Source organism: Suncus etruscus, chromosome 7, assembly GCF_024139225.1.
Source record: "Suncus etruscus isolate mSunEtr1 chromosome 7, mSunEtr1.pri.cur, whole genome shotgun sequence".
NCBI classification, from domain to species: domain Eukaryota; kingdom Metazoa; phylum Chordata; class Mammalia; order Eulipotyphla; family Soricidae; genus Suncus; species Suncus etruscus.
Genome location: NC_064854.1, coordinates 123,327,903 through 123,589,136, shown reverse-complemented (window position 1 = coordinate 123,589,136; position 261,234 = coordinate 123,327,903). Strand labels below are relative to the sequence as shown.

Genomic DNA, 261,234 nt, shown 5'->3' with positions numbered 1-261,234 from the left:
CTTCAGTCTCCACTGAGGAATGGAGCCACAGTGCCTACTTACTGCCCCTTGGATGGAGAGGCCTCATGGACAGGACCTTGTAGGACCAGAAGAGGAGGAAACTTGGGCCCCTAGGGCCCGTGGGAGTGGGAGTTGTGGTGTCTCAGAACTCATCCTGTCTAGGTCTCAAACCAAAAGAACAGAATTGGTGCAGGCAGAGGATGAGTGGGTGGAAGCATGAGAGAGAGAGAGAGGTGTGTGTAGGGTGCATATGAGTGTATATCTGTGTATGTAAGTGCATGAGCATGTATGTCTGTGTGTAATCCACCTGCAGTGTTCAGAAAGGAGTGGAGGGAATGAATGGACCTCTAAGGTCCAGTCAGGGGTATCTAGGAAAGGTCGGTGTTAACAAGCTGGGAGCCCACGTGACATTCAGCAAGCTGGGCCTTTAAGCTTGAGTTAAGTGGGAACTGGAGAGAGCAAGTCCCCATTTCTTGGGAAGAGACAGCTAGAGTGGATGTTAGGTCAAGGTAAGGGTCCCCAAGTTGGGGTAAAAAAAAAAAGTAGGGTCTATTAGGGACAACTTTGAGTTCCTAAAGGGTACACTATGAGGAGGAGATATAAACATGTTGTAGGCACCAATCACATTTAGCCCAAGAATGTGAGAACTGCAGAAGATTCTGTGTCTGGGATACCCTAAAATGGGATTGAAATATTTAAATTAATAAGAGTCCTTGATGGTGGTGGATGGTGAGGTAGAGGGTGAGGTCTCTCTTGGCCAGCCCGGGCACCTGTATCCCCTTCCAGCCAATGGGTCTGCAGGTTCAGGATAGTGGCAAGGAAATGATCCACAAGCAGTCAGAAGTCAGGAGACATGAAGTTTTATTAATAGTACACCCTATGGGGCCAGAGAGATAGCATGGAGGTGGCACATGCTTTGTGCATGCCTTGTATGCACAAGAATGGTGGTTCAAATTCCGGCATCCCATATGGTCCCCCGAGCCTGCCAGGGGTGTGACCCAAAAAAAAACAAAAACAAAAAAATACACCCTAGCCACCATGTGTGGCTTTTAGGCTAACCTTTTTTTATTTATTTTTTTGTTTGTTTGTTTGTTTGTTTGTTTTGGCCACACCCGTTTAATGCTCAGGGGTTACTCCTGGCTAAGCACTCAGAAATCGCCCCTGGCTTGGGGGGACCATATGGGATGCCAGGGGATCTAACCACAGTCCTTCCTTGGCTAGCGCTTACAAGGCAGACACCTTACCTCTAGTGCCACCTCACCGCACCCCCCCCCTTTTTTTTGTGACCAAAGTGCATTACAAATCTTTCACTGCATCATTTATGGTACATAGTGACAATGAATGAGGGGCATTCCCACCACCAGTGCTGTCCTCCCTCCGCCCCTATTCCCAGCATGCATCCCACATCTCCCTCCTCTACTCCCCAGTATGCCAGTGCAACTGGTCTCCTCTTTACAGTTTGTTGTAGATTGAGCATCCATTCCACCTTCATTGGAGATAAAAAGGATAAGAAAAAGGGGAGAAAAAAATTTGGTGACAACTACCAAAAAAAAAAAAAAAAAGAAAGGAGAAAAGAAAAAAAATGGAAGAAAAAAGAAAAAAATCTCTAAATAACCACAAGTGTGAAAAAAAAGAGAAAAGTGGAAGAGCAAAGAGAAGGAAAATAAAGTAAAAAACTAACAAATCAAAACAAAACAAGAAAAAGTATGGGTGCTGGAGTGGTAGGGTTTGACGTTCCCCCCACTTTTTTTTTTTTTTTTTTTTGCATAGGCACAGTAAGCATTGGGAAAGAAAGGGAATTCCCATGGCCTAAGAGATTCAGGGTTTCTCCATCCTTGAAGCATATCATCTGGGATCAACTCCTGGCTCAATATATACTCATTACCCCATCCCAAAGGCTTTTTTGTGATGCCAGGAAAGTTTCCTCTTGGTTGTGTGTGAGAAAATCAAGCCACTGTAGCTAGCTATCTTGGTATTTGTGCAGGTTATAGGTCAGGGTCTAAGATAAGAGTCTCTAGGTTCTAGAGGTTCCTATCCATCATTGTTGTGGTGTTCAGTCTTCTGTAACACTTACTCCCTGTTTTCGTTCAGTCCCTAAGCCGAAGCCTAGGATATTATGGATCCAAAGGTTCTGCTCAGTCTCTGTTGTCCAAGTTGGACCTCTGCAATAAGATATCTTGTTGTTGTTGTTGTTGTTTATGTGTCCTGGACTACAGCCTAGGGTGGGATTTTCCTTATTAGTCCCAAGGTAGGCTCTGTTCAGTCACAGTTGTCAAAGTCAGTTTTCTGTTGTTGGTGCTCTTATTTTTCACAGTTCAAAGGACGATAGCTCTTCTGATTTCCATTTAGTGTTAGGTGATGTGATAGGACAGCCTGGTCTTAGGTCGAGTTTTCCTTTCCTCGTCTTATCAAAACTGGCACAAGTTGGTGCCAGAGTAGTGTTATAAATCTCCCAATGGAGCTAAGTTCCTGGTGGTGTTGCCCAGAGCTGTATCATTTCTACGTAGGGGATCTGGGGTTTCAGATTGGACTAACACTATCCAATCTCCTGGGTACTGATTGTATCCACATGACACATGTTCAGGATGGGAGGTACCCTTCTGCTTTAAAAGTGAGTTCTTATCCCTAGAAGATAAGATCTTGTTTCTGTGTCTATGGTTTCCCCTTTTTTTTACTGTGCCCATACAAAAACATATGGTGTCATACTGTGTTGCTGGTGCTATTCTGGGTAAGGATGGCAGGCTGCACACACAGTCTCTGTCGTCTGGTTTTGTTCTGAGCTTTTATCCCAGTCAAGGCATTTTGTACCAAGCAGCACTGAAAATGGTAAGGATAGAGAAAAAAATGTATATATTAAAATAGAAAAAATAAATAAAACTGGGTTTAAAAGAAAAGGTATTCGAATAAAACAAGTGGTGGAGGAGGCTACTTGTATATTTAGGAATACACATTTTTTTTTTTTTGGTTTTTGGGCCACACCCGGTGACGCTCAGGGGTTACTCCTGGCTATGCGCTCAGAAGTCGCTCCTGGCTTGGGGGACCATATGGGACGCCGAGGGATTGAACTGCGGTCCGTGCTAGGCTAGTGCAGGCAAAGCAGGCACCTTACCTCTAGCGCCACCGCGCCAGCCCCAGGAATACACATCTTAACATGTATTGTTATACAGGTATTGAGCTTCCAATACGCAATATAAGACTCCCAATTAAGTCTTTTGATATATTCTTGTGGAGAGTAAAAGCCAAGGTACTTTTCGATTCACAGGCCTTGGAATTTGGTTTGAGAAATGCTTTGCTGCATTATGAGACCATATAGTGTCTTTGAGCTGGGAGTTTTGCTGAGGCTAAATCCTGTGTCGTGCAACAGTCCACAATTTGGTGGGGGTGAGAGGGGCCATCAAGCATGAGTCAGCAGGCATGCTGGTTGTAGTTCTTTGCTGAAGCATGAGAATGGGGACCCAGAGGGTGTCTTTCACTGAGGAGCTGGAAGGTGGTCTGTTGGGGCAGGAGGTCAATCTTGGTGCCTACTGAGTTAGGAACTGAGGGTAAAGAGGGTTAAATTAGGAGAAGATAACGGATCAGGATTGAAAAATGAGGGGATAGAGGAGACACAGGGGAAGGGGAGAGGCAATACATGACTGGGGCTATATACAATACATATATATGAATTGTGATTTCGGCTTGGAGTCAGTATGGAAAGTCATGTCTATAAAGACTGACTTTAAAGATCTATTTGAGTGTTATCATCCAAATCTTTGGTATTCCATTTCCTTTCCTAGGAACCGTCTAGAATGAAGAACATTTTTAGATAATGCTCAAAAAGTATATTTGTCGCACGGGCGACATTTAGTAATATTAGTAAGAAAAGACACCGCTGCAGGGGGTCCAGTATGAATAGGGGAGGAGTTTCTCTCTTCTCCCCTCCCCCCAGCGCCCAGTTGCCAAACCTGGCCCTGAAGACCAGTTTGGCATGGGGGGATCTCAGTGTCCTGGACTAGTTGGTCAGCCCAGGAGGCCATTGGCCAGCTGTCTGCCCAGTTTCCCAGCCATACCTGTAGGAGAGGAACAGTAATCCTGGCATGTGGGATTTTCTGGGTCCAGCTGCAGCCTCCCTCTCCAGTATGAAAAAACATAGGGGAGGAGTTTGCCTCTTCCCCATCCCCCCAGAGCTCAGATGCCAGACCTGGCCTTGAAAGTCAGCTTGGCGTGGTGGGCTCTCGGTCTCCAGGACTAACTGGTCAGTCCTGGGGGCCTTTGGCCAGCTGTCTGTCCAGATTCCCAGCCATGCCAGTAGAAGAGGAGCAGTAATCCTGGCATGTGGGATTTTCTGGGTCCAGCTGCATAGGCTAACCTTTTAAGCAGCCCCTTAAGCTGCTCTGAATTTAATCCTGAATCTGCCATCTCTCTATGCTGCCTACTTCTGCTCAGGCTTTTTGCTGAATCTCCTCTCCATTCCTCAAGCAACCCCTTTGTTACCTTCCATAGACCCCTCCCAGATGTGGGAAGGTCTGACCAACAGGTAATATTAGCATTTTGCCCTGCCCTGGGAGGGGGTGACAGGGATCTGTAGCATAAAGCTAGCATCCTGGGAAGAAGCCTCTGTCTGGGAGGACCCTCCACATTCTCCTCTACTACTGGCTCCAGGCCCTTGCCCAGCATGGTGGTCTTAAGGGCCTTGTGTAGGGGGTGCAAGGATATGGTTCCTGCATTCTGCTCTCTTGTGACCTCTTTCACTTCCTCTCTGCTGTCTCTTTCCCAGTTATGGAGGAAAAACCAAATCCCTGCAAGTGTCTAGGTCTCCCACAGAGTACTGAATCAATAAATATTGGGGTAAAAGGTTCTGCTTGAGTCCTTGTGACCTTGAATCCTGGTGGATAGCCCAGAAGTCTCTGTACCCTCAGACAGAGAGAGAGAGAGAGAGAGAGAGAGAGAGAGAGAGAGAGAGAGAGAGAGAGAGAGAGAGAGTTTTGCCACAACTCCTGTTTCAGAATGGACAGTCAAAGAGCTTCCTGTGAAAGCCCCCACCGTGCACCCAATAGTGAAACTCTTGGGAGCAGCCCAACTTTGGCTTGGGTTAGCCAGCAGCACTTGCTATCAGGGTACACAGAAGGGGACCCTCAAAGCAAGCCATACTTGGGTCTATAAAGTGAAATATCACCTTCAGGGAGTAACCTGAGTAGCCTTGTGACCTGGCTGCAGGCAGAAGTGGGATGGCTGCAGGACCAAAGGACAGTTCTGGAGTTGTTAGTGCTGGGGCCTAACCTGGAACTCCAGCAGAATAGTCTGACTACCAAACATTCCTAACAAAACATCTCTGAAACCCACTGCTGCAGGTGTGTCAGTGATTCCTCTGGTCTCTACAATTGCACTCAAGATTGGGGGGGAATAGAGAGGTAGCATAGCCATTAGAATGCTTGTCTTGTACACAGCCAACCTGGGTTCATCACTTGGCACACCAGATGGTTCCCCCAAGCTACACTAGGAGTGATTTCTGAGCACAAAGCCAGGAATAAGACCTGAGCACTGCTGGATGATTATATATATATAATGAGGAGACAGGTGATAAAGAATAAAAATGCTGGGGTGAGAGTGATAGCACAGTGGTAGGGCATTTTTGCCTTGCATGCTGCCAACTCGGGACAGACCCGGGTTTAATTCCTGGCATCCCATATGGTCCCCCAAGCCTGCCAGGAGCAATTTCTGAGCACAAAGCCAGGAATAACCATCCCTGAGTGCCACAGGGTGTGGCCCAAAAAAAAAAAAAAAAAAGAGGAAAAGAAAAAGAAAAAAGAATGAATGCTGTTCATGTCTTTCACATTTGTGTCTGCTCTTATCTTCCAAAAAAGAAGGTGGGAATCTCTACTCTGTCCATTTGTATGTACCCTTCAACAGGCCTTGGTGTGGAGAACCTTGGCTTAGGGTGTTTGTGAGGGAGACCCCCCCCAAAACTGCTGACCTGACATTTTCACCCCCTGGCTCTGAGGACTCGGGGGTAGGAGACACCTATATGCTGGGATCTCTTGCAAGACCAAAACTACTGAGAAACGAACAAGAGTTGTCAAAGGGATGAGGAGAGCAATGGAGAGCCCTTACAGGCAGGCACTCAGCATGAGATGAGGGTGTCAACCCAGCTGGGCCTAGACTGTGGCCTCACTTTCACCTCAGAGCCCTATCCCGCCCCTCACTCAGTTGCTTAAATTCTCTGCAAGAGGTAGGTTGGGGCAGGTGCCTGGGACAGCCCCAGATTCAAGAGCTTGAGGAAGGGCAGCAAATGGGGAAGCTTCCCTCCCTCACAGAAAGAAAACAGGGTGTAGTGATGCTCCAAGGAAGGAAGCTGAAGTGGAGCCCAGGGTCACCTCTCAGCTGAGGAGCATGATGTGTGTCATGCTGGGTCCCCTCAGATTGAATGGGGAGGCTCACTTTCCCGCTAGCTGAAACTGGGAAGAGGGGCCAGTTAGACAGTGAAGATGCTTACCTTTCAAGTGGCCAACCTAGGTCTGACCCCTGAGTCCCACCAGGAGTGATCCCTGCACACAGAAGTAAGAACCACCACCAGGTGTGATCACCTCTAAAACCAAAATATTAAAAAGTCAAAACAGGGGCCAGAGAGATAGCATGGAGGTAGTGCTTTGCCTTGCATGCAGAAGGACAGTAGTTCGAATCCCTGCATCCCATATGGTTCCCCGAGCCTGCCAGGAGCTATTTCTGAGCATAGAGCCAGGAGTAACCCCTGAACGCTGCCGGGTGTGACCCAAAAACAAACAAACAAACAAACAAACAAAAAAGTCAAAACAAAACAAATGAAAAACCCAAACCTAAAAACCAGTGTCTTTCAACTTCCGAGGCCAAGCTGTGCTGCCATCTGCCGGCAACTATAGGCACTGCCATGATTGTACCACCATTAGTCAGGTTACCTTTTGGTGGTCTTGGGGTTCTTCTCCCCCGTGTGGTGAGGAGAGCATTCTTCAAATCAGAGACTTGGGACCCACCTGACAAGACCAAGGGTAGGGTGAAGTATGGGATCTAAGATCGCCACAGCTCAGCCCTGAGGTGATGTTCTCACACCAACTACATGGGATCACCTCCCTACCGTGTTTCCCCGAAAATAAGATATCCTCCAAAAATAAGACCAACTTATAGGTTTCCTTTTGGGTAAAATAGAAGGCCCTCCTAGGCTCTGTCTTGGAATGAAAATTAGCTTACCATAAACTGGTTGCTAGGGCCACCCCGACTGGCCTCTGTAGAATTCAGTTTGTCTGGTTTGTGTTGACAACTACCACACTACTGTACCATATACAGGTGATAAATTTCCTTTATTTTCATTGAACAATAAATGTATACCATATTCTCCTACAGAGAAAAATAAGCCATCCCCTGAAAATAAGACCTAACGCATCTTTGGGAGCAAAAATTAATATAAGACATTGTTTTATTTGGGGGAAAACAGGGTAGATGTATGTACTGAGGCCTCACCCCTCAGTGCAGTCCTGGCCCTGCTCCTCAGATCCCTCTTGACAGGTAGGAACTGAGCCCTTGCACCAGGCTAGAATGCCCCCAAAGTTAAGTGATGAGGGAGTGGGCCAAAACCTGGCCTGAGGGCCGGGCAGTGGCGCAAGAGGTAAGGTGCCTGCCTTGCCTGCGCTAGCCTTGGACGGACCACAGTTCGATCCCCCGGCGTCCCATATGGTCCCCTAAGCCAGGAGCAACTTCTGAGCGCATAACCAGGAGTAACCCCTGAGCGTTACCGGGTGTGGCCCAAAAACCAAAACCAAAACCAAAAACAAAACCTGGCCTGAGTTCATAGAGACACACCTTGCCTAGAGGAGGCTAAGAACAGCATGTGATCAAAGGGTTAAGGGACTTAACTTAAATGGGTCAATATAGCAATGATACCGAAGCCCAGATCAGGGAAGAGGGTGGGATTTGGGCTTTAAATCTCTTCCAGTGGCTCAACCCAGACTCCAAGTATGCCAATTTTCTGGGGTACTGGCAGCCAGAATAAGCCCTTCTAATTCCCCTGCAAGTCCAAAGAGCAGGCATTTGTATGCTAATAGTAAGTGGAGAAGTCGAGGCAAGGGGCTGTACAGCATGCAGCAAGGCCTGAGTATGGTACCCTGTGAGTACAGCGTGCACACCTGAGGTTTCCACAGGAGGAAAATCTGGCTGCAGATGCCTTTCACCACCATGTGTCTTCTCATACTTTATCTCTCCAAAGCTCTCCCCTCTCCCCAGTTCTCCCCTACCCATTTGGATGGGATCTGGAGCTGAGGGATACCCAGAGGGAGCTGGTCCTGGAAGGCGTACATCCTCTGGGAATGCCTGGACACCATTTACGAGGAAATAGATAAAAGGTCTAGAATTCAGAGGAACCATAGTTGCTAACTGGGGGCAAGACCGGGTCTCCACAGCACTGGTGTTGGGTTTGGACATGAGGTAAGAGGACATTTCATCTGGGCAGGGGACAGAAGGGTAAGGCATGGTGGGCTTCCTCACAGCCAAACACTGACACGGAGCTCTCACTGGGAAACCCTAAAAACATACAGAGCTTCCCCTAGCCAAAGTCAATGCCCTTACCTCATTGCCCTGACTGAGTACCCTCTTGTCATCTATACTGGGACTGGGCAGGTGAAGCAGTCAGACAGACTTCCCTACATGGACTGACTTTCCTGAGAGACCTACTGCACCCATGTGTAGTGCTTCCAGAGGGGCCCCAAGGCTGTTTCCACCAGAGAGTAGAAGCTGAGGTCTCCCTAAATCCACATAGAGGAGGGAGGCCCGGGTACTCCGTTCAGAGTCTTTCCCAGTATGGCCGCCTGGGGGCGATGCAGGCCCGATTATGGGGTGGGGCCAAGGCTGAGGGAAAATTGACCTTGACGCCTTTTCTTTCCCATTGCCTAGTGAAGACAGGCCTGAGTGACAGGTATCCTCAAGAAGCTGCTCCCTCCCTGTTGATCAGAGACCCCCCCCCCCCAGAGCAGAAGTGGGTGTGAATTGAATTCTCAAGGCTGACATGGATGGAGGTTCCACTGAGGGGTCCTTGCAGCTTGGGAGGGAAGCGAGTTAGTCAACGTGTGTCCTGCTTGTGTTTTGACTGTGGAGAACTCTGAGGGCTCTGCCTTTCTTAGGGGGCTAAACTGTGGGCTGCACACTGGGATCTAGACCGTCTCTCCCAGAAGAGAGTAAAGATTGAACCCAGAGGTCCCGCTCAGCCACAGCAGCCCTGGGGGGTGTCTAAAGACAGAAGACCCCTGAATATACAGACACAAGCTCCTCTCTCCATCCATACAGGCTGGAGGCTGGGAGGGGAGACTCAGGAACCTACCATCTGAGGCTATGGTGTCTGCAGCTCCCCATCTGGGCCTCCTCATGGCTGTCCAGGAGAACCACCATGGAAAGAAATGCCCATCCCTCTCTTTCTGGACCCCTGGCGAGTCCAAGAAGTCAGTCAGCACATGTCTCTCCCACCACTTATCAAGGTCTCTCCTTTCTATAAACTCTCTTGAAATCCATCAGCTGCTTCATCTGCAGTGAGGTTCCACTAGACGTATGAACACACAGGCTGTGACCCGCCCCCCCCCCAACTCCGTCAAACTCCTCAGGGGCCTTGGCATGGGCTTCCCTCTTTCCTGTACCCCACAGATCAGGGCACTCAGGTCTTCAGTGCTCACTTAACTTAAAGGTCCCCTCCTTTTTTTTTTTTAGGTCACATCCGGCAACTCTCAGGGGTTACTCCTGGCTCTATGCTCAGAAATCGCTCCTGGCAGGTTCAGGGGACCATATGGGATGCCGGGAGCATACAAGGCAAATGCCTTACCTCTATGCTATCTCTCTGGCCCCAAAGGTCCCTCCTTTAACCCCTGCACTCCTACACAGTAAGCTTAAGAGACAGGACATCTGCTGCCACCAGCAGCCAAGGGGTTTCGGGAGAGCAGGAGTGGCACCACCTCCTCATCCTTCATGGCCAACCAGGCAGAGAGCAGGACAAGAGGCAGTTGGCTGCAGGAGAGAGGGAAAGGGAGAGAAGCAGGGGTGAGGAGCTACAGACTCAGACCCATTTCCCTACACATGTGCTGGTTCTAGAGGTCCCAGAAAACCCTCTCTAAGGACTCTGGAACAACATCTCTACTGCCCAGGCAAGATTTCTGAAGCTCCCACCTTGGATCCCTCATCTGCCAGGAGTCCACCCTCTTGAGTCCCTAGAAGGACAACTGAAATGTGAGGAAGGACAGACAGTGCCTAAATGCCACACTAGGTGTCTCAGGAGTGACCAGGGAACATGGGGCTTCACAGGGGAGCCTCTGTTGCCATGGGACTCTGACCTCAGCAGTGCTGGGCTCCTCAGGGCCTGGAGCTCCTCTGGTTCCAGGCACATTTCCCTGGCTCAGTCTTGGGCCTCACCCTACAAGCTCTCCTGACTGGGCTTTGCACAGCTGTGCCTGAAGCCCCCCAATCCCCACAGACAGGCAGACAACTAAGGGGCAATCTCTCTTCCCACCAGGTGGGATGTGGGAATCAGAAATGGAAGCCATGGGGCTGGAGGAGTGGCATGGAGTGGTAAGGCGTCTGCCCTGCACACAGTAGTCTAGGACGGACCTAGATTCGATGCCCCACAGTCCAATATGGTCCCCCAAGCCAGGAGTGATTTCTGAGCTCATAGCCAGGAGTAATCCCTGAGCATTACCGGGTGTGGCCCAAAAGCAAAACAAAACAAAACAAAACAAAACAAAACAAAAAAGTGGAAGCCACAGGGCAGGTGAGGGATGGGGTTTGAGGAGACTTGAGCTTGGGCCTGAGTGTCCTTGGCCTGCCTGGAGGGTTTGTGTACTGGAAGCACATGTTCCAGATGGTTCCTGTAAACCTGTGACCTGTGAAGGGCCTGATCTATGAGCTCCAGTTTGTACGGAGGGGCCAGGCCCATTTCATTCTCTGTTCAGCTGATGAACTAGGCATACCCACTACCTTTCCGGTTCCCTGGTCTGGAACAGGGCCAGCTCCCAGCTGCCAACATCTCGCCATGTGAGCCCCTTCCCCATGTCACCTAAGCATGCCTACACAGACCACCCACCACTCTTTACCTGGGCCTACCTGGTTCTCAGTCAGACCAGGATTCCCCCTGCACCTTCAGTCGCTCTGTCAATCCTCACTGGCCTGTGAACTTCTTTGGAATTATGGATGCCTCTGGTGGGACCCCCGGGGGTCCTGAGGCCAACCTTCCTGACCATGCCATCTGCTCATCTGGACCTCACCTCCAGGTTTGAGCCAGGTTCACACCCCTGCTCAATCCTGGCCTGGCATTCCTTGCCCTAGTGGGCAGCAGCCTCCTTCCTGCCCTCCTCCCAGCTCTCTGGCAATTACTCAAGTGATTAATTTGTTAGTTAATCATGCTCAGGAGAGGCTCTGTCACTGGCCTGGCCTGGAATATAGATTTGTCTGCTCTTGGGTTTCCTGGGAGGGAGTTGTTGCCCACTGAGGCAGGAGGGACACAGTTCGGTTAGAGAGAGACAGAAAGACGGGGGAGTCCAGAGCTCTAGATTGTCCGTAGCAGGCTTTTAAATGGGCTGACCTCAAACCCCAGTGGGTTTCACTCTCCCCACAGGAGCAACCTCACCTGCTCCCTTCTCTCACCTCCTGCAGCTCCTCCTTGAGCTCCTGGCATCTGTCCCTGAGTTCTGGGAGTCATAGTGTCTCAGCCTCAGGGTGCTCTATGACAGAGCCTTCTCCTTCTGTGGAGTCACAGGTGCTCCTTCAGGTCAATGCTGACCACAGGCAGCTCTGGGGGCCCAGGTGAGTTCCGGTGTGGGAGAGGTCAACCCAACTGGCCCTGACCCCGCCAAGATCTGCCCAGAATCAGGCCACCAGGTATGCAGCCCCGCAAGCAAGAGATGCCAGATGCACCTCCAGGATGAGGTCCCTGTGGAACCAGCCCCATGGCAATGATTGAAATGCCCCCCTGACAATTAGGATTTTTTTTTAAAGAAATGTATAATGATCCCTAATTGGCATCCTCATTAGGTGCCAATTAAACACTTAAGCATTTCTTACAAGTTTAACACATTAATAAGGCAGCTCATTACATGGTAACGAGATTTATTTCTCATATTTATTATATTGTTTCACCACTGCTGACAGCAGTTATTTTCAAAAACGGTATATTCTCCATGACACATAGCCCCCTTTCTGCAGGGTTTTTCCAATGGCTGCTTTCACCAGGGGTCTCCCTTCATTCTAGGTCTCAGCCCCCTTGCTCTCACCAACCTCTTTTTTTATTTTTTGGATTCAGGGCCACACCTAGTGGTGCTCAGGGGTTCCTCCTAGCTCTGCACTCAGAAATTGCCCCTGGCAGACTTGGGGGACCCTACGGGATGCTGGAATTTAAACCACCGTTCGTCCTGGGTCTGCTTCGTGCAAGGCAAACACCCTTCTGCTGTGCTGTCGCTCTGGCCCCATCAACCTCTTTTGGTCCAGCTCTTCAGAAGCAGATCAGGCAGGCACCCTTCCTTCCAGAACTTGGATGGACCAGCATGGAATTTGGCAATAGAGCATATGTTCCAGGGGCTGGAGTGAGAGTACAGCAGGTAGAGTGTTGCCTTGCATGCACCCAACCCAGGTTTAATCCCTGGCATTCCATATGGTCAGAAAAAGAGGGAAAGAGGTCATTTGAGGCTGCTGATCACCCAGGGCAGGGAAGACCAGCAGATGGAGGGAACAGTGCAGAGATTGGGATCCCGGGAGAGGTTAAATGTACAGAAAGTAGGCCAGAATGATATAGTACAATGGGTAAGGTGCTTGCTTGCAAGCAGGCCCTGCATTTGATCTCAGGCATCCAGTATGATACCCCGAGCCTGCCAGGAGTGATTCCTGAGTGCAAAACCAGGAGTAACCCCTGAGCGCCACCAGTGTGGCCCACCCCCCCCCCAAATAAAGTACAGAGGGTAATATCCTGGAAGAAGATTCTCAAAATCCCTGGAGGGGGTACCTTGTGGTCTGTGATGGGGATTCCACTTTTTATTTGTTTGGGACCATACGCAGCATTGCTAATGCTCAGGCTCATTGCTCAGGGATCTCTCGGCAGACTCAGGGGGACTGGGGTTGCTGGGGATCAAACCTGATTCACATGCAAGGCAAGTACCTTATTTACTGTACTTAATGTACACCCTACTTGGTCTGACCTGGGATCCAGCTTCTATCGAGAAGGTAATGGGGAGCCACAGTGTGTTTTGGATTGGGGTGGGGGGACAGATGTCTGCTTGTGAAACCGAAGAGGCAGAGGCAGATGTCCTAGGCCGGCCCAAGGGACTAAGCTCTGCCTTCTGCCTGCTGAGTGCCAGCTACCAAATACTAGAAACAGAGCCCGTCGGGACAACTCAGCTCTGTGCAAAGGCCAGGGAGGGGCTCTGCGAGGTCTGGAGGGCACTGGCAATGTTCCAGAACATTTACTTTACTTTTGAAAAACCACAGCGTGAACATCCTCTCTCTATCCTACACCTTGTCATTGAGTCCTGCAGGCAGGGCCACGCACCCTCATCCGTCTTAATAGCCGCGTGGCACATACAGGAGGAAGCACCACGTTCTGTTCTTTCCTCCGGGCTCCTCAGGGGAGCCAGTTTCCAATCGATTAGTTGAGAAACATCACACAGTGGCTGCCCTGGGGCCTCGTCTCACACGCGTGCGGGATTGTCCATTGGGTAAGTTCGGAGAAGTGGGAAGTGCTAAGTCGAAGGATGCATGTCAGACCTAGAATGGCCAGTTGCTGTCTGCTGTCACCTGCAGGTTCCTTCTCACCAATTCTCAAAGAAGAGCCCCCTCTATGCCTTCATTTCTCTGAGGGAGGAAGGAGACATGACTGGCTTCATGTTTGGTTTGTTTGGTTGTTTGGTTGGGTGATTGGCTGGTTGGTTGGTTGGTTTTGGGCCACATCTAGCCCAGCAGTGCTCACTTCGAAGCCAGAGAAATAGAATAGAGGTTAAGGCCTTTGCCTTGCGTGCAGCTGAAGCTAGGTCGGTCAGTCACCATAGCTACAATATTCCGAGCACAAAGTCAGGGAGTAGCACCTGAGTATCGCAGAGTGTGACTCTAAAGCAAAAACAAAATCCCCTTGTTTATTTCTAAGAATGTTTTCCTTCATTCTTTAGTCCCTCTGGATTTGATTCAAAAGGAAAATGGTATTTTGGTTTGGTTTTGTTTTTAAGTATAAAGTAGGGATCCTGCTTACACCTCCTGCTCAATTATCTAGTAATTTCCACATCTTTCCTGGAGATTCTTCTTTCAATTTGTTCTGTTTTGTTTTGTTTGTGTGTTTAGGCCACATCTGGTTGAACTCAGGGCTTACTGCTATCTCTGAGCTTAGGGATCACTTTTGACAGGGCTCAAAGGACCAGATAGGCCAGCTGAGTGCAGGGAAAGTGCCTTACTCTCTATACTATCTCTCCAGCTCCCAGGTTTATTTTGAATTACAATTTGGTCATTGCATCTTCAGAATCATTTTTTTGTTGCTAAAGTCTTTGCAAGTTCCACATTCAGTTAAGTATCCATGTCTGGTTGGTAATCCACGGTTTAAAAAACTAAGGGACTGCAACCCACATTCAAAAGGTGGATTACTGAGCTTCAACCTGTGAGGAGGTGGTATGTAAAATGTGTGCATTTTAAAACCATCAAAGACATAATTGATTAGTTTGATATTTCTTTGGTAAACATTCACTCAAAAATTTTTATTCAAGATTTAAAAATAGGGCCCGGAGAGATAGCACAGCAGTGTTTGCCTTGCAAGCAGCCGATCCAGGACCAAAGGTGGTTGGTTCGAATCCCGGTGTCCCATATGGTCCCCCGTGCCTGCCAGGAGCTATTTCTGAGCAGACAGCCAGGAGTAACCCCTGAGCATTGCCAGGTGTGGCCCAAAAACCAAAAAAAAAAAAAAAAAAAAAAGATTAAAAAAAATACATTTGTAAATAAAAAAAAAAAAACAACTAAGGGACTGGAGAGATAGTATAGTGGATGAGGTACTTGCTTTGCATGCAGCTTACTAGGATAACAGAGAAAGAGCCTGCCTAATGGTCTGGTATGGGAGAGAGAGATCAGTCCCAGTCGTATAGAGTAACAGGGTGGGTTAGATGTGGCTGCTAGCATTTAAGGAAAGAGAGAGGAAAGACCACATTGGGGCTGGGGGCAATACTGGATTTTGCTTTGGACTCTGCAAACAGTCCTTTTATAGATCTGCTTTCATTGTATCTGCTACACCAAATTCCTTCCATATATTCAGTGACCTTGACATAACCTTGAGGCAGGTAGGGTGATGGGGAACTGAGGGGAGTTTAGGGAAGCTCTGTGCTTTCCTGCCCCATTACTGGACCCACTGACCAAAGGCAAGAAGGTCCTGAGCAAACCCCCGGCCCTCATTTGTGGGGGATCTATTAGACACAAGGGGAGATTTTAGGGTATTGAGGTGCACCTTGTGGGACTCATTCCACAAGGTGCTGCAAAGAGATAACCAGTTGCATCGTAGCAAGGCAAGGGTGGAGAGGCAGGGTCAGCTGGCCACACCACCTCCCTGGCCCCCATCTCCTTGCTTTGCTTTCAGCTCCCAATCCTCTACCTCCTCTCTGACTTAAACTCTTTTAGACAGCCCTGGATTCACAGTCACCCTGGTTCTCCCTCAGTACAGAGAGAGCTGAAGAGCCACTTTTGTCTCCAGATCTGATTTGAGAAAGCTTCTGGTGGACACATGTCTGATGGCACCTATCATGACTCCAAGCCAATACAAATGAAAACCAGATTTTATGGGCCAGAGAGATAACATGGAGGTAAGGTGTTTGCCTTGCATGCAGAAGGTCAGTGGTTCTAATCCCAGCATCCCATATGGTCCCCTGAGCCTGCTAGGAGCGATTTCTGAGCGGAGAGCCAGGAGTAACCCCTGAGCGCTGCCGGGTGTGACCCAAAATCAAATCAAATCAAAACAAAACAAAATAAAAAAACAGATTTTAGGTCAGGATGCTCGCCTAGGGGTGGAGGAAATGAGGAAATGACTTGTTTTATGACTGTGCCTCTGACCCTGCCTTTCCCAACTCCTGGAATTGTAAGGATCAGTGCTTTGCCCTGATTAGCCACCAGGTGGCAGCAATGAAAGCCATGTTTTGACGAGGTCATCTGGTGGCCTTGACCTCCAAAGAGACCTTTTTTCTCCTCTCTCCCTCCTGTTCTCCCTTCCTCCCTCCTTCCCTTCCCTTCCTTCCTTCCTCCCTCCCTCCCTCCCTTCCTTCCTTCCTTCTTCCTTCCTTCCTTCCTTCCTTCCTTTCTTCCTTCTTTTCTTCCTTCTTTTCTTCCTTTCTTCCTTCCTTCCTTCCTTCCTTCCTTCCTTCCTTCCTTCCTTCCTTCCTTCCTTCCTTCCTTCCTTCCTTCTTCCTTCCTTCTTCCTTCCTTCCTTCCTTCCTTCCTTCCTTCCTTCCTTCCTTCCTTCCTTCCTTCCTTCCTTCCTTCCTTCCTTCCTTCCTTCCTTCCTTCCTTCCTTCCTTCCTTCCTTCCCTCCCCTTACACCTGATGGTGCTCAGTAACTACTCATGGCTCTGTGCTGAGGGAGGTTGCTCTTGGTGATGCCTGGTGGAATTATAGTACTGGAGTTCAAACTGGACTTCTCTCAGGCAAAACCTGCACTCAGTCCGCTGAGACATCTCTCTGACCCAAAGACTTCCTTTCCTCTCAGAGGCATGGGGCATCTGTGATCCTTACTCTTTGCAGCACCTGTGGAGGCTGCCAGAGCAGTGGACCTGGCTGGGAGAAACGACAACAACTGGGACAGGAAGGTAGATGATGAGACAGCCACAGGGCCTACCCCAGATGGTCACCAGAGAAGCCCCTTTCTGGGGCCCAAGGATGCTATGAGGTAGTGGGAGAGAGAGAAGAGCAGGTCAGGACATGATCATCCCAGATACTTCGTACTCAGCTACACCAGGATTCGGGCAGCAGTGCTCAGACAGGTGCCAACTTCTATAAGTAGTACATTGTCTAGGCTTGACCCATGGGACCTAGCCTAGGCAAGTCTTGGAGGAGACTAGAATAGCTGGGTGTCTGAAGATGTGGGATCCCTAGGGCCCTGGTTTAGGAGGTCCTCTGCCAATCTGGCACTAAAATTTGAAGTGGTTGTTTCAGAGGGGCAGCCAGGATCATTCTCTTGTTGTTGGTCATGAAAAGGGCTTCCTTACTGTGACCTGAGTGGCACTGGAGACCTGAGGACAGGACTTGTGGACTGGAAAGAAAAGCCCCCGGAAGAGTTTAGTGAGGCAACTTTATTTTCAGATCCCAATGCCAGGGATAGCATTGATAAATCAATATTAAAGTTCTGAGGAAAAAAGTACTGCTTTCTGGAAAAAACATGGGACAATACAGTTTTATTTGGAGGGGGCCACATCCGGTGACACTCAGGGATTACTCCTGGCTCTGCACTCAGAAGTTACTATTGGTAGGCTTGGTGGACCATATGGGATGCATGCTGGGGATTGAACTTGAATTGGCCACATTCAAGGCAAATATCCTACCCACTGTGCTATTGCTCTGGCACCCAAGAAAGCTTTTTGTCCTATCAAGGAGGGCAGTAAGGACTGAAAGATGTGGGACTAGAGAACTAATCTAGCAGGTAAGGCACTTGCCTTGCATATAGCTAATCCCAGGTTCAATTTCTGGCACCCCATACAGTCCCCCAAATACCAATAGGAGTGACCCCCGAGTGCATATTTTTGAGTAACACCTGAACACTGCCAGGGCTGCAAAAAAAAAAAAAAATGAAAAGTAACAAAAAGTAGATAGACAGTCAAGGAGGAGAAGGCACTCAAGGTCTTGGCTGGGACCAGAATGTTAAGAGTTGATGGCCAAGGGGCTAGAGCAATGGCGGTAGGGCATTGCTTTGCACACAGCTGACTTAGGACTGACAGCAGTTTGATCCCCCAGCATTCCATATGGTCCCCCAAGCCAGGAGCAATTTCTGAGGACATAGCCAGGAGTAACCCCTAAGAGTCACTGGGTGTGGCCCACAAAACAAAATAAAAGTTGTTGGCCATGCTGGTACCTGGGGCAAGACAGCTCCAGAAGAAAACAATCAAACAAACAAACAAATAAACAAACATCAAAAGCAAAAATCCTGGGGCCGGGTAGGTGGCACTGGAGGTAAGGTGCCTGCCTTGACTGCGCTAGCCTTGGACAGACCGCGGTTCGATCCCCCGGCGTCCCATATGGTCCCCCAAGCCAGGAGCAACTTCTGAGCGCATAGCCAGGAGTAACCCCTGAGCGTCAAACGGGTGTGGCCCAAAAACCAAAAAAAAAAAAAAAAAAAAAAGCAAAAATCCTGAGGCTTCTTGGAGACTACCCCAGGGAAGGAGGAGAGGAATATGAGAAAGGAGATGCCCAGGAGGAGTGAATGGTTCAGGCACCCTGGGTAAAAAAAAAAAAAAAAAAAAAAGCTTTATAGCAGACCAAAGGGACACCAGGGATCGGAAGGGATGGAAGAATGAATGAATGAATGAATATATAAACCTAATCACCTAAGCCTGAAACCTTTGTCTGAAAGGTTTGGTCTTTTTTATTTATTTGTTTATTTGTTTGTTTATTTTTGTTGTTTTTTTGGGCACACTCGGCAGCGCTCAGGGGTTACTCCTGGCTCTACATTCAGAAATTTCTCCTGGCAGGCTCGGGGAACCATATGAAATACCGGGATTCGAACTACCATCCTTCTGCATGCAAGGCAAATGCCTTACTTCCATGCTATCTCTCCAGCCCCATGGTCTTTTTTTTTTTTTTTTTTTTTTTGGTTTTTGGTTTTTGGGCCACACTCGGTGACTCTCAAGGGCTATTCCTGGCTATGCACTCAGAAATCACTCCTGGCTTGGGGAACCATATGGGATGCTGGGGGATCAAACCATGGTCCGTCCTAGGTTAGCATGTGCAAGGCAAATGCCCTACCTCTTGAGCCATCGATCCGGCCCCAGGTTTAGTCTTCTTAAGAGATAAACTCAGGAAAACCCACCACCTCCTATTCTGGTAGGGGCTTGTCCCACTGGGTTCTTAAAGGCTCAGCAGATTTCTCTATAGTGTGCCAGCCCTAGTCACATCCTCTCAACTCCTCTGGTATTATGGCCTGGGATCAGCACAGTGACTGCACTGCAATGCCGAGATCACAACCAGAGGTTTCTCCACTTTTTGCCCAGCCCAGTCATTTGTCAGCCTCATGCCGACGCCTTACCCCGCCCTGACCCCGCCCCGACAGGGGACATTTATCTCCATCAGTGTTCCCAGCAGCCAGGCTCCCAGCCAGCCACTGCTATCTCAGTCCTTCCCTACCGACTCCTCCATGGGACTCCGGGGGAAGAGGCCACATTAGGCGCATGTTAGGTTCCACCTTATTTTACCTAAAACAAAGATCATTCCTGGGTTCCTTTGTATGTTTGTTTACAGCTTGGACTTAGCCCCCAGAGATTGTCTTGCTTGTAAACCTGGGTGGGACTGGCTCCGGATAGCCAGATCTGTCCCTACCACTCCTTACTGCCCCACCCAGGGGTGGTCTCTGTGATTATTAAAAGCTGCAATTCTGGTAGGCAGCTTGCTCTCCATACAAGGACATGAGATATGAGATAAAAGACTGCCAAATGGCATGTATTTCACCCTCAGCCTGGTTGGATTATTGCATGCACAAATCTGGCTTGGAGATACTGTGCGTGGGATGATTTTACAGACAGACCCCTCATTATCTGCTAGGGTTTAGAGGAAGGACCCCTTCCCTTCCCATATACACCACTTCCCATAGACATTTCCCCCATACACAGCCCCCCTCGCATGCAGGAGACCCAGATTCTTTTTTTGTTTGTTTTGTTTATGGGTCACACCCAGTGGGGCTCAAGGGTTACTCCTGGCTCTGCTCAGAAAAAGCTCCTGGCAGGCTCGGGAGACCATATGAAATATCAGGATTTGAACCACTGTCTGTCCTTACACCGACCGTGTGTAAGGCAAACGTCCTAACACTATGCTATCTCTTCGGCCCCAAGAAGACCCAGATTCTTTTTTTGGGGGGGGGGGTTTGGGCCACACCCGGCGGTGCTCAGGGGTTACTCCTGGCTGTCTGCTCAGAAATAGCTCCTGGCAGGCACGGGGGACCATATGGGACACCGGGATTCGAACTAATCACCTTTGATCCTGGATCGGCTGCTTGCAAGGCAAACGCCCGCTGTGCTCTCTTTCCGGGCCCGGGGCACCTGTTTTTGCCTGTTCAGATGAGGAGTCAGAAGCACCAGTGACGTTCCCACTTATCCCTGAGGTGTGAGGACCCAGGATACAGACGTGTTCTCTGCAAGTTGGCGTGCATACATGTATCCATGCATGCTCTCCTGCCTGTGGTGAGTGTGCAGTCAGGCGAGGAGGAATGGACTGCCACCACAGCTAGTCTGATTGGGGAAAACAGGGAGAAGGAGTGAATAAACGAATGAATGAGTGTATAAATCCTCTGGCCTGGAGTTTCCTGGGTAGCTGAGCTGAAGTGGGGTGTTTTGTTTATTTTCCCCCATAGACACAGGGTCTCCCCACAGTGGCATCTTTCTTCTGTGAGTTTCCACCCACAGGTCCTGGACAGACCAAGCCTCTAATCCCTGCACTCCCAGCAGATGCCTCAGCCTTTCTCCTCAACCTTATCTGTCTCCTGCAGCCACAGAGGACTTCCCTGCACCAGCCTCTCTCTCCTGCCTCCCGCGGGTCAGCTGCTGTGTCCTCCCCAGTCCTTTGCCTCTCCTCCCCTCCTCCTCCCTCCTCCTGGTACCTTGCCCACTCCTTCTCCATCCTTTTCATTTCTTTCCCCTTTCCTCCTCCTGCAAGGCCTGATTTTGGGGGTGGGGTGGGGCAGAGTCACATTACTCAGTCACTTATCAGCCTTCCAGGGGCTCCACCCCCAGACAAAGACCCTGTGAGCTGCTGCCTTCAGCTACAGAGGTTGCACAAAGAGAGGTTCCTTTTTGATGGAGCTAGTTCTGTTTTTGGACACCAAGAAGTGTTCAATCCTGACTTCTAGCTCTGTGATCAGGGATCACTTCTGGTGGTGCTCAGGGAACCATGTAAAGTGCCAAGGATCAAATCTGAGCTGGCACACCCTACTCACTGTCCTATATCTTGGCCCTGAGATAGAAGTTTTTTGTTTTGTTTTGGTTTGGTTTTGGTTTTTGGGCCACACCCGGCGGTGCTCAGGGGTTACTCCTGGCTGTCTGCTCAGAAATAGCTCCTGGCAGGCATGGGGACCATATGGGACACCGGGATTCGAACCAACCACCTTTGGTCCTGGATCGACTGCTTGCAAGGCAAATGCCGATGCGCTATCTCTCCAGGCCTGATAGAAGTTTTTTGTTATGTTTTGGAAGGGCTTGCTTCCTGCCCTCAGCTGAAACAATTCTGTGAGAGAGAATCCAGGCCTGGGAAATTCTCAGGAGGCAGATGCAAGAGGCTGCCCCCTTCTGCCTCTTTCCTTCCCCGGAGAGATAGCATGGAGGTAAAGCATTTGCCTTCCATGCAGAAGGTTGGTGGTTCAAATCCCTGCATCCCATATGGTCCCCTGAGCCTGCCAGGAGTGATTTCTGAGTGTAGAGCCAGGAGTAACCCCTGAGCGCCGCTGGGTGTGACACCCCCCCCCAAAAAAAAAGACTTCAACCTTCTTTCACTCCTAGGGAGAGGTGATCACAGTCCCTGAAAGAGGAATGATCATTGTTCTCTAGGGAGAGGTTATTCAATTATAGTTTCTGAGGGAAGACTGACCACAGTCCCTGATCTAGCGGTAACCTTAACCTCTGAGAAAGGGGTGACCACAGGCCCTGAGAGGCCCAGGAAATCCTGTCTTTACTGCTTTCTCCCCATAATCCATGAGATCTTTCAGAGGTTCCTTAAATTCCCAGTTTTCTATTCCCTCTGGAACTCAACTAAGGAAGCTGCAGCCAATCAGCATGAGGGTCTTAGCCACTGTCTGTGCCCAGGCAAAGGTCATGGTGCTCCTTCCTCCCACCTCTCTGTCACCAGAGGAGAGATACCATTGGCACAACCCCCTGGCTCCTAAAAGCAGCACAGGAGCCCTGCATAGTGACCTTCAGGTTAGAGGACACTTGAGACTGCAGGGGTGGTTCCCTGTAGAGCTCATTACCCTTCTGTGAAGGGAAGAAAATGGGGGACCAGTAGACAGGGGCAGGATGACAGGGCTGATCACAAGACCCAAAGCAGCAGCTATGGGGTCTCCGGTACATAATGGGGACTTGTGAAGTCTCCTAGGAGGTGGCCTTCTTGTCACCCCCACCTCTCCAGGGCCTAGACCTGGCTATGTAGCACAAAGCCAGAGGTTCCCCAGGATAGGTGGAGGCAGGAGATACTCAGGCTGATTGACAGAGAAGAAAAGGTGGAGAGACACAGACAGGCAGAGCGGGGGAGAGGCAGAGGCAGAGAAACTGAGAATGGTCCGAGACTCAGGTCAGTGCTGGAGAGTTGAGGGAACACTGAGGAGGAGAGATGGAGGGATCTATTAAATGGGAAAGGGAAGGCATTTAATACCAGTCAGGAGATCTGGTGGCCATAGCCAGAAAACTGAGAAGCCACCCTAGGTTCTGAGGATAGTGAGGACGCAGCAATGTGGACTTGGGGACATGTGCGCTTGTGTCCATGTGCATGAGAAGAGACAACAAGGTTTGTGTGAAGGGTGAGGATTCGGGTGAATGTGTGTGTAGGGAAATTTAAGGGAGTGTGGGTGGGGTGTGGGGTGAAGGTTTGTGTATAGAGTGTGTGGGGATACGGAAGTGAGGTTTTGGGCTATGTGCGGGAATAGGGGGGTGAGCATGTATGGATGTGGGGGAAAGGGTCTATGTAGGGGAGTGTGAGTGGTGTGGGATTGTGTTTATGGGGTACATGTAGAGATGTGAGGGGGTTGAGGGCGTGTAGTTTTATGTAGGAAGTGTGTGTAAGGTGTGGGGTGTCTGTGGAATGTATATGGGATTATGGTGGTTCGAGAGGTGTGGATGTGGTCATAGTGTGTGTGTGTGTGTGTGTGGATGTGAAGGGGTGTGTGTGAGGGGGTGGATTGTAGCAAGTCAGCCCCTGAAGAGGTTGACTGATGGTGGGATGGAGAATGAGGCCTTTTTCTTCCAGCTCGGAGCACGAGTCTGCCACCCTGTCTAGCCCACGGTTCTGAGGTGAAACGTCGGGTAAACAGCTCGCAGTCAGGCTCGTGGAGATATTTGCTTTATTCGGATGGACAAAACTGAAGTCCAAAGACTCAGATTCAGTTCCAGCCAGCCAAAAGCCCCGGCCTTCCACAGACCTCTGTTTTTATACTCCAGAGTCAGGTACCACCCAATGGTGGGATCAGATACCAACCAATGGTGAAAGCAGAATCAGGTCCTACTCTAGGGTGGGGGCAGAATGCCAGGTCACACCCTAGGGTAGGGCACAATCACCAATCAGTTTAGGGTGAGTAACATAGTAATCCCCCAAAATATTTACATACACAACAGTGGATATGGGGTACGAGATGTGAGCCCACCTCAGTGGCCTAGCCTCTCAGTAGCACACACAGCTGCACAGCCATGCTCCCAGGTGTCCACTGAGACACTGAGGCTTCTCTACGTCTCACCTGCCCATCACCTCAGCACTCTCTGCCACTTGCCATCTGGGCAATGAGTAAGCCAGGTAATTAAACAGCAGAGCAGTTCCATTCAGTCTGGGAGGAAGGCAGCTGAGGAAGCAGGGTGGGAGGAGCAGGCAGACAAGGCAGGAAGGGGCAGTTGCAGATAGGGGAGCTGCAGGATGTGCTCTGGGGATGGACATGGGTGCGGGGGTCAGGACTGAGCGCAAGAGGGAAGGTTGGCATGTAGGAGTCAGAGCTGCATTCTCTTGAGCTTCCAGGGTCTCTCCCCAGGAGGAGGCTTATGGTCAGCTAAGACATTTCCCAGCTCTCGGGACCGCCACATATAAGCACCCCCCACCCATGCCATACACACCCCACCCATGCCAGGCTCACATGTTCTCATGAGGAGTTACTAGTTCTCTCTCCCTTTTTTTTTTTTTTTTTTTTTTGGTTTTTGGGTCATACCCAGTGGCGCTCAGGGGTTCCTCTTGGCAGGCTCGGGGGACCATATGGCATGCCAGGATTCGAACCACCGTCCTTCTGCGTGCAGAAGGATACCTCCATGTTATCTCTCTGTCCTCGATTGTTGCAACCTGAAGAGGTTGACTGATGGAGAGATGGAGGATGAGGCCTTTCTCTTCCAGCTCGGAGCACGCGTCTGGCACACTGTCTAGCCGATGGTTCTGAGGTGAAACAGCGAGTAAACAGCTCGCAGACAGTCAGGCTTGTGGAAATATTAGGTTTATTCGGTAGACAAGACTGAAGTCCAAAGACTCAGCCTCAGTTCCAGCAAAAAGCCTCGGCCTTCCACAGACCCTTGTTTTTATCCCCCAGAATCAGGTACCACCCAATGGTGGGATCAGGTACCAACCAATGGTGGAAGCAGAATCAGGTACTACCCTAGAGTGGGGGCAGAATGCCAGGTCACACCCTAGGGTAGGGCACAATCACCAATCAGGTTAGGGTGAGTAACATAGTAATCCCCTAAAATATTTACATACACAACACTCTATTAGTTCTCTTTTCAACCCAGGGGTAAGGCGTTTGTGAGAAGACCATACTGGTCTGGATGGATACCAGAGTTTGAAGCCCGGGTGGGGTGTAGTGACCAAAGTCAGGGAAGGGGTCTGGTAGGCCTCCCGGAGGAAACAAATTCCGAGCTGGACAAGTGGGACACAAGTATGTGGGCAAAGAGGGGAGGATAACCTTCCAAAGACAAAACATTGCTTATCTGTGGGGCCACAGGGTCCTGGACTGGCAGGGGGGAGGCGTTGTCAAGAAGTCAGGGTGAGGGGGCCAGAGAGAACACAGCAGTAAGGCGTTTGCCTTAGACGCAGAAGGACAGTGATTCGAATCCCTGCATCCCATATGGTCCCCTGAGCCTGCCAAAGGCGATTTCTGAGCATAGAGCCAGGAGTAACCCCTGAGTGCTGCAGGGTGTGACGCAAAAACCAAAAATAAAAATAAAAGGAAGTCAGGGTGAAGCAGTAGCAGAGTGGGTGGGGTGTTTGCCTTGCATGCAGCTCCCAGCATCCCATATGATCCCCCAAACCTGCCAAGACCAATTTCTGAGAGCAGAACTAGGAGTAACCCTGAGTGCTGCCAAGTGTGGCCCAAAAACCAAACAGAAAAAAAAAAAAAGTTAGGGTGGTGGCAGAAGGAAGTTGGGAGTCCTAATGAGGCATCTGGTTTGGTTCTGAAGACAAAACTGGATGGTTTGGGGGGATGAAAGTCCATTTAGCCGGAGTTATATTATAGTACAGCAATAGGGTGTTTGCCTTGCACATGGCTGACCCAGGACAGACCTTGGTTCAATACTCGGCATCCCCTATGGTCCCCCTGAGCCAGAAGCAATTTCTGAGCACATAGCCAGAAGTAATCCCTGAGCATCACTGGGTGTGACCCAAAAACCAAAAAAAGAAGAAAAAAGTCAATTTGGAGATGGGATTTTCCTGGACAGGATTGTAATTTGATTACTTCAAGGGCTGCAGCACCAAGAAAGGAAGAGGTTAGAAATGTGGGGAGGGGGAAATGGGGCCGGAGAGATAGCATGGAGGTAAGGCATTTGCCTTTCATGCAGAAGGTCATTGGTTCGAATCCTGGCATCCCATATGGTCTCCTCGAACCTGCCAGGAGCGATTTCTGAGCATGGAGCCAGGAGTAACCCCTATGCACTGCTGGGTATGACCCAAAAACCAAAAACCAAAAAGAAATGGGGGAGCAGGGGCCGGAGAGAGAGCAAAATGGTAGGGCGTTTGCCTTGACTGCAGAACAGTGGTTCGAATTTTGGCATCCCATATGATCCCCTGAGCCTGCTGGGAGAGATTTCTGAGCATAGAGCAAGAGTAGCACTGAGTGCTGCTGGGTGTGACCCAAAAACCAAAAACCAAAAACCAAAAAAAAAAAAAAAAAAAAAGGAAATGGGAGGAGCAGTAGGAGGGCTTAAATTCAATCTGGACTTTGGGGCTGGAAATCAAGAGCACCCAGGAGATATGTAGGTAGCAGGGAGTGACCAGAGGCAGGACTGATGACCTAGGAAGATGGCAGCCCAGTCCAGTTATGGGGATAAGATTCCAGGCAAAGGGGCAAGAGAGAGTACAGGGGGCATGGCTCTTGTCTTGCACACAGTCAACCATGATTACATCTCAGCACTGCATTGGTCCCCTAGCTTTACCAGGAGTGATTTCTGAACACAGGGGCAGGAGTAAGGCCTGAGCACAGCCAGCTGTAGTGTGTGTGTGTGTGTGTGTGTGTGTGTGTGTGTGTGTGTGTGTGCTAACGACAATAACAAGACAAACTAAAAGAAAAGCAAAGACTCCAAGCAAAGATGGGAGATGTGTAAGCCCAGGAGTGAGTGGTGAATAGCCCTGAAGCAGGCATGGCCCCAGGATCCTGGAGGAAGATACCCTGGAAGAGCCTTGGGTAGGGGTAGAGCAGAGAGTGGTTCCTGAACAGTGGCAGCTGTGTGCATGCCAGCCAATAACAACCCGACCTGAATGCATGTCCCAACCAAATGCCAGTTGGGGTTGCCTGGACCTGAAGTGAGCCTGGAAAGGGTCACCTGTAGAGCTTTGGGACTGAAGCCATGGAAAGCAGGGCCAAGAAGTAAAGGGAGGGACCTTGGGGCCATGCAGAGACAGACACATGGACACTCTCAGAATGAAGTTGGTTTGGGGGCAAGAAAGGAAGAGGAAGGGAAGGAGGATGAGCACAGGGCTTGGAGGGAGAGAATGATGGAGGAGCAGAGCCTAGGGCACCACAGCATAAATGAGTGTATGGTTTTGGGCCAAACCTTTGCCTCAGTTTCCCCATCTATAATGAGTCCCCCTGCCCCCTGATTGGGCATTGCCAATCCCAAGATGAATAAGTCAGCCTGGTTTCTGTCTCCGGGCTTACAACCTAGAACAAAATCAGCCAGAAAGTGACTCCTTGGGATTTATCCCAGTTGTCCCTGGGGCATCCCTCCAGGGCTCAGGGACAAACATCTGCTCTCTCTAACACACCATCTTTGCACAGGCCTGGCCCATTAGCTTTCTTCATCTCCAGGACTAAAGCACTTTTCCAGGATGGACATTCCCTGTAGGGGTGACAGGGAAGGAAAATGAGGGCTCCGGAGGATGTGCATGCCACATTGCATGGCAGGGGCACTGAAGATAGCCTGGCAGGGCATGAAGCTCACCCTCAGGAAAGCATTCGATCAAGAGGCTACGTTCTAGTAATGTTTGAGTGCCCGTATGCAGCCGTGCCTGAGGCTTATAAGTCTGGACTTGTTCCTTTCTTGTGTCCAGAAACTGGAAACTCACAGTTTCTGTTTCCTGGTTGACGATCAAAAGGGAGACGGTGGGGCCGGGTGGTGGCGCTAAAGGTAAGGTGCCTGCCTTGCCTACGCTAGCCTCGGACGGACCGCGGTTCGATCCCCCGGCGTCCCATATGGTCCCCCCAAGCCAGGAGCAACTTCTGAGCACATAGCCAGGAGTAACCCCTGAGCGTTACTGGGTGTGGCCCAAAAACCAAAAAAAAAAAAAAGGGAGACGGTGCTCTTCATGCTCGGCCAGGCCCTGTGAGGAGGGAACCTTTCTCCGCAGAGAGAAGAGCCTGAGCCAAGGCCTGAGGGTTGAGAAAAGCCCAATACTAGTGAGAGATTGAAAGAAGTTGCCAGGGCAGCAAGCACACAGGTGGGGCCTGAGGCAGGCAGCCAAGATTCTGCAGGGAGCAGGGATTCCACAGATTGTTCTCCCATCACTATCTCTGTGGAATGGACAGGCCAGGAGACAGATTGAGCCAGAGAACCCTAGAGGGACCACCGCCAAACAGCAAAGACCAGCCAGCAGGGGTTCAGCAGGGAGGCTGAGAGACCCTGGGAAGACTGGAGTCTGGTTTTTTTGTTTTTTGTTTTGTTATTTTTTTTTGGTTTTTGGGTCACACCCAGCAGCGCTCAGGGATTACTCCTGGCTCTACACTCAGAAATCGCTCCTGGCAGGCTTGGGAGACCATATGGGATGCTGGGATTTGAACCACCATCTTTCTGCATGCAAGGCAAAGGCCTTACCTCCATGCTATCTCTCCGGCCCCAAGATTGGAGTCTTTTTTTTTTTTTTTTGGGCCACACCCGGTTATGCTCAGGGGTTACTCCTGGCTATGTGCTCAGAAGTTGCTCCTGGCTTGGGGGACCATATGGGACACCGGGGGATTGAACCGCAGTCCGTCCAAGGCTAGCGCAGGCAAGGCAGGCACCTTACCTCTAGCGCCACCGCCCGGCCCCAAGATTGGAGTCTTGAAGAGGCTAATCCAGAGATAAAGGGGGACAGGTGAAGGCCCAGGACAGCACCCCTCGATGTGTGTGGGGGGGCAACGAGGTCTGAAGAGGCAGGTCACCTCATCTCTGTGTCAGCTCCTAGTGAGGTCTTTGGGGGGCTTGGCCAGAGCAAGAGTTATTTCAGTAGGTAAGGTCCCAGCCCTTGCCAGGCAGAGGAGACCTGTAAAAGTGGGGTGTCATGCTGAGATTGCAGACTCTGGTTCCACTGGCATTTTCTGGGCAACAAGGCCCTGCCCAGCCCTCCACCCCACGGAGAAGAGGAGGCCTATGTGTACATGCAAGGTAAGGATGGGGGCTGCCGGAGAGCCCTCTGCCCTCTGCTTGTTTTTTTTCTTTTTAAGTTTTTGGGTCACACCCAGCGGTGCCCAGGGGTGACTCCTGGCTGTCTGCTCAGAAATAGCTCCTGGCAGGCACGGGGGACCCTATGGGACACTGGGATTCCAACCAACCACCTTGGGTCCTGGATCGGCTGCTTGCAAGGCCAACGCCGCTGTGCTATCTCTCCGGGCCCCCTCTGCCCTCTGCTACCCGTCTCTCTTGCTGGACAGGAGACACAACCCCATCAGACCCCACCAGGAAAGGTGTTGAGGAGGGCCTTTGGGGGGGAAGCTGTTGAGAGGAACAGGCGTTCCCACAAAGAGGAGGACACTTCTTGGATGTTCGGACCCCAGAGGCCACCCTGGATTTGAGCCTCTTCACCTCTGTGAGTTTGGGGGCCCAGGAAGCTCTAAGGAGAGGGGCAGCAAGCCTAAGCCCCTCCCCGAAACAAAGCTCCCCCAGGTCCCCCCACCCCACCAAGTGGCTAAAAATAAAAACGCCGATGATTTCCCTAAATGAAACCTCCACTTAAACACTTAAAAAGCAATAAAAACTCAATTTTCTCTCTCTCAATTATTTTACTTATTCCATTTTCCAAAAGGTTCACCCTGTTATGAAGATGTATTTTTCCCCATCAGCAGCCACGTTCTCCGCCATTACTCAAACTGACTCAGCGCTCCCTGGCGGGAGGGTCCCTGACTGAGACAACGAGGTCTTGAGGCCTGGGACAGGGCCTCACTGTCCTGCCTATGGGTGGGGGACACAGCAGCGGACCTAACCCCGGCCCCAGCTCCTGCCTCAGTTTCTCAAGCTTCCCAGGCTACTCCCTGCTAGATGAGGGGTGTGGAGGGAGACCAAGTGCCAGGAACCTCAGAAGCATCGGGGTTCAGGGGAGCAGGTCCAGCGCTCCATCACCCATCGTGACACTGTAGAAATGAGGTTTCCCCATGTCATTAGCGGTTTGTGATCAGCTCCATTTATATCCGGCCACCCTGTTGCCTCATCTCTGCTAATTGCCTTCACTCACATCCTTCCATTTTTTATACTGCCTTTGTTGGGTTTTAATTTTTAATTATCGCTGCCTTCCCCCCTTCTTCCTAATTGGCTCAGGTCCCATGGAGACTTCCCGAACTTTGGAATGCAGCTGCTGGGCAGGGTGTGAGGTCAACACATCCTTACCCCCGCTGGGACCCCAGAGTGGAAGTGCTTGATTCCAGGGGCCACCAAGATTGGGGATGCCGATGAGCTCCAATGCCACCACTCTACCCCTATCCCTGCAGGTGGGAATGACTGCTTCACACCCCCTCTATCTTCTTCCTCTTCAGGCTTACTCTTCATGATTTGGCAGAGCTGGAAGGGGATGCACCCACCCCCTCTCCTACCTCCCAATCCTGGTCATGCCAACACAGCTTTCCTGATGGCCTGGCCTGCTGCCCCAGTGTTCTCCTCCCAGGGCCTGCGAACTCCACTCATCATTGTTCGCTCTGATCAGTCTATCATCTGTCCGTCTCTTTGTGTGCCTCCTATCTCCCCATCTGTTGTTTGTCTGTCTGTCTGCCAATCTGTCAAAGGGTCTCACTGTCTGGTTTTCACCATTCCCAAGCCTGTCCTTCCCTTAGTATCTGTCCCGAGCCTTCCATAAGGCCTGGCCCCTGGGAAGCACCTATCAAATTTAACTTGAATACAGACAAACCAGAGCAAAGTTTCTAAGAAATGTCAGGCTTGGGCAGGGACAGCACAGTGGTAGGGCATTTGCCTTGCACCTGGCAGATCCAGAACGAACCTGGTTTGATCCCTGGTATCTCATATGGTCCTTCAAGCCAAGAGCAATTTCTGAGCACATAGCCAGGAGTAAGCCCTGAGCATCACTGGGTGTGGCCCAAAATCCAAAAAAAAAAAAAGAAGAAAGAAAGAAAGAAAGAAAGAAAGAAAGAAAGAAGAAAGAAAGAAAGAAAGAAAGAAAGAAAGAAAGAGAAGAAAGAAGAAAGAAGAAAGAAGAAAGGAAGGAAGGAAGGAAGGAAGGAAGGAAGGAAGGAGGAAAGAAGGAAGGAAGGAGAAAGGAAGGAAGAAGAAAGAAAGAAAGAAAGAAAGAAAGAAAGAAAGAAAGAAAGAAAGAAAGAAAGAAAGAAAGAAAGAAGAAAGAGAGAAAGAAAGAAGAAAGAGAGAAAGAAAGAAAAAGAAAGAAAAAAGAAATAAAGAAAGAAAGAAAGAAAGAAAGAAAGAAGAAAGAAAGAAAGAAAGAAAGAAAGAAAGAAAGAAAGAAAGAAAGAAAGAAAGAAAGAGAAAAGAAAGAAAGAAAGAAGAAAGAAAGAAAGAAAGAAAAGAAAGAAAGAAAGAAAGAAGAAAGAAAGAAAAAAAGAAATGTCAGGCTTGGGGCTGGAGCAATTGCACAGCAGTAGGATATTTTTGCCTTGCATGCAACTGACCTGGGTCAGACCCAGGTTTAATCCTTGGCACCCCATATGGTTCCCCGAGCCTTCCAGGAGAGGTTTCTGAGCTCAGAGCCAGAAGTAACCCCTGAGCACACCAGGTATGACCCCAAAACAAAACAAAACAAAAAAACTGCTCTCCTCCCTAGCCTGGATTACACACATCCTACACCCCAGGGGTCCCCCTCACAGTGTTTTCTCTTCCCTTTGGTCCACCCAGTAATCACAGACACCACTCCTGGAGTCCATGCTCCTGCACCTGTTCTGGGCTGGCCCCGCTGATGTGTGACTTAGCCAGAGACACTGAAGCTGAGAGAAGGAAGCGATTTGCCAAGGCTGTACAAATCCTGTCTAGGAGGGGCTCATTGTGGACACGGAGATAGGTAGGCCCACCTTGCAGGAGAGAACTGGCACTGCCTTCAGTCCAGAGAGCATGCGACCAAGCTCTCCCCACAGACCACCCGGTTTTAGTCTCCACCTTCCCTCTCTGCCTTGGCCTGTGTGTTCCTCCATGAGGACTAGGGAGGAAAAGAACCACTTATTGAGCAGCTAGTGCAGGCACGAGACACGGAAGTCAGCCCTTCTTTTTTTTTTTTTTTTTTTTTTAATTTTTTTTGTTTTTGGGTCACACCCGGCGGTGCTCATGGGTTACTCCTGACTGTCTGCTCAGAAATAGCTCCTGGCAGGCACGGGGGGACCATATGGGACATCGGGATTCGAACCAACCACCTTTGGTCCTGGATCGGTTACTTGCAAGGCAAACGCCGCTGTGCTATCTCTCCGGGCCCAGCCCTTCTTAATGACCTAATGTCATGCTGCTTTTGGAAAGAGCCAGGGAGGCTGAGGGCGGAGGCTGAGGTGGGGGGAGCAATGCTTTGCTCCCCATCTGAGTCTCCACTCCACCCTAGAGCTGCTCCTGCTGCATGAGGAGAGATAGAGTTGTCCTAGCCAGAGAATCAACTGCACCTTTCAGGGAAAATTGTGGGTTTAAATCCCTGGTGCAGAGACCCCCTTGTCAATCAAGGCCTGCCTGCCCTTAGTCCTCCATGCCTACCACCCAGCACAGGGCCTGGCTCGGAATAGCTGCTTTGAGTTCTCTTTGTGAGTGTGTGCGGGAAAGGAAGGATGTCCCAGTCCCACTGGCCAGTCAGGGACCCCATTCTGGGGCACTAAGGGATCCCCCACTCCAGCATCAGATCTGCAAAAGGGGACTTGCACAGATGAGGGGAGAGGGGGGAAAAAACCTTCCAGCTTTCCTAGTCCCAGATCTGTCTGCCTTGGGCAGGTCCAGCCCTCCCTACAAAGACAAGTGTCTCCATCCCAGAGTGCCAGCCCAGGGGGACAGCTGGGGGGTTTGCAGGGGAAGGCAGGGCCACCTGGCCAGGCCAGGGCTGGGCCGGGGGCGCACATGCGTGGAGCCGCCAGGCCTTGCCGCAGCATCCCCGCGCCCTCCCTCGCGCGCGTGAGCAAAGCAAACAAAGACGTATTGGTTTCTGCTCTATTAGAGGCGCAGGAGGGGGGAAATCAATGTTTAGTAAATGGGAAACGAGAAAATCGTTCGGGAAAGACAGTCTATTTCCAAGCCGGAGAGAGGGCTTCGGGTTCCGAAGCAGCACAGGCCATATCACCTAAGGACGCACCGCACCGCGCGTGGGTCATAAAACTCCACCGAGCAAGCAAGCAAGCAAGCAAGCCAGCACTTAGCTAGCCCAGCGCCTAACAGCCTCGGTACCCCGACATCCAGCTCTTAGCAATTCGCCCAGACTGCCCACGGATAGGACCTTGCATGCTCCTTTTCAAACAACCTCCATTTCCAGGCTTCTCCAGCCAGGCGCACCCCTGGATTCCAGCGGCTCAGACTGAGCTGATCTCGAATCAGGGGAAGTTTAGGTTTAAAAAGGGGGGAGAGACATGGAGATTTAGGGGATGGAGAACAGAAATGATCACAGGCTCTAAGGATAGGGGCAGAGAGGGGTGTCAGGGCAAGGTTTCTTAATTAATGTATACATTTATTTAGTTTTATTTTTGTGTGGATGTGTGGGTCACTCCCGGCTCTGGTGTGTTCCAGGGTCATTCATGGAGGTGCTCAGGGGGGGACCATATGGGATGTCCCAGAGGTGTAAGGCCAATGAGCTCCCGCTGTGCAAAGTCTCAGAACCCCTGGGCAAGCTTTATTTCAGAGTGCCAGAGAAGAGGCTGGTGGCTGACTCTTGGAATTCATGTGGGGGTTGCTATCTGGGTAGCAGGAGAGGGTTGAGCTACCCCTGGGTAAGATTGCACTTCCCAGAGGGACTATCTGAATGAGCAGAACTGCAAGCAGCAGTTCCCTCTTGGCGGCTTAAGCAGACTTGCACAGGAAGGCTGGCCTGTCTGTCCAGCCAAGGCTCCTGGGGGCCAGCTTCCTGTGCTCAGCAGGCCTGAGGGACAAGGCTTTGCCCCTCCATTCATCAGAGTCCATGGCTGCACTGGGAAATATTGAATTCTAGTCTAAGATGTATGGCACCACTGGCATCTCTTTACAAAAGAATTATTATATCCTCCCATTTCCGTTCATATGAGTACTAGGTTCAGGAATGTGGATATGGGGCCTGTTCTATGAGGAGCCGTGCTCCTTTGGATGGACATAGTGTGGAGGAGACCATGCCTGGGGAGGAAGTGAGGTCAGGTACAGGCAATTCCTGAAAGAAATTTAGTAAAAGAGAGAGAGAAATGGCCCTTCTGCTTGGAGACCAGGAAGGGGGGACAGGAGCAGCAGCAGTTCTGTTTCAAATGCTGTTACGCTTGGTGCAGACCTGATTCCTGCACACTAAGTCTCTCCAGCTGAAGTCACTTCACATAAACAGGTTAGGTTGTATCAGTTGCATCATCACCCCCCCTTTGCTCAGGAATTGGAGACCAGAAAGGTGAGGTGCCTGAAGGCACAAGTAGGATGCTGGACCTGGGGTCCCTGATATAATTTTCTTGGTGGAGAAGTGGAACTGAGAAGGAGCAAGGGTAGAGAAGAAAAAAAAAACATGGAGGACATGCAGGCTAGAGTGCCTAGTATGGGGCACTGATACCTAGATTGCTCTTGGCAAGAGAAAAGGGGCTGGAGAGAGAATGTGTCCAGTTTCATGGCCGAGGAGAAAGGCCTGTTTCTAAGCAGAGGGTGGAAACTGTAGATGCCCCAATCCCTCCCTGAAATCCTGTGTGTATTCCTGCCCACCCCCCCCTCCCAGGATGCTGCTTTCCTCCTGGTCCTCTGGCCCTCTACATGAAGGTGAAGGACTCCCTTTGGCTTTAGTTTTTGGGGTTCCCTCTTGGTCTGTGTACAGAAGATGAGTACACATTGTTGTGGGGTAGTATCCAACTCAATGAGAAGCAAATACGAAAGAGGGGCAGAAGGAATGTGGGTCTCCATTGAAGGGTGGAGGCAGATGTTCACACAGCAGAGAGGGCATCAGTAGGCTCCATTACAACCCAGCGTGAGAGGGTGAGTATGAGCTAAACATTGGGGTAGGCTGGACCAGGGTGTTTGTATGGATGGGGAGGGTCGAGGATCTTGGTATAGGAAGAGGAGACCCAAGAGCCATTGGATACCAGGACCTGAATGCCTACCCACTATTGTCCACTCCAGCATCCATTCGGTCTCAATTCTCAGGGCACTCACAAAGAAACTAACTTCCCTCCAGCTAAGGCCGAGTAGAAGATGGGGATCATGACAAGAGGGCCTGATGGTGAAATCAGCGGATCTGAGCTCTGGGCTAGTCTGAGAGGGATTGTGGGAAAGAGGAAGGGGCTCTAGAAATCCTACATTAGGGACCCTACAAATGTCCTTGCTGAGGGATCCTTCAGAGCAGGGATGGAACCTGCCATGGGCTAGATGTAAGACCTTTCCTTCCCCAGGACTCTTCTAGGGAGTGAAGGGCCCAGAGCCTGTTGCTAGAAGAGGCCAGGCCTTTGAGCACATTTTTGTCATTGAAGAAACAACTGGATTCCCAAGCCAAAACCCAGGAACCTCTAAAAAAAAAAACAAAAAAAACAGCTGTAGCTTTAAACCTGTCCTACTCTTTCCAAAGAGGCCTCCTAGATGTCTAATCAACATGTGAGGGGAAGGTACTTTTTGCCACTGTCACCCCTGAGTTTCTCCTTGGGTCTAATCTCTTCGCTGCCACTTCCCTGCCCACAGGCTTAGGAGACATGGCCTTGACTCCTGAGGGACATACCTCCAGCTGTAGAGATACCACTATGGATATGTTCCATTCTCCAATCACCCAGGGCCTCTGCCTACTCTTCTAGCACCACTGCCCTGACAGCTCCTTGAGAAATCTCTGCTTCTCAGGTGGAGAAGAGAAAGAGTCAAGGTAGTTTACAGTGGAGAGACTGGAATGACAGGACAGGGCAAGCTGGACTCTACTGTGGACTTCTGTCAGGCTTCAGACCTAAGCTGAGGTGGCTCTGTCCTGGGGTGCTTCCTGGGCAGGGATGACAGTCTGGGTCCTCCCCTTCTAATAGATGGGGCTCAGCACCACAAAGAGCTCCCACTCCCCAGAACTAAGCCAGGGAGTGTAAATTAAAATAAAAAATAAAAATCCACAAGTTGGGGAGTCCACCCCAAACACCATATTTCTAACCCCTCAGGCAATGGGTCTGATGAAGCAGGGTAGTGGCGGAGAAATAATACCAACCAGTCAGAAGAGATACTCATTGGAGGCAGCTCTCTATGCCTTGTGCTGCCTTTGCCGTGTGCTTTCTCTTCTATGTGCTTTCTCTCCCGAGCCCCCAGCCAGACTCTCTTTTTATTATCCAGAATCCCACCCACCAGGGTTGGGAAAGGCCCTGTAAACCAGGTGTTTTGTTTCTTTATATATACCAAAGAAAAGGTTAGGGAAACAGGAAGTTGGGGAAAGGATTACATTCCATGTCGGGGTCCCTGTGCCACCATCCTGTGATAGGGGGCATCTTGCCTGTCTCTCCCATGTGGACCTGGACACAGACAGGCTCTGGGGTCAGCATATTGGTGATCTGACTACCTATAATTTCCCAGGACACTGCCCTATCCGTGTTTTCTTTGGTCATGGGTCTGTCTCCCCACGCTCTCCTTCCTCTTTAGGTTTTCATTTAACCAAACCATCCTTTCTTCTCCCAAAGAATCAATATTTTCTCTGTCTTTTGACACTTATTTTATTTTATTTTTACATGCGGCCTCCCAAAGGCTGTAATTTACGGCTAATACCATGCAATCAGAGACAATGGCTGGGCGTCTGTGCGCGAGAACAGGCAGGCTCCCAGCCAGGTGCCCCTAGAACCCCCTGCCCCCACCCACTCACAGGGGTGCCCATGACTGTGAGGCCTCTGGGTGCAGGGCCCACAAGGAGACGGGCAGAGGCAGGAACTGTTTTCTGCAGGGCACAAAAGGGTGGATGTCCAATGAGGAGAGACAGTGGAGCAGTTTAGGGTGTGGAGGTTGGTGTGTGTGGAGGGGCAGATGGGGTGTTCTGGGGTACCCTTTCAGGCCAACCTCAGCTACTAAAGCTCCCCACTGGGGTGCCAGGGTATGGTCTCTCTCGGCCTCATGCCTCCTTCCCATTCCTCTCCCACCCTTCCTCTCCACTGCCATGCTGTGCTCGTGAGGCTCCGGCTCTGTAATCTAAGGCACTCTTCCTCAGTGTCAGTGATTTAAATCCTCTGATGGAGCTGGTGACAGCTCAAATGGCTGCCATTCCCTCCTCAGCCCCTCCGGGCCCTGGTGAGGGGGGGAAAGGGGTGGAAGGGGCTTATGGAGGTGGGATCCAGACAGTATTTTCCAAGCTGCAGGGTGGCCCCAATGCTTCTCATCAGCTGTCTGGAGGGGAGGGAGCCAAGCGTGCCTTCTCTTTCTCCTCACTGGTGATCAAGGAGGGAAGATAAAACCCTCCATAAATTGCCGGGAAATGGAGTGTCTGAAGCACGTTCAATTCCACCTGCCCGCAGGTAAGCAGTGCAGGGAGGGGGAGTGTGATTGCCCGGCTGTCCTTTGCTGTGGCCTTGTGGTGGGGACAGCAAAAACTTGCTAATCCTGCATGTGACAGGTCCTGTGCCACAGGACCCACCATCTACCCACCCTTGGACTGGGGGTATAGCCAAACCCCAGTCTTTATTCTAGATCCTCTTTCCTATCTAGTCCTCTCCTCTATTCAGATATTTTTACACCCAATTTTATCTGTTTTTCTAAATTTTATGTTTGTCTACATATGTGGGGAAACTGAGGTACATAGTGTTTCAAGAAGTCAGAGACAGGGCCCGGAGAGATAGCACAGCGGTGTTTGCCTTGCAAGCAGCAGATCCAGGACCTAACGTGGTTGGTTCGAATCCCGGTGTCCCATATGGTCCCCCGTGCCTGCCAGGAGCTATTTCTGAGCAGATAGCCAGGAGTAACCCCTGAGCACCGCCGGGTGTGGCCAAAAAAAAAAAAAAAAAGAAGTCAGAGACAGTGGAAGTCCTCCCTCCAGGCCCTCACTCATCTGGATTCCTTGGCGAGTAGTGGGGCACCTTGAAGCTGGAGATTTTTGCCTTCTCTAACCCCATCCCAGGAAAGAGGGCAAAATGTCCTTGAGGGCAGGGGTAGGGGACAATGTTGAGAGGAGAAACAGGGATCAAGGAAGTCTATGAAAGTCCAGAGAGATAGAACAAAATGTAAGGAACTAGTCTTGCATGCAACAGACCTGGTTTTGATCCCTAATACCCCATAAGGTCTGCTGAGCCCCACCAGAAATGATCCCTATGTGCAGAGTCAGGAGTAAGCCTTGAGCACCGTTGGGTGTGGGTTAATCCTCCCTCCCTCAAAAGAGAGAGTGTATGAGGGCTAGCAGTGTCTGGTCCTCTGGCTCTAGGGAGTGCCACCCTCACAAAACAGCTCCCCAAAGAAAGGCCTGCCAGGCCCAGCAAGTTTCAAGGCCTGGTCTCTGAACTCTGCTCATGGCCAGGAATAGTACCAGCCCTGAGGGAGCTTATGGCAAGGGGAAAAAGAAGCAAGGTGGGTGCCATGTGAAGGGAGGGAATGGTTTGGGGTCATGGATCACCCAGTTCCTATTTAGATATGAAGGGCCTATAAGAAAGAGGCTGAGGGACCAAGAATCCAGCCCAAGGAGCCCTAAGGAGGAGCCAGGCCTTTGTCTCCATCGTATAGGGACAAAGAGGAGATGTGACAGGAATGGATAGATTTCATGACCATCCTGACTTGGGTGAGAAGACAGGTGGCAGCAACCCTTTTCTCCAGGAACTGGGGAGCAGCAATGTTAACCCACTTGTTTGAGGAAAGTGGTCAGCATGTGGCTGAGCCGTGGCTAGAGTCCGGGCCTGTAGCTGCTCTAGCTGCTCCTCTGTTCCCCTCCCTGGCCAGGACTCGGCTGAGCTTGGGCTTGTAAAGCCCTGCAAATCCCCCTTGGGAGTAGGAAGTGTCAGAGGAATAGTTAAATGATTGAGTGAGCGGAACCAGCGACTGGAACAAGGCACCCAACCACACCAGGTGTCCTTCCAACCAGCTAGCCGCCTCTCCCTAGTTGGGGACTCCCAGGACCTGCACTAGCCAGAAGGAAGAGTCAGTTCTATATCTGCCAACGGGGGTGATTCCACTGTCTGCAGGACCCCTGGGAAGTGGGTTTAGGGCTCAGGAGCAAAAATTGTTCCCAAAAGTGACTTCCTGTGTTCCAGTCCATAATGCTTCATGGCATTTACTAAAAAACCAGCAGATCCTGGTAGCAAGATGGTCATGGAGTGGGGTTGCTGGGAAAGTGCCAAGGGCTGGCTTCTCAGGGTCTGGCTTTCCTAACTGGTCTCCTCTGAGAGGCATGTTATCCATGAGACGCAGCTGGAGCTGTTCCTGCCTCCAGCGCCCCTTCTCCTGCTACCCGCACCCCCAACATCCACAAACCTCACTCAGCAGCTTAGCCCTGCTCCCCTGCCTCCCGCCCTAACTGCCTTAATGACTTTTTAATAAACTGAAAAAGTGTTTCAATACCAAATGCGATCCTGGGACATTGTTCGTGACTGCATTGAGCTTAAGCCCAACGCTTTGCACCCCCAAATCTGACTGATTAATAATTACAAGGAGAAAGTCTGTCTTTACTGTAATGTGTTTAGGAAAACTGATGGATTTAATTTTTTTATCGGCCAAAGTAAGAAAATGTAATCTTTCTGAAAGTATCTAATACAACAATGCACCATAATTAGTTTCTCTGGAAACAGGCATAATGGAATAGAATAATAAATCACTTCTCCTTTCGTTCCTTCCCTCTGATGGAGAGAGATTTCCCATCTTTGGGACTGGGAACAGGACAAGAACAGAACTGGGGGTGGGGAGAACCAGGTGGCCTTGTTTTGACTTAAACAAGCCTGATTCACCCTCTGAGTTCACTGACCTTGGGTCTGTCGCACCTACTGCACCTCGAAGGGCCCTGAGCATGTGTCTCCACCCAAAGGCCAGGAACTGATTGTTGCTTAGGAGGTAGGACCAGAAGGTTCCATTGCAGTAGCCATAACCAGATCTATGCCTACCGCTTTTACATTCACCTGCTTGGGGGCCTGGGGTAAGTGTGGGATGCAGTAATGACAATTAATTTGATGGTTTGAGCTGAATATTTAAGAATTCTGAGATGTGGACAGTGCAAAACGTGGGTAGTGGTTTCTTCTTCATTTTCTTGTTATGGGCACCAGGGTGAGATACGGTGCCAAGGAATAAACCCAGGATATTACTTATGCAAGGCATGCTCTCTGCTGCTTGAGTCATCCGCTTAGCCAAAGGAGGTTTCTTCATTTGTGGGCTGGGATTGTTTAGTTATCCTTACCTTATTATGTCCCTTCCCAGACTTAGCCTGCTCTGCTGGGGAGGAGGGAGAGAAGAGAGGCTGGAAAGAAGGGAGCAGAGAGGGGGACCTATCAGCCCACTCACAGTGGCTGGCACTGCCTGAGTTGTGACTTGCCTGCCAAGATAGATCTGCTGCTTTGCATGTTCTGGGCCCCAACTGCACTCACCAACCCCTGTCGCCCTGTACTCATTCCTTACCCCAACCTGGACCAATCACCTAGGGGTGGATTGTTCTTATCAGAAGTTCCCCCAGTCCCCAAGTAATCCCCCCTCTGCTGCTGCTCCCACCCATGACTTTCTATCAGGAACAATAAGATGGTTGTTTGTCCTATTGTTTGTCCTCTGGCACCCAGTGTAGGGAGGCATGGAAAGAGCCACACTCACCTTGGTATGGACACTTCAGTACTCCAAAAGCTTGCTCACAGCTTGGCTTCCCAAAAGCTGAACAGCAGGGGAAGATCTAAGATAACAGAAGGGAGAAGGGGTGCTTGGGAACTGCTCTAGGAGTCAAATCCGTCATCCTGGGGCTCAGTTCTAGGGGTCCAATTCTTTATGTAGTGTTCCTTTTGCTCCACTGAATTGGCTCCTGGCAATACTCTGCCTAGGGGTTAAGGCGTGAAGGTTTTGGTACTCAGACCTGGTCATAACATGCTGCTCAGGTCTGGTGGTGCTGAGCCACCAGCAAACCTGGAGCCTGCTATATGCCAGTCATGCCCCATAGAAGCATCATTGATGCTGATCCAACCTTGGATTTTTCTTCCCAGTGAATCTTCTGGAATAGGAAGCCCAGCCTCGTGTTCCAGGGGGACTGAGGAAGACCCATCTCAAACCTCACAATCCTGTCGGCACCAGGGGTCTGAGGACTGTGTGTGGCCAGGCCTGGGAGGTGGAGGCAGGGAAGGAAAGAAGGAAGGAGGAAGCCAACAGATACTGTAGGCAATTGCCCAGAGCACCTGCTTCTGGGCTAAAAGCAGAACTGCACTTTCCTGTCCCCTGGCCATCAGAAGGCAGGTGTCTGCTTCCTTTGGATGAGGAACATGGCAAAGTTGCCAGGCCAGAGCATTTAATTGCTAGTGTGAGACTTTTCAGGATCCTCACAGCCTCTGCCCTGACAATTTTTTTAGGCTTCAGCTATTTGGTCTCAATGAGAGAATGACACAGCGCAGAGTTTTGATCACCCTATGGAAGACATGTAGCAGTGAAAAGAAACTTGGTATTATTATAAACTACAAAGATCTTGAGGTGGTTGTTTTTGCAGACTAACAGCCCAATCTGACTACACGAGGGAGCAGATAGCCCTGAGAAAGGCCACCTTTCTCAAGGCTGAGTTCCTTGAAAATAGGCCACAAGCCAAGCCACCATGGCCATATCTTCTCTGTGTCATTAAGTTTTCATACCTCACATTTGGGACTTGGGAGACTTGAGTGAGGAGACAGTGTGAGTGTGATGAGGACGTCCTGGTTGGACTTGGATGAGACAAGGAGAGTCACAATGAGGTTACTGCTCGTGACAGGGACACTGCACTTCAAGGAGCAGCATCAGTGATGGTGATTGTGTGGGCAATGGACATCCTGACAGCTATAGAGTCCATTCCCTCCTGCTGTCCAGGCTTTGACTGCCACCAGGGCAGATGTGGCTGTGACCACAGCAGACCTGCCCGGAAGGCCTGGGACAATGATTAATTATCGCCACTGGGACTGGCTAATTATCCGATGATCTCTGCTTGTCAAATGCCCTGCCTGTCTGACCGGGGAAGGCCTTCTAGAGAAGCACTGCCTGGTGTCAGGCAGAAGTTCCCCAGATCTGCCAACCCCAAAGGCCTCCTCAGTTGCCTTAGCTGAGCCCCCCACCGGGAGCAACACAGCTCCTCCTGGGGAGCTGGGTGCTAGGCTGGGCAGCTGTACAAGGTATCAGATGGTGTTTTCTGACGCTTGATGAATACGATATGGAGTTGCCATGTGTCAGTGATATTTGCTGGGGATTGGGGGGCAGGGCTGCTGAAGACTCTCAGGCATTTCACTAACCAGCCCCTGGCACATGCCAGGGATGAAGCCCTGGTTCCATCTGCAAATGTGTCTCTTCCATGCAGGTCTTAGACTGACCACTGGGGGTGCCACCCACTCAGTGATGACTGCCCAGGTTTGCCCTCTGGGAGTCCAGGGTGGATGGAAAAGAAAATTCTGGACCCGCTGTGACAAGTTAGATCTGGATAACTGGACGAGGGCCAGGACAGAGCAGCCCTCTTGCTACAGAGGGCAAACTGAGATCAGGAATGCAGAAGGTAGGTTCCAGGTTCCACATGGATTCTAGGTATAAGCAAAGCCAGTAAAAACCATGTTCCATCTCCAGGCTTGGGTTCCTCCCATCACACCCCAGTTCCTTCTTTAAGCTTTATTTTTGCTGGAAGGCTCAGAGGAAGATGAGTTTTTTTGCTGAGTTGGCACTTCTGTCATCCCAATCTGAGGGGCTTGTCTTGTCTGCTACAAGGGGGTGGGGGGAGATGCCTCCATTAAGAGCAGAACTAAAAGCAAAACATGCACAGGCCCTGTTTCATTGCAGCAGACATGATGAGCGCACCATGGTCGTTAACATGATAAAAGTCACTTTGTCTGGGTGTAAAATTCATTTTTCCCCATTTAGCACATGGTGCATTTGCATCATGCTGCAGTTCCTGGGCTGCAGCCTCCTCCTAGCTATGCCCCCCAATTGTTCCCAGTCTTCAAGCAGTATCCCCAAGAGCAGCCCATGACCAGGACCACAGCACCAGCCTTATTGATTAGGATTCCCTAAGTAGGAGGCTATACATTTTGGTTGCCTAGAGGGGAACCTTGAACCCCGACACTCATTATCAAGGCTTGAAGTGTTTGGCAGAGTGAGGGAGTGGGGCATCTGAGAACCCTTCCGGAGCTCTCCTTAGCCCAGCCCTTACTCTAGATTTGCTACAGAGTCCCTGGTGGCTGCTTTCCCAATTTAAACAGCAGTCTGGTGCCACTTCCTCCAAGGAGCCCACCCATTATGTGTGGGGAGGTGCTGACTAGTGCCAGTAGAAAGGACTGGAAAAAAGAGAGGAATCTGGAGAGAAGGAATGCAGGGGCTGTGGAGGAGGAAGAAGAGGCCTCAAAGGCAGTGACAAATGACCCCAGAAAGAAGCAGCTAGGAGTTGGGTAAATTCTCAGTGAGCTTGGGGTGGACCTGGGTACAGTGGCATAAAAAACGTGACTCTAAGGGCCAGGCAATAGCGCAGTGGTAGGGCATTTGCCTTGCATGCGGCTCACCCAGGACGGACCTGGGTTCGATCCTCGGCATCCCCTGAGCCACGAGCAATTTCTGAGCGCATAGCCAGGAGTAAACCCCGAGTGTCACCTGGCGTGGCCCCAAAACAAACAAACAAACAAGTGACCTTAATTGGGTGTCCAGGCAGCCCAGATAAACAGAGGTCCCTGACACAGTGCCTGAGCTACAGAGTTGCCCCACCACACTGAGGAACTTGCCATGGCCACCAGCAACAGAGAGTGCTGGGCCTATTAGGGACTGTGTTGGGGTATCCACCCAGGCTTTCCTGGGAAAGACAGCATACCAGCCAGACCAGAGTTCAGTATCCAGGAAAGTCTACACTGCCCCTCCTTTCCAGCTTAGTGCAAAGGGTACCACCCCCCCCCCACCACCACCACCATCACCACCACACAGCTTACACCCTTCTGCCAGCCAGAAGAGAGTTCACAGGGGCTCTGGGGCGTCTGGGGAGGGGAGCGAGGCCCCCCTGGTGATCGGGTGCGGGAAACACAGTGCTCATGGCGGGCGGGGCCCAGCAACAGCTGTTCACTTACTGAAGCTATTTTATAATATTGCCGGAGCTTTTAAAATAATCCCATTTCTGCAGAATATTCCCAGCTAATTGGAGCTGTCTCTTTCTTATTAAACAGAAAGGTTATAAAAATGTGTGTGGAGGGTTTCAAAGCAATACCTCTCGGCTGTTCTGATTGTTATGACAAGGAGAACGTACCGGAAGGAAATCAGGCGTTGTGGCACTCGAAGCACCCGCTCAGAGCCAGGCGGCCCAGGGTAGGGACAAGGGTCCATGTGGCTGGGGCCCGGCTGCCCGAGCAGGGCTGGCTTTCCCCGTGGTGCTTCTCAGTGCGCAGGCTTGAGGAATGGCAGCCTTCCCCGAACAATTGCTCTCTAAACACTTAGGCTGCTGTGACAGGGCTGTCCATCACCCAGGCCTCTGACTGGGGGAATTCGCATAATTTACAGAGCATCAGGAGGAGGGGTGTGGGGGGAGCGATTCCAATTAGCTGAGCCAGGAGGCAGATGAGTTCGCTAAGTCCTGGATGCTTCGGGAGGATGAATAAAGGCCCCCATCTCCAAGACTGGAGGGAATGGGGGTGCAGCCTGGGAGAGAAAAATCTCTGTGTCTCTTCTGGCAACTCAGGGGCCAGCAAGAGGGAGGACTGTCAGCTTCCTTTTCTGCAGAGGGGAGTAGAAGAAGGGCCTGGGTACAGAAAGCCTTTCCCAAGGTCAAGCAAGAAGAGTAGAAACTAGAGTCCAGGTCCTCTTTGAAACTGAAAACTTGTGCTCAGCACCTGTTCAAGCATGTGCCCATTTTTGGGGTGGGGTGTTCTCCCCTGGCTTGGAAATCCCTGTGCCCTTGCCCCTGAGCAATCATCCTAGAGCAGAACTTCCCCCTCTCCATTCCAGGATCTACCACTTAGTGACAATAGGCAAAAAATTGAGTTTCACCTGAATTCCCCATTGCTTAAAAAAAAAAGTTTGAAAATAAGTGACCTGGAGCAGCCTAAGGGTTCCTTCCTGCTCTGCAGTTTTACCCATTTAATGGACAGATCTGATTAACCCTAGGGCTCCTTCCTGGGACCTCACAGCAGAGATTCCAGATAAATTTGGATCATCCTTCCTTCTGTCCTTGTTCATCACAAACTACACGGGCCACTCAGTTCCCCTAGACTGCTGCCTGCTTACTGACCTTCCACTTTGGTCCTCACCCATCCCAGATTTAGGCTCACTTCTGGGAGTGCCTCACAGGCAATTGCAAGGGTGTGTGTAGAGGTGGGAAGAGCAGAAGAGATCACATGAGATTTTGGGCCTCGACACAGGATTTAGTCCTCTGAAATTTCTCAGGAGCTCTGAGGGTCAAAAGAGGGTTTCCTGCACCCATTTTATCTGCAGAGAGACTGAGGAGAAGCTAGAGGGGGAAATGAGCTCAAGGTCACAGGGGCCCAGCGTATGTCGGCTGCCTCCCTGGCTATGAATCAGGCACAGCTGAGAGCACTGTCCTTTCCACCCTGTGCTCAGGGGACATTTCTCCCATGATTTGCAGCCATGGCTTATATACAGTGCTGCCACCCGCAGCTCGGCCTCCTGGCCCGCCTGCTCCAGAGCTCCCTGCGCTTTTATCATGGAGCCCCTGCGCCTCTGCCACAGAGCAGCCCTGCCCCGCTTCACTGGCTCGCCCCAGAATGAAGCCCCCCCAAATCCCTTTTACAATTCTCTGTGTTCCCTTCATCTCTTCTACCTCCAGAGAGGAAAACTTCCAGTATCCTTGCAGCAGAAAGCAGGGCTTGAGGCTCTAGTGATAGCATAGCTGTAGAATATTTGCCTTGCACGCAGCCAACCCAGGACAGACCCAGGTTCAATCCTTGGCATCCCATATGGTCTCCCAAACTTGCCAGGAGCGATTTCTGAGCACAGGAGTGACCCCTGAGGGCTCACCCCTCCCAAAATAAATCACCCAGAAAGTAGGGCCTGTCCTTGCCCAACCCAACATGCAGATGTTCTGTCCTGCTACATTTAGTTCCTGGAGGAGAAAGGGACAGATGGGGCAAAGGTATTCCTGCTGCACCCTGCCAATACCTACTCAGTGACCAAGTGGGTACAGGTCCTCAATTGTTTCCTGTCAAGCTCAGATCTTGCTTAGGTAGGGCCAGCAAAACAGAGACTTGATTCAGTCTAACCAAGAAAAAGGAGGCATCTCCTCAGATGATCAGCAAACTCAAAAGCTGCTCTATAGTTCTGGGAGAGGAGAGTTGCTAATATGCATCTTGGTGCATAGTTTTTTTGTATTAAGAGAAGTATGAGATTTTAAGGCTTTCTTTCTTTCTTTCTTTCTTTCTTTCTTTTTCTTTCTTCTTTCTTTCTCTTTCTTTCTTTCTTTCTTTTTCTTTCTTCTTTCTTCTTTCTTTCTTTCTTTCTTTCTTCTTTCTTTCTTCCTTTCTCTCTTTCTTCTTTCTTTCTTTCTTTCTTTCTTTTTTCTTTCTTCTTTCTTCTGTCTTTCTTTCTTTCTTTCTTTCTTTCTTCTTTCTTCTTTCTTTTTTCTTTCTTTCTTTCTTTTTCTTTCTTTCTTTCTCTTCTTCTTCTTCTTTTTCTTTCTTTCTTTTTCTTTTCTTTTTTTCTTTCTTCTTTTCGTTCTTTCTTTCTTTTCTTTCTTTCTTTCTTTCTTTCTTTCTTTCTTTCTTTCTTTATTTCTTTCTTTCTTTCTTTCTTTCTTTCTTTCTTTCTTTCTTTCTTTATTTCTTTTCTTTCTTTCTTTCTCTTTTCTTTCTTTCTTTCTTTCTTTCTTTCTTTTCTTTCTTTCTTTCTTTCTTTCTTTCTTTCTGGTTTTGGGTCATGCCTGGCGGCGCTCAGGGGTTACTCCTGGCTCTGAGATCAGAAATCGCTCCTGGCAGGCTCATGGATCATATGGGATGTCAGAATTGGAACTACCATCAATCCTGAGTCTGCTGTGTGCAAGGCAAATTGCTGCGCTATCTCTCCGGCCCCTATTAAGGCTTTCTGTGGGATGGAATTTGGGCCTCATCCTGAGGTGTTCAATGGCTACGCTTGGCTCTATCCACAGGAGTGACCCCTGGCAATGTTGGGGGACCACATATAGTTCCAGAGATCAAACCAGCGTAGCTATATGCAAGGCAAGCGATTGTACTAACCCCTGTACTATCTCTTCAGCTCTAAAACTGGTTTTTAAAAGAATTATAATATGGTCCTCATGCCTCAACTCAGGAAGAGCTAAATTGGAAGTCAGAACTCATCACAGGGGTTGGAGTGATTGCACAGCGATAGAGCATTTGCCTTGCACGCGGCAACAGAGGACAGAGCGGGGTTCAATCCCCAGCATCCCATATAGTCCCCCGAGCCTGCCAGGAGCAATTTCTGAGTGCAGAGTCAGGAGTAACCCCTGAGTGTCCCAGGTGTGGCCCAAAAACTAAAACAAAACAAACAAACAAAAAAAAACTCATCACCAGTGCTTTCAAGTTAGATTGAACAACTCATTCATAACTCCTGAAGCCTCAGTGTTCTCACCTGCCCAATGGAGCAAACATGATCACTCCGAAGGCTGCTGTGAAAAACAGCAGATTATTCAGAATTAGCTTCCTTCAGTCAGTGCCGGATCAGCAGTAGGGCTGGAGAGACTGAAAGCATTGGGGATGTGTATGGTGGTTGATTCTCATTCATTTTCAGGAGGAAACCTCAAGAATTTCTCATTTGGGGCCCGGAGAGATAGCACAGTGGCATTTGCCTTGCAAGCAGCCGAACCAGGACCAAAGGTGGTTGGTTCGAATCCCGGTGTCCCATATGGTCCCCCGTGCCTGCCAGGAGCGATTTCTGAGCAGACAGCCAGGAGTAACCCCTGAGCAATGCCGGGTGTGGCCCAAAAACAAAAAACAAAAAACAAAAAAAAAAACAAAAAAAAGAATTTCTCATTTGAAAAATCACAAGATTTCATTTTCGAATCACAAAATCACAAGATTTTGGGCTAGTCCCTTTTTTGTTGTTTGTTTGTTTGTTTTTTGGGGGCCACACCCAGTGATGCTCAGGGGTTATTCCTGGCTATGCACTCAGAAATTGTTCCTGGCTCTGAGAACCAGCCGCGTGCAAGGCAAATGCCCTACCACTGTGCCATCGCTCCAGCCCCTAGTCCTCTTCTCTCCCCTCTGTAAAGAAAACATAATGTTCCCAATCCCCAGAGAAAGTTGGGAACAAGGGCCCCAATGGGGGAAAGGGACCTAGCACCTTAGGTGCCTCTTTACCAGGAATCTGCACTGAGTCTTTAGACTTAGTGACGAGGAAGAGGTGTCCCTAGGCTCTGCCAAGGTGGCTGAGGGAGCCTTTGAGTCTGGGAAGGAGAGCAAACTAGTGATATGTTGAATTAATTATTAATTATAAGAGTCCTAGTGATGGTTGGATGGATGGTGAGGCCTTTCTCGACCCGGCCTGGCGCCTGCAGCCCCTTAGCCCCGCCCGCCGTGTAGGTATCAGGGTGACAGCCAAGAAATGATCCACAGGCAGTCAGATGAAGTTTCAGGAGACATCCAGCTTTATTACAAGGCCCTAACCACCATGTGCATATTCCTCATATGGCCTCTAAGCTAAGCAGCCTCTCTGCATCCACCCTGTGTCTCTGATCTCTTTCCTTGCTGCGTCTGCCTCTCTTCCTGCTCCATCCACCTCTGTCCCCTTGCTGCATCTTCCCTGTGGGAAGGTCTCATCATCCAGGTGAGTTTAGCATTTTGGCCTTGGGGGAGGTAACAGTGCCACAAGGGCCAGTTTGAATGGGATGCTGAATTTTTTGGTTTTTGGTTTTTGTTTTGTTTTGTTTTTTTTGGTTTTTGGGCCACACCAGGCAGCACTCAGGGGTTGGTTACTCCTGGCTATCTGCTCAGAAAAGCTCCTGGCAGGCACAGGGAAGATATGGGACGCCAGGATTCGAACTAACCACCTTAGGTCCTGGGTTGGCTGCTTGCAAGGCAAATGTCACTGTGCTATCTCTCCAACCCTGGGATGCTGAGTTGTTTTGTGTGTGTGTGTGTGTGTGTGTGTGTGTGTGTGTGTGTGTGTGTGTGTGTGTATGTGTGTGTGTGTGGTTTTTGGGTCACACCTGGCAGTGCTCAGGAGTTATTCCTGGGCTCCAGTCTCAGAAATTGCTCCTGGCAGGCACGGGGGACCATATGGGACTCGGGATTCGAACCGATGACCTCCTGCATGAAAGGCAAACGCCTTACCTCCATGCTGTCTCTCCGGCCCCAATGGTGAGTTTTTAAATGTAAAGGGTAACTGCTGGAATGTGTGCTATTGGGACACACGGAGGGAAGAGAGTATTCAACTCTGCCAGGAATCACTCTTGATAGCATCCTCCCTCCCTGACCCTGCAGGCTTCCAGCTCCAAGGCCCAAGCACTGCCCCCCTACCCCCACCCCACTCCTGACTCACGGCTTGCCTTTCCTCTCCCTGGCCTGCTCCCAGCAACCCAGCCGCAGCTGCTTGAATTTTCAGGCAAGACCTGAGTGGCTTGTCGCAAACTGCTGAATCCACATCCTGAGCCTCCCGAGGTCTCTCTCTCTCTCTCTCTCTCTCTCTGTCTCTCTCAGCATGTCTCTCCCTCCGCCTCTGCCTTGCCAAAGCTCCTCCTCCCTCATTTAGAAATTAAGACCTCAGCAAGATGGTGCTTAGGAGCTGCCAGACTTGGCTCAGGGCAACTGTGGTGTTGGTAGGTGGAGGGAGAGTTCTGCCAGCTGGTGGGGACATAGCAGCAGAGGCCTCTCACCCTGTCCAGACTCTCACTGTCTGGCCTCCACATGCTTGCTGTGACCCCTTTCTGCTGCCTGAAACCCAGTGAAGCATGCAGAAAGGCCCCCTCTGCAGAGAGAAGGCATAGTTGGGCCCCAGGCTTTTTAGACCTCCAGGGCCTTCTACATCTCTGCTGGCCTCTAGTTAGCATGTGGAAAGCAGAAACCCGCAATGGGACACGGACATAAAAAGATTCAAGGAAGGCCCCAGGCAAATTTTGAGAGGTTCTGCTTTATACTAGGTGATTGTGGGCCCAGCCCAGAGTATCTCTAAGCTCCATTTTTCCACTCGAGGAATAGAGTGAGGGACCCACAGTAGTCCTTTGGACCTTAAAAGTCCCTTTGAGAGGCCGGAGAGAAAACATGGAGGTAAGGCATTTGCCTTTTATGCAGAAGGTCATTGGTTCAAATCCCCTTTGCCTGCCAGGAGCAATTTCTGAGCATGGAGCCAGGAGTAACCCCTGAGCACTGCCGGGTGTGACCCAAAAACCACACACACACACACACACACACACACACACACACACACACACACACACACACAAAGTCCCCTTGAGGTTTGACCATCTCCAGAATAGTCAGGTGGGTTCCCAGAGTCCTCAGGAACTTGAGGCCCAGAGTCCCGGCAGCCATGGTTCTCCACAGCACTCATGTGACACCTTCCTCACTTCCCTTCCTGGGCAATGATGCCTTCACCTCAACAAGCCCATCTAGAAGTACAACTCCCAACCCTACCCTTTTCCTGCCCTACCACATAGGCTATGTCTTTCTCCAAGACTGTTGCTCCTTTTGCTTCCCTCATCCATGACTATTTAATGCTGGCAGAGGAGAGAAAGTTCTACACCCAGGAAATCCTATTGGGAGAGGGACATCCCACCAATTCAGGTCCTTTGTATGGCCCAAGAAACTGGCATTCTTGATCCTGTTTCCACCCAAGATGGAGGATCTCAAGTCTTGATGTCCCAGCCTTCACAGTCCCCAGGGAGTAGAATCCACTTTATTTTTTTAAGACCACACCACAGCACTCAGGTGTGTCAATTCACAGTGTCAACTCTTCCCAGCTCTCTGCTGGTGGTTGCTCCAGGCAGTACTCAGGGGACCATGTGGTGCCAGACTTTAAATCTGGGCCTCCTGCATTCGAAGCATGTGCTATCTCTTTCACTCCTTCTTCAGTTATATTAATGGCTAGTTCCTCCTGTGTCAGGGCCACTCTAGCTCCCATAAGGATCCATCGTCCTCCAAGGGCTTGGGCAGTGGCAGAGGCCTGAGTACACATGGATGGCATTAGAGGCAAATGGACTGGTTAATGGAGCACCAGATGAAGGCTGAGAGGGAACCCTCACCCCCAGGCCACTATCACTAGTGGGACAGTTTCTTTTCTTGTTCTCTGCCCTACCTCACTGGGAACAGATGGAAGTCTCCAGATAAAACAAACTGCAAGGCCTGCTGATGGTGCAGGTGTCCAGTGTGAAAGTCTCTATCCAGCCAGCATGAAGAGAAGAGTTGAGCTGGTTCCTGGAAAGAAGTCTCTTTCCCCTCTTTGCCTGTGACCAACAAACTCAGAGGCAGGTTCTAGAGTGGCAGCATCACCCTGAGACAGGGGCCTCATGAACTGGGGAGGTGCAGCCCCTCCAGACCTTCCAGTCCCTCAGAGTAGATTGTTCCTGCTGGTGCGGCTGTCTTACATACATTCAGCCTCTTCAGGAACCCAAGAAGAGCCATCTTCTTTTTTTTTTTTTTTTTTTTTTTTGGTTTTTGGGCCACACCCGGCAGTGCTCTGGGGTGACTCCTGGCTGTCTGCTCAGAAATAGCTCCTGGCAAGCACGGGGGACCATATGGGACACCGGGATTCAAACCAACCACCTTTGGTCCTGGATCGGCTGCTTGCAAGGCAAACGCCGCTGTGCTATCTCTCCAGGCCCAAGAGCCATCTTCTTCATCTGTCTTTCATATGCAGCAGAGGACATGCTCACTGCCCATGCCAGAAGTCGTAGTCATCAGTTAGACTAAGCCATGGATGGGTCAGGTCTTGCCCCTGCTCCCACCCCCACATGCCTCAAAGAAATTAATTCACCTTAGAGGATGATGAGCAAAAGTCAAGGGATACTTTCAGGAGAAAAAACAGATTCTAGGACCTTTCTCTGCCCAGTGCTTGGGGAAGTACTTCCTGTAGTCTGATCTTGACCTCTTTGAGCTCTTTCCTGTCCATCAGTACTTATAACATGACTCAGGTGTCATGCTGAGAGGAAGATAAATTAGACCCATGAACTTGAGATCTCTCGAGATACCCTCGCAGTGAACGGCCGAACTCACATAGCAGACACATCTCTGGCTTTCTGCTTTCACTCACCAAGTTTGAGCTCTCTGTTGAGCCTCAGTTTCCTTGCAAAATAAGCAAGTTAGGGACAAGTAGTTTCCTGTCTTTATTTGTCTTCCAGACACGACAAATGAAGGGCAAGGAGCTGCCAGGAAGCCTTTTCTGGACCTGGATGGGGAGGCCAGTGCTGTGTCCTCTCTTTCACAGAGGACTGGGGGGTGGCTATCAGAGGAGGCAATTTGCCGTGGCCATTCCGATGAGGCGCTGCCGGGCGTTAGTGGGTGATGGAAAGCTGCCTCAGCCTTGCCCACTGACATTCTCCGTTCCCACCTGGAGGCAGAAAAGCACGTTTGGTGGCAGAGAGTTAAAGCTGCTGTCAGTGCAGGCCGGGGGCTCTGAGGAGACTTGTATTTATTTGGAAGCCATTCAGACACCTAATGCTCTTCTGAGGAGAGAATTGCTCTCCTTTATTTGTTCTCATTTTCTTTTGCCAGAATGAAAGAGAAAGCCTAGGGCAGGGGCAAATCCTGAGTCAGGGCCTAATGGACACCTACCACTACACATGGGATGCAGCAGAACTAGGAGCCAGCCTCCCACCCCAACCCACCTCCAAGGTCAGATGTTCAGGTTAGGAGCCTTCCCAGAGATTCCAAGGCCTTGAAAAGCCTCAAGGCCAGAAGGGCTGGGGCACATAGGACAGAGACAGTAGGTATGGAAGCCTGAGTCTCAGGATTCACCATGCCACTGAGTGAGAAGCACCCTACCTTGCTGGGCTAGGTCCTCCTTTATTTCCTCTCCTGGAAAACTAGTAGCTCTGACTAGATCTTACTGAGGCAAACTCCAGACTCTCCTGAATAGTTCTTGGTGAGAATGTCCCCCAAGACAGGGCTCCAGTGGGGAGAGACCTCTGGCTGAGTACCTGTGGACAGGTCATTTATGCCCGAGCTGGTGCTCTTTCGTCATGCAATCAAGGATCCTTCTCCAGAAACCAGGTCTCCCAGGCTCTCAGAATCTGGGCTACTGGGACAGTCTGATGGTTCGGACATTCTGACTTATTATGACCTCTAAGCTGAGCCTTGCTGTGGGCCATCTGTGAGGACACACACAGCATCTCTTTTTCTCTGCCAGGAACCCCAAGGACTGTGTTTCCCCTGAAGAGTTCTGCAGGCAAATGGCCTAGGCAGACCATTTCCTCAGTTTCCTGCAGTTCCAGTCAGGTCTTAGTTCAGACCTTTACGCACTCTTCTCTGTATTGTATCCAAAGCCACTCACATTTCCGAACCCTCCCTGTTCCTCTGCATCATTTAAGGCCCCTTCTTCCAGAAATCCTCCATGACTACCAGATCTCACAGAATAAGGCTGCCAAAGACTGTTGATGATTGTGTGGAAGTTACTGGAAAGACTTCTGATGCTCTGGGAGATGGGGTGTCCCTGTATGGTCCAGGAGCCACATTGCATTAATGTCATGCTCAGGCAGGGGTGTTTGTGGGCATATACCACCCCAAACCTGAATGTCCTCAAGGAAAATTGGGTAAGTCACATATATGCTTACATATAGTGTGTCCTGGCAGGATCCCCAGTAGCCACTGAGTCTAACCCAAAGAGGGCAGAGAATACATATATCAAAGGGACAAATACAACCTCCAGTTCTAGAAAGAAGGTATTTGTCAATGCTGGAACCATCTCAGCTACCCCAAATTGAGGCAGAACTTTTATCAGTGGGGGAAGGGCAAAACTGATTCTGGTTGTGTTTGGTCTCGATGCTTCCCTCCTTGATAACTCACTCCATCCTGCTCATCTTGAAAAGTCAACCTGGAAATCCTCCTCCTTTTCTGACTGTCAGTATTGGAGACTGTCCTCCTGGGGATGAATGCCTGAGCATCTCTATGGCATACATTGGGACTCCAGGACCACACCTGCCAAATGGGTACCATGTCTCCCATGCTACAAATGAAAAAGGGAAAAGATATGATGACTTCCTATACAACCTGTGATATGCCATGCCACCAGATAGATCCCTCTGATCATCTCCTCAGCCTCCTGGATTTACTACTCCATCATCTCTGTGCCAACCCAATGTGTGGGGGTTATAAGGACAAAAGACACTTGGGCACTAGTTTTGCAAGAATTCCTGAATCCATGGCAGAGGCAGCTGCATGGCAGAGTGATGGGGAAGGAAGTGGGGACTAGGTTTGCTCAGTTGAATGGGAAGGTCCAGGAAAGTTTCAGGAAGGTTCAGGAAAGAGATAATTAGCATTTATGTCCATGAGTATCCTGGGTCCCACGGTGGAGGCCAGGGAAAGTATTGTACTGCAGGGTTAAGCTCTGAGAAAACAAGGAGCAGCTTAGCCCCTGAATTTATGTAAGGGCAAAAAGAGTGATGGGAGGAACACCAGAGATGTACACACTGGAGCAAGGATCTTGGTGCTTCGAGTATCCCCTTCCCAGAGTCTGCCAGCACCCTTATTTACATGATACAGGTATTTTCAGGGAGGTTGGGGTTCAAGGTCCTCCCACCTGCTGCCCTAAATTACTACAATAATGAGTTGGTCTCACAATTTGGGGACTGTTGGCAAAGCTCATTCTGCCTCAGATCAGGAGCAGAAGTTCCAAAGTGGTTCCCTGATGAAGCTTAGCCTGGGGTGGGCTAGGAGTGGGTTAGAAGTAAGGGGAAAACCCAGAGATCAAGTAAGATGAGGCTACCCTGAACCCTATTTCTAGTCCCAATCTCTGCCCTCATTGTGTGTCATAAAGACTTGCTTATTTCCTTGTCCAGGACTTGCTCAGCACATAGTAGGTTTCTCATGATGATCCCTCTGGACCCCCTGAACTGAACTGCCCTCTTTGTGAGTCCACAGGTAGAAGTGGCATCCCACCATGAGAATAGTCTTATTGGCCTTCCCTTTTGGACAGCCCCCAGAGACCCCCCACAGGTCAGGTGGGTCAGCCTTGACTACTGAACCCATCAACGTGCTGCCAGGAAGTGCCCCCTCCACCCAAGAGGTTGAATTTTCCTCCCATGATCTGAAGCTGTGCGGGAGCAGCCACCAGGAACTGAGATGTTGTGCGCCTCAGAAGTGGAATATGTAAACTCTTACTACCCATTTACTCTTAATTACCTCCCCTCTTATTTGTCTTCCTTTAACGGCCTGTCAACCCAAATCTCCCGCCTCCACCTCGGCGCCAATGGCCTCAATTAGGTGCACATCTGTGAAAGCTGGAACCAAAATGCCCAACAACCAATGCCCACTTGCTGCATGCCCCCTGAATGAATGGCCCAGGTGCCCCTTAGACGGACAGTATTTGTTGTTCAGTTGTTCAAGGGCAAGGGAGTCCCTATGAGTCTAACCCAAAGTGCACCCAGGAGCGTGGATCCCCAGAGACAAGAAAACTAATGGGAGAGAACAAGCTCTGAGAGGGCCTAGAAGGAGCTGCTTATCCCAGGCTTACTGACTGTTCTGTGCAAGGCCCCCCCCGACCCCCATTCTGCCCAGCCTTAAGGAATCACTGTGCTCAAAGGTTGGGTGGAGGGACACAAAGGCATCTGATGGGCACTGTTTCCTGCCAACAGAGTTGATCTGGTGCCTGCTTTTCACCAGACCTAGGCTGGCAGGGATTTGAGCTCAGGGCCCCTTCTCATCCTGTTCTCCAATAATGAGTTGAATTCATAGCTTGGGGTGCCCAAGCCTGGCCAATTCCAGCCTGACCTCTGAAGACTTAGGTCAGAAGAGGTGGGAGTTCCAAAGCGGGTTCTTGGGCTGGAGAGATGGTGCTGGGGTTAAAGCAATTGCCTTTCATGTGGCTGACCCCCGTTTGATCCTCAGTATAGTCTCCTAAGCACCACCAAGAGTAATCCCTAAGCACAGAGACAGGATTTGAGTCCCCAAGCAAAACAAAACTTGATTCTCTGTTCAAACTAGAGCTGGCGTGTGGGCAGAGTGAAAGACAACACAGCTCAGGCAACACTGGGGAACCAGGGAAGTTTGTCCTAAACCCTGTTTCCAGTCCCCCAAGCTCTCTTGCTCCCCCACAGTCAAGTCTGGGAGTCACCATTCTCCTTTTATGGCTGCCTCGTGAGGAACAGAAGGGAGCCTGTCCTGATGTTCCACGATGGGGCTTCCTACTCAGGTGGGCGTCCCCCTCTCTGTGTTAAGCTACCCTGTGCCAAGCTGGCGGACTCAACCCTCATCCCATCTGGTCCACTTCAAGGATAGTCAGGGATCCCCTGTATGTCCCAACACATCAACAACTCGCTTCCATTCTCACTTCTTTCTGGAAATAGAGGTGGACAGCACCCACCCAGGCATTCACAGGGTAGAAGCGAGAGACAACAAGCCGCCATGTCAGTGCGGATACCCATGCAAACCTTTGTACAGCAGCGCGGTCCTAGGCCCTATAGAGCAGAACAGATCAGCTTGCGCAGGCATGAACTTCCAGACACTAAAGTACACTGGGAGACTGTGCAAAAAAAAAGACTTGGACCCTGAAGTTGTTGCAACAGAGCTGCTAACCCTGCTGGCTTAAGCATGGACACCAAGGTGGAACTGAAGTGGCGGGGGGGGGGGGGGGGACCTTGGGGACACATGCTCTCTTCAGTCCCTCTCTCCTAGAGAGCCAGGAAACATAGATGGGTCCCTCTCCTCTGTGTACCACTCCAGGAGCTAGGAAACGCTGGGCCTTTTCTTTGGTCAAGAACCCAAAGAAACCAACCTCCTTTTGGAGAGCCAACTTAAGAGGAATAAGAGCAGTCCCTCTCCAATCTTGCCAGTCTGTGCCACAAAGCCTGCGACTCCCAGGGAGGTGGATGGGCAGGAGACCCCTAAACTGGTTGAAGAGGGAGCCCCCCCAAAAAAGGGTTCACTTGGGGGATGCAATCCTGGGGGGCCACGGGTGGGCAGAGAGAGAGAGAGAGAAAGAAAGGAGAGAGCCTGGTGCAGAAGAGGCGGTGGTCGTGGGGCGCAGGACGCGCGCGCCCGTGGGCTGGCAGGAGGACTGTCTGGGGGCGCGCGGGGAGCAGGGAGGAGGGAGCAGGGAGGAGGCAAGGGGGAGGACGGCTGGGGGACGGGAGAGGGCGGCGCCGGCGGGTTGACAGCCGCCGCTATTTGAGCGCCGGTCCCGGGCCGGGCGCGCAGAAGCGCTTGGAGCCGGCGCGGCTGCCACCTCGCAGCGGTGCCAGGCGCGCGGCCCGGGCATCCCGGAGGCCCTGCGCGCAGGAGGGCGGAGAGCAGAGGCGAGAGGAGAGGCCCGATCGTCCTCCCCACCCACGACTCCGCCACTGTCCCCGTCCCCGTCCTCCCTCCCTCCCCGCCGCGCCGCATCTTGAATGGAAACATGGCGGTGCCGGCTCGGACCTGCGGCGCCTCCCGGCCCGGCCCGGCCTGGTGGCCCCCGCGCCCCCTCTTGCTGCTGCTGCTGCTCGTCCTCTTCCTCGTCGCCCCCGGAGCCTCTGCCTACAGCTTTCCCCAGCAGCACACGTAAGCGATCCCCCCCCTTGGCCAGCCCCTGGTTCTCCTCCCTGAACCCCCACACTGGGCCCCCAGCACCCCCCAAGCAAGCGCCCCAAACACGCAGGGCTGGCTGGCTGGCTGGGTTGGCAGCCGCGGTCCCGGCGCTCTTCGCTGCGTCGCCAAACTTCCTTCCCCGCGGTGCCCCTTTGGCTTCCCAGCCCACCCCAACCTCCAGATTGGGCCATGACAAGGGGATCTCCAGACCCACTGAGCATGTGGGGTGAGGGTCCCAGATGGCCTGTGGAGTCCAAGGGGGGGACTGGGAAACCCGGCTTGGCCAGGCTGGAGGAAGCGAGGCGGCCAGCGACCCAAGGAGTTGGAGCTGCGCATCTGTCTGTCTGTCTGTCTGCCCCCTTGTTCGGTGCATCCTTGTTGGTGCTGGAATTGGCATGGGGGGGTATCTCTGTACCCGTCTTTATTAGCCTTGGAGAGGAGGACAGGGTGCAGAGGATGCCAGCCCCATTCTTGCTTGAGACACGGGCACGCAGATAGGGTCGGCCAGTGTTCTTTCCTTTTTGGGGAAGGTCCCCTTTAGAACCCAGCTGAGATGGGCAGGGCAAGTGCTGGGATGGGGGGGGGGGGTCCATTGCATGCCTCTATGCCCAGGGTAGCAGCATGCACCGGCCTTGCCAGCCTCTGGCTCTCTCCAGCATCTCTCTCCCTCTCTCCCCAAGACCCTGAAACTCAGGCGCTGTCACCTTTGGGTTGCCATGCCACCTGTGTTCACCGGCCTTTAGGATGGCAGTTATTTTATTTATTTATTTTTTGCCTCGCCCCAGCTTTATGCCCGTGCCCAGACACCCCCTGACCCCACCGTGGCTTTGAAGAGCCGGAGTCAGCGTGCCCCTCATTCTGACCTGTCTGCTAGACAGAAGCCACCTGTCCCTGCCAGGCCTAGGGTTTGGGAAATTCCACCGGACTGCTCGTGCCCAGGGGAAGGGGCTGTGCTTAGGAGAAGGGACAGGGCTTTCTCTGCGTCACTGGGCTGCTTCGACCACAGGGCAGGAGCCCCTCCTTGTGCCTCCGAACCTGCCAACTCCAGCTTTGTAGGTTCTCCCGGCAAGGGGAAAAAACAAAACTCGGAGCTGAGTGGCTCCGTCTTCTCATCACTCTCTCTCCTTGCAGTCTGGCTCTGCTCAGACGGGTGATCGGTTGGCAAATTACAGGTGCCACACGGACGTGTCCTCTCGCAACCGTCTGGGTCTTTCGCGTGTGTCTGTGTGCACGGGGCGGAGGGGTGCCATTCAGGGAGAAGAGCATCGGGTCGTGTGGAAGTTCGGGGCTCATGGGTGCGTGATTGTCTTTCATTTGCCTCGATGAAAATAGACTTAAGCCATGGTGTTGCGAAAGCGCAAAAGCATTATTTGTTGTTGTTCTTTTCTCCTCCAAGCCCTGACCGCCACGATTCTTTTCCAGCTGCTTCAGAGCTCCTTGGGGTGAAGGTTTAAGGAGCAGTCTTTTGCACCTCGTCCCTTCTCATGCCCTCTCCTTGCTGTCTTCAGTGGGTCTGCCAGGAGGTCTGCCCTGGAGGGCCCTTGGAAGTCCCTGACCAGGGTGGACACCTGTCCCTCTGTCCCCAGCCAGCAGAAGATGGTGAGGCGGGTGTGACGGCAGCAGCACATTTCCAGCTGGACGCTCTTCTCTTGTCGATAGAGTTGGAGCTAATTTGAGGGTTTAGGACATGTCTTGCAAACCGTAATTAGAGACTGGGGGTGGGACAGGGACCGCTCAGCTCTGAGGGTCCAGGGGGAGATGACTCATGGTGAGAGGCACGCAGGGCTTGCTGTGACAGCCAGCGCCCTTCAGCTGCCCTGCTCCCGCAGATGCGGACGCCCATTGATCCTGGAGGGGAAGAAGGGAAGAGAAGGCAGCGAGTTCGCTTCTCTCCCTGGCTGCTAGAAATTGGGGCTTTTGTTAAATTGAAGTGAAGGGGTGATGGACAGTGTCCTCCCTGGACTCTCCCGGGCCGCTGTGGCTGGGCTCTGCAGGGACGTGGACACAGGTGGCTTTGTGCAGTGCAAGTGGGACCCTCCACCCGACAGCAGTGGAATGACACACCCCTAGAGGGGAGAGGGTCCTTCATGGGAAAGTAATTTCCTCATTAGTGCCTGGCATCGTGACAGGGCCCAGCCTCTTGGTACTGCTGGTTTTAAAACTGATGTGATTTGGAGTACGAGGCCACTATCTCTGTAGTGGCCTGGCACCCAGGGCGAGGGAGGAGGGCAGAGACTTCCTGGGGTTTAGGTTTTCGAGGTGTGGTGGGGTGGGGCTTCTCCCACCTGGACTTGGATCAGGGTTTTTAACAGGGAGGAGGGCAAATGTGTGCAGGGACATGTGTCTATGGGTGAGGTGGCAGAGACAGATAACACCCCCTTCTACATACTGCTCCCCCTTTTCCCTCTGTTCACCCCATCCTCAGGCCCTGCTATTGCTAGCTGAGGGCCAGGATCCACTGCCCTGGCTCCCCCATCTTTCTCCATCTCCTTGCTCTCCCCCCTCCCCATGCCCTTCTCTTTTTCTTCCTGCTCCAGCATTCCTTCTCGTATCTCTTGTGTCTCTCCTGTCATGTCTCTCCTTGCCTATGTGCCATCCTTGCCTGTCCCTCCTCTGTCATCTCCCTCGGACCTCTGACCCCCTGTTCTCTGGCTTCCCTGGCTTTCTCTGACCCTTGATCTGTGGGGATCCTGCTGAGTTCAGGATGGAGCTCTTGGCTAAGGGCACCCTTTGAGCCCCAATCTGCCCCAGTGGTGGCGCTGCCCAGCACCTCTCTTTTTTTGGGAGGGGTGTGTGGGAGGGTGGGAGGAGCACAGAATGGAGCCCAAAGATCCCCCCACCAACCGACTAATGACAGCAGAGTCTGCGCTCCTTTGCCTCCGTGCCCATGATGGGGTATGCATCAGTCTAGCTACGGTTAATGGTGGGTGACGTGTGTCTGTCTGGGCCTGGCAGCCCACATCTATACCTCCCCGTGCCTTTTCTCATTAGTGGGAGCGGCATCACCAGGTTGGTTCCCCCATTTTCCTCCAACAACCTGCCGCAGCTCTTGCAGGAGGGAGGGGTGAGAGTTGGGGGCCTGCTGCCACCACCATTGGTACGCAGAGCTGCCAGGAACTCACGACCCCCTAGTGTGGAGGATTATTGGGGACGAAGCCCTTGGCTGATGCCCCCCTCAGATCCAGCTTTGTTGGGTGCATTCTCGCTTTAAACCAAGCTCCCTTGTTATCTGTGAGGGAGTCCCGGGTGGTTCTCAGTCACACCCTGCCCCTCAGGAGGGCCTGGCTTGAGAGTGGGGGGACCTGTTCACACTCTACCTCTTCTCCTCTGCCTATGTGAAGGGATACCACTAGCTCTCACCCCAGAGGTACAGTTAGGAGACACTGGGAAGAGGCAGTTTGGGGACTGGTGGGGGGCACCAGGCGTAGTCCTTTGACGACTCAAGCTTTTGTTTCCAGAAAATACCTTCTCCCTGTTGCAGGTGGGTGGGGGTATCCACTGTGCCTGCCTCAGTTTCCCCAAATGAGATCAATTAATCTGTGGAGGGAGTTAATGCTTCTTGAGTTGGGGGGTTAGGGCTCTAGTCAGACTCTTGGTGGGCTCCCTGGTGGCTGTGACCAACAATAGCATCAATCCTGTTGGCTTCCTGGCTTGACATTGCCCAGAAGCTGAACACCTTCCTGACAGCCTCCCCAGCCTTTGTGTCCTCTCTTTCAGGGTCTCATCCTGTATCTTCAGATACCTCCAACTTGTGCCCTTAGCTTAGGAGGTACTCTCCATTTGGGGTATCAGTTCCATGCGTGGGGAGGACACTCCCTCCTTCACCCCTGATGTCCAGCTTGACTTGTGGAGGAAGTCTCCAAACTGATAAAGTTGAGCCCCTGTCCACATACATACATCCTTGAGCTCAGAGCCTATAAACAGGCCCATTCCACAGATTGGGAAACTGAGGTGCAGAACAGTTTAAGGGGCCAGCCCAAAGCCCCCCACATACTGGATTGTCAGGTATTGGCAGACTTTTAGATGCCCTGTGGCATATGTGGTCAGGTATTCAGGAGTTTTGGGGATAGAGACTCAAACCTGGGTTTTTGCTTTTTTTTGCAAACCCAGGGCCTCACCCATTCCAGGTTGGTGGTTTACCATTGAGCCACCTACTTGGCCCCAAACCTGGGACTGTAGAAGGAAAGTAGAGTCCTAGATATGAGGAGCCCTCCCATCTCTCACCTTCTCCAGTCAGTTTCTATGTCTCAAGCAACCCAGGATCCAGGGCTGCAAGCTCTGGTGCTCAGAACCCTGCTTGGGGCCCGGAGAGATAGCACAGCGGTGTTTGCCTTGCAAGCAGCTGATCCAGGACCAAAGGTGGTTGGTTCGAATCCCGGTGTCCCATATGGTCCCCCGTGCCTGCCAGGAGTTATTTCTGAGCAGACAGCCAGGAGTAACCCCTGAGCACCGCTGGGTGTGGCCCAAAAACCAAAAAAAAAAAAAAAAAAGAACCCTGCTTGGGGACCTCGGCCCAATACTTTCCTTTTTTCAAGACTTTCACTCTTTCACCCTTGGACTCTCTCACCTATCAAGGGGACAGGTAGGGTGGACTCCACCCTGAGGTGCTGAGACACCATCTCCTGTCCTGACTCCAGTGGTGTGGTTCTGGAGATGAAGGTCACAGAGTGGAGGCCTGAGGCTGGATCTCTCCACAGTTTGCCAAACTCATAAGGAATCTCAGAGCATCTTGTCCAGGGTTTGGGTGTGGACAGGTGGGATATGTGTGTGGGGTGAGGGAAGCTGGACACCTGGGTTCTCTTTGTGACTTGGGGGTTAAGGAAAGCAGGTCAACTTGTAGCTCACGTACATGGTGGGTGTGATCTCTCTCTCCTTTCCTCTCCACATCCCCCACCACTGTTGAAACCCTTGCAGGTGCTCAAGATGGAATTAGGTTCCAGGAATGGGGGAGCCCTGTCTTCCATGGGTGGTAGGGGGCACCAGAGCCTGGGCATTTTAGTGGGGGGGGCGGGGCTTTGTCATGGCCCTTCAGCCAACTGGCTACTTCTCTCCCTTCTCTTTCACACTTCTCTCTCATCAGGTTGGGTTTTTCCCTGGTGTCTCCTGTCCAAACAAGAAGCTACAGAATCAATATTCGTATTCCCAGAGGGAGGTGTGTGTGGCTTTTGCGCTTTCCCTCTCCCTTTCCAGCCCGGTGTAACCTGAGGAGCCTTCTGACTGCCTGTGGCTGCTGAGCAGGTGGCCACAGTGATGGAGTCCTACTGAGCTACTCTAAAGGAGCCATGGGTTCATGTGGAACTACTTCCTTGGGAAGGCCCTGAAGGTTCAGTCAGCCCTACCCATGGTCACCTTAGTCATACTCTGGGTCACCCAGCCCCTCTCCCAACCCCAGAGTGCTAGGGTGATGAGATGGGGCCTCAGGGGAGAAAGCCCAGTCTAGCAGGGGGAAAAAGTGTCTTCAGGCTGGGACCCAAGGATTCCCCCCACTTGGGTGGTCTTGGTGCTGGGGGTCTCTATCTAAGGTGAGCCCAACCCAGTTCTCTCAGTTGCCTCATGCTTTATGATGAATGAATGACCTTGGATAAGGAACCTCCTGCCCCAGGGCCTAGTTTCTTCCCTTAGCGCTTCCTGCTGCCTCTGACAAGCCCAGGTCTTCAGAAAACAGCTGAGGATCTCCATTTGCCCCACTATTCTTGCTCCAGCCTCTTGTACTGGGCTCTGACCACACCTTGGGGGCCTCAGAGCTGCTTCTCAGACTGACCCATTTTGAGCTCTGATCAGCCTAATTGTTGAGTAGAGAGGGAGAGGCATGGGAAATCTTACCTGCTAGTTCATAATCCTCTCTGCCTGGGAAATGAGTCTTCTTAAGCAGGGAGAGAATCGGGGAGAAGAAGGGGGAGTAATCTCTATCCCTGCCCTGCCCAGGCCCTTGCTCCCCCTGCTCCCTGCCTTCCCCTGTCAACCCATCTTTCTGGAACAGCCCCTCTGGGTTGGACTGAGACTTTGCCACACCTCCCATCAGTTGGTGAACTTGGTGACTTTCTCTGCTCTTGATGTGGGAGTCTCATTTGGAAGACTGGGTTCCTTTGATGGAAAGTTGAACAGTGAGATGGGTGAACCCCAGGAAAAGTACAGTTGGGCTGTGTGGACCCTGAATAGATCTTTGAGGGGTCAGAGTGTAGCAGTGTCTGCACTTCCTAAGATCCTCCTTTTTATTTGTTTGTTTGTTTGGTTGGTTTTTGGGTCACACCCGGCAGCACTCAGGGGTTACTCCTGGCTCTATGCTCAGAAATTACTCCTGGCAGACTCCGGGGACCATATGGGATGTGGGATTCGAATCACCGTCCTTCTGCATACATGGCAAATGCCCTACTCCATGCTATCTCTCGGGTCCTCCCTTTTTTTTATTTTTTGAGCCACATTCAGTGATATTCAGGGTTAACTCCTGGCTCTGCACTCAGAAATTACTATGCTCAGGGAATCATATGAGATGCCGGGGATCGAACCTGGATTGGCCATGTACCAAGTCAAGTGCCCTACCTCTTGGACTGTCTCTCCTCCAAACCTCCCTTTCTTCTTGGCACAGTGCCTACCTTCTAGCTGGGCCCTTTGGGTAATTGAGCCCTAGTTATTTTTTTCTGGGTCTTTCCTCCTGTGCCTCTGTGAACATATTTGGTATGTTCCTGTTAGCATGTGTGTGTCCTTTTGCCTCTGCAGACATGTGCTGTGTCTGTGGATACGGAAGTTTGTGCTGTACATCTATCCCATTGTGTGCAGTTAGCTGTGGGTGGGTGTGAAAGTGTATTCCATACGTGTGTGCTCACATGTTGTATGTAGACATGTACAGGCACCATATCCACGAGTGCTTTGTGCTTTGCATGCGTGTGCACGAACGCCACTGTGGCCAGCTTTGTGCTCATAAATAGTGAAAGCATGCGTGCCATAGCTTATCGGTCTGTTCCAGAATGTGCTTCTAGTGTCCACCTTTTGCACCTGCCTTTGAGCTTAGTGCCAGGGCTCAGCTGGCTAGAAGCTGGCAGTGGCAAATAAAGCTGCCTGGTTGTGAGGACCAGTGTTTTGCAAACTTTTATGTCAGGAACAGGCTGAGTTAAGGCTGAGCTGGAAAGTTTGATCACCTCCCAACTGGCTCCCTGACAGTCTGCAAAGGAAACACAGAGTCTGCATCCTTGTAATTCAAATTTTTGCAAATTGGATGGTTTTTTAGATGCACCGGAGGGCTGGAACTCGGAGGCGCTTGGGGAGTCCCTTGCTAGAGGAAGCAGCTACTCTTTCTCTCCAAGAGCACTGGGGTATGGGCCTGGAATGTGGGAATTCTTGCTGTGTGACCTTGAGTTGACATTTCCCTCCGAACGGGGTGCTTCTCTTCAGTTGCTTGCCGACTGGCATCCCACGGAGCATCTGCTCTTCTAGGCTTGGAGTTCTTGCTCCCACAAGATATTTGTGCTGTCAATTGTACAATTTGGGCTATGAGAGCCATGATTGGAGGGGGGGGAGCAGGGTATATAGTTTAGAGATAGAACACACACTTTGGTCTTAATTCTTTGTACCCCTTCCCAAACCTTTCACTTGATGATCCGTGCCTATATCTTTATTGACCAGAAAGCCTTTTTCTTCCAAGGAGGATTTTTGTTCACGTTGATCTTCACCTACAAAGATGTTGGGGCCCAGGCTGAGTGAGGTCTGGCCTCGGGGCTGCAGTGTGGGCCCTGATCTGATGGGTTCTGGTGGCTGAAAGATTGATTGGACATCTCACAGCCTTGTCATTCTCAGTATCTGTGTGTTTGTCAGTCTGCTGGGATGGCCCTGTGGCCTCTGTGAAGGACTTGGGGACTGTGAAGGACTTGGGGACAGGGGAGGGATTCTGTGGGGAAAGGGTGCCTGGGCTACGTGGATCTTACCTGGCGCCAACTGGGGAAGGACACATCGGGTTATAGCAGTGTTTCTCAAATAGTGGGGCTTGCCCCCAGGGAGGCACAAGGCTCCATAAAGGGGGGCGCGTTTGACCTCGGTAAACACTGTCATAACAAGCTAAGCTCCTTGTTTATGTCTCTGTATGTCTCTGGAGCTGAGAGTTGCTGTGTCTTGCTTCAAACCCCGCTTCGAAAAGCGATGCATTGCAAAACGTGCTCACTGTAGCCATTCATCCGGACATCACCTCTGATGAAAAAATCAGCTCAAATTATTTTATATATTTTTGTTTTGCAGGTTAAAGTTTTTTTTAATAGATACTATTTAGTCATGCGGGGGGGGCATGAAAAATGTTTTCTTCTTCCTAGGGGGGGCATGACAGAAAATAATTAAGAAGCACTGGGCTATAGGAAGCCTTGGACCCCCAGATGTCCCAGAGTACAGACTGGAAAAGTGAGATCTGACTTGGCAAGGGAACCCTCAGGTCCCCCCTTTCTGCTACCTGCGCACACTATGCGCAGGTTGGTGCTCAATACAGGCTGCTCCACACTTGACTCTCTTTGCTCCATGTCTTGTCCCCTGCACCATTATAGCTCGTTATTTTCAATAAAAATAGGCTGACATGAGATGCAGAAGCAATTTGAGGCCTCCTCTGGCACCCCTGTGCAGGGCCAGAGGCCTATGTGGGAGAGGTCCCTCTAGTTTCTGGTGTGCCTCTGGGCTAGATGCCCAAGTCCTCTGCAGCTTTGGAGTTGGTGAGGCTGGAAGAGACCCTCGGAAGGGCATGATTTGTCACCAGAGGAGGGCAGGAATGGGTGGTATGTTCCCCATATATGTGGGCCCCTTCCCCCCAGTTTCCAGCCTGACGTGGCATTTCAGCCTTGCTCGCTTCCTCCTCAGGCCTCTTCTCCTGCAGGCACCTCCTGAAATGCTGCTGCATGCGAAGCCTTAAAGGTCAGGCCTAGTGCTGCCACTGGTTCCAGCCAACAAACACAAAACACAAAACACCCCACCGCAGCCCTGCCCCCAGCTTTATTAGAAACGAGAAAAGGCAGCCTCTCCAGTCTCCTGGCAGCCCTTCTGCGGCCGCTGCTTCCCACTGAGGGTTAATTATGACCTGCCCTCCCCCAGTGTGCCCTGGACAGAGCTCAAGTCGCCTCTTAGCCCAGATCAGTGCCTAGGCTGTCTTTGGCTCCCCCTCTGCCATTTGCAGATCCAGTGGCAGGCTGCCTTCAGCCTTCCTTTACTGCGTTTCTCCAACAGGCTTGTTCTCCACCCTTTGGGGGCTTGTCCTCCAATGCTATGCCCCCCCTCCCCAGCGTATACCCTGTGTACAGTGGCCTTCCAGGAGGCCAGCCCAGAACTGACCCCTGTATAAGCTGGCATTGAGGAGAGCCAATGGAGAAGAGCATGGAGAAGAGGATTAGTCTGCATAGCCCATGGCAATACAATGTGACTCTTTCATCTTGGGGAGGCCATTTCTCCTCTGACAGAGAGGCCAGAGGTGGGGAGAAGAAGCTGTCATCGAGGACCAAGTCCTCACCTGCACTTTGGCTGACCTCACTTTTGATGCTGCTGTCTATCCTTGGCTGGATTCCCTTGTGGTAACAAGAGGGCTGCCACAGCTCCAGACATCACATGTACTGGACATTAGACATAAAATAAGAGATGTTTCCTCTGGGTTCTGCTTCAGAAGCTAAGAAACCTTGCTCAGAACCCCCTCCAAGTTCCCCTTTTGCTACATTGGCTAGCGCTGGTCACATGTCTGCTCAGAACCAATCACTGGCTACTGGAAAGGTGTATTATGATTGGTTCAAGCTAATCAGGATTTACCCTTGAGCTACAGATGGGGTCACCTTGGGGCTGGAAGGAGGAAAAATACTTACAGACTTGGATTTTGTTAGCAAGAAGGCAGGAGGTGCTGGGAATGGGGGGCATTGTTGCTGTAGAGTTAGATCAAAGCCCTGAGTTTGGGGGGACTGAGAAAGAAAGGGATGAGAGGATGGGATGAGACCATGGAGGGGCTTGAGCAGACCTTGGTAAATGGAGTGATTGTACCTTCCCAACTCTCAGCACCGTGATGGAGGGGAATGGATTTCATATTTCACACCTGCTGTTGGGTGATTCAGCCCATTTTTATTCCCGTTTTCCAGATGAGAGAAATTAAGGCTCAGCAGGACTAGATGAGGCTGAACTCCAGAGCGGAGGGGATGACGCACTCCTGGTGAGGTGGCTGAGCGTTTAGTTGTCCTTTACAGCTCTTCCACTGCTCACTTTTCCAGATAGCCCCGACCGCTGGACCCTGTGGTGGCACCCCATATACCCATGTCTCCCCCACACCTGTAGGGGCTGCCTCTACTGAGGTTCTTGGAGCAGAATTTCCTGGGATGCTGGCTTTCTTTGCAGGGCCTGCAATTCCCTGGTTGCCTTGGTGCCCCCAGGTAGGCTAAAAAGATGCTGACAGGACGAGAGAATGCAGCTGACTTGGCCTTATGGGGCTGAGGCTGAGGAAGTAACTCCTCATCAGGGACTAGCCAAGGAGAGGCCCTCGCTCACTAGGGGCCTGCTCACTGCCACTTCGAGAGATTGGTTCCCCAAGGGCTTCTGAGATATGCCAATGTCCATAACCTGTGATCTGTGGTCACATCCTGACTCTTCCTGTGTGCAAACACTGTGCCCTATTCCAGCTCTGGGGCCAAGCTGGTCATTCAGGTCCCATGGGCATGAGTGAAAGAAGCCCTGGGCTCTGTCTGCTCCCATGGGAGGATCCCTCCTAACACTTTCCCCTTTGTCACCTAAAAGAGTGGGCGGTTGTGGGCTGAATCCTCCAGCCAGGCCCCGATGATCTGGGACGCTCTCCTAATTACCTATCCCCTGGAGATGCCCTATCTTCTCTGCCGTATCTTCTCAGGGTCTCCTAGCCTCGCGGCATCTGGCCATGGCTGGAGACATTAGGCAGGGGAGAAGGTGACAGTGCAAGTGTGTCACAAGAATTTGGCTGGTGACCACTCCAAAATTTAAGGGCTGGCTCTGCAGTCTGGACCTCCCCAGTATCCTTTCTGGGCCAGCATCCAGGCTCTTAACCCCCACTCCAGTTATGGCCCCCTCCTGGTCACTGTGGGAGTCTTGGTCAGCTCACCATTCCTCCTCCCCTCCCTCAACCCAGTGTCCTCTCCCTTTCCAGAAATCTCCCGAGATCTGGTTCTTTAGGATGGTTCTTACCACCCCATGGCATAACTGCCATCTCTATCCTGCCCCAAACATAAGTGCTCGGGAACTCACGGGGGCTGGTCAACTGGACACAGCACAGTACAGATGGGACCTGTCCCCCAAAACTGAGCACCGATGGGGGAATGGACATCTCTTGGGCAGACTGGGTGGGTCACCAGGGTCCAGCCGCCCTCTGTGTGTCCCTGGGGCTCACAGCCTCCCATGCAGATCCCATGCATGACCTGCTATGGACCTTACTGCCTCCCTCTCAGGGCTATGTCTGCCTGCAGTGGGTGAGGGCTGGTCCTGCCTGCTTGGAGCTGCAGCTCAGCGCACAGAGCTCAGTAAGGGTTTGTGAGCAGGGAGGCTGCGCTGGTGTCTCAGCTCCAAGGATCGTGTCTAGAAGACAAATAACTTTGGCCTGGTCTGGGAATAGCCATTCCCCATAGGACGCTGTTAGCTGGTGCCAGGGGTAAAAGGCCACCCCTTACCTTCTTCTGTGGCTTCTGCAAAGGGCTGCCCTTGCATGAGGGATGAAGCAGGCTCTGAGGATCCTTTAGGTTATGTATTTAATTGTGTGTGGGGACCTGGGCATCAGCCCATTTCCCAGTTAGACAGTGAAGAAGAAATGGACACAGGTTGGGGCCAGAGAGATAACACAGCGATAGGGCGTTTGCCTTGCAAGCAGGCAATCCAGGATGGATGGACGGTGGTTCGATTCCTGGCATCCCGTATGGTCCCCTGAGCCTGTCGGGAGTGATTTCTGAGAGCAAAGCCAGGAGTAATCTCTGAGCACTGCTGGTTTTGACACCCCCCTGCAAATAAAATAAATGGACAGAGGTTGACTAAATAATTATGATGTGTGGCTGGGGGTGGGTAGGATATGGGGGAGCATCAGGCAGGACCTCACCTCACACCATGTTCTGATCGGCCCACGAAAGATCCCTCCCCATTCCCTGGGCTGCCCCTAGTCAGGATAAAGGAGACACTAGGGAGTGTCCCCAAACCCCTTCCTGTGGGGAATCCTCTGATGGGACATATGGCAAGGGAAAGAAAATCACCCATATTGGTAGTCCCTGTACCCAATGCTCCATTTAGGCCCTACCTCGGCACAGCTTCTGCTAGATGCCCCCCATTACCTAGTACCCTGCCACCACAGATTTCAGATTCTCTGGCACAGAGCAGAAGGGAGCAGGGAATAATCTAAGAGGGTGATTTAGATCATTTCTGAGCCGTCACAGGGCAAATCTGTCTCCCAGGTGATCCCTACAGAGATGGCTTCTGGAGAAGTCCCTTTCTCTAAATGGGGGTGTAGGGTGTGAATAGGAGGGAGCAGCACAACTCAAAGTGCTGAGGCATAGGCCTTGCACTCATTAGGCCCCAAATACCACCATGGCACCCCTTTCCCCCAAACTGGGCTCGAGTAGCACTACACTGCCTCGCCCAAACCCTCAAATGTCTGGCCTGTACAGCCAGGCCAAGTAAAAGTGACCCCCAGTCCTGCTTGGATCACCTCCTCAAAAACTATAAATACAGGGCTGGAGAGATAGCACAGTGGTAGGGCCTTTGCCTTGCAAGCAGCTGACCAGGACCGACAGTGGTTCGAATCCCAGCATCCCATATGGTCCCCTGTGCCTGCCAGGGGTGATTTCTGAGCACAGAGCCAGGAATAACTCCTGAGTGCCGCAGGGTGTGGCCCAAAAACCAAAAAATTATATATATATATATATATATGTATATATATACATATATATATATATATATATATATATATAAATACATTAAGAGAAAAGGAATAACAACTTGAGGAGGAGGTGAAGACCGGGTCTCATGGGAGCTGAGCACAAGGGATTGGGGTGAGCCCACTTGGCCTCAATTGAATTTATTTCCCAATCTTGTTTGTTCAGGAAAGGCAACAAACAGAGCCCCAGCTGTGCTCAGGGCTTACTCCTGACTCAGGGATCAGAGGACATGGGGCTCTAGTGGGGTCCAGATAGGGTCTCAGGATCGAACCAAGGTTGGCCATGTGCAAGGCAAGAGGTCTACTCGCCGTACTATCTCTCCAGCAACTTGGTTTCCTGATCTTTCAGCCGGGGTCCTATTGCTTCTGTGCTTGTGGGCAGATCCATTGAGCTTCCTCTGTGTGGCAGATCCTGTACCCAGGAGGTGACGCTTCAGTGGCAACAGCTGTCACTACCAGGAATCTGTTGAATGCCTTGTACTTGTGGCTCTTATGTCCAGAGAGAGGATCTTACTGCTGGAGTGTCTTAGTGCTGAACCCCCATCTAAGCAGATCCCCATCATAATGTTAGGTCTAGTTTCTGAAACCCAGTGCTATCTGCTGTCCTGCTGCCCTGAGTAGAGATCAGGTCTGTGGACAGGCGGGCTGGGGGACTGCAGCGTGCCTGCTGTGATGGGCACCAGATGTGTGAATGTCCCTAGGCCTCATCTCCCAGATGTGCAGTGCCTGGAGGCAGGGAAGGAAGGGGCCATGTGTTAAGTGAGGCAGCAGTTGGTAACCTCATATTAAATAAAATTGACAGTGCTGATGGGGCAGCCAGGTGGATCTTTGTTCCCCATCTGAGAAGTGGGGAGAGGTGGCCTTCTTTTCACATTTTTCTTACTGGGACCTTGGGGGTTGGCGAGCAGGGCTGGAAGGCACAAGCTAGATCTCATTGTGGGGATCATCCACAGGTGGTTCAGGACAACGGGTATGAAGACCTGAAATAGGTTGTTGAACTGTCCTTAAATGTCCTTACATGTGGGACAATTTCTAGGGCTGGCCACAGACTATTTCCAGAGAAATAGTTTAGGGGCAGCCTAAAGCCTCCACCCCATTCATCCTCTTTCCAAGAAGGCTCCCCATGCTGCGACTCCTTCCTTCCATAACACCCCAACATCCGGCATGTGTGAGCACTGGAGAGTACAGGCCAACAACAGTCTCGGAGGGCAAGAGAGATGTTATAGCGAGTGGAGTGCTTGCCTTGTACCAGGTCTGGTCTCCCAAGTCCCACGAGGAGTGATCCCTGAACACAGATGGGTGTGGTCCCAAAACAACAGCAGTCCCAGGAATGGACACAGACAGAGAATTAGGTTAGAGGATTAGTGGTCATAGTGGCACGGAGAAGGAACAGGATGATGAATTGGAGAGGTTAGAGATGAAGTAGTGACCCTCAGTAAAATGGAGTCATCTGAGCAAGATATGAAAGGAAGAAAAGTGGGAGCCTTGTGGGTACGTGGGGGAAGAGGGTCCCAAGCCGAGTCCCTAGAGAGTGCAAAGGCCCTAGGGTAGAAAGTGTTCTGGGCAGCATAGCAGGAGAGAATGGGAGGGAAGGCAGAGGGCAGCAAGCCATGAAGTAATTCACCTGAGGCTTTGGTAATTTGGTTGTACTGGGTTTGGAGCTCACAGCTAGCTGTGCTCAGGGCTTACTCCTAGCTCATCACACAGGGGTCACTCCTGAGTGGTTGCCAGGGCCTGAACCCCAGTGCAAGACAAACCCCTTCCTGCTGTAGTATTCTTCCAGCTTTGACCATGGGACCCATGAATACCATGGGAGGGCACAGGCAGAAGAGGAACATGGTGATGGTGGTCATGCTGGCAGAGACTCGCAGAAGGCCTGCTGTGAGGAAGGAAGCAGGGAATTTAGCTGGAGCAGCTGGAAGGGCCAGGATGTGTCTGGCAATTCTGGAGGAGGGAAGAGATGGTACCAGGGTGATGCAGACAGGGTTTGGGAGTGGCTGTTAGAGCTAGATATGTTCTCTGCAGAGTGCCTTGCAGATCTTTGACAGGCCAGACTGGGTGCAGCGCCACTAGACAGAGAGCCTAGGAACCCTTTGTCCCCTGTCCACTGCCTGGACCACTTTCCTCATCTCCCTGTGGTCAGGAAGCCTGGCCCTCCACCATCTTTAATACAATAGGTGTGTGCTTGTATGTGTGTGTGTGTGTGTGTGTGAGAGAGAGAGAGAGAGAGAGAGAGAGAGAGAGAGAGAGAGAGAGAGAGAGAGAGAGAGAGAGAGAGAGAGTACTCTAGCTAGGTTGGAGCTCTGTAAGCCTCCGTGTGGCAACAACCTGCCTTAGTGCCCCTAGCTGGTTGGTGCTTGGTAAAATCCATGAGGCATTCATGGGCAGAGCCACCTTGCCCGTGCTGTGCCCAGTGTCATGGCAACCTTCTAACTCTACAGGCCAAGATTGGTTCAGGCTCCTTGTCACACATGTTGTCCCCTCTCCAACCCCTGTCTGCCTCCAAGGCTCCTGAATTCTTCCTCTGCTCTCAGGTTTGGATAGGATCAGATAGATCTCTGCTCTGCTAAAATTCCCTACTCTAGGGCCGAAGCAATTGCACAGCGGCAGGGTGTTTGTCTTTCATGCGGCCAACCTGAGATGCACCCGGGTTCAATTTCTGAGCCTAGAGATTTCTGAGCGCAGAGCCAGGAGTAACCGCTGAACAATGCCGAGTGTGGCCCAAAAACAAACAAACAAATAAAATTTCCAACTCCCCAGAGCAGCTCTGTGTCTGCCTTGCTCATCACGTTCCCTCTCCAGCATACCTGGAGCCTCTCTCCAAGTGGTGCACGGTAACTTTCTTGATGGATGTTTGGATGGGTGGAATGAGCTATATGGAAATTCTCAGAAGGTTGGGTAGCCCTGCAGAGTATTTTGTCAGTGATAAGCCTTGCTGGGCTGAGAACTGGCACTGAGAACAGGCAGCTGTGGCTGCTCGTGCCTGGCCACCACAGGAGGTGCCCCATAGGGAGGCAGAGTCCCTGGTGGTGGGGGGCACCTGAAGTCCCTTCCTTTGTGCAGCTCTGGTTCCTGCACAGTCAAGGGAGAACATTTGCATTGCAAAAGGATTCACCACTGAGCAGAGGAACCACTCAAGGCTGGTTCAGCCCTCACATTTGGCTGGCTTGCAACTTAGCTTGCTAAGGAGCCAGGGCCTAGTAAAGAGCAGATTCCAGAGGAAGGAGGCAGGAGCACTCTCCCCTACCTGGATCTTGTAAGGGGGTGTGGGGGGAGACACAGGTGAGGGTACTTGTTTCTCGACTTCTGAGATGACATTCCTAGCACAGAGAGCTATGTCGGGGTGAGAGGGAGGCCTCCTCCCCCTTTGCATTAAACTTGGGGAGGCAGGGGTGGGTTTCTTTTCAAATGAGGGCTGGCGCAGAGCACAGCAGGCAGGATGTTTGCCTTGTCTGCCATCAATCAGGGTTTGATCCCCAAAATCCCAGATGGTACTCTGAGCCCACCAGAAGTAATTGCTGAGTACAGAGCCAGGAGTAACCCCTGAGCACTACCTGGTGTGTCCCAAAATCAGGACAAAAAAAAAAGGAATATAAATGAGGTTTTGGAGAAATAGAGTAGGGCATGAGGTGTCTTGTATGCAGTTCCATTTCTGACCCTTCATATTGTACCCTAAGCACAGCTGGTTCAGGTAAAAAAATATTTTTGAATACTTTTATTTATTTATTTACAGGATATTTGAGTCACACCCAGCAGCACTTGGGGGAGGGGGCAGGTTACTTCTGGCTCTGCACTCAGAAACCGCCCCTGGCAGGCTCTGGGTCCCATGTGGGATGCCAGAAATCTAACCAGGGTCCATCTGGGGTTGGCCGTGTGCAAGGCCAAGGCCTTACCACTGTGCTATCACTCCGGCTCAATAATTTATTTTTAAATTTTGGGTCCCACCCAACAGTGTTCAGGGATTACTCTTGGCTCTGCGCTCAGAAGTCGCTCCTGACAAGCTCGGGGGACCATGTGGGATGCCAGAAATCTAACCAGGGTCCATCCTGTGTTGGCCATGTGTAAGGTAAACGCCTTACCGCTGTGCTATTGCTCCAGCCCCGTGCCCCAATAATTTTATTTTAAATAGTAAAGGGACCAGAGAGAGTGCAGGGAGTTAAGCTTTTGCTTTGCACATGGCATATCTTGCTTCTATCCCTGGCACCACTTTATGGTTCCCCAACCATGGCCAGGAGTGACCTCTGAGCACAGAACCAGGAATAAGCCCTGAGCACAGTCTGGTGTGTCCCCCAAACAAAGTTAATAAGCAAACAAAAAGAGACCTTTTTGGGGGGGGCACACCCGGCGGTGCTCAGGGGTTACTCCTGGCTCTTTGCTCAGAAATCACTCCTGGCACTCTGGGAATCATATGGGATGCGGGAATTGAACCCAGGTCTGTCCCGGGGTGTCTGCATGCAAGGCCAACGCCCTACTGCTGTACTATTGCTCCAGCCCCACAAAAAGAGACCTTATCTGCGCCCTATAAATCTCGGCCATCCAGGTTTACCTTGGCATCAGTGCGTCTTTCAGCCAAGGGAACAGGACCTGGGTTCTGGTGCTGTCCTCTGCAGGGTTTAAGTTTTGGTTCAGTAGCCCTGGGTGCCATATTCTTCATCTCTGAAGCGCGCCTGAGTTGGTCTGTGCCTCGGCAGGGGTGCTGTGGGGCTCAGAGGGGGACTGTACCTGCAGCACCGGCTAGCAGGACCCTTTCTCTAACTCTGTTCCCTGCTGAGGTGGGAGCCCCTTTCCCTGGCTGGTTCTGCCTGCCAGCACTCATCTGTTCAGGTGGTGATATTTCTGGGGGTGTTTCCAGAAAACTCTGCGTGCTGCAAGGAAATTTGAAAGGAGCTGGTGCCAGGCGAGGGGGTCAGTGAAAGGGGTGAAGACAGTAGCTTTGAGAGAAGATTGTCTAGGAGGAAGTCTAGGAGGAGGGGTCCAGGTGAAAGGGGGGCAGGACCCGAGAAAGAAGCTGGTCCTGATGCCCTGCTCCTCCCCTCCTTTAGGTCTGGCTTTCCTTTGTAGAGAGAAGGGGGAGCCTTCTGGGGGACCACACCCCCTTTCCCACAGGGGGTCCCTGCGGAGGAGCTGAGGGGTCTCTGTCCTCCTCAAGCAGGAAGCCATGTTGACGACACACGCAGAGGACAGCTATTTGTGGATCAGCATGGCTTTGACTCATTCTGGGGGGTGGGGAGGATGAGCTGAAGGGGAGATGGGGACATGTGAATCACAGAATCTGACCCGGGTGCCAGGTGGCAGTGGACGGGGCCTGATTTGCCCCTTCCACTATAACCCCAGCTACTGGTGTGGGGCAGGGATGGGTAACAAACTCGTGACTCCCCCAATACCTCAGCCATCTTTACTGTGCAGCCCCTAAAACCAGGCTTGGCTTGTGCCCCTCAAATTTTCACAGCACCTGTATAGTTGCCTCGCTCAACCACTATGGACCATTTGCTCACTGAGAACTTGACTCTCACCTGGGGAATGTGCTAGGCAGAGAACTAGGTGCTACAGACCCCAAAAATGCCAAGATGTGTGTCTGCAAATGAGGCAGGTGGTCCTTGCCTGGGCCTGGGGAGCAGAGCAGATGGCAGAGACCCCATATCCAGGCTGAGGTCCTTTGCTTTGCTCAAAGGCCTCACTGGTTCCCTCATGCTCCCTATTCATTGCCAAGACCCAAGCTCTAGACTGCTGGAGGAGGCTCCCCCAGACTCCTGGGGTGACCACTTCGGAGACCCCAGGCACCATGGCCACCAAGAGAGATGAGAGGGAGGCTCCTGGGTCACTATAATCCCAAAACGGCTTGTGACATGGGGGAAACTGAGGCACGAAGGAATTCTGACTCCTGAATCTTTGTGTCCAAGGACAGGGGGGGTGTGGGGCTCCCCGGGATGAGGACTAATGACAGGAGGGAAGGATTCTAGGATGGAGCACCCCGCCTGCACTTTGGCCTCGCTTCCTGGAAGTGGTGGCACTCCGGTACTGGCCTTTCAGGGAGAGCTATGAATTATGCAAGGAAGCCACAGCCGGGCAGCCTGTCATAAGAGAGCTTTAATAATTCATCCACGAGGAGCCGGGAAAGGGAGGGCCTCCTGAGCAGTCCCCAGAGCCGTCTCTCCACACCTCCGGCCCTTCCACAGGCTTCCCCTGACCAGCCCACTCCTGCCCCTGCGGCCAGCCACACACCCACTAGGGCAGGGAGGGCACTTGGCTGGGACGGCACATTCATTCCCTCTGCAGAAGCCTATTCATCTCTCCAGCTGGAGACCAGGAGGCGCCTTCCTCAGTGCTCTGGGCTATATGAGTAACCCCAGGAGGATCTGGGGAGACCCTTTGCTATTTGGGGTGCAACTTAAAACTGGGGGGGTCATAGGGGCCGAGAGACAGCTCTGTGGTAGGGCATTTGCCTTGCACGCAGCTGATCCAGAACGGACGGTGGTTCAAATCTGGCATCCCATATGGTTCCCCAAGCCAGACAGGAGCAACTTCTGAGTGCAGAGACATGAGTAACCCCTGAGTGCTGCCGGGTGTGACCCCAAAACAAAACAAAACCCTGGGGGGTCTCGAGGTGACTGTTGCAAAGTGCCTGTGAGTAGAGAGAGACCTGAGGGGCCATGGGAGGAGCATCTGGCCTGGGCAGTGCCAGTGCTGGGGGTGAGGGTGCCTCTGCCTAGGCCCTTGGAGGCTGTGCTGCCCGAGCAGTGAGGGCAGGGAGGCCATTGGAGTCGCAGGACAGGAGCTAGAGAGGACACATTGTTTTTGTTGTAGTTTGGGGTCCACATCTGGCAGTGCTCAGAGCTTATTCTTGCTCTGTCTGAAGGGATCACTCCTGACAGGTGTTGGCGGGGGAACATGTGTGGTATCTGAATACAAACAGGTTGGCTGAGTGCCAGGCAAGTACCCGAACCCTTATACTTTGCCTGTCTCTTTAAGCCAGAAGAAAGAAAGTTCTGTGATGATAGAGAGAGACACAGCCTTGGCAGGCCACTCAGATTCCGTGTTGGTACCAGGGAGGTGGGTGTGGGACAGATGCTGGAGGCCAGTTACCCATCTGAGAGAGAGATGTTGGAAGACTGAGGGAGGCAGCTAGAGGGCTGATTCAGGTGCCCCGGAAGAAGTTGCCAACAGGACTTGCTGAGTGGTTGGATGTGGGTGTGAAAGGAGCTTCCACCTCAGAAGAACTGCTGTCAACTGAGCCCCAGAGGGAAGTCTAGGGTCTTGATGTTGGATGTGTTTGGTTCCAAAAGTTTGCTTGAAGTGAGAGCAGCCAGGCCAAGCCACATGGAGTGCTCAGGACCAACTTCCTATGGAGGGTGTTGGGGTGCTGGCTGGCATTCTTTAACTCTGTTGGACATACTTTCAGTGGCCTTGCCTCAGTTTCCACTCTGAGGCTCCCGAGTGGAAAGGCTCATCTGGAGAGGCTCCAGGCTCATCTGGTGGCTGTGCAGAGGAGTTAAGGCAGTATTGAGAGCCCTGCCATTCTCCTTGTGGTTCTCTGTGGGACTGGCTCCAGGGTCCTTTCCCCAGAAAGTAAGGTCACTATCAAGGGGTCCTTCCCTGGCCTGAGAAGGCCTCAGGCCACACCTCCCTGGCCAAGAGGAAGCTGAAACCTGCAATAGCCAAGCCACTGAACAGGGCTGGGTCCACTGCTGAACCCAGGGGCTAGAATCCAGAGGGAGCAGTCCCAGCGTTCGACCTCCATTCCCTCTCCCTCCACCCAGCTCATTCCTTTCCACTCCCTGCTCCACACATCCCCAGTCCCCCTCAGAGTCCCCCAGAGGTCCCAGGACAGACTTGGTGCCTGAGGAAACTTCTTCCTGCTGCTAGGAACCCCCCACCCCAAGCAGTGTCTGTTGGGAATTTGGGGCCTCTGCGGGGTAGTGGCCCCACAAACACCACCCTGTGCTGCCTTTGTTCACTTTCTAGATCAGTTCTCAGAGGCCCAGAGAAGCTGAAGGCCGAATCCAGGTCATGGGATGAGCCTTGGCAGCAACCGAAGCCAGCTTTATGAAGGCCTTCCACGCTGCCCAGATAGAGCCAGGAAACTTCTCCCTTCTCAGCACTGGGCCCTTCCCTGCTTTGCCTTCTTCTGCCCACTCGCTTATGGGCCTTAATCCTGCACTGAGGGAGACTGAGGCAAAGGCTCTGTGGTTCTTTTTGTTTTGTTTTGTTTTGTTTTTTTGGTTCACCCCCAGCAGCACTCAGGAGTTACTCCTGGCTTTATGCTTAGAAATCGCTCTTTGCAGGCTCTGGGGACCATATGGGATGCCAGGATTCGAACCACCATCCTTCTGCATGCAAGGCAAATGCCTTAACTCCATGCTGTCTCTCCGGCCCCAGGCTGTGTGGTTCTGAACACTCTCCATCCCTCCCTGGACTGCTGGCCCAGGCCTTCTTCCCTCAGCTCTCCCTCTGCCATCAGCCCCTCAGTAGTGAACTCTGGGCTGGACAGGTGCCTTAATTATAGCCAGGTGGGTATTCACTGTTAGTCTGAGGAAGGCAGTATAGACTTGCTTCTTTTTCATAGCTAGAGCCAACCCCTCAAGGAAAGGGCAAGGGCATCCCAACATTAGTCACCTCATTAAAGAGCAGTAGCAGGGGAGGATCTCAGGACACATGCCCTGGAGACCAGTGGATTCAGACACATTCAGCTTCGGTGGCTCCAGCCACTGCCCGACTCATGGGGTCCAGTGACAATCGAGCCTGCTCTTCCTGTGAGCATTGGAGGGGAGAGGGTGTGGGTGCTGCTGAGAGGATGTTTTATCTCTTACCCCAGGGGTCCCTTTAGTGAATCTCTTTAGTGAACAGGCCCCTTTAAGTCCTGATCCTCAGTTTACATGCTGGAGGAGCCATGATCCAGGAGGCCTTGATCTCAGGAATTAACAGTTTCAGCATGTCCCCCCTGACCCAGGCCCAGGGCCCCCCAGGCCCCTTCAAAATCTATGGAGCACACACTGGGCTCATGGGTGTCTGTGTACCCTGGCTATGATCCCTGTGATGTCTGGTGGTTCCACTCAATCTTTCACCCCCAGCCAGACCTGTCATCCTTGGGAGATCGAACTGGAGCAGGAGCTGTACCCTAGGCTTTGTGCCCCCAAAGATATCGAGGCTTGAGTGTCTTTATCCTTGGGGTCACAGAAGCAGGCTGCTTTCATCTTGAGCAGTCCTGCCCTGCTCAGGACCCAGCACGGAACCTCAGTAGGGGTTCAGTGCACCCCTACTTGCTGGCATAGGGTATTGTCCCCATTGCTGGTGCCCCCAAGGGGAGTTTGTAACTGCCTGGCCTCCTCCTGAGGTCTAAGGAGGTTGGAGACGTGACAAACTATCTCTGTTTCTCAGGCAGGAAAACTGAGGCCTAAAAGCAGAACTGGTTCAAGGTCTCAGAAGAGCTATAATTGTGTGGTCAGAGAGGACTCCCTGGAGGAAGTGACTCTGAAGATGTCCTTATCCTGCAGTGTAGCCTTGAGCTTTCTGCCATTTGTCTCAGTGCTGAGTGAGGCCGAGGGGAAGAAGGGTTGACCCTAACCCAACCCAGAGCTTTTCAACAATGGCCAAAACTTCTCACTGAGGTTTGAGTGGCTGAGCCTTAGTTTTGTGACAGTATACTCTCTGGGTTAAAGGAAAGTTGGCTCCTTCCCTTGTGATCTCCCCTGGATGGGGAGACAGGTATGCACTATTCCAGCTCTCTCTGTTTTTTTGTTTATTTGTTTGTTTGCTTTATATTTTGCTCACATCTGGCTCTGCAATTAGAGATCACTAACTTTTTGGGGGCCACACCCGGTGACACTCAGGGGTTACTTCTGGCTATGCTCTCAGAAGTTGCTCCTGGCTTGAGGGACCATATGGGACACTGGGGGATCGAACTGCAGTCCATCCTAGGTCACTGTATGCAAGGCAGATGCCCTACTGCTTGAGCCACCACTCCGGCCCTTAGATATTATTCTTATCATTGTTCAGGGGGCCATATAAGGTGCTGGGGATTGAACCTTGGTCATGCAAGGCAAGCAACTTCATTCCTCCTGTATTGTCTCTTTGGCCCCATCCCAGTTCTCCTGGATTTTCCTAAGTCTGTCTCTCTCTGTCCATCTCACCTACCCACCAGCCCCTCCTGCATCTTTCTTTCCCCCTTCAGAAGACTGAGAAGGACCAAGGTGGGAGGTGACAGGCCAGCTGAAATATAATCAAAATTATTTTATTTTATTTTAAACCATTGCTTCCCCCAGAACGGAAAGAATAATTGGCCAGCCTGTGCAAGAAAAGCAAGAATCCCCATGCCTCACCCCACCCCCATTGTGGATCTTGGTCCTCAGTGCCCTTGGTAGCAAGTGGCTGCCCCATGCACTTCCCCATCCCCCATCTGCTCCTGCCTCGCCCTGTCGCACCCCCAACCTTCCTGCATCACCTACAGTTCCACCCTAGCACCCCCTCACATGCACACTGATGGCCCTGCAGAGCCAAGGGCAGCGCAGTCAGCCCTGCCCTGTGAAATGGGTTGGTCCAGGCAGGTTGCTGTAGAGACAGGAGGGGGTGCGAGGGGCAGAAAGGGCACTAGTGATGGACATTTATGACACCAAATAAAAAAAGCCTCTAGGGCATTTTTTGTAAGGGGGCACAAAGGTGGAACTTGCCCTACTAAGCTGGGCCTCTCTTGGGCCTCTTGGGGGCTCCCTGTCTGCTCCTGAGCACCTCCTCCTCTGTACCTGCTCCTCTGCAGGGTCTGGCTGCCCACGCCTACCCGTGCCCTCTGAGGGGGGTGCCTGCAGTGTCACCTGTCTCTAGTTTTTTGATTTGTTTAATTATAGATGAGTTTTCTGCATAATTTATTCCAAAAGCCTGGATTATACTGTACAATTAAATCACATTCTGATCAACAACTTCACATATAAAATTAACAACTGGCAACAGTTTAATCTATGCCACTGCATCTGCGTGCAGGCTCTCCCTTCCTCACCTCCACCCCCCCCCCCATACTTCTCCCACCCTCCCTGCCTGCTTCCCCAACTCCTCCCCAGCCTCTCTCTCCTCTGCACACCTCTCCTAGGTGAGCCTGCGCAGCTGGCCTCAGGGCCCTGGCACCTCCCAAGGGTCGCAGCTCCTCCCACCCGCACACCATGACTATCCCAGAGCTGTGGTGACATCCTCTCTTCTTCTCTCTAGTCTTCCTCCTAGTCCTCCTCTAGGTTCTGAAAGTGCCCTGGAGACCAAGACCTAGTGTCCCCCCATGAAGGATCACCTGGCTGCAGGACTGTCCTCCTCCTGCCAGAATCCAGTCTCAGCTCTCAGATTTTGAAGCAGGGTGCAAAGGGAGCCATTAGGGGACCCTCGATATCCCCCCACCCCAGTATAGGAACTCCTGGAAAGCCTGAGCATCAGCAAGAGTGTGCCGGGTGAACTCTGAGTCCTCGGAGATGGTCCAAACTATGCCAACACTCACCGTGTCTTGTCCCTGGGGAGTTGTTTGTGACTCCGCTGGTCATTGTCACCCTACGGTCACTGTCACCCACTGACAGACTGGAAAGCCTGGGTGTCAGGATCCTTCGGGTCTCCAAGGTTGCCCACCTGGAAATTCTGACCTCTCCCTGAAGCTCCCTGGAGGCCACACAATCCTGGAAGGTTGGACCAGGTCTGGCATGTCTGACTGACTTCGTCACAACCCCTCTTGCCAGGGCCCTAAGTTTTCCTAGTACAGGGCTTGCACCTCCACCTCCCTGGAAAGGCAAGCTGAGTGATGTGGTACTATCAGGCTTCTTGGCAGCTTCTCATGCAGCCTCTTGCAGCTCCCATCTCCCCTCCTTGCTCCCTTGGTGCTCGGGACACTGGAGACGAGCTATGTTATCCCAGTGCAGAATAAGGAAAACTTCCAGAGAAAGGGTCCGTGGTGGGAGAACCTCACATCACAGCATCATCTGACATGGTCCAGGCTGACAGGCACCCCTGGGAACATTTGGTCAGTTTGTCTTTACTCAGGCCGTCTTGATATAGCCCCTTGCTTCAACCTGCCTTCCATCTTCCAACCCCCGACTTCCAGCCTGGCTCCACTGGGCTTCAGGATGTGTGTGGGGAGGGCTTCTCAGGAGACTGCAGTTGGCTCTTGGACCCCTGGTCTCTTGGCTTCCATGTGTCACCCTTTAGGAGCCAGCACTGGGATTCCAGCCAAACCCTGGAACCCACCGAGTCATGTCTCTGTGATGATAAAGCGATTTATCTGTCATGTTCTTTCAGCTCTTGGATACACACGCTGCCTTCCTAATTGGGATTGGGGGATGTGAAGGCTCAGAGCATCTCTTCCCTGGGCAGTTCAGCCAGGCAGGGGCTAGGAGCTGCTCATCTCAAGAGCCAACCCCCCCCAACCCCAGAATGCAGCCCTTGGATCCCCATACTAGGGTGGGAGCGGAGAAATTGGGGCGAGTGAGGGCAGGGAGGAGAAAGTATGTGTGCCTTAGGAGAAAATAGCCTTTATACTGAGATATGAAAATAAATTTAGATGAAATGATGACCCTTGTGAAAATAGTGTGGTTGTCTGAGCAAAATGAAAACTTGGCATCCATGTCTCTTCTCCCAATTAATTTACTTCAGGGGTCTCAAACTTGCGGCTCGCAGGCTGTTTGCAGCCCTCCGTACAACATTTTTTGGCCCTGCCCTAAAGGAATCTTTTTTGTTTTGTTTTGTTTTAGTTATTTGGGTCACACCCCCCAATGTTCAAGGCTTACTACTGACTTTGCACTCAAGGATTACCCCGACTTTGCCTCCTGCGGCCCCCAGGTAAATTGAGTTTGAGACCCCTGATTTACTTAGACTTCTCTGAAATCTTCAACTGGACCCCCAGAGATACTTTAGAAAGGAAACAAGGTCTAGGCTTGAATTAGTGATATGCTGGCAGATGTTTTCAGTCTATTCTCCAGGGGCAAAATCAAGTTTTTTGTCTGATCCTACATTTCCCTCTCTGACCCATTTCCGGTTCCCATGATGAGGACCCCAGCCTACTCTAGGGTCTAATTCTATGTTTACAACCTTCCCTACTACTACATTGAGTCTCTGTGCTTCTTCATTTGCTTGTGTACATTGAGGATGGATGGATTGCTACTTTGTGCCATTGAAACAAGAGGACAGGGGAGGGGCCAGAGAGATAGTACAGTGGTGTTGCAAATCAGCCCCTGAAGAGGTTGACTGATGGAGGGATGGAGGATGAGGTCTTTCCCCTCCAGCTCGGTGTACACGTCTGCCATCCTGTCCAGCCGACGATTCTGAGGTGAAATGGCTGGTAAACAGCTCACAGATTCTGAGGTGAAACGGCTGGTAAACAGCTTGCAGACAGTCAGGCTTGTGGAAATATTAGCTTTATTCAGTGGACAAGACTGAAGTCCAAAGTCTCAGCCTCAGTTCCAGCCAAAAAGCCCCTCGCCTTCCACAGACCCTTGTTTTTAATCCCCCAGAATCAGGTACCACCCTAGGGTGGGGGCAGAACGCCAGGGCACAATCACTGATCAGGGTAGGGTCAGTAACATAATAATCCCCTAAAATATTTACATGCACAACACAGTGGTAAGGCGTTTGCTGACCCGGGACTTATTCAGGTTCGGTTCCCAGCAACCCATATGGTCCCCCGAGCCTGCCAGCAGTGATTTCTGAGCACAGAGCCTGGACTAACCCCTGAGGGCCACCAGGTGTGACCACCCCCCCCCCAAAAAAAAAGAGGACAGGTGAGCTTTGGCATCACACCTGGGGTGTGGTAGATGACCCTGTGTGTCTTGTAATCAGTGTCTGCTCCCGGAGCAGAAAATGGCCAGGGCAATGCTAATGATTCCCTGGAAGTCAACTCCTCGTCCTCACCCATTCACATATCATCTGCCTACCTGGATGCAGGTGGTGTGGCGACCCCTTGGGCTCTGTCTTAGAGTCATAAACCACCATAGACCACAGTTTCCTCTGCAGCCAGGGCCCACCCATTACTGCCTGGTGGCCAGGAGGAGTCAGGGCTCAGCAGCTGCTCTATTTCTCCTGGGCTTTGCCCTCAGCATCTGGCAGCTCAGGCCACCTTGCTCCTCTGAGTCTGACCTGCAGCCTGACCTCTGCCCCAGCTAGGGGTTTGCATGTCCCTGTAGTGGGAAACAGAGGTGGACCAAAGAGTGGGCCTCAGCCAGCAACAAATGGAAGCCACTGCCTCTTCCTTTTGATGTTGATTTTTTTTCCCCCAATCACAGTCCTGACATTCAGCTTGGCAAATTGCAATTAGCGATCTGCCCGCCTCCAGCTCTGAGTTCCCATGCCAACCATCTGGGACACACAATGGCACAGACCCAAGCCCCACAGCCCCAGGCCTGAGGAGGGGGTGGTGGGCCAGGAGGCCAGAGGAGAGGCTTGAGTTCTTTGGACCTTAGAGCTAACCAAGTCCTGCCCCAAGAGGCACTGGGGAGAGATTAGGGAGGTTGTAGAACCAAGTCAGGTATTGGGACCAAACATGGTGTCTCAGATTTGTCTGGGACTGGCACCCCCCACTGCCCTTCCCCATGCCTGCGTCTTTATATCTTTGTGGTGCTCCTTACTCTGTGATCCTTCACTGGAGAGGCCCCCTCTGGGTTAGATGGCAGGGGACAGAAAAGTGTCTTTTCAGACATGGGGACAGAGGCCTCGGTTACGCAAAGTGCCTGTGGCAGCATGGAGATGCTCTCTGGCTGCCACATGGCAAACAGACATTTAATTTTGCTCACCTGTTCTAATCTGCCTAAAATCTCGGGTTCAAACTCGTTAAAATTGGGTGTTCAAACTCATTAATCCCTTCCCAGAGACTGACCAAGTTCCAGAGTGCAGTCTAAGAACCCAGAACTCATAGAACGATTCCTGTGCAGCCCCCTGGAACCACCTGTTCTCGTACTCCCTGGTGCTCTGTGAAGTGGCCCCAGGTGATGCTGAGATGGCAGAAACGGAGCCAAGGCACATCTGTGTGAAAACCCACTTGCAGGGGCAGTTAGGAGATGGCAAGATCGAGGTCTTGTTGGGCTCCTAGAAACGGGTAGGAGGGTCCTGAACTGGACCCATGGGTAGAGATTCATGCCAGCCATCTACAATGCTCCAGGTCTCAGCATCTGTCTTCCAGGAGTGGTATGGACCAATGAGCTCTCACCGTCGCTTAGAAGAGGTGTGGTGGCAACAAGAATGCCTGCTCCCCTTCCCCAGCTGCTTCACTCACACGCCCTCCTCACTGTCTCTGGCATTGGCCCCATGTGTCAAGCAGCAGCTCTAAAGACTGCCTGCTCACACTGAAATAGAGGCTCCCTGCAGGTTCATGGAGCTGCCACGCTGAGTGCCTTTGAACCCAGTCCTCTGTCCTCAGGGTCAGCGCCTCAAAGGGAATCGCGATGCAAGCCTCTGTGCCCTCTTGAGTGGAAGCTGAGTTCTTACGGGCTAGCCGCTCTGGTCAACACTGGGTGGCCAGGCCTGGGCTGTTAGAGGGCCCAGTGGGTTTCCCTGACTCCTTTTCTCCTCTTTGCATGCAGGATGCAACACTGGGCCCGGCGCCTGGAGCAGGAGATTGACGGCGTGATGCGGATCTTTGGGGGTGTTCAGCAGCTCCGCGAGGTAAGCCTGCCACTGCCTGACTTCCTTTAAGGGACCCTCTTCAAAGTGGCTCTGAGGACAGGGCTTTTTGAGGAACCAGGAAGGTTTGGCATTGTTGAAGTCGTCACCTGTTGGGATGGGGCAATGGGGAAACATGGACTGGCAAAACAGTGACCCTTTCGAGGCTTGGCCTTCTCTTCCCAGGGCGATTGTGTTGAAATAGTTCCCATGTAGCTGGAGTATGGGAAGGGGGGATTTTTTTTTTTCAGTCTTTGGGGTGGTGGGAATCTGTGTTGGAGATGCCGTGTGTGTGGCTGCTGTGTGAAACCAGATGGTTTGTCCACGCAAGGAGTACGTGGACAGGGTCTCTGCTAAGAGTGCTGGAGCCAGAGTCAGTGGAAAATCTGTGTTTGGAGCGATGAGGGATGGGGGGCAGGAGGGGTGATCGATTAGGCATGAGCAGCCACATTCATCCTGGGAGATTATGTTAATGTTTGAAATAGTGATGTGAAGAGCAGGCCATCCGTCACCCCCAGATGCTGCAAAATGTGTCGCTGTCAGGACAGGGGCTCCTAAGCCATCACTCGCTGCGTGGAAACAGAGCTCAGAGGGTTGAGCTCTCCGAATGGGTAGGCTGGGGACTTCCAGAGGGCCTGGAAAGTGTTGCCAGGGACTCCAACCAGAGGACCTCACTGGAGCACTTCTGATTGTTTCTGTGATGGGCTTCAGGGACAGCAAATGGTGCTAGTTACTGGTTCAGCCTTAACTCAGGGTTCTGTAGCTAGACCCTCTCCTGTACCATTGTGTCCCTCTTAGTCATTAGATATAATTGGGGGGAGGTGGGTAGGGCAGGCAACATGGTGTCATCCTCAGACTCTCCCCAGGTCCTGCTTACATCAGGGAATAGGGTGCAGTGTGGGGTCTCAAGCACAGGATGAGTTGGCAGGGAGTGTTAATGAGGGGAGGTGGGGAGATCTGGACATCGAACCCTCTGTTTCACAACCTCTGCAAACCTCACCCCCTTCCCTGGCTGTGGGGCTTGCATCGCGGTAACCCCATCCCACTCTTTTCCTCTGAACTCCCCATGACTCAGCGGCACTGGAGGCCGTAGAGCTTTCCGAGAAGGCACAGTCAGTAGGAAACGCTATTCCGGAACAGAAGTCAATTTGTGCTTCGGAACAGCACCCAGCATCGGTGAGGCTCTGAGTGGGTCCTGCCAAGAGCAGCACGTAGATTAATGAAGAAGCAGGAGCTCCTCCTGGGATGTGACTTGTGTGCCTCTCCAAATCTGGGGGGGTCTGAAGATTAGCCCAAACCAGGAGGGACTCAGGCACCTCCAAGAATCTTTCTACACTAGCTCTTAAACTCAAGGACAGTGTTTGATCAATGTTGGAGTGGGGAAGACAAGATAACTTAGTAGCTCAGATCTGACACTTGCCAGTAAGGAAAGATTGAGGGGTGAGTCCTCTGCCTCAGTCTGGCCTGGATTTGCTCTCAGGTCTCCTTCCAGGCTCCACTCTCACCGTCAGCCTTGGTCTGGGGCACAGTTGGGTGGGCTGACTGAAGGAAGAGGTGGTGAGAATGGCAGCGGATAATCTAGAGTCACCCCTGATCTAGAAATTGGAGCTAAATTCATGGTTTTCACCCTTAGGATGGGTGGCCTGTCTCCTTTTATCCTGTTGGGAGTTGAGCGATTCCAGGAACTTTCAGCCGTGAGCATGTCTTTCCCAGCCCAGCAGCCGATGGGGAACAGGGAACAGGTATGGACCAGGGGCTCTGGTTTCTGCCGAAGTTTACTGCTTCTCTTCCAGGTCTGTTTCCTCCCTGGGAACCTGAGCTCAGGATGAGACTGGGGTGTGGGGATCTGGGCCAGAGGAAGGGCCATGCTCAGTGTGGCTGTCCAGCGGGTGAGCAGAGAAGTGCTGAGCTGGCATTCCAGGCGCCTCCTGGCACCCCTCTGCCAGCTCTCCAGCAGCTCTGTCCTGCTCCAGTTTTTCTCACCTGCTTCCTCAGCCTCTTTCTTCCCACTGACAGCTCTGTGGGTGCTCTGGGGAGTGCAGGCAGGGAGCAGGAGAACTTCTAGAGGAAAATGCCCTATTGGGAGCGGGAGGCATCCTACCCAACCTCACCTGGCTCTTGGGTGAAACTAGCAGGAAGAATATGCCCATCCGAATTTGCTCTGTCCAGCAGGGTTGCCCCAGAGCCCCTGGAACCTGAATGAGATGGCTTCTCCCTTGGGTCCCCTTGATACCTTGCAGCTGGGATGACCCTGGCATCCAGATCCTGCAGCCATCTTTCCCTGCCTGTCTGCCCCCTCACCTGACCCACCCTTAGAATCTGGGTGTCCCTAGAGCAACAGACCAAGGCTTCAGAGAGCATTCCCCCCCACCCAGGCCCTTCCCTCTTGCACAACCCTGTACGGACAGGCACAGACAGTGACCCTTTTATAGGCTGGAAACTCATCTCAGTAGGGTGTGGTGCTGTCCATAAAGACCCCATCCTATTTCCTTCTGAGCCCCAGAGCCCCATTCATGGTAGGTGCCCCCCAGAGCAGGGGGTCTCAAACTTTAGGCCCTCTGTACAACATTTTGTGGTCCTGCCCTAGAGGAATCTTTTTTTGTTTTGTCTTAGTTGTTTGGGTCACACCCCCCCAATGTTTAAAGCTTACTACTGACTTTGCACTCAAGGATCACCCCGACTTTGCCTCCTGCGGCCCCCAGGTAAATTGAGTTTGAGACCCCTGCCCCAGAGGTTCCATGCTTGCTGAGCAGACACTGAGCTAGCCCAGTGTCACCTTGAATAGGACACAAAAGTGTGAGCTCTACTACTAAAGTTTGCTCCTCGCCCCACCCTGGAGCCCCTGGAAGCCGAGCCAGGTCTTTGCACCCTTATCTCCCCTCCCCCACCTGCACCAGATTGCCCCTATCCTGGAGGGGGGGGGAGAGGGATGGAACATATGCTTAGGTTCTGAGCTCATTTGCATAATAAGGCTGATAAGGGATGAATAATTCATCAGGTGCCTGGGGGTTGCTTAGTGGAGGCTGTGGAGATGGGCCCTTCTCTCCACTCTGAGGCCCAGGTCACCCCATGAGCTAGAGCCGGGGACCCACCCTCTCTGGGTGCATGGGCGCAGCTCTAGGGAGCTTCTGGGCAGCCAGACAGTGGTCAGAAGTTAGGGGATCCTCTGAGGGACTCACCAGGTACCCAGCCCCACCATGAGTAGGTAGGTAGCTGACTTGGGAGAACCCTCTTTCTTGTGGGCTCTACAGGGAGGGAGGGGATCCTTCGTAGGGGCCAGGCCAGTGTAAGGTGGAAGTAGAGGCCTGAGATGGCCTAGACACTCCCTTCTGGGAAGGTTTAATCTAAGACTGGACCTTCTACAACAACCCCAGTTGCACACAGCAGGGCTGCCCCATCCTCAGGCCAGCATATGTCCAGCTACAGCCAAGGAATGGGGGACTCCAGTGGTCCTATCAGATAAAGGGAAAAAAGGGCCCACACTGCCCCAGCACTAATAGCCCACACACACACACACCAGTAGCAGGGTGAGAAAGATGGAGAAGGAGGAGCCTGAAGGACCCCAAGGCCAGACCCTCCTTTGACAGCTCTGTGGATTCCGAGTGGAAGCCCAGAACTCAGAGATGCCTGGACCCCCACAAGGATTTCTCCCCTGCTCTCTGGATCATCGTGGGGACCCCGTGGCTGCGCCTGTGCAGGCAGGAGTGGGTTTTTGAACCAGTAAAGGGTGCCCCAGCCCCAGCCCATCTTGTCTGCCCCCGGCCATCCCCGTGCGCCGTCTGCTCAGTGCTCTCTGGGAATGTGTAATTAATATTTGCAGAGAGCCACATCTGGAGCAGGCTCCCGCGAGGACCAGAGTCTGGCCTCATGGAGGGCTCTGGGCCTCTTTCAGAGCCTTTGTGCTAGGCCTTCCCCTGCCTCTGCACCACCAGGCATGTGCGCGTGCGCGCGCGCACACACACACACACACACACACACACACACACACACACACACACACACACACACACACACACACACAGGCTCTGGGTGCTGAACAGGCTGGAGTCTGCCCCCACTTGGGAAGAGACCTCAATGGCCTTCGGGGCTTCTCAGGAGGGTCTACCTGGGAATCTCATAACTAACCAGCTGGAGCAGAAACAATTGAGGGTGCATCAAAACTGGGGCACCAAGGAGAGAAGCAGCCCAGAAAGGGCCAGAAAAGTGGTGTCCAAACCATTGTAACACAGATTGTTCCCACTGCCTAAGAATTTGTGGTTCCTACCAGACAGCAAACATGCCCACACTAGGATGGGATCAGCACGCTATTCTAGCTAATGTACTTGGTCAGGTAAAGGGGGGGAATGGGAGCTCCCTAGGCCTGTCACAGACCCTCATCAGGGTCCCTGAAGCCTCAGAGCCAGTGACCCAGGGACTCTGTGCTTGCTCAGGGTGAAATTCCCCCTCCCCCACCTCCCATGGAAGCCCCTTCTTTAGCTCCCCTGGCATAAGTAATTGAGGTGGGGGTGCATTGGGGGTGGAGTGAGAGTAGGACGGGGGCTCGGTTGTGAAATATGCCACTGGGTGGGGATTGCTGCCGCTCGCTTCCCTAAAAACCCACATATATTATTCTTTAATGGAAAGTTAATTGTCTTATTATTCCCTCCATATGGTCCTCTTACTTGGGTACCCAGCGGGGATGCAGGGGGCTGCGCGGGGGCTCTTGGGAGGGCGTCTAAAACTCGGGGAGGCCACTGCTTGAGCTGAGCATAATTGAGTACACAGAGAGAGGTGTCTGCATGGGGACCTGGCCCAAGCCTTGTCCAGAACCCCCTCTTTTGTCCAGCCTGTTCCTCACTTCTTTTCTTCCCAGGCTCTGCCACAGGGGCCCACCCTCCTAGAACCCCCTCCTCTTTCTCTCCCAACACTGTGGATAGATGGAGAATTGTGGGGGGGGGCACTTGTCAGCCTGCTCACCCCTCCCGATCACTTGCTTCTTGTCGCCCACGGGAGAAAAAAAAATTCCATTTTTGAAAAGCCTTTCACAAGGCGTTTCATCTGTGGTAGGAGCTCCTGCCTGAAGCCAGCCAACTGGCTGGGGTCTCCTGCATCCCTTTGCAACCCCCCTCCCTAAAGGGGGGCACAGGGAGGTTTGTGTGGTGGAAGATGTGGGAAGGCGCTGTGCAGAGGCTGTCTGTGACCCCTGAGCCATGTCAGTCCTGGGCACAACACCAAGCCCTGAGCCTACTTCTCTTTTTTTTTTTTTTTTTTTTTTTGGTTTTTGGGTCACACCAGGCAGTGCTCAGGGGTTATTCCTGGCTCCAGGCTCAGAAATTGCTCCTGGCAGGCACGGGGGACCATATGGGACGCCGGGATTCGAACCGATGACCTCCTGCATGAAAGGCAAACGCTTTACCTCCATGCTATCTCTCCGGCCCCGAGCCTACTTCTCTTGAAGTGGGCCAACAGCTGCACTTCCAGGCCTCCACTTCCCCAGCCCAGGACCTATTTCTCCTGCAGAGGAGCCTTGCAGCCAGCCACAGGAAAGTGCCCCCCCCCCCCGCCCAATTCTGAGAACCCTGCTCCTGACATCCATCAGTGGGGTGAGAAGTCTGACACAGGAAGCCCCACTGAGTTCTTCCGTTTTGGAAAGTCTTGGGAAGTTGATCCCAGATCCCTGTGGATGTCAAAGGAATACCTAGGCTCTCCAGAAGGGTTGGCCTTACCATAGGACAGCTGGGTACCCAGCTGAGGGGACCCAGTGTGTCTAGGTTGCTGACCAGAGGCTAGTACTGGCTCCTCTCCCCTGCTTCTGTGTCCACTTCTCACAGTGTGATCTCTGTGCCTGGGGTCCAGAGCAGGGGCTAGTCTCAGGGTTCAAGGTGAGAAGTAGAGGATGGGTCTGGAAGAGCCAGGGATAGATGCTAACCCATTGTGCATTCCTTCCACCTCCTCTACCCCAACTAGGGCTGGATCATTGGCAGCCACGGGGACTTTTGCCTGCATGGAGCCCCAAGCATTCAGCAGAGGCAGAGAAGTAATTGGTTCTGACAAACCACAGCGGCCCCAGGGGCTGCCTGAGCAGCATTCACCAAGACAAGGCAGGATTCCAGGCCCAGCCTGGCCTCCCGCCACCGAGCGTGGCTTCCTCTCTGAGCGGAGCTAGCGCTTGGACAGTGTTCGAGTCCCAAATTCGCTGCATTTTCCATTGCTCTCTCAGCTTTGGGACTGTCTGGGTGGGTGGGTGGGAATCCTGGGGCAGACTCCCCCACTCTTGGGCTTCAGGAATCAGAAAGTCCTATGAGAGCCCCTCAGGGCTACAGTGCCCTAGTCGCAGGATGTGGGGTCAGGATGTGGGCCCCTACCCAAGAGAAGATGCAGTATGAGTGGAAAAGTAGACTGTGCTCTCTCTCTCTCTCTCTCTCTCTCTCTCTCTCTCTCTCTCTCTCTCTCTCTCTCTCTCTCTCTGTGTGTGTGTGTGTGTCACACACACACACACACACACACACACACACACACACACACTACCCACAGGGCAGTGTGCAGTTCAGCCCAGCTAGTAACTAAATGTCCACAGTCTCAGGAGCAGGAGGAGACCTTGGGGAGCTGATACAAACTCGCCTTTGGTCCATGTATCCTGGGAGAGGAGGACTTGCCTGGGACTGCCAGGTCCAGCCCCTCAGGAGCAGCCCTGACTGTTCTCTTTGAGGAGCACAGAGGGTGGGGCCTATGGAGACAACTGCATAGCCTCCACACAGCAGCTCTCGAGTGACTCCAGGGCCCGGCCAAGGGGTACAGCCTGGGCAAAGGGGTAGGAGGCTCCCCTAGGCCTCTGAACACTCTGCCCCACCCGACTTCTCTCTTTCAGCTTCTTGTTCATCGCCTCTCTGTTCACTCAACCCACTCCTTCCAGGTCTCTCCTAGTTGTTTTATTTCTTTGTTTGTTTTGTGTGGGGGCCATACCTGACTGTGCTCAGGGCTTATTCCTGGCTCTGCACTCAGGAATTACCCCTAGTGGGCTTGGGGGACCATATAGGATGCCAAGGATCAAACCCAGATTGACCTCATGCAAGGCAAGAGCCCTACCCACTGTACTATTGCTCTCTCCCAGTTTTATTTTATTTTGGTTTTGGGGTCACAACCGATGACGCTCAGGGGTCCATATGGGATGCCGGGGATCGAACCCATGCCTATCCTGAGTCAGCCACGTGCAAGGCAAACATCTAACACTGTGCCATCACTTCGGCCCCTCTCCCAGTTTTAAACCCAGCCCACAGCTCACCCTTCTTGCTTACTTTCTCATCTTCACTGGGGCTTCCCTCTCCTGTTTTTGTGTAGAAGCCCCAAACCACTTCTGGCTGGCCAGCCCCAGTCTCCACATCCTGCGAGGTAGGGAGGGTTGCCAGGAGAACCAGGCCTCTTAGAATCCACAGAACATGAGCAGACCTGAGGCAGCCAGCTTGGTGTTGGTTGGTCCCACGACTCCCTGGGAGACACTAGGTCTGACCAGCATGGCGTGTGGCATGGGAAGACATGGGCTGATAGCATGTGAAAGAGAGATGGGATGTGTGTACAGGTCAATCACATGAGAGCCTGTGTGTGCATATTGCCGGTGGGGCATGAACAGAGATCCTTTGTGTCAGTCATCAAACCAGCACCCAGTGCTGTGTGAATGTAGGGGGGGCAGGTCTACTGTGTGTATGAGAGTATGTGGCCCCCATCTGTGTGCGCTATGCGGATACGACCAGGTGATCATGGGTATGCATATGTGAGTGTCTGAGTGCACAGGTCTCCTTACACAAGTGGGTGTGAGCAGGAACAATTAGAGGCAAGGAGGCGGGTGCAAAGTGGTCTGTCACCCAAGAAGGCGAGAACTACTTAATTGATTAATTAGTGAAGCTGAGAAATCTCAGTTGTGGGAAGCTCTGAGTGTTCTCTCTCTCTCTCTCTCTCTCTCTCTCTCTCTCTCTCTCTCTCTCTCTCTCTCTCTCTCTCTCTCTCACACACACACACACACACACACACACACACAACACTCACCATGTCCCGTACGTGGTGAACACCTCCCTGATCTCTGCCTGACTCCGTGTCTCAGGCCCCCATGTGTCAGTGCCCTGGTGTGGGAACTGCTCCAGGTAACCCCACTGTGGAGAGGACATTGTCCCCAGTTCAGTGCTCACAGTGGCTGAGTGTTAAGTCCTGGAACCCTGTCCCCATCTCACAGATGGGAGTGAAAGCTGGTGAAGGGTTGTGCAAAGAAGCTGAGTGGTCAGGCATGGTCTTTCGTATTCTAGACTGAAAATCCCCCTCTGAAGGGACAGATGGAGGAATGGGGCTTTCAGCTTAGAGCAGAGCTGGGGACCCCAGGACTTGCCTTTGCCGAGGCAGACCGCTCCCCGTGCCTACACACCAGATGCCTTGTAACCTTCCCCTCCAGCTAGTTTTCTGCAGGAGCCTGCAGAAGCCTCCTCTCCCTGGAAAGGAAGGACTCTGTATTTCCCAGCTCCCAGGGTTCTGTCATGCCACACACACACACACACACACACACACACACACACACACACACACACACACACGCACGCACATGGAAATGGAAGCTGTCTCTGTTCCATGTCCTTCCATGTAAATGGTGGCGCGTGTTGACTCCAGAATCCCTGCTGACCCCAGACACAGGAGAAGGCAGGCCCCCTTAGGCCCCTTTGGCCGCCCCTCGCAGACCCCTGAGCCCCACGACTGCCTCTCATCGTCCATGGCAGCTGGGTCAAGTGACAGCCACTTGCCTCCAGATCAGGTGTTGACGAAGGAGCCTTCATTATGCTCCATCTACAGGCGCGGAATAAATTGGCGTGCGGCGAATTTATTCTTTTTAAAAGAGGGATTTTCACACTGGGGAAAACTTTTAAAAAGAACATTTATATAAAAAGCAATTACCGTGGCAGTAATTTTTATGTATTTTCCCCCTTCCATCGTCGCCTTTGTGTTTGAACGTGACTGCCTCCTGGGCAGCTGCAGCCCGGCCTCGATACATACAGCTTCCCGCCTGCTGGAACACCGCCTCCTCCGGGAAGGCTCAGGAGTCAGGGCCCAGCGGGAGTGTGAACTCCAGAGCATGACTGGGGGGTGATGTTGGGGTGGTGGGGGTTAAGGTTTTAAATTGGTGCTCTGGAAATTTCATCCCTTCTGGTCTCTGGACCCAAGGTTGCACCATTTGCAGGTCTGGCAGTCTTTGTTGACCCTCTGGCAGTGACCAAGCACCCCTGATTCCAGGCTGCCCCACAGCCCTTGCTGTGAGGGGGAGGGGGGTGGTGTGGGAGCAGGTATTTTTCCTCCAGAGGAGCCACTGACGGGCACCCCGCATCCCCAGCCATCATTGCTCTCACACTCTATGCATTATGTAAATTGTCTCTGTTGCTAAGTGGTGGAGGAGCTCAGGGAGAACTGGAGGTCTGAAGTCTGTGGGGAAGGGGATGGGGGTGGAGGGAACCTAGCCCTGAAAACTCACTGCTCTGTATCCAAGAGGGTCTGGCAGTCTCCCTGCTTTGACAGGACCCCTGAGACTTGCACAGTCTGCCTCAGACCACAGGTTTGTGATGGCAGCAGCATGGTCCCAACTCAGTGACTCCCGAAGGGGCTTTGGCCTCCCACCTTAGACTCACACTGGGAATAGGATCCTTCCCCTATGCCACCTGAGATAACACATTTCTTCCACCTGCCCTAGTGGCACCCTCCTACCCTGGCATCCTATAGAACCTCCTCACACACCAGGGCAGAATAGGAAAAGGACATGTCCAACCTGTAGTCTGCCTTCAGGAGGCTCTGGGGACCCTTCTGCAGCAAACACACAGAATTTGGGGTATGATGAGTGGATGAGTTTTGGAACAGCACCGAACCCTGGGGCAGCAACATATTCTTGGTCTCAGGATATGGGACATCCACTAGCGTTTACTGGCATGAAGGGGCTTAGGACTAGGCAGGGTCTGGGAGGTGAGAGGACTTTCCTAAGTCACTCCCGGCTTTCCCTCTTCCTTTATGAGATCTGAGAGGTCCTAGAGGACTCATCTTGTGTGTGGTGGGGGGATTCCAATGCCCCACTCCCTGGAGTTCCACTCTCCCACAATGCACTCACCTCTCATCAACACTCACACTCTGCATGCAGCTTATGGATCCAGGAACACACCTGTCCTGTCCCCAGGACTGACAGCCCCGTCCTGTGCAAGGAGCCCAGAGGGTTATTGAGTCACTGTTTTATTTCCTGGAACTGACACAGGGAGTTTGGGATTCCAGGGAGGCAGAGCCATTTGCAGTCCGCCTGGTCCTTCCCTCCTTTGGCTGCCTGTGTGCCCGAGTGAGCCAGGAACCTCCATCCCTGAACAGGCTTAAGCCAGGGGATAGTGTGGTCTGAAAGACACCAGCATCCACCTGGACATGGGGGAAGGCTTGGAGCTTCTCCCCTCTGTACCAGTAGCCCCATTATCTCTCCTATACCTGTGGACTATTGTCCCCCAATTTTCCTTCTACTTTGGAGAAATGTAAGAGTAGGTGCAAGGTCACCAGATCACAGGCTGTCAATACTAGCTGGGAGTTTGGATCTGTGGTGCATAGTCTGTGTTCTCAGCTGAGCAGGAACTTGGAAGAAGGCACTAAGTGTCTTCCTCTGCAGCAGCAAGAGACCAGGGTGATGCCAGCAGAATCCTTTGGGGTCCTGCTTTGAGGTCAGAGGCTGGAGTCAAGGCAGCTCATCTCCGTCCCTACCCCTTCCACCTACATTGTTCTCATTCCTTTCCCTCTCCCCCTTCGCTTTTTTCTTACATTTCTAGATGGATTTTTTAAGTTAGGGTTTTAAATCAGCATCTCACAGGCGCATGGTGTAAACTCATCGTTCTGCCAGGCGTGTTGTGTTGGGAACGCGGCAGCTCCCTCCTCTCATTTCCAGTTCCCTAGAGGCTGTCCCCTCCTTCTCAGCGCTCCATATCTCTAAGTGACATACTTAACTCTGCTCTGTGATTGTCGCTGGTAACAGCTCTATGGGCAGAGGGGACAGGGGAGGAGAAATCAGTACCCCCCCCTTCCTTCTTCTCCAGTCCTACCCCAGCCCCTCCTGTATCATCCCTAATGAGTGAGATTGGGGATGGTCACTGCCCCCCACCAGGCAAATTCTGTTCAGAACAAAAACCCATCAGACACATGACGGGGTTCACCAAATTGTTGGTTTTTTGTTTTTTTGTTTTTTTTTTTCACAAGTCACAACTATCTGGTTCATTTGCTTAGTTTTCTGGAACCCCTCACTGCTCCTGGCCTTGCTTTCTGCACAGATTCGTCAGGGACTTTTTTACCTTCACCCCACATGGAGTTTTGCTCCTGTCACCACCACATACCCATCAGGCTCTGATTTTTTTTTTTTTTTTTTTTTGGTTTTTGGGCCACACCGGGCGTTGCTCAGGGGTTACTCCTGGCGGTCTGCTCAGAAATAGCTCCTGGCAGGCACGGGGGACCATATGGGACACCGGGATTCGAACCAACCACCTTTCGTCATGGATCGGCTGCTTGCAAGGCAAACGCCGCTGTGCTATCTTTCCGGGCCCGGGCTCTGATGTTTTCCCTCATTCAAGGGGAGAACATTTTCAATTGGCTTCTGAGCCATGGGAGCCATCGGTGCATGGGAGCTATATTTGGAGGCAGGTGGAAATGGTGAATTGCCGTGGCCTATGGGGAGTGCCAGCATTCAAGTTGGGAATTTGAAGAAGGCACCCTACCTGCTATCCTACTTTCTCTGACCTTCTTCCTAGAACCCTTAACGCCGATCTTTTTCTCTTTTGCCTTTTATTTCTCCAAGTTTCCATCTTTGTTTGATTTTTCAGTTCTGGTGCCCCACCCTCTGGTGCTCAGGGGCTATTCCTGGATTGGTGCCCAGAGGTCACTCTTGGTAGTGCTTAGAGGAGTTGGCTGTGCCAGGGATTGAACTGGGGCCTTGAAATACAAAACCTGTATGCAATCCTTTAAGTTATCTCGACATTGTTCACTGTATCTTTTGTTAGTGGGGTTTTTTGACCATGCCCTGGAGTGCCCAGATGTCATTCTGACTTTGCTCAGGAATCATTCTCAGTGGGCTTAGGGAAACATATGAGATGCCAGGGATCAAACCCTGGTTGGCAGCATAGAAGGCAAGCACCTTACCACTGTACTATCATTCCTAGCCTCCTGTATCTTTTTTTTTTTTTGAGGGGTAGGGGGACTCACATATGATGCTCTAGGGATATCTTGTGTTCCTTCCGTGAGTCTCAGCCTAACAGGTCAGCAGGACAATGAAGGGACCAAAGGAGATTGTGCCTCTGGGACCTACCCTGTGGGTGCAGCAGATTTTCCAGGTTATCCAGCATTGTTTGGTGGCCTTGAGGATTACACTTGGAGATACTCAGGAGACAGTGTGGTATTGGGAATCAAACCAGGATCACTGTATGCTAGGCAAATACCTTTATCCCTGTACTATCTCTTTACCCCCACTTAAAAAAAAATAAAAAAGGCGGGGAGTTGTTACCCCTCCACCAACTTTCTGCCTATCTTACCTGGATAGTAAGACCCTCCCACAGCTGGGAGGGGTCTATGGCTGGTAATTAAGAGTGGCCTGGCGGAGGTGTGAAGGGCAGACTCAGCAAGAGAGATGCAGCAGGAAAGAGATCAGAGACACATGTTGGATGTAGAGAGGCTGCTTAGCTTAGAGGCCATGTGAGGAATATGCACATGGCGGTTATGGCCTTGTAATAAAGCTGGATTTCTCCTGAAACTTCATCTGACTGTCTGTGGATTCTTCACTGTTACCCTGATACCAACGAACCTGCAGGCTGAAGGGGCTGCAAGCGCCAGGCTGGAACGAGAAAGGCCTCACCATTCATCCATCCATCACACTAGGAATTATTAATAATTAATATAACAGGGGGTCTCATACTCTGTGATACGTGATTTGGGCCCAGTGTCTTAGTAGCTAGAGATGCTCAGAGGCTCCCAGAACCACCTCTGCTAGAACAGTCTGGGGGGTATGGAGCAGTAGCCCCATGTGCCAGGCTTTCGTTCTACCACCTGAGCTGCAGGTCCTCCCCCTCTATATCCGTGTGAGGTTGCTGGATTTTATCTTCCAGCCTTTCTATCAAGTTTTTCATTTTGCTACCATGTTTTTAATTTCCAGGATCTCTTTCCCGTCCTTTTTAAAAATAACATCTTGTTCTTGTTTCAATATTGTTATGATGTCTTTTAGCTCTCTAGTAGTATTATAGCTTTTTTTTTTTAGAAAATGAAAAAAAAAAACCTTTTTATTTTGAAATAATGTTAGACTTAGAAAGACTTTAATAATAGCACAGAAATTCCCTAACCTCCTCCCAGTTTTCTCTAAAGTTATCACCATAGGACTGAGAATATAGCTAAAGTGGTAGAGTACATACCTCGTATGTGCAAGGCTGTGTTTTCCCCAGAGACATGTACCCTCACCCATGCCCTGCATGGCTGAATGTTGCTCTGGCACTACACTGCACTGTGGGTATATACCCTGTTTAAAATAAAGTTATTGAGGCCGGAGAGATAGCATGGAGGTAGTGTGTTTGCCTTGCACGCAGAAGAACGGTGGTTCAAATTCCGGCATCCCATATGGTCCCCGAGCCTACCAGGAGCGATTTCTGAGCAGAGAGCCAGAAGTAACCCCTGAGCGCTGCCAGGTGTGACCCAAAAAAACAAAAATAAATAAAAATAAATAAAGTTATTAGGGGTGAAGCAATAATACAGCAGGTAGAGGTTTTTGCCTTGTACATGGCTGATCTGGGTATGATCCCTGGCACTGTATATGGTTCCCTGAGCCCACTAGGACTAAGCCCTGAGCACAGCCAAGTACAGTACAAATAAACTAGATATAATAATAATAAGAATAAAAATAGTAAGAAAAATCAGAAGATATCTTCTGCAAAGCCATAGAGCAAATATCAAAACTTAAGAAATCAAGGCTGATACATTACTGGTAACCAAAGTGAAGACTGCTTTTGGATTCTTGTATATCGTACTAATGTCTTTTTCCAATGCCCAGATTTAATCCAGGACACCACATTGTATTTTGTTATCAAAGTCTTCTTAGTCTCCAGGGATCTGTAACAGTTTCTGTATCTTTTCTTTTTTTTTTTCATGACCTTAATATCTTCTGAGGTTCCAGGAATTGAACTCATGGCCCTACACATTGGAGTCACATATTCCATTGCCTGAAGTTACTAGAACACCCCCAGCCCAAACTTAATACTGGTTTGAAGTGCTGGTCAGTGATATTGTTTAAAACATTGAGACAAGGGCCCAGAGTGAATAGCACAGCAGGTAAGGTGTTTGCCTTGTATATAGCATTCCATATGGTTCCCTGAGCCTGCCAGGAGTAATTTCTGAGCACAGAGCTAGGAGCTAGGAGTAACCACTGAGCACCACTGGATGTGGCCCAAAAAAACCAAATCTAAATGAAATAAACAAACAAAACAACATTAAGACCAGGGACCAGGGGCTGGAGAGATAGCACAGCGGTAGGGCTTTTGCCTTGCATGCAGCCAACTTGGGAGAGAGACGGTGCAATTCCCGGCATCCCATATGGGCCCCCAGCCTGCCAGGGGATATTTCTGAGTGCAGAGCCAGGAGTAACCCCTGAGTGCCACTGGGTGTGGTCCAAAAACCAATCATCCAATCAATAAATAAATAAAAAGAAAAAAAAAAAAAAAGACCAGAGGCCAGAGTGAAAATACAGCAGGTAGATTTTTGCTTTGCATGAAAGCTGATCTGGATTCAGTCCCTGGCACCCCACATGGTCCCCTTAGAGTCACCACAAGTGATCCCTGAGGAGAGTCAGGAGTAAGTTCTGAGCACCACCAGGTGGGACCCAAAAACTTAACAAAAAAAAGACATTGACAGGAACATATATCACCAGTGCCTCCCACTTGGATGTAGGCCCACTAACACAAATTAGAGCACTAGCATCATTGTGTTTGTCTCGGTGTTTGGGTTGTTTGATATTTTCTTGGGATGGGGTTGAGGGTAACCACTTTTAGAAAGAACACAGGAGTGATGTGTCCCCAGGGTATCACATTAGGACCACAGGAAGTCAGTGTCTGTTATCAGTGCTGTTCCACTTCATCATTAGGCTAAGGGGTGCTGTCTGCTCAGTTCCTCCATTGCTAAGCTGCTATTTTCCCCTTTGTTGCTGATACATTTTGGGAGATATTTTTTGAGACTGTGCAAATATTCTGTTTCTCCTCAAGCTTTGCCCATTAAACTCAGCATCCATTGGTGGTTCTTTCCTATTTCAATTAGTACCATAATGTTCTAATGGTGTCTTGCTATATCTTTCCTTCTTTCTATGTCTATTAATTTAAATTCTCATAGAATAAAAAAAAACTATCCTTTATCCTTTGTCTATTGAATTATTTATTGCTATGCTTAGAATCATAGAGACTTACTGTATTCTGTGGGCCACTGTTTAACATTACAGGCTTGGTTTTGGTTGGTTTGGTTTGGGGCTATACCTAGTGATTAATGCTCAGGAGTTATGTGACACTGGGGATTGAACCCAGATTAGGCTTGTTAAAGTGAGCACCCTATTTGTTCTACTATCTTTCCAGATCCTACAGGCTTTGTAGGATGGCTTTGGCCATTGGGAGGTCTCTGTCCTCTGGCTTTTTCACACCCTGACTTCTTCTTTTTTTTTTTTTTTTTTTTTTTTTTTGGTTTTTGGGCCACACCCGGCGGTGCTCAGGGGTTACTCCTGGCTGTCTGCTCAGAAATAGCTCCTGGCAGGCACAGGGGACCATATGGGACACCAGGATTCGAACCAACCACCTCTGGTCCTGGATCGGCTGCTTGCAAGGCAAACACAGCTGTACTATCTCTCCGGGCCCTTTTACTTTTTTTTTTTTTTTTTTGGTCACACCCTGACTTCTAAGTACTGCTCACAAAGGACTCCTAAAGTATCTGATATATTCCCTGGATTCAGCCACTTTCCCAAGAAGATCTGATTCCATTTGTATAATGAAGTTTGGAACTCAAGAATTGGGGGCTGAGAGGCCAGAAAGATGGTTCAAAGGACTGGAGCATATGCTATGCATATGGGATGCCCAGATTTGGTCCCTGGGTTCATATGGACCCAGGAGCACAAAGGTAGGAGTAGCTCCTGAGCACTAAGCTATGTGTAGTTCCTGAGCACTTCTGGGTATATGCCTCCCTACAAATAACTGAGGGTTGAGTGTGCTTGCTGCTTCTGTTGGGGAGACCACACCCATCTCTATTCAGAGACCACTTCTTGGTGGTATTTGGGAAATTTTTGCAGTGCAGGGTGTTGAACCAAGGTTGGCCTTGAGCGAGGCACATGTTCTAAATGTTGATAAATATAATAACATAATCTTTAATGTTAATTGAACACACCCCCTGGACACACCTTTGAAATTGGTCCTGGACACACCCCCTGTGACAGTCAATGGGCCAATGGGTATTTAAGGAAAAAAGTTTTGGGTTGTTTTTTGTTTTTGTTTTTGCCAATCCCCAAGGAAAAAGGTTTTGACACTTGAAAAGGGGACCCAGGGTAGAGTCCGAAGCAGAACCTACCTGCCCACTGGGGTCAGAGATAGAGCATCTTCAAGATGCTGCCTGCTCCCCTCTATCTTTCTCTATTCTCTCTCTCAAAGCCCAGACCTACAGGCCTCCCTCAACCCTCTCCAGTATATTCTCTCTCTCTCTCTCTCTCTCTCTCTCTCTCTCTCTCTCTCTCTCTCTCTCTCTCTCTCTCTCTCTCTCTCTCTCTCTCTCTCTCTCTCTCTCCCCAACACCACCCCGCAATGATCCTAAGTAGCTATTCTACTTATTGTACTATTGCTCCAGCCCAAGGAGTGTGCTCATTTGTACTTGGGGGTGTTGCTCCCGTAAGAACCAGGAAGTCCATCTTCCCTTGCTAACCTGTCTGCGCACACATCTTTAGTCTCCCTCTGTAGATAGATTCAAAACTGTGAATCCAGACAGAAAACTCTGGCTCTGGTCTAGCATGGCAATTAATTTTTTTTTCTTCACTGCAGATTTTTTTTTTTTGGTTTTTGGGTCACACCCAGCAACATTCAGGGGTTACTCCTGGCTCTGGGCTCAGAAATCACTCCTGGCAGGCTCGGGGCACCATATGGGATGCCGGGATTCAAACCACCATCCTTCTGCATGCAAGGCAAAAACGCCTTACCTCCATACTATCTCTCCGGCCCGCAGCATTTAAAAACTTTAAATCAGGGGACAGAGAGATAGCATGGAGGTCGTGCATATGCCTTGCATGCAGAAGGAGTAACCCCAGAATGCTGTAACCCCTGGGTGCTGCCGGGTGTGACCCAAAAACCAAAAACCAAAAAAAAACAAGCAAAGAAAAAAACCCTTTAAATCAGTCTTACTAAGATGGTAAAAACTGAAGAGAAAATTTCAAGCTAATTACGAGTTGAAATTACCCTGATATAAAGACCAAATACCTCTTTAGAAAGAGATAACTATAAACCAATAGCATAAATAAATAAATATGACGAATAAAGATGAAAATATTTTATACTGAAATTGTTGATTAAGCTCATTATATATGAACCACAAAAAATTCTTAATTTCCTTTTAAGATTTTCTTTATTTTTTTTTAAATATAAATTCTTTATTTAAGCACCATGATTACAAACACGATTGTAGTTGGGTTTCAGTCATAACAGAACACCCCCCTTCACCAGTGCAACATTCCCACCACCAATACCCCCCACTCCCTCCTTCCCATACCCTGCCTGTATTCGAGACAGGCATCTTACTACAGTTACTTTGTTCAGTTTAGTAAGCTGTTTTCTTTTCTTTCTTAAAGGATAAATGTTAAGAAAAAAATACAGTAGTAACTGTGTGTGAGTGGCAATCACCATTGTTTGCATAGGCCCAGCAAAATATGGGGAAAACGGTAGCATGACATTTCTTGTCCTCCTCTCCTCAGTGACTTCTCAATAGGGAGAAACCCAGCTCTCATTAAGCAAATCCTTTAATTTATTTTCTTGGTCCTGGTATGCACAGTGGAGAGCCATTTTCATACTCTCTTCTCCATGTTTAGCCCCGTTTCCTTCCAGTTTTGTGTATTTGTTTTGCTGTCTGACTCCCATGCTTCACCTCTCCAGCTGATCCATCCAGACTTTGAGGTTCCACACAGTCTCCTCAGATTTAAGCAAACAGAAACGATCATGTGCTAGGCTCTGAGGACAGAGACTAACAACTCTATGGACCTCAAAGTCAGCTGATTATAGAGGTGGGGACTGACTCTGGGTGTAGTGGGGTACTACTCATGAACCTTGGGGTTTATTGTAGGTGATGTGGCTGGGGGTATAAGTCAGGGATACAGAAATCCCTCCTGGGCTGTGGCTTCTATAGAGAATGCTCTTCCATTTTTCTTTTTTTGTTTGTTGGGCCACACCCATTTGATGCTCAGGGGTTACTCCTGGCTAAGCACTCAGAAATTGCCCCTAGCTTGGGGGGACCATATGGGACGCCGGGGGATCCAACCTCGGTCCTTCCTTGGCTAGCGCTTGCAAGGCAGACACCTTACCTCTAGCACCACCTCTCCGGCCCCAGTTCTTCCATTTTTCATTTGAGGGTTCAAGGCTTAGATTTGGGCTCCCCAGTGAGGCAAACATTCCAGGGTCTGCTAACTCAGTTGCCCACAGTCCCTCTGCTTCCAGCCCCACAACAGTGTCCTGGTGCCTTCTCCATGTTTTGTTTGTTTATTTTCAGTCCTTTGGGGTTTTACATTCTGAGTACAGCCCTTTACTGTTGTGTCAGGGAATTTTGATAAAGAGTGAAAGTTCAATCCACCAAGCATCATTGCTTTCATGGCTTTGTAGCAGCTGAGCCCTATTTGTTTAAGTGAAATCCATGCAGTGAATGAATGAGCAGGAGGGTGCTGGGAATGGAGGCGAGACTGGACTAGCATCCTGGCCTTCTTCCTACTCTGCCCAACCCTCCTGGCCCTGCTTCCAAAACTAACACTATGGCAGACCTAGGTTTGGACTAGGGCTTAGCAGAATAGATGAGGTGGTTTGAAGAGGAGGGCCTCCATAGAAGTGGGCCCAAAAGCTGTTTTGTTGTTGTTGTTGTTGTTGGGTTTTTTTGGCCACACTTGGTGATGCTTAGGTGTTATTGCTAACTCTGCACTCAGAAATTACTCCTGGAAGGACTCGGGACCATAATGAGGTGCTAGAGATGGAACTTGTGTTAACCTTGTGCAAGGCAAGTGCCCTATCCACTATACTATTGTTCTGGCCCTCAAAGGCTATTTTTTAAAACCTCAGAGCAAGATTATGCAGTAATTTTTTTCCCCAGGCAGTTGCTGATTATAAGGAAACAGGGTTTTTTTTTTTTTTTTTTTTTTGGTAGAAAGGGGATTTTAGTCCCAATTTCCTGGGTGACACTTCCAGATCTGGGTAAGCTGGACCACCTCCCAGAACTCAATGTATTGTTTTCTGTGCTGGTTTCATTCTGAAGGTTGGGGGAAGAGAACAGAAGGTTCAGGTTTATCTTTCTGCAGAGATGCACCATTCCTGTGCAGGCCAGGAAGACTGTACAGGGCATGGTTCTGCCTGTGTCTCCTCTGACCTCTGTAGGTGACCTTCGGCACATGACCTTCCCCTCCATGCTTTCAAGTCATCTCTTGTAAAACCAGGTGGGGATTGTTCATGCTCATGGATTGAAGCAGGTAGGCTCAGAGGAGATGACAGATAGAGAAAGGTGGGGAGACAGGACTTCATGAAGATAGACCTTGTCTCTGTCTGGTGGAGCCTCAGTCTCAGATCATCTTGGCCAATTTTAAATCAAGGCCCAGAGAAAGTAGAGGTAAATTCCTAGCCACATTGTCTGCTGTTAGAAGTAGGGCCTGCATACAGGGCTCCATAACCCAGGCCAGGCCAGCTGGTGAAAATAGAGATACCCAAGTGTCATCCCTGCTATAACAGAGTAGGCACATCTTGTGCCAGAGCCCCTCAGCCTTGCCCAGGCCTATATATAAGTATGTGTCTCTCCGAGCCCCTGTCAGTTCACCTCCGTCTACTCTTTCTGCCCTAGGCCACTTTGATTTCTCAGGATTCAACCAGAGAGACTCAGTGAAAATAAGAAACCAGTAGCCTTTCTCCCCTTTCAGCTGAGCTCCCACTGGCCAACGCACAGCTCAGCCTGGGACAGGAGCTGCATCTTCCCCATCCTGTCCAGCCTGCCTGGATGCTACTGCCTCTCTTCCTCAGTTTCCTCACCTGTATAGCAGAATCACATGTCCTCCCTCCCTCCTGGGGTGTCACCAGATTTAAAGGACTCATCCATGCATGTGAAGTGGTCTGAGGCTACAAACACAGAAGTCCTGGGCAATGGATCAGAGGCGCCTTCCTGGGGGCTTTCAAGATGCTGGGTAGGGTGGGGTAGTAGTTAGTAATGTCTGGAGCAGGGACGAGGCCTGGATGGATGGGGGCAGAGTGTGGTGAGGACCCGCGGGGGGAGCGTGCGGGCCCCAGTGTCTCTTTTGCTGATTGCTCCTTTTGCTTTCAAGGAGATTAAACTATTTTTAGTCTGCGCCACTGCTGGTGAGACGCCGGAGGAAGCCTTTCCATCGCTGAGATTTTTTGGAAGCTGCCAAGTGTGGTCTTCAATTTGATTCTGGGAGCCTCTTCATACAGGGAGGGGATGTCACATCTGGGGGCTGTGGGGACAGGCTAGTGTGTCGCTGCCCCCCCCTGAGGTCCTTGTTCCCCTCTAGCCTCCGGAACTGGGTGGCCCTGGGCCACTGAGAGCAGTAATCTGATGCGCCTGATGTTTGTAACGCTGTGTTTAAAAAAAGTAATTTATTTTCTAATTATTCCTTGTCTTGCATAACCGTGCATCGCCAAAGTGTCGCTATTTAAAATATTTATCTCTCTACGCCGCAGGAGCAGCTCTGGAGCGTGGAGGGGGAAGAAATAAAAGTCCACGAGCTGGTCGCAGGCATATTACTTTGACTCGTCCTGGCAGCTCTGACGTCTCCCTGTAAATACATTTATTTTTCATTAGGATGTTTCTTAGCTTGTGGCCCCCGGAGAGCCCAAGTGATTATGCCGCTCATCTGTGAGAGATGAAGAGAGGTGCTGATGCCTTCAGCTCTGCTTCCCGCCTCCTGAGCATCTTTGCATATTGGGGGCCCCATCTGTGGGGTTCGGGGTTGGGCTCAGGGGGCTAGTTCTGGGCTGCAGGGTGCTGGAGGGGCCCCATCGTGAGGGACATTGGATGGAGAAACCAAGGCCTGTGGAGTAAATAGGCCTCCCATAGTGTGGGCTGCATCACAAGGTACCTGTTCATCCAGGGCTCAAAGGGACCACTTGGCAGGTTTTGGGGTGGGGTCAAGGAAGTCCTGATAACTTCAAGGGGTCCAGCTCAGGCTGGAGGCTTCCTTGCAGAGACTGACTCTTCTTGGCTGACTCTTGTCAGCCCCTCCCTAGGCAGCTGGTTCTAGCTTTGCCTCAGGGTCTGGGGTGGGGGGCTGGCACCGAACCCCGTCCTCCAAACCCCCTTCCAGAGGAATAGACACCAGATATGGCTCCTCCTTCACTTATAGGCTCTTTTCCAATCAAAAAATCATTTTTTTTTTAGCTCACTGAGTCTGAGAGAGTTTTATGCTGAATTTTAAAATACCTTATTTTTTCCAGTCTCTAAACTACTAATCTCCCGGGCTGAGGGATTCTGGGACAAAGGCGAGGCCTCGAAGTGGAAATCTGTAAAATTAGCTTCAGCAGTATTAGTGTTTGCAGTTGGAGATTGAAAAATTGCTTTCCCAGGGTGTGATTGGAGGCTCCGCTCTTCTCTGGGGAAGAAGCAAAAACTCCACAGAGACACCACTGTGGAGTGTGGAGGGGGTTGGAGCCAAGACCCTGAGGCTACCCCTGAGGTAGGGGTCAGTAAAGCTTTTCCTCAGGTGACCACTCCTGGTGACTGGGCCAGACCTAATGTCCCTGCAGGCATCTCCTCAGCAGGTTCCAAGTAAATGCCTGGAACCCAGCTGTGTTCATTCCCTTTCTCCTTCTGAGGCCTCCTGGACTTTGTTTTCCTGCGCCCCCACCCCACCCCAAAGCCCTAACACAAGGTAGGGGGAGGGAAGAGAAACTTCTGGAACCTGACTGAAGGGCTAGCTGGTGCCTGTGGGTGCGCCCATCAGGTCTCTTGTGTGCTTGATTGCCTCTGATTGGCTGCAGCTGAATTCAGCAAAAGCTATTATTTGCCCTTGATGAGCCAATCAGATGGCCTCATTGGCCATTCAGAGCAGGCATCCGAACCTGGGGGGAAAATGGGACACTGCCAGGCAGGGGCCGGCAAAACAGATGGAGGATCTGAGTTTGGTCTGTGACCACATCGGCCTTCACCTGCTCAAACCTCCTTCCCTGAAGGATTTCCCAAACCAGGGCTCTGTGGGAGCCCCCTTCTCACAGCCCTGCCTCCCAGCCTCTGTCCTAACTGCAGCCTGTTTCCTGGGGAGCTATCACCTCCCCTGTTCCAAACCAAATGTCCATTGCAGTCTTCCCTTGAGAGGGCAAGGCCTAGGTGCAGGGGTATTGGAGGTGGAAGGTAGGCCCCGGGGAACTGGGGAAGCCAAGGCTGACTTGGTCCTCAAAGACCTCAAATGGCAGGGTTTGACATTGGTGAGGGTGGAAAGATCCTCTCTCATGGCCCCTAATTCAGACTCATGAGAGGAACACACAAAGAGGTGTGCTGTACACAGAAGGCTGTGTAAGCTATGACCCTGAGGTTGCAGTTTGCGAGTGGACCCGGTGAAGCAGGTAGAGGGAGAAGTCACCTCAGTTGACTGGAGGTCTCAGCAGCCTCAGTAGTGGCCAAGGAGCAATGCTCACATTTTTTTTTATTTATTGACTTATTTTTATATATTTTGATTTTGGGATCACACCAGGCAGCGCTCAGGGGTCACTCCTAGCTTTATGCTCAGAAATAGCTCCTGGCAGGCACGGGGGACCATATGGGATGGCGAAATTCGAACCAATGTCCTTCTGCATGCAAGTCAAATGCACTACCTCCATGCTATCTCTCCGGCCCCTTTGCTCACATTTTAGAGACGTCCTTGATGACAGTAGGAGATAGCAAAAAGGACTTGAGCCATACTTTGCTTGTGAAGGCCTGGATTTGAGCCCCACCACTTCGTGGCTCCCCAAGGAATAATCCCTGAGCAACCACTAAATGTGGTCCCCAAACAAATAAAAGGGAGAGGTTCTAACTTGGTCCTGGTCTATTCCCTTCACTAGCCTTTCTCTGGATGTAGGCTGCTTCCTCGTAGAGGGCAGGTCCTGGCATGTGGTGGGTCCCATAAATTAGAATAGAGTCTCAAAGATAGACTCAACTTGCCCAAGAGATAGAACAGGGTTAAGGTGCTTGTCTTGCACTCAGCCAATCCAGGTTGACTGCCCAGCACCACAGATTCACCCTAGCACCTCCAGGAGTAACCCTTGAATACAGAGCCATGAGTAAGGCCTGAGCACTATTAGGTGCTCACCACAAAACAGACAAAAATTCCAACTTAATCTGGCAGGAAGTTGAGGGCTGAGAGCTGATTCTGAAGGGGGAATTTCTGTATCATACATGTATCATTTTGCCTCCTGCATCCTGAGTGTCTTGAGTCATCAAGACCCATTTGTTCCATTGAATGAAGTTGCCTCCTTGTGGAACTTGGTTGCTTTAAATTCTGGTTGGTTCCTTGCCTGGAAAACTTGCAAGACAAAGCCAAAATCGCCTAAGTGAAAGACTGGGAGTGGTTGGGAACGAGAGCATCACAATCTCCCACTGGGTCTCTGGACCTGTGTGTTCCTGTTGGGACTCAGGATTTGCAGTGGGCATAGGTTCAGATTAGCACTTTGCCTTAGGGGAAATGCCTCGTTCTTGCTAGAAAGCATCTCCATCCTGATGGAGATTTTGTCATGTTTTGTTTAAAAAGACAGTCCATGTAAGAGAATTGGAAAAAGTAGGCCGGTGAGGTGGCGCTAGAGGTAAGGTGTCTGCCTTGCAAGCGCTAGGTATGTCTATACAGAAACCCTCACACAAATGCTTATGTAACAACCGTATTTGTAATATTTTTTGGTGTGATTTTGGTTTTGGTGTTGGGGGCCATACCCAGCAGTGTTTGGGGCTTGCATCTGGCTCTGTGCTCAGGGCTCATTCCTGGTGATGCTGAAAAGACCATACGTAGTTCTGAGGATTCAAATTGGGATTGGCCACCTGCAAGACAAGTGCACTACTGGAGAGATATTACTACCTCTCCATTTCCTCAATGTATTTTTTAAGTGGAAACAGCATAAATGTCTAACTAGGTAAGAAAATGTGGTATATTTATATGCGGTAATATTCTTCATTAATAAAAAGAGAAGGAAGTACTGATAAAGTGCTACAAACGTAGGTGAACCTTGAAAGTATTATGCCAAATGACGGAGCCCAGTCACAAGAGGGCACATATTGTATTATTCCATTTATACAGAATGTTTTGTGGAACAAATTCCACGAAACCCGGGATAGATTAGAGATTTCCAGGGACTTGAGGAAGCCAGAGTTTCTTTTGAAGGTGACAAAAATACGTTCTAAAATTAAAGTGTTGGTGGTGGCACAACTTTATGCATAGATGAACAGGCATTGAATGGTACGCGCCCCCAAGATGAATTTCATGATACGTGAATTGTATCTCCATAAAGCTTTATTACGGAGAAAAGAAGTCATTCCAACACTGGTAGGTTGGTAGTTCAGAGCAATGTGATAAGTGTCAGGGCAGAAAATCCTTTTCTATCAAACAGGGAGCTGTTAAAAAGCTCCCTTACTAGAACTAAAACCTTTAAACGAAAACCCTACAACTAAAACCCTGAGTTCTCAGCTAGCTAATGCCCTTTGAAAAGGAAAAAAAAACTGACCTCCAATCAGAAAGGAGAGGTTTGAGCCTCATCTATATGAATCACTCACCTTTTAAGATTGAAGAGGTGCAGTATAATCAGCTTGTCACCAGAGAGTTTGCTGGTCTTCTTGATAAATCATGTCACGAGGGGGCTCAAGACTTCTTTTTTTTTTTTTTTTTTTGGTTTTTGGGCCACACCCAGCGATGCTCAGGGGTTACTCCTGGCTGTCTGCTCAGAAATAGCCCCTGGCAGGCATGGGGGACCATATGGGACACTGGGATTCGAACCAACCACCTTAGGTCCTGGATCGGCTGCTTGCAAGGCAAACACCGCTGTGCTATCTCTCCGGGCCCAGGCTCAAGACTTCTGTTCCTGTCAGGGTGGTGGCAGCCAGTGACACCAGGAGCTAGATCCACCTTGGACTTGGGCCCATGCAGAATCATCAGGGATGCTCTGTGGACATGTATGCATTGTACTTGCTCAAGGAGTGGCTGATGATAGAGGCCTACGGATGACAGGTGGCTGAGTGCTTTTTGACTGGTTATTTGGCAACTCGTCCTGGTTACTGCTTTCTGATAGGTATGAATATACACATAGCTTCACATTTTGTGCCTGTGCCCACAAGTCTATCTACATGACGCTTCACCAAGCTTATTTGTCCCAATCCTTCAGACTTCAGCCTGATAAACAGCCGGTTCATCTGTCACTTTCTGAACATCTACGTGCCGACCTCAGAATACCAAGTGGGTGACCAGGGATGCTGCCCAGAGCTTTGCTCCCTGGGAGGGTTTCTCCGTAGCACTATCTTACAGAGTCAGCCCTTGGTGAAGCTGGAATATAGCTGCTTTCTGTTTTCAGCTCACATCAGCAGACCAAGCTGACCCATATGAGAATAAACTTGGTCTTTTCCCTCCTGCATCAGCTAATCATGATCGCCTCCCCCACTCCCTGTGCAGTCATCGTTGAGAAAGGGGCACTCATGCGACAGTAGTGAATGAATGAGAGCCATTCAGACCACCTGCTTCTGGAGCTTTCTTGTGCCCTCAGATCATGCCCATACTTGATCAAGGATGCATCATTTCCTTCTTGCGATGGATTGCTTTTGGCTTCACAAGACCTCATGATTTTGGAGGTTAGATAGAAACCAGATCATTTTTAATACACCAAGGCCGTTTAATCATGTGCAACTTCCACCAATGCCCAGTAACAACCAGGAGTTTTTCTTTGGATACATAGTTTTCTGTTTAAAATCATCTGGACTATAGAACTGTGGTTTTCATATTAGAATTTGGCATAAGCACTACATATAGTATGCTTTCCCCAAAACAGATACTGTGACCCAAGCTGGCCACTTGCAGATCGGCCTGACCCAGCTGCAGTGCCCAGAGCTGAGTCGCCCAGCATTATGAACTGTAGCAATATTCCCAGGCTTCTCTGCCTCTTCCTCTTATGGCCTTCTCCCCAACACAGTCCTTTCCCATTAATTAAAGAAAAACACAGGCCTGAGTGATAGCATAGCGGGTAGGGCATTTGCTTTCCATGTAGCCAACCCAGGACCAATCCAGGTTCCGTCTCCAGCATCCCACAATGGTCTCCAGGCCTTCCAAGAGTGATTGCTGAGCGCAGAGCCAGGAGGAACCCCTGAGTGCCTCTTGGTGTGGCCCCAAAACAAAACAAACAAAAAAAAAAAAGCACACCGTTGGCCCCAGAGTATAGTGAAGAGGAGAAAAGAAACTAAGTGGAAGAGGAGAAACACAAATATAGAAAGGATGGGGACCAGGGACCAAGTGGTCTCAAGTGCATTGGTAGTGTTTAAAAAGGGGGACAGAACTAAATATCCAAGCCAAAGACAACAACAATGGAATCAAGAGACCCAAATGTTAACAATCTAAACTTAAACTGGGTTTATTATATTGGCAGCTTGGGGGTGGTATGGGATGAACTAGGGAACATTGATTGAGGGAGATGCACACTGGTGGTGGGATAGGATGATTCATTGTATGTCTGAAACCAAACTATGAAGGACTTTGTAAATCACAGTAGTTTCAATAAAATTAAATTAAAAAAAAATCCATGTCTTCTGAAGCATCCCATGACTTCATCTCTCCTGACAGCTGCATAATATTCCATTGTGTATATGTACCACAGTTTCTTTAGCCATTCATCTGTTGAAGGGTACCTTGGCTGTTTCCAGAGTCTTGCTATGGTATCCCATGGAATGTGGTCCTGTTTGGGTTTTCCAACCTCTATGGTAAGACCCTATGGTATATCGGCTATTCCGAGTCTTTGATCCTTTTCTCAATGATTTTCTCTAAGTGTTCTGGCCTTTCTACTTCTCTTAGCATGGACCACTGTCCTCCCCTGGCTTCCATTACCTCCTGAGTTCCTTACTGATATGTTCAATCCTGAATCAGGGGGAAATGTTCTCATATCAATAATCTCTCCCACCTCCTATTTGGTCTTCTACCATTCAGCAAACCCAGAATCCAGCCACTTGCTAGATTCTAGAAATGGGCCCGTTTCTCCCTGAGCACACCCAGCACTTTCTGGATGAGTTATACTATAAACTAGCCCTAATTTGGGGTCTGGTCACTGGAATGGAGGAATGCTGATATTGAAAGGAGCATGTTATTTTGTAATGTGGGAGGGGGGAGTCTTTTTTAAGAAAAGGAAAGTCATATCCTTTAATAAGGAGACTAGATATACTTCTGTAAGGTAAGAATTTAGGGAGACTCTGGGGTTCTGAGGTTATTGATTGCAGTGACCCAAATGTCCCCACCCCATAATTCGAGAACCCAATCAGGGTATGATCTAATGGGATTGAGACTGTTACTCTTACTAGATCTTGGCCACTTTCCTAACTAAGTCTTGGTGCCTCCTTCTCAGCTTTCTGCCTCTGGCTACAAGAGATGAGAGTTTTTATATCCTGCCAAAGGGCCTCTGACTTTTACACTTCACCTTAAATTCATGATTAATCACACTCACCCTTTCATTGTCTCTCTCTGGAGTGGCCATAGCCCTCAGCAACAACCATCCCATTCCATAGTCCTTCTAATAACAAAACTGCTGTGAAACCCTCAAACTCCTGAAATATCGCAGCCACCCATGGGCTCCTGCCTGAGTTGGCGATGGGTAAGCAGACGACCCATTTCTCCTTGGCACTGACCCACCAGGGTTGTGGGTGCTCCTCCTCCCATCGAGTCAAGGGTCTCTCGGGACTGGCAGGGTTGCACCCACTTTAGAGCGTTCCAAGCCCACCTCCAGCACATACTGTGGTAGTGAGGTAGTGTGATTGGTTCTGTCGCACCAGACACAGAGATGCATTTTATTGGGGCTGGGAGATGAAGTGCAGGAAGCCCACCTGGAAGGTGTGTAGGATGTAGGATTGAGTAGCAGCAGAATCTGGCTGAGAAGCAATCAGAATAGAAGCTCTGATTCCAGGTTGCATACAGGGGCCTGCACTCGCCATCTCCCCCATAACTGTGCACAGCTGAGGCCCCTGCCCCTGCAACCTGATGGTAACGTGACTGATCAGTTCTTGTCTGCCCAGGGCATTGCCTGGCTAGGATTCAGCTGAGAACAGTGTGCGGGGAGAGTCTTGGCAGCTAGGAGAATGTCAGGGTGTGGGGTGCCAGACTCAGTATCCACAGAGTCCCCTTTATGGTACCCCTGATTGTGTCTTCTCCCAAGAGCCCTTAGAGCCTCACCTATGCAATGAAGTGTGGCTAAGCCATCACCTCACAGCGCACTTAGAGGTAAGGTCTGAAGAATATTCATGTAGGCCAGGACGAGATGGGAACTTAGAGATTAGGGATCTCAACCCCAAGAATTAGCAGGCTACTGTCTTCTCCTGACAAAGCAGCCAAGGCCTGGGGTAGCCCAGGTTACAAGAATTGGGAAGCCTGAGCCAAACTATTCTGTCAACTGGCCCCCTCCACCACCCCCACCACCCCTGTCAAGCTGCAAGATCAGGGTGGAGAGAGTGTTTGCTGTGGAGGCACAGGTAGGGGGTACTGGTCATCCTGGCCAATGGGCTAATAAATTCCTGGTGCTTGGAGACAGGCTGGCTTCCAGAGACCAGATTCCTGGGTGACTGGTGGGGTGTTCAATAAAGTGGCCCGAGAGAGGGGTCCACAGGTCTCTTGGGGCAGATACAGAAGTGACAACAGCATACACAGCTACCAAGGGTGGCTGCCCATGGCAGGGCTTTAGGACCAGGACCCTTGTGGAGACCTTGGGTGGGGCTTTTGTTGAGGCCTCTGGGACAGAGAGTTCTGGGTCCTTCCACCGTGATCCCTCACTTGCAAGGGCCCAATCGGGTGTTAAGGCAGCCCAGTCAGGCTCCATGCCCAAGAGAGCCCAGGTGACTGACTGGTCAGGTGGGCCAAGGATCGGGGACCCAGGGGTGCAGCCGTGGGCGGAGAGGAGGCGGCAGGCTAAGTGTACGGGAATGCCAAGATGAGCATGCGTGTGGCGGGCCTGCATTTTCAAACAATCATCAGCCTTAGTGTTCCAACAGCCTCTTTCACTTTGTAAAAGCCTTTTCTTCCGAAAAATAAAAGAAGATTGGAGGCAAGTACAATATTTGGCTGTGGCGGCTGCTCATTTGGCACGAAATGTCACCTCCGCCTTTCTCTTCCCGGATGCCAAGTGCTCCTTCCCTGCCTCTGGGTGGGCGGGCGGGGTGCAGGGCGGGCTCCCCGAGCCTCTTAAGATGCGAGAATCATTTCCTTAAACACACATTGTCTCACTCCAATTTCACGTCCGAGCAGTTCTGGCTAGGAATTAGCAGCCCTTGGGAGAGAGCGGGCGGGTTCTGTTTACTGGGGGTGGGGGGTGGGGGTGCCTGTGTAAGCAGGGGGCTTGGGACTGTTTGGACAGGGTGTCCACAGGGGACCTGGGTCAAGGGCTGCCACACCAGACTGGACCCCTCTCATAGGGGGTGACCAACTCCTCCTCTGTCAGACTCTAAGCCTGCTCTGTGTTCATGTTTGAGAACCTGGCTTTCGGAGAAGAGACATATAAGGATTTTTAGGGTGCCAGAGATAGTACAGCGATAAGGGGCTTGCCTTGCATGTAGCCAACCTAGGTTTGAACTCCGACATCCCACAGCGTCCCTTGAGCACCACCAGGAGTGATCCTTGAGCACTTGTTTGAGGTGACTCAAACCTCCCATTCCCCCCAAAAGGATTTGGAGGCAAATTGAAATTATTGTGTTCTCAGGCAAAGAAAGACACTGAAGATCATTGCTCTCTCTCCCTTTCTCCTCTCCCCTGCCCATACCCACACTGATCCGACAGACACAAAATCTCCAGGCTGGGCACTTCCTAGAAGGCACTTTAGGGCTGAGCCCAAGATAGACTGTGAGGGAGGAGCTGTCCCCCAGCTCCCCTGGGCGGCTGCTCATTCATCACCTCCTAGAGGGGAGACCTGCTCATTTGTCAGCCCATTAGCCAAGCCTGAGCAGCATATGGACCCGCTTTGCTCTGCCCTCTCTGCCTGCCTCCCTAGCATCAAATCCCACCGCACCGGCTGCTGAGGGCCAGGCGAGGACCGTGCAGAGGCTCAGAGGTGGTGAACTCCCTGAGCATTCTCTCCGGCAAATCTACATTCAGAGTTGGTGACAAAGCCTCTCTGAGCCAGAGGCTGCAGAAGGCCCTGCTTTCAGGAATCAGGGGGCTTTATTTATTTATTTATTTATTTATTTATTTATTTATTTATTTATTTATTTTTGTGTGGTTTTTGGGTCACACCCAGCAGTGCTCAGGTGTGGCTCCAGGCTCAGAAATTGCTCCTGGCAGGCACGGGGGACCATATGGGGCACCGGGATTCAAACCGATGACCTCCTTCGTGAAAGGCAAACGCCTTACCTCCGTGCTATCTCTCCGGCCCCCAGGGGGCTTTATTTTTAATGTTTAGAGAATCCTGATCCCTCCCCAAAAACACACACATGCCTATGTCAGAGGGAAGTTATGCCTGCAATCTGACACCATAGAAAGAGTGCCCACTGCTAGGGCCAGAAAGGGGTGCCAATGGCTGGAGTCTGACCTCCTGAGATAGATGCTGGGCCCAGACCTCCTGAGATGGAACCTGAAGATATTTAGGCCTTGGGGCCGGGAGGTGGTGCAAGAGGTAAGGTGCCTGCCTTGCCTGCGCTAGCCTTGGACGGACCGCGGTTCGATCCCCCGGTGTCCCATATGGTCCCCCAAGCCAGGAGCGACTTCTGAGCGCATAGCCAGGAGTAACCCCTGAGCGTTATCGGGTGTGGCCCAAAAACCAAAAACCAAAAAAAAAAAAAAAAAGATATTTAGGCCTGGCTAAGACTGTTTGTGATCCCTGGGACCTACTTGTATTGTATTTGAGTGAGGACACCGGTGGTCATATCTGCATTGAGTGAAAGATGTTCACCACCTCATTTGTCCCATGTGTCCTTGTGAGCCTGAACACACACCTGGATACACTCTACAGGACACACACACACACACACACATACACACACACACAAAGGCATGAGGACACACTGGGACACAAAGACCTGGGGACACACTCACTAGGGCACCTGTCTGCATGTGTGTCTCATCCTCGGATTTGTGTGCACAGACCAGCTCCACATGCATGCCCGGGCCTGCGAATGGCCAGAAGACATAGAGTAGATCTGAAGGGACCTGGCAGCCCCGAAACTTTAAAAGCCTAAAAGCCAGGGTGTCCCAGTGAAGTGACCCGGGATAACACCATTTTTCAGGCTAGCCCCTGGGGTCCCTGCAGGGACTTTGTATGCCAAGGAGAAACAAGAAGCAGGACCTCGGAGAGATAGCACAGTGGCGTTTGCCTTGCAAGCAGCCGATCCAGGACCAAAGGTGGTTGGTTCAAATCCCGGTGTCCCATATGGTCCCCCCGTGCCTGCCAGGAGCTATTTCTGAGCAGACAGCCGGGAGTAACCCCTGAGCAACGCCGGGTGTGGCCCAAAAAACAAAAAACAAACAAAAAAAAAGAAGCAGGGCCTCATCACCAACTTGCAGTGTTGGCCTGGGGCATTTCCAGGCCCTTAGAATCCTACCCCAAGGCCCAAAGGTGGCATGACCACTCAGAGATTCCCAGCCCTGGGATGAGGGTGGAGGCTCAATCTTCCATGTCAGGAACTGTGGGTCTGTGTTGGCACCATCTCTGCCTAAAGGAGGGGGCTCTTGCTCAGACTTCTGTGGGGCGTTGAGAAGAGTTGACTGAATTGGGGAGTATGGGAGAGGGCAGCACAGGGACAAGAGTTGGTTTCTTTTTTGTTTTGTTTTGTTTTTCGGTCACACCCGGTAGTGCTCAGGGGTTCCTCCTGGCTCTACGCTCAGAAATCGCTCCTGGCAGGCTCGGGGGACCCTATGGGATGCCAGAATTCAAACTACCGTCCTTCTGCATGCAAGGCAAACACACTACCTCCATGCTATGCTATCTCTCCAGACCCAAGAGTTGGTTTCTTCTTTTTTAGGGTTCTCTCTTATTTCATTAGTATTTCTTTTCTTTAAATATAGTTATTTAAGCACCTTGATTACAGACATGATTATAGTTGGGTTTCAGTCACATAAAGAATATGATGCTTCACCAGTGCAACATTCCATCACCAATGCCCACTATCAACCCCTCCCACCCACCCCCCACCCCCCGCCTGTATTTGAGACAGGCTTTCTACTTCCCTCACTCATTGACATTGTTATAATAATTGTCAGTATAGTTATTTCTCTAACTGCACTCACCACTCTTTGTCCTGAGCTTCATCTAACAAGCTGGTCATTCCAGCCCTCATCTCTATTGTCTCTGGGCATTATTACAATAATGTCTTTTATTTTTCTTAAAACCCATAAATGAGTGAGATTATTCTGTATCTATCTCTTTCCCTTTGACTTATTTTATTCAGCCTAATAGATTCCATGTCCATCCATGGATAGGAAAATTTCATGATTTCATCTCTCCTGACGACTGCATAATATTCCATAGTGTATATGTACCATAGTTTCTTTAGCCATTCATATGTTGAAGAGCATCTTGGTAGTTTCCAGAATCTGGTTATTGTAAATAGTGCTGCAATGAATATAGGTGTGAGGAAGGGATTTTTTAATTATATTTTTGTGTTCCTAGGGTATATTCCCAGGAGTGGTATAGCTAAGAGTTGGGAGTTAGTGGTATAGCTAAGAGTTAGGACTCCATCATGGCCAGGGCAGAACAGAGGCCTGGGACCTATGGTGTAGAGAGGGATGCAGAGGGGCCAGGGTGTGCTTAGACCCTCCAGAGAAATGCTTGTAAGGGGTAAACCCAGGCTCCTGTCTGTATCCTGCTCTGCTGGTCCCTACAAAGGGCCCTGCTGGGGTCCATCCATAAGATCCCACAGTACTAGCTTAGGGGGCTCCTGACCCCTCAAGGGTCCACACAGGTTTTCCCAGCATGCTCCTCTGCATGGGTGGGGGTTCCCCAGTTTTTTTCTCCTGCCTAGGAGGAAATAGGGCTGCCTTACATAATTGGGGCAATTTGTTCCGCTCGCATCCTCCTGGCATCCTTGCCCTCACCGCCTCCTTGCTCAGGGAGTCCTTGATGAGGCTGGAAGCTCCAGCGTCCCTCCCTCCTGCTGCAGGTCACTGAACAGAGGACACGGGAGCCTGCTGAGCTCTGATGCTGCCCAGATCAGGAGTGGAGAACCTGTGCAGGGTCAGTCCTGCTGCCTACAGCCTGCAGGACACCCTGGGTTCTCGAACTTTTCTCCAAGCCCTCAGGAAAGCTTGGAGCCTTTCACTACTGTTCCCACTGGCCCTTGCTCTCAATGCTCAGTCCCCCAGCCTCTGCTCATGCTTTCTCTCTCTCCTGAAAGTCTTCCTCTACTCTCCCTAGCACAACAAGAGGTGCCCACAACTGGAGCCAGGTTTTCCTGGGCCTTCCCTGCTGCTCACTCCTCTTCTGGGGCCTCAATTTACCCATCTGTATCCTGAGGGTCTGACCTCACAGGGCTGTGAGGATGTCTGTGAGTAGAAGCACATCCTCAGGCCTGGCCCACATGCTAGACCCTGCTTCGACCTGTCCTTGGCCTCCCATAAGCCTGCTGGCCTGGTAGGTTCACAGGGCATCTACTGAGCCACTAAGCATAGCAGGGGTTCGATGGGTTCGAAGAGTAGAATGGCTTCTACAGGCCTGCTTTGGAGAAAGGCATGCCATTGAGATGAGCTCCATGAACATGCCAATCAGGGTGGAGTTTACAGACATCCCATCAGCTCCAGTAGGCACTGTCTTTCAAAGCCTAGGACAAGTGATCCTAGGGCCTAGCTGAGGAGCTTTAGAGGAGTATCACAGGACCCCATGGAAGGGAGAGCAGCCGCAGAGATGAAGATGAGGTCTGGAACAAGTCTGGGGCTTCACTGAATCCAAGTGCCACAGATTACTGGATGATGGAGACTGCCAGGGCTGGGGAAGCTTGGATGTGGGATGGCCAGCATACAGGCTCGCTGGTGTATCTCCTCCTGTGGTAATCACCCCAGATCAAATAGCCCCCAAAGCTTGACCATGAGAGGGCAGCCCACCCCGAGTGGAAGTCCCAAGACAGCATCCACCCCTCTCCCCCACTGCACCTGACAATACGCTGGGCTGTTGAAGTTTGTGACTGTCAGGGCCGGAGAGATAGCAGGGAGGTAGTGCATTTGCCTTGCATGCAGAAGGACAGTGGTTCAAAACCCGGCATCCCATATGGTCCCCCGAGCCTGCCAGGAGCAATTTCTGAGCATATAGCCAGCAGTAACCCCTGAGTATTGCCAGGTGTGACACAATAAACCAAAAAAAGAAAAGAAATTTGTGACTGTCAGACTAAAGATTCTCTCAACATTTGTCCCATAGCTGGACAGTGGTTACTATTTTCACAGTTGTAGGGTGGTAAACACTAGGCACAAGGATGGAAGTGGGCCCCCCTCCCCAGCCAGAGTGCACTTGCATTCATGGAAGAAGCCTGAACCTGCAGAAGAAAGGAGGGACGGGTGCCAAGAGGGGCCTACTCAGGAGCACCTCTTTAGGACCAAGTGTGGCATTCCCTGAGCCCCAGCTTTATAAAGCCATGGTTTGGTGGCCACCTGCATTTTCCACATTCCCAAATATGGGTGTTTTCCTCTGGGGGAACCAGGGGAGATGGAGGATCATAGGGCTGGTGAATGTGGACATCCCTTCTGGATGTTCGTCCCTGGAATGTGCATGTACTCGGTGTTGGTGTTGTGTGTCCCTATTGTGTGCTGATCCTTGGGTGATGGACAGCTTGGCCAGTGTCCGAGTCCCCTTTGTTTATTTTATGCTTCCGACTTGTTCTCCGGAAGATTTAAGGGCACTTACAGGATCCATAAAATTCAAGATGAGCTTGTAAATTGAAAGTAGGGGGAAAATCAAAGACAATCTAAGGGAAGAATTCAGAAGGAACAGAGAGATGCTGACAGAGGATGTAGCAAAAAGACCAGCATATCAGCTGTGTCAAGGACTCAGAGGAACAGGTCATCCTAGGAACCCTGGTCCATAGGCTGCTGTCACCCTGACAGACTATTGCCTCTGGATTCAGGATCCATGCTGCTCTGAACCTTTCTAAGAACCTGTTCACCAGGATGTAGGCTCATGGTCTTCAAGTTGTAGACTATCTAGATCAGTAAAACTTAGGTTGCCTGGAGCCAATCCAGGTTCAATTCCCAATACCTCATATGGTTCACTGAATCTAGCCAGGAGTGACCCAGGGGCTCAGAGCCAGGAGTAAGCCCTGAGTACCACAAAGTGTGGTGCAAAAAAAAAAAAAAATTTTCACCACTGGAACCACTTGAGAAAGCTGGAGACACACACACACACACCCAGTTTTGAGGTGTGTGTGGGCCCTGCAGAGACCTGGAGCTGCCAGGCAGCTGGTCCATCCAGGAGTTAATGCTTTTACTGAGAGCCTAAGTGTGAGGCATGGCAGGATCTTCGAACAGTTGCCTGGTCCTTCCTGACTGTGAACTTGATGTGTATTTGTGTGGGTTTAGGATGCAAGTCAAATAACTGCAAAGGGCATGTGAGTATAGGAGAGGACCTAGAGGTAATCTCGCCTGAAAGGGGCACATACTGACATGCCCACTGAGCAGCTGTAGAGGGGCTTGTGCCGGGATCTCAGGGTCCCTCAGGCCCTGCACTGGGCAGCCCATCTCTAGCAAGGAGGGTCCTGGACTACCACCTGTGGCAGGGGCTGCTTCTGGGCCTCTGGCTTACTGGAGGGAGCATAGAGTGAGTCACTTGCATTCCTGAAGGCCTGGCTGAGCAGCTTGAAGTTTCCCGATAGTTTATACAAAATGCACTGCTTGAGGAGCTGGTAGCTGATAGGGATACAAATTCATTTTTGTGGTATTCTTTTCTTTCTTTCTTTCTTTCTTTCTTTCTTTCTTTCTTTCTTTCTTTCTTTCTTTCTTTCTTTCTTTCTTTCTTTCTCTCTCTCTCTTTCTTTCTCTCTCTCTTTCTTTCTTTCTTTCTCTCTCTTTCTCTCTCTTTCTTTCTTTCTTTCTTTCTTTCTTTCTTTCTTTCTTTCTTTCTTTCTTTCTTTCTTTCTTTCTTTCTTTCTTTCTTTCTTTCCTTTTTGCTTTTGGGTCACATCCAGCTGCGCTAAGGGGTTACTCCTGGCTCCAGGTTCAGAAATCGCTCCTGGCAGGCTCAGGGGACCATGTGGGATACTGGGAATTGAACCCATGTTTGTCCTGGGCAGCCGCGTGCAAGGCAAATGCACTGCCACTGTGCTATCCCTCTGGCCCCTCTTTTATTTCATTTTTATTTTTATTTATTTATTTTTTACAAAGTTGTTGATGGTTGTTTCAGTCATACAGTGTCCAAACCTATCCCCTCCCCAGTACACATTTTCTGTCATCCCTGCCCTCTCCTGATTTGGTGTATTCTTGACTGTGATGGTGAGGGAGTGACACGAAGGGCTCCCCTCTAGATAGATTCTGACCCTAATGGTGCCTGCATTTTCTCATCTGTAAGGTAAGACATCGGCAAGCTGTTGAGCCCCTGTTAGTGCAATGCTACAGGTTAGAAACAGGGGGTACAGGCCAGGTGACCCTCACATACACACACACACACACACACACACACACACACACACACACTTCAACTGGGCATTGTTGGGGGAGAGTCCATTTCTGGCCATTCTTTTTTGTTTTGTTTGTTTGTTTTCAGGGGGGCACTCCTGGCTATGCACTCAGAAATTGGGGGACCATATGACACACTGGGTGATCAAACCGTGGTCCATCCACGTGCAAGACAAATGCCCTACCACTGCGCCACAGCTCCAGCCCCATTTCTGGCCATTCTGGAATCCTTGAAAAAAGTATTCCCAACTTCTGAAGGGTGTACCCCCCAGCAAACACTGTGAGTGCTGGGAATGGATGTGGGGTGGCCCAGAAGCAGCAGTCAAAGCAGCTTCTACCCTTTCCTCCTGGAACTCAAGGCTGTGTTTACAGGGAAGGTTTCTGCAGGAAACTCATGAGTCTGCCCTGGTCCAACACGGGCCGCTTCCAAGACTTGGCCTTCTCTGCCAGTCTTCGTGTCCCTGGGAGGCAGCAACAGGGCCTTGCTCTAACTGCCAAGTGACAGGTCTCTGGATGGAGGCTCAGAGCATCAAGGCTGGTGAGGAAGGACATAGGCCAGTAGTCAGAAGTGGGGCCTCTCCTGCTTTAGGCCATCTCCATAGCCACTAGAATGTGAGTTTCTAACTTGACTTAAAACCTGGGGCAGTTGGGTGGCAATCTAGAGCCCCAGTTTTCCTCCTCTGAATCCAGACCTGCTAAAAAAACTGGGCCCCTCACCGGTGAAACGAGAGGACACTCCACATCCTGACTTCAATGTAGGATATGCAGATTCCAGGATCTTTAATACAGAAACATGATACCAACAGCAGAGACTGTGTGAAAAGTATGTTGGCACTACAGACAATGTCTTGGATTGGACGATCTAGCTTGCCTGGAGCCTAGAGTTGGTCTTATGCCAGGAAACTTCAGGGGTAGGGTCCCTTTGTATTTAGGCCAAGGTTATTCCTTTCCATGCCCCTCATATTTTGTTGGGCCTATGCAAACAACAATTGCTACTCTAACACCGTTTTTACTGTGCTCCTTTGACTCTAATCCTTAAAAAAAAAAACACTTAAAATTTGAGGTTAACTTAATATGCATGTACATGGAAATGTAAAAAATACTATGCCTCTAATGTTTAAGGAGTTACCTGGGGCCGGGAAGGTGGCGCTAGAGATAAGGTGTCTGCCTTGTAAGCGCTAGCCAAGGAACGGACCCCGGTTCGTTCCCCCGGCGTCCCATATGGTCCCCCCAAGCCAGGGGCAATTTCTGAGCACTTAGCCAGGAGTAACCCCTGAGCGTCAAATGGGTGTGGCCCAAAAACCAAAAAAAAAAAAAAAAAAAGGAGTTACCTAAGTTTTATAGCTTTAGATTGCCTTGTGTGCTGTTAAGAAATATTATAATGTGTTACAACCTGGGGGCTTGAGGGACAAAGTAATTGTACATGGATTCTGTTTTATTTACCTTAATGTTCTTCGGCTGAAAGTTCAAAGTTAAGATATCAGCAAGGGGACTTCTGAGAATTACCTTATGGGTGATTGTCCTTCCACTGAAACTTTACCTTGTCCTCTTTCTTTGCATCTTTGTTCTCATAATTAAAAAGAAAAAAAGGGGCCGGGCGGTGGCGCTAAAGGTAAGGTGCCTGCCTTCCTGCGCTGGCCTTGGACGGACCGCGGTTCGATCCCCCGGTGTCCCATATGGTCCCCCAAGCCAGGAGCAACTTCTGAGCACATAGCCAGGAGTAACCCCTGAGCATTACCGGGTGTGGCCCAAAAATCAAAAAAAAAAAAAAAAAAAAAGAAAATTCTGAACTTCAACAAACAGAAAAAAAACTGGGCCCCTCACCAATACCTTTAAGTTCAGGTGGGATCAGCCATGGAATACCCTCCACCCTGCTCAGAGGCCATGTCTGGGCTTCGTGGAGCCAGACTGCTCAGTGGTCACCCAGGGAGAAGGCAGACTGGGCTTGTCTGAGGCAAGGGGACACCAAGGGCATCAGGGCCTGGCACTAATAACAGGGGTGGTGACCCAGCCTCCCTGTTCACCATTTCCAGCTGGTTTCTGCTCCTGCCAGAGCTTTGATTTCCTCTACTGGAAAGGGGGACAGTAGCTGGCCTGCTCTGGCCCTAAGGGGGATCAACTCTGTCTGCCCCTGTCAGGTTGCCGGATCTGGGGGGACAGAGGGTGGGCGGGAATAGGTGGGGAGACAGCAGAGACAGCGGAGAGTGGAGCCAGACTGGGCGGCAAGGGGGCCTAGTCGCCGGCACAAACAATCTGTTTCCCATAAACACGGCGCCCACACCAGCCGGCCGCCACCCGGCGACTTGTGTGAGTTGGGAAAGTGTGGGTATGTTTACTCACACTCCCCCGTGCCAGCTGGTATGCTGGGCACAGCTTCTCTCCCAGCTGCCTTGACAGCCGGCGGCTCCCAGCTCAGGGAGGGGGAGCAGGCAGAGGCCCCCAGATCTTGCCTACAGTTTGGTTTAGGTTCCGATTCTTTGCTCCCGATGCTCTCCTGAACCAAATGGAGACGATAGGAGTCCAGAAAGTCTCCTTAGATAGAGTACACTGGCCAGGCCAGTCTCACTATCCAGTTCTCCAGGACTTCCAGTGATCCAAGGCCTGAAGATGGAGCCATTTAGGGACTCCCACACCTTCATCAGAAGCAACAGGTTCAGTGGGTTCAGACCCCCTCCGCACAACCCAGCTGCCTTCTCAGTAAATACTTTCTGTTGGGTATAGATAGCACCCAGAAGTCTCAGTGCACCCAGAACAGAGGGGCATGCATTTTAGAGAGTGAGGGCAGAGGTTCTGGATCCCACAGGTTCCAGGTCCTGAGTCCATTTCTCAGGGTGTACCTTGAACAGTGACAGCTGTCAATGGGTGGCATGAGGCCCATGGAATCAGGACAAGCCTGAATAGACACAGTGGCACTGTTTCACCCACCAGTGGGCCCGGGCAAGCACCTTGGGGTCTCTGGGTGGTGACAGCTAGAAAGAAGGGGTTCAGGGAAAGGCCTTTTGAAGCTAGACTATAAGTCGCAGGTAAAAGCAGCCCCTGCTTGAGCTTTAACTTAGGACCTTGTGATAGGGCATAGTTGATGAGATGTGGCCCTGGCATCATGTTGTTGAGTGCAGAAAAGTGCCCAGTAAGTGCCCATGTAAGCTCTCAGGAATGTTGGACCATTGACATCTCTATGGTGGGGAATGGCCTATTGGATTCCTCTCTCACCTCCCACCTAGAGTATCCTGGCCAAGCATCTCACCAGTTCATCATGCAACTAGAGTGATAGTACTAGAGACAAGGTGTTTGCCTTGCACATAGCTGATCTAGGCTCAAACCCTGGCACCACATTTGCTCCCCAAACACTGCAGAAGTGATCCCCAAACACAGAGCCAGGACTACGACCTGAGCACAGTTGAGTTTGACCTCAAAGCAACAAACCAAAAAACTCTGTTTTCTAACAATGGCAGCCAAGAGACCCACTACTGAGGTATGGCCCCTACTCCTGTATACCTCTGGGAGCCTCAGAATTCTTCCCTCAGGAACTCTTGGAGAGGCCGCCCCACACTTGGAACAGGGTGGATACTGTTTCATGACTTCTCTCACTTGAACACGAGGGTATTGGTACAGTCTGGATTGAAAGATGGAAAATCAGGGCTCAGGATTGCCACCAATTGCTGCAGGTTTTAAATTTAGAAACTCAAATTTCTTGGGGCTGGAGAGATATCACAGTGGTAGGCCATTTGCCTTGCATTCAGCCAACCCATGGCAAATGATGGTTCAGTCCCCAGCGTCCCATATGGTCCCTTGAGCCAGCCAGGAGTATCCCCGGAGTGCTGCTGGGTGTGACCCCCCCCCCCCCAAAAAAAAGAGAAGCTCAAATTCCAGGGTGGTAGAGATGGCTTAAAAGTAGTGTCTTCGGGGCCGGGCGGTGGCGCTGGAGGTTAGGTGCCTGCCTTGCCTGCGCTGGCCTAGGACGAACCGCGGTTCGATCCCCCGGCATCCCATATGGTCCCCCAAGCCAGGAGCGACTTCTGAGCGCATAGCCAGGAGTAACCCCTGAGCGTCACCGGGTGTGGCCCAAATAAACCAAAAAAAAAAAAAAAAAAAAAGTAGTGTCTTCAGCCACCATCATGGACCAGTGCCAGCCTGCAGATGGACAAAGGTAAAAATATATATATATCACTGGGAGCCGGAGCTTTAGCACAATGGGTAGGATGTTTGCCTTGCACATGGCCAACCCGGGTTTGATCCCCAGCATCTCATATGGTCCCTCAAGCTTGTCAGGAGTAATTTCTAAGCACAAAGCCAGGAGTAACCCCTGAGCACTGCCATCAATGGGTGTGACTCCCAAACAAACAAACTAACTAACAAAAACAAAACACTGGTCAATTAACTTGATTATAGCTTCAGTCCATGGACATGTGTCATGGACATATAGAATCTTGTCCAAATGTCTGCACCAGTCTGAAGGCACAGGAAGATTATAGAGGTCTGGGTTCCATCCCTGGCAACACAGAGTTCCCTATGCACCACTAGATATGAGGAGAAAAAGATAAATAAAGAATCCGGGCCCGGAGAGATAGCATAGCGGCGTTTGCCTTGCAAGCAGCCGATCCAGGACCAAAGGTGGTTGGTTCGAATCCCGGTGTCCCATATGGTCCCCCGTGCCTGCCAGGAGCTATTTCTGAGCAGACAACCAGGAGTAACCCCTGAGCAATGCCGGGTGTGGCCCCCCCCCAAAAAAAAACAAAAAAACAAAACAAAAAAAAAAGAATTCATGCTTCAGGTATGGAAAAAAAACAGCAACAACAAAATACACACACACACACACATAAAACACAAAGAATACACACTTCAGAGAACCAACAACGGGCCACCCCAGATTGGCCACCCCATGGTCACTCGGCCACCCTTCAGGCCTGGGCTCACTATATCTGTGCCATGTGAGGTGGCCTTGCAGGGTTTTGCGGGGACAAGCACAGAAAGGTTGGCACAGACTGGCCCCTCGCTCAACTGGGAGGATTTAGTTTATTGTTTTGTGTTGGGTTTTGTGTCTTTAGAAAAACAAGAGATTGAGCCTTTTTATGACACGGATTTTACAGCGTAACGAGGCAGCGTAATTTCCCATTCTCAGCAGCAAGTGCACTTTTTACACTAATTGCATAATTAGACATAATGTACTAATTGCGGTAATGGATGACAGTCAACTAAACTTTAACTTTAAAAACAGGGAGGCGTTACTGGGGGTGGCGGCAGGGGCGTGGGGCCCCTGTGTGTGCTGCAAAGGGAACTTGCTGGCGGGAGCACCTAACTGCTGCCTCTTGGGGATCAGAGAACCACCAGGACCTCTGGATCACAACCCCTCTACCCTCCCTCTTTCCACTGCCCCCCACAACCTCCTGCTCTAATTATTAAGCCATTCATGTTCTCCCCTATGCTGGCCTTCACACAGACAGCCATCACTCCTGACTGAGGAATCTTAGCACCAGCAACCCCTCCACTAGCCAGCATTTCAGACTGTTCAATTGGCCTCTCCCCATCCCTGTCTTTATCAACACCCCTTCCTGGTCCTACTCAGGCACCTATGTAGTCATCACCAACTTGGGCCTTTGTCCCCTAGGATGTCCCTGAAGCAAGGTCTCTGCTGCCCAGGTTCAAGAGCCCACAAAAGTCTATCGCATGAGTGTAGAAGGCCCCAGGGGAAGATGGAGAGCCAAGTGGGGAGGAAGGAAGGGGCATACTCTCACTCCTGCCTCCGTGTTCCCCATCAGAGCCCACATTTCGATGACCAGGGGAAATAGCTCTGAATGGGTTGGTTTCAGGAAATCTCCCCTCAGTGGGAAGGTTAGTATCAGTGATGTGGCAGGCAACATCCACCATCCAAGCCTGGGTGTGGATTGAAGTCCAGCTGTGCATGTCGGGACCAACCCCTCATAGGGCGATAGCCACATGGCATGACCACGTGGGAGTCATTATGGCAGCTGCTGGATGTCAGAGCTGATGTAGCCTGGAACTAAGTGGCACATCTCCTGCTGGGGAAAATGAGGATCCTGCATGTGATCAGCAAGGGCAGGCTTCGTCACAGCCATGCCTGGCCCTACATCACATATATTGGCCACGGAGGGGACAGAGTCCCTGTCCCAGAGAGCTGTCCTGTGCTCCTAGTCCAGGAAGGTCCTCAGAACAGCTGGCTTCAGGCTTCCATGTTCCCCAGGACAGCAGCCCCTCAATCCTGTTGCAGTTAGGATGGGGGTGTGGCAGGTGGGAGTGTGACCTGTCCTGGAGCTGTGCTAAGAGAATGGGGTGCCCTGACCCAGATCCCCATCAATTTTATGGTCTTATAGCTTATATAGCAACTACAACCATATCCTTGACTTTTCCCAAAAGGTAAGACACAGGAGGAGCAGCCTGACAGAGATCAGGGCAGGAACCTGGACCCAACTTTGCTGACCATCTCAGATTGCTGACCAGATTGCTATAAGTCCCATCCACACCTTCCTTCTGGTGTCCGCATGAATCCCCACCCTTTCACCCAGAGCTCCTCCAATTCTTGGTATAAGTGCTACCCCATTTCAGCAGCTGGTCCCTATCTCTAAATGCTTGCCCATGCAAGCCAGTTTGAAAAGCCCCAGGGACCATCCCAGTCCTCTGACTACTTTCTTGTAAACCTGGGGTCTTGGTGGCTGGAGGTAAAACCCATACTCATTGATTTACATCAGGGATTACTCCTGTCACTGCTCAGGGAACTATATACATGGTACCTGGGATTGAACTAAGGTTGGTCACATCTAAGGCAAGTGCCCTAGCCCACTGTACTCTTTCTCTGCCCACCCCTTCATGCTGTTTCTTCCAAGACCAGGAACCAGACACCAGCTGAGACTGAGCGAAAGGGGACTAAGAATAGCAAGCCCCCTGGGGTCCTATTGTGGTACTCATTTCACCAGCCCTGCCTTGTGCCCTGCCCAGTCATCCAGACAGGTAGAGGAGGCCAGTGTGCTGGAACCACCAGCTGAACCCCAGCTGGGCCTGGCCTTTGAAAAGACAGCCCTACTCAGGAGCAAGAGGGCCCAGACTGCGTCAAATCTTTCTCATTTCATTTTCTTTCTGATTTAATTTTCCAGAGATTAGGGCCCGTTCCCCTTCGCTGCAGAGCATGCTTCAAGCACACACCTGTTTTCACTCCCAGGGCTGGCAGGGAAGGGAGAGCTCTGCCTGTCTTCCCACTCCCTCCTGGGCTAGAGAGATAGCACAGCGGTGAGAGCACTTGTTTTGCACGTATTCAATCCTTGGCATCCCATATGCCCCTGGAGCCCCACCAGGAGTGACCCCGGAGTGCAGAGCCAAGAATAAGCTCTGTGTACGGCCAGGTGTGGCTCAAAAACGAATAAACAAGAGCAGTCCTCTTGTTTTCTTAGGCCTTGGATGCTTAGCTTCATCTGCTCTGTCAAAGGCCCCACCTTTCTCTTCATGATAAATAGGGGGGCAAGATTATACAATGAGGCCCAGATGGAGGCTTCAGGTTCTAAAGACCTTGCTCAATCCACTGTTCTGTGTGTCCCAGCCTCTCTGTCCCTCTCTGTCCCTCATGTCCTACCTTCTAGGGGGTGGGAAGAGGACCTTCCCTGAGGTGGCCAGGGCCTTCAACTGTCCCTCTCCTTTCTCCTTTCCCCTTCTCACTATCCTCCTCTCTGGGACAGGTTGGGTGCTGGCCCAAAGATGGAGACATAGAGAAACAGACCCCACTGCTATGATCTTTTCAGGACTGTTCTGATGCCTCCCAGCTGTCCTGAGCCTTGTCTCCTAAGTGGCGGCCTCTGTATTCCAGATACTCAGCTCCTAGGGACAGCTATTGGGAGTTATGGGGCAGAAGATGGTCTCTCTGTTCCTGCAAGGACATTGGCTTTCTGTCCAAGGTCACTATTCCTCTGACTAGGTTCCTCTCCCCCTTTCTGTGGAGCTCCCAAGAAAGCAGGAGGCTGGCAGAGGCTTGAGGAAGCCAGACCCTCTCTGAGCCCGACAGGCCGCCAAGCCAGCAGGCTGGTTGAACAAGCCACATGACAAAGAGGAACTGAGAGTGTGGGGTGGGTGTGAGGGGCAGATGGAGAGGCAGGTCTCCATAACTGGGGGTGGAGGACAAGCGCTCTAACTTGGTTTCTATCCTCCTAGTGCCCGCCTGGCTTCCTCAACCTGTCCCCTTGTCTGCCACCCTGTCCCCTTCAGTCTCCAGCTCCTCTTTTTCAGCTGTAGCAGCAGGAGCAGAACTGTGGGAAGCATGCTGTTCCTCGAGCATCACTGTTGTGCTGTCTCTGCAAAGACATGGTCTGGGGTCATGGCTGGGAGCACTGTGAGGTTGTTCCAATGAGTGAACTGGGCCAGGGATACCAGGGGACACACTGTACTGTTATGATTATAGAGTTCCTACACTCCATGTGCCCTTATCTTTTTTTTTTTTTTTTTGTAGTTTTTGGGCCACACCCGGCGTTGCTCAGGGGTTACTCCTGGCTGTCTGCTCAGAAATAACTCCTGGCAGGCACGGGGGACCATATGGGACACCGGGATTCGAACCAACCACCTTTGGTCCTGGATTGGCTGCTTGCAAAGCAAACGCTGCTGTGCTATCTCTCCGGGCCCGGGCCCTGATCTTTTGTTGCTCCCAAGCCAACCTCAAGAACCAAGGCGAAAGGATGGGGCCCAAGGAAATCAGGGCTGGAGATGCTCTGGAGCTCCTCTGGTTTCTTTGGGGGGTGGGGGTTTCCTGCCCCATCTCTACATGGAAAGCCTTTCTCAAGCACCACAGAGGGAGAGATGAGGCAGGATCATCTGCTGCAGTGTCTCTCCTCTCTCCCTGGACATGTCCTCTGTGGCAAATTCACAGGAATGATGTGGGACTAGAGTCACTCACTGGGATATAGGAACTGGGGCTAAATATATCTTAGGGGTGTTTGAAGGAGAATTCTGTCCTCATCTCCTCAGAAAATTTTTCTACCCTCACCCCAGTCCCTGCTCTAGGGCAGAATCAGATAAGGAAATGTGGGGGAGCAGGAAGTACATGAGCAGAGACATGTGGTGGGCCCAGACTGAGCACCTACCTGCTCACATGCCAAGCCAGTGGGCTTCAGGCAGTGTGGTGGGAAGAAGTGAGACAGCAAGGTAGTGTGGCCTAAGGCTACCTACCAGTAGAACTAGGAGCATGGTGGTCAGAAATAAGGGAGTCAGGCCCGGTGCCCACCAACCCAAGCTCTGCAATCAGACATGGATGTGGGCATCTTTACTGATCAGAGATGTGAGAGGACAGAGCTGCTAGCGGTCTCTGCCCCAATCAGTGACATCTTTGGGCCTGGGCAATCCCTATCATCAGCTGCAAGGCTAAGACTCAGGTGTCAGACACAAGCACGGGATAGCTGGGGCGAGCAGGCAGTGTGTGGATGTCCAGGAAGGGGAGTGAATGACTGCAGGTTGGAGAAGACTCCAACTCCTGCAGAATTCTGGTGAGCCTGATCTAGAGCAGCGGTGACTGTAGGAAAGATTCCTCCGCAGTCCCCTTCGAGCAGAGAGGCCGGCCCTGCTGCTCACTCATTTAATAGACTGAACCGAGGTTCAGGGACAGGATGACTTGGCATGGTCCCCACTTCTGGGGAGAAAGTGTTAACACGTGACCCTGTTCCTAAGAGACCTGATCCCTCTCGAGCACACCTGGCCTGGCGAAGGGAAAAGTCCAGGCTCTGAGGAGAGCTGGCCTGCAGGAAGGCCTGGTTCAATCTTGGATACTGTCAGGGTTCTGCTTGCCATGGGCAGGCAACTGGGGTGCCCAGGAAAGACCTAGACAGGGGAATAGATCCCGGAACTCTTTCCCTGCTGGGAAGTCAGATGGCTGCACCCCCTGTTGGTGCAGTGGGCTTGGGTGCACCCAGCAGAGATTTCAGCAAGCAAGAAGGAAACCTTGGCCTCACCCCAAGGCACTGGCCCAAGAAAGAAAGGTTGCATTGTCTTGAGCCTAAAGCCTGGGAAGAAGGCCTCTGTAAGGTTACCACTGAAAGGTTTGCGACCTTGAGCGCCACTGACAGGTGTTTGACCTTGAACTGTCCTCTGCTGTTTCTCAGCCTCAGTTTCCCTAGCACTGAGCATTGAGCTTTAGTCTGTTTTTAGTTGGGTTGTTGTTGGTTTGTTATGTGTGTCTGGGGGGTTTTGTTGTTGTGTTGTTATTTTCCGTTTTGGGGCCACACCCAGTGGTGCACTTATTCCTGTCTCCACACGTAGGAATTATCCCTGGTGGTGCTTGGGAGACCATTTGTAGTCCTGAAGATAGAACTCAGGTCATCTGTATAGATGTAAGATCTGTATAGAATGTAAGCGATATCTGAGTGTAGAGCCAGGAGTAACCCACCGGGTGTGACCCAAAAACAAAAACAAAAATATGTTGGTCTAACATATAATGGAGAAGCAGGAAGGTACAATGAATTAGATGCTTACATTCTTTTTTTTGGGGGGGGGGTCACACCTGGCAGCGCTCAGGGGTTACTCCTGGCACTATGCTCAGAAATCGCTCCTGGCAGGCTCAGGGGACCATATGGTATGCCGGGATTCGAACCATCGTCCTTCTGCATGCAAGGCAAATATCCTATTTCCATGCTATCTCTTCGGCCCTAGACCAGCATTTTTATTTGTTTGGTCCATACCTGGCTATGCTCAGGAGTTCAGGCTCTACGCTCAGGCATCACTCCTAGTGGAGCTCAAGAAGCCAGATGTGATGCTGAGCATAGAATCTGGGTCAGTCACATGCAAGGCATGTGCCAATGACACTGGCAGTAGGCTCTAGGATCCCTGCCTTTCCAGTGACATTCATTCTTTGTGCCAGCAAGTCTTTGTCTCCATCACAATCTGGCCTGAGGTAGGGCTCTGGCTATGCCTGGCCTGGTGCCTACAGAGGGCCTCTGTTGCATCCAACCCTCTCTGCTCAGCACTGCTCTGGGGAAAGAGCAACTTCACCACAAATTATTTTGTTCTAAGAAAAGGACAAAAAAAGAAAAGAAAAGCAGGGAGGGACAAAGGGCTGGGAGGAGGAGATTGCTTGAGCTCTTTGTTCTTTAACCCTTGGACTATCGGGCTGGGGATAGGGGACAGGCAGGGGCTATGAAGGTGCCTGTCCTCCCCCCCCCCCCAGCCCCTTTACTCCCCATCCAATGCCAGGAACCTTATCTCCAGTCTTGCTGTCACTCTGTGACCTTAATTTGTCTTTCCTCAGCCCCTCCCACTCCTTTATCTCCTCTCATCACCTCTTGTCTCCACACCCCTTGCTCTGTGCAGCTGATGGCATAGGCCAGTGGCAGCCCAACCTGTCACCTTCAGTGAAGGAATCTGCTGGGGCATCTGGGTGGACGTAAGGAACCACATCATATATATGTACACATGTACACATGTGGGGTTGGAGCAGTAGTGCAGCGGTAGGGCATTTGCTTTGCACATGGCAGACCCAGGACAGACCTCGGTTTGATCCCCGGCATCCTATATGGTCCCCTAAGCCAGGAGCAATTTCTGAGCACATAGCCAGGAGTAACCCCTGAGCATCACCTGGTGTGGCCGAAATAAACAAACAAACAAAAAACCCACATGTACATATGTACACACTCAAGACCCCAACATGAACAAAGCCACCTGCAAAAATCTATAGCTCACCAGCAAGCTTTTAGGCTTTGTCTAGAGGCCCTAACCCCCCTCCTTTCCCCACACTCAGGCTTATGCTGGCAGATGGGTGTGTGTTGAGCCACTGTACACACACACACACACACACACACACACACACACACACAGTGTGGTTTTTATACCCTGACCAGTGCTTGTGTATAGTCATACCACGAAGGAAGGGGGCGGCAGATCTGTTCTCCACCACGAGCTTCTTCCTTCCCTCTCCCTGGCCCCATATCTGTACCATGAGTGACAGGAGTGTCCCGGGGGGGACACCCAGAGCTCTGGTTTCTGCAAATATTCTGGTGGCAGCAGATACTAAGGGCGGTGCAGTTGCCCAACCCAACCATGGTTGAGAGCGGCAGTGTGACACGCATGCAGGGGTCCATGAAAAGGCACACGGCTGTGAGAGCATCTTTATGTGGGTGTGTGGGGTGGACTGTGCTTAATGGGTCATCTCCCCTGACTCTCTGCAGCCCGCACTTTGCTTCTGTCCCACCCCAGGGCCCTGCTCTATACCCTGGGAGCACTGGATTTTTCCCACCACCAGACTTCTGAGCTCTCTGTGGCCGATACCATGTTTGGATGAAATATGTTAGGAGCTGGTGGATAGGGCAAATGAACACCAGGCCCAGGGAAGGTGAGGCACCCTTGGCTTAACCTCAGCTTCTGCTTCCTTCCAGATCTATAAGGACAACCGAAATCTGTTTGAGGTCCAGGAGAACGAGCCACAGAAGTTGGTGGAGAAAGTCGCAGGGGACATCGAGAGCCTGCTGGACAGGAAGGTGCAGGCCCTGAAGGTGGGTGCTATTCATTGTTGGGGGGCAGAAGAGCACTGTGAGTCACATGTTCCAGCCTGGGATGGTCCTCCCAGCCTTGCCTCCAGAATGGGCCACGTGTGGTGAGACTGTGACAATGGACATTGGCAATTGTGATGGGAACAGGACGATTTTATCTGGATCTGCATGTAACCTGGGGTAACAGTGCCCTGGGTGAGTGCTGGCCCCAAATAGTCCAAATAGTGATGACCAGGAGGGTCTGATAGGGTTGATTGTTGAGGGACAGTGAATGTGCCACAGAGAAGGCCATGGCTATATATTGCTAGGGGTTGGGACCCCTGCGGTGCTTGTGACTTTGAACATTTTCTGCTTCTCTTGGGGCTTTAGGCTCCCCGTCTTTGCTCAGCAGGGGTCCCAGGCTCTGCAGTTCTATAAGAAGACAGAACCTGCCAGGCAGCGGTGACCAGCTCAGCAATGCCATAGGCCTCTAGGACTTAGCTCACCCCCTGGAGACATAAGGGGAGGGCTATAGAGTTGCAGGCCCCCCCTGGACAAGCTGTGCAATGCTCAAGATACCCCCAGATTAGAGACACAACTGCAGCTGCCCTGGTGTATGCAGGGAAACAATATACAATGAAGGGGAAGGTGGTGCTGATTGGAAGATTCGACTGAGTAAAGGAGCGAGTCACCAGAGACTACCTATTATGTGATCCCATTTCTGAGAACTGTCCAGAGTAGGAAAATCCATAGAAATGGAAAGTCCATTAGTGGTTGCCTAGGGCTAGAAAGGAGGGGACAATGAGTGTTTGCTAATGGGTACAAGGTTTCTTTGGGGAGTGATAAGAGTATTCTAAAATTAGATTGCGATGATGGTTGTACAACACCGAATATGCCAACTAGCCACCAAATAATATGCTTTGTGTGGGTGAATTTTTACATATGTGAACATTAGCTCGAGAAAGCCAATTTGAAAAGGAAAAAGAAAGCAAAAGGCTGGGAGTATAGTTCAGTGATAAGACACTCTGCCACATGTGTGAAACATTAGATTCCATTCCAACACCGCCCTAAACATTTTTGGGGTGATTTTGAGGAATGCTCAGGAGTTACTCCTGGCTGTGCAATCATGAATTACTTTTGGCAGTAACCATACAGGATGCCATGGATCAAACCCAATTGACCTCATGCAAGGCAAGTGCTCTACCCACTATCCTATCTCTTCAGTACCACAAAATAAATTTTAACAAGAACACATGAGCCTTGCCCTGGTTCAGGCCCAGTTTCTAGTAAGATCAAGTCAAGGTGAGCCCAGGAGAGGGTACCCCTCTCCCTCCAGGAGCTGTCCCCATTATCTCTTTAAAGTCCCTTGCCTACCCTAGGTAATCATGGTTTAGGGAGAGGCTGGTTCCTGGGATCAGAGGCCCAGAGGACTCCCATGCATTGTGACCCCACAACTGGGCCCATGCCCAGCCTGATCATCGGGGGCTCCTAGTCACAGGTGGGGACCAACTGAGGAAATGCCATGGGAAGTGGGTCAAGGCCAACTTGAACTGGGACGACCACTCCCCAGGTGCACACTTGGCCTCTCTCCTGGAGCGGAGTTCTTCAGTCTTGACTTCCCTGACAATGGCAGCACTCCCCAGATACCTGGGGTGTGGCTCAGAGAAAAGAGCCCTGCTGGGACTCAAGGTGGGGGGTCCTCTACCTTCTTCAGGGCCAAGGGTACTATGGCTCAGTGGGCATGGTTCCTAGAGAAAGGTTCGTCCAGAGCAGAGAAGCCAGGCCTAGTGGGAGATTCTGAAGGAGGCCAGAAGCCTGCACAGAGAAGCATCCTTTCCTCCAATCACAGGCAGCAGAGGCAGCAGAGCCACTGACTGAGGGTCCAGGGCATAGGAATGTGACTGCAAGCTCTGCCCTTCACCACACCTTGTTTAGCAGGCAGGTATTTCTCCTGTTAGGGGAACAAGACCTTTCCAGATACCTTGCCTCTGTACCTTCCCTTCCAAGTAGCATATTCTTTTTTTTTTTTTAATGGAGGTTTCTTTTGGGGAGTGTCAATCCTACTGTGCTCAGGGATCACTCCTGGCAGGACTCAGGACCATAGATTATGCTTGGGTTCAGTCCCCAGTCGGCATCAGGCAAGCAAGCACCTAGTCTTCAGTACTGTTTCTCTAGCACCTTCAGGCAGTATTTCTTTTTATTTTATTATTAATAATTTTTACTTTGACCAAAGTGGATTACAAATCATTCACAGAAGTATTTCAGGCAGTATTTCAACATACCCTCACATTGGTATTACCTGAGGAGCTGGCCCACTAGGGTTATACCTGGAGGTATAACCAGGAGCCATGGTGGGTTGGATCAAATTCTGGACCTCATGTATATGACCCAACCCTTTGAGCTCCATTGTTCCCAGCCCCTGCCCAAGGACCTTTTGTAAGGGGCGCATCCAACAGTGCTTGGGGGGAGGTCTGCTATTTCCAATTCTGTGACCAAGAGCAACCCCTGATGGTGCTCAGGGGACTATGTGCCTTGCCAGAATCAAATTGGGGTCCATGGCATGCAAGGCAAGAACCTTAACTCTTGTACTATTTTTCCAGCCACTAAGTAACTTTTTAAGTCAAGATAACCAACTCACACCCCACCAGATCAAGTATATCAGTACATCAGATTCCCCAGAGTAAGGGCTGGGCCCCAATATTTCTAAGCATTCTTTAGAGAATTCTGTGAAGATTCAGAGCTAGGATACCTTCTCTAAAATGGCAGAAATAAACCTTTCCCAGATGCCTGGCCCCCCCCTTTCTCTCTCTCTTTCTCTCTCTCTCTTTCTCTCTCTCTTTCTCTCTCTCTATCTCTATCTCTCTCTCACTCACTCTCTCTCTCACACACACACACACACAATAAGTGGATAATATGGCTCTCCCCACACCTTACTATGAGCTCGATTTCTTCTCTTCTTCTCAGCTTACATTTGAGGAAACTGAGTCCCAGAAAGGTTAAGTCACTGGCCCCATGTCTCATAGCAAAACCAGATTGAAGACTCAGGCAATTGGCCCCCAGACCCTGGCCCCCACTGCCCTCCATACTCCTACCAGCAGCCAATGATATTGGCTGTCCCTGGGAAGAAGAGAAGAGAGGCAGGTGCCCAGGGCATCTTGATGATCTTGCCCTGGCCTCAGGACCCCACCTGGCCCAGCCCACAAGGCTCAGATGCATAGGACAGTAGAGGTGCAAGTATTTGGGGGCTTCAGTGGGCAGTGTTCCCACCATCGGTGGCCTCTCTTGGGAGCAAGCATCATTTAAAGAGCAAAATTAAAAACCCTTCTGCACGTAGCTGCCCTCTTTTTGCTGCTAATGGCCACTTAACCCAATTAAACTGATGCATTGTTGGCAGTGTGGCCAGGCCTGTTCAGGAACTGGGCTGGGTGTTGAGAGGAGCAGAAGGATCAAGCCGGGGGCAGTGCCGGTGGGGCCAGCCTCCCTCATAAAGATGAAAGCGTTTTGCCTAATGCCATAAACACTGGTGCTCATGCTCAGCTTTCTTTCCGGCTTCCTCTGATGCATTCTTGGGCGCCAGTCCTGCTGACACTGAGCTGGATGAATGTTGGGGGCTGCTTGAGCCCTGGAGAATACACAGCAACTGCCTTGCCCTCTACCCACTACGTAGCCAATGGCATGCCACCGCCCCGCAGTTGTTGTTTTTGTTGTTGAAGTTGTTGTCATTGGGCCACAATCGGTGACTCTCAGGGGTTACTCCTGGCTATGCATTCAGAAAACACTCCTGGCTTTGGGGAATGATATGGGACGCCGGGAATCGAACCCAGATCTGTCCTGGGTCAGCTGCATGCAAGGCAAGTGCCCTACTGCTGCACTATTGCTCTGCCCCAACTCCCCAGCCCCCAGTTGTAACAACAAAGTAATTCCTCCAAATCTTTTTTTTTTCTTTCTGAGGGAGGGGGATTGATCATACCCGGCAGCGCTCAGGGATTACTCCTGGCTCTACGCTCAGAAATCGCAGGGTCAGGGAACCATATGGGATGCCAGGATTCAAACCACTGTCCTTCTGCATGCAAGGCAAATGCCTTACCTCCATGCTATCTCTCCGGCCTCCAAATCTTGCCAAATGTCCCTGTGAGCAAAAGCTTCCTCCAGTTGAGAAACCCCACAAACAGACATCTCTGGGACCTTGGGGAGGTACAGATAGATCTGCTGGGGGAAATTTTTCTAGTTTAAGAGAATAGCCTGGATAAGGGCTGGAGCAATAGCAATAGCATTAAGGTGTTGGCCTTGCACACGCAGACCCAGGTTCCATCCCTGGCATCTCTTATGATCTTCCGAGCCTGCCAGGAGTGATTCCTGAGTGCAGAGTCAGGAATAACCTTTCATCGCTGCTGGGTGTGGACCAAAAAAATACAAATAAAACCAAACCAAAAGAAAGGGAGACGGTCAGGGTTGGAGAGGAAAGGACAGCGTTAACACATTCGAGAACCACTGGTGACTCACATTTGAATGCAATTGAATTAATATCGTATTGCCCATGTCAACTTGTTAAGGTAGCATATGGCCAGTTCAGAGCTGCCTTAGAGATTGGGAGATGGCTCAAAGGATGGGCTCTATGCTTTGCATGCAAAGAATCCCAAGTTCTATCTCTGGCACGGCGTGGAGCTCAGTTCCAGGTGTGGCCCAGAAACAAAACAAAACAAAGAAAAACAAAGAAAAGCTGAGTTTACTAACTGCTCTCATTCATGAGGTTGGATGAGTTGAGGGGTCCTGGTTATCACCAACTGCCAAGATGGCATCAAGTACATTTGAGGCTGGGACTGTGGTGCTGATTATCCCTAAGGTCAGCGTCTGGGTTCCATAGCAGACCAGGGAAGGTCTAGGAGGGAGCCAGACAGGTGAAGTGGGGTGGGATACGGTAGTGGGCTGCTCTGCAACAGCCACTGCCTCTGCCCAGCCTACACCGGGCAATTAAATGGTGTTTACTCGGAGCTGGCAGTGGCTTCTGCCTCCCCTCCATTACCAACATTAAGTGATCTTGACCTTCCACTTCCCATTCTCCAGAGGAGCTGCACACACAGAGCCAATTAGGAGCAGGCATGGCCGCCGAGCTGGGCACGGGGCTCCCTGATTGCGCTGGCGGCTGATTATGCACCCCTCGCCCAGACATTGCCTGCTTCCTGGCAAGGTGCCACTCTGCCCAAAGGAGCCCCCAGGCTGGGCTGGGGGGGTGGGGTGGCGAGTGCTGAATCAGTGATCAGTTCCTGAATGTCTATTGTGTGGGAGCCTTTGGGGACCTCTGCTCTGGGGAGCAGCAGCCAGGAAACCAGGAAGGAAAAGCCACAGACAGCAGCCTACAGAGGATGAGTGGCCTCTCTGGCATGGGGCTGAGCGGGCACATCTTGGAGCAGAGCCCTGGCACCCTGAGATCCTGTGTCACTGTAATTCCCAAGCCAGGCCATGCTGCTCGGACGTGAGAGTGGATCTACATCTCAACCTAAAAGCAGAAACTGAGATCCTTTGAAGTCATCCAGGCTGTGGCCTGGGAGTGTATTTGGGGCCTGGCCAACAGCAGCCCAAAGGATCCTTAGGGAACAGTGTCCGTCCCAGTGATCAGCCCTGTGGAGCTGGCCCTTTCTTCAAGAGGGCAGATGTTTGAAGAGGCTCTAAAGAACTGGGGAGTGGGGGCTGGAAAATAGCATAGAGGTAGAGCGTTTGCCTTGCATGCGGAAAGACAGTGGATTGAATTCCGGTATCCCATATGGTCCCCCGAGCCTGCCAGGAGTGATTTCTGAGCGCAGAGCCAGGAGTAACCCAAGCGCTGCCAGGTGTGACCCAAAAACCAAAAAGGAAAAAAAAAAAAAAAAAAAAGAACTGGGGATGGAGTGGGGTGACTTCTCAGCAGTCCACATGCCCCACCCAAAGTGGGCGATACTGCCCCCTGGTGGGTTTGGGACCAACTTTGGTACAATGGGGGGGGTGTGTGCTCTTTGTGTTGATTCCTTTAAGTAAGGTAGACTTCTTTTGCGGGGTGTCAGGGAAGTTGGGTCATACCTTGCAGTGATCAGCACTTACTCTTGGCTCTTAGAGCAGGGGTAACTCCTGATGGTGCTTAGGGGATCATATGGGGTATCAGAGATCAAACCCTGGTGGACCACATGCAAGGCAAGTGTCTTACCATCTGTACTCTCTTCCTGGGCCCGAGAAGGTAGATTTCTGGGCAGAATCTCTTCTTTATTGCAAAGGAAACAGTAGGTCAGTTGAGTTTGGGGAGCCAGATACTAGGCAAAAAGGGCCTGGGAGGGGCCGGAGCCATAGCACAGCGATAGGGCATTTGCCTTGCATGCAGCCAACCCAGGACAGGCCCTGGTTCAATTCCCTGCATCCCATAGTGGGCCCCCCAAGCCTGCCAGGAGCAATTTCTGAGTGCATAGCCAGAAGTAACCCCTGAGCGCTACCTAAAAACCAAAAAAGGGTTGGGGCCCGGAGAGATAGCACAGCGGTGTTTGCCTTGCAAGCAGCCGATCCAGGACCAAAGGTGGTTGGTTCGAATCCCGGTGTCCCATATGGTCCCCCGTGCCTGCCAGGAGCTATTTCTGAGCAGACAGCCAGGAGTAACCCCTGAGCACTGCCGGGTGTGGCCCAAAAACCAAAAAAAAAGAAAACAAAACAAAAAAGGGAGAAGCCTAGGAGTCTGGGGTGAAAAGGAAGGGGCCTAGGAGTCTGGGGTGTAATGTATCTAGAGCCAACATACTGGTAGGCCTACCTACACCCTCTTCCCGAGCCTTCCCTCCACCTCTGAGTTTCCCTTGTGACAGGTTTCTGAGGGAAAGAACCAGATACCGCATGTCAGGCCATGAACCTCAATTGTCTGCCATTCCCTGTGGCACACCATGCCCAATCCTCACCTCAGAAAGGGGTGCCTCTCCTCAAAAACTCTGCTTAGGATAGCAGATGCTCCTCTGAGAGCCAGAGCAGGGCTGTAGGTGAAGGACAAATGTAGGCAAGGACCTGTGGCAGGCCCTGGATTGCAATCCCTTGGAGACAGATGGAGATGGGGGTGTTGGGCTGGGTTAGAAACGCTTCAGATGCAAGCTGGGGGCTGTCATGCTGGATTCCCTTAGCACCACTGCATCCGGTTCCTTTAGCACCTCTACATCCCAGTCACCACAGAACGGAAATCTAGTGCATAGGGTATAACAGCAAGGAGAGGTGAGAAAAACAATGTCTGGGTGTGAGGGAGACACGGGCCTCTCCGCTCCCCAGGGAAGAGCAGCATCAGGGAGGAGGTCCTGGCTGGCTGTGGGGGAGGCAGATGCTAGGAGCAGAATAAAAGGGCACACAAGTGCCACAGGGACAAACCAGTCTAATTCAGGATCAGAGAAGTGAGAAATTTAATTGAGTTTTAATAGCATCTGGCCCTTTGTTCTGAAATCCTTGCGTTTGAGGGCTGGGGGAGGGTGGGGTACATCTAAGGCTGGCAGCCTGGCGAGTGCCTGCCCCTGGGGCACCTTGACTTCAGATGACAAACTGTAGGGTCCCAAAGTGCAGAGCAGCTCACCCAGAGGGATAGTCTAAAAGGACAGTCTGAAGGTGATGGTGTTTGCTTTTTGTGTCTGTTTGTTTATGGGTTTGGGTTTGTTTTTTTGTTTTGTTTTTTTGGGGTTTTTTTTGTTTGTTTTGTTTTGGTTTTTTTTGGCCATACCCTGAGGTGCTGGGAGGGGATTACTCCTGGATCTACACTCAGGAATCACTATTGGCATATTCGGGAGACCATCTGGGATGCTGGGGAATGAACCTGGGTCTATCACATGCAAGGCAAGTGCCCTACCTGCTGTACTGTCACCACCCAGTGGTGGTGTTTGAGCCTTGGAAAAGAAAGTGGAATTTTCAGAAATGGGAAAGGGAAGAAAGAAGGTGCAGAGACCTGATAGTGAGGGGGACCACAAGGGACCCGGGGTCAGTGCTGAATATTATCTGGGAAAGGTAACTGTTGAGGCACTGTGTTTTATGAGAGGATGGAAAGAAAGGTGACAGCCACACATGGCCACAATCACTACCCTATGCCCAGGTTGGGATCTATGCTTCAAAATATAGAATCCTGGTTGGGGCCCAAGAGTAGCATGGAGGTAAGGCATTTGCCTTGCATGCAGGACGGTGGTTCAAATTCCGGCATCCATATGGTCTCCCGAGCCTGCCAGGAATGATTTCTGAGCGCTGAGTCAGGAGTAACCCCTGAGCACTGCCAGGTGTGACCCCAAGCCCCCTCCCCAAAAAATAGACTCCTGGGGGCAGAGTGATAGCACAGCAGTAAGGCATTTGCCTTGCACACAGCCAACCTGAGCACAAACTCGGGTTTGATCCCCAGCATCTCATATGATTCCCTGAGCCTGCCAGGAGTGATTTTTTTTTTTTTTAGTGCAGAGCCAGGAATAAGCCCTGAACGCCTCTGGGTATGGCCCAAAAACCAAAAAATCTAGACTCCTTTACAGAGCAGACAGCCCTGAGAGCAGCCAGGCTCCTCTGACCCCATTTTCTGTAACTTAAATGATAATTGCTCTACCTTCTTCATAGAAGAAGGCACTGGGGTAGAAGTCATAGGCGGACACACACAATGCTGTGGACCCAGCCCCCAAGTGGATGTCACACATGCAACAATCGAAGACCCTCTGCAACTCTCACCTCTTTTCTCTAAGCCTGGGACCATCCCAGGTACCATGCTAACACCGGGTGAGATCCTGGGTTTTCCACCATGTACAGGTATCTCTGGTGCCCTTGTTTCTCTGGGCCTCTGTTCATTAGCATTAAGCAACTACAGAGGCAGGCTGAGGGACCGGACAGATAGTACAGCATGAAGTTGCTTGCTTTGCATGGAGCCAACCCATGCTAGATCCTTGGCATCCCATATGGTCCTCCAAACACTTCCAGGAGTGATCCTTGAGCACAGTCAGGAGTAAGAACTGGACACAGCTAGGTCTGATCCCAAAATAGAAAGAAATAAAAAGACCCCTGGTGAACAGGAGACAGATGGTCAGAATATACTGCCCACATCTAGTCGCCAACACCATTGGCCTCCGGAGCATAGCAAAGGACAGCCCTGGCACTGAACACACTAAATGCTTCTTGGTAGCACGCCTTTGGGCCCAAGCATTGTACCAACAGCTCAGTTGACCAAGGATTGAGGATGATTGAATGGCCGAGCACCACCTAGGAAGCTCCCCAATAAACAAAAACCCTATGGCCATGAGTACACAGGAAGAATGGGGGAATGGGGCCACATACCCCAGGAAAAATGGGACATGGTGTAGCATTCAATAATAAAGAGGTCCTTTGGATGGTCTTGGATTGAGATGGAGGCCTTTGTCCTTCAGCTCAGGACCATGTGGCTCCACCTTTTTCTACCGGCGGGTCTGCTAGTTCAGGTGAACGGCGAGAAGACAATTCACTCACAGCAGGCACAAGGTCAGGCCCAGAGCCAGAAGGTAGCCAAAATTAGGAGATTTAACCTCTGTGCTGAAACCTCCACTTTGATTTCAGTAGTAGCCCTGAGGGCCTTGCCAATCTCACTTTCTTGCCTCAGTTTCCCTAGCTGTGCAGTAGGAACAAGTGGAACCTCACAGATCTATCATTGGGACTTATACCTAGACCTTGGAGACACCAATCCAAGAAGGAAGTCTCAGGGGATGCCCCATAGGATGGGTTCCTGGGATGAGACTGCCCCTTCAGCTAGGACTAAGGGGCCTGAGCAAATGTCATGTCCACAGCTCTCACTTCTGTGGGACACACGATCTGGCTGTTCCATGCCTCCTGCCTCCTGGCATACACCACTGTTCCATTTTTGAGAGGCTGGTCACGGCTGTCGGGTCCTTTATTCCAGCTTTTCTGTATTTGCCCACTCTGTGCCTCAGCAAAAGGGAGACGCAGACTGTTTGCTGTGTCAACACCAGCTGGAGCGCTGTTAGTGAGAGCCAGGCCAATGAGGCCCCTGCCACCAGCTGCTGGGGCACTAGGGTCCAACCCCGCCTGGGTGACTGGGGTTGCAGGGTGTGCGAGCAGTGCTCTGTTTCTTACCCACCCACCTACCCCCTGGCTGGCAGGTGAGTGCCAGAAGCAGGATGGACCTAAGAAGGACCAGTACACTCTCCCCTTGGCCTTTATCAGAGGCTCTTCCTGACAAAGGCAGCTCTCAAGTCTTTTAGTGATAGCACAGCAGGTAGATCTCTTGCCTTGTATGTAGCCAACCTAGAATCAGTCTGTAAGTCCCCCATACGGTCCCCATACCCCACTTGGAGTGGAGTGATCCTGAGCACAAAACCAAGAGTAAACCCTGACCACTGCCAAGTGTGGCCCCAAAACAAACAAACAAACAAAAAGATTGTTTGTCTCCCAATCCACACCCCACTGCACACCCACTTCCATGAAGAATCCCTTTGACATTGCCAGACCCAACCTCATCTTGCCTGGGTTCCAGTCAGCATCATCCGAGGGAAGTGGCCTGAGTGGCCAAGCAGGGACAGGTGGATAGACAGGCAGCGAGATAAGGGCAGGCCAGGGGAGCAGAACTCCAGCAAGCAATGGCCATGTGTGGATGTGCAGGCCTCAGCCCTGGGGAGGACAGGAGATGGGCAGCTTTGGGCTTGTGGCAGGTACTGAGGGACGATCCTCACAGACAGACAGGGAACAGAAGCAGAGACAGGGGAGGGTTGCACTGAGCTGAAGACAGTTTTCAGGTTCTTGCCCTGTACCCAGGGCTATTCCACCAATTGGAGTTTCTGTTGGCCACAGATCAAAATCAAGCCTTCAAATTTTACTTTCCTGTGTAAGAAGACCCTAATCCTTCCTCTGTCCATTTTCTGTAGAAGCCTTAGGGGTGACTCACCCAAGAAAGTGAGGCCTGTGGGGATATTATGATCGAGGAGAGCTGTCCAAGTTTTATTGTGTTGCAGCTTTGGCAAATTCCTTTCTCAGTCTGTTTACCTCACTGTAAAATAGGTAGCCAATGCCACCTGACAGGAAGGCCCAGCAGAGGGCAGGAGTTGGGGCCTGGTCAGTTCTAGCACACGGGTGCCAAGGGCTGATCACTGTTATAAGAAGAACTGGGGCCATGGGAAAGACTCTCCTCACCAGATTGGGATTGGGTGGACAATTGTCCCATTTGCCTGGAAACTCCAAGAAGCAATGCTGAGACTGGAGGGGAGGATGGAAAAGCCCATTCTGCAAGAGGGGCCACAGCTTGGAAGAGTGGGGGGGTGAGGCAGAAAATCAAGCAGAGTCCAGTGGGGCAAGTGGGGTTGAAGGATTGATTCCGGGTGGGGCAGGAATGACACTCTAGAACACAGGAAGTGTGGTGTCAGGGTAGTGGAAGGCAGAGGGATGGTTCGCTGTTCAATTTGAGGAGAGCTAAAAAGGGGATTGTGTGAAGGTGGCGCTTGGGGACAGGAGCAGACTGAGTGAAAAGGCTGACATTCTCGTGAGCTGCAGTGATAGCACATTGGTAGGGCATTTGCCTTGCACGAGACCAACCCTCGACGAACCTGGGTTTGATCCCCGACATCCCATATGGTCCCCTGAGCCTGCCAGGAGTGATTTCTGAGTGCAGAGCCAGGAGTAACACCTGAGCACTGCCAGGTGTGACCCACAGCCCCCCATAAAAGGCTGACATCCTAAGACTCATTGGACCATACATACCACCCTCCTCCTGCCTTCCCTCATTGGATGTTGAGGGGTCCCTCCTCAGAAAGGAAACAGGTGAGCTGGGGCCAGTAGCAAGCGTGGAGGTCACTGTGGGTGAGTACCTTGTGGGTATGCAATCCACATACAAGGCTAGCCATCACACCTTCCTGCCTGGAGTTCAGAGGGGCACAAACTTGTTTGTGCGTAGACCCTTGATTCCAGGCACTAGGGATTTCAGGGGACTGTTTAGTTTGGGGTGAGGAATGGGATCCCCAGCAGTGCTCAGGAGCTTGGGGGCCACTTCCAGCAATACTCACCAGAGGTATGAGTATGACAGTTTCAGAGCTCTGGCAAGGAGGTGATGGGGGCCACCAAAGCTATACCTGGCAGTGCTTGGGGGTGGGGCATGCAGTAACAGGAATCAAGTTTGGGACCCTGGGGCCTAAGCAATAGCACAGCAGTAGGGTGTTTGCTTTGCATGCGTCCAAACCAGGACTGACCCCAGTACAATTCCTGGCATTCCATATGGTCCCCTAAGCCTGCCAGGAGTGATTTCTGAGTGCAGAGTCAGGAGTAACCCCTGAGTGCTACTCAAAAATATAAAATAAAATAAAAAAGTTTGGTGCCCTGTGCATTCTAGATGGCTCTATAGTCCAAGGTCTCTTCCTCATACCCCAGTGCCAAGTGTGGCATTAAGTCAAGCACCACAGGCTGTTGGCTCTGCACCTTGTCAGGTGGGAGCACCTGTCTCTAGATCCAGCAGACAAGTTTGGCATCTAAATAGAGAACATGTGAGCCACAGAATAGTACAATGGGTAGGATGTTTGTCTTACACACAGCCAATTCAGGTTCGCTCCTCAGCACTCCATCTGATCCCCTGAGCCTGCCAGAAGTGATCCCTGGTGCAAAGCCAGGAGTAAGCTCTTAGTCCAGCTTGGTGTGGCCCCAAAACAAAACAAAACAAAACAAAATAGAGAACATGCCATGCACATGGGTCAGACACCGCTACACTGCAGGAGAGGGAAATAGGGGTAGTATGTGAGTAGTGGGGGGGGGGGTCTGTGAATTCTTGTGTAATTCACCTGGCCTGGGACTGAGCATATGAGTGAGGGGCTCTACCACCCTCACCCTAAAAACCCACGTTGAGGCTCTGGACATCACCCTCCTAGTCACAACACTACCCTGTTCCTGCCACCTATGTGGAACCTATGAGCTGCCTTTTATCAACCTTCTGCTCTTCTCATCTCTGTGTGTGGCTGCCACATAATTAGCTCATTGTGCAAAATATTGCATCTAACATATTCCTCATAGTATATTTCTTATCCCAGAATAGGGTAAGAGAAGGAGCACAGAGAAATTTCTGGTTCTGGGGCTTCCTCCTAGGACAGCTCTATCTGGCCCTGCTCCTTGATACATCCTCCTCCTGACTCAAGGCCCTAACCCGGGGCTTCAGGCCTAGTGACCAATTGGAGTCATGGGCAGGAGCCTGCAAGAGACACAGGAGGAAGGAATCATGTGGGCTCGGTCATGCCCTGAGATCATTTACACATATCTGCTCCCACCCAGGGCCACGCTGAGCTCAGACCAATGGGCAATGCAGTGGCACTGCTCAGGGTGTGTTGGCTGGAGGTGACAGAGAGGGTGGCCAGTCTCCTCTGTGGGACAAACGTTTGGTCAGTGGAAACTCAACATTCACCACCAACATTCACCTCCACTCTGGACACGGACTCACAGGGCTTAGGCTACCACCAACTGGCTCCTCCACCAGGGTTTGGTCGTGCTGGGCGGTATGGGTTGCTCAAGACAGCAAGTCCTGGACAAGACACCTGTGGATTTCTGAGTATGAAAGCTTTAGGCTGAGGTACCAGACTTCAACCTTTTCCCTGGAAACACTTGTAATCCTCCACCCCCCGATGTCCAGAGGAGAACCAGTGGGGGCAGTACAATACCCAAATTTGACGCAGCTTCACCCAGCCATCATGTGTTGAGGGCACCCCCTCATCCACCTACCCCCTGCTTGATAAACCAGAGGCTGCCAGGCCTGGCTTCGAGGGAGGCCCAGCAGAAGGACTGGGCTCGTGCCTCTGTGGCCTGGCCTACTTTCCCACCCGGCCCTCTGACTCCCACCTTCCCCTGCTTCAGTTCTCTCAGGATGTGGTTCTCTGAAACTTAATTTTAAAAAAAGAGCCGGAGGGGCCCGGAGAGATAGCACAGCGGTGTTTGCCTTGCAAGCAGCCAATCCAGGACCTAAGGTGGTTGGTTCGAATCCCGGTGTCCCATATGGTCCCCCGTGCCTGCCAGGAGCAATTTCTGAGCAGACAGCCAGGAGTAACCCCTGAGCACCGCCGGATGTGGCCCAAAACCCAAAAAAAAAAAAAAAAAAAAAAAAGAGCCAGAGTATAACATATGAAGGTAGGGTGTTTGCCTTGCATGCAGAAGGACGGTGGTTCAAATCCCGGCATCCCATATGCTCCCCTGAGCCTGCCAGGAGCGATTTCTGAGCGTAGAGCCAGAAGTAACCCCTGAGTGCTCCTGGGTGTGACCCAAAAAACAAACAGCAACAAAAAACAGTTCTGCATTCACCCCCACCCCAGGTTTATATGTCATGATATTCTTCTAGAAGAGGTCGGGAGTGGTAGGCCCCAGGTGAAGGGATTACCCAAGAGAGTAGCCCCCAGGAAGTTGCCGACCTTGCCCTGTGCCACCTCTTCGTGGCGTCCTGCCTTTGCTAGACAGCCGGGGGACATTTCTGAGGCCTCCAACTCTGGGGTATGCTGGGTGCCAGCTGTGCACACCTACAGTGCCGCTAAAGGATCATCAAATCTGCAGAGCATGCCCAAGGGGACATGTCACAGGCTGGGAGAGTGGTCCCCTAGCCCCTCCTGAATCCTCAGGTGAGATGCCACAAGGGTTGGTGTCAGGGGCTGCAGATCCCCTCTGGGTTGCCGGTACCTCCCATGCCCGGGTTCTATCTCACTGCAATGGCTGTCTCAGGGCTGGGCCACCTGGTTCATGATTCAGGGCCCCAGTGAAGCTGGAAAACAGGTTCTTGGTGACAGCGACCAAGTTCCTGCTCTGATTCCGAGCCAGAGCCAGCCAACCCCCCCTCCCTCAGGCAGCAACTTAGCCACCAGACTTTGGAGGGTGAGACCCCCCCATCTTCAGGTTTCCATCTGAGAACCCGAGCGGCTGAGAGTCAGGTGTTTCTCCATGGGTCAGCTCACCCCCTCTTGCTAACGCCGAAGCTCATTTCTTCTGCCCTCACCAAGGCAGAGCTGCTTCCTGTCTCCCCCCCCTCACGGCCCCTTTTCACTGCCAGGCGCCTGCCGCGTTTCGTTTTGAATTAATTTTTGGCTTGTGGCACCTTCAGAAACCTTTCGCTGCTGCCAGGTTTCCATGACCTTCACATTCAGTGACGTGCCCCCTGTAGGGGTCTCCACCTCCAGTTTCAAAGGCTCTGGGGAACAGAGGTTTCCACATCTCTGTCCTCCAGTTCTCCTGGCCCCCCACCGCCACCACCATTCACCATCTTTCTGTTCATTCCCACCTTTCCCTGAGGCTGAGCACAGGAGGCCTGGGAGCCCGCAACGTCTCAGTCTTGTCCAGGCATATATTCCTGTGTCCATCCTGAGATACCACACCACAGGCAATGCCACTCTACCCAAGGCTTAGGGGTCAAGACCCCAACTGGACTCTGGCCTGGAGGGAGGAGAGGAATGCTACGAATGGGACCCACCTCTTCACTTCCTCCCACTCCAGCCTCAGCAGAGAGGGGGTGACACAGCACGCCCTATCTGGGAGCCTCAGGATGTCCCAAAGAAACACTGCTAAGGAGGTACTGGTGCCAAGGGGCTAGGACAAAGGGGTTCTGGGCAGAGTACTATTGAAGGTGGGGACAGGGCTATGTGAGGAAGGAGGACACATGTGGCAGTGGGAGGCCTTAAACCCTGGGCACAGGGATTTAAACCCCATTTGTGGGGTGCCCCAGAGCTGCCTGATAAAAGCAGGGTGGCATGGCTTCTGCAGGCTCATGTTTGGTATCTCCAGCATCCACATCCTGGTCTGGCTGAGCCCCCGGACAAATGCTCTGGGGCTGGGTGGGGGGTGCTGTTAAAAAGAGCCTTGTGAGTCCAGAGAGACAGCACAGCAGTAGGGCGTTTGCTTTGCACATGGCTGACCCAGGATAGGTGATGGTTTGATTCCCGGCATCCCATATGGTCTCCTGATCCTGCCAGGAGTGATTTCTTTTTTTTTTTTTTTTTTTTTGGTTTTTGGGCCACACCCTGTGACGCTCAGGGGTTACTCCTGGCTATGCGCTCAGAAGTTGCTCCTGGCTTCTTGGGGGACCATATGGGACGCCGGGGGATCGAACCGCGGTCCGTCCTAGGCTAGCGCAGGCAAGGCAGGCACCTTACCTCCAGCGCCACCGCCCGGCCCCCAGGAGTGATTTCTGAACACAGAGCCAGGAGTAACCCCTGAGCACTGCTGGGTGTGACCCAAAAAAATTAAACAAAAAATAAAAGGAGCCTTGTGCATCCCTCACAGAGAAGTGGGGTACAGCTGTGTGTGGCCAGGGAGTTGCAGGGATCTGTCCTGCCTCCCCCACAGCCTGGCTGGCTCCTTCTGGCTGCCCCTCTGCAGGGCCCATTAATCTAAACAAGAGCCATGGAGGAGCAGGGCATGGGGTGTAGGGAGGCTGGGGATGGGTCTGTTTTTCCTCCTGGCCCACTTCCCATCTCAGCACTCTCTGAACACCCTGGGGTGAGATCCCATCCACCATGACCCAGTTACACATGGGAGTGTCTCCAGTCTGCCAGAGGGGATATGCAGGCAGGCAGGCCTGCAGGCTAGTGGGCAGAAGACAAAGATATATGCCCAGTGTCAGGGTGTTGGGAAAGCTGGGAGACAACTTGGGATCCACTGAATACACCCCACATTCATTCACATGTGCAGACCCAATGGGCAAGAGAGGTGCTGCAAAGGGCTAGAGCCATGGTTCTTGCAAAGGCTCCATGCTCCTTCCCCAGCACCATGTAATCTCCCTAGCCCCACCAAGTGTGGCCTTGGTAGCTGTAGCTCCAACAAACAAAAACATGAAAGTGCAGGGCCAGAGTGATATCATAGCAGTAGAGTGCCTTACACATGGCTGACCAGGACAAGCTGGGTTAAGTCCCCAGCATCCCATATGGTTCCCAGAGCCTGCCAGAGTCAGGAGTAACCCCTGAGCACCGCTGGGTATGGCCCCAAAACAAAACAAATAAACAAACAAAAAGTAACGTAAGTGCAGACTTGGAGCCTGGGTGGATGAAGGGTGGGAAAGAGACAGCTTTTCCTCCCATACAGGAACAGAGCCCCCTCTCTGACCTAAGACCAGGCTGCCTGAGGCTCTGTGGGGTCTGCCCTGCCCCTGCCTAGCCCTACCCAGGAGCACACCCAGACTCTGAAGATGACTCTCTGTACCAGCAGGACCACAGGGCAGGGCCTCAGAGACATGGTGATGCCCAGGTCGGCACTAAGGGCAGCGCCTCTTGCAGCTTTGGCCTTGCCCAGACACTGGTCACCCAGAGCAGCTTCTGAGGCCAGCAGGAGAGAACTCCCAAGTACCCTTTAGAGCAGGGGTCCTCAAACTTTTTAAACAGGGGGCCAGTTCACTGTCCCTCAGACTATTGGAGGGCCTGACAAAACTTATGAGCGTGGGCCCGGAGAGATAGCACAGCGGCGTTTGCCTTGCAAGCAGCCGGTCCAGGACCAAAGGTGGTTGGTTCGAATCCCGGTGTCCCATATGGTCCCCCGTGCCTGCCAGGAGCAATTTTTGAGCAGACAGCCAGGAGTAACCCCTGAGCACTGCCGGGTGTGGCCCAAAAACCTAAAAAAAAAAAAAAACTTATGAACGAATTCTTTTTTTTTTTTTTGGTTTTTGGGCCACACCCTGTGACGCTCAGGGGTTACTCCTGGCTATGCGCTCAGAAGTTGCTCCTGGCTTCTTGGGGGACCATATGGGACGCCGGGGGATCGAACCGCGGTTCGTCCTAGGCTAGCGCAGGCAAGGCAGGCACCTTACCTCCAGCGCCACCACCCGGCCCCAGCGCCACCACCCGGCCCCATGAACGAATTCTTATGCACACTCATATATCTTATTTTGCAATGAAGAAACAAAACAGATACAAATACAATATGTGGCCTGCGGGCCATAGTTTGAGGACCACTGCTTTAGAGTTTATGGTTTAAGTCAGGGAGGTGTCTCAGAGGTATGTGTGAGGCCCCCAGCACTTAAAAAAAACAAGAGGAAAATGAGAATTCACAGTTGGTGGGGCCCACCTAAAACACAAAAGAAAAAAGGAAAAGAAACCACTTAGCCAGGGAGACAGTTCGAGGCTAAGGCATGTACCTAGCATGTGCAAGGTCCTCAGTTCAAACCTGACACCCCTGACCATGGTCCTAGTGAAGTCCTAGAGGCCACAAGCACCACAGACCTGAGGTGCACAATATCGTGGGGTCCTTGCATTCAGTCATCTGGCCCAGTAGACTAAGATTCACCAGGAGTGGCTCCTAGGCCCCTTGAACATTGCTTGGGATCGACCCCACTCTACCCCCCAAAATATGATGTGTCCTTTCTCATCCAACACAACACACAAATGAGACCCCACATGTGTGCCCAAGCTGTTGCCTCAACATCCTGCTTCACCTCCAGGTGGGCAGGTCCCACTGATTCTCTCCAGTCTAGGATATAGAAGCACAGAAAGGAAAAGGATCTCACCCAAGACCCTTCCACCCATGAAGCCTCTCATGGGGGAAATGGCCTCAGTGCCTGTGCACTGGCCCACATTTTGCTGCAGACTTCTTCCAAGACAGGCAATTGGGGGTTTCAGTCTCCCCCGTTTCTGGGTGCTTGCCCTTTGTCTGGCTCTCCCTGAAGCTCTTCGTGGGCAGCACTGGATCATTCAGAACATGCAGGGCTGCCTACAGCCTACAGTCCTCAGGGTTAACAGTTCGGGGAGGAAAAATATTTCCCTGCACTTCCTGCATGAAGGTGACCTAAGGAGATGTAAAAGTCTCAGCTGAGCCTATGCTAACAACCCTAACATTCCCAGCATTCCTATTTTCTTGCCTTCTTGGGAACCTCCTCTCTCTGACCAGGCCCACCACACTGTCTCCTGTCTTTTGTCCCTCCTGCAACATCACCCCCAATTCTAGGAACAATTCTGGGTTTGCTTCATCAGTTCCTAAGAGCAGGAAGCTCTTAGGGTGAACCACGCTCAGCCCCCCACTGACCAGGCCTGGCCTTTAGAGGAATACAGAAGGGATCAAGCCCTACTGTGAGCTCAGGTGAACTGATCCACGGTCACCAGCCTTGTAAGCCAGCCTGGAGCCTGCCCCATACTGACATTAGCTGTGAGAAGCTGTGTGAGAAAACATCCAAGCCAAAATACAACTGAGTTGGGCATAAAAAAACATAGGGGCTGGAGTCATAACGCAATGGTAGGGTGTTTGCCTTGCATGCAGCTGACCCAGGACAGACCTTGGTTCAATCCCCAATGTCCCTTATGGTCCCCCAAGCCAGGAGCAATTTCTGAATGCATGACCAGGAGTAACCCCTGAGCATCACTGGGTATGGTCAAAAACAAAACAAAACAAAAAAGGCAAAGCACAGAGGTGTAGGAGTCTGTCATAATAATCAGACTTCCCATATCCCTGTCTCATACATTACATTTGAACGTCTGCAGCTAGACATTAGTGTGTTCATTTACTCACTGAGAGTCAGGCACTGGGTCCCCCATTTAGGGAGGGAGCCTACTCAGAATGCACCATCTCAGTTGTCATCTCAGTTGCTCATAGGACACGGTCTACTGAGAAACTCTAGAGCAGCACAATAAGGAACCTGAAGGAGCCTTGGGCGGAGGTATATGGGCACTGTGGGAATCCACAGACAACTAGTCTGAGACTGAGCCTTGTGTATCTACTTTTTGGGGGGTGAGGGGACACCCTGTGGTGCTCAGGAGTGATTGGCTAAGTGTTCAGGAGTCATTCCTGTTGGTGCTTGGAGGACTATGTGGAATGTTGGGAATTGAACCCAGGTCAGCCGCATGCAAGGCAAATGCCCAAACCCCAATGTGCTATTTCTCTGGCCCTGACATTCTTTTTGGTTTTGGGGCCACACCCAATGATGCTCAGGGGTTACTCCTGGTTATGAGCTCAGAATCCTGGCTTGGGAGACCATATGGGATGCGGGTAGGTCTGTCCTAGGCTAGAGCAGGCAAGACAGACAGACGCCTTACCACTTGTGCCACTGTCCAGCCGCCCAGATTTTTTTTTTAACTTACCAGTATTTGTACGTAGCTTTTAGAGCAAGTGTCTCAAACTCAATTTACCTGGGGGCCGCAGGAGGCAAAGTCGGGGTGATCCTTGAGTGCAAAGTCAGTAGTAAGCCTTGAACATGGGGTGGGGGGTGACCCAAGCAACTAAAACAAAACAAAACAAAACAAAAAGATTCCTCTAGGGCAGGGCCACAAAATGTTGTATGGAGGGCCGCAAACAGCCCGCAGGCCTCGAGTTTGAGACCCCTGTTTTAGAGACTTTCCTAGCTGGGAGGTCCTTATATAATATAGTAAAGGTTATAGTAAAGGATTCCAAATCTACATAATTTACTATACAGTGGAGTGAATCTTGAGGCCCTGGTCCTAGAACTCAAATCTCCAGGGCTTCTTTAGAATTGTACTCTTGTTTAGGGCTGGAGAGATTGCATAGCTGAGAGGGCACTCATCTTGCGTACAGCCAACCTGGGGTTTTTTTGTTTGTTTGTTTGTTTTTTGTTTTTTGGGCCACACCCAATGTTGCTCAGGGGTTACTCCTGGCTGTCTGCTCAGAAATAGCTCCTGGCAGGCACGGGAGACCTTATGGGACACCGGAATTCAAACCAACCACCTTTGGTCCTGGATCGGCTGCTTGCAAGGCAAACGCCGCTGTGCTATCTCTCCGGGCCCCCAACCTCGGTTTTATCCCCACCAACCCATATGGTCATGCAAGCCCTCCGAGGAGCCATCCCTGAGCAGAATCAGAAATAAACCCTGAGCACTGATGGTTGTGGCCCCCCAAAATCATAGTTCTGTTTAAGAGGATAATTGTGTTGAATAAAGCCAGTATTGTCCTTAGCCAGCCCAACTCAGGACTTGGCACACCCAGTTCTCTGTACAGTGCCTCCTGTAGTCCAGAGATAGAATTGCAGGCTAGCTAGGTTGCTTTGGAGGCTGAGCCCACAGTGACACGGCTCCCAGAGCAGGCCTCATGCCTTTCTCAGGCCAACAGAGCAACTGAGGACCCAGAGCCTCCGTTCCCCACCATAGAATGGCGTAAGCTGCCTCACTGGGCTTTGAGGGGTGCTGGCTCCTCTGATGCAACCCTTGAGGAGTTTTATTTTTAATTTTTCAAAAGGGAACAGCAGACTCATTGCCAATGCAGCAAGAGGCGGAGAAACGTCTTCCCCTCCTCCTTCATGACTCTGAAGTCACCCGTCACTTACAAATTCTCTTCACTTCTAAATAAAATGATTTGTTAATTTGAGTGACTGATCACCACTCGTCAGGGCCTCTTTGCAGGCCGAGAACAGCTTGTGGGCTCCCGGAGCCCGGTGCCACCGGCCTGGCGCAGACTTGGAGGGGTTGTTTTCGATTTAAATGTGAATTGAATGAGGAGAAAAATGTTTCTCTTGGCAATTCCATAGGAGCTCGCTCTTCTGACAGATGTTGGAGTTTATTATCCCATCGGGCCGGAGTTTTGTCGCACAGAATTGCTAATTATTTCATAGGCCGGGCCACAGCCTCCGAGGGAAGAGAGGTAGAGATCAAGCTTTGGGCTGCATCTGTCAACAGACAGGCGGTGGAACCCTATGGAATCCAGGGCCCAGCAGACCACTTGTGTCCTGCCCTGCAGACCTGGGGACATGTCCCCTAGGGTCTTGCTTTCTGAAGTTCCCCAGTGAAGCCAGGGGGCTGTCCTTGCTGCTTCTTGTACTTCTTTGACCTTGTGATGAAGAGTTTGGAAGGTCACTGGTCCCACGGGCAGTGCAGGGAAATAGCCCTGGTGTTTTTCTCACCATTCCAAGATCAAGTCATGGATGGACATTCTCAGCAAGCAGGCTAGACCTGCTCAGTGTGTAGCGGGCATCCTCATGGCTATAGCCTCTACGGACATCTGAGGTTTGGCATGACCACATGTGCAGGCACGGCCTCCTGAGGTGACTGTGTCTCTGTGCAAAGGAGGTGTGTGTATCTGAGCAGCCCAGCCTTTGAAGGATCTTGCAAAGTCTTTTCTGCCCCCCACACCCCGGCTCTGGGAAGACAAACGGTAAAGGGGCTAGATTTCAGGAGAGGTGGGCCAGAGTTAGCCAGGATGCCTGTCGGCCATGGTAGGGCAACTCCTGGTTTTCATGGGCACCATGGTGTGCTTCCTGATGGAAATATAGCCCTGGCAGCTTAAAGCTGGGGTGGAGGCTGTATGCCCCTCCCCCAGCAGGAGGCCAAAATTCCCTCAGCACCGCCTCCTGGCCCACGCAGCCCTTCATACTCCCACTGGAGGAACAATTCCATTTGCCTGTAATAACCCGTCTCTGCTGAGACCCTCCCACCCTCGTTCCCTGCACCCCAGAGACAAAGATGGATGCTCCAGGACCCCAACTCTAGCCAGCTCCAGCACTTACGGTACCCATCCTGGGGTGCTCCCCCCTTTCCCCGCCCCCTCACAGCCTTCCCCACCATTCTCCTCAGCACTGGCTTCAGGCTTCCCAGGTTTCAAACAAAGGCACAGCAGCTGGACAGGATTTTATAACCCTAATTTCCTCAGGATTCCCTGGGGATGTGGCTCTTGTCCTGATGCAGGCAGAAAGCCAGGAACGCAAAAGCAAGGAGGGTCCACATGGTTTGTCAGGATCAGGATAAAGAATCTGTCCACAGAAGGTGAGGGGAGAGAGGACATGGAACCCCGCCACCTCAGCGTCTCCCCTCTCTAACTACCAAGCTGCAGGAGACAGACACAGGAAGGCTGGGATGGCCCAGCCATGCCCCCACCCTGCCCCCCATCCTGCAGGCATCTCTGATTGACCATGTGTCGCTGAGAACCAGGCCTCCTCTCTCCGGATAAAGCTCCACTGTGACATCCTTCCATTAAATAGGGCATGTTCAGAAGAGAAAATTGCTACTATTTTCCCCTTTTACTTCACTGTCATCAAAAATTGATCCCATATTGCATCCGTATTTCAAAGAATGAGCTGAAAAAATAAAATAAAAATTCCCCTCTCCTTGGAGCAGCAGCTGCATCAAGTTTCCCTGTCTCCTCCCACCTCAAGCCTCTCCCACCCCCTCTTTAAGAAAAAAAAAAGGGGGGGAAAGTGTGGCCCCCTAGCTAGCCCTGCTGGGCCTAATGGATGAACAGAAGCAGACAGGGCATTGGGTCTGGGTGCGTGACCGTGGGCAGAGGGGATTTTGATCCTGTGCAATGTGGTAGAAAATGGGGTAATTGGGGGAGGTTAATTTGGATCTAAATGGAGCAATTCGTTATCTCAGTAAGAAGCATCTCGTTTTCCAGGGAGACGGCTGTGCCTGCCAGATGCCGGCCAAGGAGGGCTGTGCTAGGAGCAGGGCTGCCCTGCTGCCCTCAGCCAGTCTAGCCGGGAGCAGACAGGGAGGCTGCAGGAAGGGGCCAAACAGCTGTAAAGGAAAGAGGAGCACTGGGAACCACTGTCCTGCCAACTCAGGGAGGACCAGGCCTCAACTCCTACACAGTGCAGCTTTTCTGGGGTTGACAGTCATTTGTTTATCTATTTATTTATTTTGGTTTGGGGGGGGCCTACCAGGCAGTATTTAGGACTGACTCCTGGTTCTATACTTAGGGATCATACAGTTGGGGCCTGGAGGAACTTATGGGATGCTGAGGATTGAACCCAAGTCAGCCACATTCAAGGGCAAGTACTGTTGCTCTGTTCCCTAGGGGGTCCAGTTTAATTTGGTTTGTTGCTCAAATTTGTTCAGCTAAATATCTAGCAGGTCCTCATGAAAACACATGTAATAAAACAAATGATTGATAGTAAAGATGAGACCAAAGAGTCAAGGTCAACACCTCCGGATCCATGCTTGGTCTCATGGAATCTTCTGGAAAGGGAGATCTGAACTTTCTAGACTAATTGAAGGCCCTGAGATATTTGGACCAACTCCCTGTGAAAGTCAAGTTTGGCTTCAATGGAGGGGTGTTGGGAGGCCTCCCAGCAGTGCCTCCCAGCCTCTCTTGCCTTCACGAAAAGCAGGTACTGGGAGCTGATACTTTGGCTCTTGCATGACTCTTGTCTTCCTCCTCTCTAGATCCCAAAGCCTGAAAGAGTCCACAGACAGAGGCTAATGGAAGTGCTCAAATCTCAGTCACTCAGGTGTGGCCAATGCAGGGTGCAGAGGTCAGTGAGAGTTGGGAGTGTAGAGCTGTATCTGGCTCTATTTGTTTCTGGAAATCAGCACTGGTTCCCAGCATGCTTATAGGCAGAAGAGAAAGGGTGAGCTCCTAGGGATATACCCTAGGAACACACACACACACACACACACACACAAATAAATAAATAAATACAAGAATGCCCTCTGAACACCCATAGCCAGAATCTGGAAATAACTCAGATGCCCAACAACAGGTGAGTGGCTAAAGAAGCTGTGGTACATCTACACAATAAAATACTATGCAGCCGTCAGAAAAAATTAAACCATGAAATGTTCCTATATCTGGATGGACATAGAAACTATTATGCTGAGTGAAATAAGTCAGAGGGAGAGAAATAGACACAGAATAGTTTCACTCATCTCTGGAATTTAAGAAAAATAAAAGGGGCCCGAGTGATAGCACAGTGGTAGTGCGTTTGCCTTGCAACAGAAGGACGGTGATTCGAATCCCAGCATCCCCTATGGTACCCTGAGCCTACCAGGAGCAATTTCTGAGCATAGAGCCAGGAGTAACCCCTGAGCACCGCCGTGTGCAACCCAAAAACCAAACCAAATAAAATAAAATAAAATAAAAGATATTATTGGTAATAATACCCAGAGACAATAGAGATGAGAGCTGGAAGCACCGGCCCATGATATGAAGCTTTCCACAAAGTGTGCTGAGTGCAGATAGAAAAATAACTACATCAACAACTATCATGATAATGGTAGATTGAGAGAAATAGAATGCCTGTCTTGAATACAGGCAGGGGGTGGGGAAGGAGGGAGATGGGGCATTGGTAGTGCGAAGATTGCACTGGTGAAGGGGGATGTACTTTTTATGACTGAAACCCAACTACAAACATGTTTGTAATCATGGTGCTTAAATAAATATTTTAATTTCTGGAGCAGTGACGTGGAGTGGTAAAGAGTCTGCCTTGCCAGCACTAGCCTAGGACAGACTGCAGTTCGATCCCCTAGCATCCCATATGGTCCCCCAAGCCAGGAGCGATTTCTGAGTGCAGAGCCAGGAGTAATCCCTGAGTGCTGCTGGGTGTGGCCAAAAAAAAAAACTTGAAGAGAAGGAGGAGGAGGAGGAGAAGGAGAAGGAGGAGGAGGAGGAGGAGGAGGAGGAGGAGGAGGAGAAGGAGAAGGAGGAGGAGGAGGAGAAGGAGGAGGAGGAAGAGAAGAAGAAGAAGAAGAAGAAGAAGAAGAAGAAGAAGAAGAAGAAGAAAAGAAGAAAGAAGAAGAAGAAGAAGAAGAAGGAAGAAGAAGAAGAAGAAGAAGAAGAAGAAGAAGAAGAAGAAGAAGAAGAAGAAGAAGAAGAAGAAGAAGGATTTCCAGCTTTTTTTGATACAGCAGTGTCAGTAGAGGAAAATTACCTCAAACCAAGTCATCACCCGCTGGATGGAAGATAAAGCCATGGACAAGTTGAGGGGTTATTTGAGAGGGGACCACCGGACATGACCAAGGCAAAAAGATCTGTGTGACCTGGCATAGGTGCGCAGGTGGGAGCTATGGGTCCCATGAGCTACCCTTGACCATCACAGCATGAAGCCACTGAGCATCTCCTTAGAAAGTACCTATGGACCAAAGTTATAACTCACCCACATGTGGGAATGCTGAGCTCATGCTGGCATGCATGGATCATGTCTACTCACATGTGCACACAAGTCCACAACACTTCTCTCTGGGCTTGTTTGTATGTGTTTCTTATGCTACCATGTACATTTGTACACACATTCTCCACTTCTTCCAAGCCTTTCACACCAGGATTCCCAAACTGTCAAACAAAGGTGGGAAGGCCTTCTTGCCCTCTCCTGAACAAAGCCAAACATCCCTACTGTCCTGCTAGATCCCCCAGGAGTGGAGGCCCAAGTGGGGGACCCAGTAGGGTTTGGTAAGCCTTCCTACCCTGAGGATGCTCTGGGTGCCTGGGCCAAGCTAAGAGGCAGATGGCCCAGAGACCTGGAATCTTTGGTTCCCCGAGGTTAGACTGACATTGGAGCACAAAAACCCTCCCTGTCCTTCTGGCCTGTGGGTTTGGGAAAGGGAACAAGTCTAGGCTGGATGGGCAACCTCAGATACTTCCTCAGCTCTAGATGTGGCGTAGGCAGAGCCAACAAATAATTGCCTCCAAAAAGTCACTAGAGTCTACATCTGTGTTTCCCAAAGTGGGTGAACCGCACCCAGGGTCTTGGAACCATGTATGTGTGTGAGAGGATAGCAGACTCAGTCTCAGATACAGTTAGAAGATGCTTTCTGGGCCCGGAGAGATAGCACAACAGTGTTTGCCTTGCAAGCAGCCAATCCAGAACCAAAGGTGGTTGGTTCGAATCCCGGTGTCCCATATGGTCCCCCGTGCCTGCCAGGAGCTATTTCTGAGCAGACAGCCAGGAGTGACCCCTGAGCAATGCCGGGTGTGGCCCAAAAACAAAAAAAAAAATAAAAAGAAGGTGCTTTCTGTTTGTCAAGTATATAAAGTTCTTTAAAGAAGATCCAGGGAGGACACTGACTGAGTTTTTGTTTTGTTTTTGCACATCCGGTGATGCTCAGGGGTTACCCCTGGTTCTACACTAAGGACTTGGGACCATATGTGATGCCGGGGATCAAAATCATGAAAGGCAAGCACCTTGCCCTGCAAATGCAGCCCCTGAGGGTTTTTGTTGTTGTTGTTGTTGTTATTGTTGTTGTTGTTTGGTATCTTGATTTGTTTTGGTTTGGTTTAGGGCCATACCCGGTGGTGTTCCGGGGTTGTTCCTAGCTCTGCACTCAGGGACTATTTCTGGCAGGCTAGGGGAACCATATGAGATGCTAGGGATCAGACCCAGGTGGGCTGTCTGTAAGACAAACATCCTATACACTATGCTATTGCTCTGGCCCCTGAATGGTCTTTTTTTTTTTTTTTTTTTTTTTTTTTTTTTTTGTGGTTTTTGGGTCACACCCGGCAGTGCTCAGGGGTTTTTCCTGGCTCTGTGCTCAGAAATCGCTCCTGGCAGGCACAGGGAACCATATGGGACGCCGGGATTCGAACCGATGACCTTCTGCATGAAAGGTAAACGCCTTACCTCCATGCTATCTCTCCGGCCCCAAAGAGTGGTCTTTTTTTTTAAGGGGGCCAGAAAGATTGTATAGGGATGAAGGTGCTTGCCTTGCATACAGCCAGCAATGGTTCAATCCTCAGCTTTGCACGGTCCCCCAAGCCCAGGGCCTGATGTAGCTCCTTAACACTGGCAGATGTGGGCAACAATAAAGAAAAGTCCCCAAATGAAAGAAGTCCCAGAGAAGTGCCCCGGTTCCAGAATGATGTCATGAAGGCCCCAGGCTGGGCCTGGCAACAGGTAGGACTTCTCCTACCTGTTGGGGACTCTTGGGGGCTGGCGCTCACCAATTGATGTGAGGTAGGACACAACTCCCCAGCTTCTTTAGGCACCCTGCTGTCACCCCCATCCTATCTCCTGGGAAAGAACCAGAACTCTAAGAACTTAAGAGTCACCCAGGATGACAAGTGTGTGATCCTGTAGTTAAAGGCTGTGTGCAGGCCCATCCAGGTATCCCTGCACCCAAAATCTCAACCCCATTCAGCCCTACCAAGTTCCTAAGCCAGGCTCTTCCACCCACCGTCAGGCCCTGCCCCATTTCTCAAGTGTCTCATGGGTGAACCAGTAAGCTTGAAGGGGGGTTAGTTACACAGCCAGGAATAGTGCCCTGCCCACCCTCAGCCTCAGTTTCCTCACCTGCAAATGGAGAGTGGTACCTGCTTTCTAGGTGCTGCCCTTGGGATTAATGAGAAGCAATGGAGCAAGTGAAGTCAGCCCATTAACACGAAAATCTGGAACAGTGCTGGCTGCCTGTCTTGTAGATGATGCTCCCCTCAGATATTCAGACATACAGGAGTAAAGAGAACGCTCTTTAGCTCTACACTCCTCAGACATTCAGGAAACAATGTTCTTTACTCCCCCCCACTCAAACTCTCTTTGCCCTCCCTCTAGACACTCCGAAACTCTCTTTATTACTCCTTCAGACATTCGGAACACTCCTCACTCTCCCCCTCAGACATTCTGGAACATTCCTTACTCCCTCCCAGAACTCTCTTTGCCTCCCCTCAGACTCTCTTTACTCCTCCCTCAGACATTCAGGAATGCTCCTTAGTCCCCATTGGAACATTCAAGAAATCTCTTTAGTCCCCCACTCAGACATTCAGGAATGTTCTTTATTTCCCCACAGGCATTTTAGAAACATTCCTCATTCTAGGTCCCAGTCACCCACCTAGGTGAGTCTCTCCCCTTCCCTGTAGCTGCTTCTTACTCCTGTACGACCCTCTTTCAGGCAGTCCTGGGGTCCACATTTCCCATTCTTTGACTAGTCCTTCCTGAGGAACCTAGGTATCACGGGGCTCTCTGGTCAACACATCACTGTGCTGCTATCTTCTCCTGTATGAACAATGCCATTTCCCAGAGAGGAATATTCCCAATCGGGTCGGCTGAGTCCTGGGCAGGTCTCTCTCATACAATATCTTCCAGGGGACTGAGATCAAGGGGGTGGTGGCCTTTGCCAGCACAGAAGACCTTCATCCCAGGAGAGGGGCTGCGGCCTGACAGGAAGTCGAGGGGCAGAGATGCCCAAGTAGGTAGCCATGTGCTCTGCGGCTGCTGCCCCACCCTCCCCAGCTGGTGCCATGGCTCTGTGGCCGTTGCTAAGCATCCAGAAGGCCCAGGTGGGCCCTACCTGCCTTGGAGCAGGCACACGGCATGAGGTGGGCACAAGGCCCGGGCAGGAGCCAGGCCGCCCCCGCCTGCCCGCCCTCCTCTCACTTGGCAGCAGCCAGCAGAAGCCATTAGCGCCTGGCAGCCCGTGTCCCACAGCCCTGACAAACGCCTTAAATGTTGTCGCCAAGGCTCCAGCTGTCCCGCCGGCCACCTTTACTCCTCGTAATAACCAAGTGTCGAGGCTGATTGCAGCAGCGGGAAGCAGCCAGTATTCAGAGAAGCTTTTACCCTGGGCATTTCCACCTGGCCGCCAGGCTGTGTAGACCCCACCCTCCGCCTCCAGGCCTTTGTCTGCCTGTCGCCTCTGCCCAGGTTCATAGCTTTGTCGGCAGACCAGCTGAGGCTCCTCTGATCTGTGTCCCTGGTGGCACCCATTGCTGCTGCCACCACCAGAGCGAGCAGGAATAATGAGGTGGCATAGCTGGCATGGGCACCCAATGAAATGACAGACTGAGTGGGAAGAAGGGGCTCTGATGGGGCTTCTCTGGGTGACCTCTATACGGGAGCTCCTTTTTCATCTTGGGTCATCTTGACCTCTTCTCTTGGTCTTGCTTTCCTTGTCAGCAGAATGAAAATAAGGTCCGGGTGCCCTGCAACTGAGACTTAGTATGTGTGAGGCAAAGTGTGAACCATGACAAGCTGGGAAGATGCATGGCTGTGTGTGAGCAGAGCAACCTGGGATGGAGAGAGAGCTGGGGTGTGCCAGACCTGACCCTGACAGCTCCTCTCACTCCCTCCTCCAAACCCCTACACTTCTTGGGGCTCAGGTTGTCCTCCACCTCTACCTGAGCTTGTTCGTTAGACTTGGTCTTCCTTTTCCTGGGACTCTCTCTCTCTCTCTCTCTCTCTCTCTCTCTCTCTCTCTCTCTCTCTCTCTCTCTCTCTCTCTCTCTCTCTCTCTCTCTTTCTCTCTTCTAATATCTTTATTTATGCCTGGAGCCCAGAGCTGGTCTTATGCCAGAAAACTTCAGGGGTAATATCTCCTCGTATTTAGGTCAAGGCTTTTCCTTTCCATTTTCCCCATATTTTGCTGGGCCTATGCAAACAACAACAATTGCCGCCCTAACACAATTTTTACTCTATTTCTTTAACTCTTATCCTTAAAAAAAAAAAAAAAAAGAAAGAAAGAAAAAGAAAAAGAAAAAAACAAAACAAAACAAAAAGAAGAAGAGCTTACTAAACCTTCAGCTAAGGCTTTAATGAGTTCAATGGTGATTCAATAATTTTCAAAACTATACTTGCTGCTGAACTTTTTCTTCTTCCCTTTCTCTTTCATCTCTTTAGTTTTTTTTCTATTTTTTAATAACTTTGCCTTTGTTCTTCCTGTGTTATGATCAATTGTGCCAACTATGTGATGTATTTTCTTTAAATAAATTTAAAATAATAATAATAATAATAATAATAATAATAATAATAATAATGGGGCCGAAGAGATAGCATGGAGGTAAGGCGTTTACCTTGCATGCAGAAGGTCTGTGGTTCAAATCCCGGCATCCCATATGGTCCCCCAAGCCTGCCAGGAGCGATTTCTGAGCCTGGAGCCAGGAGTAACCCCTGAGAGCTGCAAATGTGACCCATAATAATAATAATAATAATAATAATAATAATAATAATAATAATATCTTTATTTAAGTACCATGATTACAAATATGTTTGTAGTTGGGTTTCAGTCATAATAAGGACACCCCCCTTCAGGGCAACATTCCTACCACAAATGTCCCCATCTCCTTCCCTGTCACCCCATTCCTGTATTCAAGACAGGCATTCTATTTCTCTTACTTATTAACATTGTCATGATAGTTGTTTGTTTTCTAACTGCACTCACCACTCTTTGTGGTGATCTTCATATCATGAACCGGTCCTTAGCCCTCATTGCTATTATCTCTGGGTATTATTACAATACTGTCTTATTTTTCTTAAATCCCACAGATGAGTTTGTTTGGTTTTATTTGTTTTGGGGTCACACCCGGCAGCACTCAGGGTTACTCCTGACTCTGAGCTCAGAAATCTCTCCTGGCAGCTTCGAGGGACCATATGGGATGCCAGAATTTGAACCAACCACCATCAGTCCTAGATGGGCTGCTTGCAAGGCAAATGCCCTACCACTGTGCTATCTCTCCAGCCCCAATCCCACAGATGAGTGAGACTATTCTGTGCCTATCTCTTTCCCCTGACTTATTTCACTCAGCATAATAGTTTCCATGTCCATCCAGGAATATGAAAATTTTATGACTTAATTTTTCCTGACAACATCATAGTATTCCATTGTGTATATGGACCATAGTTTCTTTAGCCACTCATCTGTTGTCAGGTCTCTGGGTTATTTCCAGTTTCTGGCTATTGTAAATAGTGCTGCAATAAATATAGGTGAGCAGAAGGCCTCCTTTCTTGGTCTAACCACGGTTCTCTGCCACAGGTTTCATGAGCCTTTGAATGTTCAGAAAACCACCCCCTGTCCTGTGTCCCTGCCCCCCTCCCAGCTTCCTGTGACTGACATTTGAGCAGCCCCACTTTAGAGAAGAAACAGTCAAGGTTCAGAGAAGTGTGTATGATGCAGCTTCCTGGCCTTTCCCATTGGGCCGATCAGACAAATCAGCTAACCCCATTCTCCCTGGGGTTGGGCCAGCCTAGTTTTGAGGCTCCTTTCCTGAGACACCCAGAGATGAGCATAAGTGTTCAAGCCAGGGCCCGAAGAGATAGCATAGCGGCGTTTGCCTTGCAAGCAGTCGATCCAGGACCAAAGGTGATTGGTTCAAATCCCGGTGTCCCACATGGTCCCCCGTGCCTGCCAGGAGCTATTTCTGAGCAGACAGCCAGGAGTCACGCCTGAGCACCGCCGGGTGTGACCCAAAAACCAAAAAAAAAAAAAAAAAGTGTTCAAGCCAGATTTAGAAAGGTTGATTTATTAGGCCCCTGCATCATTTGTTAAGTCACAGCATCATTTGTTTGCAGGTTCCCCCACCTTCTAATGATTCTGGAGAGTGATGGGTAGTGCTGTCCCAGACCAGACTCTCCTCAAGGCTGGTGTTAGTGACTGATGATGGTGGGTGTGGAGGTAGTGATGGGTATGGGGCTAACAGTAGACATGGTGATGGTACAAACACTGGCAGTGAGAGTGGGAGCAAAGCAGACAAAGCCCCCAAGCTGATAGGAATGAAATTGGCAATGATGACAGAGGTGACAGCTCTGGTGATGGAATGGCAGTGGCCATGAAGGAGAATGTTGATGATGACCAAAGGGGGACTGTGGTGCTGAGAGAAGCAACAATGGAGACGCATTCTGGTAGCGGTTAGATGGCAGGCCTGGCAGGGCTCCTGGTGGAGTATGCCACACAGGGCTGCCCACTAAGCAGCCCTGTCCCAAGGCAAGACAGTGGGGCCTTCTTGATACTCTTTTTCTTTTAACCTCCAGTGAGCACAGCCTTCTGGGTAATGAGATGCAAATTGACAGAAAAGACAATGAGGCAGCCTGCGGCCGGTGGGGCAGCTTTTAGAGTCAGGCTGATTGCCTTCGTGCCAATTTGCATGACATTATCTGTGCATGTCTTCTCCAGCAGCGCATGCATTTCATCAGAGGTCACCTGGATAGTTGCTTCCCTCAGGGTGGTGACCTGTAGTCCAGACCTGAGCTCAGGGAGGACCCATCCATGCTGACCTACCCAGATCTTCAGTACATGGCTCCAAAGATGTGGGGCTGCAGGGAAGGCCAGATACTGGGGGAAAGGGAGACTTTGTGGTAGGCCAGAGCCTGTGGCAAGTGAGGCAGGAATCCTGGTGTGATGGACTAGAATGGCTAGTCCAGCCACCCTGGTTGGCAATGAGAGCATGTTGCTAAGAAAAACAAACAGGCCAGGACCAGAGTGATAGCACAGCAGTAGGCATTTGCCTTGCATGCTGCTAACCCGAACCTGTCCTGGGTTTGATCCCTGGCATCCCTGAGCCTACCAGGAGCGATTTCTGAGCACAGAGCCAGGAGTAATCCCTGAGTGCCTCTGGATGTGGCCCCAAAATAAAAATGAAAATAAATAAACAGGCCCTCCTTGAAGAGATCCTGGCCTGGACATCCAGGCTCTACCTCTAACTGCATTGCTGCCTCAGTATCCCTGTGACCTCCTTTCATCTTGAAGATGATGTTCACCAGGTCAGGCTGTTTGTGATGCACTCACAAGAGGCTAGGCCAGCGCCATGTGAGTGCCACAAATTGCCACCTGCTGAGCAGGCCTGTCCAGGCTGCTGAAGTCAGTACAAGGACCATCTGTACTGGCCAAAAAAATACTCTTCAGGGGCCAGAGTGATAACACAGCAGTAGGGCGTTTGCCTTGCATGCAGACTACCCAGGACGGACTCGGGTTCAATCCCCCGCATCTCATATGATCCCCCTGCCAGGAGCGATTTCTGAGAGCAAAGCCAGAAGTAACCCTTTAGCACCGATGGGTGTGGACCAAAAAACAAACAAACAAACAAACAAAAAGGCTTCAGTGGTTCCCAAGCCCAGCCCTTTAGACTGTAGGCACAGTCCTGTCCCTGTCCATGGTGCTGAATGCTTGGTTCAACCTCTCTTTTTTTTGTTTTGTTTTGTTTTATTTTGGTTTTGGGTCACACCTGGTGACGCTCAGGGGTTCCTCCTGGCTATGCGCTCAGAAGTCGCTCCTGGCTTGGGGGACCATATGGGACGCCAGGGGATCGAACCGCGGTCCGTCCCAGGGTAGTGCTGGCAAGGCAGACACCTTACCTCTAGCGCCACCACGCCGGCCCCTCAGCCTCTATCTTTGCCCCCGAAACCCTCTCACCCAATCCTTCCCAAAGTCCCCACACTCTTCCCAGGAGAGATATAATGGGGCCAGGACTTCTGTCCTCCTTCCCTGTGCCTGCCCACCCACTGTCCCTCAGTCACACCCCTGGGCCCTTCTAGTGTCGCCTCCCTCCTCTTCCCTGTCCCACTCCCTCTCCCTGTTCCCCGAAGTTGGTCCTAATCAGAGCTAATCAGAAGATTATGAGCTGCCTGATTACTGATTAGATCCCTAATGTTAATAGAGTCTAGAAGGGCCTGCTCAGGCTGTGTTTTAGGGGAAAGTATAAAAACAACATCACAGGAAGAGAGCATGGTACTGGGAGGGGCTTCTGCGATACTGTCCTCATGGACGGGGCTCAGGCTGATGGGGTGGTGGCTTGCTTTCTTAAGGGGCACATTTCTTTTTTTTTTTTTTTTTTTTTTTTTTGGGTTTTTGGGTTTTTGGGTCACACCCGGCGTTGCTCAGGGGTGACTCCTGGCTGTCTGCTCAGAAATAGCTCCTGGCAGGCACAGGGGACCATATGGGACACCGGGATTCGAACCAACCACCTTTGGTCCTGGGTCGGCTGTTTGCAAGGCAAACACCGCTGTGCTATCTCTCCGGGCCCAGGGGCACATTTCTTAGCAGAGGGACTTCCTAACACCCTTATGTTCTGCCAATGATTTTGCTGCTGTCCCAGGTAGCTCTGCCTACTAAGGTCATCAACTTTATCAGGACAGTGCAATTGAGTCGTAATAGAGAGGGGGAAACCAGGAAAAACTATCTGAGGGCACAGAGTATTGAGGAGGGCTGTGTATGCTGAGGCCTATACTGATAGTATAGGGTTTGGGAGCAGAGTATGTCTGTACTGACAGTGTGGGGTGTGGGAGCAGGCTTTCTTCTGACTGACCTGAGCTTATGAAGGGCCCATGTTCACCATCCCTGCAGGACCTTTCCTTTCAATCACACTGACTGCTGCTTCCCATTTCTACAAGGCAGGCAAGTGGGGATACCAGTGATGTTCTTCATCCAGTTCAGGTTGATGTCAGGTCAGTCATAGCTTGAAGCACCCTCAGACCTGGGCGTGGATCCTGCCTCACTCCACCCACTTCACTGTGTCTCACAGACCTATGCCATGTCACTGATGCTGCATCCAGGCTGATGCCTGCTGCCACTTGTGATGCTCAGGAAACCTTGGACTGGCAGTCCTCAGGGCCCTCCTGAGCCACCTGCTCATCAACCAAGGTGCAGCCTGTGGCCTGGGGCATTTCAAAGTGCCCTAATCCCTGCCCTGCCAGAACCAGCTGCAGGAGCCAGCCCCTGTACTGTAGGAGAAAGTGAAACACTGCAGTGCTGGGGTTGCCCAAGGTGCTGGCAACTATCCTGGCAGGGTCATCAGGTTTCCAAGGAGAAGGGCACTGACTGGGAGGAGGTAAAGTAGGACAAGGAGGGGGCCGGAGAGATAGCATGAAGGTAAGGCGTTTGCCTTTCATGCAGGAGGTCATCGGTTCGAATCCCGGCGCCCCATATGGTCCCCTGTGCCTGCCAGGAGCAATTTCTGAGCCTGGAGCCAGGAATAACCCCTGAGCACTGCCGGGTGTGACCCAAAAACCAAAAAAAAAAAAAAAAAAGGAGGACAAGGAGGGAAAGGGACAGGCAGTGTAGACTCAGAACACACACAGCAGAGTAGTAGGGCAGAGTTAGCATGGTGGGCAATGGTGGGGTTGGCAGAATTAGCCTGTAAACTGGCAGCCAGCAGGAAGAGTGTAGTGGAGGCCTAGAAGTAGCACTGGGCAGGGGCACAGGAGCCCCAGAGGTTTGGAGGTGCAGGGCAATTGAGTAGGTGCTCAAGTAGCTTGAGTTGTAAGGTGTTCTAGAAAGGTCAGATCAGGAAGGAAGGAAGGAAGGAAGGAAGGAAGGAAGGAAGGAAGGAAGGAAGGAAGGAAGGAAGGAAGGAAGGAAGGAAGGAAGGAAGGAAGGAAGGAGGGAGGGAGGGAGGGAGGGAGGGAGGGAGGGAGGGAGAAGGAAGGAGGGAGGGAGGAAGGAAGGAAGGAAGGAAGGAAGGAGGGAGGGAGGGAGGGAGGGAGGGAGAAGGAAGGAGGGAGGGAGGGAGGGAGGGAGAGAGGGAGGAAGGAAGGAAGGAAGGAAGGAAGGAAGGAAGGAAGGAAGGAAGGAAGGAAGGAAGGAAGGAAGGAAGGAAGGAAGGAAGGAAGGAAGGAAGGAAGGAAGGAAGGAAGGAAGGAAGGAAGGAAGGAAGGAAGGAAGGAAGGAAGGAAAAGGAGGGAGGGTTGGATTGTATAACCTTGTATAACCCAAAACAAAGATCATCCTGGTTTTTGGTATCTGTTTGTTTACAACTTGGATTCACCCAAAACAAACATTGTTCTATATGTAAACCTGGGCAGGACAGGCTGAGGATAGCCTGAGCTATCTGCCCTGACTCTCCTTACTCCCCCCACCTGGGGGTGGTCTCTGCACTCAATCAAATCAGTTCTTGCAGGCATCTTGGGAGAATACAAGATAGAAGATTGCCAGACTATATGTGTTTCATCCTCAGCCTGGTCTGGATTATTACGTGCAGCAACTGCTTTAGACTGGATCACCTGGGGATGGAGATACGATGCATGGGGTGATTTTACAAGGAAGGGAAGGAAGAAGGGAGGAAGAGAATCATAGGAATAGGGACTTTGCAGGAGAGCAGCTTCCAAGAGGTGACCTTGGGGAAGTGATGGCTCATGTGGGGGGTGGGAAGAACTGATTGAGTGGAATATCCTAATGGGCCAGAGCAAAACCAAAACCCAGGCCAGGGTGCTGGGCGTGGTGGACACAATAGTGCCCAGGAGGACAGCCCCTAGCATGAGCTGAAAGGGAACTATGCAAAGCCAAGGTCAGAGAAGCTGAAACCAGAAGCAATGTTCAGGAGTTCCTGGGCATGAGGTTGAGAGCAGAGGCAACCCAAAATCTGGGATTTATCTCCAGTGAGTCCACACCTTGCTCTCAGCCCACACCCCTGAGCCCAGGCTCCAAAGCAGATGAGGGTGGAGGTGGCAACAGGATGTTAGAAACAGAACATGCTGGTTGGTGGCCCAGGGGCTGTGCATTCCCACATCAATCACACACCTTCACACACACATGCGAGACTCTAGGACTGGCTTGACAAGGTGAAACAGCAGCGCAGCTTCCCCTGGCCCACTCAGACTGATGGAGGACTCCACTCCTCTAACCATTGCGCAATCTGCATGGTTTTTCTAGAGAATAAAGATTGGATGAATGACACCAGATCAGAATTTAATGGTAGAAAAACTGACAAAACAACCAAATGATGAGGCACTCACCAATTCCTAGAGTCCAATCATTGACAATCTTTGAGAGTTTGATGCTGGGAGCCAAGCGGGGTGCCAGTTAGGTTAGACTTACGAGATGGAGTTGGACAGGGCAGTATTTGGCAGCTTCAAAGCCCACAAGCTCATCCTTCAACTCAAGCTGGCTCCTTAAGGCTGGGCACCAGGACTGCCTCCAAAATATGCTGGGTTGTTGGGTGGGGCTGTTTTGTTTTGTTCTGTTTTTGTTTTTCAGCCACACCCGGTGATACTCAGGGGTTACTCCTGGCTTGGGGGACCATATGGGATGCCAGGGGATCGAACCGCAGTCGGTCCTAGGCTAACGTGGAGCTTTTGTTGGGATAGGCATACCTGGCCGTGTTCAGGGGTTATTCTTAGCACTTTGCTCAGGAGCTACTCCTGGTAGTGCTCAGGGGACCAAATTTGGTGCTTAGGGCTCTGAACTGAGGTCAGCCATATGCAAAGCAATGCCTTAATGCCTTAATTTCCAGCCCTTGATTTGATTCTTACTAGGCACCTCTCACAGGTGCTCACTTAGAAGCCGACACAGTGACCATATCAGCTGTCTTGCTCCCTCAGCCCAGGATGCAGGGGCCATACTCAACCCCTGGAAGCATCCCCAAGAGATGAAGTCTTCTGGGGCTAGGTTTCCCTCTATAGGTTCTGAAAACTGCCCTGTACATCTGGTTTCTTTTTTGTTGTTGTTTTGGGTGTTTTGGGCCACACTCAGCAGTGCTCAGGGGTTACTTCTGGCTCTGCACTCAGAAATCGCTCCTGACAAGCTCAGGGGACCATATGAGATGCCGGGAATCGAACCCAGGTCTGTCCTAACTAATCCCCATGCAAGGTAAATGCCCTACTGCTGTGCTATCTCTCTGGCCCCTGCTCTATACATCTGAATAGCACCCCTGACGCTTCATTCTAAGCACACACATGACTTTCATCCAGGGCAAGGCCCTACTTCTGCACTGATCGTGATTTCAGGTAAGAGCTGAAGCCAGGGAGCTGTGGCACCTCCGTCCTTAACTTCAGAGCATGCAGCTTTCCTGACAGGCGCTTCATTGGAGAATGACAGCCTGAAATGGAAAGATGGGCTTTCAAAAGGTGCACCCTGGCCAGAGCACAGAATGTTCTAGGATGTCCTGTCTCTGGGACCTCTTCATCACCCTCCCCTCTTCATATTTTTCCTGGAAAATGGAAAAACAGGTCGGAGTGGGTGAAGGGCACAGAATCAACACCTCCGCCATAATGGCTGCAGGGAAGGAGCCAGCCTGGGCCCTGGGGGTGGAGAGGCAGGTGCCCACCTACAAAGGGGACCTCTACAGAGAATGAGATTTTCCCTGTTACATGTATTCTGACCTTTTTTTTTGAACAAAAAAATCCATTTTACTAATTTTTTTTTTTTATCAACTCACCAAGGACGCTGCGCAGCCGGTGAAGGAAAGGTCAGGGAGCCTGTCGCTCCCACAATTGCACCGCAGCCCCCTCACATGACAGCCCTTGGCAGCTGCCAGCGGCCACTGCAGTTCAGGTCTGGGCTTTGAGAGGTGTTTGGTTAGTTCCAGAGATGATTTTCTCTTTAAGCTGGAAACACGGTTAATATCAAAAGGGTGGGTCAGTGTGCATTTCATGCCTGTTTGATCGGGATAAAAGTTATTATAACAGGGGCTGGAGAGATAGCACAGCGATAGGGCCTTGTATGCAGCTGATTCAGGACAGATGGTGGTTCAAATCCCGGCATCCCGTATGGTCCCCCAAGCCTGCCAGGAGCAACTTCTGAATGCAGAGCCAGGAGGAACCCCTGAGCACCACCATGTGTGACCCAAAAACAAAAACAAAAAACAAGTTATTATAACAAAGGAATTGGCAACCAGCTGTAGAACTCATAGATCTGTCTATGTCTCTCTCTCCCTTCCTCCTCTACCCCCAGAGGGCTGCAGCTGAGGTCATGGGGCTCCACATAGCCTCCAGGGAGGCCTCTACTGAAAGGCAAGGGGTCCAGAGCCCCAGAGGCCAGAAGGGCTGAACTAAGAGCAGATCTGGGCCTGGGCCATGGACAACTTCCCTGCTCTCTGCCTCAGTCCCAGGGAGCTTCCACAGCAGGGAGTTGAGGAAAGGCACAATGCTCATTCTGATGAGCACAAGGCTGGGACTAGACAGTTCTTTCCAAAAACCAGGGAGGTCACAGACTGGTAGGCAAGAGGTCCAGCACCCCAAATGCCAGAAGGCCTGAACTGAGAGCAGGTCTGGGCCTGTGCCAGAGATAACTTCCTTGCTCTGTGCCTCAACCCCAGGGAGCTTCCACAGCAGGGAGGTGAGGAGAAGCACAGTGTTCCTTCTGTTAAGAACAAGGCTGGGGGGGTAGGGTGGTGGCGCTAGAGGTAAGGTGCCTGCCTTGCCTGCGCTAGCCTAGGATGGACCACAGTTCAATCCCCCAGCGTCCCATATGGTCCCCCAAGCCAGGAGCGACTTCTGAGCGCATACCCAGGAGTAATCCCTGAGTGTTACCAGGTGTGGCCCAAAACCAAAAAAAAACAAAAAACAAACAAACAAAAAAATAACCAAGGCTGGGACTAGGATTTTGTTCCAAGGACCAGGAAGGCCATAGACAGGCAGGCAAGGGGTCCAGAACCCCAGATGCCAGAAGGTCTAAACCAAGAGCTGTCCTGGGCCTGGACCCTAGACAACTTCCCCACGCTCTGCTGCCACACTTGCCAGAGTCCTGAGGACTGAACCCTTGACTTCCTTAGCTTCTCACTCTGCCTGAGGGGGTCCAGGATTTAAAAAAAAAAAAAAAAAAAAAAAAAAAAAAAACATAAAACTATGGTGGTGAACAGAGAAAAAGGGTGGAATAGTTCTTTTAGGTCAGAGGACAGATCTGCTTATGTGTGGAAAGTCACACATGTAAGGAAGGTATTAAGCCATACCCCTGAAATTCTATGATCTTAAAATCTAGGTGGAAAGGGCCAGAGAGATAGCACATTGGGTAGTGCCCAGGAGGCATGGTATGGGCGATGCATCTACCAGGAAGCCAGGAAGTTGGCCATGTGTCCTGTGCGAGCCATGGGTCCTGGTCAGTCCAAAGTCCTTTGACCGTGCCCATCCAGGGGAGTGGAACTACATGCCAATGTCCTGGTGACAGACCTGGAACTGCCTCCCAACCAGCATTTCTGCCTGGCCACATAGGCTCCTCCAGGATCTCATGGTCCTTGATGCAGTGGCACTTGCCTGGAGCAGCAGTGGACAGACAGACAAAGGCCCCTTCAGTGGACGTGGCAGGAAGGAAGCTGTACAAGACCAACCTCCCCACCCCCACAACCTGTATGCCTTGCTCTATTGTCAGTCCCCCCCCAGCTCTCTCCCTGCTAAACTGCATTTTGCTTCATTATTATGCAAATATTTTAATTATGCAGATATGTTTTTAGACAGTTTTAAATATGTATATTATTTACTCATTAGACCATAACAGCTCTGGAAATTGGAAATCTGTATTTAGTATCTATCAGTGCACAATACAGAACTAATACAGGGCCCACAGGGGGATAGTACAGGAGGAAGTGATGGCAGCAGTGATAGGGTGGGGCTAGGCAGGGGCTTCAGGGCGATGTGGTGCTTCTCCCTCTTAGGTTCTAAATCCAATGACACCAGGGGTGGGCTCTAAGCATCATCTGTGAAGGGATGAGTGATGGATCGCCTCTTCTGGGGAAGGGTCTGTGCCCAACTGATCTGGTTCTGCCCTAGGCTTTCATAGTCCAATGGCCTGGGAAGGACTGGATTGGTTTAGGGTTTTGTTGATTTTGCACACTGAGATGTGGTGATGGGTTTCAGACCTGGATTTGATGCCTTCACCACTTCTTCATCGGGCCTGTGGCATTGACACAAATGTCCTGAGTCCCAATCCTTGCACCTTTAATTGTTTTTGTTCTTTGGGCCACACTCGGTGACACTCAGGGGTAACTCCTGGCTATGTACTCAGAAATCGCTCCTGGCTTGGGGTACCATATGGTATGCCAGGGATCAAACCGAGTTCCGTCCTGGGTCAGCTGCATGCAAGGCAAATGCCCTACTGCTGTGCTATCACTCCAGCCCCTTGAACTTGTAATTGTAAGGAAACTAAAGATTCCACCTGTCAGCACTGGTGTAAGAAGGGCAGGAAGGACTCCATCCAGCCCCCTCCCCTAAAACATTCCCCCACACCCCATGTTGGATTAGTGGCACCCAGGCAGGTGGCAGGTGTGTCCCCATCATTGGTATCTATCTTCCTTGCATTCCCCAGGGAGTGTTCTTGGTGCTGGAAATGGCTGCCTCTGGCCTCCACCACCAAGCACCCATCATAGCCGCAGATCTCAAAATGGAAGATCCAGATCTCAATATCTTGCAGTCCAAGGGCTCAGTCCCTTTCATCCTAAGCCTCTCCTGTCCTCTTGGAAGAGGAAGTCACAGTTCCGTCCAATTAAGGACCAACACCCATACAGCTCTTCCCTCTGGGCTGCATTCAGCAAATCCTGATTGTAGAACTGTTGTTCTTTTGGCCCCTCCATGCTCAGACAGCGTGAGAGGGTCACTTAGATGAAGGGGGATTAGAGGTGGCCAAAGAAAAGTAAGTAAGTGGACCCTGCCTGGGTGAAGAGGATGACGAAATCATGGGTTCCACCCCCCACTCTATCATTAATCCTCCCAGCATGCAGAGAAGCCCTCCCTCCAGGGACTGGCCTTTGAGGGGCCCCCACTGTGGTCCCAGGTCCCTCATTTCAGGTTCCACGTCTGTCTCAGCTCACAGCAATTTAACTTAGTGAAATTTGAAGGTGTCTGTGGGGGGCTGCTCCCCAGGGGAGCTTTGTGCCTGGCCCAGCACTCTGCCAGCCCTCCTCTTTCTTGCCTTTTCCTGTAAGAACAGTTTGCAGAGCTGAAGGAAATTGATTGTTAAGTGAAACTCCTGATAATTGCATCTGAAATGCCCGCTGTTCTCGTGATGGACCTGGCCGTGAGCAGCCCAGCTCAGCCATCCCACCACGGTTCCACCGCCCAGCCAAGATTGGGGGTGGGGACTTGGCTGGCAAGGCAAGCCGCCCCCTCATCCTGAGCAGCCCAACACCCCTGAGAGATGAGAAGAAGAATCTCAGAGGCATATGGGGGACCCATCCGCACACCTAGAATTACACCCCACTTCTCCCAGGTCATAGGCGTTGACCTTGACTTAGCAGATGTTCATTATGCATCTACTGTGCGCCTGGCCCAGGCTCCTCCCGTCATCAGCTCACCCGTTAGCAGAGATGGCTACATTCAGTGCAGAGCTAACAGGACAAAGAAACGGTGTTTGAAGGCTCCTGAGTGCTGTGATGGAAAGATTGGGGCCAGAAGGAATCAGGGAATGGGAGAAAAGGAGTGGTTTAAAGGAGGACCTCTAGACGAAGGAGTGAAAACAGGCCAGAAGCAAGTGGGAAAGCACCCGGGGTGGGAGGTGGGATGAGGGGGATGTGAAAGGCCTTAGAGCAGAACCAGAATGGAGGGAGGAGAGAGGGAAGCACAATAAGCACTTGGGTTGAGGGATGGGAAAGAACATCTACCTCCAATCAACCAGGAGCCCTGGAGTGTTCTCCCTTTATCTCTTTTAAACATTTGTTTATTTATTTATTTATTTAGGTTTTGGGGCCAATCCCGGCAGCGCTCAGGGGTTACTCCTGGCTCTGCACTCAGAAATCGTCCGTGACAAGCTCGAGGGAATCATATGGGATGCCGGGAATCGAACCACTGTTTCCTGGTTTGGTCAAGTGCAAGGCAAACGCCCTACGCCCTATCGATGTGTTATCACTCTGGCCCCTCTCCCTTTATCTCTAAGCCTCAGTTTTCTCCTCTGCCCAGCCTTCAGGGAGCACCCAAGAGAAAGGAGCAGTGAGGAAACCCCAGAGGACTATCCACTCTGTGTAGCTTCTGGCCCTTGGAGCAACAAGCTACCCATGAGTAAACCAGTCACTCTCCAATTAAAAGCAGAAAGTCGAGACTCAGGGTGATGTTGGATTAGAGGAGGGATGCGTTCAAGGAAATCAGAACTTGAATCCAGGCCCGGGGGACCAGAAACCAGGCTCTGCTCACCACTGAGGGGATTCCCAATCCCCTACCTCTCATCCTCTGGCCTGCCTAGGCAGTGAATAGTCACAGCTTTCCCACTCCAGCCCCATTCAGCTGCCTGGGCCCTTCCCCCGCATCACCAGGCCTTCTGTGTTTAGCAGTTTTCACACGTCCAGCGCCCGGGGATGGACTGATTGATCTGTAACACCGAAAAAATAATAATGGCTTGATCGTTACTGAGGATTAAAAGTAATCCTTTCGCTGTGGCTATTGCAACTCCGTTATTCACGAGTCAGCAGGCTGACCCGGGCCTTCAAGCCCCTGGAGCCCCTGCGAGTTCAAGGAGCCGGGGCAGTGCCCTGGAGCTGGTGAGGCCAGCAGCCCCCATGTTCCTGGAGCCTGGGAATCCCAGAATCAGAACTGAGCCCTGAGAACAGGAAGGAGCTAGCGCCCCCTGCCAAGGGCAGAGATGGGGCAGGAGAGCTCCTCAGGCTTGGCCCATTTGGAGAGGGAGCCTCATAAACCCAGCTTTTCTGTGGCTAGGGAACAACCTTGTTCCCACTTGTGCCTAGGGCTCACCTCTCACCCTGGATATCCATCAGCACTGTGGTGGTAAATGTCACCAACTGGGCTGGCTGCAGTCACCTCCGAGGGCCTGGGGTCAGGGTGCACTGCTTGTAGTCTGTATTGAGAGCTCCAAGATGAAAGTGAGGGACAAGGATAAGCACAGGCAGACCCGGGGGCTCAGGAAAGCTTCACTTTTTTTATGTGCAGAGAACCTGAGAAACTTGGAGACATAGAATTGGGCCCACATCTTGAAAATCTAAGTGCCATGTGGAGAATAGATGGCATAAGACAAAATGTGAAGCAAAAGGCTGAAAGAACAGCATCTGGAGGCCAGGATGATGGTATAGTAGGTAGAGCATTTGCCTTTCACATAGTCAACTTGGGTTCAATCCCCAGCACTCCAATATATATATAGTCCCCTGAGCCCACCAGGAGTGATTCCTGAGTTCAGAGCCCAGAGTAAGCCCTGAACAATGCTGGATATGGCCAAAAAGAAAAGGGGTGCAGACGGGGAAAAATACCGTGGCTGACAAGGATGGAACAGGCTGTCGTCTACATGAAATCAGGTTGGAACTGTGGTGGCAGTGGTTTCAGGTGCCAGGAATTATGCCATTAGAATGAGCTCCAGTGGAACTGAGGGTTACCCCGAGGAAGTGTCCAAGAGATCAGGAGGAGCCAGGATTGGAGGCAACTGGGAGTAGGGAGGCCTGAGGTCCTGTGGTGAAGCCAGAGGCTGTGGGCGAACAGGCTCTGAAGAAACATTTGTCAAAGAATGGAACCTAGAAAAGCAGATGGAGAAAATGGAGTAGGTAAGGTGCTTGCTTGCATTTGTCCAAACTTGTTTGAGTTCTAGCATGGCATATGGTCCCTGAGCCATACCACTGAACATAGGGCCAGGAGTAAGCTCTGAGTACTATGGGTATGGCCCAACTCCCATCCCACACCATAAGGATAATAATTATAACAATAGGGGTCTGAGCAGTGGCGCGGCTGTAGGGCATTTGCCTAGCATGAGGCTAACCTAGGATGGACCGGGTGTCCCATATGATCCCCCAAGCCAGGAGTGATTTCTGAGTGCATAGCCGGGAGTAACCACTGAGCTCACTGGGTGTGGCCCAAAAATCCAAAATAAATAAATAAATAACAATAATAATAGTAAAAGGTCTGGAGCCATAGTTGTAGTACAGTGGCTAGGGTACTTGCCTTGCACATAACCAACACAAGTTAGATCCCAGGCACTCCATACGGTTGCACGAAGCCTTGCCAATAGTGACCCCTCAACACAGAGTCAGGTGTAAGCCTAAGCACAGCAGGATGTGGCCCAAAAAATCAAAATAATGATAATAAAAATGAAAGGTTTAGAAGTGGGCATGAAACTCAGCTAGACAACTTTTGCCTTACATGTGGGAGGCCCTAAGTTTGATTCCTGACAAATCAAATAATAATAATAATAATAACAAAATAAAAGTAATGAGGCTTAGGGACAGGCATCAGCCCTCTTCATCCCTCTCCTGCTTGTGCTCTGTCCTTCAGAATTTGGCCGATGCTGCAGAGAACTTCCAGAAATCCCACCGCTGGCAAGACAACATCAAGGTAAGAACTACAGGTCCTTCCCCAGGCCTGCAGTGGGGAAGGGGCATTGCTCAGACCCACTAAATAGCGCAAAAGCCTCTCTGGAATGGAGCTGGGAAGCCAGTACTCAGTAAACCTTTGAGACTCCCCTGAGTGCTGGGACATGGGGTACCGAAGGAATGTCTTGTTTTGTCCTGGAGGAGTTAGTGCCCCCCACACACACACTAGACCACAGGCTACCTTAAGGAATATTTCCCAAAGTTGGAGTGAAAGAACAGCAGTAGGGTGTTTGCCATGCACATGGCCAACCTAGGACAGACCCAGGTCCAATCCCCCAGTATCCTATATGGTCCCCCAAGCCTGCCGGGAGTGATTTCTGTGCACAGAGTAACCCCTGAGAACTGCTGGGTGTGGCACAAAACAACAAAAAAATGTGTTCTCAAAGTTGGTGCCCCCTTGGCAGTGAAGGAAAAGCCTTGGGGTGAAGGTCTGCATACTGACCTGAATAGGGCACTGGAGAGGAGTCCCCCTTCTGCCTGAAACTCTCACCTGCAGCCAACATGGCAGGTTCATTATCGAGTCTATTCCTGCATGTCTGAACCAAGCCTTTCCCCTCACACTGGCCTATGGGCTTCTAAAGGCAGGGCAGAGAGGCTAAGATCACAAGGTAAGAAGCCTCTTGTCTGACTGCGACCAAAGGAATAGCACTGCAGATTGAGTGATTACCTTGTATTCAGCCATTCTGTACTCTGAGCTCAGGTTTTAATCCCTACATCCCATACGTTCCCCCAAGCACCTTCAGGAATAATCTTTGCCACAAAGCTAGGAATAACTCCAGAGCACCACTCACAAAAGAAAGAGAAAGAAAGAAAGGAAGGAAGGAGGGCCCGGAGAGATAGCACAGCGGCGTTTGCCTTGCAAGCAGCTGATCCAGGACCAAAGGTGGTTGGTTCGAATCCCGGTGTCCCATATGGTCCCCTGTGCCTGCCAGGAGCGATTTCTGAGCATAGAGCCAGGAGTAACCCCTGAGCACCGCCGGGTGTGACCCAAAAAACCAAAAAAAAAAAAAAAAAAAAAAAGGAAGGAAGGAAGGAAGGAAGGAAGGAAGGAAGGAAGGAAGGAAGGAAGGAAGGAAGGAAGGAAGGAAGGAAGGAAGGAAGGATGGAAGGAAGGAAGGAAGGAAGGATGGAAGGAAGGAAGGAAGGAAGGAAGGAAGGAAGGAAGGAAGGAAGGAAGGAAGGAAGGAAAAAAGGAAGGAGGGAAGGAAGGAGGGAAGGAGGGAAGGAAGGAAGGAAGGAAGGAAGGAGGGAGGGAAGGAAGAAAGAAGGAAGGAAGGAAGGAAGGAAGGAAGGAAGGAAGGAAGGAAGGAAGGATGGAAGGAAGGAAGGAAGGAAGGAAGGAAGGAAGGAAGGAAGGAAGGAAGGAAGGAAGGAAGGAAGGAAGGAAGGAAGGAAGGAAGGAAGGAAGGAAGGAAGGAAGGAAGGAAAAAAGGAAGGAGGGAAGGAGGGAAGGAAGGAAGGAAGGAAGGAGGGAGGGAAGGAAGAAAGAAGGAAGGAAGGAAGGAAGGAAGGAGGAAGGAAGGAAGGAAGGAAGGAAGGAAGGAAGGAAGGAAGGAAGGAAGGAAGGAAGGAAGGAAGGAAGGAAGGAAGGAAGGAAGGAAGGAAACATTTTGTCTGGTTTGATGAAACAGGTTTCTCGAGGGCCTTGGAGGTAGTTCAAAGCCTGAACACAAGTTTTGCATGAAAAAAGGGAGGCCTGGGCCCGGAGAGATAGCACAGCGGTGTTTGCCTTGCAAACTTGCATCTTGCCTTGCAAGCAGCCGATCCAGGACCAAAGGTGGCTGGTTCAAATCCCGGTGTCTCATATGGTCCCCCGTGCCTGCCAGGAGCTATTTCTGAGCAGACAGCCAGGAGTAACCCCTAAGCACCGCCGGGTGTGACCCAAAAACCAAAAAAAAAATAAAAGAAAAATAAAAGAAAAAAGGGAGGCCTGCATTCAATCCCTACCACCACATGGCTCTCCAGGGCAACCCCTAAAACACAATGCCTGAAGTAAACCCCAAAAATGCTAGATGTGAGCCCAAATAAAAAAAATGTTAAGAAGCAGCTGCCTCTCAAGTCAAGGAACAGAGAGTCCAGGGCCCAAATGAGCAGGAAGATGTACAAATTTGGGGCCCACCCAATATTGAATTCTTCCTTGCCCAGGCTGGGCTGGGTCCCCCCGCCCTTTCTGGGCTATAAGCAGATACATCCCTACCAGGAGCACAGTTACCAGGAGGAATTTGTCTGTGTGTGGGAGCTCAGTGTTCAGCTTTCTCCTACCCGAGAGAAGTGGGGCACAAACTTGGCTTTCCAGGAACTGTGGGCTGGTGGGAACCTAGCTCTAAGGACATCCCAAAGTGAAGCAAACTGGAGATGGGAATTTCATCCTCTCCCAGCTCGAGGAGGCCCCAGACTAGGGGGGCCGCACAACCACAAAATTAAGGGGACCAGCTGCGTCAACCACAGAATCCTCACCTCTTGCAGTGCAGCGGAGGATGCTCCAACAACGTGGGAGCAGAGGTGTGAGTACTGATATAGTTAGAACCGTCTGGAGTTGCAAGCCAAGAATGTTGGGGACAAGTGGGGAGCCACTGACCTCTGGCACCCCTCACAAATTCAGGTCGTTGAATTGACTGTGGTGTTGGACTGTGGCTGCAAATTTCTTCACCCTTCACCCTTTCTGTCAGGCCTCATTTCAAAGATTCACAGTCACCCAGAAGGGAAACTGAGGCAGGTTCTTCCAAGACTTAGTACCCAGGATAATAGAATGCCAGTTCTACTGTCAGAGCTCACAGCAGCAGTTCAGGTACCTGAAGGTGGGAATGGTCTCTGATTAAACCAGGACAAAGCCCCCTCAGGACCCTGGTGTAGGGGAATCCTTCCCCCAACTTCCTTTTCCCCTAACCTCTTCTTTTGGTATTGGGATTGGGGTACTGGGATTAGGGGTTAGTTTGAATAAAGAGGGGAGTCTGAATTTGGTCTGGAGGGAGAAAAGAATGGCAGAGGGAGCACATGGCAGAGAGAGGCCATGAAGCAAAAAGCAGGCTGACTCCGGTTAATCTTTTCCTCACACTGCTTGGTGTATTATTTCTTCGTCGCTACCCTGCTTCATCAAACCAGTCGGCCTAAGGAGATAGAAACACGATCCTGGGGGCTGTCTCACCAGCACATGGATTTATATTTTTATTTTACAACCTGGGACCCCTGAGCCCAACCAAGGAATAGGGGCAGACCCCTAACTCACTGTTGCTGTAGGCCTGGCATCAGGAGATGATGAGATTATTCATCCCTTTTTTTTTTTTTTTTTTTTTTTTGGTTTTTGGGTCTCATCCGGCAGTGCTCAGGGGTTACTCCTGGCTCCATGCTCAGAAGTCGCTCCTCGCAAGCACGGGGGACCATATGGGACGCCGGGATTCGAACCGATGACCTTCTGCATGAAAGGCAAACGCCTTACCTCCATGCTATCTCTCCGGCCCCTATTCATCCCTTTTTAACTGATGAGAAAACAGGCACAAAGTGGTATACTCGCCTGAGTTACCTGTTGGAAGCAGCATTCATAAGCAGTCTGTCAGGTCCTGGGGTTCACACCTATGATCCGGACACCTCAGTTAGTTCAAACCTCCTCCCCAACCCCAGCACCCCTTGCCTACACCCTGGGTCTCTGCTGCCCTTAGAACACAGCAGGGTGGGGATCTCATGAATTTCCCAGGGAACATATGAGTGACCACATGACCCCATAAACCAGTCACCCACCTCATTCCAGTGCCCACATGCCCATCACTAGGCCCTGAGCCTCCTCAGCCCCTTGGTCAAAATTCAGGATGACAGCTGCCACCTCGTCCTTGTCCCTACCTGCAGGTAACCTCTGCCCAGACCATCTGCCCCTCCATCTCTGAATCTTAAGGACCTCCCGCACCCACCTTGCCCACCATTTACCCTACATGCTTGCCTTCCTGCAGGACAGGATTACAGAGCAGGAATAGGAGAGCAGGTGCAGATCAGAAAATAGGATAGAGTGGACTTGAGAGAGAATGCAGCAGATAACTGGCCTTCCATGCCACAGACCCATCCACGGAATCCAGGTTCCATCCCTGGCATCCCATATGATCCCTTGATCCCCTCCAGGAGTGATTCCTGAGAAATGAGCCTGGAGTAGTCTCTGAGCAACACCAGTTGTATCCCCAAAAACCCAAACCCCATCACAAAAAAAAAAAAGTAGGAATAGAAAGATTTATACTCTACTTAGCTTTCCTGCCTTCCTTGTTCAAAGCCCCAACTATTGGGGCCAGAGAGATAGCATAGCGATAGAGCCCTAGTCAGATGGTGGTTCGATTCTCAGCACCCCATATGGTCCCCCAAGCCTGCCAGGAATGATTTCTTCTGAGTGCAGAGCCAGGAGTAACCCCTGAGCAACACTGGGTTTGGTCCAAAAACAAAACAAACAAAAAATTCCCACCTATTTTCTCCTCTCTCAGCCCTATTTAAGCCCAAACCTGTTTTCTCCTCCCAGCATTTCAGAAGACCCAAGATTTCCACAGCCTGCTGAACCCATGGTTTTCAGCTCCCAATGAGGCAGAAGCAGCTTATCTCAGGCCAATATGGGCTACACCAGACCTGCCAGGCAGGAAAGCATCAGGGGCACTGGGGACCCACACAATCATGGTCCCTTATGAGGTTCAGCAGGGCTCCCCCATCTGCTGTAATTTCCCTGTTTGGCAAATGAACAGCTGTGTGTGTGCCTGTTAGCTTAGGCTCACTCTACAAGAGCATGAAACCTCCAAGTGTCGGGCCACTTAAGTGCCAAGTGGCTGGCACTATGGGTGTGTCTTGAGAACACCAGTCTTGGCCTCTGGATACTCCTGTCAGGAGTAGATCAGAGTGGGCTTAAGTTGACTTCCATCCCGTGGGTTCCACCTGAGATACCCCAGCCCTGCTGCTCATGCTCACCACCCTCCACAGTCGTCTCTGGTCCTGCTTTGTTGTCTACCCCACCGGCTGCTTGGACAGGATGGAGCTGTGTCCAACCCCCTTCCCAGAAGAGTCAGCATCCTATTCTTTTCTGGAAGCATGGCAGCACTCCCCACTGCCAGGCTGGAAGGTGTTGGTGTTAATGACCCTGGCAGCCAGCAGCTCAGCAAAGAGGGAGAGCCTCAAGCATCTGCCCATGGGGACTGTTCATGCTAGGGACTGGGAAACGGTGAGCTAATACTGGGAAGGTCAGTTGTCTTTCTCCCTGGCTGGCACAACACCTACCCTTGACACAGAGTTCTTCCCTGTAACCTTTAGGAGGTGACACATAGGAATCATGTTTCTCCCAACTGGAAAAGGCACCACCTGTGCCTCCTCCCAACTCCACAGCAAACCCCTGCCTAGGCTCCCTCTGCCAATAATACCCTTGCCGCCATCTTTAAGAGGTCCAGGCCTGGGGCCAGGGAGATAGCATAGTGGTAAGGCATTTGCCTTGCATGCAGAAGGTCGGTGGTTCAAATCCCGACATCCCATATGGTCCCCCGAGCCTGCCAGGAGTGATTTCTAAGTGTAGAGCCAAGAGTAACCCCTGAGAGCTGCCGGGTGTGACCCCTCCAGGTCCCCCCCAAAAAAAGAGGTCCAGGCCTCTACCCTTCAGCTAACTTCCTGAGTCTTCTCTCTCTGACCCCAGCTGTCCACAGCACCCAACTTTGGTGCCTCCATCTTGGAGAGTGTCCTGGGAAAACTGTCCTAGCCAGCATCCCCTGGGCCCTTCCACCTGTCCCTCTCAAGGCTCCTCTAATCTAAACTCAGTTGCCCATCACCTGACGATGTGCCTAACCAGGAGCCCAGCACACAGAGTGACCAGATGTCTTCTTATTTCTGAACGTGGCTCCAGAATTTCAAGCATAAAGGAAACAGATAGACATGGGACCTGCTGTTTGATCAGCAGAAAGTGTTCCCCACCTTCACCCATACCCCATCTGTACCAGCCCTAGACTTGAAGGGTCCAGAGTCTGCAGGGTCCAGATTGAGACAGGAATGAAAGAACTATCTGGACAAGAAGCCCTAAGCCAAGACCTCAAGCCTCTGACATGGCAGATTGAGGGAATGTATGGCTCCCCAGGGAATCCATTAGTCCCTAGGGAAAAAGAGATCTGGAGAGCAGACAGCACCTCTGCAGCTGCCACAGAGAGGGAGCAGGTGTCCTGCTATCCAGACAGTTGGGGTAGAGATGATCACCTGCTGGACACAGTCTGATGCCAGCCCTTCACTCCACTAGCATTCTCTGCCACCAGCTCTGGATGGAGGAGCTGGGCCAAAGCAGGGGTGGGAGAAGGAGGAAAAGCCATTGCCTCTGCCTCTGTGTCAATGCTGGAGCTTCAGAAAGTGTAAGTGGGGAGGTGGCCCAGAGCTGGGAGTGCCTTGCAGCCTGACTGCCAGAGACTGACGCTGTGGGAATAAGGAACTCTGCCAGGAACTCAAGAACAGACTGTGGAGGCCAGGCCAGAGGGGCTGGCTAATGGCACAGGTGGCCCCACCCTGAGGTCTGCCCCTGCCATTGGGCATAGCCAGATAGCACTCTTGGAAGTCAGTCCTTTGAGCCGAGCTGGCTGCTGGCCTTGCACAAGGCCTGGTCTGCCCAGGTCCTAGCAGTCACTTCCTCTGCCCTCCCTATGCCCACACCCCCCCCCTCAAACCCTTACCTGCCAACACCGTCTCGAATTGTTCCAGCTAAGAAGAGATTGTGTCATCTGACCCAGTCCCTTCCTTCCATGGCTATAAACATGGATCCATGGAGCAGGAGTGAGCTCGAGAGGCAGTTTCTCCTACTCGGCTTGGGCAGAATGACCCTAAAATGTAGGCAGCTGGAAAAAGTCTTTATGGTGTGACCCTGGTCAACCATAGAAAGGTGTGGCCCTTTCATCCTAAGGCCTGCCTTTGGGTTGTGGGGTACACACATACAGAAAACCCCTGGGGAGAGGCTTGGCTGCAAGATACCCTGTCCTCTTCACCCCTTCTTCCTGATTGGCTAAGTGGGAGTCCAGATTCCCATATCATCCTTCTCAGAGGCTGTGAGCGATACCTTTGCCTTCTGAGAAATGGCTGACCTCCTGGCCTTCCCAGGGGGGGACACTGGGATCTCCATCTCCAGTGTTCAGGAATTTAGTCTAAATCACGGGTTGCAGGTGGCAAAGGACCCTGTGAACCCAGTGAGTAGGGGCCCTGGTGTAGACACTGGACACTGCAGAGGCCAGAGTGAACCAGGGAAGCCTCCCCAGAGACTCTGCGCCCTGCTTCTCCAGCCCCCAGCTCCACAGTGCTGCTCACAGTTGTGCTGACAATGGACTTTTGCACAAGTGACCTTGCACCTCTCTCTGCTGAGGAGGGGGCCAGAGCAGGCCTCTGGAGGTCAGTGCGGCAGAGAGGGGTCCTGACCGCTTGTATTCAAGCTCCTGAGGAACAAGAACCAAAATCCCCTGCACTCTGCAGGGGGGCAGGAAACACTCCTGTGTGGGATGTGCAGCTCCCCCTGTATTCCTAATTCCCAGCATCTGACCCTCTGCAGAGCTCATGAGACAGGAGGTCAGATAAGAAAGAGAGCCGCAGGGCTGTTTGGGAATGTGAGGGCAGGGGGCCCCCCCCCACATGGGCTGCAGGTGCCCCAGGAATAGCAGACAGGGTGCCCCACCCCCGCCCACGCCCTTCCCCGTCCTTGCAGGTTTTCCTCCCAAATTGGGGGGTGAAACCCGGAGCTCTCATCTGCAGTCCTCCCACCACGCCCGCCTGTTTTCATTACGAAGGGAAAGAGCATCAGAGCCATGTTTATAACCCCCTTTTAGATAACAAATCACATTTTCTTTTCGCTCACGAGTGTGTTGAATTGATATTTCTCCCCCTCGGTTTAATGGGTTTGTGTGTTCAGGAATGATCTTCATCAGCCGAAAGTCCTTATTGTGTTTGATGTAATGTCAGCTTTCATTACGCACTTTGGTCAGAGGCGAGCGCAGGGAAAGGCCGAGCACCCTGGAAGGGGGGGACGGGGGCAGCCCCAGCCCCTTTCCAGCTGCTCATCTGGGCTCCAGCCCTCTGGGATGGATAGGCAGTGAGGTAGGTGGGAGATGAGTCTGACAAGCGCTAGAGTGAGGATAGCAAGGCTCTCTTTCCCCTGTGATGGGATGGGGGGAGTCACAGGCTGTCCGGCCCCAAGTGTGAGGCACAAAAATGCCAACAGTGGGGCTGAACTGACAGCACAGTGGTAGGGCATTTGCCTTGCGCGCTGCTGACCCCAGACGGACCTGGGTTAGATCCTTATGGTCCCCCAAACCTGCCAAGAGCGATTTCTGAGTGCAGAGTCAGTAGTAACCCCTGAATGCTGCTGGGTGTGGCCCAAAAACCAAAAAGAGAAAGAAAATGCTGCCAGTGACCAAAATTGGCCTTTGGTTGTTCATTCAGGAAGACGTTTTGGGACCCCTAGAAGGTTCAAAGAGGGACTAGAGCAATAGCATAGCAGGTAGGGCTGACCTCGAGTGCTGCTGACCCCAGACAGACCTGGGTTCAATCTTCAGCATCCCATACGGTACCCCAAGCCTACCAGACATGATTTCTGAGCGCAGAGCCAGGAGTAATCCCTGAATGCCACTGGGTGTGGCCCCAAAAAATAAATGCCACCAGTGACCAAAACTGGCCTTTGGTATTTCATTCAGGAAGATGTTGTGGGACCCCAAGAGGGCTCACAGAGGGTCTGGAGCAATGGCACAGTGAGTAGGGCATTTGCCTTGCATGCAGCTGACTTGGGTTCTTTTTGTTTGTTTTTGGGTCATACCCGGCAATACTCAGAGGTTACTCCTGGCTCTATGCTCAGAAATCACCCCCAGCAGGCTCAGGGGATCACATGGGATGCCGGGACTTGAACCAGCGACCTTCAGCATGTAAGGCAAACGCCTTAACACTGTGCTATCTCTTCGGCCCCTGACTTGGGTTCTATCCCTGGCATCCCATATGGTCCCCCAAGCCTGCCAAGAGTGATTTCTGAGCGCAGAGCCAGGAGTAGCCCCTGAGTGCCACTGAGCATGCCCCCCCTCCAAAAAAAAAAACCAAGAGAGCTTAAAGTGTTGGAGTTTGTGGGAGCTCCAGGTTCTATCCCTGAGCACCACCACTGGTTGTGCTCCCCACCCCGCTCCACAAAAAAGAGGTTGCCATCTTGTGCAATCCTGGTGCCAAGCAAGAAGTCAGTGTTCCTGAATGCTAGGACTGTGCCTCCAGGCCCAGCCAGAAACCCGCACCCCCAGATATGAGGGATACCAGCCCTGACTATTTCCAACAAGCTCCATGCTGGACCACATGAGTCTGAGGCCTCAAACCCAGCATGCCACTAAGTCCAACTCTGCCCTGCAGCAGGAGAAATCTGAAGGGCTCAGAGAAGGAACAACACTGCCTTGCTATCACACAGCACTTGGGGCCTAGCCAGACTTAGGTAGTGAGTCTCCAGGATGGCTGTGCCCATTGTGGAGTGGCCTCTGTGCTAGCCATATGCCAGGCAGACCCTTGGGGCACACTTAATCACTGCCCTATTTGGTGCCCATAAAGAAGCAGAGCATGGGGGTCTGCCAGCGCTGGTCTGGCTGTGGGAAACCGGGCTAAGGCCTAAGGAGGAGACACGGCCGATGGTCCTGGCTGGGGCCAAGGGAGCCAGCACAGGGCAGCCTCTGCTGAGCGGGTGCCACTTGATGCCACAAGGTTCACCTTCTGGCGGCCTCTGTCAGCCGAGCTCGGCTCTGATTAAAGATCATTAAACAGGAAATTAGCCCGTTTGTGTTACGGGTCCCCGGGGTGGCCAGTGATTATGACGCGCAGATGGCCCAGAACCCAGGCGGGCAGCGGGGACCAGGGGTGGGGTGGCGCCAGCAGGCGAGGGCCAGAGGCAGCACGGGGGCTGGGCTCTGTTGTCTGCCGTTCCTGTTGTGTAAACCCCCTTGTATTTCACAACAAATCACAGATAATTAATAAGTACATGCCCGTAATGAGCAGGCTTTTTAATAGAAGAAATTGGAAATGTAGTGTCGAGTCATTATTTCACTCTTCCCCACACTTGGCTGCTTCTGTCTTCCTCACTCCCCATCCCGCCTCTGCGCACGGGACTCTCCCCCACACCCAGCCTCCTGGCAGGCTGCAGGCCAGGAACCCCACTCCTGGAGTCGGGGAGGGGTGAGGAGGTGCTGCCAGTGTGACTCACGCAGCTCTCCCTGATGGCAGCGCTGGGTGTGGGAGCAGTGAGCTGGGGCTGCGGGAGACCTTGAGGGCGAGGACTGAGGCCTCTTCTCACCCACCAGGAGGACGACATCTTATACTACGATGCCAAGGCTGATGCGGAGCTGGTGAGTGTCCCCACTTGCCCTGCCAGGGCCTTACACCCCTCTCCAACTCTCAGCTGCCTCCTCCCACATAAAGGAGTGTTCATGGGGCTGGAGATATAGCACAGTAGTAGGGTGTTTACCTTGCACACAGCCAATCCAGGAGGGATGGTGGTTCGATTCCGGCATCCTATATGGTCCCCCATGACTATCAGGAGGGATTTTTGAGCACAAAGCCAGGAGTAACCCCTGAGTGCCACCACCGCCGGATGTGGCCCAACCATGCCCCCCAAAAAATATGGAGTGTTCAGACTCGGAACCCAGCCCTGCAGAATCGGGGTTGCCCACACCAACCACAATTCCCATAAGGCTTTATCCCTCCAGCCTGAGTGTCTGTGCCCTTCTTGAAATGGAGGACTGCCCCCCCATCCTCCTCCCTCCCCAAGGTCAAGTAGGGTACAGTAAGGTCACAGAGGGAGCAGTGAAGGTTCATGGCAGGAAGCCAAAGGCAGCACTGTCCAAGTGCAAATCAGCTGGAGGAGGGAACCCCGGCCTCATACACTGCCCCCTACCCACCACCCCTGCTAACCGACAGGCAGTGGCAGCCTGACCCCAGGCCTACACCTCAAGAGAAGGGGTCACCCCTGCAAGTAAGGAGTGATGCTCCTCTTGTACCCACATCTCTGAAGAACTCGACCCCCCCCCCCATCTAGGGAAGTCTGGTCACCGAGGTATCAGGTGGACCGTGCAGTGTGGTGATGTTGCCTGCCAAGGTGACAGGAGCATCCTGAGCAGATTGGTCCCAACAACTCTTGTGTCTGGGGTTCCGCCCACACTGGTTGATTCAGGACACCCCAGATCCTGTCTTCTCCAAGGCCCACAAGCCAGGGTGGGGGGAGGGGGCGTCTTGGAGTGAGTAGGAATATGCAGCCACTGCAGAAGCCCTGCAGGCTTGAGAAGGATCCCTCCAGGGGTCCCTGGCACTAGGCTAGCCTGGGGGCGCCTTGGGGGGGGGGAGGCAGAGGCAGGCCCGGAGCAGGAGGGGCGGGGCTAAAGCAGGTGTGCGTCCCTGAGCCTCCGTGGCTTCCAGAGAAGTTGCTAAAATTAAAGCTGGAATCTGAAATTCAAATGAAGAACGAACCTTTAATTAGACCCTGAATCTAATTCCTTACCCCCCTCAGCAGCGGGCTGTAATTTTAGCAATCAGTGCATTAAATATAAATCGGGAGACTGTAGCTACCCACTCAAAAAGCCCCTGAGTATGGGGGTGGCTTTGGCCCACTGGGAGGTTCCTTGGCCGAGTTGGTGCCCAGCCTGCTGCTACCAGAACATGCTGAATTCTGCTCCCAGAAGCTCCAATCTATATCTAGGGCCTCCAACCCCTGATTCCTTGACTAGCTTGCAGTCCCCTAGCTGTGTTTAAGGATCCTGGGCAGGGCTGGAGGCCTTCAGGCCAGGCCCTGATATAAATAACAGCAGGAATATGTTTGCCAACTCCCCTGCTTGTTGTGTTGTTGTGTGTTGTGTGTGTGTGTTTTAATCTTTGCCAGAGGTACAGTTAGAGATCTTTCTAGACCATTTACTTTTAAATTACCAGCCAGAAGGTGGGGGCGGGGTGGGGAAGAGAAGGAAAGAAAAAGTTCGCCAGCTGATAGCTTATCAGAACAGAATCCAAATGTCACATTAGTTGGGAAAGTTGGGAGATTAAATTTCCCAGCGCCCTTCATGTGCAGCTGACATTTCGGGCCTTTCTTCTCCCTCCCGCGCCTCCTGCTTCTCCAGGACGTGAGTGGTGCCTGCACAGAGGTGGTGGCTCCCTGTTCTGGCCACTGTGCTTGGCAGCCCCCCCACTCACACCTTTTCCCCCCATCCAAGGGTTTTGGAGGCTCCTCCCAGGGTCTCCAGGGCAGTCAGAAGAGCAGATGGCGTGGGCTTGCTATAGAACATGGCCTGGAGAAGGAATGGACATTTGCTGCAGACCCTTCTGAGTACCCAAGCCTGCCTGCTATACCCCCACTCCTGTTATGCTCCCACGGGGCAAGAATTCTTCCCCCCTGGCTGAGGATGAACCCTGCATCCTCAAGGGGAGGAGAGAGCACAGCTGCACGGGGAGGACCATCCTGTACAGTCAGTCAGCCACTCTTTCTCAAGCAAGACTAAGGCTGTGCAAAACCTGGAGGCAGGAACAGGGGCGGGGACCCAAATGAGCTAGTGCTCAGGGTAGTCACAGGCTTTTTTTTTTGGGGGGGGGCAGGGGAGCCTGTGGCATGTTCCACTGCTCTGTCCCTCCTCCCAGCGCACAAAGCCCCCGAGTTCTGCCTGCTTCAGGCTCCGTTTCTCCTTCCCCCTCTCTTCTCTTCCCCCTTGCACACCTGCACCGTGCCTGCCCACCCTGCTCGGCTGCGGCATCAGCCACCGTAGTGGCAGACCCACTCCTGCCAGCCGTGGTGGTGGTGGGCGGGGGTGCACGGCGCATGCCCAGCCTGCCCAGCCAAGAGACGCCATAATTGGCACCTGTCAGACGGCTGCAGCTCATTTTAGAAAGTCAACGGGGCCTTTCAGTCCTGCTGCTGCTGCTGCTGGCGCCGCAGGACTGAAGCCCCCTCCTCTGCTCACCGTGCTAGCCCACTCCGGAACAGCCCACCTCCTACGGCAGGGGTGGTCTCCCTACCCCAAGTGGGTGGAGTGTACCTATGCTGGATCCCCAAAAACTCCCTGCAGGGTTTGTGGGGGCCCATGGAAGCAAGGGAGTCTGAGGGGGGGGGGCCTATGTGTATGCTTGAAGCCAAGATATGCCATCCCTCTTACCCCTGGCTCAGCTAACAGGTTCCCAGGGATGTGGTGATGGTACGGATTTGGTTCTAAAATTTGGGTTTAACAACTGTGGGCATGGAAGGTTGGGGGTACAGAGGCCTCCTGGGTGACGGGGGGGTGGGAGAATCCCAGGCCTCTCCCTTTCTGTCCAACTGCAATGGACTCTGAGATGCCCCATCACCTCAATTCCAGCCCTTCACTGCTGGTCTGAGCTCACTGTTCTCTAGCCCTGACGTTGCTTTTGGGTTGGGGGCTTCCTTTCCACAGGACGACCCTGAGATTGAGGATATGGAGAGGGGCTCCAAGGCCAGCACCCTGAGGCTGGACTTCATTGAGGACTCAAACTTTAAGAACAAAGTCAACTATTCCTACACAGCCGTGCAGATCCCCACGGACATCTACAAAGGCTGTGAGTGAACGTGATAGATCGGAGAAGCTCTCCCCAGCTCCAGAGCAGCCCCCCACTGCCCGCCATGGTCAGGTCCAGTGCCAGACTGTGCCATCCTCTTGGACCCAAGGTCATACAGGCTTACCTTGGGACTGGGAGATTAGGCAGGGATGAAGACATTTGCTTTGCATGTGATAGTCTCCATTTTGATCCTGAGCACCACTGCTGGCAGTGCCCCCCACCTCCAGCACTGATGAGTGTGGCTAAAAACAAAAAAATACACTCACCTCTGACTCACCCACCTCCTGCTAGTATCACTCAGGGGCACAACCTAGTGCTAAAACTGCAGGTGACAAAGCCCAGCCCATATGCGCACATGTCTGCATTGAATGTCACACACACACACACACACACACACACACACTGCTCTACCCCCAGCTGGCTCATCCCTGCCTGCTCCCACAACAGCCCCCTCCTGTCCCCAGGAAGGTTGAAGAGCAACCCCAGCCAGAGACACAGATAGACAAGGGGTTGGAGGACAGGAATATCCCCTCCTCTCTCTAGGTGGGGAGGTGGGAAGGGATTATTTGAGACGTCAAGCTCTAAGGACCTGCGGGGCAGCTTTGCACAAAGGAGTAGCTGAGATCACTCTAGCATGAGGGATCTGAGTCTCGCAGGAGGAGGAACATCTTAGGTGGGGATGCAGAGGCAGTGAGTCACTGAAGGGCTTGGGGTCTGTGGCATACATCTCAGAATTCCAGGCACCAGAGAGATAGCACAGCAGTTAATGCACTTGCCTTGTACGTGGCTCTGATACAATAATGGTTTGAACCCCAGCACCCCTTGAGCACCACCAGATGTGCACCCCCACAAAAAAAAAGAAAAGAATCCAAAGAGCCCATGAGATGGAGGGGGCTGCAGACAGAAGTCCTAGAGCTGCTAGGGAGACACTAGAATGTAAGGGACTCTCCCTGGTTCCTGCAGGAGGAAGGAACCCCACCCCAGGCCCCCACCCCGGGCCCCTCCACAGCCACTTACACACAGGCCACCTGCCCGAGCCAGTCGAGGGGCGCTATCACAAGCAGACACACTAATTAAAACGAGAGCCACACCACCCTCCCCAGTCACCCCTCGCTACCCACACAAATTACATTTTATATGTTTTTTATTTACTGTGTCACTTTTAATTAAATCTGTAATTGCCTGCCTGAGGGGGCATGGTCCCCATTTTCCAAGCCTGCGTGGTGGGTGCATGGGTGCGTAGGGCCGGGTGTTTTGGGTCTGTGTCTTGCAGCGTGTGTTCAGGGTGGTTATGCAGCCTATAGGGTACCCCAACCTGGACAGCTTCTCTCTGGACTCTTAATCTGAGTCAGGAATGCCCTTTGCCTGCAGCGAGAAGAGCTTTTGATACAATTTGTTCTTGTTCTCCTGTGCGTATGGGGAAACTGAGACCAGGGAAGGTTGAGAGTGAGGGTTGTGCAAAGCAGACAGTAGTATGGATGATAGTTCAGAGCATGACTTTATTTTACTCTTAAGAGAAAAAATAGAGGGCCCGGAGAGATAGCACAGCGGCGTTTGCCTTGCAAGCAGCCGATCCAGGACCAAAGATGGTTGGTTCAAATCCCGGTGTCCCATATGATCCCCCGTGCCTGCCAGGTGTGCACCGCCGGGTGTGGCCCAAAAACCAAAAAGAAAAAAATAGAAATGATACAACTCCATTTCTAAATTAGGAACAGGACCATCACATACTATATTCAAGAGGCACAGCCAGGGGCCGGAGTGATAGCACAGCGGTAGGGTGCAGCTGGTCCAGGATCAACATGTCCCATATACTTCCCACGAGCCAGGAGCGATTTCTGAACCCAGAGCAAGGAGTATCCCTGAGTACTGCCGGGTGTGACCGAAAATAAAAGGGGGAGCAGAGGTACAAGGGACTAGGGGAACAAGCAAGACAGCAGAGACCCACATCCATAGACATGAGGGCAGGTGCCCAGGATTGTGTGAGTACCCTTTAGGCCAGAAATTCCCGAAGTGGGTCATACCACCCCTTTGGGGGTGCTGAACTGATCCAGGATTTAATAGAAGCCTCAGATAAATTGGAAGTGCTTTCTATTTGTTTGCTAAAGAAGGTAGATTTTCAGGGGAGCACTGGCTGGCTTTTTCAGTAAAGGGGCCAGTAAGTTCAGCAGTCTGGGAGCCTGTGGGCAGAGCCTTAACTATCTCTATTTACAGCTGGTCATACTCTGGAAGGGTCCATGTGCAAAGAACCATGCATGACCTCTGGAAGACCTTCTCTGGTTGTGGGGGCACCTTTGCTAGAGATGGGGGTAAGGGTGGCAGGGCACTTACAAGAAAGAAATCAAAAAACCCAGAGACAGAAATAACAGTATTGGTATAGGGGGGCACAGAGCCAGGTCACCCCGTGCAGGACAGGCACACAGCATAGGTGAGGCTATGCCATGCATGTCAGGAAAATTTAGGAGGGACTAGCAGGGGTCCTCAAACTTTTTAAACAGGGAGCCAGTTCACTGTCCCTCAGACCACTGGAGGGTCTGACTATAGTAAAAACAAAACTTAGGAACGAATTCTTATGCACACTGCATGTATCTTATTTTGCAATGAAGAAACCAAACAGATACAAATACAATATGTGGCCCGCGGGCCATAGTTTGAGGACCACTGGCTAGAGAGATAGCACAGCTGTAGGGTATTTGCCTTGCATGAGGCAGAGGGACCCAGTTCAATTCCTGGCACCCATATGGTCCCCCAGCATTCCAGGGGCAATTTTTGAGTTCAGAGTCAGAAGTAACCCTGAGCACCACTGGTTATGGCCCAACAACCAACCAATCAATCAATAAATAAATAAATAAATAAATAAATAAAGTTAAAAAAAAAAAAAGAAAAAATGTAGGGCTGTTATGAAGTGAAAGCAGGGAAGGTATCCAGTGGGAGGGCTCTAGATGCCCAAATCTGCCCAGGTAAAGGGTCTGCAGGCTGGACTCCATTTATGAATAGCCACATGGGGCCGGAGAGATAGCATGGAGGTAAGGCATTTGCCTCACATGCGGAAGGATGGTGGTTCGAATCCTGGCATCCTACATGGTCCCCGAGCCTGCCAGGAGCAATTTCTGAGCGTAGAGCCAGGAGGAACCCCTGAGCACTGCTGGGTGTGACCCCCCCAAAAAAAAAGAAGTTAGCCACATGGGTGCACCTGGGAAGGTATCCACAGGAAATCACACCTGCAGCTCCAGAGGTCAGTCAAAGAGAGACTGGGGAGCTGGTGTGGGAGACCCCATGAAGGGACCTCACTCAAGGCACGTCCACAGGGACTCCTGTGTCCACAGCAATAGAGCCTACTGGCAGGCAGGAGCAAGGGGGAGAGTGTGCCTGGCTGGACAGGGAGGGAAACTAACTACAGTGTCCCTGTAGCGTGTGTGTGTGTGTGTGTGTGTGTGTGTGTGTGTGTGTGGTGTGTACCAGTGTTGAATTGGATCATGGCACAGTCCCTGCCCCTTCTGGAGCCCACGCACCCTCCCCTGCCTGCTCCTGGCCCCAGTTGATTAATCATGGAGCTGAGTGGCTTCCAGCTTATCAGGTACCTTAATAGCTGAATAATTCCAGCCCCATCATCGGGCCCTTAATTGCTTTCTTGTGGCTACGGCCTGGAGTGCATGCTGAGTGGGTGAGCGCCCCAGAGCAGTGGCAGGCTCCAGGATGACAGAGGACGGGCATCGCAGTCACACACATCCCTGCCAGTGGGGGCTGCCCCTCACGGGTGGCTGTGGCTATTTCTTCTGTGGCTGGAGGGGACAATGACTTACTTGCAGGAGAGTGATGATCAGTAAGCCCTCCTAGACGAGCTGGTGAACCTGGAACAGTAGGCACCTGCAGGGCCCGAGCAACGTTGAGGCTCTCTGGGGGCACGTGTGGGGTTCGGCAGGGGCCCAGCTGGTATTTCCCACCCCAGCCCCATGCGTCCCCCACAGCCACCGTCATCCTCAACGAACTCAACTGGACAGAGGCCCTGGAGAACGTGTTCATCGAGAACCGCAGGCAGGACCCCACGCTGCTGTGGCAGGTGTTCGGCAGCGCTACGGGGGTCACACGCTACTACCCAGGTGGGTGGCGGCCTTCCTCCCACCCTCAACTCGGGGGATGTGGGGCTCCCCTGCCAGGCCCCTCAGCTGCCAGAACGGCCCCTCATCCCCTTTCCTCCCACAGCTACCCCATGGCGAGCCCCCAAGAAAATAGACCTGTATGATGTCCGGAGGAGACCCTGGTGAGCCTAGGAGGGTGGGGTTGGGCCGCCCCCCAGGTCCCCCCGTCGCTCCTTCCCCCTCCCTCCCTGTATCCAGGCCTCCAAGCAGGGCGCAGCCAGCTCTGTCCAATTTTCATTTCACACATCGTTGCCACTGGAAAATGGATCCCATCACCCGGACAGGCCTCCCAGCTGCCTCTGCCCCCCGTCTGCTGCCCCCACACAGCACCCTTTCAGGGCTGAGGAATCAGGCTGATTGGGGGTTCCCGAGGAGGGCCTGCTCTATAGAAGGGCTAGCTCTTGTCCCACCCATGTGAGCCCTCCTGAAGTAGCCCCCTGCCTCGGTCCTCAATGCTCGGGTTGGCCTCCCCTTACCCTCTCTGGGTCATCTGCCATGGGACTGGATCCCATGGGCCATGCATGAGCAGGGACGGTTTTCCTTGGACGTGGAGCCCTCGATGCAGAGAAAAGCAACTGGCCTGAGCACTGGGTGCTGAGCAAGATGGCCTCAGCTGGCCCTCATTGAGGCTTCCCCCGGCAGGTATATCCAGGGGGCCTCTTCACCCAAAGACATGGTCATCATCGTGGATGTGTGAGTGAGCAATGCTGGCAGGTGGGAAGGCAGGAGGGCGTGGGGCTAGAACTGGCTGCTGGGAAGCAGGAAGGGAAAAGGGGGGCAGAGCACCTGCCACCCCGACTTGGCGTCTCCTTGACCTCCACAGGAGTGGCAGCGTGAGCGGCCTGACCCTGAAGCTGATGAAGACGTCCGTCTGCGAAATGTTGGACACACTCTCCGACGACGACTACGTGAACGTGGCCTCGGTGTGTGCGGTGGGGGTGAGAGGCCACCCTGGGTGGTGGCGCCCCCCAGCCTGTGCCCCCAAGCGGAACCTGCTCATCAAGCTCCCTTGTCCCTGCAGTTCAACGAGAAGGCTCAGCCTATATCATGCTTCACCCACTTGGTACAAGCCAATGTGCGGAATAAGAAGGTGTTCAAGGAAGCTGTGCAGGGGATGGTGGCCAAGGGTACCACAGGCTACAAGGCCGGCTTCGAGTACGCCTTCGACCAGCTGCAGAACGTGAGCCCCGGGGTAGCGAGTTGGGCAGCCAAGGGTGGGTGAGGGCCCGGGTTTGGTATACTCAGCAGATCGAGACAGATGGCCCTGTTAGCACCCAAAAAGCTAACAGGCTTCCTGAGTGTGGTGGCAGGAGGGCCACAAGGGCCAGACCTGCCTGCTGAAGGGAACTGGCCCTGGGATACAGAAGGTGCTAAGCCCCTGACTGCCTTCCTCCAGTCCAACATCACCCGCGCCAACTGCAACAAGATGATCATGATGTTCACGGACGGCGGCGAGGACCGAGTGCAGGATGTTTTTGAGAAATACAATTGGCCCAACCGGACGGTGAGGCATAGCATGGAGCTGGGCCGGCCCCGTGGAGGGGAGGGCTGTCCCCACCAGCGGTTGGCAGTGACCTCAAACTCATGCAGGTACGAGTCTTCACATTCTCCGTGGGGCAACACAACTATGATGTGACGCCGCTGCAGTGGATGGCCTGCACCAACAAAGGTACTGCAGCACACTGGCCGGCAGATCCTGTGGGGTCTGGCCCGCCTGTCCACCTGCCCATTCCTCCAGCCAGTTTCCCAGCTGCTGGCTCCACCGCTGTCTGTCCCTCTTTCTCTCTCTCTCTCTGACTGGCTAGTTCCATCTAAATGAGTAGTTTCTGCCCATCTGTCTGTCCATTGTCCATCTGTCCCTGTTTCCTGGTTATCCCATCTCCTTCCCTCCACCACTCCCCCCGTGCAATGAACCTGGTCCTAGATGGGTCATGATTGCCACTGTCATCGGAGAATAGGGACTTCAGGCCTCAGGCTCCTCCCTTCACCCCAGCTCTGCTTCCTTATACCCCTGGACTCATGGGATCTCTCTGAGCATTGTTCCCACTTCTCGAGCAATAGCTAACATGAATCAGGGAGGAGTGACATCCCAAAAGAGGAGCCGGGAGACAGGACTGCAGACACATCCAGGGGTCTGCCTGTGTCCCCTTTCCTTACAGGTTACTATTTTGAGATTCCTTCCATTGGTGCCATCCGCATCAACACACAGGTGAGATTGTGGGGGACCACCTCTTGGCTTCTGACGGATGTCTGGGATGTGGGCTACTGTGTGGTGAGAACGCCCCCTGGTGGCGACTGTGGGGAAGCAGAACAGGGACTTGGATGGGAGAGCCAGCCCCTGACCCCTGCCCTCTGACCCCTCCCAGGAATATCTGGATGTGCTAGGACGACCCATGGTTCTGGCAGGCAAGGAAGCCAAGCAAGTTCAGTGGACCAACGTGTATGAGGATGCGCTGGTAAGGCCTCTGGGCAGTGGATGAGGGGGGCTGGCTGCCTCCCCAAGAGGTGCCCACAGGGCTAGGTTCCCTGAGGGACCATCTGAGGATAAGCCGACAGTGAACCCAGAGTGTGTTCTCTGTCTGAACTTGGGTGCCCAGCAGGCCACAGACTGATCCATCCTCCTCTTCCTTCAGGGGCTGGGATTGGTGGTGACAGGGACCCTCCCTGTTTTCAATCTGACACAGGATGGCCCGGGGGAAAAGAAGGTGAGCTTTGCCCCATGGAAGGTGGGAGTGCATGCCCTTCTGGGACAGACAAGCCTGAAAACTGAACTGGGCAGTGGCTTGTGAGACCTTGAGGCCTCAAGCCTGGGCCTCTCCCTGGCACAAAGCCCATTGTAGACCACTATGTCTTGCTCCTAGAACCAGCTGATCCTGGGTGTGATGGGCATCGATGTGGCTCTGAATGATATCAAGAGGCTGACGCCCAACTACACGGTAAGTGCTCACCTGGACACAGGCCAGGCTCAGCAGACAGCCCTGATGTGGATGACACCGCCTCGCAGGCACCTTTGAGTCCAGGCAGCCAGAGAACGCATCCAGAAGAGGTGGCCTTGGACCTTTAACCAGGGCCTGCAAACCCCATAAGTTGGTGAAGCTCTGCCAATGAAACTCATACCCAGACTCAATTCTGCCTTTGTATAAAGATAGCCACAGACAAAACATAAGTGGGCCTGGCTGTTGTTCCATTAGTTTTATTTGTGGACATTGAAGTTTGAATTTCAGGTCATTTTCACGTCATGAAATATAATTATTCTTAGAAAATAACTGGAGGGGCCAGAGAGATAGCCTGGAGGTAGGGTATTTGCCTTTCATCCTGAGAACGGTGGTTCAAATCCCAGCACCCCATATAGTCCCCTGTGCCTGCCAGGAGCAATTTCTGAGCGTAGAGCCAGGAGTAACCCCTAAGCCCTGCCGGATGTGACCCAAAAACCAAAAAAAAAAAAAAAAAAAAAAAGAAAAGAAAAGAAAATAACTGGATTGGGTTGTGACTCAGTGGTAGAATAAGTGAATATACAAGACCTTGTCCTCGAGCCCTTACCGTAGGGCAGATGGGAGTGGCCCTGGTGGGCACCGCACAGCACTGAATTTGTGACCCTGGCCCCTCCTGAGAGCTACCAGGTATGCCCCACCACCATGAGTTAAAAATATATTTCAGGGGGCCTGGAGAGATAGCACATCGGCGTTTGCCTTGCAAGCAGCTGATCCAGAACCAAAGGTGGTTGGTTCGAATCCCAGCGTCCCATATGGTCCCCCGTGCCTGCCAGGAGCTATTTCTGAGCAGATAGCCAGGAGTAACCCCTGAGCACCGCCGGGTGTGGCCCAAAATCCAAAAAAAAAAAAAAAAAAAAAAAAAAAATTTCAGGGAGCCAGAATGATAGCACAGCAGTAGGGCATTTGCCTTGCACGTGGCTGCCCAAGACAGACCTCGATTCAATCCCCAGCATCCCATATGGCCCCCCAAAGCCAGGAGTGATTTCTGAGTGAAGAGCCAGGAGTAACCCCTGAGCATCACTGGGTGTGGCCCCCCCCCCAAAATATATATATATTATATATATATTTCAGGGCCAGAGCAGGTAAGGTGTTTGCCTTGCACATGGCCAACCCAGGTTTGATCCATGGCATCCCATATGGTCCCCCAAGCCCACCAGGAGTGATTTCTGAGCACAGAGCAAGTACAGAGTACTGCTGGGTGTGGTTCCAAAACAAAAAATATTTTTTTTAAATGTTGAGAGTTGTTATTGTGGTACGCAGGGACCATCAGAGCCACCCCTAGTGGTGCTGGAAGCAAAAAACAGACTCACAACCACACTGGAGATGAAATTCAGCTCACACACACAAGACCTGTGCTCTATTGCTGAGCCACAGCACTGTTTTAGGGACCAGAAACAAAATACTGAGGTTAAAACACTTGCCTTACATAAAAAGCTGACCCTGGTTCTATCTCTGGCAATGATGAGTGCAGTTCCTAAATCCAGAACTGGAAGTAGCTTCTGAACATTGCCAGATGTGGCCTAAAATTCTAAAAATATTAAAAAATTAAAAAAATTAAAACAAAAAAAAAACAGGCCAGAGCGATAGTATAGCGTAGGGCTCTTGTTTTGCACATGGCCAATCCAGGTTCAATCCTTGGCATCCCACATGGTCCTCTGTGCACTGCCAGGAGTAATTCCTGAGTGCAGAGCCAAGAGAAATCCCTGAGTATCACCAGGTATGTCCCAAAAAAACAAACAAGACACAAAACAAACAAAAATCTACAACATTCTTGGAACTAAAAAGATAATACAGTGATTAAAGAACTTACCTTGCAAGTTGTTGAGTCAGATTTGATCCCCAGCACCCCATATGATCCTCAAAGTCTATCAGGAGTGATCCCTAACACAGATCCCTAACACAGAATAAGCCCTGAGTACCACCAGGGCTGCCCCCCCTCCAAAAAAAATACCCACAACATTATTGGAGCTAGAAAGATAGTATAGTGGATAAGGTGCTTGCTTTGCAAGCTGCTGACTCGGGTTTGATCTCCCAGCCCCCATATGGTCCCATGAATACCAGGAGTGACCCCTGAATACAGAGTCAGGAGTAAGCCCTGAGCACATCTGGATGTGGTCCTTAAACAAAATAACACGCAAACTACAAAACCATTCTTAGTTCACAGCCACTCAGTAATATAACAGGCCAGATGTGTGCCATAGTTATGAACTGTTGATAAAACAGGAGTGTCTTGGGAAGAAAAGAAGGGAGGATGTAACTTGGAAGTAGGGACACACTCTGAACCAAGGCTTAAGGATATAAGACAGGAAAAGACCCTAGCAGAGAGGATACAAGTGTGGCGGCACCCCAAACCTGGGCCCCATGAGGGCCTGATGTTGACTCCACATACTGTGAGAAGCAGGCTCTGATGTAAAGGCTGAATTCATGTGGGCTCCCATTTCCTCTTCCTTTCCTTTCATCCAGAAGGGATACCCCAGGGGCTGGAGAGATAGTACAGTAGTAAGGCTTGCATATAGCCAACACAGGACAGACCCTGGTTTGATTCCCAGCATCCCATATGGTACCCCAGGCCTGCCAGGAGCAATTTCTGAGTGCAAAGCCAGGAGTAACCCCTGAACACTGCTAGGTATAATTCCCCCCCCCCCAAAAAAAAAAAAAAACAAGAATCCTAGGTCTTGGACTTCCCAGGGTACCTACCCTACGCTCTGCTGAGATGAAGCCAAGCAGAGGTGAGAGCAAAGCTATGTTTAGCAGTTTTATGGATGAATAAAGGTGGGACACCCCAACTGACCAACAGTTCTGTAAGAATCAGGGATGGGTGCAAGTAAACCCCACAAAAATGGTCATCCCTGGCTGGCCAGGGCTGGTGCCTATGTCTGGCATTAAAGGCAAGCTATGCCACAGGGCATAGGGGTGTGTGGAGGCCTTGGCCAGGCAGGCACCAGCAGCCCTCAAGGCAGATCAGGACAGATCAGGATGCTGGGAATTCTACCCAGCAATCTCAACCCTGAGTCCACAATTTTACCCCCAGCTTGGTGCCAACGGCTACGTATTTGCCATTGACCTGAACGGCTACGTCTTGCTGCACCCCAACCTTAAGCCCCAGGTGAGAGGAGTATTGGGGAGAGGGCATGCTATGCGAGACAGAGATCCCTGACTTCATGCCCCACCTCCCCTAGACTACCAACTTCCGGGAGCCTGTGACCCTGGACTTCCTGGATGCAGAACTGGAGGATGAGAACAAGGAAGAGGTAGGAAGCGTGGGAGTAGGAATGGGGGCACAGGGTACAGAAGAGGAAAGGGGCTGCACCCCTCCTTGTCTCGCCTTCCCAGATCCGTCGGAGCATGATCGATGGCAACAAGGGCCACAGGCAGATCCGAGCCTTGGTCAAGTCTCTGGATGAGGTAAGACGATGGGTCGGGGCCCCCATCTGCCTCAGTCCTCCGGCCCATCACAGTACCTCACCCAGTCTCTTCTCACAGCGGTACATAGATGAGGTAATGCGGAACTACACCTGGGTACCTATACGGAGCACCAACTACAGGTGAGCAGGCCAGGGTTGGGGTTGGGGGTCACCCCAGAATCAGGGCCAAAGCACTGCTATCCCCCTTCTCTCCCACCCCGGTCTGCTGGCACTCAGACACTGTGCCATGGGACCCCAGCCATTCGCTGCTCACCCAGAACTCAATGTTTGGGTCCTGCTGGCCTTCGGAAGCCAACACCACCTCCTGGGCACACAGGACATCCTGGCTGTCCCAAGATGGCTGCTGAAGTCTCCCCACGGCTACCACTCTCTTGGGTTCCACCAGTCCCTGGGTTTTGGTCCCCAGATGTCATCCTCAGCGTTGTCACAGGCAGCAGGGCCTGGGTGGATCAGGCCTGGTCAGCACAGGCTTTCTCCTGTGCACCATGAACTACCCCATCTCACACACACACACACACACACACACAGGAACCAGCCAGGTCTAACACACACACACACACACACACACACACACACACACACACACACACACACACACACACACGAACCAGCCAGGCCTACCCACTTTGGGTTAGTGCCGGCTCAGCCTTCATCTGGTATCTCTGGGAAATTTGACCCTTTTCTTGGGCAGCACCCTCACCCCATCCACCCAGCTCATCACTGAGCTTCCTGACCCCGAGAGCTCCTGCCAGCCACATGGAGGAAACTCTGTGGAGAGTTGGTGTGCTGGGAGTGGCTGTTGGGAGTGAGGGATGGAACGGCAGTGAGCCTAGGGTGCTGCCTTGTGGGCTGAGTTCTCTCACAACTAACCAGATCAGTGTTCCTATGTTCAGGGGACAGTACCAGGGCCCAGGCCTGCCCACCCAGCCCCAAGGCCCTGAGGACAGACTATGGCTGCCTCCCTCCAATACTGACCCGGCTCCTCCTCTCCCTCCTTCCTAGCCTCGGGCTAGTGCTCCCGCCCTACAGCACTTTCTACCTCCAGGCCAACCTCAGTGACCAGATCCTGCAGGTCAAGTGTAAGTGGCCCGTCCCTGCCTGCGCCCTGCACCCCGCCTCTGCCCCGCACCCTGGCCAGAACCAGCCGCTTGCGGCAAGACAGCCCCCCCTGCCCCATCTGCCCAGCCCCCAAGTGCCCACAGGCTGGGGCACTGGCCATGGCCTTTGGAAAGTCTGTGGAAATCTGCATGCTTGCCTTTTCTTAGATTCGGTTCTAGACCATTCTCTCATGGTTTCCATTAAGGTTTCTGTTTTTGGTTTCTCCTGCTCTGTGTCTTCCCTCCTTAGCCTGCCACCTCCGCACACTCCTGGGGGCTGCACTCCTGGAAGACACCCCCTCCTCTCTTCTCTCCTTCCCTGCTCCCCACAGCTCTCCCTCCCCCACATCCCTTCTTCTGTTACCCCCTCAATCCTTTAGCCTTACTTCCTTCTCCTCACCTCCACCCTCACTTGCCTTTCCCTTCCCTTCCTTTTCTCTCCCTCTGAGTTACTTGCCTTTCACCCCATTCACCCGCCCTCTCCTTCCCTCAGCCCTGTACCCCCACTCTGGCCCTGCCTCTCCTCTCTCCTTCCCTCCCCACTCCTCTGCCTGAAGCTTGTCCCTGCATGTCCTGCTCACCCTGGGCCTCCCCCAAGAGGCCTCCGGAGCCTGCGGCCCCCGCCTGCCACCGCCAGAGGTCACTGGGAGGGAGGCTGGGGCTCCGGCCCCACCAGGTGCCCCCCACCTGCCTGGCCGACTGGGGCTCATCTCTTTGATTTTTTCTTGCTCTCTCTTTCTCTCTCATGTCGTTTTTTGCAAGAAGTTTCCTTTCGGTATGATGATGAGACACAATATTTTCATTCAAACAGCCATTGAATAAAATATTGTTTGTGCCCCTCCCCTTCCCCTCCCCCTTTTCGTTTGTTTTTGTGTTTGTGTTGTTTTTGTTTTCCTCGCTTTCTCTCTTGGTGGACTGTCCCAGTGCCAATCAGCAAACTGAAGGGCAAGTATATTAAGAACCAGTGCACCCTCCTTCTCCCCACCCTGCTTGCCCCCCTCCCTGCCCAGGACCAGCCAAACCCCTGCTCTCCAGGAACCCCACCCAGCATCCCCTTGGTTCCTCTAGTTCTTGCCTTTCCTCTGACCCCTGAACCCCATTAGAGAAAGGGACCCTTGACCCTGGCGGCCCTGCCTGCAGGGTCCTATGTTCTGAGAGCTCAGGGCCTCTCTCGCCCTCCACCCTGGGGACAGGCTCCTTTTTTCTGTCCCTCCAAGACAACTCAACAGTGGGGCCAGAGCTGGATGCCTCTTACCACCTGAGCTGTAGGAAGACAAGCCCTCAGAAGGGCTGCCGTGAGAATACAGGAAAGCGCCTGCAGCTTCCCCTGGGCTCATTCTCCCTCCTCAGATCTCCGACAGGGGCTCCAAAGTGGATGATAACACCCCTTGAGTAGGAAAGAGAAGATGTGGAGACCTTCAGACCCTCAACCCAGGCAGGGATCAGAATAGGGGGGCAACCAGTGACCTGCAGAGTGAGACCTGAGACGGGTCCTGGACAGTTCTGTGACAATTTATGCCCCTAGACCCTACCACCCACTATGTCAAAGGCCCTACTCCTGCAGACAGCAATCAGTATGGCAGGTGTCCTAAGGGAAGAAAGGCAGATGCGAGGGTGGACCTAGCTGGCAATTGAGAGGGGATCTGTCTGGACGCCAGGAGACAGGCTTGATGGCAAATGTGCTGGATGTAAAGAAAGGTCTCTGGGCCTCAGAGAGACCTTGAGAAAGAGAAGAAGAGAATCCCAAAGCAGACAGGGGAGCAAGGCACTAAGAGGGCTGCATGGTACACAGGGCTGTGGTACGTAGGGCATACAGAACCTCAAAAGGTCTCGGGACTCATAGCCTGGAAGGTGACTGCACAGAGCCCCTGGGTCCTGCCAGCTCAGTCCAATGAAGGGAAGACAGCTGTTCACACTGGCCCAGATTAGAGGTGGGGTCATGCCCTGCTCCCACTGGCTTGAGTTGTCTTTCCTCCACCCCACCTCCTTCCCAGTGACCCCAGAAATGCAGGGCCCTGGGAGGAAGCCGGCCATAGTCTAGCCTCCCCCTCCTCCCTACCTCCTCTTCTTTCTCCCCTTCCCTGTCGGCTTGTGTCCAGACCCTGCCTCACAGTCCCATCAGAAAGCAACGGTCCAACCAGTGACTGCCCAGCCCGCCAGCCATCCTGAATGCCCCGCTCCTGGAATCTTGCAGTGCATTGTGGGAGTGTTTGGAAACAGGAAAGACCCCCTTCTTCTGCAAAAATCACCAACCAGGGGAGAGGGCAAAGGAAGAGAGGTCACTGTTGCGATACACCAAGACAGGCTTCCTGTGCACAATGGCTGAGTGTGCAAGGGACTCCTCCCAATATAGGCCGGCCAGATGGCCAGTCCACTGGATTGGGAAAGACACAGAAGCATCTCAGAGGGCGCATCACCAGATTCCAGCATCCACATGCACTGCTCATTCCCATGCGCACACACGCATACACACAAACATACTCCCCTCCACACACACACACACACACACACACACACACACACACCCCTCCAGATCACAAGCCTTATACGGAGGTGCATTCCCTCAATAGCACCTCACAACTCTGGAGCCCCCAGCACTCCTCCCTGTTAGGAAATAAGCTAAGAGTGAGATATTAGGAAGAAACCTTGCTGGACTGCTTCCCCTCCTCCCCCCAATCCCCACTGTCTCCATCCTGAGAGCAGTTGGTAGGTTAAAGCAGCGTCCCTACCCCCCACTGGCCCTCAGACTCTCCTCCCAGTGTGGGAACATTCCCAGGCACCCCTTGCCCCAGTCAGGGCCATGGGACTCCCCACAATGCACTGCTGCCCACTCCCCCAGCTGCCCCCACTGTCTCTGGTTGGACTGTCTCTGCCCCGTGAGAAACCCCCTCGGTTTGGCCATGTTGATGCCTGACACAGAACAAAAGCGAGACCTTACCAAAATGCAAACAGCTGCAGCAAAGAAAGAGAGATAAAAATCTGCTGCCAAAAGCCAATTCCCTTCCTCAAAGTCTCTTTGGAGGCAAAGGAAGCTCAGCATGCGGTTTTTTTCCATGATGGATGTGATAAGAGCGAGACTGGCGCCTCCCCCAGACCATGCATATATATATAGCAGTGTGTGTTTATATATATGTGTGTGTGTGTGTCCGTGTATATGTGCTATACAGCCGTATGGGAGCATATACAGCCACGCCAAGGGACTCACTGCCGACAGAGGACCTGCCTGGGCAACATATTGGCTATAACTGCCCTCTCCTCCTGCCATGCTCTAGTCTCCACAGGCCCACCCCTCCCCACCTGCCCCTTCACTCTGGCTCGAACTTGAACGTGGAAGTGATGGGTTCCCTCTTTGCTGGTGCCTCCCCCAACCCCTCCAGCCACCCTCCTCCCTGTCCCTCCAGCCCCCTCAGCTCGGAGCCCCCTGGCCTCCTGCCTCCCCAGCCCCCGCCGGATAACCCCCCGTTTCTGTTGCAGATTTTGAGTTCCTGCTCCCCAGCAGTTTTGAGTCTGAAGGACATGTTTTCATTGCTCCCAGGTAGCTTGCGTGTGGCCTTGCTGAGGTGTCCTCCCCCACCCCGACCGCCCTGGCCCGCCTCCTGCACTGCTGCCTGGAGCTCTGTGTGTCTGTCCTGTGCAGTGTCACCAACACCCCCCCCATGCATAGCCCCCACTGTGCATGCGGCAGCGTGCACACCGGGGCCATGTAGCCGCCCCAGGCAGCTCTGGCCAGCGTTCTGGTTCCACCCTGGTCTGGGATGGGAGAGAACTCTGCATTTCTCAGCACCTTCCCGCTCTCCCAGGTTCCCAAGAAGGAGCCTCCTCTGCCTTGGGCCGGTTGTCTGCAGTTTCCCCCCACACTGGGCAGCCGCTGCTCCGGTTTGTGGTGCCTCCCCTACTGCCCCAACCTGTACTCCATATTTGTCCTGTGTCAGTGTTTGCCAAGCCAGCCAGAGCCTCTGTGGGCAGTGCCAAGTCTAGAGGTGGTGGCTCACTGAGTGGGGCATGGGAGGCGGAGACTTTGAGGAGCAAGCGGGCACAGAGGGCTCAGAGTCCAGGGGAGGCAAAGCCTGCAGGGTCTGAGCACCTGCTGAACGCAGAACACCTCTGCCTGTGAGCGGGCTCAATAGTAGTTGCCCTATGTCCGAGCCTGGGCTGAGGGCAAGTGGGTGCAGTGACAGAGACCCAGAGGGCACCCTGAGGCACCACACGGGCTCTGGACACACCTCCCCCTCCACGTGTGTGCACGTGCGTGCATGCACCTAGTTCTCTGTGACCGTGTAGATGTGTGTTCGTGTTTGTGAGTCCCTCTGTGTGCTCGGGAGAGTCCACGTGGAAATACAAAGCAGGCGTCCCTGGCTGTAGGGACATGCGAACAGGCTCGGGGAGCATAGGAACCCTGAAAGCAGGGACTGCTCCTGTCACCTCTGTGTCTTTGGCTCAGGACAGCTCAATAAGTTGTATTGGTGAGTGAATGAAGTAACCCACACATGTCAGTTGTAAATACCGGGCCAGACTGCAGGTGACATCTGTCAACCCTGGCAGGTGGATGCCACTCTGGGTACATCAGCTGTGGCTTCTACACGTAGGCCTACAGACTAAGATATCCCATAGAGGGCCCGAGGGCCAGAAGACAGTGGTGACTGGCACCCAAGCTGTGGACCCTACCAGCCTGGAGAGGCAGCATGTTTCTTAACCTGTCAACCATCACTCATAATAGCCTCAGGGAAGGCTGGTGATGAGGGGAAAGTGAGACAGGGTAGGAGCAAGCTCTTTTATCAGGCAGAGGGACAGCTCTCCAGACTGCCTAAGAAGCAGACCTTCCTGTACCCCGCACCCCACATCTTTTCCTGACAAGAGCCTCAAGGAGGAATGAGACCTATTCACCCTGGGGAAGAGCGTTCCTGCCAGGAAACATCAGTTGTAGGGCCCCTGTCCCCCTGATGTCTGTAATCTCTGGAGTATGACAGGAAGGGCTGAGGCTCCAGGACTTTATACTGTGGCCAAAAAGCAGCAGAACGAAGTCTTAGACTCAACTGCCAGGATCCCGCCCTGTACTTTGTACCCACAGGACTTATCCCCAGCTCCCACACGCAAGTGGATGTGGCCTAGCAGCAGTGTGGCACTACCCTGGGGGTTGGGGAGACTGTCCCATGCAGCGTCTCATCTGTGTGACTGTGCATGGGAGCCCCATCTCCATGTGTTTACTGGGGCCTTGGAGCCATACTGGGCACATGGATCCAGTGACATGGGAAGTGGATGAATCTGCAGATTCTTGCTTGTGGCAAAAGAAAGTACCAGGCCTTCACTGTGGTGTCAGCCCTCACCGGTCCAGATCAGCCTGGCCAGCAGAATGGCTGCAGCCTGTAAGATATACATGACTTCTGCCCCCAGGAAAACCAGGTGGTCCCAATTAAAATCTAAATCATGAGTCCAGAGAGATAATACAGCAGATAGGGCTCTTGCCTTGCATGTAAGATGACCTAGGTTCAGTCCCCAGAACCCCATATGGACCCTTGAGCCCTACCAGGAGTAATCTCTAAATATCACAGGTGTGGCCCAGAAATAAAAATAAAATGTGAATCATGGGGTCAGAGAGATTATACAGTGGGTAGTGCATTTTCCTTGCACATAGCAGACCTGGGCTCAATCCCCAGCATCCCATACGATGCCCAAAGCCCTCCAGGAGTAAGTCCTGAGTGTGGCCTCCAAACCAAAAAAATAAAATGTGAAACATGCCCATGCCTGCCCCCCCCCAACGAAGCCTGGGTTTCTCATTCTGGCTAGGCAGACTTGTGGGAAGCCTTGACACCCCTGACTTGTCCAACTCCCCCCAAGACCATTCTTCTTGCCCCTCCCCACCCCCCAGAGAGTACTGCAAGGACCTGAATGCCTCAGACAACAACACTGAGTTCCTGAAAAACTTCATTGAGCTCATGGAAAAAGTGACTCCAGACTCTAAGCAATGTGAGTGCCTGGGGACTTTGGGCCTGGTAGTGCCTGGGCAGCCTAGGGGAATCCAATCCCAAGCAAAACCAGGCTATGAGGAAGGTTTTAGTGAAGCCTAGAGCTGAGGAGCGGGAATCAAGAGCCTCCATTAGACACCCTGCACCCTGCCCTTCCCTTCCAGGTAACAACTTCCTCCTACACAATCTGATCCTGGACACAGGCATCACACAGCAGCTGGTGGAGCGGGTGTGGCGGGACCAGGATCTCAACACGTAGGCCCTGCTGAGCCAAGGGGGTGGGGCAGGAAATTTGGGGACCCCAGGTTCTGGTTCTGTCTCCAAAGGCAAGTCTAAGAACTCACCTCCTTCTCCCCAGGTACAGCCTTCTGGCGGTGTTTGCCTCCACAGACGGCGGCATCACACGTGTTTTCCCCAACAAGTAAGAGTGTGACCCCATGAACTCACATGTCCCAGGCCCGCTTCTGTCTTGCTGCCACTCTGTCCCCCATGAGCCCCTGTTCCATCAACCTCTGCCTGCCTCGGTAACCAGGGCAGCTGAGGACTGGACAGAGAACCCCGAGCCTTTCAATGCCAGCTTCTACCGGCGCAGCCTGGATAACCACGGCTACATCTTCAAACCCCCACACCAGGATGGTGAGTGTACATGGGGACCCCACCAGAGGTGGTTGTACCTTCACACAGCTCTTCTCTCTAAGACCTGTCATATGTTTGCTGGCTGAGACTCTAAGACCTGTCATATGTTTGCTGGCTGAGACAGACAAGGAGAAATACTGGGCTTGGGAGTAAGCAATGAATTGGGGCAGTAGATTCTCCACAGAACCTATCAGAAAGTGGTCGGGGTGGCCATCCACTTCTGAATGCCCACCGACCCCATCCCTAGCCCTGCTAAGGCCTGTGGAGCTGGAGAACAACACTGTGGGCATCCTGGTCAGCACAGCTGTGGAGCTCAGCTTGGGTGGACGGACACTGAGACCAGCAGGTAAATGCCTAGGATGGAGACAAACAGACAACAGGCAGATGCTGCCAGACAAGCAAGCATTGATGCCCTCCTACTCGTCCTCCCCCCAGTGGTAGGTGTTAAACTGGACCTAGAAGCCTGGGCTGAGAAGTTCAAGGTGCTAGCTAGCAACCGAACCCATCACGACCAGCCTCAGAAGGTACTTGAGCAGGCATGGCAGTATCCCCTTCCAAGAACCCCAGGATCTCCCTACCAAGAGCTCCCAGGCGGCTCTGATCTCTAGGGGAATACGGGGTATTAGTAGTAGCTTGGGAACCCAGATGGATGAAGCGGGATGGAAACCTGGAGGACACTTCATGGTACTTGCTTTCTGCCCAGCAGTGCGGCCCCAGCAGCCACTGTGAAATGGACTGCGAGGTTAACAATGAGGTGCGTGTACCCCAACCCTCGCTGGCCCTGGCCCTTGGCCTTTGGAGCCTAACATGCCCACTCAATTTTCCAGCTGTAACCACAACTGGGGGCTAATGCCCCCTAAACTCTGGTCTTGGACACCTATGGCCTGAGCCCTGAGTCCCCTTTCCTGCTCTCCCCACCACCTCAGGACCTGCTGTGTGTACTCATTGACGATGGGGGGTTCCTGGTGCTGTCAAATCAGAATCACCAGTGGGACCAGGTGAGGTCCCACTGTTCACAGAGCTGTGGAAGGCTGGGAGGCCAGTTTCTGAGCTTCCTGGGGAGGTTGGCATTGCCAGTACGAGTGACCGTAGCCCCCTCTTGAACCCAGGTGGGCAGGTTCTTCAGTGAGGTGGATGCCAACCTGATGCTGGCCCTGTACAATAACTCCTTCTATGCCCGCAAGGAGTCCTACGACTACCAGGCCGCCTGTGCCCCCCAGCCTCCTGGCAACCTGGGTGCTGCACCCCGCGGTGTCTTTGTGGTGAGTGCCAGGGACACCAGATGGAAGGATCTGGGCCTGGGACAGCTGGCCCCTGCCACCTCTGACTAGGGATCTGGGGGACCCTAAGAGGGAGGCAGCACATAAGCAGCCCACACCCCTCTCTGCTGCAGCCCACCATCGCAGACTTCCTTAACCTGGCCTGGTGGACCTCGGCCGCCGCCTGGTGAGTCTGGGAGAGGAGGCAGGCCGGGAGGGCCTCGGACAGGGCGCTGGGCCCCGACTCCGACTGGCCACTCCCGCTCCGTGTTGCAGGTCCCTGTGCCAGCAGCTTCTCTACGGCCTCCTCTACCACAGCTGGTTCCAAGCAGGTAGGTTTGCATCATGGAGGCCCGGCCCAAGCTAAGAGGTTGGTTGCACATAGAGACCCGGCCAATGCATGCTAAGAGGGTAGCAACACCTGGAGGCCCAGCCCATGCTAAGAGGGTTGCAACACCTGGAGGCCTGGCCTATGCTAAGTACGTTGCAACACCTGGAGGCCCAGCCCATGCTAAGAGGGTTGCACCTGGAGGCCTGACCCATGCTAAGAGGGTTGCAACACCTGGAGGCTCAGCCCATGCTAAGAGGGTTGCACCTGGAGGCCTGAACCATGCTAAGGGGGTTGCAACACCTGGAGGCCCGGCCCATGCTAAGAGGTTTCAACACCTGGAGGCCCGACCCATGCATCCCCAGAGCTGCACGGGGCTTCCCGGCGCGGGCGCGGGCTAGGGCTCAGGTGCTCGGCGCCTTCGCAGACCCCGCGGAGGCCGAAGGGGGCCCCGAGGGGCGAGAGAGCAGCTGCGTCATGAAGCAGACCCAGTACTACTTCGGCTCGGTCAACGTCTCCTACAACGCCATCATCGACTGCGGCAACTGTTCCAGGTGAGGGCGGGGCGCGAGGGGCGGGCCCAGGGCGTGGTCTTAGGGAGGTGTGTGGGCGTGGCTATGCTTGGGAGGAACTTGAAGGTAGGGAGGCACTGAGGGCGTGGCCATGTTTGGGGCGTGGCTTCCGGAGAAGCTTGAGGGCGGGACCTCAGGGAGGCGTCTGGAGTATGGTCATGCTTGGAGGCGTGGCCCCGAGAGGAGCTTGAGGGCGGGGCCTCCGGGAGCTCCCTGTGGGCGTGGTCATGTTTGGGGGCGGGGCCTTGGGAGAAGCTCGAAGGCGTGGCCTCAGGGAGGCACCTGGGGGCGTGGCCACGCTTGGAGCGGGACCTCGGGAAGAGCTGGAGGGCGGGGCCGAAAGGATAATGGGGCGGGGCCACAGGGAGGCATGGGGCATGACCATGTTTGGAAGCGGCCTCGCTTCGGGAGGGGCTTGAGGGCGTGGCCTCGGGAAGCGCTTAAAAGCGGGCGGGGCGTGGTTTGCGCGAGGGCGTGGTCACTCGACGCCCCGCCCCCGGGCCGCCCCCAGGCTCTTCCACGCCCAGCGACTGGCCAACACCAACCTGCTCTTCGTGGTGGCGGAGAAGCCGCTGTGCAGCCAGTGCGAGGCGGGCCGGCTGCTGCAGAAGGAGACGCACTGTATCCTCCCCGCCCGCCCCGGGGTCGGTCAGCCCACCCCGCAGTGCTCCCCACTCTGCCCCGCCCGCCCATGCACCCCACGCCGCCTCCTTGACTCCCCACCCATGCCCAGCGGACGGCCCGGAGCAGTGCGAGCTGGTGCAGAGGCCGCGGTACCGGAGGGGGCCGCACATCTGCTTCGACTACAACGCGACGGTAAGGGGCGGGAGGCCGAGGGACACGCACCCCGCACCCCCGGCCCGGGGCACCCCGCGATCGCCCGTGTCTGCGCCCACCCGCAGGAAGATACCTCAGACTGCGGCCGCGGAGCGTCCTTCCCGCCGTCGCTGGGCGTCCTGGCGTCGCTGCAGCTGCTGCTGCTGCTCCTGGGCCTGCCTCCCCGGCCGCACCCCCAAGTCCACGCCCACCGCCGCTGAGCTCCCCGCCCGCCCGCCCCGCACCCCCTCTCTGGCACCACCGCAGAGCCTCGCCCCTCCTTCAGCAAGGACCCACTTTTCCAGATCCCACCCCCAGGTCTGCACCCAGGAGTGGGGGGGCTCCCCAAAGGAGGACCCCCCTCCTCCGGCCACCTGTCACCGCAGAACTGACAAAGTGTCCCCCATTTTTCTCCCCTGCCCTTTGAACTTACCCTCCCACCCCACCCCACCCCGGGGCTGGGACAGGAATGAAGCAGCAGTAGGTGCCAAACCCCAAACCCGGCCCCACTGCCCCACCTCATTCATGCTCCCCTTTTTCGGGGAGACCTAGGCCTAACCTGGCCCATCTGCCCTATCCAAATCCAAATCCTGATTCTCTGGGAGAGTCTTGGAGGACTTTGAGGTGGGGCGGTTTGGGGCCTGGAGCATCTCAGCTTAAGTCAAGGCACAAGTAGGGTTCTGGGGAGCCTCTTAGTGAGGGGGTTCTGGTCCTCTCCGACTGCTGCCACACCCCAGCAAGAACACTGGATCAGATATTGCCCCACCCACACCTACCTGGAGCCCTGAGGACAGAGAGTGACCTCCCATTTAGACATGCCCAGAAGGACACAAGCAGAAACGGCCCCCCACAAACAACGGGGTGCAATATGGGCCCACAAAGCCTTACGCAGAGCCAAGGATTGGCAGGAGGGTTGGTACATACACGATCATCTCCCACTCACTGCCCACCACAAACATGACCTGCAGTCTGCTGGCCCTCTGCCTCTAAAGCTGAATGTCAAACAGTGCCAAATGTTGGAGCAGGGGGTGAAGAGCCCTCTGTGCTACCCTAACCCCCGGTGTCCCCAAAAGGCCCCCCTCGCCCCGCAGGTGCTCATTGTAACCATTTCTCACCAGTGTCAGGCCTCCAGTGGGACCATGTGCCCCTGTCTGCACCCCTTGGCAGAGGACCCCTCACCAGATGTTACCCCTTTGCCTTAGCAGGGGTGTCTTGGTCTCTCCTAGCTGGACTGTTCCACCCTAATCTGGCCCTTACACTCAGGCCTATGCCCAACCCCATCTCCTCCCATACACATACTTCTTGACCCCCAGGAGGCCAATTTGCTCTTTTCTGCTGAACATTTGCACACACACACACACACACACACACACACACACACACACACACACACACAAACTCTGCACAGAGAGGCTGGGCCCCAAGCACATCTCTTCACACCATTCATTCGGGTCATTTCTCCAAAAGGCACCCCAGCCTGGGACCAGCAGGGGACTGAGGGCAGGGGGTTCAGATGGACTGGGAGGAGGGGGGAGGGTGGTACATTAATTAATGGCCCTGTTAATTAATGTCATGTTGCTTGTTGCTTTCTCAGTGTGTGTATGGTCCGTGCCCGCTGCTGGTGCCAGGGTGGGCGCCACACTGCACACCCAGCCTAGATGCCAGCCGTGTCTTGCGGGGGTGTGTGTGTAACTGTAGTATAGTCAGGTGCTCAATGGAGAATATAAAAATAAAAAAGAATCAAACATATACAGAAAAAAAATTTTTTAAGTTAAGAAACAAAAACGACAGAAAAACAGGCAAAACAATCCCATCAGGTAGTTGTCCAACAAGCCCCAGCTAGGTTTTATTCTACTTATCACCCACCCAACCTGGCGGCCCTCACCTCGGGCTTGGGGGGACCTATGAGGGACTGGGGGGGGCCATTTCCTTTCTCTCTGCCCTTTTTTTGGTTGTTGTTCTATTTTGTACAGACAAGTCGGAAAAACAAAAGCGACAAAAAAGTCAAGAAACTTTGTAAATTATTGTGTGTGTGATTCCTTGTAAAATATTTTCAAATGGTTTATTACAAAAGATCAGTTATTAAATAATGTTCATATTTTCACTTCAAATGATTCCCATCCACTGTGTCTGGCCTATGCTGAGGGTTGGGTAGCTGGAAACAGGGACTTAGTCCCACTTACTGGTCCACTGGTAGGAAAAGCATCGTGACCTTGGTCTTCAGGGGAGGGAGTGTGGGCATAGCATTTCCCAGGCCTCCTACGCCATCCAGTTTTTGTCTTGTGTAATTGTCTCAAAGGGCTCTGGGAAAACTATTTTTGGGGGATGGGGAAGGCACTCCCAATGGTCCCAATGGTCGGAGGGGTTATTCCCGGCTTTGTGCTCAGGATCATGTGGGCCTGGGAATCAACCCCACATTCTAGATATATATGCTTTAGGTAGGGACTGAAGAGAAAGCAGGTAGCAGGTAGGGCATTTGCCTTGCATGAGATGAGCTGGATTCAATCCCTGGCACCATATACTCAGTATGGAACACTGAGCGTGGCCAGAAGTGACCCCTGAATGCAGAGCCGTGGTAAACCCTGAGGTGTAGTCCTGCATCCCCCCAACATATATAAACCCCAGAAACAAAATTACTCATGCTCCAACCCTTTGAGCTGTCTCCCAGTCCTTCTCTCCCATCTTCTTTTCTAAGCCTCCTGGCTTTTGATCTGGAGACTTTTTTTGTTTACTTCTTACTCTTACTTACTCTTGGCTCTGCATGCCGGGATCACTCTTGGTGAGACTAGGGAAACCATATAGGATGCCAAGGATTGAACCTGGGTCAACCATGTACAAGGCAAGCATCCTACCTGCTGTATTATCACTCCAGCCCCCAGAGACATGTTTTGTTTTGAGCCATACCTGATGATGCTCACGGTTACTTCTGGCTCTGCACTCAGGAATTATTCCTGGGTGCTCAGAAGATCATATGAGGTGGTGGGATTGAATCTAGGAAAGTCACATACAAGGCAATTCCCTATTCTCTATACTATCACTCTGGCCCCTGAGAGATCTCAAATACTAAGTGGCAGAAGACATCCCAGATCTCAGTAAAGACACCTTTGTTTCTTCACAACTCGATAGGGGTTAACCATAGAGTAACACCTAACTAGCACCCCCTAAGATAGTTCCCATGCCTCGAAATAGTTCCAGAGGTCCTGGCATAGACATGCTAGATAAAGAATAGCCAGTTAGATTTTTTTTTTCTTGTTTGTTTTGGGGCTACATCTGGCAATGCTCAGGACTTACTCCTGGCTCTGTGCTCAGGGGTCACTCCTAGCAGGAACCATATGGCAGTGTCCATTGAATCCCTGCCTCATCTGCTGTACTATTTCTCTGGCCCCTCCACCATAATTATAAGGTAGCCTGTGCTACCTATCTTATACAGTTATAGGATGGACTGTAATTTTACATCTTAACTCCTTTTGATCTCATGGTAGGTTCTATCACTTCTATCTTACTTCCCATGAAATTGAATTTCAAAGAAGTTCAGAAACTGGCCAGAAATATACTATAGAGGCTAAGTAGCTTGCCTTGTATGCAGCACACCCAAGTTCAATCCTCATCCACAAGCACCCAACTTGGTCCTCTGAACACAAAGCCAGGAGTAAGGCCTGGGCACTGCCACGTATGGCCCAAAATGAGAACAAAATAAAGAAAAGGTTCAGAAACTTGGCTGACATCACACAGGTACCAAATGGCCAATCAAACTTTCCAATTAATTAGACCGCCCTCCTCCCCCAGGAGTTGCCACCATGTGGTCTGAGCAATAGCACAGTGGGTAGGCTTTGCACACAGCTAACCTAGATTTGATCCCCGGGATCTCATATAGTCCCTTGAGCTGTCCAGAAGTAATTTTTATTTTATTTTTTTTTTTTTTGGTTTTGGGGTCACACCCGTTGACGCTCAGGGCTTGCTTACTTCTAGCTATGCGCTCAGAAATCGCTCCTAGCTTGGGGGGCCCTATGGGACACCGGGGATCGAACCCAGGTCCGTCCTGGGGTGCAAGGCAAACGCCCTACCGCTGCGCTATCGCCCCAGCCCCACCAGGAGTAATTTCTGAACACAGAGCCAGGAGGTAACCCCTGAACTGGATGTGGCCCAAAAACCAAAGAGAGGGGCCGGAGTGATAGCACAACGGGTAGGGGATTTGCCTTGCACTTGGCCGGCCCGGGTTCGATCCCGGGCTTCCCATATGGTCTCCTGGGCCTGCCACCAGGACCAACCAAGACTCCAACCCACACACTTGCCTGCAAGAAAACACCCACTCCATTGCTCTTTCCCGAAGAATCAGCAAGCGTGTGTCCTGAGGCCCTGCCACCTCTGGGTGCCCGCAGCTCCAGAGACGAACTGTCTTCAACTCCACCAGCCCTGAACTCGCCCACCCGAGCCAGCTTGTCTAGTCTAGCACCCGTCCCACCACCGAGCTGACCCTGGCGCACAGCCTGCTGGGGATTGTAGTTTTCCGACTGCCGTTTCCCCCGCCTCGCCTCGATCTGGGACTACATGTGCCGGCATGCCCCGGGGCCGGAAGTCCGGAGGGCTGCGCACGGCCTGCCGGGACGCGCAGGCGCAGGAGCGCTGTTTGTCGGCTCCGCGTAGGGAGGAGGAACGCGCGCAGCTAGCCAGCCGAGACCCAGCTGGGGTCGAGTCGGGTTTCTGCTCGGGGGACCGGATGGAGGAAGCGGAGTCCTGAGAGTGACAGCAAGCAGCGCGGCGGGCCGGTGCGGGGCCCAGGGGGCCGGAGCCGCCTCGGGCCTGGGCTTGGGGCCCGCGGGGCCCACTGGGGGGCCGCGCGACGGACGGCTGGAGCCGCCCGACCGGAAGCGGCGCCCGGGGCCGGGCCATCGGCCGCCCGTAGGCCAGCGACTCGGCCGGGCCCGGGCCTCCCCGCCGCCCAGCTCTCCGGGACCATGCATCGCGCCTGGCCGGGCGCTCGCCAGCACCTGGGCGCCGTGCTGGCCGGCGCCAGCGTGGTGGTGAAAGCCCTGTGCGCCGCCGTGCTGGGCCTCTACCTGCTGGCCTTCGCCGTGGACACGAGCTGCCTGGCCGTCACGCCGGGCTACCTCTTCCCCCCCAACTTCTGGGTCTGGACGCTGGCCACGCACGGGCTCGTGGAGCTGCACGCCTGGGACGTGGCCCTGAGCCTGGCCACCGTGGTGGCGGCGGGCCGGCTGCTGGAGCCGCTCTGGGGGGCCCTGGAGCTGCTGGTCTTCTTCTCCGTGGTGAGCGTGTCCGTCGGGCTGCTCGGGGCCTTGGCCTACCTCCTCACCTACATGGCCTCCTTCAACCTGGACTACCTGTTCACCGTCCGCATCCACGGCGCCCTGGGCTTCCTGGGGGGCGTGCTCGTGGCCCTCAAGCAGACCATGGGGGACTGCGTGGTGCTGCGGGTGCCGCAGGTGCGGGTCAGCGTGGTGCCCATGCTGCTGCTGGCCCTGCTGGTGTTGCTCCGGCTGGCCACGCTGCTGCAGAGCCCGGCCCTGGCCTCCTACGGCTTCGGGCTGCTCTCGGGCTGGGTGTATCTTCGCTTCTACCAGCGCCACAGCCGAGGCCGAGGGGACATGGCCGACCACTTTGCCTTCGCCACCTTCTTCCCCGAGATCCTGCAGCCCGTGGTGGGGCTCGTGGCCAACTTGGTGCACGGCCTCCTGGTGAAGGTGAAGATCTGCCAGAAGACGGTGAAGCGCTACGACGTGGGGGCGCCGTCCTCCATCACCATCAGCCTCCCGGGCACCGACCCTCAGGATGCGGAGCGGAGAAGGTACCGTGGCCTCTCGTGCACCCTTGTCAAGCTAGGGAAGTGTTGCTTGGTCGAGCCCTAGTCCAGCCCTTGAGAGGCTTGCCGTGCTTAGGTGGCAGCCAGGGGTCAGGTGTTGGGCAGATTCAGAAAGATCCAGTACCGTGTGTGTGACTCACTCTTGAGACTAAACAGCCTTTAAAGAGATCTGGAAACCAGTAAGTATTTTCCAACGCTAGGGACTGAAAGTTGCTTTCCTCTGCATAGGCCACTTAACAAATCTCAAAGAACGCCCGGTTTTCTTTGGTGGTTTGTGAAGGGCTAAAAGGAAGTGTGATACATATAACCCTGGCCTTGTCCCACACAATATTGGGATCTGAGAGCCCAAACCTATGGGAGCTAGAAGCCCTCTGGAGTATCCCAGTTCCCAAATGCCTCAGTTCAAATATTGTATTTTTCTGCCATTTATTCACTGAGAGGGAAACTTAGGATATCAATAGGGTTACCTATCCCACAAAGTCTGTGTGCTCAAACCCAGCCTCGTGATCCAAAGGAACCTGCTGACCACACTTCAATGTAGAAACCACATTTTCATTATCTGTAAACCAAGCCTGGCTGAATTACTCACTGCATACACTTTGACCAGGACAAGATACATCTTTTTTTGTTTTGTCTTGCTTCGCCACACACAGGGGTTACTCCTGGCTCTATGCTCAGAAATCACTGCCGGCAGGCTCAGGGGACCACTGTGCTATCACTCTGGCCCCATCTTTGTTTTGTTTTGTTTTTTGGGCCACACCCGTTTGATGCTCCGGGGTTACTCCTGGCTAAGTGCTCAGAAATTGCCCCTGGCTTGGGGGGACCATATAGGACGCCGGAGGATCGAACCGAGGTCACGGTCACAATCTTTCCTTGGCTAGTGCTTGCAAGGCAGACAGACACCTTACCTCTAGCGCCACCTTGCCGGCCCCACATCTTTTTTTTTTTTTTTTAATCGAGCTTGTTCTCTGCTCAGATCTATGAACTTGAGTGATCTGAGCTCCATTGGAATAGGCACTCTTTCTCCGTTTTGGTTTGGTTTTTGGGCCACACCCGGTAGTGGTCAGGGGTTACTCCTAGCTCTGTGCTCCGAAATCGCTCCTGGCAGGTCAGGGGACCATATGGGATGCCGGATTCGAACCATTAGCGGTCCTGGGTCGGCCGCTTGCAAGGCAAACGCCCTACCACTGTGCTATCTCTCCAGCCCCACACTCTTTCTTTCTCAAAGTTTTCTTTTGCTCACCTAAGAAACAAGTTCTTAGCAGACCAATTTATGAGTTCTGAAATCAGCCCCATATTTGCTTTCCAGTGGGCTATGGGATTAGATTCCATCCCTTTGTTTTGTTTTAAGGACCCACCATGGCTACACCTGGCAATGTTTGAGAGGCCGGGCAGTGCTGCTATCAAACCCAAAACTCTTTGTATGCCAGGTTTGTGCTTGATGCCTTTGAGACATCTCCCCAAGCCTGTTATTGAGGTAGTTTCCAGCTGGAAAGAATGACAGATTACTATGGACTAAAATGGGGGGCGTCAAAGACACACATGAAACTCCAGGCGTCAGAGATTAATTCTGTAACCTACACTTGTGTCTCTGGCTAATGAATCTTAAAAAAATGAAAAACAAACTACCTTAATCTTATCTTGTGGAAATGGAGCCAGAAGAATCAACTCTCACAGGTACTAGATTGCCCTCAAAGCCCTTAGGTGGACTTGGCCAGCTGTGGCCCATAAGTGAGAGTTCTTGGACTGTTGAAGTTGGCCAACAGTCAGTACATCCGTGCCCAGAACAGCAGAAATTGGACAGATGAATTGGGATGCCAGGGAGAGAGTATAGGGTGCTGCATATCTTATTGTTAGCTTACTCAGGAGTGCAAATTTCTCCAATCTATTTGACATCTAACTCCTTGCAGCTCCCACACCCCAATGGTTCTTAGTAGAAGGAAGTAGTTTCTCATTCGTGACTGTTGTAAGGAAGTCATTAACAGGTCACTGCTTTAGCATTTTAAGAGACCTAAAGGAGTTGAATGGAAGCAGGAGTCAAGGTCTGTTGCAGTAGGAAAAAAATTCTAAAAAAAAAAAAAAAAAAAAAGGTGTTCTGTAGGGCTGGAGCGAAAGCACAGCGGTAAGGCATCTGCTTTGCACGTGGCTAACATAGGATGGACCTTGATTCAAATCCCGGCATCCCATGTGGTCCCCCGAGCCTGCCAGGAGCAACTTCAGAGTGCAGAGCCAGGAGTCACCCAAAAACAAACAAACAAAAAAAACATTCTGGCCGTGCCATCTTGCTGCTTGTTGAGCTAAAGGGACAGGAGGGAAATATGCTGGGGCTTTCTGCACCTATGTCCTTGTTGCCTCTCCTGTCATATGTCCTGACACAAGGGAGATGTTGGTTCCCTGCTGGATCTGAAAATTCAGCAGGTGGTGTCCACACTGAGGCACCAAGGAGCCAAAGTAATGCTACCAGAAACTATCACTGGCAGCATGTACCTTCCACCTCCTTTTAGTACCGCCTTCACAGGTTGCCCTCAGGAGCCATAAGCTTAAGTTCTAGCCTATGCCCTATCCATGTGGAAGTTTTTCCTTCTCAGTCCTACAAGGACTGAGTATGATCCTGCAGTTTATTGTGGTCCTGGTGGTCTTGGAAGGAGAATATTACAGTTGGGTAGATGGAGTGAGCAACCCAAGCTGGCCTGTTTCCCAGGCTGAGAACTGAGGCAGGTGTTTGAATTTCAGCTTTCCCCACAGAGCCAATTCAAGAGACTCAAGACACCCTAATAAAGACTAGATGGGAGGGGCTGAAGCGATAACACAGTAGGTAGGGCATTTGCTTTGCACACAGACAACCCAGGTTCGATTCCCAGGATCCCATATGGTCCCTTGAGCCTGCCAGAAGTGATTTCTGAGCACAAAGCCACGAGTAACTCCTGAGCACATCCTATGTAGTGCCCCCCCCCCCCAAAAAAAATGAGGTAGGGATAAGTAAAAACCCTCTCCTTGGGTGTGGTGTCATTAGCCCTGGCAGAAACTCTTGTCCTAGGACTTGCTCTGCCACCCATCTGCCCATGGCACCAGTTCTGCCCATTCTGAAGCAACACCTTGATGTTGCTTGATGAAGACCCCCAGCTGGCCTTTTTTATAGTCTGTTAATGCCCCAGTTGAAGAAAAGGCTTGAGATTTTGAGTCCTAGTTCTGATAGTAGAGTGGATCCTGATCCAATTCCAGTAAGCCTAGACCCTGCATGGAGAGAGAGAATACCGGGAGCCCTCAGTAGTAAGAGGACTCAGCTTTCGGGAGAATAGCCAGGGCAGAGGCCAAATCCAGACCCAGAGTGACCTGCCCTCTTTCCTCTGACCAGGCAACTGGCCCTGAAGGCTCTGAACGAGCGGCTGAAGAGAGTGGAGGATCAATCTGTCTGGCCCAGCATGGACGACGATGAAGAGGAAGTCGAGGTCAAGGTGGAGAACTCGCCTTCAGACAAGGCCCCCACACTCCCAGGAAAGGGGCCTCTCCTAGAATCCAGCCTGATCACATTTGAGGCAGCTCCCCAAAAGCTGTAACTCCAGACACCTGGAGTTGTAATGCCTCCTCTTCCAAGCTCCCCTTGACACTCTCTCCACTACTCCGGGGCTTTTGACTGCTCTGAAGAGAGGGAAGAAGGCCCGCTGGGAATTCCCAGTCTTCAGTTTCTTGCCAACACTACCCAGGATTCCTGATAACCTGGTTCCAACTACAGACAACCACTATGCCAGGAATGGGGCCTCTAAGGCATCAGACAGTCCAGGCTATCTGAGGTAAGACTGTACCTCAGCAACCTGCCCCAAACAAGGGACAGGTGCCACAACTCCCAACTCAGCCTTCAAATCTGAGACTGGTTTCCTAGAGTCCTAGAGCCAAGGCAAGAATTTGCCAAAAGAGAAAAAAAAACCCACCTTTTGCCGGAGGTTAGGCTTGTGCAGGAGCACAGAGTTGCACATCCCTGCCCACCCCCAGAAAGACTATGTTCCTGTCAGGATTTCTGATTCCCTAGACTGTGGCGGTGGCTGCTTCAGAGCCAAAGTGGCCATGGTCCCCAGTTATTTTATACAGGACCACTTGACTGGGCAGCCAGGCCCAGCCTCGCAGTATCAATAAAGCAGTTCTTTAAGGTACGGCTCCTTGGCTACATGAGACCACCTTGTACAGCCCCTTACCATGCTAAGCTATATGGATTTTACCACTTCAAGGGCTTGGTCCCTCCCCAAGGCAACTCCAACTAGGAAAGCAGCTCATGGCCCCTACACTCACCATTATTAGCTCTGCCCACTGCCAACAACTCCAGAGCTGCCATCTCAGCCATACTTGTATTCTTTTCTTCCCACAGTCAAGGGAGGCTCTGGCCACAGACCTGACAATTGAAGACGCTTGATCAAAGCCTTTTGGGAGGGGGTCACACCCAGTGGTGCTTACCATAGCAGACAGGTGGGAGACTTACATTTTCAGTGACAACCCAACTTGCTAACATCTTGAGTGACACTCAGTAGCCAGGTACAGTGGCCTGCATGCTCCTAGTGAGCAGTCAGGGACACCAGTGCATTTCACCTGGCTGTCCAATATTTCATGTTGACAGCTGTTACAAGAACTACCCTCAACTCTGAGCTCTGCCAGTCTTTTATTTTGTTTTACTTTACTTTCTCTTGGACATACCAATGTAAATGTCAATTGAATTTCTGAAGAGGCAATCATGTAACTCATGTTTTATCCAAACACAATTCATATATATATAATATATATAATGTATATATGTATATATACATGTATATATATACACATATATATGCTGCTCTGAAAAAGGAGAGAGAAGGAAGGGGGAAGCACTCGGGAAGAAGTAAGAACGTTGCACACAGGACTACTACTCTGATTGCTCCAATGACCAGGTGGCCCTTTGACCTAGTCAACTAAGAGAGTCCAGCCCCAACTGGAGCAAACCCAGGTTTCCCTAAACTGGGAAGATTATGGCTGGATCCTTTTGCGGTACAAGTAGGCATTGCTCACTTGGTTCATGATGACCAAACTTGTAATAATGGGGCAGAGCACAGCCAGGTACCAAAACCCACCAGTGACTGTGGCAGTGAACCAGAGTGAGCACATGCCCAACAGGAGGCTGGAACTACCCAAGAGGTAGCACACTAGACCAGAAGTGGCATGATACAGCTTCAGCTTGGCCAGGGGCCATCGGGGTAACAATTTGGGGTAGAGTAGTCCCACCCCACCTGAGCACTGCAGCCCAGCCCACAGCACAGCTAGCAGCCCTGCCCGCCCATGCCAAGTGGCCAAGTGGGCTTTTCCCTGCTGTTCCTTGTGGAGGACGACAAGTCCCAGACCCAGCAGTGCACACAGCAGGGCCAGCAGCTGCAGTACCCAGTGATAGCGTGTTCGGCCCTTCCTCGAGAGGGAGCGCAGCAGTGAACTCTCAGGAGAAAAGACCAGCAGGGCCTCAGTCATCAGGAAAGAGAACTGGGGAGACAGGAATGGGACACGAAGTGAGGGTGCTGCCCAACAGAAGAAAAGAGCTTTAGATACAAGCTGCCAGTCAATGAGAGCAATCCCCCTTTATCCTCTTGCCATTGACAATATCCATTATGAGGGGAAAACCGGGAGAACTCCATCTGAGACAGAACATCCAGCTGAGTAACCATGAGGTGCCTCGACAAGTTTCTTGCTAGATGCTTTTCTGGAATATCATCTCTTCTTGTTACTCAGCAAACAATGTTTGAGATGTGACAGTTATAAATTATTCACAAGTTCTGCTCCCTTGACACAGAATGGATACAGTTTCTTGGCAAGCACTAGAGGCATTGGTGTACAGTTTCAGAGTAAACTGGATGTGTCATTAGAGATTACGTATAAAGGGTCAGAGTCAACCAAATGCATTCCTTTTCTTTTTCTTTTTCTTTTTTTTTTTTTTTACCATACCTAGTGATGGATCAGGGGCTACTCCCAGCTCTGTATGGGGGAAATGGAAAGATAACTAGAAGTACTCAGGGAATCATGCAGTGCTGAGAAACCCAGGTCTCCCACATGCAAAGCCTGCATTTTCCCCATTGTCCTGTCTCTCCAGCCCACTGCTCCAATGCATTCCTAAATTTCCTGCCTGGAGGTGAGTAGACCATCATTTTGTGCTTAAGGTGAGCTCAACCTGGGGTCAGAACAGTAGTATAGCAGTTGAGCATTTGCTCTGCACGTGACCAACTGGGTTCATTCTCTAGCATCCTACATGGTCCCCAGGAATAATTCCTGAGTGCAGAGCTGGAATAATCACTGAGCATCCCTGGATGTGGCCCAAGAACAATAAAAAAAATTGCACTTGGTCTTAAACGCTGGGATTCAAGGCAAGGATGGAATTGGGCAAGAGTTGACACATGGCAATTCCAACAGGCCATCAGGGTCATCACCCGTACCTATATTCCCTCCCTCAATTTTCGTAAGAGGTGGTCGGACCCACTACTTACAGCCAGAGACATAAGCACAGGGTGCCAGGAGAACAAACCTGGAATGAGAAGAGAAGGTGTTATGGAACTTACGCTAGAAGAATCCAGCCATACCAACCCTTATAGACAAGGGAAATGGCAGTTCACCACCCAAAGCAATATTGCCAGATTGTGAGCCAACCTCCTCTTGCAGCAACAAGGTGACCCGATGCCTATCATCTTTTCCCAGTTCCTCTCTGGGTCAGAGACAATGCTTGTGCCACTTTTCTGGCAGCCCCCCTCCTTCCTGCAGCCAGTCAATTAAAACACGAAGAAAAAGCCAGCCAGCCAGCCAAGTTGGCAGAGCACCCACATTCACCTGTCCCATCCTACTTATCCCTCCAACATTCCATGGCCTGTTCCAGTAAACGCAAGCTTTCCTTTGCCCTGGCTCCCCAGAAAAAAAGTGTAACTTCCCAGACATCAACTATGAATTTCACTTACTGGAGCCAGGTCTGGCAAGTACAGCCACAAAGATGGTGAAGCCCAAGGCCACAAGGTGGGCAGCAGCTCCAGAGGCAATGCGTAGAACTCTGTAGATGTGTGATTCGGTCTCCACAGAAAGGGCCATGGTCAGCCAAGCCGGTAGCTAGCCTGAAAGCATGATAAGAGTGGGTAGGAGGTCTCTGTCCACTCCTCACTGAAGCCTTAAGGGCAGGACAGGAATGCCAGCGTCTTCCAGGAAATTAAGGTAGAAAGGGAAAGTATCAAAGCAAGCACCAGGAATCATTCCTATGAAGAAGCAACAGTAGCCTATGAGCTTGTACACATGTGTCCATGTATACAATGTGTCCATGTATGAGCATTTAAACTGACACTGATCACTGGCCCACCTTCCAGGTAGGATGCGCAGGGCCGTGCCACGGACTACAAATCCCAGCATGCACCACGCGTCTCCTACCGGGGAGCACCAGGAGGAAGGATACGAAGCACTAGGGGGATTGTAGTTCCCGGTTGCATCCTCCCGGCAGCATGCATGCATGTGAGCGCAGCACCCTCCCGGGAGACTCGCATGCAACCTCTCGTGGCCAGATAACCTCACCTGCAGCACCGGCCGTACGCGGTGACTTCTTCCCGTTAGAAAACGAGCTACTCGGGGGGGCCCGGTCCTGCGCGCCCGCGCCTTTCCGTCGCCTCACTTCCGGGTGCGACGTCTTCCCGCTCGCCCAGGGACTTCCGGGATAAGCCCCACCCACCCCGCGGCCACGCCCCCCGAGTCTCACTGCGCAGGCGCTCAGAGCAGACCAGAGTCTCCAGGGCTGGAGGGCTGCGGCCTGCGCAGTCCCAACATTCTTGCTTTTCTCGCCTGTTCCTGCCGGGTGTGTTTCCAGTCTAGGCGCCTTTTCTCGCCCCGTTAGCGCCATGGGCAGCAGCTGCCGCATCGAATGCATTTTCTTCAGCGAATTCCACCCCACGCTGGGACCCAAGATCACCTATCAGGTATTACCTACCAATCAGGCTCTTGGGGTTGGGGTAACCCCAAGGTGGTGGTGGAGGATCCCTTGTGCTGCTGCCCGCAGGCATCCTGGCACTCCACTCGTTCGCAGAGAATCTCCGAGAGGAACCTCAAATCCTGGTCCCTGGCTCCCAGAGTGTTAAAGCAGACGATCATCACATAGAATTTATAGGGAATCGGGATTTGGGAGGCAGGGGAGGGGGGAAGGTAACCAGAGTGAATGATCCATTTATTCTGCATGCACAGAAATTTAGGCGAGGGAGGAGAGTTGGAGGGAATAGAATATGTATATAAAAATCAGGAGACATTAAAAAAACACACACACATAGTGTATGACTAGAAGCAATAATGCAGGCAGGTCTGGGTCTTAAACGATAGTACAGTTGGGTAGGGCGCTTGCCTTGCACACAGCCCACCATGGCTCTATCACTAGCTTCCCATATGATCCTCTGAGCACTGCTAGGAAGGAATAATACCTGAGTGCAGAGAAAGGAGTAATTCCTGAGCTTTGCCAGATGTGGCCCCCCCAAAAAAGATCATAATAATAGAGGCAGGGGCAAATAGAGTGGATAGGGCAACTGCTTGGCACACAGCTAATCAGGGTTCATTTCATATGACCCTCCCCAAGCCCACCAAGAGTTAACAAGCCCTGCACACTGTAAAATTATGCCCAAAGCATAATTTAAAAAATGAATAAATAGACCAGCATAAAGAAGAAAGAAGGGGGGGAACGCCAGAGAAGCAACTTTCTGGCTTTTAAATCACCCTGACTCTTAGTTCAAGACCCTCTGAGGCAGCATCTCTGAAATCTCAGGTGATCTTTTCTCAGCCACAGGTTATTCCAAGCAGCCACAGGTGAAAATGATGTAAATGGAGCATTCAGGGCACAAGGCTAGGGGACCAAACATTAGGCTAGGGGTAGGGGGGTTGTCACAGGAAGGAAACGGGATTGAAAGGGGCTCCAGTTGGACAAGGCTCAGCAATAGCTCTAAAGCACCTCTTCCATTTGGCTCCCCTCTCCAGGTTCCTGAAGATTTCATCTCCCGGGAGCTGTTTGACACTGTCCAAGTGTATATCATCACCAAACCAGAGCTGCAGAACAAGCTTATCACTGTGTGAGGCCCATGGAGTGGGGAGGAAAGAGGGGATCCCAGGAAGAGTGGATAGGCTTGGAGACTGGAGGAACTGACTCTTTCCATCATTTCTCCCCATCTAGTACAGCCATGGAGAAGAAATTGATTGGCTGCCCAGTATGCATCGAGCACAAGAAGTACAGCCGCAATGCCCTACTCTTCAACCTAGGCTTCGTGTGTGATGCCCAAGCCAAGACCTGTGCCCTGGAGCCCATTGTCAAAAAGCTAGCTGGTTACCTTACTACATTGGAGGTCAGCAATGGGCTTGGGTAGGTGGGCAGGCCGATCTGAGGAAGGTGCTCCCAGATCCCTAATCTGGGAACCTGCTAGAACAGGGTGCTGCTAGTCATGGATCCTAGTATATACCCACCATGTTGTCCATGCTCCATCTAGCTAGAGAGCAGCTTCGTGTCGACAGAAGAGAGCAAGCAGAAGTTGGTCCCCATCATGACAATCTTACTGGAGGAGCTAAATGCCTCAGGCCGGTGCACTCTGCCCATTGGTAAGGCCCAGCCTCTGCAAGGACAGCAGAGGGGGAGAGAGAGAGGAAAATGGCAGGGGAAGGTGACCCCAGGCAAAGATGAGACTTATTAACAAGTGGCTAGGAAATTGCCAAGACTTGGGTTGATGATGCCAGAGTCCAGTAAATTGTGGGAAAGCAGTTAGGTACAGAGAGGCCAGCAAGACCTCCCCAGTTCTTGCATGTTCCTTGACCTCTCTGGTTCTCATTCTCTTGCTCCTTAAAAGAGGAAAATTAATCCACCCATAACTTGCTGCTTACCTAAAAGGTTACTGGGAGGAATAGATGATAATTAAGGCCTCTTTGTAGGACTAGAAAGTTACTACAGTGGGTAAGGTGGTTGCCTTGCATGTACCTGACCCAGATTCGATCCCTAGCACCTCCTGTGATCTCCCCATGATCCCAGAGTACTGCTAGGTGTGGCCCAAAACTTAAAAAAAAAAAAAAAAAAAAGTGGCACTAAGGATATGAATGGGGACTCCTACAGATGAATCCAACACCATCCACTTGAAAGTGATTGAGCAGCGGCCTGATCCCCCTGTCGCCCAGGAATATGATGTGCCTGTCTTTACCAAGGACAAGGAGGACTTCTTCAATGCACAGTGGGACCTCACCACACAACAGGTGTGCCAGCTCCTTCCTGGCCACTATCACCTGAGGCTCCCTAGACCTTTGGCCTCATTCCGCTCCTACTGACCCTGCCCTACCCTGCCTAGATCCTGCCCTATATTGATGGTTTTCGCCACGTCCAAAAGATCTCAGCGGAGGCGGATGTGGAGCTCAACTTGGTGCGCATTGCGATCCAGAACCTGCTGTGAGTGAGGAAACCCTCTGCTTAGGGCAGGGTCACTTGGGGCCGGAGAGATAGCACAGCAAGCAGTAGGGCATTTGTCTTGCATGTGGCTAACTCAGGACAGACCCGGTTTGATTCCTAGCAGTCCATATAGTTCCCCGAGCTTGCCAGGAGTAATTTCTGAGCACAGAGCCAGGAGTAACCCCTGAGCATTGCCCGATGTGGCCCAAAAACCAATCAATCAATAAACTGCTTTATAAAATAAAGAACTTTGGGGCTGGAGAGATAGCATGGAGGTAAGGCGTTTGCCTTTCATGCGGAAGGTCATTGGTTCGAATCCTGGCATCCCATATGGTCCCCCAAGCCTGCCAGGAGCGATTTTTGAGCATGGAGCCAGGAGAAACCCTTGAGCACTACCAGGTGTTATACAAACCCTCCCCCCCCCCCGAAAAAAAAAATAAGAAAAGTTGAACACCTCTGTCTTTCTGTCTTCCCCAGGTACTATGGTGTGGTGACACTGGTGTCCATCCTCCAGGTAGGTGAGTCTGGATTCTCCTTGGAAAGTGGTGCATGTGACTGGGCCAAGCTGGGCCTGTATCATACTTCCTAGCCCTCACTTAGGCCCTGGTGCCTCTTGCTACCTCCTAGTACTCCAATGTGTACTGCCCGACACCTAAGGTCCAAGACCTGGTAGATGACAAGGCCCTGCAGGAGGCATGTCTGTCTTACGTGACCAAACAAGGTAATGACAGGCTCTGGGGGCAGCCACATGGGGGAGAGGAGGGCCACCTTAAGAGCCAGCCCCTGGTACCTATAGGGCACAAGAGGGCCAGTCTCCGCGATGTGTTCCAGCTGTACTGCAGCCTCAGCCCTGGCACTACTGTGAGAGATCTCATTGGTCGCCACCCCCAGCAGCTGCAGCGTGTGGATGAAAGGTCAGAGGGACCTTTATAGGGGGATAAGGGGTTTCCTGAGGCAAACCATTCTATATTTTGTGTGGAACCCCGGGGAGTTGGGAAGGTGGTCAGAGAGGAGGCAGGAAATTACTAATGAGCAGAAAAGCATAGTGGTACTGTTAGTCCAGGCAGGTTTCCTGGAGGTGATGCTCAGGATACTGCTGGAACAAACTGACCGAACTGCAAGGAGGCCTGGTCAGTGGTATCACCGCTCTTTCTCTCTTGCAATCCCATGCACCCCAGGAAACTTATCCAGTTCGGACTTATGAGGAACCTTATCCGACGGCTACAGAAATATCCTGTCCGCGTGTCTCGAGAAGAGAGGAGCCCTGCCCGACTTTACACAGGTTGCCACAGCTATGATGAGATATGCTGCAAGACAGGTGAAGACAGGCTGGGCTTCTGTGCCTGGGTCAGAGAGAGGTGGCCCGAGAAAAAACTGCTGACCTCACCTTTATCTCCCCTATCAGGCATGAGCTACCATGAGCTAGATGAACGGCTGGAAAATGACCCCAACATCATCATCTGCTGGAAATGAGGCTGGGGAAGATTCTCTCCTGCCCTGCCCTGTCTTATCCTGCCTGCCATCTGAAGGACAGACCAGCAGATTAGTCCATCCTGTCTCAAGGTTGACCCTTGACCTCTGTAAATAAAGTCCATCCGTTTCTACCTGCCTTCATTGATATCACCTCTGAGCTGGTCAGTGCAGATCCGTGCACTGGTGCTAAGATGCTATTTCCCCGTCCTGGAGTGCCATCTGCTGAGCAGGATGACAATGAACCCACTGATTATAAACCAAAAGAAAAATCAGGAGCTGGAGCAGTGGCGCAAGCGGTAGGGCATTTGCCTTGCACCCTCTAACCTAGGACGGACCACGGTTTGATCCCCCAGCGTCCCATATGGTCCCCCATGCCAGGAGCAATTTCTGAGCACATAGCTAGGAGTAACCCCTGAGCGTCACCGATGTGGCCCAAAAACCAAAAAAAGAGGGGCCGGAGAGATAGCATGGAGGTAAGGCGTTTGCCTTACATCCAGAAGGACGGTGGTTTGAATCCCAGCATCCCATATGATCCCCCGAGCCTGCCAGGGGAGATTTCTGAGCCCAGAGCCAGGAGTAACCCCTGAGCACTGCCAGGTGTGACCCAAAAAAAAAAAGAAGGGAGCTGAAAGAAAGAGTAGAGTGGGGGGGTGGGAGTTGGGGGCTGCTCTCAATTACATGGACAGGGAAGGTCCCCCTCAGGTGGGTTAAACTGTACCCTGAAGGAGGAAAGAAAAAAAGCCGCCCCTGGTTCAAGGGCTGAGCACTGCCAGAAGCAACCCCTGAGCATAAGTGGCCCAACAGCAAACCAAAAATGTCCCTGGCTGGGGAGGTGGCTTAGAAAGCTGGCACACATGCTTTGCTCAGGTGAGGTCAGAGGCCTGAGTTGGGCCCTGATAGCACCTGAATGATACCTGAGCACAGAGCACAGAAATAGGCCCTCAGCACCTTTGGCTGTGACCCAAAACCTAAAATAAAAGGAACTCAAGCTCCAGGCTGGAGAGTTAGTACAAAGGGTAAGACACTTTCCTTCCATGTGGAAGACCTGGGTTCAATCCCCAGCACTCCATGTGGTCTCCCCAAGTGTCACCAGGAGTAAGCCCTGAGCACCACTATGTGGACAAACACACACACACACACACACATACACACACACAATGTATTATAATAAAATTTAAAATAATAAATGAAGGGCTGGAGTGATAGTGCAGTGGTACGGTGTTTGCCTTGCACGTGGCTGCCCAGGATGGACCTGGGTTTGATCCCCTGCGTCCCATATGGTCCTCCAAACCAGGAGCGATTTCTGAGTGCATATCCAGGAGTAACCACTGAGCATCACCGGGTATGGCCAAAAACTCAAAATAAATAAAGAATAAATGAAGTTCTAACTCAGAAGGTGGACAGCTGCTTGGGCAGAAGTTTGAGGGTTTGATAGCGTCACCCTCGTGCTAGGAAGTAATATGTAATAAGCACCTATAAAAGAGCCCTGAAGGGGGCTAGAGAGATAAGTAGGGAATTTGCCTTCTCGTGATTAACCCAGATTTGATCCCTGGCAGTCCCATGAGCAGTAATTCCTGAGTGCTCAATTCCTAAATAGTGCCAGTGTGACCCAAAAAAAAAAAAATTAAAATGACATAAAAGACCCCCGGATGGAGTCAGAGTGCTGGTACAGAGGGCAGGGCATTTGCCTGGCACATAGCCAGGGTTCAATACCCAACATTCGTATGATCTTGAGTCCACCAGGAATGAACCCTGAGCACAGCAGAACCAGGAGTCTGGAGTGACACAGCCTGATGTAGCCCCAAATCAAAACCAAACAAAAACATCTCCCCACTGGGCAGGGAAGTAAGTAGGAAGGAGAATCTTGGGCTGGGCCATGCATCGCAGGAACCAGGTAAAACCACCAGGTGGAGTTGGGCAGCCAGAGAGGTGCCCAAGAGAGAGAGAGGCCGCGGGGAACCCATGCAGGACAAGCTGATCTGATGCCCTGGGAGACACTTTAGGCCGCAGGGGTGGCACGGAGTGGGAGGGGCCAAGAGCTGGCAGGAGCCAGCCCTCACCGCGCAGGCGCAGGGGCCCAGTTAACGGTTTCCGTGGCAACGCAAGCCACGCGGATTAACTGCTCCTGACAGGTCGCAGGCTTTGGCTCCGCCGGGAACTATCGTTCCTAAAGCATCTGCCCCCTGACCTCAGGCTGCCAGAGTCAGCTGGACCCGTCTCTGCACTCCCTGGCCTGGGCCCTGCCATGAGCGACCTAGATCTTCTGCTGCCCGGGGAGGCTGATGTGTTGGTGCAAGGACTGCGCAGCTTTCCGCTGCGGGAGATGGGCTCCGGAGGGTGAGGCAAGGGGAACTGGGGGTCCTGAGTCGCAGAGGGCCCAGGAGCTAGCTCCAAGGACTGGAACAGATGCTCTGTGTGCAGGAGACCCGGGTTTAATCTTTGCACATCTGTGCTTCCCTTTCTGTCCCCTTACCCCATACACACACAAACACACACCAAAGAAAAAGGGTCAGCAGAGTTATGGGATCAAAGTCCTCAGAAGAGTAGAATGTGTCCTTGATATTATGAGGTGGGGTTTGCCCAGTATTGAGGCAAACCTGGGGAGGCAAAGTTTTCTGGTGTTAAAGAATATGGTCCATCAGTAGGACCCCACTCTGTACTCCACTGCACACAACAGCACACAACTAGACACACCTACCTCTTGGGCAGGTGGAACCAGCAGCATGAAAACCTGGAGAAGCTGAACATGCAAGCCATTCTGGATGCCACCGCCAGCCAGGGTGAGCCCATCCAGGAGCTGCTGGTCACCCATGGGAAGGTATATTGGAGTCACAGGCTTATTCCTGCCACCACCACCACCCCTCTGTTGTAACTCTGGATACCTGCTCTTCCATCTGGCTGGTATGCAAATTCCCCAGAGGAATGTGATGCACATTGGCTGTTACAGCCCTATTGGACAGGGCCTTAGCAGCCCAGACCAGCTTGGGCACATGGGTGAATGAAGAGGTGGGTTTTGTTCGTTTTGGATTTTTTATTTTGGTTTGGTTTGTAGCCACACCTAGAAATGGTCAGGGGTTACTCCTGACTCTGCACTCAGGAATTACTCCTAGCAGTGACTCAGGGGATCATATGGGATGCTAGGGATCAAACCTGGGTAAACCACGTACTACTACTCTGGTCCCTAGATGAGGAGATGGGAATCTTAAAACACCCAGGCTGCAGGGGAAGGAAATTCTTAGTCCTGAGAGATTAGAGGCTTAACAGGCTGGAGTCATTGCTTTATATGCAGGAGGCCCAGACTCCATGATTCAACCAATTCATGATCCCACCAGGAGCAACCTAAACAAAAAGTCATACATATGGGACCAGAGAGATAAAATAGGAGGATAGTGGGGCCGGGCGGTGGCGCTGGAGGTAAGGTGCCTGCCTTGCCTGCGCTAGCCTAGGACGGACCGCGGTTCGATCCCCCGGCGTCCCATATGGTCCCCCAAGAAGCCAGGAGCAACTTCTGAGCGCATAGCCAGGAGTAACCCCTGAGCATCACAGGGTGTGGCCCAAAAACCAAAAAAAAAAAAAAATAGGAGGATAGTTACTTGCATTGCATGTAGTTGTTAAAACCACAATTTCAGTTTGAATACCTGGAACCATGTATGATCCCCTGGGTTCTGCTAGGGTCACTCCTGAGCATAGAACTAGAAATAGCCACCCAGGCATGCAAGGTATAAAATAATTGCACCCCTCCAAAGTCATAAATGCTCTGAGCACTTCCAGATATGACCCCACAAAAGACCTCACATAAATAAAGGCATTCCTAGATATACTGTAAGGTCAGAGGGAGCCCGCCACTGAAACTAAGGCTAAGTCTTTGTCATAAAAAGAATCTGTCCCTTGAGAAGTGAGTTGGTAATCAGTAGAGTGGAGAGCTAATACAGAGATTAAGTTTTTGTCTTGCATGCAGCAAACCCTATTTCAATCCCAGTACCACATACAGTTTCTTTTTTTTTTTTTTCCCCCTGGCAGGTTCAGAGGACCATATGGGATGCCGGGATTTGAACCAATGACCTTCTGTATGAAAGGCAAATGCCTTATCTCCATGCTATCTCTCTGGCCCCCACATACAATTTCTTTTTTTTTGTTTGTTTGTTTTGTTTTGTTTTTGTTTTTTTTGGGTCACACCGGGCGGTGCTCAGGGGTTACTCCTGGCTGTCTACTCAGAAATAGCTCCTGGCAGGCACAGGGGACCATATGGGACACCGGGATTCGAACCAACCACCTTTGGTCCTGGATCAGCTGCTTGCAAGGTAAACACCGCTGTGCTATCTCTCCGGGCCCCCACATACAGTTTCTTTTTTTTTTTTTTTTTTTTGGTTTTTGGGCCACACCCGGCAGTGCTCAGGGGTTACTCCTGGCTATCTGCTCAGAAATAGCTCCTGGCAGGCACGGGGGACCATATGGGACACCGGGATTCGAACCAACCACCTTTGGTCCTGGATCAGCTGCTTGCAAGGCAAACACCGCTGTGCTATCTCTCCGGGCCCACATACAGTTTCTTAAGCACTACTAGAAGTTATTCCTGGGCAGAGAGATAGAAGACTCTTCTAAGCACCTTGAAGTGTTGCCCCCCCACACTGAAAAAAGAGATTAAAAAAAAATTAGGGATTGGGCCCGGAGAGATAGCACAGCGGCGTTTGCCTTGCAAGCAGCCCATCCAGGACCAAAGGTGGTTGGTTCGAATCCCGGTGTCCCATATGGTCCCCTGTGCCTGCCAGGAGCTATTTCTGAGCAGACAGCCAGGAGTAACCCCTGAGCACCGCCGGGTGTGGCCCAAAAACCAAAAAAAAAAAAAAAAAAAATTAGGGATTAACCTTGCTGAAACAGAAGCTAGTAGATAACTTGAGCTACCACTCAACAAAAAAAATATTCTTCTGTAAGAAAAAGAAAATGGTAAAGCAGAAGTACACAAGAACCTCAAAAAACCAGAAGCCAGGGACAAGACAAGAGGCAGAAGTAGGAAGTCTGAGAGGGTCACATGGACAGAGAGGAGAGAACAAAGATTTGGGCAGAGGGGAAGAAAAGCAGCTTGAAAAAAAGACAAGGGCCTTGAAGCCCTGGTTGATGGGAAGCAGGAGGGGGCTGTCCTTACAGATGCCAAGAATAGTGGAAGGTATTATAGCAGCAAGAGAGAGGATGAGAAAGTGCTCATGGGACATGGAGGAATCTAGGGTTGAGAATATTTGGATGGGGCCGGAGAGATAGCATGGAGATAAGGCATTTGCCTTGCATGCAGAAGGATGGTGGTTCGAATCCTGGCATCCCATATGGTCCCCTGAGTCTGCCAGGAGCGATTTCTGAGCGTAGAGCCAGGAATAACCCCTGAACACTGCCAGGAGTGACCCCCCCAAAAATATATATATATTTGGGCAGGGCCAGAGCAATAATACAGCAGGAAGAGCACTTGGGTGGGTTCAATTCCCAGCATCACATAGGGTCCCCAGAGTACAGTCAGGGGTCTGATCTCTGTGCACAGAGCCAGAAGTAAGCCTTGAATACTGCTGTGTGTTACCTCACCAAAAATAATAATAATAATAATAATAATAATAATAATAATAATAATAATAATAATTTGGGGAGAGAAGTGGGGCTGGAGAGATAGCACAGAGGTAGGGCGTTTGTCTTGCAAGTGGCCAATCCATGATCCAAAGTGGTTCAAATTCCAGCATTCCATATGGTCCCCTGAGCCTGCCAGGAGTGATTTCTGAGCAAAGAGCCAGGAATAACCCCCTGAGCACTGCCAGGTGTGGCCTAAAAACAAACAAACAAAAAAGTTTTGGGAAGAGCTGAATAAGGCTGCACCAGGGACAGGTGCAATGGGATGGGAGGTTGCCAGGCCTAAGAAGGCTTCTCTTTGTCCCTGTCCTTCCCCTGCTCCCCCAGATCCCAATCCTGATAGAGGACCTGATTACAGTGGAGATGTGGAAGCAGAAGGTATTTCCAGTGCTGTGCAAACTAGAGGACTTCAAGCCTCAGAACACCTTCCCCATATACATGGTGGTGAGCTGCACCCCCAATTCCCCAATTCCCTCCCTAGTTAACCCTCTCGTGGGTGCTGGACTAGAGAGGAGAGCTGGCAACCCCTGCAGCAGCTCCAGGCTCTCTCTGTTAGGTTCATCACGAGGCCTCCATCATCAACCTCCTAGAGACTGTTTTCTTCCATAAGGTAAGGCCTGCCCTGCTCACATACCCCTGTCCAGGGCCTTGGTGTCTGTGGGAGGCAACAGACAGATCCCCCCCCCCATGCACCTGCTCCCCAGGAGGTGTGTGACTCAGCAGAAGACTCTGTCTTGGACCTACTGGACTACTGCCACCGCAAACTGACTCTCTTGGTGGCCCGGAGTAGCCACGGTAGCTCCCCGGAGGAGAAGGAGGAGGAGTCCCAGTACAGCAACCCCATGAAGGTGGGCCAAGCTTCTCTGGGATTGACCAAGGCCAGAGGGGCAGGGGTGGCCTTGTTTGAGCACCCTGTGGCCCACCAGGAGCTGCAGCAGCAGGCAGAGCAAATGGAGTTTGAAATTGCACTAAAGGCCCTCTCAGTGCTGCGCTACATTACAGACTGCGTGGACAGGTGGGCAGCCTGCTGTGGAGGGCTGGGAACTGGGCCTGTAGCCTGAGTTCATCCCCTCCCATTCCCCACCCCTAGCCTGTCTCTGAGCACCCTGAGCCGCATGCTCAGCACCCACAACCTGCCTTGCCTCCTGGTGGAGCTGCTGGAGCACAGTCCCTGGAGCCGACAGGGGGAAGGAGGTAGGCCTCCCTGCCAGCCTAGGCTCCATGCACTGCTCTGGTCTAGAGAGAAAGGACAGTGGGTAAAGTGCTTGCCTTGCATGTGCCCAAACTGGGTTCTATCCATGGCACTCCATATAGTCCCCTGAGCACCACCTACAGTGATCCCTGAGTAACCTCTGATCATCAAATGTGTATCACCCAAAAAATAAATCTCCCTGCTGCTAGGCCAGCCTCCAGGATTGTTGGACTAGAACACAGCTTACACATCCCTGAGCCCACAGAGAAGTGGGCTACCTTGCCAGCATGATCCTGGGCTTACCTTGGTTTGGCTTCTGCGTCAGTTTGAAGGATTTTCCTTGCTGTGGAGGGAAAAGCGCCCCGGTCTGGGCATGTCCAGTGACCTTGCCCGCTTCCTTTCCCTAGGCACACTGCAGCAGTTTGAGGAGGGCCGCTGGAAGACAGTGCCCCCCTCAGAGCAGCAAAAGCTGAGCAAGTTGGACGGACAGGTGTGGATCGCCCTTTACAACCTGTTGCTGAGCCCCGAGGCCCGGGCCCGCTACCACCTCACCAGCTTTGCCAAGGGACAGTTACTCAAGGTGAAGTCCTCCCACACTGCCCAAGGCCTTACTCACCCCAGATCGGTCAGCTTATCTTCACCCGCCCACCCGAACCCAGCCCTCATTTTAGACCTCTAGACCATGGGCCTCAGGAAACACATCCACTCCTGCAGAGGCTCCCAAATGTGTCTGACCTACCAAATAAACCCTTTCTCTCTTTTTTTTATTTTTTCTCTTTTGTGGGACACATCAGAGGTATGCTCAGGGCTTATTCCTGGTTCTCAGGGATCACTGCTGGCAGGGCTTGGGACCTTAGGCTGCAGTGCAGGATAGTGTCAGGGGCTAGATGGGATGTTGAGTGTCCAAACTTAAGTCATGTGCAAGGCAAGCACCCTACTTGCTATATTATCTCAAGACTCAATAAATGCTTTCTCAGGAAGAAAAAAAAAAAAAGAAAGAAACAAATCAGTGCCTACCCCAGAAATCTACTCTTTTTTTTTTTGGTTGTTTTGTTTTGGGGTCACATCTGGTGGTACTCAGGCTTTACTCCTGGCTCTGCACTCAGGGATTACTTCTGGCCAGTTCAGGGATCATATGGGGATTCAATCCAGGTTAGCCACGTGCAAGGCAAACATATTACCTTTTGCTCTGTACTTATTGCTCTGGCCCTGAACAACATCTGTCTTCTTTAAGGCAAAAACAGAAAGTGCCAAGTTACCCACAAGGTCACAAAGATCTCTCTCTCTCTCTCTCTCTTTTTTTTTTTTTTTTTCACAAAGATCTCTTAAATCATTCCAGCTAGTGTGATGTGGGCCCTGGGAGTACCCTTAGCCCGGCCCAGTTTCTCTCTGTTCTTTGATCCTTAAGTCAACATGACACCAACCTCTCCTGAACACCCTTACAGCTTCGGGCCTTCCTCACAGACACACTGGTTGACCAGCTTCCCAACCTGACAGACCTGCAGGCTTTCCTGGCCCACCTGGCCCTGACTGAAGCCCAGCCCCCCAAAAAGGACCTGGTGTTGGAGCAGGTAGGCATTAGGATAACCACTCGGTTTTTGAGTCACACCCGGTGGTGCTCAGGGGTTACTCCTGGCTCTGTACTCAGAAATTGCTCCTGGCAGGCAAGGGGGACCATATGGAATGCCGGGAATTGAACCTCGGTCTGTCTCAGGTCAACAGCATGCAAGGCAAATGCCCTACCGCTGTGCTATCTCTCCAGCACTGCTGCCCTCTTTATCCACTACTTCATGCCACTTACCCCTTTTCTCCACCAGATCCCAGAAATCTGGGAGAGGCTGGAGCGAGAGAACAAAGGCAAGTGGCGAGCTATTGCCAAACATCAGCTGCGAACTGTATTCAGCCCCTCAGAGCAGGAATTGCGGCTGCAGGCGCGAAGGTGAGGCCTGCTAGGGTGGTGGCAATGGTGGAAAGGAGTGTGGTGGAAAGGAGTGGAGGACAGCCGGGAGACGGGCAAGGGTACTCCTGTACCCCCTACCAGACCCAGCCAGCCAGAGAGACCCTCCTGACCCCTGTCCCAGGTGGGCTGAGACCTACAGACTGGATGTGCTGCAGGCAGTGGCTCCGGAGAGGCCCCATTGCGCCTGCTGCGGGGCAGAGGCCTCCAAGCGCTGTTCCAGGTGCCAGAATGAGTGGTACTGCCGCAGGTGAGAGGGACCCCCTAAAATCTGGAACTCAGGAACCCACCACCCCACTAGCTATGAGCCTCTGCCCTCCAACACGACTCTTCTGCCTGCAGGGAGTGCCAAGTCAAAGACTGGGAGAAACATGGCAAGGTCTGTGCACCGGCCACGAAGAGTGACAAAGCAAAGTGAGGGGTCCCACTGAGGGTCCCCCATTTGACCACAAGCTGAAAAAGAGTGCACCCCTGAACTTCTGTGCGCCCAGATGGAGAGCCAGGCAGGCGTGGGAGAGCCCCTGGGCCTCCTCTCCCCTCAGAGCAAGCAGCCCTTGCTTCCTGCCCCACCCCTTGGTAGGCTCACCCTGGGCTGGGGGTTGGGGTGCAAAGGCCGGATGTGGGGACCCTCTTCCTCTAAGCCGAGTAGTAAAGCTGGCCACCAGAAACGCTTGAGTGTGTCTGGGTGACCTTTTGCGGTCGTTGTCTTTTGGGGGACAGGAGGAAGGGAAGGTGATGATTCTGCAAGAGCATGCTCCAGACACCCCCATCCACCCACTACCCCGGCTCCCCACATCGCCTGCGGGCCCGGCACAGCCCCAGGCCCCGGTTTCCATTGCACATTGCGCGTTGCACCGCCCGGCCCCACCTCCAAGGGCAGCATCCATCCCGGGGGCGGCGCCGCATGGGTCCCTCCCGCCTGCCCGCCCCGATCTCGCCTCCCAGCCCGGGGAGCGGGGTTCTGAGGAGGCGAGCCCCGGCCCAGCCGGGCCATGTCAACCGACCCCGAGCTCATTGAGCTGCGGGAACTGACCCCCGCGCGGCGCCCAGGCCCGGGCCGCACCCGGCTGGAGCGCGCCAACGCGCTGCGCATCGCTCCGGGCCCCACGCGCGACCCCGCACGCCAGTTGACCCCCGGCCGCGGACACCGGTTCCAGCCCGCGGGGCCAGCCACGCACACTTGGTGCGATCTCTGCGGCGACTTCATCTGGGGCGTGGTGCGGAAGGGCCTCCAGTGCGCTTGTGAGTAGCGGCCCCCGCAAGCTGGCCAAGGGGGTCCTAGAAGGGGTCCCTGGCTCCAGGCCTGATGGCCATGGGATGGGGAGGGGGCAGTTGGGGATGATCCAGGGGACAGAGAGTTCGGGCAAAGAGGTTCCCGTCCTGCCCCACATGACCTGCCTGTCCAGGGGCTCTAGAGACCACCAATGAGTAACCAGGAACTTTATTTCAAGTTTTTATCTGGTTTATCTTTTTGGTTTTTATGCTTTTGGGGTCATACCAAAAAGGGGGGTTCTCCTGGCTCCAAATACAAGAATCATTCCTGGAAGTGTTGGAGGATCATATGGGAAGCAAGGGATCCAACCTAGTGTGGCCGGGTGCTGTATTATGTCTTTAGCCCCATTCTTGGCCTCTCTTGAGAAAGATTTTTCATAGGTACCTACCAGCCTTTTAAATCCATATTCCCAGGTCTGGCCTTTCTGAAAAAACTTGCGGGGGAGAGGAGTGCCCCTCTATTGTCAACTAGGTGCTAAAACATTAAACCTTGGGACTGGAGAGACAGTTCAGCTGAAAGGGTGCTTGCCTTGCATGGGCTTACCCCAGGTATCCCATATGGTTTCTTGAGCCCCACCAAGTAATTCTTGAGTGCAGATCAAGGAGTAACCCCCAAGCACCTCCAGGTGCGGACCAAAAAACAAATAAACAAAAGAACCCATGAAACATGGCCGTACTATTATTTGCCCTTCCAGGAATCACAGACAATCAGAGAGGTTGCTCTTCCACTTTCGTAGGCACCATCCAGATCATAAGGGATGATACTCAGCTCTCCAACCCTGAACCCTTCCTGAGGCCCATTGAATTCTTCATTAGAAGTGTATCAGAATTTAAATATATATATATATATATATATACAGACATACATACATATATAAAACATGGGGCCAGAGCAATAGCATAGAGATAGGGCATTTGCCTTGCACGTGACTGACCTAGGACGGACCCAGGTTCAATTCCCTGCATCCTATATATTCCCCCAAACCTTCCAGGAGCAATTTCTGAGTGCAAAGCCATGCACACCACTGGTGTGATCCAAAAAAAAAAAAATATATATATATATATATATATATATATATAATACACACACACATATATGATTCCGGGACTAGAGCGATAGCACTGTAGATGAGACATTTGCCTTGCACACAGCCAACCTTAGTTCTGTTTCTGGCATCCCATATGGTCCTTGAGCCCGCCAGGGATATTTCTAAGTGCAGATACAGGAGTAACCTCTGAGCACCACCAAGTGTGGCACAAAAACAAACGAAAAACATCATTCTAATAGAACTCCAAGGTTCAAAAACATTCCTCTGGGGCCGGAGAGATAGCACAGCTGTAAGGCGTTTGCCTTAGACGCAGAAGGATGGTGGTTCAAATCCCGGCATCCCATATGGTCCCCCGTGCCTGCCAAGAGTGATTTCTGAGCACAGAGCCAGGAGTAAGCCCTGAGCACTGCCGGGTGTGACCCAAAGACAAACAAACAAAAAAGCATTTCCAGAGTGTGAAGGGAGATGCTCTCATTCAGTACTCAAAAACAAACAAACAAACAAAAAAGCATTTCTCCATTCCATACAAATACTTAATTTCCTAGTGTACCAGGCCAGAGTGTGAAGGGAGATGCTCTCATTCAGTACAGGAGTCTGTCATGACCAGCAAAGTAACATGAGCAAGGATGAGCTGGGAAGCTACAGTGTACCCAAGGAGAAATGAAGTGATCAGGATGAGGAAAAACAGGACAATTTATCAGATCAGAAATGGAAGAATCAACGGCAGGGCATTTGCCTTGCAGGTGGCCAGTCCCTGGGTTAGATCCCTGGCATCCCATATGGTCCCCCAAGCCTGACAGGAGTGATTTCTGAGACCACCGGGGTGTGGCCCAAAACAAACAAACAAACAAAAAAGATATGGAAGAATCAAGAATGAGTTTGTGTGTGGGGCCGGGAAGGTGGCGCTAGAGGTAAGGTGTCTACCTTGCAAGCGCTAGCGTAGGACGGACCTCGGTTCAATCCCCCGGTGTCCCATATGGTCCTCCCAAGCCAGGGGCGATTTCTGAGCACATAGCCAGGAGTAACCCCTGAGCGTCAAACGGGTGTGGCCCAGAAAACAAAAAACAAAACAAAGAATGAGTTTGTGGGGCTGGAGAAATAGTATAGCAGGTAGGGTACTTACCTGGCATGTAGCCAATCAAGGCTCAATCCCCAGCACCCCATATCATTCATCAAGTGCTGCCAGGAGTAATCCCTGAGCATAGAGCCAGGAATAAGTCTTGAGCAAACCAGGTGTAGCCCCAAATTAAAAAAAAAAAATTTTTTTTTTTTGGTTTTTGGGCCACACCCGGCGGTGCTCAGGGATTACTCCTGGCTGTCTGCTCAGAAATAGCTCCTGGCAGGCATGGGGGACCATATGGGACACTGGGATTCGAACCAACCACCTTTGGTCCTGGATCGGCTGCTTGCAAGGCAAACGCCGCTGTGCTATCTCTCCGGGCCCATAATTAAAAATTTTTTTTTTTTTGGGGGGCCGGAGAGATAGCATGGAGGTAAGGCGTTTGCCTTTCATGCAGGAGGTCATCAGTTCGAATCCCGGCGCCCCATATGGTCCTCTGTGCCTGCCAGGAGCAATTTCTGAGCGTGGAGCCAGAAATAACCCCTGAGCACTGCCGGGTGTGACCCAAAAACCACAAAAAAAAAAAAAAAAAAAAAATTTTTTTTTTGGTTTTTTTTTTTTTTTTTTTTTTTTGGTTTTTGGGCCACACCCTGTGACGCTCAGGGGTTACTCCTGGCTATGTACTCAGAAGTTGCTCCTGGCTTCTTGGGGGACCATATGGGACGCCGGGGGATCGAACCGCGGTCCGCCCTAGGCTAGCGCAGGCAAGGCAGGCACCTTACCTCCAGCGCCACCGCCCGGCCCCTTTTTTTTGGTTTTTTTGGGCCACACCCTGTGACGCTCAGGGGTTACTCCTGGCTATGCGCTCAGAAGTTGCTCCTGGCTTCTTGGGACACAGGGGGATCGAACCTCGGTCCGTCCTAGGCTAGCGCAGACAAGGCAGGCACCTTACCTCCAGCGCCACCGCCCGGCCCCCATAATTAAAAATTTTTTAAAGATTGAAATTTCGTGTGGGTTTATTGTGTGTGTGGAGGGTTGTTTTGTCTCAAATTGGGAAGTAATAGCTATTGTTGCTGGGATACAAGTAACTCTTGTCAGGGTAGAAATAATACAGAAGAAAATTCAGTTAAGTTTTGAAACTGTTTAAAATGTAGGAGGCATTTGATTGTGGAAAGTGATAAGGCTGGGAGAGTTGAGTGTACACAGTGCAGGCAGAGAACAGGACCAGATCCTATGCCATTAAGAGTGGATCTGAGGGGCTGGAGAGAGAACATGGAGGTAGGTCATTTGCCTTGCATGCAGAAGGACGGTGGTTTGAATCCGGCATCCCATAGGATCCCCCAAGCATGCCAGGAGTGATTTCTGAGTATAGAGCCAGGAGTAATCCCTGAGCACTGCCGGGTGTTACCCCCCCTCAAAAAAAAAGAGTGGATTTGAAGGGTAGGACATTTGCCTTGCACAAGGCCCACCTGAGTTCGATCCTTGGTATCCCATATAGTCCTCTGAGCCTGCCAAGAGCGATTTCTGAGCGCAGAGCCAGGAGCAACCCCTGAGCACTAGCTGGGTGTGTCCAAAAAATACAAAACAAAACACAAAAAATGGATCTGAAACAACTAGCAAAACAGCTGCAGTGGAAATGGGAGGAAACCCAGGAGAGTGTGGGTTCCTGGGCACCCCTGGAAGCAAAGTAGAAAACATGCTCAAGGAGTGAATGTGCCTTGTTTCAAGGAGTGCTGAATGAGGCAGTGCACCAGGTGCTGAGGACCCTAAACCAAGTTAAGTTCCCTAGGGAAAGAGAAAAAGCGGATAGTCAAGTTGAAAGCGAGAAATCAGTGTATAGATCAGTGCTGAGAAATTTTGGTGTGAATAGAGACAGATGACAACTAGGGGATATGGGTTAAAGGGTTTTATTTGGGGCCTGAGAGATGGCATGGGGGTAGGACATTTGCCTTGCATGCAGAAGGACAGTAGTTCAAATCCCGGTATCCCATATGGTCCCCCAAACCTGCCAGGAGCAATTTCTGAGCATAGAGCCAGGAGTAACCCCTAAGAGCTGCCGGGTATGACCCAAAATCCAAAAAACAAAAAACAAAAAGAAAACGGGGGGGGGGGGTGATTTGGGCCAGCTATACCTGGTGATGCTCTGGGGTTATTCCAGCTCTGCAACCAGGAATTACTTCAGGCTGTGCTTGAGGGACCATATGGAACCCCAGTCGCCCTGGTGCCCTACCCACTAATATAGCTTTGAGGCCCGTTTGATTTGTGTGTGTGTGTGTGTTTTTGGGGGGGTCACACCCGGCAGTGCTCAGGGGTTACTCCTGGCTCCATGCTCAGAAATTGCTCCTGGCAGGCACGGGGGACCATATGGGACGCCGGGATTCGAACCGATGACCTTCTGCATGAAAGGCAAACGCCTTACCTCCATGCTATCTCTCAGGTCCCCCCGTTTGATTTTTTTTTTTAAGTAAAGAGGGGGAGGTGTAGGGGAGTTAATGCAGACTAGAAAAAGTTCTGTGCCTGGAGCTAGGGATCCAAATGTTGAGCAGGCCTGAGGACTTCCCACTAGTTTTCATAGGCTCAGGGACCAAGACTATAAAAGACCGTAGCAATAGAGAGAATGGTATATGATGCTGAGCACATAAAGTCTTCGCTCCGGGGCTCCTTGGCACGCTTTATCCAAGCTGGATGGGGGCTTCTTCGCCTCACAGCCAGACCTCTCTGCAGATTGCAAGTTCACCTGCCACTACCGTTGCCGCGCACTGGTCTGCTTGGATTGCTGCGGACCCCGGGATCTGGGCTGGGAGCCGGCGCTGGAACGGGACACGAATGTGGTGAGCCAGGAGGGCCTGGGAGGCTCAGAGGGCAAGGCAGGGAGGCACAAGGGAGCTGGCCAAACCTTACTAAGGCTTTCCAGAGGGTCGCCAGGGCTTTACATGTCAACACATGCGGTGGCAGAGTGGGGTTAGGGGCCGGAGAGATAGCATGGAGGTAGGTAGGGCGTTTGCTTTGCATGCAGACGGAAGGTGGCTCGATCCCTGGCATCCCATAGGGTCCCCGCTTGAGCCTGCCAGGAGTGATTTCTGAGTGTAGAGCCAGAAGTAACCCCTTAGTGCCACTGGGTGTTGTCTAAAAGAGCCAAAAAGAAAAAAAGAAATGACTCCTGGCAGGCTAGGGGACCCTGTAGGATATGCCAGGGATTGAGCTGGGCTTGGCTGTTGTACAAGGTACATGTCCTACCCACTGTGCTATTCTGGCCCCAGGATCGGAAAATATTTTTCTGTAAAGGTTTCAGGTAAACTCTGTTATCCGTGGGGCCAGAGAAATAGCATGGAAGTAGGGCGTTTGCTTTGCATGCAGAAGGACGATAGTTTGATCCCTGGCATCCCATATGGTCCCCTCCCTTGAGCCTGCCAGGAGCAATTTCTGAGCGTAGAGCCAGGAGGAACCCCTAAGCACAGCCAGGTGTGACCCAAAAATCCAAAAAAAAAAAAAAAAAAAAAAGTGGGTTAATTCTTAACTTTGCATAAGGGCTCTAAAGCAGGGGTCCTCAAACTTTTTAAACGGGGCCAGTTCACTGTCCCTCAGAGGGTCTGACTATAGTAAAAACAAAACTTATGAACGAATTCTTATGCACACTGCATAGATCTTATTTTGCAATGAAGAAACAAAACAGATACAAATACAGTATGTGGCCCGCGGGCCATAGGTGCCAGGAAGACTCATTGACCACTTTGCCTGGCATCCCAGCTCGGAGCCTCTGAGCTGCTCGGATCGCGCATGTGCAATCCTAGACCCTTCCCGCACCCGCGGGGGCGGGGCTTGTTGGCCACGCTGGTGCACATGCGCTCTCGCTCCCACCTGTTCCCCCCCCCACCATTTCCGGGGAGGTGGGGCCTTGCGAGGCGGAGTTTACAGTTGAGCCTCGTAATCTGATTGGCCGGTGAAGTCATGCCAGAAGGCGTGGCTTGGATTAAGACCCCGCCTTCCGTCCCGGCATCCTTTGCGTGAGCGTGACTTAAGCCTTCGAGCCTGGCTGCCTACGTTTCAGTGTTGTAACGGTTACCGCGGGGTGGGGCTGGCGTGCTTGGCGCCTGCGCGCACTCTCCCGCGCACGCGCACTCGCGTCCACGCAGGCGTCCGGGGCGGTGGTTGCAGCCGGGTGCAGGCGCGCGGGTGGCTCGGCGGGTGGTTGCAGCGACATGGGCGAGACGGACGCCGCTGGCACGCCGGCTTTCGAGATGACCTGGAGCAGCACGACCAGCAGCGGCTACTGCAGCCAGGAGGACTCGGACTCGGAGCTCGAGCAGTACTTCACGGCCCGCACCTCCCTGGCGCGGAAGCCGCGTCGAGAGCAGGTGGGGGGCCGGGCAGGGCTTGGGGTCTGGCTGCTCGCCTCCTCCAGCTGCTCCCCCCCCCACCGGTTGGACCAGGGGTGCCCCTTCCTGGGTTTGGGGGGGGCTGAACCAGGGGGTGCCCCTTCCTGGGCTTGGGGGGCTGAGCCAGGGGGTGCCCCTTCCTGGGCTTGGGGGGCTGAACCAGGGGGTGCCCCTTCCTGGGTTTGGGGGGCTGAACCAGGGGGTGCCCCTGCCTGGGTTTGGGGGGCTGAACCAGGGGGTGCCCCTTCCTGGGTTTGGGGGGGCTAGAGAGCTGGAAGGGGTGCTCCCTGGCTGGTCTCAGGACTATATCTGGAGTGCCAGGGGTTGAAACCCCCCCCCCAATTGGTGACATGCATGCATGGCCAGCACCCTAACTGCTTGCTCCATGGCCCCATAGCTTGAAAAAGAAAATTGGAACCCCCTGAGAGTCAAACCCCCAAACCAACTGCGCAGTCTGGATGGAGCACGCCCTCTCTATTTCCGCCTTTGGGGCGCTGCCACCACCCCCACCCCTTTTTCTGGGGGGGACCAGGAGGAGGAAATGGATTGGAGAGGGAGAGGGAGGTCTCGTGAGGCCTCCTCGGGAATCGAGAATGAATTGCGTTCAGGAGGGAGACCTAGGAAGGGGCCCACTCCCTCTCCCCCCATGTGCACCCCTGAAAGTTGCCCCAGCAGCTCTGGGCCCCAACCAGCTAGCTGATGGAACTGGGAGATCCTGAGTTCCCTTCAGGGGCACATATACCAAGATTGGAGTTGACCTGAGGAAGAAAAAAAAAAAAAACTTGGTAATGGCTGGGGAAGAAACATTACGTTTCATTAATTTTTGGTGTTTGGGCTACACTCGGTGGCGCTCAGGGGTCACTCCTGGCTTTGTGCTCAGAAATCGCTCCTGGCGGGCACGGGGGATTTGAACCACCCTTGGTCCTGGTAGGCTGCTTGCAAAGCAAACGCCCTAGTGTTGTGCTATCTCTTCGGCCCCAAAACATTAGATTTTAAATTATGAGCATCAGGAGCATTTTACTCACCTGGGTGGAGAGAGTTAAATTGTAAAAATCCGACGTCTTCAAGTGGGAGGGAGCTTCTGATCAGGACTCTGGTGATGATAGGGACAGCTGTTCGGTGCCTTTTGGTTTATCCCATATCAGGGATAGCTGTACTATGTGCTTTGAATGTGACTGCCAGGATCAAGATAGCACATGCATGGACTGGACTACTTGGAAAGAGAGATAGGATGAGGTAAAACTCAGTATACCTGGCAGCAGTGGGCAGCATTCCTTACATACATCGTGTAAAAGGAGTGGTGGATGGTTTTTAGATGTAATATCTTTTTCTTTTTCTGTTTTTTTTTTTTTTGGGGGGGGCGGCGGCACTCAAGGGTTTACTTCTGGCTGTGCACTCAGAAATCACTCCTGGCAGGCTCTGATGCTAGAGATCGAAACTGGTTGTCCCTGTGCAAGGCAAACTCCCTACGCGCTGAAAGCTATTACTCCAGCCCCTTTGGTGGAAATTCTGTACTCAGTGTTTTGGTTTTTGTTGTGTTTTACTTGGGGCAGGGGCTTTTGGGTCATGCCCAGTGTTGCTAAGGGTCATTTCTATCTCTGCACTCAGGGATCATTTCTATTTTGTTTTTGTTATTTTGGGGCTACACCTGCTGACACTCAGGTTACTTCTGGCTCTGCTCTCAGAAATCACTCTTGGTGGTGGTGGGAGACCATTTGGGAGGCCGGAGATAGAACCTGGGTTCACTGCATGCAGAGCAAATGCCCTCCCTGCTGTGCTATCTCTCCAGCCCCAGGGATCATTTCTGGAGAACCATATTCTGGAAATCTAACTCTGTTGTGCTCTAACTATCATGCAATCTGTCTGGCCCAATATATTCTTATTTTTCATTTTTTGGGCCACACCCACTAGTGCCTAGATACGTGTGGCCTAAAACACCTGGCTCTGATCTCATAGATCACTCCTGGCAGGGCTCAGGAGACCAAATATGGTGTTGGGAATCAAACTTGGGTTGCTGTGTTATTGCTCAGACCCCAAAATTCTATACTTGGGCCGGAGAGATAGCATGGAGGTAAGGTGTTTGCCTTTCATGCAGAAGAATGGTGGTTCGAATCCCGGCATCCCACATGGTCCCCCGAGCCTGCCAGGAGCGATTTCTGAGCATGGAGCCAGGAGTAACCCCTGAGTGTTGCTGGATGTGACCCAAAAATCAAAACAAAACAAAAAAAATTTCTATACTTTAGAAACTTGTCCCAAGGTCGCTGGAGCACATGTATGCATTCAAGAGTCCCAGGTTCACTCCCCAGCATTGCAGCCAATATCAAGTTAGCTCCAGGTTTGGATGTATGGTTCTGAATGTGACTGACTTCGTTATTGAGGCCTATTTTCCTAATGGGGAATAGGTGAGAAAACTATGTAAGATACTAACCAGAGTGGACTAGAGTGATAGCATAGCCGTAAAGCGTTTGCCTTGCATGCGGCCGATCTAGAACCGACCTGGGTTCTATGTCTGGTATCCCATGGTCCCCCGAGCCTGCCAGGAGCGATTTAAGTGATCCCTGAGCTCAGAGATAGGTGTTAATTCTGAGATATGAGTAAACCAAGTGTGGCTATCCCCACCCAAAAAAAGGAGGGGAATAAGTTAATATCTCTGTACCCAGCCTGTTCTGCATAAAGATTTCTCTTTGCCTTGCTCTGGTGCTAGTCTGCTTGGCTTTTCTCCACAACTCATCTGCCCATCCTGTAAATCATTTCCTGCTGGGCATTCTCTGTTGCTCCAACCCCTCAGGCCCCTTCAGCTCTCAGTAAAACACCTTCTAACACATTTCCCATTTTCCCAGTTCTATATTTGTTCTTATTCAACTTGCAAGGTTTCTCAATGTCTCTAACACAGGTTTTGATAGCATTTTTACTTACGGCTCTGTTCCATCCAGAACTTTTTGGAAACTTGAAGCAAATGGGTTTTAGTTTCCACAATACTTTCTACTGCAGAACCATTTTCCTGAGACATTGAGCTGTAAATTCTACTACCTTCTGCCCTCACCCATCCTCCCCATCCTTCCCCATCAGTCAATTTAAGCTTCCAGGGCAACAGTCAGGAAGAAGTTGAGCTCGGAATAGGGCAAAAAGCTTATTCCGCAGGAGATCTTTGGGTGGGAACTCCTCTGGAACTCTGCCATTGGTCAGCAGTGATCTCAGCTCCCGGTGACACTCCCATTCCCACTCAGGCCCATCTGACGTCAACAGGAAGTAATAAGGCTGATGTAATGGGCCCAGAAAGGTCTTTAGAAATTAACTCAAAATTCCGGCTTTGCTGGCCCCTACTCCACCCTTCCCTTCCGTTCCCTTCCCTTCCCACCCCACCAGAATATTCCAGTCCTGGGAGAGTGGGCCAAGGGCTGAATGGTGGAGCTAAAATCTTTGGGCTTAGCTGCCAGACAGCAGGGAGGAAGTGCTGAAGCCACTTGCTTGGCATTTGGGACAGTTTCTCCCAGGCGACTGTGTGGCAGCCTATGTACCTCTCTCTGACAGATTGGATCCTGGCCTGAAGCTGAAGCTGCCTTCTTTTGTTTGTGTGCGTAGCTTGAGCCAAAGTTGAATGACTTGTCTGTCTGAATGGTTTCCTCACTGTGTCTGAGACACACCGGGCTCACCCCTTGTCCCTCATTAAGGGGAATTAACATTGTAGAGGTTTTGTTCTTCCTTTCCTCCTCCTCCGTGGGTGTGTGTTGGGGGGGCTCCGGATCTCTCAGGAGGCTTTGCTGGGGTGGAGAAGCCAAGTGCACTGTCTTCTCCAGGACACACCCTCCTATAAGACTGGGTCAGTTGTGCAGTACAGAAATGATTTTACAATAAAGGAGTTCTCTCTCATCCTTCCCTGGCCCTTGATCTTGAGCCTCCGGTTGCCTTTTATGTATCATGAGAGCCACACCCCTTGCTGAGGAGGCCCCAGACAGGCGGAGAAGAAAGAAAGCAAAGTGTCTCTTTACCATGCAGGACCAGAAGCATAGGTTCTCATCAGGTCTGGCACTTCGTTATCAGTTTCCAAAGTTTGCGTGTGCCCCTCCCCCCAGTTCTCACCTCTCAGACTGAAGCCTGCCTCGCAGTACAAGGAGTTCCTCAAGGGCCCCCTCTATGCCTGTGCTCCCCTTCTTTCAGGATGAGCCAGTGCCATGGGAGACCCCTGACCTTTCTTCGGCTGAGATTGAGCAGAAGATCAAGGACTACAATGGGCAGATCAACAGCAACCTCTTCATGAGCCTGGTGAGTTAAAGCCAGAAAAGAGGTGCAGTGAGGGACAGGAACACGGTTGTATGCCTGTCATCCAGTGGCCTACTTGGAAGTGACCTTGGCTGAACCCAACTAGTGACTTCTGTACTTTCACCTGGAACCCAAGTGCTCTGGGGGTTCAGGGTGTTGCTAATCTGACACAGCTAGGGGCTGGGGTGATAGTTCAAAGGGTAGGGCATTTACCTTGTACTCAGCCAAGTTCCATCCCGGCACCCCCTATGGTCCCCTGGGCACTGCCAGAAGTGACCCTGGAGCACAGAGCCAGGAGTAACCCATGGTCACCTTCGGTCGTGGTCCAAACACAAAACAATAAATAACCTCTCACAGTTCACCTGGAACCTGGTCTTACTGAGTGTCTCCCTCTCTTCAGAACAAGGATGGCTCCTTCACAGGCTTCATCAAGGTGCAGCTGAAGCTCGTGCGTCCGGTTTCTGTGCCCTCCAGCAAGAAACCACCCTCCTTGCAAGACGCCCGCCGGGGCACGGTGCGGAGCACAGCTGTGAAGCGTCGGACCTCCTTCTACTTGCCCAAGGATGCGGTCAAGCACCTTCATGTGCTTTCCCGCACGCGCGCACGAGAAGTCATTGAAGCCCTGCTGCGCAAGTTCATGGTGGTGGATGACCCCCGCAAGTTTGCCCTCTTTGAACGGGCAGAGCGCCACGGCCAAGGTGGGCTTCCGGCCAATCCCGTTCTGCTGTGATGGGTTATGCACATGCTCATGTGCCTGGAGGGGCCGAGGGGACGGTCCGGAATAACAGACACTCCCTTCTTCTCGCCTGGCCTTCAGTGTACCTCCGGAAACTGTCCGATGCTGAGCAGCCCTTGCTGCTGCGTCTCCTCGCCGGACCCAGTGAGAAGGCCCTTAGCTTCGTCCTGAAGGAGAATGACTCTGGGGAGGTGAACGTGAGTACATAGCCATGCTTCTCTTCCTTTTTAGGGTGTGGGGTTGGTTCACACCCAGTGTTTCTCAGGGTTTACTCGTGATTCATCACTCAGATCACTCCTGGCAATGCTCTGGGAAATATATGGAGTACCAGAGATTGAACCTAGGTCTGCTACATGCAAGGCAAGTGCCCTACCTGCTGTATTTTCACTCCAGTACAAGCCATCCACTTGCCACTATCTGGACCTAAAGAAGAAATCCCTTAGAATCCTTTCCAAGTCTCGGGGCCAGAGAGATAGCATGGAGGTAGAGCATTTGCCTTACATGCAGAAGGACGGTGGTTCGAATCCCAGCATCCCAGATGGTCCCCCGAGCCTGCCAGAAGTAACCCTTGAGTGCTGCCGGGTGTGACTCAAAAATAAAACCAAAAAAAAAAAAAAAAAAGCCTTTCCAAGACTGTGAACCTCAAAGGAAAAGTGAAGCTTCTAGGCCACTCCACTCCTGACAAGTTCTAAGACCTGTCTTTTCTTTCTTCCCACAAACCCAGGAGTTGGGAAGATAATATAATACAGGGGTTAAAGAACCTGTCTTGCATGCAGCTGACTCTGTTGATTCCCTAGTATCACATATGGTCCCCCAGCATTACTGAAAGCAATCCCTGAGCAAGAAACCAGCACAGCAGGGTGTAGCCAAAGCCCTCCCACCACTACCACAAAAAAGTATAATGGCGCCCAAGAGGACATGTCTTTTGTTTGTGTTTGGTTTGAGGCAACACCTGACCATGTTCAGGGATCACTTCTGGAAGTGCTTAGAGGACCATATGGGATGCCAGGCATTGAACCTTGGTTGGCTGCATGCAAGGCAAAAACCCTACCCCTACCGTCTCTACTATCTATCACTCTAGTGCCTTTGCCAATGCAGAAAAGTCCTCAAAAGATGCAGGAGATTGTTATCATGGTGGTTCGAGGCTAGATCAAAGCCACACAGATGGCCCAACATATTGTGGCAGCTTTCCTTCAAGCGTCAAGGTTCTTTGGGGTTTTTTGTTTTGTTTTGCATCAAGGCTTTTTTTTTTTTTTTTTTTTTTTTTGGTTTTTGGGTCACACCCGGCGGTGCTCAGGGGTTACTCCTGGCTGTCTGCTCAGAAATAGCTCCTGGCAGGCACGGGGGACCATATGGGACACCGGGATTTGAACCAACCACCTTTGGTCCTGGATTGGCTGCTTGCAAGGCAAACGCCACTGTGCTATCTCTCCGGGCCCTTGCATCAAGGCTTTTTAATGGACACCTCTGATTCCAAAGTATTGAGTCTTTGAACCAGAAATATGCATAGACTCTGTGGGCGTGACTTGTCCTCAGGAAACTGGAGCCTGTGATATAGACCTCTCCAGAATGTAACTGCCTTGTTCTGTGGGCTTTGTTTTATCTTTGGACCATTGTCAGGAGTCCTAGCACAGATAATTCAGACAAGAACCTGATATCAAGGGTCAGAGCTATAGCACAGTAGGTAGGGCATTTGCCTTGCATACGGCTGACCAGGTTTGATTCCCAGCATCCCATATGGTCCCCTGAGATGGCCAGGAACTATTTCTGAGCGTAGAGTCCGGAGTAACCCCTGAGTGCTGCTGGGTGTGGCCCATAAACAGATATCAGCTAGATAGATAGTACAGTGCAGGGGCGGGAGAGATAGCATGGAGGTAAGGCGTTTGCCTTTCTTTCTTTTGGTTTTTGGGCCACATCCGGTAACGCTCAGGGGTTACTCCTGGCTATGTGCTCAGAAATCACTCCTGGCTTGGGGGACCATATGGGACGCCAGGGAATCGAACCTCGGTCTGTCCTAGGCTAGCGCTGGCAAGGCAGACACCTCACCTCTAGCGCCACCACGCCAGCAGGCGTTTGCCTTTCATGCAGAAGGATGGTGGTGGTTTGAATCCCGGCATCCCATATGGTCCCCTGTGCTTGCCAGGGGCGATTTCTGAGCATAGAGCCAGGAGTAACCCCTGAGTGCTACCGGGTGTGACCCAAAAACCAAAAAAAAAAAAAAAAAAAAGAAAAGATAGTACAGTGCATAGCGTGCTTGCCTTGCACACAACTGTCTCAGATATTTTTTGTTTGTTTTTGGGGCCACACCCAGTGATGCTCAGGGGCCACTTCTGGCTATTCGCTCAGAAATCGCTCCTGGCTTGGGGCACCATTTGGGATGCCAGGGGATCGAATTGCAGTCTGCTCTAGGTCAGCCACATTCAAGGCAAACGCCATACCGCTGTGCCACCGTTTTGTCCCTAGCTGTCCTAGATTTTATTTCTGGCCTCCCATATGGTCCCTGAAGAAATGCCAAGAGTGAACCATGAGTGTTGTCGGACATGGTCATAAAACAGGAATAAGCAAAATGACAGATCCTCTTAGGTCATTTTCGGGTGGGGAGTGCAAGGGGAGCAGTGGTAGGTGTTTGAGGCTACACCTGGTGATTCCTAAATGCAGAGCCGGGAGTAAGCCCTGAGCACTGCCACTTGTGACCTCAAAACAAACAAAATACAGTATGTAAGGAGGCACTTGCCTTGCATGGGACCAAACTCAGGTTCAATCCTAGCATTGCATATGGTCTCCTGTGCATACCAGGAGTAAGCTCTAAGCACCGCCAGGTGTGGCACAAAATAAAAAAAGAGGGGCTGGAGAGATAACATTGTGGTAGGGCGTTTGCCTTGCAAGCAGCTGATCCAGGATGGATGTGGTTCGAATCCCAGCAGCCCATATGGTCCCCTGTGCCTGCCAGGAGCTTTCTGAGTGCAGAACCAGGAGTAACCCCTGAAGCGCAGCCAGGTGTGACACCCCCCCCCCCCAAACACACACACACACACACACACACACACACACACACACACACGCAAAATTAAAAATATGAGATCCCCTAAACTCCCATTTTGCTGTGTAATCATTATGCTCCAATTTTTGAAGCGCAGCCAGGTGTGACCACACACACACACACACACACACACACACACACACACACACACACACACAATTAAAAATATGAGGTCCCCTAAACTCCCATTTTGCTGTGTAATCATTATGCTCCAGTTTTTGGGATGGGCCACTGTAACCTCTGTCCCTTCCTGCAGTGGGACGCCTTCAGCATGCCCGAACTGCACAACTTCCTGCGCATCTTGCAGAGGGAGGAGGAGGAGCACCTTCGACAGATTCTGCAGAAGTATTCCTATTGCCGAAAGAAGATTCAAGAGGCCCTGCATGCCTGCCCCCTGGGGTGATTGCTTGTACCCCTGGTGGAAGAAGGGGAGCAGGCAGCGCCAACGGCATGCCGTGTGAATGTGACAGGGCCCTGGTGGCCTGAAGAATGAGTGTGCATGGAGGCCCTCTCACTGGGGAACGAGCGCAGTGAACAGAAGGGGCTGGCCCTGTGTCCACCGGTGGGTGTAGCAGATCAAGGTGCTGCACTCTTCAGCCCTTGTGTACCAACCAGGTCAGGGTGGGCCAGGGTTATCCTGGGAAGCTGCTCCAGGCAGCAAGGGTAAAGCAGACAGAAATATCCTTAATTTGTATCTCAGATACAACATTCTGGGAGACTACAACACAGTGGGATTATGTTTGCAGGGAGCAGGGAAAAGTTTGTTTTGGTCTTGGATGGAGGGGCAGTGAGAGTAAAGCCAGGGGGTGAGTCAGGATAAGGCTGGCACCAAGAAGCGTCTCACTGGGCCAGAGAGCTAGTACAGGGGGTAATGTCCTTGCCTTGCTTATGGCCAGCTCTAGTTTGTTTGGTCCCTGGCACTGCTCTGCCAAGAATGATTCCTGAGCATAATTGGGGTTGCCCCCCCTCCAGCTTTTTTTTATTCGACGTCTTGGTTTTCCTCTGCAGTGTCCTGTCTCCTACTAACACCCTAGGGCCAGGGATCACTGACCTAAAGTGCACAGTAGTGCCTCAATGCCTCCCAGGAGGGTGTCCTGGGCCAGGTCTGTGCCTTGCTTGCCAGCCAAAGTCATGTTTTATTCCCTCAAGTATTTTTGATGATGTGTGCGAATGTGTAATAGTTTGTGGCCTCAGCTGAATGCCTCCTGTGGGGAAGGGGGTGGGGGTAACAGTCATCATCAGGGGATGGGGCCTGAGAGATTTGGCTCAATAAAGATTTAACTATACTCTTGCCTTTTAAGTATGTACATTCAGATATACACTCAGATACAGGTTCCCTCTCATGCCAGTGGCTGCCATGACAACATTGTTGCAGTAACCATTGGACTAATTTATGAAGAATGTAGCATAGGATGGGAATTCAGTCTTCTCCCAAGCACATGCAAAGGGAGCACCCTACCCACTGTACTGCTCCAGCCCCAGCATTTTGTTGATTTTGAAAAGGAGACAATCCCTATACTATCTGGCCTCCAAATTCCTTCATTTCTTTAGATTAGATTTGATTTGAAGTTGGCAGTCTGATAGGGGTCCCTTGGCAATAGTTTGTCAGGAATATGACAAAACCAAAAAGGGATTTAAAAGATGCTCCTGCCAGGATGGAATGATAGTACAATGAGTTCCCAGCATCTTATATGGTCCCCTGAATCTACCAGGAGTATTCCCTGAGCAAGCCCTGATCATTTCTGAGTATGACCCAAAATAAAAAGGAGTTCCTGCCACTATCCCATACACCCTTCCTCCGGAGGATGCAATAAAAACAAGTTCAGGGGGCCAAAGTGACAGTGGGTAGCTTGCTGGCCTTGCCTATGGCGGCTGTGGTTTTCTCCCTGGCACTGTACACACTGCCCTGAGAACCATCAGAAACGATCCCTAAGCAGAGCCAGAAGCAAGCACTGTTCACAAATGAGTGTGGCCCAAACATCCCCACCCTACCCCCAAAAAATACAAAGGCCTGATAAGACTGCAATGAGGGGCAAGGCTAGAGAAATAATATACCAGGTAGGGTGCTGTGTCGCATATGGCCATCCACAGAGAGCACACCAGGCGTAATTGAGAATTCTGAGTGCAAAGCCAGTAGTATCTTTTGAATGTTGCTGGGTATGAACCAAAGACCAAAAAAAGGGCTAGAGAGATCAACGGTTAAATTAGCACCCCACTGACTACAATCTGAATTTCCAGGAGGGTATATGAACTGCATTCCCCTACTTCTGAAACTACCAGAGGTCACTCTTGAGGACAGTGCCAGGGTGCACAGTGAAGCCAATCCTCCCCTCTGTAAAAAAAAAAATATAAATGAGCTTAATGGGCAGAGTATATGTTTTGCTTTCAGGAAGCCTGAGTTCAATGCATGACACCACATTGTTACTGAGTGCAACCAGAATTGATCCCATACACCGAGCCTGAAGTAGCCCTTGATTTAGTTGTGGACCCAGAAGAAAAGATTATAAATGAAAAACTCAAAACTCGTCGTTTCCCCTTGACTAAGACTTAGTTTTGAATTGGGAATAGCCTGAGGCAACTTAGAAAAGACCTATAAAATCAGCTTTGCCAAAGTAAGCCCCGCACTCTTATTTAGCTTTGCCCTCATCCTAACTTAGGATGTACAATTCTTTCCCCATCGCCAAATTTTGAATCACACTCAGGGGCTGCTCCTTGCTCTGCTTAAGGTCTCTCCCAGTAGTGTGCAAGGGCAGGGAGGAAAACCATCAGTCCATCAGTGCCTGCATTGAACCTGGGACTCCCTCTCACATGCAAATCATGCAGTAAAGCCCTTAAACCATCTCTCTCTCTCTCATTTTGGTGCCTCACCCAGCAATTCTCAGGGCTTATTTATGGCTGTGAAGTACAGTCACTCCTAGCAGGAACACATATAGTGCTGGGGACCAAACCCAGGTTGGCCACATGCCAGGCCAGTGCTTTGACTCCTTAAGCCATCTCCAAATCCTTTGACTTTAGGGAGTTCTTTAGCCAAACTCCCTAAAATATATATTGTGCTAGTTTTTGGCCACACCCAGTGGTGTTCAGGCATGACGCTTGGCCCTGCACTCAGGATCACACTTGGCAGCTTCAGGGAACCACAGAAGAGTGTCAAAGATGGCACCCACACCAGCCCCATGCAAGGCAAAATAAATGCCCTACCTGCTGTACTATCACTCCAGCCCACCTCCCAAAATCATTCCATACGAGGATAGACAAGGAATTTAGGAACCTATGTCTAGAACTTGAATGCCTATGAGAATCTTTAATATCCATAAGATCTTATGCAGACTTCTCTGGAGGCACATCTGGGGCAAGCAAAGTTGTGAGCAAAACAAGATGGCACTACCCAGATTTCTTCCCCACACATGAAGCAACAACAACAACAACAAAAAATTAGGGTTTAGGGGCACAGCGGTAGGGCATTTTGCCTTACACGCGGCTGATCCAAGGTCATCCCATAGGGTCCCCCGAGCCAGGAGTAATGATTTCTGAGCACAGGGCCAGGAGTAACCCCTGAGCATCACAAGGTGTGGCCCCAAAACAAA

The 261,234-nt window shown here is 51.7% G+C and overlaps 6 protein-coding genes across 14 annotated transcripts; 5 read left to right on the top strand and 1 right to left on the bottom strand.

Annotated features, from left to right (window-relative positions):
- The first annotated feature begins 57,173 nt into the window (after positions 1 to 57,173).
- CACNA2D2 (calcium voltage-gated channel auxiliary subunit alpha2delta 2) lies at positions 57,174 to 215,615 on the top strand. Of its 7 annotated transcripts, none has more exons than XM_049777322.1 (39): positions 57,174 to 57,367; positions 85,805 to 85,886; positions 135,264 to 135,380; positions 180,529 to 180,588; positions 190,910 to 190,954; positions 194,012 to 194,153; positions 198,119 to 198,250; positions 198,354 to 198,411; positions 198,932 to 198,982; positions 199,113 to 199,212; positions 199,311 to 199,469; positions 199,686 to 199,793; positions 199,880 to 199,958; positions 200,449 to 200,498; positions 200,656 to 200,745; positions 200,923 to 200,994; positions 201,151 to 201,225; positions 204,314 to 204,388; positions 204,462 to 204,533; positions 204,616 to 204,687; positions 204,766 to 204,827; positions 205,710 to 205,786; positions 206,729 to 206,749; positions 209,279 to 209,339; positions 211,671 to 211,768; positions 211,932 to 212,022; positions 212,126 to 212,188; positions 212,300 to 212,403; positions 212,651 to 212,749; positions 212,839 to 212,927; positions 213,110 to 213,157; positions 213,330 to 213,401; positions 213,513 to 213,665; positions 213,797 to 213,849; positions 213,939 to 213,994; positions 214,418 to 214,544; positions 215,074 to 215,183; positions 215,296 to 215,378; positions 215,465 to 215,615. In XM_049777322.1, the coding sequence occupies exons 1-39, from the start codon at positions 57,225 to 57,227 to the stop codon at positions 215,597 to 215,599; spliced, it is 3,384 nt and encodes a 1,127-aa protein (XP_049633279.1). In that variant the 5' UTR covers positions 57,174 to 57,224; the 3' UTR covers positions 215,600 to 215,615. The 7 variants fall into 7 exon arrangements, with proteins under 7 accessions (XP_049633279.1, XP_049633278.1, XP_049633277.1 ...); XM_049777321.1 differs by having other exon boundaries at positions 215,074 to 215,184; positions 215,291 to 215,378; XM_049777320.1 differs by having other exon boundaries at positions 213,107 to 213,157; positions 215,074 to 215,184; positions 215,291 to 215,378.
- A 4,698-nt stretch (positions 215,616 to 220,313) lies between these two features.
- On the top strand, positions 220,314 to 225,347 carry TMEM115 (transmembrane protein 115). The gene is made up of 2 exons (XM_049777393.1): positions 220,314 to 221,184; positions 224,555 to 225,347. The coding sequence occupies exons 1-2, from the start codon at positions 220,334 to 220,336 to the stop codon at positions 224,754 to 224,756; spliced, it is 1,053 nt and encodes a 350-aa protein (XP_049633350.1). The 5' UTR covers positions 220,314 to 220,333; the 3' UTR covers positions 224,757 to 225,347.
- Positions 225,348 to 226,002: 655 nt separating this feature from the next.
- On the bottom strand, positions 226,003 to 228,843 carry LOC126014096 (transmembrane reductase CYB561D2). The gene is made up of 4 exons (XM_049777414.1): positions 228,748 to 228,843; positions 228,150 to 228,299; positions 227,688 to 227,725; positions 226,003 to 226,692 (listed from the first exon to the last, which is right to left on the bottom strand). The coding sequence occupies exons 2-4, from the start codon at positions 228,274 to 228,276 to the stop codon at positions 226,189 to 226,191; spliced, it is 669 nt and encodes a 222-aa protein (XP_049633371.1). The 5' UTR covers positions 228,277 to 228,299; positions 228,748 to 228,843; the 3' UTR covers positions 226,003 to 226,188.
- A 129-nt stretch (positions 228,844 to 228,972) lies between these two features.
- NPRL2 (NPR2 like, GATOR1 complex subunit) lies at positions 228,973 to 233,229 on the top strand. Its single transcript, XM_049777384.1, has 11 exons — positions 228,973 to 229,145; positions 230,185 to 230,276; positions 230,378 to 230,546; positions 230,688 to 230,796; positions 231,302 to 231,438; positions 231,531 to 231,628; positions 232,106 to 232,142; positions 232,256 to 232,349; positions 232,425 to 232,542; positions 232,807 to 232,946; positions 233,034 to 233,229. Exons 1-11 carry the CDS (start codon positions 229,068 to 229,070, stop codon positions 233,099 to 233,101), a joined length of 1,140 nt encoding a protein of 379 aa, XP_049633341.1. The 5' UTR covers positions 228,973 to 229,067; the 3' UTR covers positions 233,102 to 233,229.
- A 2,117-nt stretch (positions 233,230 to 235,346) lies between these two features.
- ZMYND10 (zinc finger MYND-type containing 10) lies at positions 235,347 to 242,275 on the top strand. Of its 2 annotated transcripts, none has more exons than XM_049777381.1 (12): positions 235,347 to 235,438; positions 235,811 to 235,919; positions 239,036 to 239,152; positions 239,265 to 239,318; positions 239,413 to 239,556; positions 239,635 to 239,723; positions 239,799 to 239,902; positions 240,308 to 240,480; positions 241,346 to 241,471; positions 241,718 to 241,839; positions 241,982 to 242,107; positions 242,200 to 242,275. In XM_049777381.1, exons 1-12 carry the CDS (start codon positions 235,347 to 235,349, stop codon positions 242,273 to 242,275), a joined length of 1,332 nt encoding a protein of 443 aa, XP_049633338.1. The 2 variants fall into 2 exon arrangements, with proteins under 2 accessions (XP_049633338.1, XP_049633339.1); XM_049777382.1 differs by lacking the exon at positions 239,799 to 239,902 and adding an exon at positions 240,110 to 240,125 and having other exon boundaries at positions 239,635 to 239,734; positions 240,252 to 240,480.
- A 544-nt stretch (positions 242,276 to 242,819) lies between these two features.
- RASSF1 (Ras association domain family member 1) lies at positions 242,820 to 258,628 on the top strand. Of its 2 annotated transcripts, XM_049777398.1 has the most exons (6): positions 242,820 to 243,099; positions 247,963 to 248,069; positions 253,773 to 253,877; positions 254,275 to 254,572; positions 254,692 to 254,807; positions 257,907 to 258,628. In XM_049777398.1, the coding sequence occupies exons 1-6, from the start codon at positions 242,850 to 242,852 to the stop codon at positions 258,051 to 258,053; spliced, it is 1,023 nt and encodes a 340-aa protein (XP_049633355.1). In that variant the 5' UTR covers positions 242,820 to 242,849; the 3' UTR covers positions 258,054 to 258,628. The 2 variants fall into 2 exon arrangements, with proteins under 2 accessions (XP_049633355.1, XP_049633356.1); XM_049777399.1 differs by lacking the exons at positions 242,820 to 243,099; positions 247,963 to 248,069 and adding an exon at positions 249,434 to 249,593.
- The last annotated feature ends 2,606 nt before the right edge of the window (positions 258,629 to 261,234 follow it).

What these genes read in the sequence shown, in the direction of transcription:
- CACNA2D2 (XM_049777320.1), top strand. Translation starts at nt 57,225, where the DNA reads ATGGCGGTGCCGGCTCGGACCTGCGGCGCCTCCCGGCCCGGCCCGGCC. An exon ending in GATGTCCGGAGGAGACCCTG is followed by an intron (nt 198,412 to 198,931) that starts GTGAGCCTAGGA and finishes TTCCCCCGGCAG; the next exon opens with GTATATCCAGGGGGCCTCTT. An exon ending in ACTACGTGAACGTGGCCTCG is followed by an intron (nt 199,213 to 199,310) that starts GTGTGTGCGGTG and finishes TTGTCCCTGCAG; the next exon opens with TTCAACGAGAAGGCTCAGCC.
- TMEM115 (XM_049777393.1), top strand. Translation starts at nt 220,334, where the DNA reads ATGCATCGCGCCTGGCCGGGCGCTCGCCAGCACCTGGGCGCCGTGCTG. An exon ending in CAGGATGCGGAGCGGAGAAG is followed by an intron (nt 221,185 to 224,554) that starts GTACCGTGGCCT and finishes TCCTCTGACCAG; the next exon opens with GCAACTGGCCCTGAAGGCTC.
- LOC126014096 (XM_049777414.1), bottom strand. Translation starts at nt 228,276, where the DNA reads ATGGCCCTTTCTGTGGAGACCGAATCACACATCTACAGAGTTCTACGC. An exon ending in ACTTGCCAGACCTGGCTCCA is followed by an intron (nt 227,726 to 228,149) that starts GTAAGTGAAATT and finishes TTCTCATTCCAG; the next exon opens with GTTTGTTCTCCTGGCACCCT. An exon ending in CTGTGCTTATGTCTCTGGCT is followed by an intron (nt 226,693 to 227,687) that starts GTAAGTAGTGGG and finishes CTGTCTCCCCAG; the next exon opens with TTCTCTTTCCTGATGACTGA.
- NPRL2 (XM_049777384.1), top strand. Translation starts at nt 229,068, where the DNA reads ATGGGCAGCAGCTGCCGCATCGAATGCATTTTCTTCAGCGAATTCCAC. An exon ending in ATTGCGATCCAGAACCTGCT is followed by an intron (nt 231,629 to 232,105) that starts GTGAGTGAGGAA and finishes TGTCTTCCCCAG; the next exon opens with GTACTATGGTGTGGTGACAC. An exon ending in CTGCAGCGTGTGGATGAAAG is followed by an intron (nt 232,543 to 232,806) that starts GTCAGAGGGACC and finishes CATGCACCCCAG; the next exon opens with GAAACTTATCCAGTTCGGAC.
- ZMYND10 (XM_049777381.1), top strand. Translation starts at nt 235,347, where the DNA reads ATGAGCGACCTAGATCTTCTGCTGCCCGGGGAGGCTGATGTGTTGGTG. An exon ending in AGACTGTTTTCTTCCATAAG is followed by an intron (nt 239,319 to 239,412) that starts GTAAGGCCTGCC and finishes CCTGCTCCCCAG; the next exon opens with GAGGTGTGTGACTCAGCAGA. An exon ending in AGTACAGCAACCCCATGAAG is followed by an intron (nt 239,557 to 239,634) that starts GTGGGCCAAGCT and finishes GTGGCCCACCAG; the next exon opens with GAGCTGCAGCAGCAGGCAGA.
- RASSF1 (XM_049777398.1), top strand. Translation starts at nt 242,850, where the DNA reads ATGTCAACCGACCCCGAGCTCATTGAGCTGCGGGAACTGACCCCCGCG. An exon ending in GAAGGGCCTCCAGTGCGCTT is followed by an intron (nt 243,100 to 247,962) that starts GTGAGTAGCGGC and finishes ACCTCTCTGCAG; the next exon opens with ATTGCAAGTTCACCTGCCAC. An exon ending in TGGAACGGGACACGAATGTG is followed by an intron (nt 248,070 to 253,772) that starts GTGAGCCAGGAG and finishes CCCTTCTTTCAG; the next exon opens with GATGAGCCAGTGCCATGGGA.